This window comes from Morchella importuna, assembly GCF_003444635.1.
Source record: "Morchella importuna strain M04M26 chromosome Unknown Morimp01GS041, whole genome shotgun sequence".
NCBI lineage: Eukaryota > Fungi > Ascomycota > Pezizomycetes > Pezizales > Morchellaceae > Morchella > Morchella importuna.
The window spans coordinates 201,859-479,071 of record NW_025763438.1 but is presented as its reverse complement, the minus strand read 5'-3'; the positions used below and the strand labels follow the sequence as shown (position 1 = coordinate 479,071).

Sequence of the window (277,213 nt, the reverse complement as noted above, 5' to 3'; positions counted from 1 at the left end):
TAGAGGGAAAAAGCAATGTCCCTGCCCGGATTCAATAAAAGGAGACAGTAAACTCCCCGATTCGGCACTAACAGCAATAGAGGGACAAAGCAATGTCCCTATCCGAATTCAATAGAAGGAGACAGTAAACTCCCCGATTCGCCACTAACAGCAATAGAGGGAAAAGGCAATGTTCCTGCCCCCGAATCGCCACTAACAGCAATAGAGGGAAAAAGCAATGTCCCTATCTGAATTCAATAGAAGGAAAAAGTAAGGTCCCCGATTTGTTGCTTATATCAAGAAAAAATAATATTTTCAAAATATTACTAATCAAACTACCAAGAAAAAGCAATCTAATACCTGGCCAATCAAACCTTTAAATAACACATTGCATATCGGTATATCTATATACTTATTAGATATGCCTTCCCCGTCGAGTGGACCCTGAACAACATGAAAGCTGGGGAGAACCTCGACGAGCTGTTCAGCTACGATAAATAGATCATACAGAAGTCCTACCCAACCAAGGCCCGCAGTAGAGGTATCTTCGTCTTCCCAGAAGGCTCTGACAAGACGTCGCCCCCCCCCCCCCCCCACAAGCCCCAACCCCCGCACAATGTATCGCCCTCTCCACCCAATAACCAAAAGGAAGTGGTCTTCGACAATATCTAACTGGAACCGCCGTGGGACTCAGGTCACTTGACGCAACGTCCGATGCAGCGCCGCCCGGACAAGAGTCACCGTTAAGAGCTTCGCTATACACGTGGACACCTAGAATAACACAACGCTCTACTCCGGCGGTGCGACCTGGCTTGCAGTACAGAAGAAACACCCCGACTTCCAGTGCGGTAGGCTCAAGAAGGAATTTAATTGTTCGTCCCTTCCCCCCAGCTGGACCCGATAACCTTGAAGCCCATTGACTTCTCGCCGCCGTTGGAGCACGTCCCCAATGCCATCGTATGGCTTACCGCGCTCAACATTGACCGCGGGCAGCACATCCAGATCAGGGGCTCCGCCAATGAAGATAGGAACGGCTTCACTATCAGTATTGACACATGGGGCGACTCGAAGCTGTATAAGGGTGGCGCATCGTGAATCGCCTGCCGCTCCGATAGGGCCCAACACCTTCATGGGGACCGCCGGCACGCGTATTTCCAAATCCGATCCGGACAAGTCGAGGAATGCGGGCCAGGTCATCTTCCCGCCGGTCAGGTTTTCGGCTGCCCCGACAGTGCTAATAACGGTAAACAAATTACACGTTAAATGTTGGGGCTACGTCTCTTTCATCTTTGGCCCAATTCTCGAATGATGTTCGAATAACGGTGCCACTCGTTTGTGAATAAATTCAAGCCAGACCAGCAGCGATGGACATCAGGCGGAAAAGACACAAGACCAAGTTCTTTCTCGTCTTCTCTTGGATATTTAGAGCGTATTGCATTGATATATATATTTATAGTGGGTCTAGGAATTGAAATCGATTACCTGAAACATGCATTTCCATATAACCTAACCACCCATTCAGACCTTGCTAAATAACCGGAAAATGATTCTTTGCAATGATACAAAAACATGACACAAAAGTCCTCACAATAATAGCTCTACCCGGGTATCTTACTCCCAGGCCGAAAGCCCAAATCAACAAAAAACGATGCCAAATCATGGATACTCAGTCGGTTCCCATCCGTCTGAAAAACGGTGCCGCTAGCTGGTGTCCTTGGTGAGCTTGGTGGGGGATGCTGCAGCGGAGGTGAGCGGAGCTGCAGCAGTAACGGCTAGAGCGGGTGGAGAGTTTTCCGGGCTAAAGGGTATCATATTAATACCATATTTCTATAGACGGATCCGATGATACCACTTACAAGTGACAGTCCACAGCTATTAAGTATCGAATAATGGCGCGCTCTACCTTATCAGCATCAAGATCTGAAGCCGCCAGCATCTCCCACGAACTAATAGACAAGAACACTCGTGTTTCCCAGACGGCCTTCACCTCTAGAGGTATCTGCCTGCAAGGTATGCCATGGTCCTTGATGTTATAGGCTAGGCGGTGTTCTGGACTTTCCCCCTTGGTGTACGAAAGGTACGGTCGCAGACCAAGCACCCATAGGTATAGAGCGACATGTTGACTGTAAATGGCGGTACGGTATCATCCTATCGTAAATTATAATGGGAAGGAGTCGCTGCAATTATATGTGGGAGAAGACTGGGGGCCGGAGGGGGTCGCTCTTGTTAATCCTATCTCCAATGTTTGCTTCCCGGAGTCAAAAAAAAAGACCACTTGCCAAGCCCGGGTATCCACAGATGATGTACTTACTCTTGGTTTAGTTTGCGCATATCCATGCCCGATGCTGCTGCCTGGACCGGGTCGGTGCATTTCTCTCTCTCCTTCAATTAAAACTGTGTTCAGCCGACCTGACTCGCTCAGGGATTACTTTAGAAGTTAGAACACGGTGTTGTTTGTGTTGTAAATAAATAGCAATAGAGAATAATAAATAATAATAAATAATAATAAATGCGGAAGACTTCCCACCTTCTCAATTGACTTGCTTGACTATAATACGGGGGGCATATAAAACCCTATTTATACAAAGATATAGTGCCTAGACCAGTCTATATATGACTGCATAGTGACATTCATATGAGTATTAGGACATTGCTCCTAGGCTCGCAGCATAATTCCGACAGTTTACGTATAGCTTGACCCGAGTCAATTTTGATGATCGAGTGATATTTCATGATCTTCATTTTCATTGGGGACAATAGGGACTAAGCTTTGTATGTATATCTATACACATTCATCAACAAGAAATCCGGCTGTAAATCGAAGCATGTAGCAAGTGATCTATCTCAATGTTACTGGTGGGTTTGGGGGTTCAACTCTGTCGGCGTGGGCTACAGTAATGTGCTTTTTGTGCCTACATAAAGCATATTATCCATGGCCCCATATAATTACCATTCGACAGTGGAGACCAATGAAATGGGAGATAAAGAGGGAAAGGTTCGTATCGAAATCAAGCAGTCAGTAAGCTACAATTCTCATTCATCACGGCAAAGCCAAAGCATATTCCTGCGAATCACCAAACCTCCAAAACCCACCCCCAACACCGAAACGAAAGGGCCCGTCCCCAAAGCCACCAACTAGACCTAAAAGAAGCCACCACAGAAAGCACAAACACACAAAGCCCTCTCCTATATCTCATCTCAACTAAGGACCCTCTCCAAAACGCTACCTATGTACCAAACAAACAGATGCATCCCCATCACACTATCACCCCACCGCAGCCACGTACCTTCTTCTTGTGACTTTTACTCTTCATGTGCGACTCTATCCCCACAAGCTGCCTATCCCGCTTACAGACCTTACAATGGAACTTATCCCCCATGATCGTCACGTATAGCGAGTCTGCGAATGCCGGAGCGGCAGCCTGGACTTGCGGCGCCGGCTGAGGCACCGGCTGAGGCACCGGCTGAGGCACCGGCTGAGGCACCGGCTGAGGCACCGGCTGAGGCACCGGCTGAGGCACCGGCTGGGGAGTGACCAACGGCACCTGCGGAGGAAATGCCCACGACGCCAGCTGAGCTGGCCGCACCAGCTGACGCAAAACCGGCCGGCCCGGCTGAGGCTGGACCTGCGGCAGCGGTTGACGAAAGCCCAACGGCGCCGGTTGAGGCGGGACCCACGGTACTGGCAGAGGCGGGAATAGCTGAGGGACCTGGGGTGGTAGCTGAGGGACCTGGGGTGGTAGCTGAGGCGGGAATAGCTGAGGCGGGATCCGGACTTGTGGTTGCAGCTGAGATGGGGCCTGCTGAGGCGAGACCACCGGTGCCTGTTGGGACGGGACCTGCTGAGGGGAGACCGGCGGTGTCGGTTGAGTCTGCGCCATCTGCGTAGTCGGCGGGCCAGTGCCCTGATCCTTCGCGGCCCACAACTTCGCCGCCGCGTTCCTCTTATGCTTCTTACTCTTGACATGTGCCGGCATTCCCGCCGCGTGCGTATACTTATTACACACCTCACAGTACTCCCTATCTGCCGGCACCTCTGTCTTTCTCTTCCCTTTCGAGCTATGGGTCTTTGGTGGCTTTCCAGCAACTTCCGACCTGTCTTTCGCCTTGCGTTTGCCCTTTTTGGCGGTCTTCCTTAGGTGTTTCTTGCCCTGGATGTGCGCCGCCTTGTTGGGCAGCTGCATGCCCTTGTTGCAGACGTCGCAGTAGAAGAAGGTACCGGTGCTCTCTGGCACTGCCTTGGAAGGGGGGCCCTCCGGTGCGTTGGAAGGAGGGTCGCGGGAGGGTCCGGTGAGCGGACAGTGCCATGCGCGGTGGGCGACGAGCTGCACGCACAGAAGGGACTCGCCACATAAATCGCACACCGTCGGATCGGCCTGAACCCCTTTCCCCTTGTCGGTCGTGTGTTGAAATGTAGGCGGGAGTGAGCCTGGGTGTTTCGGCGCAGTCTTGACCTCCTGCAGGCGCTTCATGTACCGCTGCTCCAGCTCGATGCGGGCGACCATCTGCTGGTGCTCCATCCCCGCGAGATGGCCCTCCCTCTCGACCGGCGCATAGCTCTTCTGGCAAACTTCGCAGTTGAAGTCTTCTGGCTGGGACTCGTAGATGCTCGCCATGGCCGTGTGTCGTTCGCTCTGTAGATGCATCTCCTTTGCCGCGGAGTGCATGGTCTTTGCGCACAGCGCGCAGTCCCAGGTTTCGAGGTCAGCGAGATGATCTTCTTCCAGAGAGAGATCGAACTCCCCGGCACAGGTGATGCAGTAGAACGTCTCGCGCAGTTTGTATTCGTAGGAGGTAAAGGCTGGCGGGGGTATGTCCGGAATATCGTCGTCGAAGGTTATACCCGCTATACCCACCTCTACAGCTCCATCGTATACATATACCCCCCCACCGTCCTCCTGCTGCCCAGACATGGGAGGCGTGTCCGGGGCTCTTGAATGAGCTCCACCATCACTCTCCTGCTGCTTCCGGAGCAAGTGGAGATGCTGCCTCCCAAACACATGCTCCTCGCGGAGGAAGACCGACATCTCCTCGTCGCACAGCGCGCACCGCCACACGGGCACAACATACGTCTCCTGTGGTAACATCGGTGTCGCCTCCTGTCCGGCCTGCTTCTTGGCCGCTCGGGTGTGAGAGCGGGAGGCGATATGGTCGTCGCGGGCAAAGATGTTGACGGTGGTGTTGCAGACATCGCAGGACCAGATCATCCAGTCGGTGTTGGTGGGCTGCCTCCCTTCCCCGTATAACCCGTATCCCCCGGGCCCATTGTGCTCCTCCTCCCACACGCTGCCGTTGTATTGAGCGCCCCCGGAGCCGTCGTTGACGGATATACCGATGCGACACCCTTGGCCGCTGGTGTGGTCTTCGGATTCGGATTCGGATTCCTCTGATTCGCTCTCCTCCTCTTCCTCCTCGGATTCACTGTCGTCCTCCGATTCACCTTCCCCCTCCTCCTCCCCGGCATATCGCTCCCTCCTATCCCCCACCGCTCTATTCCCCTGTACTGCCGCCGATGCATACACCCCACCGCCAAACTCATCCAAGGGATCACTCATTCTTGATCCGGCGACACTCTCCATGACTGACGACTGTTGCATACGCAGTAAATCTACCAACTATATATAAACGTGCTCTCGATCTGGGAGGGTGGGGATTCTTAAGTTAAGGACCGCACGGTGTATATATGCTGTCTCCCTGTACCGAAGGTTCGTGTCTCTTGAGGGTCCCACGACTGAAATGGGTATGTACCGCTTGGTGGAAGGGCGATCTTAACAGAGGAGGAGATGTGTGTCGTGGCGGGGCTATAATCAGTTTTGATATCTGAAGGGTGCACGGATGCCTATATATATCTACCGCAGCCCACAAACAGTGGATTCTGGTACCCCTCGCAGGCCACAGAAAGCCAAAGCACAATCCAGCGAGAATATGAGCGCCTCGAGGAGTGTATGATGGGGAGGGTGTAGCCTGGAAGGTGGGTTGGTTGCCTGAATAGTGCCAACCCTAACCCTGTGGTGGGGAGACACTCTGCAGAGTACGATCTGCATGCAGTCGCCCATCGAAACATCTGATTGTTTCTATCGGCTTGTATCACAAGTGGGGCGTGAGATCGGGTACCGCAGAAACTCGCCAACTTGATTATCTCCGTGCAAGGATTTCTTCATTGATGATTGGCTGAAAGGCAGAGATCAGCTTCAGATATTTCCTCTACAAGTTAGTTTTTGGTCAGATCCGCTAGCAAAGTTCGTGAGTTTTTGCGGTACTTGATACGAGTGACAGAGAGATGGATCTCTTACAACGTTGGCACCGGCATCTGATGCGCCTAACCCTAGCCCTGTACCAAGAAGTCGTTGCCAACCGAGTGATCGTTGGTGATACATCGTTTAAGTGTGCAAGATGCCTCCCCTAATTCGTAGAGTACATTTAATAACACAAAGCATAGTCGGGGGCACCACCTACATCTGCACCCCGTCAGACCATCTTCTACCGCCAACCCGCAGTAGATGGCTTGATGTTAGGGACTTTCGCCAGCTTAACAAGCACAGAAATTAAACTCGGGGATTTAAATTTCGTAGACACGAACCTAGCAAGCACCCCCCCCCCAAAAAAAAAAAAAGAAAGGAAGGAAAGGAGACTCCCGTACGCTACGTACCCAGCTTCTCACATCCGCAAAAAGAATAATTGGTTCAGCTGATTGGTAGTATATCGACTGAAGTTATATTGACCCCAGTTATCTCTTAGCTAAGCTTTATGCAAGGATCAGCGCTGCAGCTGCAGAAAAGGACGCAACGCCAATTGGTAACTGCATGTGTGTGATCTCCACGTGGTGAGACCGGGGGTCCGGCCAGAGTTGGCTTGATGAGTATATATTGGTTAACTTTATATATTGACACCTATATCACGGGAAACTACGCAATTTATCTCCCCCTCACTCCCTCCACATAAAACTCTCTCAACTCTCCCCAACAACGGAAAACCCACTATAGCGCTCCTCACTAGAACTTCGAAAATCCTCGCGCAATACCAGCACCAAAAATACCACGCCGCCCACGTACTCGGGTGTAGCAATAAGAACCAGAACATGCAAGTGAAGTGACTGGGATTATTTGTATGGAGTGGCGCCGCTCTGCCATACAAATAACCTCATGGCATGTTCTGGTTCTAACCCTTGTACCGGAGTACACTGCACCCTCCGACTCCATCCCACCTCAATACCCCCACCACAAGTGCCGCTTTCTACGATCGAGCTTCCACTTGATACGTGTTCACAGCATCAATATACGAGCGAGGTCGATCGGATACGCTTCTTTTACTGCACCTCAAAGATGCAATTCGGAGGAGACTGTCTTGAACGCAGGGTTGAGGGAAGATATATATGCGAGCCGGGGCTAGTAAGTGGCCTGCTGTGAAGATAAAAGCGGAGTGATTATGTACCTACCAGGGCATTCTGCAGCGGAGCCTGTTGACAAATTTACAGGGTCACCAGTGGGGAGGCATCTGAGGAAAGCTGGGACTGCCAGGACTTTGTTTAAACGCACACCTTAGTTTCCCGTCAGGTGCACATTCTCGGCGAAGACACGCGAGCACCACTTGAAACTACGGGAATCCTTAAGCACCGTCTATTCTCTGCGACAATAACGAATATCGACTTTGGCAAGATAGCCGAAGTCGCCCGCTCAACCCCCGCAACCCAAGCATTCAGTTACAGTTGACTCTCTTTATAGTGATACTTCATACAGTGATACTCTCGTTATAATGATAGCAATCGGTGGTCCCGAAATACCCTTTTACCAGTATCTCCTTACTTCTTATAGTGATACTCGCCTTATAAGAATATATTCAACAAAGATTTTCGATCCCGACCATATCCTTATATCGAGAGGCGACTGTAATGAACCGGGGTTGGGGCGCTTGCGCGACGGGGAAACAGGCGCCCCCCTGGCTCTCCTCAACCCTGGCATAACCCTAACCCTGAATCTGTTCCACTACGCTCCTGAGTGGAAATGAGCAAACATAATCATGGAGCTTTGGAACCTATACCAGTCCATGATTGGTGTGCGCACGGTAATAACTATGACCATTGCCGATAAGGCACGCAGTTATAATGAGGGTAATTACCGCTTCCGGAGGGCGGAAGATATAAGCTAACATTGGCCCCCCCAAGGGGCGGAAGAGATCCTATATACAGCGAATTATGATTTGGCGGCTAGTCCTCTATACGGCACCCGGTTATCAGCGTGCGCACGAGAATTGTGAACGATCTAGTCATATTATGGGTTTTCACTGAAGGCAGGTTCAGAATATCATATCCCAAACGGGAACCACGGAGAGGCACATGAAACTCCTGCCGCCAGCCAGCACAACTAACCACATGAACGGTATGTCTAAGCTACAACAATGGGAGGCCTGAACTATGGGATGCCTGAACCGTGCCGCCAATCAAGTAAATTATAAAACCATCGACACCCACTCCTCCACCGCCGAATATATCCTCACCATAACGAAGAGAAACTTAACACCTAATTCACAATGGGTGAACCACCCCAACTTCTCTCTCCCGCTTCTAGAACCAAATTACTAATCCCCTATTTCCCTAGCCGAAATCATGGAACAAGTCTGGTGGCTCTTGAAGAAGCTCGGCCGAGCCGGCAAACGAAACGCCCAATATTACATTGCCCACCCTAAAGAAGCGTGGGAAGAGCTCATCGCCTACGCAAGAGAGAACCCGTGGAAGTTTTCTTTGTGCTGCCTCGGGATTGGCCTCGGGATTGCGACCATTGTTGTTCCGCTGGCTATTGGGTTTGGCCCAGCGGGGCCTATATTGGGTAATTCTGCGCCACCAATATATACACTCCGCTTAGCTTATACTTCATATTAATATACTTACTTCTGATGGTGTTACATAAGGCTCTATCGCGGCGGGTTGGCAATCCGGTATCGGTAGTGTGGTAGCGGGCTCGGCGTTTGCCGTGATACAGTCGATGGCGATGACTGGAGTCTTCACCGCTATCGGTGGCACACTGATCGGGATAGGGACGGCTATTCCGCTCATTGGCCCGCTTTTCGGACGCTTTGGTTCATGGATAGGGAGCTGGTTTGGCTCTGACAGCCCTGGTCCTGGCAGTCCGTTTGGGCGTCTCATGTCTTCACTTGACGCAGAGACGATCCTTCTCCTAACTGCCGGCTCGGATGCTGTCTCTACAATAAATGGCATGAAGCCGAAGCCCAGGTGGTTCCTGGAGTCAAAACATAGCAAGGTCGATGTTGCGGGGTCGAGCAAGGAGGGCGCCAGAAGGCGGACCTTGACCACGAACTCGAAGGAGACGTGGGAGATGGTGTGGGCCGATATGGATGCATGGAGGGACGGGACGGTGAGGGAACATGCGTTGGAGAGGTTTGATGTCGGGATTGTGTTGCTTACGCCGAAGAGGGGTAGAGGAGAGGAGGGCTTTTGTGAGGTGTTTACGGATCATGAGACGGATTGTCATCCGGAGTGTTGGTGCGTGGGGGATCCGGATGATGTTTAGTTCGAGTGTTCGTGGTGGTATTTTCGGCAGTTGGATAAGGCCACAGATGGGATAGATGAAAATGGACTGGTGTGATTTGATATGTTCAATTGAGCAGGTTAGTAAGCGTTTCGGGGTGAATCCTCTGCCGCTCAAATCATGTAGTTAGAAACAGTTGAACACTGCCCCAGGATAAACAAAAGAAATATGATAAACAAAGTCTTCTAAAGTCATTATCGAGAATCACGAGACAGCAATATCCTAGCTCGTCAGGCTGTAAGGCCATCACGCCTCGTGTAATTTGTTCCCCAAACTCATACAATACCGCAACCCCCCGGCCGACGAGCCAGGCGCCCCCATGTATATCCCACCTTGAGCTTTTCTCTCAAGCTCTACGAGCTCACCCATCTCATGTGACGAGTTGCTAGTATTTCATACAAGGCTCGAGATAGCTTAGGATATTAGCATCTATTCTTTTTCTTTTTTTCTTTTTTTCGACAAGAATATCTATGTTCCTTTGGCTTCAAAAACGACCTACGAGTGAGATATCCTATTGCAGGCAGCTTACGAACACGGACAAATTGTGTACCCTAAATTCAAAACATTCCTAGGCATTTCTCGAATTTCTCGGTACTGTTGCCACCGCCACCATGTACCACTGATTAACCCACCCGACCCGCCGGTCTTACCGATAATAGCGATCTTGTGATCTCGGCCGCCTGTGTCCGGAATCTCTGTTCTGAGTTTATAAATTTAGTCGCCAGCGAACGACACTCGTAGTTCGACCGCCACTACTATCCGGTAGAATTATTGCAAAAACAGGGGTTAGCGGGTGCAGTGGCGGGTGCTATAATTCGGCGAAGTGGGATCTCGCCGTAAAAAGCTTTTTTTATTCACGGCTTCAAGTTGACGGTCAGGCTGACGGTCGGTGGTTGACGGCCGTAGTTAGTGGTTGACGGCCTCAGACAGTATCCCTTAGGCGGTTAGTCCAAATCGAAATCGTGACCGAACCAGATATGGCCGGGCGTGCTCAGTTGAACGTAATTACTGACCATTCTCTCCGTATCTAGTGGGAAAGGTGGAGCATTCTAGCGTGTGAGAAGAAACTCGAGGACAGAACAGACAGGACTCCGTTTATCAGAGCATAACTACCATATCTTGTGCGGCCACGATTTCGATTTGGACTGAACACCTAAGGGATATAACGACCTCGATCAGTGATTCACGGGTTCTGTTGTAAAAATGAAAAAATGAAAAAAATGTAGTTTAAAAGCCAATGAACCCGTACTTGATTACCCATTATCGATCATCACCTTTGCAGTCATGGTATCGGTAAGGACAGAGGATGTCAGTTACAAAAAGTGGTACGGTGCTACATTGTCCAAGCCTTCAGATCCCTTCGTCTGTTCCCGCGAATCACGGCCTATTGGCGTGGTGATCAACGAGTGGAGACCGCCGACCGCCGCTTTCAGCTACTATACTGTTTGGCATATCTGTCACTCTCCCGTCACCCGACAGAGAGAGGGTAGATGCGGACGCCCCATTTCTATTAATACACCTACCCGCCGCGCGTAGGTTTGTATTTGAGGTAAGAATCTCAAAGGAAGCCACTCTCAAGTATAGCACAAGAGATAGGTATCGAGGTTCCCGACAAGATCCTACAGGCCTCACTCACCAAAGAGGGTTGCCATCGCCGCGCGCATCATACAAAAGAAGGCGTTCTTGAACGAAAACCAGAGAATAGACTACTGCAATTTGCCCTTCAGAATCGAAACTGGAATGAGAAGGCTGGCAAAGAGTTATCTGTATGCATGAGCGTTACATATGTGCATGCAATTAATGAATTAAACCAAAAAAAAAAGAGCGTTACATATGGCTGGGAGACACCGCAGAAGAGTGTTTGTCACTAGAAAAGTTGAAATATGGATCGATGATTGTATTGCCCCTAGGTTTGCAAAGCAGGACTCAATCATGATATGGGGTGGTATTCTGGGAGCAGGAGAGAAGAAGATTACTATCATCTAGAAGAGAGATGACTCGGGCACCATTTCAGCGAACACCTACTGCAAAAATATCCTAATCCCTCATATCCAAGCTTTCTAGTTACGGGAGAGCGAGGGGGTTGGACAATAGTTGCGGCCGATGGAGGATAATTCACCTGCCCATCCTGCAAGGTCAACACGGGTACTCTATCCGAACTCCTAGTAGTACTACCTCTGCCTGCCTTTAATCTCTTTTTTCTCCCGTCCACTAACTCTTTGACAGGAGGTGCGAGACCAGCTCAGAATTCCTTCTCTGGAGTGACCTATATCATCATCTAACCTAAATTTAACCCAATTGAAAACATCTGGAGTATTTTAAAGGACCAACTCAACGACAGGTCTAGAGGACCAAGCCATAGGGGTATAGCAGAGGGTAGGGCAGCGATCTTGCAGGAATGGGATCTTATCTCAGAGGAGGAGATTACCAGGTGCATCCACATGCCAGAACGCATGCAGGCAGTGATTGCTGCCAACGGCGGGCACACCAGATGGTATTCAGCGGAACTCGTTGAAGTCTTGTTTTGATAGTAGAACAGAAAACCCATTCACTCGTTCACTCACTCGTGCTCGTTCACTCTACTCACTCGCACTCGTATCATTCGCCACCCAAAATTTGATATTCGCTAGGCTTTTTTAGTGCGCTCGCCTACCCCGCTTTTGCAATAATTCTCCCGGATACTGTACAGTCGCATGCAACAAGTTCCCGCCGTTTTTTGATGGTGAGTCAAACCATAACAACTCCACCACGAACTCTGCAAAGATTTCAAAATATGACAAGTGGCAAGCTGTTATTCTCCATAAAATGGGCCGAAATACTATACAGATAAAAAAAGATACAAACTGTCCAGTTAGGAGGAGGATTGGCCTACTGGATCACCAGATTTCAATGCCATAGAGAATTCATGGAAAATCCTCAAGAGTGAACTAAAAAGGCGATGAAGCTATAGATAGAGAAGACCTCATCGTGATGATGAACCTTTTATCGCTGCACAAGAGGAGTGGGGAGCATTGTCTCAATCAAAGCTAGATAAATTGCCATTAAAGGTTGAGGCATGTCTCAAAGTCAATGGAGGGCACATGGAATGGTAGTCTCAAAATCATTTTCTTTATATTCTATTTAACTCTACAGCGAAAGCTTGCTATAACGGTACTTTCTATAAGGGTAATCTCTCTATAACGGTAGCACTTCTCGGTCCTTTTTGCGCGGCTTTCAGCACCAGCACCTCCTATATCAGGGTAATCTCTCTATAACGGTACCAAATTCCGGTCCCAAGCGTACCGTTATAGCAAGCTTTCGCTGTACTGTGTATTCTCTATTAAATATCTTCACTTGTGGTTGAGTAACGAGTATTGAGGTTGGGTGTTGCATCGTGAACGGCGGGAACTTGATGCATGCGACTGTACATCCCGCCCAGGAAGGCGCGAGGTCCATCAACCTCGACTGCTATCCAATCACATTTACATCTGATAAAAGTATTTTTCTTGTTCAATTCCTTGAGTGTATCGTGTGCTCATATGATATGTATCCACAAATCAAGAGTATTTACAGACTGGGCTGGCGGGATCGAAGAACACCAAGACCGTCGTGTGTGTAAAAGAATAGATAGATTGGTGCCAAGAGGATAATGGCCAATCCCATAGCTGAGGTGCACTGCACACACCGCCGACAGTCAAGTTTACACCCGGGGGTGAGCCAGGAGTACCTTGGTCAGCTCCGCTTTGCTAGAGTAGTTATTCGTGCCTTACAACAACGTAAAAACAGGTCAGTTCGCGTCCTGCCTAGGAGAATCATTTTAGAAAGAACCTAGAATAGGTTTTTCCTAGTCCGATGTATTTCTTAGTAGCTACCCCCATTCAATCCTCTCCGAGCCTTGCGGACCTTGATAAGGGAAAGCGTTGTCTGCTCTCATTCTTCCCGGGACCAGTCTACCCCTACTGTTACCAATAGTAATCCATCTTACAATACCCTCCTATAATATAGTAAAGCAGGGCCCACGATTTATGCATTCGAGTGATATCCCATGACGCGCCCTTGCACCTATATCAGCTCCATACACGAACCACATAGTTCTATTGACTCCGTTTAAGTATATGACCCCACCTGTCCTCACCGCAAGACCCGATGTCCTCCCCGGTCCTGCCCAGGGTAAGAGTTGTCGACACAGTGAGGGCGCTGCCTGGCGACCTGGCGGGCAATAATTCTTCGGAGACCTAGATAATAATCTTTATATGTCCACCGAAGGTAGCCGTCGATTTCTACCCCGCAAGTATTATGAGCCTTGTTGAACGTAGTTGCTGGTCAAGGCTGAGGAGGGCTCCACTCCATATAAAGGGGGCTCTGCAGCCCTAGGCCCTATGCTGTCATGAAAGACAACTACGTCGGCAGAGTATATAACTTCGGCCATCTACTGTTCCATGGGCTAGGCAGAGGCGTCGATCAAATCGAGGACCTCTTGAATTCAGGTTTCATCTTTAGTGGCTGCGGGTGAGGTAGAGCGACATTGTGGGAAGATGCGCCGTTGTAGCTAGAGGCGGGCGATGTGGCTATGGGTGTAGAGTGGAAGCGGGCCATGCTGGCTGACTCGAGCGAGTGTGATGGGACATGGTGAGGGGCCTGCATGCACATACATGTTTGCTCGCTCATCGTTAATGTCGGTAGTAATCTAATGATGGGCGTTGCTAGGTGAGATAGTAGTAGTATAGTATGAATACACATATATGTGCCGACGTCGACAGATAATAACGGGCGGATAGGAATAGTGCAGATGGCATGCACAGCTAGAGACAAGTAGAACGATGAGAGGAAAGGAAGAGGAGAGCTAGGTGAAAAGGTGGGGATTGTTTTGGGGAGAGAGAGAAGAAGAAGGGGAAGAGAACCAGGTGATGTAACGTCGGTTATATAAAGTATATCTGTTTGCAGATGTGGCTTTTGTGGGTCAGGGCGAGGGGGGGGGGGGGAGGTTAGAGGGGGGAATTAGCGGTGATGCGACCGCAGTTAACAAAATTAACAAATTAACTTGCAGTGTTAGCAGTCAAGATCAGACAGGTGAGAGAGGGTCCGCTGCGGTTCAGAGATTACCTTCAGGCGCATATGTGTATGTAAAACTTATGCAGGGAATGCCCCCCCAAAGCAAGGTGAAGGCTCTACCACCCCTTATACCGAGCATATATCCAAAGCTGTCACCACGTCTTCTCCATGGATTATATTAGTTTAGAGTACATAATACCGGTTCGTTCATCAGAGAGATCTCACAAATCGAATAGCAAATAATTGCCAATATCTCTCTAGCTATAGTTTAAACCAGAGCGAGAGTTAGTTATTTTCCAAGGGATTTCAGTCCACTTATACAATGCAAATCACTATCCAAAGCACCCAACTGTTAGATCGTAACAGAAGCCATCGCATACTTGTACTTCCATAGGACGATATCTCATGATCATAAGCTCCCTTAGAGGGGTGTTGACTTCACCGTCGTTTATTGGCTCAACTCAGGGCCCAGCAACTAACGACCGGAAGACTTTTTTGCATCTCTGATACGTCACGCAAATTAAGCATACAACATCATTACGGATTCCACGCATGTTAGCTTCCATCTACTTGGGCGATTACTCCTCTCTGTAAAAGAATTTTCCCTCTGTGCCATATATAGCTACGTCCTCGCGTCCAGAAAAAAAAACAAAGAATGCAAGTAACGAATACAGTGGTTATTTCTATATATGTAGTGGTACCGCTCTCCTAGACAAACCGTCCCCCGCCCTGAGAATCCCTATTTCCCTTATTCTATGTCCTATATATGAGGGTGCTCTACATGTAGATGCTGCAACTCGAAGCGCAACGACTTTGTAGACGCATAGCATAGCTGTACTTCAAATGTGTAGTACATCAAATAATACCCTTCGCCGAAGCCGGAATAGCGCTTGGTAAGGCGCCCTACATACCTACCAAGTTTCTTTTGCACATGTACCTCTAGCCTGGCAGACCAGTGTATACCCCTGCACGTGATCTATTGTCACCTTTGCTGCCTAGTTGGAACGACCGATACAATAATTGACCGGCCAACAATCAAAAGCAATTACAACAACGACCAGTCCGGAAATGAAGTAAGAACAACAACAACGACGACAACGACGGCCAATCCAGATCTAGAGCAAGTAATGGATTAAACCCCCCCCCCCAAAAAAAAAAAAAAAAAAAAAAAAAGATCCGGATCCAGAGGTTGCGCAGGCTCATCGAGTGCGACATGGTGAATCACTCGGCAGTCTTCTTCGTTTCAGTCCTTCCTGGTGCGACACCAACTTTCCCGGGATATATACTGCGGGTTCCGATGTGGACAAAGCGTGCCCCTCCAGATTACATATATGGCTGCGCGCAGGCGGTTCATCTTGCTTGTACCAACAGCTCATTAATTAAACCGTCATGCAAACTCCCAACTCAGGGTTAGGGTTACTTCATTACTCGATTTCTCTTTTTCTGGTGCCGGGGTCGCGGGGCCACGACCTCTCGAGACTTCATCAAGACTGGGCCCTTCTCTTGAGACTTGAATAAACAAATGTATTCACTATTCAATCATCAATCACATAGGATTGAATACGGCGAGTGATATGCTAGGAACTGCCAAGTGATTATGTATGATTCTACGAAACATCCCTCACCATCGGCTAAGATATATGCGCCCGGGTTAATTAGAGTGCGTAGACTCACCGCAGGCTATGGATAGTCCATCATTTGGCATGTGGTACCTGGTCCCGAGCAGCTGGAGCAGGTGAATTAAGCAGACTGAGCCGATCATCAAGGAAGACGATGGCAGGTGCATGGATAGAAATATACGCCCGACGTCACTCCCGATACCCCAGCCAATCGACAGTATAAAGAGTATTTCTGTCGAGATATATCGAGAACAAGTTAATCTCCTTCTAGAGCTGTGTGTGTTTTCCTTTCTGGGAGGCTCTCCTGTTTCGCTTGGCAATCACTTTGGTTTTATGCTGCCCCGGCTTCCGGGGGCGGAATTGGTTTGTATGGTTGTACGTCCACATACCTCCGAGGAGGTGTGAGTGTAAGTCTCCGGTATCTATATCGCTGCATTCAATGTATTGAATGTTTGATTCTATATCAATAGTATTTTCTTCCATCGAGGTAGTTTGAAATCTGAATGACAACATGCCTTAATCCGTGGGGAACCACATCGGTGTTAGGTTGAGCATTCGGACGGGTACCCGCACAGTAGGATGCTATTGCGTAGGTTGAGTATTCTCTCTGATTGGCTATCACTTTCCGAATGTATTTACACAGAAATTGCACCACCAATATCTTTTTTGAGCCTTTTCAGCACCAGAGTTTGTATGGTTCGGTCATACATCCGGTGGGGAGAGTTAGGATAGAACGTGATCTTCAACTCTCGACAACTCCAAATCTCATACCAAACACAATCGCCAACTACCAAAGAGACTTGGTACGCCACCGCCAAAATCCGAGGTAATCATTGGGACCGTCTCAAGTCCACGGTCACAATGATATCAAGCGATATGCTCTTGCACCAAAACTGGAAATTCCATCTTCACTTCAAGTAGCATTTAAATATTTTCGGGACCACTGGCAACACGGAAAATTCGCGTGCGCTGCAATGTGTCCTCCCACGTGACAGCATCTCTCCCGCACGACGCAGACCCTCACCGGTCTGATATTGGCCCGATTGGGCCAGAACCACCTCCAGAACCTAAACCAAATCCGTTAACAATACCGAGCTGCCCACCCAAGAAAAAGCAAAACTGGTGTGGCTTTACTAACAGATCTCGTTATCTCTCTTATCAAATAACAGATCTCCCATACAAATTTAATTTCTCTATTATAGGGTGGGCAGCATCGACAGACGAAGGGATAGCTTATAATGTGTTTCAACGGGAAAGCGATCGTCACCGGGAAAGCAATCAAGGGTGACAACGGGTTGATCCAAAGTTGCTGAAGAAAGTTGAATATATATACAATTACAGAACCAAGTAGCCAGAAGTGTTATTTAGATGTCTCCCAACTATTTTTGACATGATTTACCTCTATCTGGCGAGAGTATTGTTTCAGAGAGATCGTTGACTGGGTTAGGGAGTGTAAGCTTTATCGACTTTACCAAATTTTAGTTTATATTCATTATATAACTCCAGGGTTTGGGAAAAACACACTGAACCCTCTTATATGTGCCTGCCTTCATATATTGTGTCTTGATGCCCACAACCTCTTTTTGTGAGGTTCGGTTGCTTTCCCGGTGATGATCGCTTTCCCGGTGAAATACGTTACCTTCTGTCTACGTTTATACTGCTGTTTTCTGCCTTAGTTGCTCGGTTGTGTACTTGGTCTCTATTATAATCCCTCTACTCGTCGTTGTCCTCGTCCACAGTCCTCACGTTCCCTATAACAGAACTACATTAAATAGCTTTTGGTGAATAAGAAACAATAAGGGACTATAACGAAGCAACGAAAGAGCTGTAGATGGCGGTGGAGGGGGCCGTGGAGAAGCAGTCGATGGTCACGGGGGGTGCTGATGGAGGGCATGATTCAGGAGCGGCGGAAGGGTCGGTGGAGGGTACTGTGATGGAGCGGTGGAGGAGTGGTGGAGGAGTGGTGGAGAGTGAGGGGCTGGAGGATAAACCGGTGGATCCAGGTATAGCGGGTCATTGATTAATTCATGAACTACAGCAATCACTACTAAATAAATTCAATTGAATGAAACAACTATGAACACTGGGAGGTTGAAGAGGGGGAAGAGATGGAGCACGGTAGAATCCATTTTCAATAATATCAGAGTACTCTACAACGTCTCGCGGTCGCGAGGTGGCCCTAGTACCCCATGCATATACATACTCTGCCTAGGGAGGTACTAGACACGTGATCTTGCATCGAAATGCTCTATGCTTGAAATTTCGGTATTTGAGTACATGTAGGTACCCGCCCGGAGGTGTCAGGAGCTAGGAGCTGGCGCGCGCCGCCCCTGGTCGAAAGCCATGCACTAGGGAATCAACTCTGCGAGAACAATGAAGGGATGGATGTCTGTTCCATTGGAACACAGCCCATGCCAGGCAGGGAATTATGTAATGTAATGCAAGGGGGATCAATCACTCTTAAGCGAGGCAGACATTGTGTAGAGTACCTACTATACCTACCTAATCAGTAGAACTCTAGACAGAGTGAACGAGCCAAACCAGATTCAGGTCCGATGATCATGAACTAAATTGAACGACTGCCCCCTGTACCCCTGGCTCTGTCTCACTCTTTGGCGTCGCACAAGCTCTGCCAAAACATGCAATACATGTAGATACTCTGATTCATGGCACTGACACACGACGTAGAGTAATTTGAAGCTACATATGGGCTTGGAGAGAGCCTCAGCTGGACAATGGAAATAAACTTATCAATAATTAGCACCTGGGCCAATTGCAATTTATATATATGCGCCTATTCAAACCGGGGAGGTTTTTCAAAGGTCTCTGGGACTGCGACAGAGCGTTACAATTAAACATAAAAACCTACATAGAGCACCCTACATGTCACGTACTCTAGAGTAGTCGATCTTGCATTGGTGGTAGCCATGCAGATCTATACCTTGCTTGGCGTCGGTACTGTAGTGCTTGGGGGGGTTTGTCGCGCTGCAGCAGGGATACTCTCCACCAAAACTCGCATATTGACGTACAAATACTCCCTCCCGTTGTCTTACCCCAGCTGCTGAAGTGCAACAAATACCATGGCGCTGTCGTTCACGGGGTATTGGCGTCTTGACGGACACGAGGTAGTGTCTGCCAATACTCCGTGAGCGATAGTACCTGAGGCTCTCTCAGGCCGTGGTATCGACGCTGCATGATGATGATGCTCACGATGCCACAAGGCATTGAGGGACACCCTACCCCTCAGGTGCAGACACGGTTCGCGACACACAAGGACCTGATCTTGTTCACATTGTATAATACCGCCGTATGTATATATACTACTCTTAGACAGTCAAGGGTAGAAGAGTATCTAGATATCGACTTGGTTACAAGACTAGCTCAGGCCATGTAGACAATCAGTCATCGTGAACCAGACGACCCGAAACTAGAGTACCACTACAGTTATTCGGGGGGGGGGGGGGTGCCGGGGCCTCCTGCTAAACTATATTTGGTTTAGATCCTGCAGAAGAGGACTGTTTCCGTGGAGATCTTGGCTTTTTGTAGATTTGCAACTCGAGAATTAGCGCTACACATAGAGTTCGTTCCCCGAATATAGGAGTACCTAGCGCCTTAGTTGGCGTGGCTAAGTGCCTACATGTAGCTAAATAACAGCTGTGATATCCTTTCTGCCTTTAGCTCGGAGGTAACATCAACTATATCCAAAACCGGATAGACTCGTGTATGTAGGGCACAAGTTAAACGACTAAGCTCTTCTACTCTTCTCTACTCTACTCTACTCGTAAATACATGACGTTTCCGAACACGACTACTACTACATACCATACAAAAAAGCGCCGAATCCATTTTTTTGTATGTCATGCAATATTGGTAGTGTTCGGAAACGCTATGAAGCTACGAGTACCTACAGCCAGCAACTACGCACACGTACATATGTCTCAAGCGGTCTTGATCTCGCTCCTACGTAGGGACACTAAGGTAGATACATGTTGTACTCATACTCGGACCTCTATGGTCTCCACCTTCCTTCCACCTAGCGCTAGCCATCCTAACGTGTATATAATCTGCACCACCACCACCACCACCTTACCACCACCACAAGAACTAGTCATCCGCAACTTGAGCTTTAGCTTCATAGAACTCCCCTTTTTCTGATATTTTACCCCCCCTTTTCAATCTAAGCATAATGTCTGGAATTCTAAGAATTATCAATGCCCAGCGTGGCGGCAGCCTCATGAATTTTGCCAACGAGCGGCCCCTTCTTTCTCCTCCCAACATGAACTTCAACAATAATTGGCACCTCATGCCCAATCCTGAGGGCTCTTACTTCATTTCCTTTGTCGATACCAACGGCCCTACCCCTGACGGTCTCGTGATGACCGTCGAGCCCAACAGAGGGCAAGATAGCATGATGAACATCGTTCTTCGGCAAATTATGGGTTCGGACACTCAGAGCTGGACGGTGCGAGCCGGCCCAGAAGGGTAAGTCTTCACTAGCTCCCATATCCCTTGTGGGCTCGTGCTAACCGCAGTGGTCACGGTTTGGGGATAATAGCTCGTACCAGATCTGCTGCGTGGCCGTTCCGTATATGTGCATGGGGGTTGGCGGCGTCCCGGTGCCAGCGGGTGCCTCGGGGATGGCGGTGTCCGCAAAGCATGCTCAGGGCGGAGGGCCAGATATGTGGTGGAGGTTCGAAAATCTCGCGAGGGGTTAAGTAGGTGGATGGATATCCTGGTGGTGATTTTCATGAGCGGCTTAAATACTCACTTGGGATGAGGGAAGGATCTCGAGATGTGTCTGGTGCCTAGCAGCTCGCAGAATCTCTACACCAGACAGTCGGGTAACGAACTCGTTATGTTTCAACTATATCATGTATCTCTAGGCCCGTGGTGCACAATTAATAGTTAATATCGATTTTTAAGCTCTTTTATTTTTCTTCTATCGGCATTAATTATAAATCCCTCCATGTAGAGTACAGAGATGTTGGCAAACATTGTGATAACGTTAATATAATCGCGTAGTCTCTTGTTAGAATATCAGCCAATCCTTCCTTCTCTCGAATAACCTCTGGCTTTAACTTGCATGATGGAGTAGGCGCGCATAGTACACGGCAGTAACTGATCAAGAGACCGAACGCGCGCCCAATGTTCCCTTGGCCTGGTGTGGTTTGCCTGTAATAGAACGACGACGTGCCGCCAAACTATTAAACGTTCAGAGCCTGGATCAGCGTGTTTTCGCAGACAACTCGGGAAGACCTTCTGTTATACTTCCGTACTTGATATGTCTTTGTAGGTTATGAGACACCCGGAACCAACTACTCGAGTAGGTCGGCACTCGGTGTCAACTATGTAGCTATTGGTCCTCGCACGCATATGCCCGAGTTAGCAGTAGCCTATCACCACTCTCTCGCGATCGTTGCAATCCACTCGTCGGTCGGGTAGGGCTTTGGAATCCGAGAGGCTCGCTTCTGCATGCATCGACGTCCATCGCCCATCCATCATGTACCGGGTGTTGAGGGTAAGTGATCAGAATCTGATAAGTGAATGTTACGGTGAATAGGTGTATTTGTCTTATCAGATTCTGATCACTTTTCGCTACACCCTAGTACTTGTATCCTTCTAGCTTTCTCTATAGGTACGTTTACCAAAGATAAAGTTACGGAGACTGCGCGACTCGGCTTTATAAATGCATGATCGATCAGGTTGGGCTTCAAATTAAATACCCTGGCCTCACGGCATCAAAAGGTCGTTCAGGGATGATGCAGGAGTGTTGATGTAGTGGTGTCTCCAGTACTCAACCTCCATACCCACACGTACTCTTTCCCTCTTCTCTCCGCCTCTTCTTTTGCCCACGTCTCCAGTACTCCGATCACCCCCGGGCTTCCCGACACCGATCTTCATCCATCCCCGCAATCGCCGCCTTGTCGCCGCAAATGCCTTCCATAGCCCGCACGACTCCCCCCCCCCCCACATACCCAAATCCCTACTCCTTCATTCTCCGCCCCCGCCGCTGCCTCCCATCAATCATCAACCAAGCAATCCGCAGCCACCGGCCAACCAACTAAACCCCACTCCACCGCCGCCACCGCTGCTTCCACCCAACATGCCTCCCCCCCCAACAAACCCAACCACCAGCCACACCACCCACGTCCGCCTTCTCCATCACCAGCGACGGCCACGTTTTCGCCTTCCCGTCCGACCCACCTGCCAGCTTCTACGCAATACGCAACCACGCAATCGCCTCCTACCGCGCCATCACTGCCGATAACTCTGGCCGGCCCGAGAGACCTGGCGTTCATCTTTGGCGCCGTGGCGGCCTCGGGAGCGGACCACAAGGAAGGCCGTACAGGCAGTCTCAGCACGAATGTCGGCAACAGTAAGCCCACGGAGATTGTGACACCCTTGGACGGAGAAGACGGTGATCCGGTTCGAGGGGGTATATCAGAGCGTGTGCGAGTAGACGGGATAGACCAGCCCAGCGGCGGCGGTCGCTGTGGTCTTCCACGCAGATCCAAGCACCAGTCTCACTGAGATGCCGATACCTCTCGCGGGGGCGCTACCAGCGCGACGGCGACCACGCCCATCGGCGGCAAGGGCTGTGGTGGTTATAGGGCATCGCAGCGAAAGTATGACTTTGTGGGCAACTTTACGGACCTGGATGGGGCGGCGAGGCACACGGGGATGTCGCTGACCTGGGTGATGACAAAATATTTTGACGGCCTGTTGACTCTTGCGGGGGAGTATGCAAAGACCGAGCCTCTCAAGCCGCAGTGCGCTCATTGTGCTCGCAGTCGGGGGAGGAGGGTGTGTAGGGTTCTTGTTGGCGGCGGGGATGAGAACTTGAGCAGTGCAAAGTGTGGCTGCTGTGTCCAGCATCTATATTTGGTGTGGTGAGAAAGTCAGAGGGAAATAGACGTAGGGGCTGGAGGAGTTTTTATGGATAGATCAAAATGTGAGGAGTTCAAGGTGGGCATAACGCTGTTAATCATAACGTGGCGCGGCGGTAAGTATTGCTGGACGACTTCAAGGTACAGTACTAAAAAAGGGGGTGTGATTCGTGCCGTAGAAATACCGTAGGAATGCCGCATTTTGCCAAGTTATGCCGCATTCTGAGAGATGCCGACTTAAAGCCGCACTTTTGAGAATCAATAATTGTTAATAATGCTGTAGGAATACCGCATCACTGCTCCTGTCACATATGAGCGTGACAGCCAATGCCTGTAACCCTTCATGGTGGGGGGAATAAGATTGTTCGGTCAACACCACTCATCGTGATCATCAACACGAATCACTCGAATTATCAGCATCATCCTGTGCACATAATAGAATAGCTGCTCCATCATGTAGTGAATATCGGATGGACAAAAATTATTTTTTAAAAGTATTCCCCAACTCTCCTTAGCCCTTTGATGAGTGACCAAAAATGACGGAGATATTGATGAATTACATGTAACTGTTTGATGTGTTGATAATTATCGTGAACAAAATAACAGATGTACCTTTTTGTTGCAGGTACAGGCCGGAAATGGCCCGGAAACCCCGGAAATGCGTAGCATTACTAGAAATGCTGCTCAAATGCGGCATTCAGCACAAATACCGTATTATAGTAAATATTTGATTTCTCTCAATACCATTGTACTTAGAATACCGTAGAACTCTGTTTCTGCGGCACGGATTACACCCCCTTTTTTGGTACTGTAGTTACTATGTACTAGTTTGCATACGTTTGGGTAAAGCTTGGTATGGTATAGGAAACAGTCGGTCCTCTGGTAACTTTAACCTCCGCATGTCCAACTATGAGCGTACAGAGCACTACAGCGCCCTGGGTATCATGTAATATCACTCGATTCTACAACTCCCTATCGATAATACATATACTAATACCAATGCGGGTACTAATACTAATATGGGATTACTAATAATAGCAAGACAAATAATGCTAATAATAGTAACAATAGTAACAATAGTAATAATAGTAATAATAGTAGAACTAATCCCTAATCCTAGACGCTTTTGTACCGGTATATTCATTGTCCATAGCTCCTCGAAAGGATATGTTTACCAAGAACCAACCGCAGCGCAGCCAGGTATCCGCTCCTTTTACCATAACATTCTCCAACTCTTGTGTTTTGAGTACTTTGTACTGAATATCCGTAGGACATGTCATTTCGCAGCACTCGGCGCATATTTTGGATGGTAGTTAACGGAAGTCCAAAATGTATAGCTTTGATAAACGTGGTGTACAGCAGGATGACAGGAGCCAAACTATGACAGGTAGACACGTTGGCTCAGGTCAGGACAACAAGGCAGATAACGGTGTCCTCATTCGCTAGACTTACCTTCATACTGTCACGTCTTTTCTCTTCATCACCATATCATAATCAATCGAGCGTTCTCGCCCCCCGAGACCCGCGCAGGACCACAAAACCTATACCGAACTCTAAAACGGAGGTTTGATAGTGTCGTGTCAGACTCACGCCAAGCCGAAGCAGATAGAGAACCTTTCTGATTGGTAGATCCAGCAAGGTGTCAACTTCCATCTCCATAGGTATGGCTCGAGAAGCTATGGGGGGTAGGTGTGTAAACTTCGGCGTTTTTTTAAAGAATCAGCCAATCAAACTTATAGAAATTGGCCATAATGGTACTAGCGCCTAGACTAACCCTGGAATTTTCTCAGATTCCCATACAAACGAAATTCCTCTGAAGTTGACACACCCGCCCTCTACTCATAGCGTTTGTGAACACCACCGCTATTGCATGCCATACAAAAAGGTTGTCTTGGCTATTTTTTGTGTGTATGTAATGCCGGTTGTGTTCACAAACGCTGTGAAAACACGAGTAGGCCTTCTCGCGCCATATATACAGCGACAGGTAATAAGTGATGGAACGCGGCTGAGTCAGCTCTCAGCCCGGAAAACCACCCCGTCGATGTCAAGTATCGTTGTACCTTTTTTCACCGAAGTTCAACGGAATAAGTTGGAAATACTATTAGAATGATGGTGCAGCCTACTGCTATCTGTCCAGAGTCAGCAAGAGTGATAAATAAATATTTTAAATCACTAAGGGAGTTTTAAGGTTGGGAGTGGTTGACTTTTGAGAGTTTTGGTATAAGCTATGTAGGTTTACTAAATAATTTCTAGATTTATGAATATTTGCCCAAACAAGACAAAAATCGGATAGTAATGACGAGAATAAGTAGCTCTTTAACTCCGCGCAGTGCAGATATATTTACAAAGATAAGTACAGGTACAAACGTGACCCAAACACGATCTCTTGGCGTTTACTCGAAAATTGCCCAGTACCTAGATAATCAAAAATTCCAAAAAAATATGAACATTTTAAAGATAATGATAGAAATACATCTATATAGAACTAAATGTTGGTAGACAAAATTTGAAGATACAGTAGTGTAGTGTTGGTAGAAACAGTATTTTGGTTGGGGATGCGCAGGAGGAGATTCTGATGATTTTCCTAACAGCGGATCAATCCAAAGCAACCCGCTACACAATGAATAGTTAACGGAAATAGATGAGAATATAACTAAAATGATCAGACTAAATCGCACTACAAATATAGAATAAAAACTATATAATTTAAAAATGTTAGATGGTGGAGAAAGTTATAAGGCTTGGCGATTCTCGGCAACACAGCTTCAACGGGCGATACAAAACAGAATAATACGAGTGAAAGAGAAAAACAGTTCGTATCAGGGGATAAATAGACGGGTAGGTGAGATTAGTAGTGTGTAGACCCGCCTCTGTTTCTGAGGCATTCTTTGACCCTTTTTGGCATGCTTTCTATCAGTCTTCTAAAGTCCTCGGGTATGAACCTATCCCACTCCTCCTGCAACGCCTGCCTCAATGCGGGTCCAGTAGTAATAGTAGGAATTCTCCTGTTGATTCGGGCTTTCATTATTCGCCATAGGTTCTCGATAAGGTTGAGGTGAGGTGATTGTGCTGGCCAAGGTAGCTTTTGGATATGTAGTCGGTTTCTAGCAGCTTGTGCTAGTTTAGAACGATGGGGAGGTGCGCCATTTTCCATTACTACTGCCTCATGTGTAGCTCTGTATCGTTCCTTGTAGAAGGGGTGTAGCGCCGGTTCGACGATTAACTCAACATACTGTTTGCCGCCTAGTCCACCGGTAGGGAGAATCACCATTGGACCCTTGTTTCCTAGCTGTATCGACGCCCAAATCATAACAGATGTCCGTCCACTTTTGAAAGTAGGTAATAGGCATTCAGACATATCCTCCTCTCCTGGTGCTCGGCACACCCAGCATGTGCCACCGTGAAATCCTACTTCAAATCGCGATTCGTCGGTCCAAATCACCTCCCCCCAATCCTCCATGGTCCAGTGTTTGTGTGCCTTACACCAGAGCATACGTCTTAGTTTGTGAGTTTTTGACAGGAACGGCTTCCGTTTCGCTCTTCGCTTGTGTAGGCCGCCTTGTTTGAGGTATTTGCGGGTTGTTTTCATTGAAATCTTCGTAGTAAGACTTTTCGTGAGTATACTACTCAAATGCATGCGACGGCTGCGTTTGGCTAGTGAGATTAAATATCTCTTTTCCCTTCTGTTTAGCTTCTCGGGTCGACCACTCCTAGGTGCACTAGCTGTATAAGGTGTCAAACACCCAGGCACACGTCTCTCTTTATCCCTTTTCACAATATTCCAGCACGTAGTTTTTTTCAATCCTGTCCGCTCAACAATCTCACTATAGGTGAGTCCGAGTTCAAACAAAGTAATAACCTTTGACCTTTGAGCATCATTGGTCTCAACCCGGAGTCGCTGCTTGATTTTGGGAGGTGATTGCGGGACAATCATTTTGACAGTGCTGCGGCCTGATTTGGTTCAGTATTGGCCAGTTGACTAGGATTACTACAGACTCTACAGTATTCGGAAGCTTCAGGAAATTTGATGAGGCGAGCGTGTTCCATCACTTACCGCAAAATCTCAGGAATAACGAATCGAACTGGACTGGAATATTGTGCTTCGGATTGGTCAAATGCTTGTTGAGCCTCAATCCAACAGACCTAAAGCGTAACTTTTGGTCGTCTTGACCAATGGGTAAGTGGTATTCCAGCCCAGTTCGATTCGTTATTCCTGAGATTCTGCGGTATTACCCGTCGCTGTACATACATACTTTTTGATTGGCGCCATTCCCACATCTGCACCACTATCCCGGTTTGGGCGTGCACTTCTAACAACTCATTCGACATAGCCGCGATACTGTTTCATATGCATGCATATGCCAAGCGAGTTGTCACGCCAAGTCCCTCGTTCGCACTTTGTTGCCAGGTAGGCCGAGACCTGCTCATTACCCTACCCTATATTGTAATGTAAGCAAAACATACATGATCATATCAGTCTTGACGACCCAGTGATACCTATGAGCATATATAATAAACCGATCACCGAAACCCAGATAACCAGGCAGAACCGAATGGCCGGTGTGCCCTTTCCAATTTAAAGCTTGTGGCCAGATATATGCTCAGCCCAAGGAGAAGGGACAAATTGCGGTATCCTGTAAGTGCGGAAGTCACAGGGGATCTCCTCAGGAAGAGGAGTTAAGCGCTGGTGATCTCTTCGCGTTTAGAAAAACTTCTCCAGTTAGAGTAGACTATCTACTCTACTCTACTGGAGTTGCGCTCAAAGCCCGCAATTGAAAGACCTGCATGCATATATGCCAAGAAATCACCTACTCTACAGGGTTTCTGTGGCTGGGCAAGCCAATAGGACTCCTCCCATATTTCTACAATAATCTTACCGCAAGCTGTACTCGTAAACGAGTAGAGTAGAGAACGTGAGGATCCAAGTGATTGGCTGTGAGAGATTTTAATTTGAGCTGTGGCTATCTTTAAGGTGCATGGACCAGGATAGGCCACATGGGGATAAGAACGGGGGGCGGGGTTGTGCGCACTGAGTGCGAACAGCAAATGTCGAATCTTGCCTATATATCCTCCCTGGATGCACATCCTCGCCGCTTGCCTAGGTTTGCGTCGGTTGTCGAAATCTCACAAACTCGAAGTGGTCATTCTTTCAAGGTCTGTGTCATTTCCCTGACATGTCGTAAATGTTTTTCAGACTGTGGAGCAAATGCAAGAACACCGGGTAGCTGAAGATTAATGGAGAAGGGGACCATGGCATCCTGCCGTTGCAAGTTTCGTACCTACTTCAAGACAGATACTGACTTACATAAAGTCACATAGTAATCCAATCGAACGGGATACAATTATCAGCATTTAGGATCACGCCAGCGTTAATTAGGCATCTACACACCCTACTATACTGGTCAGTTGTAATCGAGCCTGTCACCGCGCAGTGGTTATCACGGGTCAAGCTATTCAATGGGCAACGCTGCCATTCTAGCTTCATTCGCCTGGCAGGCTGCCTATTCCCTGGCGGCCCCTACTCCAAACACCACCGCCATCGTCACCCCCGTCGCAGACCCGGGATGGAAGAAGGAGCCAAAAGGGCGGGGAACCTTTAGCATCATCCTTACCTCGGTCTTGACTCTTGGTCTATGCGTCTGGACAGCCATCCATCCCAACGTCAAACCGAACGCCTCGGCCTGGGAGAAGGTGAAACATAGGCTTTCGTACGTCCTCATCGGGATGTTGGCGCCAGAGCTCGTGCTCGCAGTAGCCTTCGACGAGTGGTGGACGGCGCGATGTTTTCACCGGGAGTGGTGCGACCTTTATGAGATAGAGCCCGGCAGCAAGGAAGACATTCTCCGTATGAAGGGTGCTTTCTTCGTGACTATGGGCGGGGTCTCATTTGTACCGACGTATAAAGTACCAGCCAGCTTTGAAAATATTCTCAGCGCGGATGCTTACCTCCAGCTGGCACGGACAAACACCAAAGGGGAATTACTTGGGGTGGAAGAGTTTAAGAAATTACTAAGGCCGGGGACTGCGCATGCAGTGGTCGAAGCAGCCAAGACGGGAGAAGCAGTAGAGTTGCTTGGATTGGATCCTGATATATGCGCATCGGGGGGGAAGAGCCAGGGAGTCTTGATGCAGCCCCGGTCGGGAGGGAACCCGAGGAGGTGGTGGCGGAGATGGTTTTAAGGCAAGACTTTGTGCATTATCGTGAGGTCCAGGACAAAGGCAAAGCGGAGGTTCTGGGAAAGACGCTGGTGTGTTTGCAGGCACTGTGGATGCTCGTGCAGTGCATTGTCCGCAAGGCTAGCGGTCTGCCCGTCACCCTGCTGGAGATTCACGTCGCGATGCATGTCATCTGCGCCATGGGGATGTACATTTTCTGGTTCAATAAGCCACAGGACGTGGGCGAGCCGCTCCCAATACCCGCCAATATTGTTTTCCCTGTTAGCGACCCGATGCAGTTATACGTTGAGAGCATGAAACGAATTAGTCACCGCTACCAAGGCCATTCCTTGAAGATCAGGCTGAAGGGGAACATTGAAAACTTACGAGGCATGTATATATATGTGTATGAGTGCAATATCTCGTACATACTTTCTACCCAAGTTACCATCGCGAGCTAGCCGTCGAGGTTTGCGATTTTCCCTTTTCTGCCGGCGCTATATATATACGTTTATACATGTAGCTGACATATCCATGACGAGATGTAGGCTCAGTGTCGAGTTACCAATCTCATCGTCCTTTACCCACAACAAAGAGTGTCCACTTTCCTGGTTTGGGGATATTACCACGGCTTACTCGGTCTATTATACATGGAAAAAATCATCGCCCAACCGCACCCGCAGTCGCCGATCCTGAACGCTTGGTAATCCCCTACGGCCACATGCTCGACCTCGGATCTGTCCGTGTCTACAACGATGCGGATCTCTGGAGGACTTGTGTGATGCCCTTCGATGACCTCGACTTTTTAACACGGGTTGCCAAAGCTTACGAAGTCGGCAAGCGACCTAAATGGCGTCCTGACATCCAATTATTAAACCACATCTCCTTTCAAAGCGATCGTAAGGGCGATATCCTGGACGACATACATGTCTCAAACATTTTCCCTGCCATCCTCATTCTGCTTGCATACGGCGCCTGCCATGCAGCTGCTTGGAATACGCATTTCCCATCGCCCGTGGAACGCCTGCTTTGGCGAATCTCCTCAGTAGTGATTGCTGTCGTCCCCGCGTATGCTTTGTTTCTCGTTACACTGGATAACGGCGATCATGACACTCTTTGGAATGTATTAACACTATTCATGTTCAAAATGCTCAATCTCTTCGATGGAGTCGGCCGCGTACATATAATGGGTATAAACCTTAACATAAGGGAAATATATAAAAGAACATTTTCTGTACTTGTATTTACCCCTCTATTTATCATTTGTCTGGCTGTTCCGGTTGGGCGATTATATCTATTTATAGAGTCATTCCTGAGTCTTAGAAGCCTTCCATATGGCTCTTTTGACAGCACCCCATGGGAGGACTACTTCCCACACTTCTAGGGTCTTCCGAGCCGAGCGAGTTTTGGATCAGTGGTGTTGGAGCTATTGAAGGAGTTTGTTTGTCTTTGGCTGCTTTCTCTCTATTATAATATCTCTGTCAGATCAGTTTCTTTTGTTTTGATACCTCCATATTTGTTTTGTCTCGATCGCCTTAGTCTTTCATCTCAACATAAGTATAAAGCAAAGATTTCGTATGTTTGCGAAGCGGTATGTAACCAACGTGTCCGCAGCGCGACCACCGGTCCTAAATTTTGCTATCCTTTATCAATCCAGATATTTGAGTGTTCCTCACAATCACCACTGCCATGTCTTTTTACCGGCTCTCTAGGTAGTAAGAGTGATATTAGTACTGCGGTAATTATAAGCACATTACGTAGATGTTACATTTGCCGATGATTATCGTCTGTGATGATATGGCGAGTTGATAAATTCCATCGTAATAGATTGGGTGATATAGAAGGCCATCCGACACCCCTGAAAGCATCGTCGCTTCATAACACCCCTTCAGTGTCGTAGTCTCTTTCCAATGATTCATCAAAATCTGGAACACACCGGAGCCCCATTGAAGACTACACTAAATAATTTGCGGCGGGTCAGTACTAGAGGACAATGCTCCTGATCTCCGACACACGCATTTGGCGGTCCGATCCGGGGTAACACGGTTAGCTTGGCGCCAGTTGTTGCTGCCAATGATATTATAATCAGTGCACGGCGGTATATATATTGAGTTTTCGTGATGCAATCTATCGATATACACGCAAATGAGTCTAAAGCGAGCAGAATTGACCTAGAAACCATATCATATATCCACATGATATAAACAAGCACACGAAAAGAGGAACCAGCGCAAGGTGTGGTTCCGGTTTAGCAACCTATGCGAGGGTCTCTCCTGATTTACCGAGCCTTCGAGGTAACCTACGCCGTCGCCCGTAAGTCAAAGTCTCATAACCGTAGTAGAGAGAGGTTCATCGTGCACCAGTAGCCAATAACGCAAAATACTATCACACAGGGGTGCCGAGAACTCTAGCATGAGCGCACCCAATCCGGCAGGTAATTCAAGGAGGGCGTTTCTTCCTCTATTCCCTCACACCCAGCACTTCCGGGAATTTCCGCTCGAAATACCTAATTTTTACCTGCTTGTCCATAGTATCTGAAATTTGATAGTTGAGAGGTCGAGCTACTGACGGATATTGATCACCTACTAGTACTGAGTTAGAGGTTGGCTAGCGGAAATCAGAGCAGAAACTCCCGTACATGTCTCCTCCCACTTCATATACTCATTTTTTTATTCCGTCAAACCACGCACAGGTCAACCTATCCCAAAGCCCATGTTCAACATCTGCTAATGTCTCTCCGGAATCTTTGGAAAACTAAACCGTTTCATCTCAAATTGTGGGATGTTCCACTCCCGAAACGTTGAGTTCCAAAGCTTCGGAGACTTCTTCAATGAGATTCACCGCTGCCACAAACCATAAAGTCCCGAGACTTTGACGAGACTAGGCCATTATCTCGAGATCTTGAAGACTCAGTTTAAAGAATACAACGTATCTTCTCATCTTAAGCCTACCACTGATAGGGTTATCCGGACGTTCCCACTCCAAACACACCGTTATATTACACTACAGGTCAATTGTAACTTAAACTACTGAGCTGCATATATTGTTGAAATGCTGCTTCCAAGCCTAGCCTTAAATATGTGGTTGTCACTATGAATTATCATATGTCACTATGGTGTCAATTGTAGATGACGTCAATAGCTACATCATCCAGTATATTAAGAGTTATATGGGCGTATAGAGACACCGATCAACACCAGTCTACATTCTTAACACATGCTTGGTGATTCCGAGTGATCACTCATGATCCATAAACTCTTGTATAGATTGTGAGGTTGTATCGTTATATAGATAGGATGCCAAGAAGGACATCTATTGTTATAAGACATGATGGAGGTCATATATGACGGTAAATGAAGTCACTGCATGTAGTAGAGTGTATTCGTAATTTTCACTATGTTTCTTCGTTGAGGGTTGTCATTTTTGTTTCTAACCGTGAGCTTTTGCATGTTGTTGAGAAGGGTGCCTCGTTACCAAGTTACCACGGGTTTATTGAGATGCTGCCCGGCCTGAAAAGAGGTTTTTCTTTAATCTAAGGGAGTTCAAGTAGGTTCTTTAAATACAGGTACAGACTGTAAGAATTCGGGAATCACGAGTACAGGCAAACCACACTCTTGGCAATAGAAAACAAATACCCTGGCAACCACCCAATCTAGCCACCCACGCTTCCTTCCTAAACCAAAACCCACATTGAAATCGTCGATACGGATGACACTAATTCGTATGCGGTGGAAATGCTAAACGCTATCAGTGAGTAAATTTGTTCATTTATCATCATATCAATGCATGATAGAACTTGAAGCTGAGGATGTACCAGTCGGATGTCTTCTTTTCCTCCCGAGCTCTTCTCCCGGGCCCTGATCAGCAGCTTCGTCGCCACAAGACCCGTCATTAATTTGCGACACTGTTTCGCCCGGATCTTCCGTCATCACTTGACTGGCGGAGAAGTGTTCAAACCAACGATCAACCATCGATTCAAGAATGTCGGGCTCCCATCCTCCCTTGGGGGCGGTGCCTGGCGGTGCTTCTTGGTCGCCGTCGTAGCCGTGTATGTTCGCACCAGCGTCTGGGAGAAGGGCCATAGTTCTACCGCAGCCGTTCTGCATAGCCAGGTCCAATAAGCTCACTTGATTATTGTCAACAGCGTTTACGTCAGCACCCGCGGAAATCAATATGCGCGCCCCATTTTCCCAGAGCAAATGGATGGAGTGGTTGAGTGGGGTATTTCCATCAATGTCTCTGGCATTTACGTCGGCGCCTTTGTCTATAAGGAGTCTTATCTTCTCTTCCACCTCTTCGGTCTCAATATCCTCAACTGCGTGGTGGAGCGGTGTTCTTTGTTTCCCGTCGCAGGCGTGTACGTCGGCACCGCCATCCAAGAGCAAACCCATGATCCCCACGCTCTCCGGTCTACTTCTAGCAGCTAGATGTAATAAACTCAATTTATCCATGTGAACAGCGTTCACATCGGCGCCCGCCTCAATCACCATCTTTGCCCCACGTATGCAGCCGTGGTTAACTAGGTACCCTAGTGGTGTATATCCATATCCATCCTTATCCTTGGGGCTTACCGATATACCCTTCTCCATGAGAACCAGTATGGTATCTGGACTATCAATCGCAGCACCATGATGCATTGCTGACATTTGGTTGATGACTCGAGCTTGAATGTCCGCCCCAGCTTGCAGCAGTAGGTTTACCAGGCTCGCGCGTCCCATCCTTGCCGCACAGTGGAGTGGTGTCATATCGCTCCTGTTTCGTGCGTTTACGTCCGCACCGGCTCTTAGCAAGACCCGCACATCCTCATCGATTAGCTCTTTGTCCCACCAGGTTAGGTATCTATGTTAAATCCCCAATCGACAATGGAGCGGCGAATTTCTGTCCATGTCTGTGGCATTTACATCGGCGCCCCATTCAAGCAATAGGGCAACCGGGTCGCCCCTTGCATAATGTAGCGGTGTTTGGTGATTTTTATCCCGTGGCTCGAAGGTTAAACCTTTTTCTATGAGCAGTGATATAGCGTTCGCATTCGCGTTATTGTGGGCGCCGTGGTGTAATGCGGATCTTCCGCGATCGTCTAGAATATAGATGCCCGCACCAGCATCAAGCACCATCCTCACGAGGTTGGGATCCCAGAATATATAGGATAGGATGGTGCGGCCATCATAGTCTCGCGCATTTATAGGATCAGCCTGCTCACGCGCGTGCGGTGCCCGAACATCACTACAAGGCACATTTCCCGTCGACGCCCTGCCTGTCCCGTAGCTCAGCAGCAACCGAAGTATATCCACGTAGCCCTTCCTCGCAGCTATATGCAGCGCAGTGCCTTCGGGACCATGAGCGTCGATTCTCGCGCCGTTCTGGAGCAGGAATTGAACAAGAGTAAAGTTATCACGACCGCATACGGCATTTTGTAACATTGTCCGACCCTCAGTCTTTTGCTCTACGCTTAGCCCAAACTCAAACAGAAGCTTTAGCCTATCTTTGTTATTGGTCATCTTATATATATCCAGACTAAGCATTTCTTTCACTAAATTTGCGTCCCCGCTAGGTAGTACTCGAGCCGCACTTATCGAATTTTGTTTGATTGCGAGCAGGAGAGGTGTTTCCCCGAAAATGTGCCTCGCACCCACTTCAGCGCCCTTTTCGAGCCAAAACTGGACTAGATCTACCAAATTTCCCCTAACAGCAATATGGAGTGGCGTACAATCGCTCGAATTGTGGGTGCTGATGTCGGTCCAGTCATCCAGTAGTTGACGGACGAGGATAATACTTCCCCATGCTGTTGCTTCATGCAGTGGCCTAGGCATGCCATCAATGTGCACGTAGTAGTTTCCCTCAATACTTCGTTGAATTTTACCAAGAAAATTTAGTAGGTGCGTGTTCTGCAGGAATTCGAGCAGGGCATCTGTGTGGTCATGGGCGATGTGATGGCAGGCCTGCATGTGCCTGTGCAGGTTACTCCTGATGTATCCCATAAATTCACAATACTGCCAAGTCTCCAGGAAGCCCCACAATTTTATATCTTCATCACTAAAGTCAGAACGCTGCCGCCCGGACAGGCTGCGGTACAATGTTCCTTCCGGATCCATGAGGCTAATCAACTCAACAAACCCCAGGCAGCCGAGAGCAACCGTAAGATGGCGTTTCGCTAAACCTCCAATTGCACCAGTCCTTTCGAGATACCCGTGAACAGAGTAATGGGCAAACTTGATGGTATGAGCATAATGGCCATGTTCGATGATCACTAGCCCACGACACACGTCCAAAATTGATGCTTCGTCCGGAATATCTCCCTCGTCGAACGGACCGGTATCGGCATCTCCATGCAGCAGGCGGCTCCTGTAGCCCACCGAAACAGCCATACGGAACCCGCCAAGGCTAAGTGTACGATGTGCGGTCAGAAGCCAAGTCAGGTCTCTTAGGGCGAGTGTGACACGACTCCCGTGCTGTGCCCGGATGCTATCCATTGCTCTGCTGTAGGTTCCATTCAGTGCACGTTCCGTCCCGAGTGTTGAGCTTATGCCGTCAAGCGCGCGTCGAATCTCTTTTGTCGTCGGTATTGACATAAGTCTTCAAGATAGAAATGCACAAGTAGGAACCTGACACGGCAATTTAGTTCCAGTTCAAACCAGAGAGTATCATTCCCCCCGCAGGTACGGTGATCTTTGGTCAAGGTCGATGATGGCCTGGCAACTTATATTCCTTTGCATGCGCCCACGAGCCTGGAAATGACCTTTGCTCTGAAATCGCCCGTGATCAGATCTCGAGCTTTAATGTGCTCCTGAATTGTTTTGTCAACGTAAATAATGACGTCCTCCTCCTTGGCCTCAATATCCAATCTCTGAATGTAACGGTTGGAATCGGTTGAGGTTAGGGAAGTCAGGATATCTTGAGGATAAAGACGGCTTCTAGTCCCACTATCCGCAATCCAATGGATCAATGGCAACAGGTCTTTGCGAACGTGTTTCTGACATTCATCCAATGCATCAAACACAAAGAAAGTCTGCGTAAATAACTTGAGGCTCTCAACAAGAGCATCTCGCAAATCTCCCAGTTTTGGCGTGCTTTCCGCTGCACAATTGTTATTATAGAGCGATTGAACCTTTTGAGGGATAGGAGAGTCTAGTGCGCATGCGTGAGGCCTGGTTATGAGCTGTTTGATGAGGCTGCGGAGAATCGTAACTGGCATTTGTTGGTTCTGATCCTTATAGTTAAAGTAAACATAGGCTACGCCAATGCTTGTACATCTGATTGATCTGATTTCAAGCTCATCGATCACAAGGGAGCTGGTCAAAAGCTGTCAGTGGGATGGAAAAAATTGCAAGCAGGGGTAAATACCTAAGGAATGTCTTTCCGGCACCAGCTATTAGTACCTCACCGTTAGCCGACTCAAATAAAAAGAAATACTGAAAATGTAGGTTTAAAGGGGTCACGTCAGACATGAATAATTAGGAGAAACAATCCACTTACGAATTCCACAGCCCCATAGCAGCTGAGGCCCTGAGTTATCTATCCATGATATAAATTGATGATGAGCGAGAAGCCACCCGCCAGTATTTTCCTGTCTTTTACCGCTAACCTCAACATGCTTCTCGTCGAATGGACCCAAAGAAAGCCAGTGGCAAATCTTTATTCTTTCCTCACATGAAACTGCGAACTCATTAGCATTAATAAAGCTGGGGATGATACCTTGAAATATTGTTCTATAGAATAATGAAAGGTACCTTTTGGTGGGGTTATTGATATCTCAAGGGCGATCTCTAACAACTTGCGACGAACAATTTGATAATGCTGATCGGAGCGGTTTGTAAACTTCACAATCGAAGAATGATCGGCCTCCATCGGAAGGTATTGGCCATCCTGTGCAGCATGCTTAACTGATTCTTCTGTCACCATTCTAACGTGGTGCCCACATCTGGCCCAAACACCGGGGCTTACTTCCTAGATCAGAGAAATATTATGATCAGATCTTCCCCTCATTTCAACCAACAGCGGGGCGAAGGTTACCCGGACCGTTCTGGTGTCCTTTGTTTCATAAAAAGATATGATTTTAGAGCCCATTCCCCTAAGATCTTAAGATTGATTTGGTAGCCAAAGGACTTGTCGAGTCTACGCAAGAAATCACTATTTCCGAGCAAGTTCAAAACCAGGTTCTCGTTAGGCTGGCCACGTACCATGGAGATCAAACCAGCCTTCGGTGCTAGCCCTCCATGCGGGACGCTGAATAATATCATACCAGCACAAGAGCGTAGGTTACTTTCGTGCCCTCCTTCAAAAGACTGAACGATGGCCTGTACCCGTTTAGCTATAGTCATTTATATACTTATATATGATCTGACTGGTGGACTCGCCTCTTTGATTATCAAACCACCGAGGCTGTGACCGATCAGGATTAACGGTCGAGTAGGGTCCTTTTTCATATAAGTATGTGGACCTGCTGCAATTGCGGATGTCTTCCTTACCCTACACCTGGCTCCCTTGACCGCCTCGACAAATTGTTTGGTGTGGTCACCCACCCCGGCATAAGAGCGACTTCCGTTGAGGGTTGTATCATAGCCATAGGTAAGAACCCTTGCGCTCTAGCCGTTGTCCTCTATATCCTTCGGAAGCAGATCTCGCAGCCACATTCTTGGGCTCCCCCGAGACCTCCATGAGCCAAAGGCATGTCCAGCTAGCCCAGTCACAGCAATGATACTAAAAGAAGAATTAGCTCCAGTCATAGAATACCATAGCACAAAGGCGTGAGTAGTATGCACTCAATCACTGGGTCTTTGGGGTCGTTGAGCGGTGTTAGTCCTCGAAAATGGGTGTCCACTTCCCCTCTAAATTTGTCTCCAGGTGGTCCTAGGCGCAGACCAGAGGGAACGTGAACCAACTTGGATAATGTCACAGTTGCCACCTGGAGCCGCTGGCAGTCTTCGTCCGAAGCGTCAGGTTCCAGCGATATATAGAGACCACTGCTGTCTTCTGCGATGATGCCGAATGAGTTATCTAGCTCTCTAAGGTATTCCTGAAGCGCAGTACGGGAAATCGATATTGGGATGTTTGAAATTCGGACAGTTTTATTGTCCCCTATCGCGGAATGAGTCTCCATACTGGAATATTTCGTTCAGGGTATGTTAGGGAAGACGACGTTTCGTGTTCCGGATCTTTCCTTCGGGCCTACATATATCTCCCATAAGGTGCGGGGCTGACAAGGCGTGTGTTGGCCTTACAAGCAATGCGGCTCAGAACAGGCCGAATCATCAAGCTCCAGACCTTAAAGATGGGGATAGTTCTCCGTTCAGCTAGGCGGGCGAGGCAAGGAGGCCTTCAATGATCTGTTCTCTCTCGGGGTAGGACAATCTTACAGCATGTGCAAACAAGAAAAAGAACCACCGAACAGAGATCCGCAGAGGCCTATGAAGAGGTGAGGTTTTGATTTTCTGAACCTCATACAAACCTATGCGCGCGTATAACCCTTGCCTGTCTCAGAATCTCTCAGAACTACTTAACTCTCCGAGAATCCCAACTCTTTAAATTTCTATTAGACCACAGTAGTATGTGCAGACTGATAACACCTTTCCTTTACTCGCCCCGTGAATCGGGGGAACAGACAGAGTGGTTTATCGAAATCACACTAGTACGTACGTGTAGATCGATTAAGTTGGGCGCCAGGAATTGTTATCATAGCCGAGATACAAGTAATCACTCGACAACCTTGTGCGGCCTGCTCGAAACATTTCTGCTGCAACATCTTGCTGAACACCCTTAGGGCCCTTCCAATGAGTGGTATTCATTGTTGATGCCCGTTCAAGGCACGTTTGGAAAGAATTCGCCGAATCCACGATCACCCGGAGGTCTGAGCGATCCAATCCTGTATGGCTATCTGGATCTGGTCGCTACGAAAAGTGTTTCAGCGCCCTCATTTAGAAGCTAAAGATCTGGCCCAAGACTTCATAATTTTTTTTGTACCTATGCACCTCCTTCAAAGTAGTCTTGATCAAATAAATGGCTTTAGCAAGTTAACACAAGGGCTAGTTGCCGAGTGATGCACCATGAAGCACTCGCAGGATAATCGTCGCAGCGCGCCAACTTCTGCCAGCGCGACCTTCCTGCCGTGCCCGTGGTGACCCGGTTTTAATTTTGGGTCGTCAGTGAACGTGCACGGAATAACAGATTTTCCGAAACAATTATCGGTCTGATTTAACATTATGTCTAAACCCAATCTACCTATAATGCACGTAAGTCTATGATGGTTTTACCTAGTGCTAACGGTCTTCGTGTTATGGCTATTTCTCATGGAGATCACGAGGCTGGGAAAGGGGTAAAGTCATACATACATAAAATACAGTCCCGGGTAGACAAAAGAAACCCAATAGGTGGCTAGACTTTAATCCATGGTGCTGATAACTTTCGATACACACTGTCAACCTCCCAGCTGATCCGCCATTATAGTTTATATCCTTGGTCAGCGCAAGCGGCCACCTCGTAGCACAATTAACAGCCAAGACAAACTAGGTGCAAACTTCCTAATGGTCCGGTCGCTCACGAATCGGCCATTAACCACGGAGTTCAGTTCTCGACAAGCGTTAAAAAATAATGGAAGAGGTGCAGCGAGAAGATGCGTTCGACAAGGCAAGAAGCTCCGATTAATTGATAACCTGTGAATCAGTTCGGTGGATTGATTGATTGCTTGATCGATTATTCCAATAGGTGCAGGATATCTTGTGTGCGTGTGGGTTCTCTTATATATCAAGGATCTCCGTGTGTATAACGTATCATCTCGCATCTCCATCTTCCGCCATCCCGGCACCCCCGGACGTCCTCTTCTCAACCCGCTGACAGCACAGCCATCTCCAGAGCCTGTCCCATACCAAAACCAACACCCAGTACTGTCTCCATATTCTCCCTAAAGCTCCTCACTTTAATATTCCTCTCGGAATCGGTGTAAATCATACCCAACATGATTCTACTGGGCTCGAGCTAGCGGATTCCGGTGCGCAGGTTGTTTATCACCGCTCTCTGGTAGCTTCATTGATGCGCGAGCACTCTAGGGGAGGTGTCAATCGTACCCGCCCGTAGTACCAGTACATGCTCCGAGAACCCCAGCTGCAGCACCACAGCGATCGCGGTCATCCAACACGAGGGTCCATTTCGTTCGCAGCGCGAGAGCTGTGGGAGCCGAGGTCTTTTGTTTTTTTTGTTTAATTCATACTCGCATGCAACCTTTCAGTTATGGCGGAGCACTCAATCTACAGTACAAGTACAGGGTTTCACCCTTTATGCCCCCTGGTTGCTTCTTTCAGCAGGATGTGGAATACCCCAACCGGCTCAAACCCAGCACTCATACCTAGCCACACTCCATCACCAGTCCGCATGCCCCATCTGGGCCCCGGGTACATGGAAAACTCTCCCCAGGAGCAGAAACCATCCCACATGCCAAGCCAGGAAAAGAACCCACGATTAATATCCCCTGGGTCACCACCCCCTACAGGATTCGAACCTGCGACCTCGCCCGCCTTCGGGAATTTCCTCATTGGGAGAACTCGGCCACCTGGAAGCCTACCCACTCGGCCATCCAGGGGCTGGGAGCCGAGGTCGGTTCTGCTGGGTGGGCGGCAAATGGTTCCTCCATTTCCAGTGAAGTTTTTCTTGATACTAGCTCTAGGGTCGCGCTTGTCCACAGTGTGGGAGTTCTTGGTGGCAGAGATGGCTAAGGCGTCGGTGAGGACGAGGGAGAGGATGAAGGGGAGCAAGAGGGAGAGAGTCTATATCTTTATGGGCTGTACACATTCTACCTTGATATCCGGGAAAGCTAGAAGCGGCGTCTGTAATTGATGTGTACATGTGGGTATGTTTGATTAAGAATGGCCTTTAGATGCGGAACAAATATCGTAGATTAGTGGCAGGCATAGTTGATCATGACCTGATACGCTATAAAAGTGAGGGGAGAGACGACGCACAAAGAGTGGATTGCAAACTAGCAGTAGAGAGGAAAAAACTACATGTACTGCCTTAATGCAGTCCGCATTAGGTCAATTCTCACACCACCGTGCATATAATGTCGATAACTTATGCATGTGAACCCTAGGCTTCGTCGACCCAACATGGTGGTCACCTCCAAGACGTGGCGCATGCGTGCCGGTGGTCGATCGAGTACGTACGTCCATGAAGGACATATAGTATACGTATAGAACCGCCCAGAACCCGCCATCCATATTTCCAGCAGCAATTGCAAGTACTCGTGATAGACGTTTTTGGGAAGAGCAAGCCATGGTCTTGGCATGCATAATACTTTAATGCCAAGAACCGTCTACCAGTGTCCGGAGGCTAACCTCCTTGGTAAAGACAAAACCCCGGACCAAAGTCAATTGAGGTATAGAGCCTATAGATATATGATCTATCCCACGCATGGGGGTTATCCGCCAAAAGTCGCATCTTACAAGTAGGTATCGAAGCCAAAAACCAACCCGCTGCAAGGATGACAAGGCCGAGTGATCTTCCATGAGCCAAGCCTCAGAGGAGAGTGATAATCTATGATGAAAGACCTCCGGCATGTTTAATTTATAAAACTGTCATTTTTTTACATCGCCAATGTGGTGCAAATACAAACCTGAGTACATAAGTATTGAAAAATTATATATCAGTAACGTCCACGCGTACTGCCATTGATCTTGCGCGCACGCGTACGGCAACATGAATTAACTCAACACCACTGATCTGATTAGCGGGGTGGCCGCGTGCGTATACTACGTGTATTTATACTAAAGTAGCCATGGAGAAAGGAAAAGATAGAAAATCACAGAAACCCGGTGTTTTGTGCGTGTGTGGACGTTACACAACGTCTGATCGTTACCCGGCCGGTGACCTACCTGCTATCTGGGTTGCACTGGAGGCATGGTTGCCTGAAATCAATCTCCGCAACATCGATCTCGCCTGGCGCATCTAAAATAACAAGTTGACAGCCATGATAGATGAACATCTCATTACCACCGATCATGTCGGCAGTACACACAGTGGAACCCATTTCAGCGACAAGTCCACGATATCAAACCTCGGCCTCCGTAACCCGCAAATCTCAAAAATCACCATCTGGCAATATAGAAATAATCATGATTTCATTGGTTGTTTGAAGGTTAGTTGGTTTCTGGCTGCTCGTGCGCAGATAACGTATATCAAGCTCCGGTCTAATATATATGATGGACAATTAGGTCGACTACAATAATCAGGATAATGGTATCGAACATGGAGCCGGGAAAGGCGGCACGAAGACGGAGATCACCTTGGCACCCGGTGAGTATATCGTCACATTAGAAGGTGATTTTAGTGGCGGTGCACTATCCAAATTTAAACTGTCTACCAACAAAGGTATTGCCTCCTTTCGGTACCGTTTGATGCTTGTTGTTAATAGCTAGCCGGTACGTGTAGGACATGTATATGGCCCGATTGGTGGGTACAGCAATGGTGGAAGTGCGTTCAATTGGAGCTCATCGTCCTTCACAGTGGGCCCAGAAATCAAGAAGACTCTGGGCCTGCATTATTTCACCGGAACCTGGTATATCTTCATTCGAGCACCGAGGATCAGGCGAATAAATGATTAATCTTTATTTAGTGATACAGAATATATAAGGTCCCTGCAAGCCGTGTTCTCGCAATCTTTAAGAAAGGAAAGATCCCCTGCGGTCAAATATGAAAGACAGGCGCCCAGCGATCCCGGAGCATCAGAGAATACGGCGCTTCTATCAGAGTTTACACGGTAATCCTACACATACACCCCATGCTTTTTCTACTAACGCATCTATAGTAATATTATGTCACCAATTGCGACGCTCTTGGTTGGGCCAAAGCCAGATGTATTTCATGTTTACGAAAGAATTGTGTGTCGCCTTCCGTTCTTCACTGCCGCTTTAAACGGTCAGTTTCGCGAGGCCTCTCACAAACGGATTTTAATGCCCGAAGACGATCCATCTTCCATCGCTGCGCTTGTCGAGTTCCTATATACTGGGCACTATACGTACCCGTATATCTCCGAGGACCAATCTTCCAGTCCAGACGTCTCCGAGGATGAATCTTTTAGTTTAGACGTCCCTCTTGTCGACAGTGCTGAGGGAATATTTCATATTGGTGTTTATGTTGTGGCATCAAAATACGACTGCCAGGAGCTATCAAAGGCAGCCATTGTTTCAGTGGCAAATGTTCTGGATGGGCTGAAAGGTATCGAGAGTGTGAGGCTTTGGAAAGAAGCTTACCAGAGCGGACTTAATCTTGGGCATGTGAAGGACTTTCCGGAACTTAACTCCAAAATGGTAGGTATGCTGAAAGAGGTGTATGCGGAGCACCAAGAAGAGATGGCCATGACTGTTAAAGATATTCCGGAACTGGGAAATGACCTGTTGAAACTTATGGTGGAGCATGCTACGTTTTAGTTAGGATTGAGATCATTATACGTTTGTTTTAGGTTTAATGTTCACATAATATACAAATTGACAGATGTACCGATCCTCCCATTCATAATAGCTATTATCATGCTTCACCGGTGAGGTCGTATACAGTCTCCGCGACAGGCTTGATCACTGCATACGCACATGTGTAAAGAACTAGAGCATACGCGAAAGGCGCGCAGAAAGCTTGATTCGATTTAACTCGTGGTCACAGCAGTGCTTAGAGCACTACCTATATGTGATTGATTCATGCATGGTTAAAATTAACTCCTGCTTATATACGAGTGCAACGACGGCTACGAAGAAAAAAAGGGAAAAAGACCACGGATTTCGTTCATTTAAAAACTAAGCTTAACATAGGAGTTGACATCAATCCCAGCCATAGCCATCAATGCAGAGCCCCTAACAGAAGAATAATGAATCGAGCAATGGATTAGAAAACCGCTGATTGAGGCCTTCCAGCGTCCAGCCATGTTCGTCCCCAATATCTGCAAGTACACTCAGGGAACTTGAGATCTCCACGTTATAGCAGTTATCCTTCAAATGCTGCTTTATCTCCACCCCTCGAATGGTAAGATCCTCCCTAAAATCTGTTAGCTATCCTACACCAGCATCAAAGAATAGGACATAATTACCACTCTTTTGCCCAATGCGGTCTCACATTCAAAAACCGACCCCCCACCTCATATACACTCCATGCATCCACAATCCTCTGCACAAATAGTCGCCCGACACTCTCTTCCCCTGCAGGCTGTGTACTCACAATCTCAGTACTAGCAATACCAAACACATTTCCCTGCTGTAGCGCCATGATTATGTCTCTATGACTCAGTAATTCGCATCGCAATTCCCACGCGTGGGTTTTCTAAGCAGGCCTAGGAAAATGAGATATGAATACAGACCACAGATATAGACATATATCACATGCGGCCTTACATCACTTAGTATAAGTGTCATGCACCAAAGGGAATCAGTATGGCAGTTCTATGACTCTCCACTTGCGACACCCCCGCCTGCTTCAGCCTGGATTGTTCTCGTCTCTTTTTCGTGGTAAGCCTATTGGTAAATACCTGCATCCTAGTAGAATCGTTTCGCATGAGTTCTCTTAACTGCTCGACAAGTAGTAATACGGCTTATACCGTAATATACTTCAATGATTAAACTAGCGGTAAATACTTTGAATAGGAATCGATCGGTTATGTGTATAATATTATATATTTATATGTGCTTCCTAAATTAATCATATTTATACGAACCAATACCAAAGCCTAAACCGCCATATCCATACTACATGAAACACGAAGCACCAAGCTACAAAGCCAGATTACAACGCCGTTAATTGGACATCGTCCGTAAAGATCCTATATGTTGTCCCTGAGTTAGCACAGGCGAATCCCAGGCGGACCACCGCGGTGCTAACTCCCGCCGGCGCATTCCACACTGCCTGGTTACCCGACCACGCCCCCGCCATCGGGGTCATCGTGATCAGTTGGATATCATTAATGTAAGCTGTGACGACGCAGTTTCCACTTGTCCCAGAGGGAGTGAAGGCCCACATGCTCAGTGCATACTTTGTTCCTGGGCAAACAGTCACTGTCTGGGCTATCCCGACGTTCCAGTTGGTGGAAGAACCCTGTGCGCGGCTATCGGACAGGCAGGTTAGCAAAAAGCAGATGATAATAGGCTAGGTGGAAGACGACTCACAATGCACGAGAGCCGGAGCGCTGGCCGCCGGAATAGAAGCCAGTATTGGCCGAGGAGAACCCAGAACCAGAGACGATGGCCCAATTCCCACTGGCGCCAAGGGAGCCATTCTCAAAGCCGGTATTTTGTAGGGGAGAGATCGTGGGGCAGGAACTGAAGAACAACAATATTAGCGAAAACACACAATGAGAGGGCAGCAATTTGAGTTTACTCACGCTGGGAGCGTAGTACTAGTGACCGTCTGTGTCTCTGTAGTAGTTGTAGGCCTATCGATCGTGGTAGTTGAAGTTGTAGTATCAGTGATAGTGGTAGACTCCCGGATTGTGGTAGTTGTGGAGGAGACCTCGGTAGTTGTTGTCGAGGAGACCTCGGTGATCGTTGTAGATGAGACCTCAGTTCTAGTTGTGAGTTTACCCTCCTCAGTGACCGTGACCGTGGTCGGTTGAGCTGTTGTGACCGTTTCAGCTGGGAGGGAGATTGTAGTCGGGACAGTAATTGTCGTCGGCACCGTCAATGTCGTGAGCAGCTCTTCCCCGGGCAAAGTGATCGTTGTAGGTACCGTGACGGTAGTAAGCTCCGCCGGTGCGGTGACGGTGGTGATCTCGCCAGCTCCAGGTATAGTGATGGTGGTGACAGTGCCAGGAAGCTCAACTGTAGTTGGGATAGTAGTTGGGATGGTGACGGTGGTAACCTCTCCAGCTCCCGGAATAGTAAGGGTCGTTGGGACAGTGATAGTCTCTGCTTCTCCAGGGAGAGTGACCGTTGTTGGGACGGTGACAGTTGTTAGCTCCCCTGCGCCGGGAATAGTAATGGTCGTGACCTCGCCAGCACCTGGAATTGTCAGTGTAGATGTAGTGACGCTTCCCGGGAGCTCAATAGTGGTAGGCACAGTGACGGTCGTGATCTCCCCTTCTACTGGAATGGTGAGAGTGGATGTGGTGGTAGTCCCAGGGAGCTCCACAGTCGTCGGGACAGTGACTGTCGTAACCTCCCCCGCCCCCGGGATAGTAAGTGTCGTTGGGACTGTCACTGTGGTAAGCTCTCCTACGCCTGGGACAGTAAGGGTAGAAGTAGTGACAGCTCCCGGAAGTTCAACGGTTGTAGGAACAGTGACGGTTATAACCTCTCCTGCACCTGGGACGGTGAGTGTCGTTGGGACCGTGATTGTCTCCGCCTCACCTGGGAGAGTCACAGTTGTTGGGATAGTAACAGTTGTCAGCTCCCCTGCGCCAGGAATTGTGACGGTTGTGACCTCGCCAGCCCCAGGGATTGTAAGGGTAGAGGTGGTGGTAGTGCCAGGGAGCTCAACGGTAGTAGGTATAGTAACAGTTATCACCTCGTCAGCTCCCGGAATAGTGAGGGTTGTAGGAACTGTTACGGTGGTGACCTCTCCAGTACCCGGGACGGTAAGAGTAGAAGTGGTAGTGGTACCAGGAAGCTCGACAGTGGTGGGGACTGTGACCGTCGTAACCTCACCTGCACCAGGGATAGTAAGTGTGGTCGGGACAGTCACAGTAGTAAGCTCTCCTGCCCCTGGGACAGTGATAGTCGTGACTTCGCCCGCGCCCGGAATTGTAAGTGTGGATGTCGTGACACTCCCGGGGAGCTCAACGGTAGTGGGTACAGTGACTGTCGTCACCTCACCAGCTCCCGGAATGGTGAGAGTTGTAGGAACCGTCACCGTGGTGAGTTCACCTGCTCCTGGAATGGTAAGAGTGGACGTTGTCACAGCCCCAGGAAGCTCGACAGTGGTCGGGATAGTTACAGTCGTAACCTCGCCAGCGCCGGGGATAGTGAGAGTTGTAGGGATTGTAACTGTCTGGGCCTCGCCCGGCAGAGTGACGGTTGTGGGCACAGTGACCGTTGTGAGCTCTCCGGCGCCGGGAATGGTAATAGTGGTGACCTCGCCCGCACCCGGGATGGTCAGGGTGGTGGGAACAGTAACAGTGGTAAGCCCTCCTTGACCGGGGATAGTGACGGTAGTGGGAACCGTAACAGTGGTAGGTTCTGCTGGAACAGTGATAGTCGTGACCTCCCCGGCCCCAGGAATGGTAAGTGTGGTAGGGACTGTTACGGTTTCTGCTTCGCCCGGAAGCGTAACCGTCGTCGGCACAGTTACGGTTGTAATCTCTCCAGCTCCTGGAATTGTCATTGTTGTAGTCGCCGGTACAGTGACTGTCGAATACTCCGAGCTGGTGATGGTCGTGATGTCACATACATCGTGGGTGGTTAATGTGGTGGTCGATACACCACCGGGCAGCGTGACAGTTGTGGGAATGGTGATAGTAGTGATAACACCGTTCGCTGTGACAGTCTTGATACTTCCCGGGATGGTGGAGGTGGAGACAACATGCGTTTTTGTGCTCGTATATAGGGTAACACTGGTCTCTATCAGCCTGACAGACTCTACCTATCGCGGTGGGGGGAGGAAGCTAATAAATAATGTATATATACTCACGTTTTTCCTACATCACGCCCAGGCACATACTTTGTGCTCGTTTTCGTGACCGTTGTAGTAGTTGGAGGTACCCATTTTGTCACTGTTGTCGCGGGGAGCTTCCTGCACGCCATCCAGTCAGACCTTCCTCAAAACATCCCGCCACTCGAGGTATTCAGTCGGATATATCTATGTTTATGTACCTCGTTCTTATGTTCCACATCGTCGTAGTGACCGTATTAGCACACTGCCCCGGACGCCTATCATCATGCGCATGTACTGCCACAAGACCCCCCGAGAACAGGAGCGCAGAAATGAGCGGAAATTTCATGATTCTGATTGTTGTAACGACAGTCGGTAGAGAACGAATATTTCTTTCTCTTCCTTCTCCTCCACCTCCGGGCTGGGAGGAGACGCTGTTTTTATCATCCCTTTCTGGCGCTGGCTAATTAATTCCAAAGCACAAAAGGAAAGAAAAAGAGGCGCGGTAGTTGTGGTACCCGTGCAGAATAGAAGGGTTTAGCGCGGTATGGCGCTTCCGAGTACGGTTTAGAGCCGCCCCCACCCCGATAGAGAAGAGAGGCCCGGGATATTGGATTTAGCGACTTTAGCAGGGGTAGAAAATATCCTGATTGACGAGTCGCAGGGGGATCGGGGACGCCGTGTGTGTCTAGAGTATGTAGGCACTACACATCTACTCTATTAGCCTATCTACGAGAGATTTCTCTCTCGTAGTGAGTCGTATAGGTTATACGTTAGGTTGACTTTGCAATTTTGGGAAACGAGGGGAGCAGATATATCAACCAATCACATGTTACGATTTAGCCCGAGTACATACCAGCTCTGAATCGACCAAGAAATAACTATAATTATTATATACTGTTCATCAACGTGAGGTTTTGTCGCTACCCCAAGCTGCCAATTCAATCGCAAAACAATTAACTGTGCCCTTGGTCAGGCTTTGTCGACGACGGGCGACCGATAAGACTTCAGGGGTTGTCAAAACTAGAGTAGCTGGCTCAGGTACCGATTGCTTATTTCTGCACTTTGATCTCGCTGGAACACACATGTTGTGCAGCCATCGAATTTCACCTTAGCAAATTAGGTGGCGTATCATGGGAGGGGGGGGAGGGATGCTGTATGGTTGCTTGCCTGCAGCGCGACTAGGACATGCAGAGGTCTCTCCCCTTTCCAGACGTGCTCGTACAACAACAGAGAGGAACGAATATCATATGGGAGACCTAACCATTTCCCTTTCAGAGTCTGCCCGTTTCTCTATCGCCTCTGTGCTATCTAGTAATGCGCATACATCATGTAGGTACATGTATATGGTGTATGTAGATGTTTGACGTCGTCGTCGATATAAGCAAAGCGACCCACGTGCGCGGTCGGCCCGCGTGGATGTCAGCTCAAGCCCTTATCCGATGCTTGCGCTTTGCGATCGGCATTGCATTGTTCAATTGCAACCTCTCAAATCTTATCAAACATCACGCCATTCGATACTACATACTTGCAGCACCGTTATCTATATCTTCAACGTTTCTCGGCCTATGTTGCTGGTTACATCCCTGTTAGCACGATCCTAATGCCACAAGCCGCGAAGGTATTGGGGTAATATTTGCGGTTGAGTTCAGTACATCTGGGATCTGTACTGCATGTATTCAGTTAGATCCACCTCGACCCTGTACAAGCCACACTCGATCAAGGGTAGAGGCAGTAGCTATCATCTTCATATAATTCGTGCTCGCTGTAGACTTCTGCGATGATTGACACTGACTTGATATGCATAGCTACACATATCCCCAGGTACTTCGACTCACCTTCCTGGGTTGACTAAAGAAACCCTAGCCATTGGGTTCTGTTCCCCAATGGGCTACAGGATGTTCCTTCTCACATGAATTTCACATAGTAAGGTGCATCTGCTCGGTAAGTAGTTTTGAAGGTGGATTAACATTTCCCTAATTGCAAACCCACTTTCAATCTTCGATACATGACAACTCTTGCCGGGATTCGCGCATGCTTAGCAGGAAAACGACGCGAACCCTGCTTTTGCGAGAAAGTGCGAAACCTAAAACAAAAAAGTCATACCGCGAAAGATCCAAATCTACTACATATCTCAACTTCCCGTGCCCGAAAAGCAATATATGAAAAAGAGAAAAAAGAGAAAAAAGAAAGGGGAGAACATTCTGTCTTCATCCCGAGATAGAACGACCATGATTATACGGGTGTGAGTGTTATATCATCGAGATAGATATACGCCCCCGATGGACACCCGGAGAACGTCACATACAACGTCGCATCACCCGTCGAAGCCCACATGCCGGTCAACAGCCTCCAATCACCCGCGGGATCCGTTCTGGTTTCAGGCACTACTTCAACACTCCCGATGTGAACCTGGATCTTGCAATAAGTTGATGTTCCTAGGACGAACAAATTCAAAGTATATTGCTTTCCAGGGCACAAGGAGACTTTCTGCCCAAGTTTATAATACCAGTTGTTGTTGTTCGATGTTCTGCTAGCCTTACTATATATGGTAGAGTGGTTAGTACAGAGCGGTCAGGGCAGAGGAGACTTCCGCATATTGAGAGAGACTTACAATGATTTGAGGCCGTCGTGTTTTTTGTTGTCAGTAATTTGGCCCGCGCCGCTGTTAGACGCGGCCTGAAACCACCCTAGAGGGGTGCTTCCTCCTGCAACGGCGGCTGGATGTTCAAAACCTGAATCTAGGACAGGGGCAGTAGGGCATGGACACTGCGAGACTGTCGTGGTTGAGGTTTCCGTCGTGGTCGAGGTATCCGTAGTGGTAGAGGTTTCCGTAGTGGTTGATGTTTCCGTAGTGGTAGATGTTTCCGTAGTGGTCGAGGTATCAGTAGTGGTAGAGGTTTCCGTAGTGGTAGATGTTTCCGTAGTGGTCGAGGTATCAGTAGTGGTAGATGTTTCCGTAGTGGTAGATGTTTCCGTAGTGGTAGAGGTTTCCGTTGTGGTCGAGGTATCGGTAGTGGTAGAGGTTTCCGTAGTGGTAGAGGTTTCCGTAGTGGTAGATGTATCAGTAGTGGTCGAGGTATCCGTAGTGGTAGAGGTTTCCGTAGTGGTTGATGTTTCCGTAGTGGTAGATGTTTCCGTAGTGGTCGAGGTTTCTGTGGTAGTCGATGTCTCCGTAGTAGTGGCTAACGGAAGCGTCGTAGTCTCTGTAATGGTTTTAGTTCCGTGGGTCTTTGTAGTTATCGTTGTACATTTTGTGTATATAGAAGGCACAATTCTACATAAATTAGTATTACAGTGGCTAGTGGCATTGTAATAGATCATACTTTGTTTTATAAACTGTAACTGTAAGTGGCTTCGGACACCCGCCCCCTCCGCCCCCTCCGCCCCCTCCGCTACCCCCACGACGTTGATTATCGTGTGCACGAGCTGAGACGGCACCGGTGGCAAGAAATAGAGCAAAGAGGAGCTGAAGCTTCATGGTTGCAGTGTTGAACTATGATGATGGGTGCGGCGGTGCACTGTTGAGTTATGAGGATTGATGGTATGTGTTAGAATTCCCTTTGGTGTGGAGAGTAGAGCTTCTTATATGATCCCATCTCTCCCCTCTAAGGTTTTAATGTGAGCCTTCAGAATTCGCAATTTTGATCATTTCCGCAGACAAAAACATTCTGCCAAGACCAGTCAACGCACGATATATTAGCTTGTAAGCATCCAGAAAGTAAAACCCTCTGGTGTCAAGCTATAAGAAAAAGTATAACCAGGTACCATGTCTAGCACCACCACAAAGACACCAAGCCGGCATGTGGCTTGAACCGCTCCTCTAGGACGTAAACAAGGAAATTTGTGGTAGCCGTTGTTCCCCGCGCTGAAACATTCTCAAATTTGTCAAGAGGCACCAATGTCTTCATTCTGTGGCTGTGAAACATGCGGGTCTCAGATCCACAAACTTAATTTACGCCAAGAAGCCCTCACACCTGCCTGCAAGAAATAAGGGTTAGACACGTCGAGAGTTCTGAATGCCATAGCTTTTGTTCGCTGCGGAATTACCCGACCATTTCTTTATGCGTGTGGTTCAGCGCCTAACCGCAAGGCACCTGCAAAATATTTTAGTTACTTACGGGCGAAGGTTAAAAAAACTTTACAAACTCTAAATCGATAGCGATGGGTCCCACGTCCAGGGGAAAATAAAGAGTTTTGTCTCAGACCGGCTTTCTCCGCTGGATGCCTCTGAGAAAAGGGTTGTTTTTTTTCGCCTGCGAGAGTCGCCTTGAGCTCTAGACTGATTCACCCCGACCTGAGCTGTCTGGGGCGACATTGCCGGAAGCCGGGCGTCTTGTCCCCGATGTACAGCTCTAAAGCCTTTGAAACCTTATAGTGGAATGGGATTCTATTGAATCCTCGTTTCCTGGCGCACGCCCCCAGTCAATGAGGGATGCATGTACTTTAGCTGAGATTTTGAACATTAAAGGATTTCACTTGCTCCGAGTCTACTTCAACCGGATTGGTATCGTGATATCCATTTTTGTATCCAATCCATTGCAAGGAAAGCTTAAAGACAGCATGGAGCACATTTTCTCCCTAAATCCCTCACCCATGCCAAGTAAAAGCAACTTATAATGTCTTTGATTGTGTGATTTCGGTTGATCCAAAGCTTTTGCACGCTAGAAAAAACCTTTGATCACTAGTGCGATGTGCGTGTATGTGATGTCTCAGATCATTAGTTACAAAAGAATAGGAAGCACGAGGTGATATGATGCCAAGCTAGGTAGAGACATGCGTTATTATGCTTATAAGAGATACCTGGAACGCTTCGAAGGAACTTACCGCATGGCACATGTTTATCCAACGACTTCGCTATTGAGGCGTTTGCAATCGCTCATGCTTGTAAACAAATATTGACACTTGTGCATAGAGTACGAATACTAGTTAGCAAAGGCGCATGTGCGCTAACCAGCAGAGGAAAGGATGGAAGTGGAACGCTGAAACCCAGAGCTTTTCCACAAAGGGGAGTTATAGTTTACTGTACCTATAGAACGAAGATACCGAACCCCATCAAAATCAGACCCTAGATCGCACGGAAAATAGGTCCAGAAGAACTAAAGAGAAGATTATCTCAGCTGCCTATAGATGCAGTATTTGCTCCGTATTCTCAGCAAGAAGACTTCTTCTGTCCGCAGTGATTTTCGTTCCCGTTGTCAGTTGCGACATATTTCTCGAGAATACCTGCTTCACACGCCGTGTAACGTTAGATTCAATGATTCTCAGCCCGCAATACTCACAAGTTGGTATTATCAAAACCAAAATTGATTGTCTAGCCTATAGCTATATCCTTCCCTTTCTTTGGGTCATGTCTCAGTTCTATCCAAGACACGTCCAGCAGCTTCTATCAGTTGAGAGCTGCAGGTACATACAAAAGTTCGATCCACATCCCTCTTAAGACGCTTGTCTTCCCCCACGGCTTTAACTAAGTTCCCCGGTACCAATTTCCTCCCCGCTTCTCCGCGCGGGTGCACACCCGGTGCACACCCGGTGCCGATATCAACCATCAGAAACACAAGGAAGGTTTCTGCTCGACTTATAACCAGTTACATGCGCTAAATTAATGTATATGGCTAACGGGGCTCGAATATTAGGCATGCATTATTCAGGAAATCTTGGCTGACCCCAATACACCTCGTGAAATACGAAGAATAATTGAGAGAGCCTTAAGAAACCATGAGACTCTAGCAAGTACAGCCGGATGGCCGCCTCAGAAGCTCTCGCTGGAGCACGCAATTTCATGAAATTGGATATGTAGTTAGGCAGCATCTTCAGTTAGCCTTGTTTCTAACCTTCATGTCTAGATGTAGTTACCGCAGGTATACATTTGGTAATAAAGTTTGATCCGCCCCTTCTCATCGCGCCAGGCTAATAAAAAGGACGTTGGCCCAAGCACTGAGACTAGCTCTCTTAGACATGTTCCAACTTGAATTTTAGCGGTTTATTTGACCCTGTCGCTCAAGGCGCAATGCCGCATTAAATCCAAAAGAGAAAATCAGAGGAACCAGGCTCTTTCCCACCGGCCAAAGCACAGTGGTTAATCTGGTATTAAGCTTCAATTACTACTAGCGTTGTGCTGTCGAAAGGCCTTTCAAGCCAGAACTCTATGAAAGGTTATTCCACCCTCGTAAATTGATAGCCTAGTACATGTCCTTTATTCATTATCCGAACGGGAGTACCCGCAAAGTTGTCGGTGGTATAGAGAACATGTTCATGCCCGCTTCCCCGCGACATCTTGACTAGGCCCTTGTACAAACAGTGCTGGCTCCAGGTTCTACTTCTATGATTGATTGATGGGAGAATTGGCACTAATCAGATTACCGGAATTTGGAGCTGGAGTCCTTCTCGCAAAGGGCCTATTATATCTCAGATTTTGTTTCTTTTAGTCCCATACCGAAGTCTTCTCGGGAAGGGGGCTAATTTCCATACCAAAACGAGATAGTCCCATCAAGGAGCTTCAAGGTAGGACTAACGATCAATCTGTGATTGCCAACAGATCTGGGATCATAGCCAAATATCGGAGATCCACCGAACAGGCAATGGGCTTTCCGTAGCTGCGTTTATGAATTTATGAGATCGTGGGTACATAGCTAAGATATGAGGTTGTTAGCGTAGATCTCACAGCTCTCACTCTACTTCCGATTTGATGTTTAATGAATACAAGGGGTGATTGTACTTGAAGTGGCGTTGAAACTACCGGCGTCCTTAAGCGGAACGGGACTTGACGTGATCAAACTAATTTGAGTCAGGTCGTCTCGTCTCTCCCCAATTTATTCCGAAATTTAAAACCTCAAGCCTTTTACCAACATATGGTGCGCACACTCTTAAAGGTGATATGGTGGCATACGGAAGTGGAACAATTGTGGCTGCAATAGGGCCTCATGGGCCAATAAGAGGGCCCATTTCTAGCCATTCTGCTGCATTACTGCCACGGATCAGTCAGGTTTGCTTTCCTGTGGGTATAAATGGGTATAATACTGTTCCACTTTGTTCAGTCTTGGCGCATTTTACATACAAAAATCCACAATTTCAACTTGCTAAGGCTTTTCAACCCAGACAGATATCAAAAATCTGCGAAGATAGAACTAAACTTCATCTCTTGAACTAGAGTTCTATCTTTCCGCTTTTTTTTACCATTTTTCGTGGCAAAGCCTTAGGCGATTGACATTTCGTCGCGATCCGCTACCTTTAAGCGTGGGCGCACCATATCTGTCTTTTTTTCTTTTTCTTTTTAGCGAAGTCCGCTGACAAAAGCGGGACTAGAGTGTTCCTGATGCTCTAAAATGCTGTTGGAATCGTTGGAAACCATGACCTATCATTCCGACCCCTCGATACTTACAGTCTAGAATTAGTGATCTCCCGGTATCCTACCCAGAAAAAGGCCGGTCTCCTCAATCTCCGAGGCCCTCGTCCTCATGCCCAAATGAGTCAATTTTCTTCAGTGGCTACAGGGCTCACCCCACGACACAAAGACTGCAAGAAGGTTATTTGCGCCCCGTGCAGAGTTGAGGCTCTGCCCAGGTGCGGGTGCGGGTGCGGGGTTCGTTTATCTCTCAGATCAGATAAGCGAGAGGACTGATCTGTCGGGAGTGACATCATCCCGCATCACACGCAGCGACAGCGAACATGAGTGCGTGCGGCTCAACAAGGCACAGCACAGCCAGAATCTGCACTTGACAACCGCACTCTATTTGACCTCAACCTTTGGGGGGTGATGACTTTCCAACCACCATAACTAAAATTATTTTCTCTCTGTCAAACGATGCTTTAGCCACCACTCTACATCATGACAGAGTGCAATTAATTTTCTCACTTATGGTTGTGGAGTTATTGAATTTCTAAAAGTTGGCTTTTTGGTAAGAGACCAAATGAATGTCGCCCAAAGTTGCCTATTTAGGCAATAGCTCTAGAGCGTTGGGTATTTGGTTACCGGATTAGGCAACTCTTGGCTGCCTCTTAATATCATTGATAGGTCTTGGCATAAAAGAGCAATAAAAGTGCCAAGTTATTACTTGATTAGGAAAGTGATAGCCAAAAAACACCAATGTCGCACCTACTCCAGCTACAGGCGTTGTTGGGCACATTTGCTGTAAAGTGATTTGTCATGTATTAGTCAGCACAGCACGTGATAACGTGGACAATCCCTTTGTAAAGGTGTTCTCAGTGGAACGACCTCATAGCTAGCTCGCTGTTTTCCTTTCTGTTTCATTATCATCCGTCGTTAGTATCGTCAGAGAAGTTTTCAGTTTGATTCCTCCCTGGCAATAAATAAGATTTTATTCATTTTTGTCATTCGAATCGTCGTGAAGCCGAAGACGAAATTAGAAGAAAAGAAACAGAGACAGAATACGATAAAAGAACCCGGCCAACAGCGTCCGCAACCGTACAACACGGAATCAAACCACCACAATCGATTCTGGGGCTCGCCGATGACTAATCCAACGGGTGATGTCCTATGATGCGAGTGAGCGCCTGTGAAGCGAGTGATTCACCATGATGCGATCGGATGTTTCCGCGGTGTTTCGTCCGCGCAAAGAAAACACCTGCGCTGGAACAAGACCAACGCATCCTCGCCTCCCCACCCCCACGAAACTACTTTAAGCTCTAAGTCAGCCCAGCTCCAGTTTCCATATGGTGACCGGCCGGAGCCCCCCAAAATTGCTATCCCGGTGTTCCACATCAATAGCGACAGACCTCACCCGACGATCTACCCATATAATAAGAATGATCTAAGATGTCAAATAGAATATATTCCATCGCAATCGTCGGTAGACCAGCTAGCTATAGGCCGCAGAATCTGAACACTCGGTCCGGACCTAAGAGTTAATGTGAATCTACAGTTAGCTTCAACGAAACAGGTAGAAGGCCGGGCGCGCTCGTGCTCGGGGACAAGAAATCTCAAGCTCTCAAGCTTAACTCAAGGCAAAATGAAGCGGAGCTGATTTCTGAGAGGATAACTCCTACTATATCTGCTTGATTGCGGGTAGTACTCTTGTACATGTACGATCAAAGTCAAAAATCGTAAGAAACGGCTGATCAGAGCTATATCGATTGCCCGGAATCACTCCCCTAGGCCCGAACATTTAATAATAGTAATATATACATGGCTCAAGCTATCTCAAGTCGAGCTAGCCATCGATATAACTCGACCGGTGGCCCACCTGAGCTGGTAATGTAGGGTGTGAGAGAAAAGCTCAAGTCGAGGACTTGGGACGACTCGACTCGCGTCGAAAATACTACAATCATGCGGTATATGTTTTGGTGGTTTAGGGACATCTCTCGCTTTTTACAGTCAGATCATGGACAAACCAAGTCGGCGCGGCATATGTCGGCATATGTATAGCTACATGTATATGTGTCGTGTAGTGTTAAAGCCGGTGTCGCGGTGTGGTTGTGTTAGGGGGAGGTTAGTAAGCAAAAGTAAGCTAGCTACAAGAACGGTTGCAGTGTCCTATGCAGTGCCATTATCTACGTAGATTTTGACACTTCCCTTCTTCTTCTTCATCTTTCACTCAGATATACATGTATCGATCATCAGCCTTCGTATAGATTGGTTCATCAAGAAAAGACATTGAAACATCAATAGGTATGTAGATACCCCCCTCACCTTTGTCCGCTAAAAAAACAACACGACACCCCTCACAATAACGAGGGAACAGTCACCGAAAGTCAACAATCTCAATCCCCTCTTCCTTTGCCTCCGAACAGCCTGCATTCTATCCGAGAACACAATCATAGCGCAGCTCATGTCCAGCTTCGCCGGAAAGGAAATATGGCCTTTGTAAGTTCCCCCCCCCCCCCCCCAAGTTCTCCTCCTCTAGAGTCTCACACGCACAATATCAGTTACAGCAATGACATGCGGACGAGATACTCCAAGGTCCTCTCTTTTATCATGATCTATTGCGCTGAGCTCGCCAGACACACCCAGACGCTCGCGGAGGCCTGCTTCCTGATTGTCCATTGGGGTGGTCTCCACTCTTGGCTGACGCTCACGGGCCGCCGCTCGCGCCACCCATACGACGAGGTTAAAAATATAGCCCATTATCTGGAGTTCAGTCCGCCACCGACAACACGATACCGCGCGCAGGACCAGGAGGAGGAAGTCAAGGCGCTGCTGTGCTGGCTGGAGGAGCTGATGGTGGTGGGTAATGATGCGTTTCTGGGGCTTTTTAAGGAGGTGGATACCCTGAAGATGCTGGAGAGCGGAGGGGACCTACTGCCGATGTTGGAATACTGGGAACAGCGGCAGGAGCGGATACAGGCGATGAAGCCATGGGCGGAGGAGGTGGAGAGGGCGATGTGGAAGACAAGAAGGCTCTTAGGATCGAGGGTTTCCGGCGATGAGAGGCCGTGGAGCCTCTTCGACGAAGAAAGCATTGCCTGATACTATTATCGAGATGAGAAGGCCCCGACTCATACGTACATCCCCATATAAAAACTGTGATCAGCTTCATCGGCATGGCTTTTAAGGTTTGACTGTGTCAGGAGAATAGCGAGTTGGAGCCCGTTGAGGTTGCGATCATTTACTACATCTTCGTCTAGCTAGCATGTGCACCGTCACTTTATGCTCATAGGTTTCACTCAAAGAAAGCGATAACAGGCTCGCGGGGACCCCCTTTCTTAATAGATCGTGTTCATCCGCCATCGAGGGAACACATACATGGCCGGCTTATCAATAAATTATCACCCACCCACAAACCAAACAACAATTTCTCCATGTGTAGGTGGATATATAGTAACGGAATGCTTAGTATGAGTGGTACGCGACAATATAGTAAATGTATAAAACCTAAAACGCGTTCAATTCTGTCTATTACTGCTGATGCACTATAAAAGGACCATCAATATGGACTATATTGTTAATGGTGATACAACGCATCATTTAATGATAAAGCCTGGGCTCTTTTTGCGATAGCGCTCTTCAACATTGTTGCGAGCACATTCCAAGGAACTAATACGAACGTTTGGGGCCGAGCTTAATATTTCTTGAGGTAGTGCTGATTTTACTCTCATTCGACATCATACTACAGAAGAGTAGCTCTTTGGAGCGAATTGTGAACGAAGCTATTGCAGAGTAGTTATTCATCTAACAATACTTTGAATCCTTATTTTCAAGGGTCTGCTACCACCCCTTCTCCCACTCCAGCCTAAGCATAGAGACCTTCTAGTCTGAGGAGCGGAAAGATATCAGTAAATGTGCCAGTTTTGTGCGAGGGAAAGTCAACAGCAAATGCCATTTTTCTATGGGGAAATACATTATCTCATGTATCCGGTTAATTAATATTATTGAAATACATCTAGTTTTTTAATCTTTTCTGCAGCTATGAACAGCCAATTTATTGATTTTCAATCGGCGAATACACTTTCACCCAATTGTACCTAAGAAAGAGACATGTGCCTCGTTAGTAACGAGGTTATGAGGGTCTCTAAACGGTAGACAAGGGTTATGGTTAAGTTACCAATCATTACGGACATTAACAGCTCTTGCAGCACTGGGTCAGTCAATTGTTCCTTGAAGGGAGTCAAGTCCCCAAATACTGCACCATCACTGAAAACACCCGGTGTCATCACAGGCTTGGCTCTTACGCAATGGACATGGCGGACACCTGCCAAAATGGCTGGACATAAGGCATTGAAGTATCCCACTGTACCTTCTACCGAATCCGCTGGTTGGACAAGCCGGGCAATGAGAAAGTCCGGCCCGCTTTGAAGCTTAGGGTGGATGTGAATGCAACAAGGTCCACCAGTAGAGCCGATTTTGTTACTGTATCATGTAATAGGAGAATGAGGAACTCGGATATATTACTGAAGACGTCCGATGCGCGTATTTCAGCAGCCTTTTGTATCCTGCCGGGATAGGTTTCGGTGCACGAAAACGCGATCATCAAGATAGTGCAAGAAATGCTAAGTGAGAGGAAAAGCACTTGTCTCAAGGCGAAGTTATATCCAAGTTTACACACCTTCGACTTATGACGCTCTTGCTGTTCTTTTTGCTGACACGCTTCCTCGAGAAATTTCTTCAGCTGCAGGTCATCAGTCATATCCTGATCGGCCGATTACTATCTTTTTTTGCCTTCCACTTTGTGAAGCTCTCTGCCGCATCCTTATGAAGACTATTCATGGTCTCATTTGAAAAGGACCTTTCCTGCCTCAATGCTTGCTCAAAAGGCAGTGGCAAGTAGCCTTTTCTCCGATTTATTCTCATTCCTACTGCTAAGCTGTGCTAAGAAGATCTGACCTGTCTCGTTTATGGATCCGTGATCTTTGCTGAAGTTGAATCAGTACTGGATGGTAGGTATGAGCTTGTTGCAGGGCCGGAGTGGGAATGTGATCTTTAACGATGAAGCGATTGCTATCTCAATAAAACTTATACTTTTAGCTGATTTCACAATCACGCACTTAAGGGTAGGCGGGGTATACTCACAGCAGATTTGAGGTGTGATGGTTGCGTGAGTTAAATCAATACGGAATGGAACGGAGACTGGCACATGGTGTAATCGCAATTCACGGCTGAATGATGATGAAAGATCAAAAATCCCGTGGTTAACGTACGCTGGTGACCAATATGCAACGGATATGTGTTATCTGCAGCAGAGGAGAACGTTCTTTGTGATCTGAAAGAAAGATCACCGATATATTTAGATTGAGGGGGGATAGGTTAAGTACATGTAGTTGGAAACATGTATCGTGTTAGGATGGAGAGAGATGTAGTTGGTCTATGGTAACGGGTGAAAAATTAAATACTTTATTTAAGGCCGGGTGCGTCGCGTTCAACTGTACGTGTACGTAAATTGCGTAATTTGCACCCGCCCCCGGCTGTAACTTACATGTGATCCTGCTTTGGTACTAGAGCGAACGTTATCTCCTTAAGCTAAGTATCTGCAGGATGTCTATGTAGATATCAATTAAACACACATACACTACATATACACATTAAGTAGTAAATAAGCGGAGGTTTTAATCAATTGAGATAATATAGGCCTGTAGCTAGATCCATGGAGTTATACGCTCAATTGACCAAGCTCTGTACTTATTCTGCTGCGGCATGTAACTAGGGCTTGTTTCTGATATAAATAAGCCCCGGGCTTCATACGGCGCAGTTTATAGGAGCAAAATATCTGACATTGATTTCTGCACTTCTATGTCCTATTGGACTATATATATGAAAAGACTTTGGAATATTCCTACATTTGAGCATCGATGCATAACGAGGAATATTTTTCAAAACGGTGTAAATTTAAGTAAAGGTTTGGCCTTCATTACATATACATAATACAATAGCCAGGCCACCGTCTGGTTCCGTTCGGCGGGACGAGTCCAGATTGCTTTTCGGCCGGCCGGGTCGGCCTATGAAAAACTCGGTAGGTACATGTACATGGTCACTTATATTCATACATTTATACATGTATGATGGCCCCCGTCTACTTGTAGTTAAAGGTAACTAAAAGTGACGAAAAGTCAATCTCTAATAATCCTTCCACCAGAAAACACAAAATTTCTGCCGTAAATTAATAAAGGTGTAGTAGTAATAGTGATGAAGTTTAATTTCCTTTTAATTGCGGGTTTTTGGTATCTACATGTATCCTACATGTAGTATACCTGCTTGTGAAGTTATTAGAGATTGGGATCGACCATTTTTGTATGTGAGAGGTGCAAAGTGGAATAGTATTATCCCCATGTATACCCTCTCAAATGCGAGTGGCTAGAAATAGGCCCTCTGATTGGCTAGGAGTCATTGCAGCCACGATTGTTCAACTTTTAGATACCACCGTATCACCTTTTAAAAGCCAAGGGCAAAGCCTATAATAGTGAAAATCTGGGTGAAATCACTGCTGTAAGCTACCCTGAGATTACTTTCTGTGCTTCGGGCCCACCTGAGATCCACTCTGCCTCTCCTGATTCCTCGTGGAAGGAAAATACTACGTTAAAGTTGAGCCACCCGCAGATACAGTCGTTCACCTAGTGATGGCGGATCCTGCCTGGTGATTGCGCCCACCAATTTCCTTGATGGTTGCTACGTGGATAATACGTAGTAATTGTATATGAAATTCAAGATGCTTTCATTGGGTTCTATTCCACAGCGTATTTATTCGCAAGTTTAGACATAGGTGGCTCGCTTCGCGCTTACTTGGATGTAAGCGCGCCAAGCGATGTTTGTACCGGGTGTTGAGGTAAGTGATCCAAATCTGATAAGTGAATGTTGCGGTGAATACCGATATTTCTGGGATATACGCCCATGGGCTTAATTCTGATCACTTTTCGCTGAGTAGGTACGAGTACATCTATACCATTTGTAATCACTCTATCGTACTTGTTCAGGATACTTGTGCGCGTAGCAACGGTCCAGAGTTAACACTGCCATTGGCCTCAAATACCGGCTGCCATCAGACACTAGGATCCCACCCACGAGGGAGTGTAATCAGAACTCGCGTAAAGAGCCTATCTACAATAATCTTGTAGTTGCATGGATTGATCCCTGCCAGTTGTGGCAGTTTTAAGGTTTTGCCAAGAGGCAAGGGTGCGTCGATCCTCTGCCGCATCTACACCAGAATCTTATCAGATGAATGTCATCGTATCCCTTCCATGGATGAAACTTGTCAAATTCGCGCCCACCACTTAGTAGGGGAATTGTGTTGCTTTTTACGGTTCATAACAATAGAACCAATCAAGAATTAGCAGAAGTTACCACACAAGGCAAATGATAGCTGAAAGAGGGAAGCCGCGAATTTGAGTACAACTTTCATCCATGGAAGGGATACAAGTACATGCATACATGTACATGTACATGTAGCTAGGGCAAGTTATAATGTCATATAATGCCTTAAACCGCATATACCCAGTACGTCTCACATGACATTGCAACTACATGTACGTGTGCTAACTTTGAAGTTATGTAAGATGTATTGCCATAACTGTAAAGTTGCATGCAATTAATGAATTAAACAAAAAAAAAAAAAAAAAAAGTTATGTAAGATCTTCATACAGTGGCAGAAATATAGACTAACATACATGTAAATATATCTTATGCTCGGTATAACAGATAAAATATGACACTATAAAATGATCTTGAAAAGAGTGCTAAGAAAAATACATGCCTATATCAAACAAAATAAAATAACACGATAGTTAAGTAAACTCGATCCTAACCCCATCTTCTAGCTTCTCCAACAAATGTGCCCCTGAAATGAAACTGTGGGCAAATCAAGTGTTAATTCGATCGAAATGTCTGATCACGACAATGTTTAAGACAGCATACCCTTTACCGATGGGGTGTGAAAATGTCAACACGCGAAGAAGAAAAATCAACAGAGAGTGTAGAAGAACTAAAAGGAAGAGGAGAAGGAACAGGCGTAACAATCTCTTTTAGTTCACCCCTGGAAGCTCCATACTTGTAAGTATTAACCATTTTCTCCTCGCCCTGGCCATGGTTCATTGGTAGAATAGTCAATTCTAGGTGTTTGGAACCCCCCGATGCACTTGTCTCTCTAACCCCAACCAGAGTTTGCAGAGTTGCCTTTGATTTGATTCCTGCACATGTGTTCTCGAGCAGTGCTTTGTCAGGGTTTGTACCAAGGCATAGAGTCCCGTACTCCGCAACCGTCCCCACGCTTTGATGACGCCGCCTTGACGCCACTGCCAAAATGATCCGAGAATGGCAATAAGAATATGTAAAAGTAATACCACCATACTGAGTATTTTAGCGGTTTTTCCATCGGTAACCGTAAACACGATGAGAGACCGTGATGACTGTGTTGTTATATACACAGGGATTTGTTTTCAATCATAAGATCTGTCGGATATTGAACCTTTCTAAAAGAATAGTCAATATAGTCCGCGTTAGGTGCGGTCCTATTAATGCTCAGCTGTACGTCCAAAAGCGATGTGTATTGCGTATCCGATGGCATTATCCTCGAGATAACCGATAAGAAAGAACTGCCTATAGCTAGTTCGAATTGAGTAGCGTCTGGAGCGGACTTGTGGCCCCAAGCAAACTGGCCGAACCCCTCTGTCCATAAGTCCAGGTCGCGGTTTCTGGGGAGCTTTAACATGTCCCGGGGCACAGGAGCTGCTTGTTTTGAGTCATTGGCATATTTGTAATTCCCGTTATCAGACACATACGTGAAGTTATGAATATAATCAAGCCACTCCTTATGATAAAGTAATTTTCGCAGGGGAGAACTACTGTTTTGACTGGGAAGGTAGTCATGGTTACTGCTGTTCCGGAACTCGCTGGGATGGAACTTGCTGGAATCAGATGCGTCGACTGAGGTTGAGATTGCCTCCGCATTTCGCATAGTAGCCTCGTTCGAGCAGACTATCAACGAATTATCCGAGGCATCGTTTGCGAGAACAATCAAAATTGTGTCAGTGAAATTGCTATTGGTCTCCACGAAGCATTCCGTGATCCAAATCTTCGTTATATTGACAGCGTCAGAGCCTGACCCCAGGACCTTTTGCCATTCAATTCATGCAATAGAAGCAAACGACTACTATGGATTTCTGGACCATAGTTTGGATCTTGTCCAACGGGTTTGGGGAAGAAATCGGTAAGATTGGTGTCTGGGCGCCGAACGCGGCGCTCCCTCCTTCTACATACAGTTTTTAACGAAATTTCTGTTATGTCGGTGACAATTTGGGTTGGTGATCCTTCGTACTTTGTGCGCATTTTATCCTCGCGCGCGAGAATTCCATCTATCGTTATTGAATCCTGTAGTAAGCTAGTTGTAAAATTTATCCCTCCAAGGGTCTGAGACTTCGCGAGGCTCCACCGGCCAGGAAGTATTGGCTGTCACCTGAATACCCCAGTTCTTGTGGTGATGCATCATATTGTGGTATGTTTTATTATTGAGCCGACCCACTCCATTGATCACCGAAGCCGAACTATCAGCATTCTCAAGACTTTGCCAGAAATTGTAAGTGGGAAACGGTGACGCGAAGATAGCATTGTTGAAATGGTCCCAGTTCGTTCCTTCCAAAGTACCCAATGCAGGGTTAATCATGATGTAGGGATAGCAACGAGAACCATAGGTATAGGCGGCCCCACTCAACTTCAGTGGTTTATCCTCAAACCAACCGAATTTAGGAACCACCATCACATAACTCGACGGGCCCACCACTGTGCAAAGACTGCACACAACAAAAATCACCCCAACCATATGACGAATCCTTTTTTGCGGCCCGCCCGAGCTGGAAAAGCCATATTTCAAGGCGGCTCGGAACTCCGGTGAAAAGAGAAAGACAACAGTCGAGAGGGATTTTTCAACGCCCAACAACCCAAGTAGTATACCGCCTTGTGTCAATTCGCGCTGGATGGCTTGACGAGCTATGTTAAACAGTCCAAGAACCATCAAAATTTCGTGGATTTTCGCGCATCCTACGGCGACTCCAAGGACGATTTCCGTGGCTTTTGGACCGTACCTAATCTCCTCAACGATAGCATGATTGGAGATATTGAGCCAGAGGATAGCTCCAGTAATGAGACGTGAGGGTCCAGGAATACCAGAACATCATAACCAACCAATCGTTTGATAACGCCTTTTTGGTGGGTTCTGTGCAAGGTTTATCTAAGTTATTAGCCGTTAGATCAATTGAAAATTTGGGATACTAATAGCATGATAAATAAGATCAAAACTTACTTATTCTATAGCGGAGCCATTGACATATCCTTCCTTGATTAGGAGTCTCGTTTCCTTGCGACTGTGATTACCCTTTTTCGTGATCGGTACTGCTCATATTGTTATCATGGAGTCAGGGGGGATAAGGATATAACGGGATTTGGGGGAGTGTCAGGATCGTTTTGATTGCTGTTTTTTTGGTGCGGGACAGTCGGGTATATGTTTTTACGCTTGAACTGTGATCTCTTTTTTCTCCCGGGCTTGTTCCCTATATATGGTGAATGAGTGTGTTAACACCAGGGGGCGGGGGTGTATATCATTGATATGAGGTCAGCTATACTCGAGCTCGCCATGCTGACTCTTTTACATTAATTTTAAGTAGATCGGAATCCTCTTTCGTTTAGGTTTGCCAACAATCTCCCACGCTCGATCCATACAAACCCGCAGAAGATGCAAACCGACTATACATCTGCACCTAATTTTCATCTAGTGCTGATGGCTGCCTTAAAACGGGTACAGAGATACAGCTTCTATTGTGTATGAGTGCTTTTCGCCCACCCCAATATCAACTATAACCCGGCCCGTATCTGAGCTATGACTCGGCGGATATGCCATATATGATTGGCCCTGCCCACTGCTAATTGGCAATCGGTCGTTTCAATTCTGGAAGCTATCGAAGATCCTAACGTCACTGGACGAAAGTGCAGAATTGAATAAATGCATTTTTACTTGTATTCGATCACAGGGTATGAGAATGTATATGTATACAATTTTGTTTAGATTAACAAATATCGTGTATTGCGTAGGTTTATCTCAGTTGTTTATGTGTAAAAAAACAGAGGGGGGGGGGGGACCTATTGAACTAAGGGATTCATTTATATTTATTGATTCCTTTACAAATAGTAAAATTGCGTCGCCACGACCCACCCCGGGCATGATTCCTTTACTTAAGCTTACGCCACGGGTAGAGAGGCCGGGTTGTAGTCGAATCAATCACCACAGTAGATACAAGTTCAGCTTTATGGCAGGCAAAGTTAAACATAATATCGGATAAAGTTAGTCGATCGCTCCGCTTGGGATCAACAAGCCCAATCTAGTGGAACTTAAGGTTTGCCTGCAGCAACACGTCCCAATCTTGACTTGACACTAACCCCCTGAGGCGCGGGATGCTCCTGGCCACCCCTACGGCGCAAGCAAATGAATCAGAAAATGAATCATGGAAATGAATGATGACGACGCAAGTAAATATCACACGAATCAGTAAATGAATCCCTTAGTTCAATTTGTGCCTTTTTTTACAAATTAACAACTGATCTTGCCCAATTAACGTAGAAACCAGAACTGCCTAATTCTGTCAGCGGCTGAGTTTATCGAGAGTATGGAATTTAGAGCAAATTTGTAAAGAAAATGCTACTTGAATCATGTAGAGTTCGGGCGAAATTGGTACAGAAAATGCTACTTGAATGCATTACAAAAAGTCACTCTGTAAATACAACTCCATGCAATGAGATTCCGTTGAAAGGAGCGCTGAAAAAAAATTGAGTAACATGACCGTTCCTGAGAAAATCCTGCGATCTCATCCTATCTCATTTGTGTACGTACTTTGACTAGTCGACTGAAGCACCTATCGGTATAATGGAAGAAAAGAAAAATGAAACAGAAAAATTGGAATATCTCATGACCATCCCCCAAAGACAAATATACACCCTTTACTCTTCAAGTGTAGTAGCACCCCCAGGAGGAGCAGAAACAGACCTAACACCAACAGTTCCTGAGATCTTACCCCCAATAATACTCCCCTCATTCCCAACGCGAGGGGGAGCTCCATACACACTTCCAGGCCGCGGAAGCTTTTCTTGCTCTTCCACGGCCTCGGGCTCCGGAGGTAGAACAGTTAATTCCAGGTTGACCCCCGAACCCGCTCCTGCTCCATCTATCTCTCTAATCCCAACAAGAGTTTGTAGAGTTGTTCCTGACTTGATTCCGGCGCATGCATTCTCAAGAGGTGCTCTTTCAGGGCTTGTACCTAGGCACAGCGTCCCGTACTCCGCGACTGTGCCCCAAGCTTTGATTATTGTACCGCCTCTGCGCAACTGCCACAAAGACCCGAGAACTGCAACAAAAGAATGTAATAGTAATACTACCATGCTGAGAATCTTGGAAATCGTTTTCCATTGGTACCCATAAACATAGTGAGAGGCTTTCAAGGTTGGATTAGTACCCCACACTCTATCATTGGTTCCGCCATAAGAGCGTCCGGAGGTCCACCTGACTTAAAGGAATTGCTAAATTCGCCATCATCTCCGTAGTGGTCCTGTATTACTGGGCTGTATTGCGTGTTCGATGGGTATAGTCTCGAAATGACTGATATGAAAGCACCCCCGACTCCTAGCTCAAGCAAAGTCGGATCCGGGTCCGAATAGTTAGACCACTTCAGTTGAGCAATCCACTCTGCCCATAATTGAAGAGCGCTGTTTTGGGTGGGTTCTAGCGGCTCTCTTGCGGGAGGGACTGTCCAGTTCGGATACTGACGTATGTCATCATCTCCTTGCCCATTCCCCGGCCTCACACTATTGATCGAGTCAAGCCACTCCTTATGATAAAGTAGCTTTCGTTCAGTAGTAGTGGAGCTCGGGTTTCCAACAGGAAAGTAGTTCAGACTGCCACTGCTTCCGTCCAGCTCGTTTGCATCAAATGGTGTTGTGGCTGAGGTCGCCTTGACGGATCTTAAAGTGACAACGTTCGAACAAACTATCACAGTACCGGTGGAGTTGTCGTCTTGAAGCACAACCATAAGTTTGTTGGTGAAGTCGCTACGGTCCCCCTCCACCCAACCCTCAGTGATCCAAATCTTTGATATATTGACATCCGCTTCATGCGAACCCATATATGTTATATTCTTTTTATCGTATAATAGAATCAAACGACTACTAGGTACTTCCGAACCGCCAATCGAGCCGGAAGTGACAGATTCGAAGGAGAAGCTTGAATTTGAGCCCGGCACGGTCTTGCTAATTCTCCGCCTGCATGTAGTTTCGGACCAAATACCAGTCATGTCCGCGATAAGCCGGAGTGGCGCTAGGGCATATTTTGGAGCCGGTTGATATAAAGACTTTAGGGCGTAAGTCGCAAGGTCTATATCAAATATCCAGGCAGTTGAGAAGATAGTTCCGTTCTTAGCCTTTCTCTCCCGCGCGTCGAGCGAACGTCCTGGTGACCATGTGGTATTAACCGTCACCGGTAAACCTAAGTTCATATAATGATGCACATGTGACATCGTTCTGTTCTCCGGGTTAGTGTTGTTGTTTGTATATGGGGTACCATCACGCAGGTCGAAAGTCGGAACTGCTTGCCAGTAGTTGTAATTGGGGAACTCAGGAGTCCCGAAGGTATATAAATCCCCCCTGGTATCTTCAGTTGTATCCGTGAGGTTCGAATAAACAAGTGAAGGATTGATGAGGATATAGGGGCAGCAGCGAGGATAAATTCCATATGTATAGTTAGGGTGGTTCCACGCCAACGGTTTATCGTCGAACCAATTGAGTCTAGGAACCATCAAGACATAGGTCGCCGGACCCACCACCGTACATAGACAGCAAACTACGACGATAACTACCACAATTTTGCGAATCTTTATTTTTAATTTCCGCGGTCCCTCAGAAAAGCCATATTTCCATGCGGCGCGGAACTCCAGTGAGGAGATGAAGAGGACAGTCGAGAGGGATTTCTCAGCACCTAGAAGCCCAAGTAATGTACCGCCTTGGGTCAACCCGCGTTGGATAGCCTGCCTCGCTATATTAAGCAGCCCGACCACCATTATGATTTCGTGAGCCTTTGCGCACCCTGCGACAACTCCAAGGACGAAGCTTGTGACTTCCGGATTGCGCCGCCCAATCGCAATCTCCCGACCGGTAGAGAAGTTGGAGAGGTTGAGCCAGAGGAGAACTCCAGTGATGAGACATGGTGTAAGAGTCCAGAAATGCCAGCGTATCCTGACCCACCATCCTCTTGATAGCGCTTTTTTGGTTGGTTCTGTTCGAGGTGAATCTGAGGGAAGTTAATAATAACTGTTAGAATGAATATTCTAGGATACAATTATCATATATGCATAATAAGACAAAAACGTACGCATTTTATCCCAGAGCCGTTGAAGTATCCTTCCAGATCCTCGATTAGGAACATCCGGCTCCCGTTGGTGTAACTGAGCACCCTCGTGGTTGATATTGCTCATATTGTCGGGGTGTCCGGGCAGAGAGGGGGGGGGGGGGGGGGGAATAGGTCGAGCTAGGAAACGCTAGAATCGTTTTGACTAATAGTAACAATGATTTAGTATATGTACGAGATTGAAACTATTCTCTTCATACTGTGAATTGGTCTGTGGAGTATCAGGGCTAGGACTGGATATATATATATATCATTGATCTGGCATGGGGTCACCTACCCATGCCACATCGACTATTTCTCTTAGGTTGTCGGTCACAATACGTGCCTTTCGTTTGCGCCAATACCTGCCCATACTCGGCCTGTCGGGGGGTCCACAATATCAATAATTAATGGACGATCGGTTGCACGTTGTTCCTAAAGTTGTATCTACGAAGGGCTGAATTATGTTTGGTACATACATACAGCCTCTGGTAGAATTATTGCGGAAATGTGGCGTTGGAGAATCGCTCTATTCTCGGCGTGATGGTTGGTCCCTGTTTTCCACAATAATTCTACCGGAGGCTGTACATGAATCCACAGTGATGTCATGTCGCTGGGGTCTACTTTGCAATTGCTAGAGCCTAGCGATAGAAGCACAATCATATGTGTTACGTGTGGGCCTTCAAAGGTCCAGCGTGTCGTAGAACACCTGTGTACGTGTATGTACTACATGGATCAATGGATCCTGTGTGGGTTGTTGATTCCCAGCCGGTGATCAGTTATTATACATATAACCAATCATATTTCTCCCCCTACTCAATACTATACCGTAGATACGTGTTGTATTTGGGAAGTTTCGTTGCGCTGCAGTAGGGGGATTCTACATACACCAAAACTTGCATATTTGTCCACAGGGTTCCTCTGGATGTTGGCATACCCCTGAGCTGAGGTGCAACGAACTTCCCCAAGTACTGCGGAATCCTACAAATACTCTACTACTTGATACTATGGTCATCTCTTGCAAAGTATATTTTCTTGGACTGATCCGAAAGCCTGAAAATCCGAAGAGTTATATTATGGAACCCCCCGCACCAACTCAGATTGCGGCGTATCGGACCTGAACTGCGGTGGATATACCATACGATATCAAGGTACGTATAAGTGACTACCTCCACCTGTAAGCCACCTAAAATCGCAAAAGCACTAAATGCTATAAGTGCAGAACTGTATCAATTTTACATATTGGATCACGCCCACAGAGCACGACTGTTTATGTAATGTTGTTTGGGGATACATATCTACCGGGTTCTAGCTGGAGTTAACATTGTAGATTAGCTAGTTTAGCTTTATGACAGACTTGAATTGTCCATCGAAAATATCCCACAAGTCCTGTAAGCTGGAAAGAAGGAATACATGTAGTACCAAGAAAGCTAATGAATTGCGTTACTTAGTAATTAGTAGGAAGATCCGTAATAAATCTCAATGTTAATTAGGTTGGGACTAATAATTTAAGAGGTTTCCGACGACGGGGTTTTCGCAGGGTGAAAGTGCATTAAGTCATATGCGCAGGTAGGTCATATTTCTAGATGTCAGATACCAAGCATCCCGATAAGTTAAGCGGATGTATCAGCTTAAGCATCCCACCAGCCAACGCCAGTTGGTATATGAATCTACCTACAAGAGGACTGGAAAACTTGCTCTTGCAGTTCTTAGCGCATAGTGGGACGTGAAGGAGCAAAACCTTGTAGAAATAGGGCATTGCGACATCGGTTATGTATGGAATTACTCATGTATAAGGGATGACTCATAGAAGGAACAAAGGATTCAGACAAGGTTTAGTGTGGGGGATTATGTAATTGAAAGATCATGTGGTATTAAAATATCTGTATATATAGAGCGCTCAAACACCTACATTGGCGCTGGAACTTCAGCGGGGCAATAGTATCTTCTTCGCACTACAAAAACACATCCTCCCTCAAGGTCACGTCTTCAAATCACACTCAAGTCATTTTCTCCCACACTCCAGACTCTAGGTTATGAGCCTGGATTTTGCCAAATAAAATCCGCACAATACTCGTCACCTCTGTTAATTCAATTACTCTTCATTCAACATAATGTCTAACGTTGGTGAGTCATCTAAAGCCGTGGAGATTAAATCTTCAGACAACATGAGCACCAGTAACATTCGTATCAAGTTTGATGGACTCCCAAAATTAAAGAGACAATCCAACTATCAAATTTGGTCATTTGACTAGAGGATTACATTTAATGCAGCAGACTGGTGGAAAGCACTGAGCATCGAAAACTCCTCAGAAGATGACACAGACCTCACCAAGGCCGAAATTCAAAAGGCCCGAAACAAATGCACAGCTTTCTCATCGGAGCTGTAGCCGAAGACATACAACCAACAGTCGTCTCTACTAAAAATGCTTATCATGCATGGAAGGCGTTCAAAGATATCTAAGATCGCGTATTACCAAACGCGGCGATCAGACCGTGACTCCTCAGCCGTGTTCTAGACACAAAGATGCAAGACAATGGTAACCTAACTGAGCATCTTGAAACCTTCAACACGAACTGGAACACACTCAAAACCAAGTATCAGAGCGGCGACCACAAACTTGCTCACACCCTACTACCCCCCACCAAATCTAACGAAGCGATGGCAACATTCCTACTAGCCTCACTACCACAGTAAATGAGCAACGTCATCGATAACATTAAGACCAAACAGGATATTACATATGAAGATGTACGCCAATGGCTACAAAACCTACAAGAGGAAACCCCTCTCACCGGCAACAACAGGGTACTTCACACCAGAAATACCCCCAACCCAAATGGCAAGCAATGCATCTAGTGCAAGAAACGGAATCAACCGTACCAGTATGTAACAGGGATGCTATGATTGGGTACAGCTGTGACTTCGATCAGGTAGAAATGATAAAAGGAACGAATGAGTTATGATGGGGCTCGTTCGATGAGAAAGAGAGGGTTTGTTTATTTGATCGTTATTTGTAGTCGAGAAACTTAATAACTTTAAGGGGTCTTCTCGCTAGTAAAGATCCGATAATTATGAGAGGACAACCTGGGGCATTACCGAGTTCTTTATAGAAATTCAGCAACCTTGTTCAGGTTCTTTGTTCTGGTGGCCATCCGGCTGTCAATAGTGGGGGGCATAGCGATTATTTTCCATGAGGGGCGAGAGGAGTTGCTCCCACACTTCGGATGAACTTCCGCCGAGTCAAATCATGCAATTTCTACCAAGAGCTGGTCAGGATCCTAAAAACCAGCAGAAACAACCAATCAGACAACAATTATTTACTCAGATTATTTAGAATGGATTTGGGTGTTTGTAAAGTGAGGGTTTGCTTTAGTAGCTTGGGTAGTACTCCTATTCCCCAAAGATCCACCGAGCTGAAATAGAACAGTTCCGGTGGTTCGACACTCCGAGGGTTATTTTTGGGGTTCTAAAACGTGTTTGTTTTGCAGTGTTTCCTCAATTACACAACACATTCATTCAACTACCCCAAATGGACTGGACCATTGCCAGGATCCTTTCTGACACCTAAAGCATATTTACCGGACATCGGTTGCAAAGTTATTTCACCTCAAAGGTCGACTATCAAGGTAGGGTAACTTATGTTTGGGGTTACTTTTTCTATTTGGCATGCTTGTCCTTCTGCTCTAGTTTTAGCCCAGCCATCTGGCTCGACTTGTAAGTCTCCTTGCTCTTCAGGATCCCTACCCTCCATACCAATAGAAGTAAGAGCTCAACAGCTCTTGTCTTCACCCGTCGATGAAGAACAATCTGTGGTTACCCTAGGGTCGATGGCTTAACTGACAGAACTGTTACTTCTATAACAGCCCTACAGTGGCCCTATTAAACACGGCCATAAGTACAAGGAGTGCAGAAAGCTCAAAGAACAGAACAAAACAAGTGATACAAGCAGGAGGAGAACAGGCAGATATAACTCAGTATCGGTGGTTATCAACGAATCATCCACAACAGTATGCATGGTATGCACTGACACCTCACCTTCCCTGTCCCTTCCCTGAATCCTTGATTCTGGAGCTACTTCTCAAGTAACACCCTTCAAAGACCAACTCTTCAACATCTGCCCTCACACTGGCACCAGCACAGTCCGAACAGCTGACGGCACCACCCATGCTATCACTAGCACCATATTGGGAAATGCTAGTTTTGAATGCTACCTTCCCAATGTTGATAGATCTACCACTGTCCTCATCGATATGCTGCTGGTCACAACCATGGGAAATGTGTGATTGGTTTCAGAAACCGTACTCGACGAAAGGGGGTTTAGAACAGAGTCAGGAGGAGGAAACAAATTGGTTACGAAAGAAAAGAAAAGAATAATTTGGGCAAAATTGGATAAGGGACTTTGAAATGTACAAGTAGTTAGCAATACAGTTCGCTTGACCATTTACACTAAATGGCATCAAGCAGTAGGCCATTTTGCGACATGAGATAACTTGTATGAAGACATTTATAAGCAACCTCCAAAACCAGAAATATTCTATTGCAGTCAATGTGCACTGGCACTATCAAAAAGTGTACAAAAGAAACATACAACAATTAGTACAAAATCCCAGCGAGTATTCGAACTAATCCACTCAGACTTATTTAGAAAATTCGGCATACAAATGCAAGGAAAAGCCTTATACTACATGTCTTTCATTGACGACTACACCTGCTTCGCCTGGATATATCTGCTAAAACAGAAAGCCGATATGATAACAGTCATCAAAGACTACGTTACGAAAATCGAGAAATAGTACAATACAGCAAAACTGAGATTCAGAACTGATGGTGGTGGTGAATACGTCAACAAAGACACAATGGACTACTTCAATCTATAAGAAATAGTTCACGAACATACTCCCCCATATACTCCTGACTCGGAATCAAATAGAGTTGCAGAACGATTCAATAGAACAATAACCACAATGGTCAGGTGTATGATCATGGACTATCATGATCCTAAATCGTAATGGGATGAAGCATACTCAACAGCTGTCTACCTTAAAAACAGTCTACCTCATAGTATGCTAAAGGGAAAGACTCAGACCCCCTTCGAAGCCTTAAAAGGTTCAAAGCTAAGTATCCAACACCTTCAACCATTCGGAAGGAAATGCTATATCCACATCCCAGAAAACTCTAGGCCAACAGCCTGAGGAAACAAACTAGCACCCGGGCATACGAAGGAATCATTGTCGGATACTCTGACAGTACCAAACACTAGCACATCTGGATAGGATCACAAAATAGATTGGTTGGAAGTCGAGATGTCACATTCCCCCCTCCTGAGTCAGGGGAAGTCTCCGGCGTGGAACTCGACTACACCCCTATCCTGAAACCAGAAGTGGCGCCTGCACCAACAGACGACAGATATGAATCAGAGAACAGGCTTGATCAAAAACCTGAATCATCAGCACTCGAAGAAAACCTTGAAACAGATACAAGTAGACTGAGGGCTAGGCTTATGAGGCCAACTCCTGTATTTGAACTCAAAGAAAGTAATAAACAGGAAGCTAATCAGGAAAACGCAGAAAAACCTCTTCCAGAACCGCCAAGGAAAGCAAAACCTTGGATGCCAACAACTGAAAAAGAGAAAGAATCTGCAATCCCAAATCTTGTAACAACAAGAAGACTGAATCGCATGCGTGAAAGAACGGAGAAATAAGTAACACTTAACATTGAAGAGAGAAGGAAAGAAATCGGACAGAAAATATCGGACCACCTATGACAAGGAGGTATCCGAAATACTATCCGATGAAGATATGAATTAACAAACCAAGCAACTAGCAATGGAAGCAGACAGTCTAGACCACAAAAAGGACAAAGGAAAGCTCCAAAGCCAGTATGACAACTTGGATCCTACCATACATCGGGTACATCTAGTAACTGAACCTACCACTTTCAATCAAGTAATGAAAAGTGATAATCAAAACCTATGGAAGAAGGCAACACAGACGGGAAAAGACACCCTCGACAGAGCTCACACCTGGGATATTGTTGACAGACTAACTAACCGAGCAGTAGTCAGAAGAAAATAAGTATTCAAGATAAAACACAACACAGGCGGGACAATCGAAAGATATAAAGCTAGGTACATCGCCAAATGCTTCACCCAAGTACAGTATCAAGACTATGATGAAATCTTCACCCCCGTTGCCCGATACCATTTCCTACGACTCCTACTAGCTATAGCTGCAAACAACGGTTGGACACAGCAACAAATTGATGTCAAATCAGCCTTCTTATACGGTATACTTAAGGAGGAAATCTACATGGAACTACCTGAAGGCTACAGGTAGGGCTACAAAGTTTGTAAACTTCGCAAATGCATATATTTACTAAAACAATCACCTTGTAAATGATACACGTGCCTAGCAGACTCCCTTCAATGGAACGGATTTGTCCCAACCAAATTCGACCCATATCTCTTCATACATAAGAAACACCAACTATACATATCGGTGTATGTTCAAGTTGATAACATTATTGTGATAATATTCGGGCCCGACTAGTACCCATTCAGAAACAAAATCAGACAACTACTCAAGGCAGATTTCGAATCATATATCAACAAAATCCTAGACAAATTTGGAATGAATAATTGCAAACCAGTTGGCATACTGGCACCACTCGAACCAGACATAAGCTTCCATACTATTAAAGGAGAACCGGAAGACCATGTCGAGAAACCAATTGAGTGTCAGTCCATAATTGGATCGCTCATGTATGCCAGCATAGCAACTAGACCTGATATCACCCACACTGTTACTGCCCTCTCTCAGTACTCCTCATGTACAACTGAGGACCACCTACGAGCTGTCAAACGAACTCTTAAGGGGGTGAGTAACGAGTATTCCACAGGGTAAAAATAGTAGCAGTAGAAGCTGAGGAGTTAGTCTTCGATAGGGGTCCGGAGGAATCCTAATATTGTTGGGGGTCAATGGGGTAAGAAAGCGGCAGCGCAGAGGTCCCCTTTGATAGAGGAGAAGGAATAGTATTGTATATCAATAGATACTGGCAGCGTGGATACAAAAGACGTTGCGTACCAAAAAGAAAGAGAAAGAAAGAGAGAAGAAGCGAGGGTGAGCCCTCTTAATATACTCAAGAAAACCCTAGAGATGACAAATGCAACGTGACTCATACCCTTACGATGAGCAGAATCTCGTAGAAACCAATAGAATCTTTCTAACTAATCCCACTCTTTATACCCCAGCCTTCCAACCAGTCGATCCATGAAACGAACTCTCCAATACCTTAACGGAATCAAAGACTGGAACTTGAACCTTTTCTACTCAAAAGGAAACACTAGAACACTCGATGGTTTCTCAGACAATTCCTACCATGATGCTTCAGACCTAGATGACAGAAAATCATTCTCAGGATAGATGTTCAGATTAGAAAAATCAGCAATCAGCTGGAGAAGCCGGAGGCAGAAATCAGTAGCAGTTTCAACAACAAAAGCCAAATATATGGCTCTGTCACTCACAGCTCAACTACTAGTAGAGATTCGTAATGCCTTATGCAAACTCCAACAATAATACCAATACAATATCCATGCCGACAAAACAGGATCTATCAAACTCTGTCGGAACCCACGTATTCAGAACCGGTACAAACACATCGACATTCACAACCGGTCCAAACACATCGACGTTCACTATTACTACATACATGAACAACTCGAAGCTGGAACCTTCAAACTTCCCTATGTCCCAACCAAAGACAATGTTGCAGACACCATGACCAAACGACTACCGAAACCAGCTAACCAAAGATTTTCAGAATTGATACGATATGGCAAGTGAGGCGAAGTGTAGAAATAGGACATTGCGACTTTTACTCATGTATAAGGGATGACTCACTGGCATAGAAGGAACAAGGGATTCAGAAGGTTTAGTGTCAGGGATTATGTAATCAGGAGATCACATGGTATTAAAATCTGTGTATATATACAGCGCTCAAACACCTACAATGTCGTTGGAACTTCAGTGGCGCAATAGTATCTTCCTGGTACCCAAAACACATCCTCCCTCAAGGTCATGTGTTCAAACCACATTCAAGTCATTTTCTCCCACACTCCAAACTTCAAATCTCACGGTTATTCTCTATTTATTTGTGTATAGGCCCCGCAGCCTCTAGGCGTACCTCATATCTGGTCGGAGAGTGCGAACCTCTGATTACGGACAAACAATTCTTAATTCCCAAACCCATTCTGCATACGTTAGCTCCTTGGACCGCATTTCAATGTCTCACAACTACTCTGATTGAACGTATATCCTTCTCGCGACGAACAAACCAGCCACATTGAAAATTTAAAGAGGACTCATATGATTGGGTTGTCCACTTCAGGCGAGGCAATTTAGTCTCTCGTGACCAACAATTTACTCAAGACGAAGATTTCTCTTACCCCGCCATGGGCAAGTGTTACAGGAACTACGGAACACTGTTCTAAAAGGTTTAGGACAGGGAGGAATACGAGTGACGGGTTGTGATGCGAGAACGGACGGGTAACGAAAGGACAAGCATAGAAAGGTATCGGGTAGTGTGGGGGCATGCGGTGTTACCACACTAGTACTATACTATTATGACGGCACGCTTACTATTGGGTGTCTCACCCGAAATAGAATAGGAAGCGGGGCTTATGGCTGTAGGCTGTTCTACTTCGGGAAGTAGGTCTAGGATAATAGTATGGTACAGCCCGATGACTGGCAATTGCAAGGTTCATGGTTAGGTGTCGGAATTAGAATGGAGGACGGAACTATGCGGGGGCGCTTTTCTATCTGGGTTATCTTCGGGAGCATTATCTTATTCTATTATCGTTGTATCAGTTAGCATTAGAAAGCGGGCCTTGGCATAGGTTCCAACATGTATAAATAGGGCAGGATTCTGCGAAGACTTGAGGGTATCATCAACCATCAGTCGGGTGCAATCCGGTCGACAATATCACGTGAAAGGAACAAGCCTGAATGGCCAACCGAGTAAGGGTATTGTAACGAGGTAGCCGAAGATGATGAAAAGTCAGCACGGGGGTATTCATAGTGCGATGCAGATTTGCTGCTATCATCATACACTATTGGAATCACCGAGGACCTAAGAGAACTTTAAGAACAAAGATCAGGAGTTATTTTGTTAAACGCTTTTGCACTTTTTTGATGTGGGTAGAGGCATCAAATAGTCTCACTGTAAAAAGTATAAATAATCAAACACTATATTGTACCTTATCCCTAACTTTACTCTTTACCTATCGCATACACTACCAAAGTCTCGATAAGACAACTACTCGCTTAAACCAATACTCTGAATATTTTGCTTAGTGACGGATAGTCACCGTGCTCTCAGTAGAAGAATAAGCGCTTAGTCTATTAGAAGACCAAGGTACTATATGCACCCCCGAGAGGCAACAGCAGCCATCAAGAACTACCTTTGCGCTACATCCTTCATCGTTCGAAGAGGAAGCGCCGAACATCTATACTGCGGATACCTTCACTACTCAGGTTTCTTCGCAGAAGCAGGAACCACCGCTACCTTCGAGGAACACGATCCCGAAATCCTCAACTACCCAGAACTCTTCCCAATCAAGATCACTCTCTCCCAACGGTCTTTCGGACTTGCTCATCCAGCCCCCTGGTTCATTGCTCAACCCTGGTGCAGAAGGCATCCACAGCTCAAACTCGAGCAACTTAGCCATGTCAAGAGCTCATCAGCAACGGTCGGAGAAAGACTACAACATGGAGAGTTCAATCGCCTTGAGAGATCGAGGTATATTGGAAACCCAGGCGAAGAGGCGCCACAGGAAAGAGAGAGATGTGCCGATAGGCTCCCTCTTCACATCGACGAGGCAGGAAGAATCCTATGGGCAGGCGAGGAGGCGGCAGGTAGACCACCGGGAGTACTCCCCATACGTCACCCCCATCAGAGAGAGATCCTCTACTCAGAGGCCCTCGGCGCCTCGGGTAATGGACGACGACGAGGATACCAACATGGACATAGAGGAGCAACGAGTGGGGAACCCCTTCGGCGACCTCATTGGACAAGAAGTCCAGCGACAAGGGGCTCCAGTAGTGCAACAGCTCAGCCGAGGAATCGAGGAACTCAGCATGCACGTGCGAGATATCCCCATACTTCGGGAACTCACCCGCCAGCAGCAGAAGTACACCAACAAGATCGTCGAGGACCTCCATGCCAAGTTCGCTGGGGACAGCGCCGAGCGCGACAATCAGCTCAACCAGGTCATGGCCCAACTACGAGCGGAGTTGTTACGAACCACCACCGCAACGCGGAGGAAGCATGAGTCATCGGAAAGTGCCGGAAGTTTCTGCGAAGGATTAGTAATCGGGTTGTTTCTTCTTTCTTATATATAGGGGTGCTTGCCCCCTCACTGTCTACTTCTTTCCTTACGCAACATCTTGTATTTTACTTTGAGTTATTACTTTGGGGGATTTACTTCGCTTCAATACACTTCTATACTTTCAGTCCCCGTTACGTCTGCTGCCCGTCACGCTCTTCGCATCCGCCGTTGTGTTCCTCTTCGTCACCCTCGTGGCCCTCTGCTCGCTTACCCCGCTGTTCCCCTCGGCCCCCTCGCCGACCGCTGTCTCCTCCGTCCTAGTACGGACCATTGTCCCTGCCCTCGGGCACACCGCTGACTCCACCCTCGTCATCGTGCGAGCCTACTTCCTCCTTCCCAGGAGCCCCCTAGTGTCCTTCGACCCCATTACCAAGCCTCCGTGCACGGTCCCTTACAGGAGTCCACCGCCGCTACCAGCAACCTCGGTCAAGTCCTCGGGCAGATCGTCGAAGCAACTAGGGCGCATCAGGAAAGACAGGAACGACAGGATCAGCACATAAACGCGCTGACCAACTTCGTCCAGCAACTCCCAAAAGATGGCCCAGTGCAGATACCCGCGGAAGTTGCGGCTGCCCTCGAGAAGATGGAACGGGACCGACAAGCTGTGATGGAATACCAGTTCGCAGGTACGAAGAAAAACCTGGAGGAGGTAATCGAGCAGATGCGGGTAGCAGCCAATAGAACGGCAGCAGCCCCCGAAGGCTCAGGAGGCGGAGGCATAGTACCCCCACCACCTCCACCGAACCCCCCTAGCAATTCCGGAGAGAGACCGGAAGGATTAGGGAGCCAGCCCCCCATACCCCCTCGCTCTGAGGCAAGAGAAAGCCAACGGAGCGAACAGGGAGGCAGGGGAGGGAATGGCAATAATGGCAATGGCGGGAACCGCGCGAAACCTCGGGACCCATCCCCCTCCGATTCATCTAGCTCTTCCGATTCAGAGGACGACCGTCGAGCACGCGAACGAAGGCAAAGAAGACGGGAGGAACGAAGGCGCCGTAATAGGCAGCAGGAGGTAGATCTCATGCACCCCCCTCGCGCCACCCTGGGAGATACGCCAAAACAGGCAAAAATCTCCTTCTCCGGTAAAGCCGACGAAGACGTGCGACACTGGATCGACCAAATGGAAGTCTTAATTGAACTTCAGAGGAAAGTCCGGTGGGACGACCAAACTAAAATCCTGTGGGCATCCCTGGAACTTACCGGGAGTGCCGCAAAATTCTGGCGAAACTTCGTGGAGCGACTATCGGTAGACCCCAGCATCGGAACATGGGAGAATTTCAAAAACGAATTACGGATTCAGTACGGCAATCGAACAAGTCAAGAACAAGCCAAGCAGAAGATGGATAGGCTCCGTCAAACTGGCATGATCGATGACTACATCAACGAGATGCAGAATCTGGAATGGGACGCGAAGGTCGGACCGATCATAATGAAATCCATGATCCTAACAGGAATAAACTCCTCGCTGGAACAACGCCTCTCGAACGCGATCGAGGAACCAGAAGATTTCGCGGAATGGCTAGCCTGGGTTAGGAAGGTTGGACGTAAGGATCACGAGGTGAAGGCCCGACAAGAAATCTTACGTGGCAAGGATGTCGTGAAACCTCGTGAGTAGAAGTCGGAACGGTGAAAATCGCGCAACCCCGCACCTCGGAAAACTTTCCCCGCACCAGCACACAACTCCAAGCCCTCGGATGACTTAGGTGTCACCAAGGACGAAACGGAGAAGTGGCAAAAGGAAGGGAAATGTTTCCGCTGTGGTAGAGATAACCACTTCGCTAAAGATTGCGTGGCGATGAGTAAGGTCAGGTTAACCGACCTGAAGAGGAAACGGTATCCTTCCGGAGGAAAAGACCACGGAAGGGAGGGTGAAAAGAAGCGGAAATTGGGCCCCCAGAATGAGGCATTTAGGGCAAGGATTACAACTTTGGAGGATCAAAATTGATTGGGTATTTCTATTTTTTTTCGGTATCTCATGTTGCGTTACGGGTTCTTTCTATTTTTGGGTTACGAAAACCAGGTTTTTATGTATTATGGTTATTCTTATAGGTTGGCTACGGGATTTTCTATATTTGTTTTGTTACACGCGCGGAAATTCAATTCTCTTTACACACACTCTGAGGATGGGGTTACACCCCGAAAACGCCTGGTGCGTAAGTGTTGTACCATGATCTTCATCAAACACTCGAACTCTCTATATAAACCCCCTCACCCCGCGCTCAACGAAGAAAAAACCATCGAAACCCACACCCAGAACCAATACAAACCCTTTATCAGACCAACAATACAAACATGTCTTTCAACACACAAGAAACCCGCCTCGAGATCGAGATCTCTTGGGATCACCCCGCAACTAGTACCAGACATGTCGCAACAGTCAACGACTCTTGGACAGTGGCACAGAAGACTGGATCATGTCCTGGGACTTCATCCACCGTGCGAAAATACATACTCGACCTCGACCAAAGCCTCTCATCATCAGACAGGCCGATGGTACCCCTATGCCCAACTCCGGCACTCACACCACCCAACCTCTTTCCCTCCGCATCGGCAACCATCTAGATAGGGCTATTACCTGTGAGGTTGGCTCGTTTGCAGGAGAGGACCTCGTCATACCACATCGATGGCTCAAGGAGCATCAACCAACCATCCATTGGGGACGCAACAGTATTAGCTTCCATAGTAACAACTGTATAGTCAATGGATGTTTCGTATCAGTCGAGGACATATACGATCAAGACCCAGAAGAGCTGGTCATCAGGCTGTTGAGGGCGTCACCCAAGAAGCAGACGACGATCGAGCAACACCCCTTTTGGGCAAGAGCATCGGTAAACGAGGCTCTCGTTAGTGCTATACCGGTGGAGTTTCAGGAACACGCCGACGTGTTCTCCAAGGAAGGAGCCGCTCGACTACCTGATCACTCTGAATGGGATCATATCATTCCTCTTATTGAAGGAAAGCAGCCTCCGTGGGGACCGATCTATTCGCTCTCCCCACCTGAAGATAAGGCACTCCGGGAGTATTTGGACCAGAACTTGCCCTCCGGCAAAGTAGTCCCCTCCACTAGCCCAGCAGCGGCACCCGTCCTATTCGTTCCGAAAGCTAATGGTAAGCTTCGGTTATATGTCGACTTTCGCGGCTTGAATGGAATTACGATCAAGAACCGCTATCCGCTGACACTTATGAATGAGCTGGCCGACGCAACGAAAGGAGCACTCTACTTCACGAAGATAGACCTGAAAAATGGCAATAATCTGATTAGGATTGCTAAGGGCGAAGAATGGAAAACCGCTTTCCGAACGAAATACGGCCTTTTCGAATATAGGGTAAGCCTTTTGGCTTGACCAACGCTCCTGCGTCGTTTCAAGTCATGGTCAATACTATATTGAAGGATCTTCTAGATCAAGGCGTAGTAGTCTACTTGGATGACATCTTAATGTATTCGAAGACTAGAGAAGAGCATACGACTCTTTTACGGGAAGTTTCGGAACGACTGTGACGACACCATCTATACGGAAACCTCGAGAAAACAGAGTGGTATCAACAGGAGGTAGAATTCCTGGGATTTATACTATCAGGAAAAGGGAACCGAGTATCACCTAAGAAGGTTCAGGCGATCGAAGGTTGGTTAGCCCCAATCAAAGTCAAGGAACTTCAGTGCTTCCTCGGGTTCGCCAATTTCCTGAGACGGTTTATCCACCGATACTCTGAGGTTTGCAGACCTATGACAGATCTCCTGAAGAAAGGTTCCGTGTGGAAATGGGGCAGGGAACAGCAAGACGCGTTCGACGAGCTCAAGAGGAGATTTACGTCTGCTCCAATACTCCGACACTATGACGAACACCGCGAAGCAATCGTGGAGACTGATGCGAGTGACTGGGCCGAGGCCGCAGTACTCTCTCAAGTGTTCGAGGACGGTATTCTACATCCGGTAGCTTACCACTCTCGCAAGTTCAACTAGGCAGAGGTCAACTATGAGATCTATGACAAGGAGATGCTCGCAATAGTTTCTGCTCTCTTGACTTGGAGACATTGGCTGCAAGGGACGGACATCCCTATCCAGATACATTCGGATCACCAAAACCTGCAGTATTTCACAACGACCAAGAAGTTGTCGAGAAGACAAGCCAGATGGGCCGAGAAGATAGCACCTTTTCGCTTCAATATCCATTACCGACCAGGCGAAAAGAACGGCAAGCCAGATGCATTTACAAGGCGTCCGGAGTTCGCAATGGAAGGGGGAGTAATGCGTGAGCAGCCCGTAAAACAGCTACTCAGCGCAGAACAGTTTGTCAGAAAATCACGGACCAGCGTAGAAACTGGGTCCGAAGTGATTGGCAACCCCGAAGAGGAATGGAATCAGTTGGATCAGTGGTACGACATACCGAGCGTAGAGCTGCCTCAGCCACTACAGGGTTGGTATGAACAGGAAAGACGATGGGTTCGGAGGATGGTCCCGGATGAACACCTCCCTGACTCAAACCTTGAGATCTTTGGACCACCGGAGGCTGCTGTCGTAAAGGTAGAGCCTGCCGCTGAATGGAGTCCCGATTCAAATGACCCCACCCACGATGGTCAATGGGTAGTACCGGGCTATGCGGTCAAGCAGGTCATTGAGGAACATCATGATCGACCCGTAGCGGGGCATCTAGGAAGGGATAAAACCCTTGAGTTGATTGATAGGAACTACTGGTGGCCAGGAATGTCCACGGATGTAGCCAACTTTGTCAAGACTTGCGATGTATGCCAGAGAGCCAAGCAACGTCGGAGACACTTGTCACTCCCTCAACGCCTAGAGTTAGCCACCACACCTTGGACTGATATCTCGATGGATTTCGTAGTAGAATTACCTAAGGAGAAATAAGGATTCCGTAACGTATTGGTAGTCGTGGACCGTTTTACAAAGATGGCTCACTTCATCCCAATGACGGGAATCAATGCGGAACAGACCGCTAACGCATTTGTCAAAGACATCTGGCGTTTCCACGGACTTCCTAGGAGCATCGTCTCGGACAGAGGAACACAGTTCGTATCAGCATTCTGGACGGCAATCACGGAAAGATTGGGGATTCGTAGGAGACTCTCCACCTCATTCCACCCGCAGACCGATGGCCAGACAGAACCAACCAACCAGCATTTGGAAGGTTATCTCCGGGCATATACGGCAGGGACAGGCAAGAAATGGAAGGACATGTTGCCTATCTGCGAATACGCCTACAACAACGCAAAGCATACGTCGACCGGGCAATCACCGTTCTACTGCAATTATGGCTTCCACCCTCGAACGGATTGGCCTACGGATGCAGAGATCGAACGGTTAGATGCCAATGGGAACAACTACCTGGATGAGATCATCACGGCTCATGAGTTAGCGAGAGACACGGTACAGAAGACTTTCGACAGGATGGCGTCAAAGCCAGGACCAGCAGTACAGCGGTTCACTATCGGTCAGAAAGTCTTGCTGGATACTCGGAATCTAGGAGGGTACTCCAAGTGGTCAGATAAGTTCACGGGACCATTTACAATATCAGCAGTAGTGGGCAATCGAGCCTACCGCCTCGAACTTCCGGCAGAATGGAAGGTTCATGACGTCTTTCACGGGATGCTGTTGCGACCCTATCGTGAGGACCCGGATCCTACCAGGAAACAGAATACACGAAAGCGACTGGCAACACCCGAGCCACAGGAGGCATTGGCAGACGAGAACTTCCAACCAACCTCGAACATACGACCCCATACGCGAAGTCAAGGCCCAGCGATCGATAATGACCGGGCTCGTAAGCAACAACGGAACAGGCGGGACTAAGCTCGATACCTTTCCCTACTCTATGACTTTTCCCACAGGGTTTTTATCATAGAAGGGTTTTAACGGTCGAGGGCGACGTCCAGGAAGGGGGAGTAGTGTTATAGGAAACACGGAACATTGCGCTAAAAGGGCTTAGAATAGTAAGGAATACGAGTGACGGGTTGTGATGCGAGGATGGTCGGGTAACGGAAGGACAAGCATAGAAAGGTATTGGGTAGTGTGGGGGCACACGGTGCTACCACACTAGTCCCATACTATTATGACGGCACGCTTACTATGGGGTGCCTCACCCGAAATAGAATAGGAAGCGGGGCTTACGGCTGTAGGCTGTTCTACTTAGGGAAGTAGGTCTAGGATAATAGTATGGCACCGCCCGATGACCGGCAATTGCAAGGTTCATGGTTAGGTGTCGGAATTAGAATGGAGGACGGAACTATGCGGGGGCGCTTTTCTATCTGGGTTATCTTCGGGAGCGTTTTCTTATTCTATTATCGTTGTGTCAGTTAGTATTAGAAAGCGGGCCTTGGCATAGGTTCCAACATGTATAAATAGAGCTTGATTCTGCGAAGACTTGAGGGTATCATCAATCACCAAGTCAAGGGAATCCGGTTTACAATATCATCAGTTTAAACGCTACAGAATTACCGCTTAGCACTGGCTATTTCCCCAAACAACCTCTTCTGGGGTGACTCTTCCCAGCTCATTCTCGCGATTCAAATACATATCGCAAATTTCTAGTCAGACTAGCTGTCCGAGTGGGTCCTTTTGCCCAACACTTTTCCGGATGGTTGGTTCAAATAACAGTGATCGGTGAAGGGACCATGTTTCCAACATCGGCAAACAAAGTGTTTCCGTTGTCCCAAAAAGCCATCGGAATGAAGCGGTAGGTGAGAACTGACCTCATAAATATTTATCTTTTCATACCTCTACTATCAACTCTAGATGCTGATAATTGTCACTTGATATCTCCCTTATTATTGGGTCCATCCCACATAAGCCTTCTACTCCAGGGGGGGTTTCTTGGTTACAGGGCCCATTCTTAAAGTGCACTTGGTGTTAGGAGACAGGGTTTCTTTGATCCATTAGTGAAGTTGGGTTCGATCTTCACATGATTATGCCTGTGATGATAATTTTTGGCCAGCAATACATGTATTTAGGGTACCTAGATGAAAGGTAAGAGAAGACACCTGTGGAGACTGCGCGAGGGGTATCTCGCTTATCCCAACCCCGAAGTGCAGTTCATGAACTTTTGCACTTGTGTCTTTATGGAGAAAAAGAAAATGATTTGTCATAGAACCTTTCTCCTCCGGACTGAGACAGAGAGAGGGGTCGAACCTAGTACAGAAGGGTTGAGTATTAATGTGGCGGCGTGTTGTGCGGGCCGCGTGCGGAAATTTCTAGCGAGGGCCTCAGGGAATACAAGAGCAGCTATGGCGCGAGAAGGCCTAGAGGGCGGGTGTGTCAACTTCAGAGGAATTTCGTTTGTATGGGAATCTGAGGAAATGTCAGGGTTAGCCTAGGCGCTAGTACCATTATGGCCAATTTCTATAAGTTTGATTGGCCGATTCTTTAAAAAAACGCCGAAGTTTACACACCTACCCCCATAGCTTCTCGAGCTATATATAGGGGGAAGAACTGGTTGGGTGAAAATGAGCCATTGGTCGAATGTAGAGCAATGGGCAAATTCTTATCCTTGCTGTGTTATACATGTATTCTTCGTGCGTTGTTGTAATTACTCAATCACGTGATAGCCTACTACAAGTGGTCGTCCAATAGTATTACATACCGCAGAATCTCAGGAATAACCAAGCGGACTGGCTGCAGCTGGAATACCACTTACCCACTAGTCAAGTAGACCAAAAGTTACGCTTTGGGGCTTAAAAAACATTTGACTATGTAATCCGAAGCCCAATATTCCTGAGGTCAGTCTGAGTTGCCTTTTATTGTAATCGTGATAAAAGTAGCGCGTGCAACTAGAACTTCGTTGCAACCTATCACGCATGCTAGAAACGTCAACTCTTACTCTCTCGGCCTTATATTCATCACATTGCCATAAAGGGTTTAAGTTCCTTGGATTACAATTTGGCCTGACCGTCTAAGGGATCGAGTAGTCTGTAGATAATCTTAACCTCTTGCTCTACATCACGTACTCTACATCCACAGAACATCAATAGTCTCCCACGCCTCTCAAAGATCAAGGCCCAGTACGTATTACTACCCCGCGCTCGTAGCTCACCATACCGCTCGACCCCTCCCGCCTAATCGGCCAGTATTAAAGGACCGCCACCACAAATCGACGATTGTAACCTGATACTCAGCTGTACTATCCCATAGTCCGTTAACGCTGCCTATTGATTTGGGCGGCGTATTTTCAGCTGTGGCTTGTGTCTGGATCACACACATATTCGGCTGCCACCCTTCCTCTTTTAGTAATTATAATATTCTGTCAAATAGACAGCATCTAAGCACCGGATTATGGGATAGTACAGAGTATAAGCAAAAAAACGTCTCAACCTCTACCATACTTTGGTCAGATCTTATGACGCAGCTAATTGGGCGCAGAATTCCTAATTAGGCGGCGGGCTTAAACTCGGGGTCTTGGCGTAATGACATGTCTCACTGTGTTCCATTGACCCCCCACTCCCCCCGACTCCACTCCCCTACAGCAGTAACTCAGGCTTTTTAATGGGGCGGACCTGTCTACTCGTAGTTTTTTGGCGTTTCCGGACGCAACTACTATTGCATACACAGAAAAAACTCACTAAGGCTACCTTTTGTATGACATGCAATAGCAGTTGCGTCCGGAAACGCCAAAAAACTACGAGTACATTTGGCCTTGGCCCGGCCCGGCCCAGCCTACCAAGGAGTGGGCCTGGACCGTCTGGCCCATATAGCCAGGACCGGTCACACAAAAATAAATACATGATCCCTCTAAAGATATTTATTGAAAGAGATTTTTTCTTACAATCGGTGGAGAAATATAGCCATAAACCGACCATATATTACTCCGCTTGACTGGTCAAAAAAACCACCCGGACCAGCCCATATATCTGGTGGCCCATTAAAAAGCCTGGGCGTATATATATACATAAACTAGTCCAGTTAATTTCTCCCTGAACCGACGTGTTAGATACGGATATAGTATTATATTAAGAACCTATCTTTCTCCCCGGGTCGTTGAGAGCTTGTATGTATGTGTAGTCGCCATTTTTTGATACGCTGTTCCGGGGTACCCTGCGCCCCCATCACCATTATCAAACACGCGAGCTGCGTGCTCCACGGTGATAGGCATACAGTAACAGTAACAGTAAGCAAATGGGTACATACAAAGACGAGGATCGAGGAGGATCCTTTCATTTAACCGGCCAATGTTAATGGAGCCCAAGTGGTGAGGTCAGAATAAGAGTAAGAACGGAGTGAGGGGGGGGAGTGTTTTGTATGGATAATAATAGTAGTACACGGGCCCATGATATGGGGTCATTGGTGAAATGGAGATGCATTGAAACTATATCTACTCGTATTTCACTGACGTTTGTGGACGCGACTGATATTGCATGCCATACAAAAATACACCAAGCTCATGATTTTGGGTGTATGTAATAATGGCCCAGTTCAAAAACGTCAGTGAAATACGAGTATGTACAACCCTGCAGTTACTCTGCCCCTCCAAACATTCGCTGCGCATTCTGGCGCCCATAGTCACCGTAAGATCAGCAACAATACCGATAGTCTTCAACTAGAGTTTCTGGACACACTCCGTGGGACTATGGCACATCCAATTCAATATGATCACCCGTGATGCTACAAGAAACCTATGGAGATTGAAAAAGTGCTGTCCTCCAATATCTGCTCTGGTCCAAGAAAATGATATAGCAGTAGGAAATGTGGAAAACTATCATTACTATTTACCTCACGTTCTAAGAGTCCCGATGATAATAAGACCCGCAATCTAAGATCTATCGCTAAAGCCCCTATGACTATTGAACACCAGTTCATGAAGGTCTCTCATCAATATCAGGATAACACAATCTAGCAGCTGCAGGAGGTTGCATGCGAGTATGAATTAAACAAAAAAAAAAAAAAAATATCAGCTGCAGGACATGATCTTTATTCGGTTATTCTCATTTCATTCTCATGTAAGGTGGTATGTCATATATTGATATAGCGTCCGGGCTGCATACAACCAATGCTACGTGAATAGTACGTGATGCTTTGATTAGGTTCTATTTAAGATAGCTGCGTCGGTCATAGGTGACCTAGTCGCGCTTAGGCGGGATACACTTATTCCCGCCGTGCTTGGCAGATTACCTTTAGTAATCACGTTATCACAATGGACTTGCAGGAAATGGATTCAGCAATTAATGAATTATTAATCAATCTAGTAGAATTAGACATTTTAAGCCACCGCCAATTGTAAGAAAAAAAATATCGGCAAAAAAAAAAGATAATCCTTTACTAGCCATACCAGGTTGGTATGATCAGGTAAACGCTGTCAATAACCCTGATACCATACCTGTGGCCTCTGTGAGCGGCGTTCATAATATCATAATTAACGGTGGCTTAAAATGTCTATTAAACAAAAAAAAATTTTTTTTTAGTAGGACATGACCAAAACCCTAACCCTATGCCTATATCGAGTGATCGGGCATGATTGAATTGTTGTTTGAGTTGACCCTATTGAAACGCCACTTAGCATATTATAGAAGAGATTAATCGCAAAGTACCGTAATAGTGGGATAGAACAGAAACGAGCTTCTAGTGGGGCTATTGTATCGTTATTGGTATCTCCTATATTCTCTACAGTTGGATGATGATAGGAGTGAAGAAACCCGGGAACTGTTAGTGTTTAGTGGGTTGAACACCGACTGGTGGCCCATAGTCTTTCTGTTGTAAGTATAGTTAGCTCCGATGGAAAAGGACCGGTCGAATGTAGTACGAAGTGCTGCCCGCCTCTCGCTTGTACACGAGACTTCACCCCGCCCCATGCTGCGGACGCACACCTTCCAGGATACCAGCTGGCGAAGGAATTATGTGTATGAATGGGCCAGCCTTGAGTCCGTCCCTTACCTGCACGGCCGCGGCGTTACAAAATACCGAGGGAATCTGCTGGGGAGTAACGCCAGCCCGCAGCCGCAGAATAGCGTCCGATCGCTTCACAGAGGTTGTTCAGAGGTTCCGGAGAGCTCGAGAGCCGTAGAGGGGCAGGCGGATATGAGAAAGGTATATGCTGATAGTAGGTAGTTTCTAGGGTGGAAGATCTTCGCTCGGTGTCGTAAAGCGCGAGGTTGTGACTGATCAGGGCCTGTGTCAGTGGCGGGTGTTCTACGGATGTGTATATCGCTACGATAGAACTCTAGTGACTGTTGGGCAGAATGGCGTGGGGAGTAGCTAGCTGCTCTCACTTGCGGTCAGGCGGGAAGGGGGTACCATGCGCTGAGGGGTGCGAGGGTGTGGGCAATGTAGCGGGTAGGGGAGGTGAGAACGGAGGTTTCTGTGTAGTAGCTGCTGGCTTAAGTGCCAGTAGAAGTTAGAACAAGAGGAATGGCACGGTACGCCGGCGCTGACCTTGGTAGAAAGAACGCTCTGTACACCGATGAGTGTGAGGGCTCTTGACGAGGAAGGACTGAATGTTGACGGCACCTGTTGACACGGGTAAACAGGTGCTAATCTCGTAGGAGCTTGACAAAACACACTGGGGGAGGGAAGGGGGGGGGGGGGGTGTAGATGGTTCAGGCCAAAGAATAATCGAACTGACTGAAACTCTAAGGTAGAATGCAAGATACAGCGGTAGCGCATGTAGTTGTAGCTCATGATCAGGATCAAAGTGCTCGGCGGGCCGGGATGGCGGGAAACGGGGAACAAGGACGAGGTGTCTCTATCTCGGTTGGATATCTAAAACAGCTACACTATACATCAGCTTAATTAATGTCATATCTGTGTTTGTGAACCGTACTCATATGTCAAGTAGCTACCTAGCCGGCCCCGTACAGCTGAAACGAAGGTTTATATAGGTATATACATAGCTAGAATCGCGAGGCTTGATGGATATATGTTCATGCGATACGACTTCCAAATCGCCAGCGTGTCGTAGTGCTAAGTAACGAAATCGAGATCAGGTGTGATGTGCAAACAAATAGCGGGTGCCTTAAATTACATGAGGGGAAGAGCTTGACCATGAGTGATCGATCGCACATGAGTTGCCACGACCTGAAGGTATTGGCATTGACCATGCAGCAGAGCCGCAACATCATGCGTTGCGTCGCAGAGCCTCAGTAGACACGCGTAACCCCTGAATTCAAACAGCCGCACCAAAAAATACGCAGACAGATCGATCTTTGATCGAGGTAAGGCCGTGAAGGTACCTTTGTAAGATCTTTTGCACATAGGGATGATACTTATGCACGGTATATCACTCGATTAGCGAGTGATGCTCTATGACTCCGGCGATCCTTTGGATGGCCCTTGGCAAAGACCCGGTACGCGACATAACTGGATATTACCTGCAAAGGAAATTTAAACACCCGCATTGTCGAAACGGCTGGCACCCTCGCGGCTTACCCCACGATACTTACTCGTGCTAAATAAACAGTTGGGCTAGTAGGTAAATGTTAAGGGTCCTTTACACTTCTCATGATTGCGGAGCTAGCTACATACACGTATGAGCGTTTCGTAACCTATCATCGCACAAAATCGCGACAAGTTATGTCTTCGGATGGGGGGTTCTAAAGCCATTTGAGGAGGGCTGATTTTGGTGTTTTCTGCTGTAACGGCGATTTATGTTACCGCGTACTTCGGGATCGGCACAGGTGAGAAGATACCCTTCGCGCAGCCTCTACAGATTGTACTTTTATACCTATGGTACCCCTAATCTTAAAGGTAACAAAATTTCAATCGCTTATATCTACCAAAAAGTATTCAAAAAAAGGATATTGAGCGGCCCGTCATTTTTTCTTTTGTGCACCTGGACCTGCTGGTACGTGGATCTTCCTCCACTTCTGTTTCCCACCCCTTTAAATAGTCGGATAGGCTAGAAACAGGAAGAGGGCGTCCATCTGGTCTTTTAAAGCACTCATATAAAAGAGCAAATTGCCATAACTTCATAGTAGAGAATTTCTCTCGTAGTTTGAATAGTTGATACCTTTGAAGGGGTTTAAACCCGGCAATGTTGCCAGCGTTTTGTCTGTGGGTTGGAGGCATTTGAGCAGATGGATCATGATAGCAGACTAAAATCTCAATCCGGAACGGGTTTATAGCTACAATACTCTCAATAATTTATGCGTTTGCTACCCCTTTTAAGTTCAACTCCCTGTTTGCTACTCTCCCTCCAACTCCTAATACCCAATGCTCTACCCTCACCTCCGGATATACTCTCTACCTTCACCTCCAGCTATAGGCGACACTTTGCTTTTTCTGGATCACTTTGCTATCCCGGACGAAGCGGAGAAAATCTTGACCGCCCGGCATAGCGAGGTGCGACTGTATTCCAGTCCGTATTTTATCTAATGTACATGTCTATCCCCTGGGCAGACGAAACATTTACGAAATCTCTCTCATGCCTTAGAGTGTCCTATATGGGAAGCTCATGGCACATCGACGTACTTCACAGACTGGTAAACACGGCGAGCAGCTTACCCTGAAATTTTCCCAAATTTCGAGACCACATGACGATTATGCATGAGAGAGATTTCGCAAAGGCCTCGTCCACCCAGGGGATAGTACAGGTGTTGGAGTGAAGGTTATTTTCTAGGCTCTATCAGCTTGAAATATTTAAATGAATGGATATTTTAGATCTGGAGTTATTGCGAGGTGAATTGAATTGTGACCAATCAGCGGCATCGTGTCTTTTGGCTGTTTGGATCCCAATTAGCCGATAAAATGTTCCCTGCGCAGTGAGGCTGAGGCTAGGCGGAGCTAGCTCCTGACAACCCATTCAACTCTACTTGAACTTCGATCATCCACCAACAAATCCGTTAGAAGAAGCTTTGTGAGAAACCTCAAACCCCTCTTGACGCACAGTATCTTAGCAGCATGGCAAAACATCCTTCGAGTGGAGAGGCGACAACTCTGTTGCTGAGCGAGCGAGGTGTACAGTACGACACGCACGATAGTACTGGGAGTTTACCCCCGAACGATGAAAAGCTAGCCTTGAGAATTTCAAACATTCCTGCATCTGTCACCCCGGAGCAATTAGCCAAATGGCTAAATAATTTGAAAGTAAAAGATCATGGCGACTCGCGTGGACCAAAGCGTCAGCGGATGGACAACATCCATACACTTTCTCTAGCACCGTCGCCATCATCGGACTACGATCGCTACCAAGTGGCCACGGTCAACTTTAGGAAACTCCCTTCCGGACTAGAAATGAGCAGACCTCCTACGACAACAGGGGTGCCAATCGAGCTAGGGGAAGAAGAACCTAGATTTTCAGCCCTTTTCGACTCCCACTTTGAGGGCCTTACACCGCTCAATAACCCCAAGAACCCTACTCTCGAGTATGTTATGAAATTCCATTTAAAAGAACATACCCTTCTAATATGACTCTCATTTTCATTAAGTATCATTGCAGTTACGGGACTTGCAGGTCATGCTTTCGGTTCATGGAGGTCTCCTGACGATCCAGAAATGTGGTTACGGGACTTTATCCCCAAAGATTTGGAATATAGCGCCAGGATTCTTACCTATGGATACAATAGTACGCTAGCCACTGAATCCGCCAAAGTTAGGATAGGGGACTTGGCTACGTCATTCTTGGAAGCTCTGAAGGATGCAAGAAGTCAAAAAGGCGTAAGGTCCCCCAGGTTCCCCTACTGTGAAAGATACTAATATTACCGAATAGAGTACTCAACGGCCTATTATCTTCATTGGTCATAGCCTAGGTGGTGTGGTTATCAAGAAGGTTAAACTATCCTTTCAACATTCCTGGGAACAGAAGTTCATTGGTTCTTCATAAGGTTAGGCCCTTCGTAAGGCGGACTGCAGTAGTGTAGATCCAAAGGACGTACATGCCGATATTCTTCATTATTGCCATGGAATCTTGTTCTTCGGTGTCCCTAACCTTACCCTTGAGGTTACTAATCTGAGAGAAATGGTGAAAGGAAAACCAAACAACCACCTCATCGAAGATCTAGGCGGAACCTGCCAATTTTTAGTAACACTCGGCGAGGAATTCTGTCGCTATTTTAAACAGAGACCTACCAAGATAATCTGTTTTCATGAGCTAAAAGATACATCGACGGTTCAGGTAACGTTGAACATCCACAAGTTATTATTGCATTCCAAGAGGTGCTTGCTAAAGTAGAGGACAAATATAGTTCAACTGGGCTAAAAACAAGTGGGAGAGATCGGGCGCCCCATTACGGATGGTGACCGCCGAATCTGCAATACATCCACCAAATATCGATACTCAAAACGATATAGGACACACGCCGTTACTCGTGGCGACCTTTCAAGGGAACGAGTCGGCTATGGATTTTCTGTTAGAGAACGGGGCGAATGTCAATGCGAAGCGAGGCTCCCCAGCTATAAATACACTCATGGCTGCAATAATCTCTCATAAACCAACGGCACTTCTCAAACTTATCGATGCAGGTGCCAGCATATGTGCAAATAGCTGCAACTACAGAACCGCACTAGAAGTGGCAGCGAAAGAGGGAGACGGAGTTACTGTAGAGCTATTACTATCTACTATCCACAACGCCGAGATAAGTGAAGATATCTTGAAGGCAGCGGCAGGGAATCCTGACAAAGGAGGCGAGATAATGAGCATACTTCTTGACAAGCACCCAAGAATTACTCAGGAGGTGTTGGAGATAGCGGCAAACAACCCCAATGGCAGAGATATTTTCATGATCCTAGGTGCCAACTACCCCCACCTTACTATAACCGAAGCAGTCCTGGTGAACACCATTATGAATTTCGCAGGCAATCACATATTGTCGACGCTGATTTCTGAATTTCGCAACATCGAGATAACAGAGGCTGTTTTTAGAGCAGCAGCAAGCACTTACAAAAGTGACGAGGCTATAAGAATCTTACTAAACAAATACCCGAATAATGTCATCACCGATTCTACCCTCAGAGCTGCATCAAAACAACAGTTCCCCCGAAGCTGGGAGGTCATGCAAACGTTACTATCTAGAAGCACTAAAATTGCTCACGACCTGGAGACTATCTTTTACGGAATTATAAACAATTCCTATACAAGCGATAATATCCACATGTTACTCGTATTATCTCCAAGTCTTAAACTTTCCTGGGATATTATCAAAATAATAGAGAATAGCAACTATTGGAACGAGATCAGGGAGATCTTACTGTTCCATGGTCTCATGAGGGCGAGAAGTGAGCTGTTATCAGCAGTGGCGGAGGAGGGGCGGATTTATAATACACGCGATTTAAGTTGGCCGCTGTTCCTTCAGCCATCGCAGTCCTCTGTATTATCACTTTCTGCGGCTTCTGTTGCGCACTTGGCAGTTGAATATCTGAGAGTAGTAGGGGAGACTCATAATGGTCGTGAAATGATGAACTCGCTGTTATCTACTTCCCACTGTCTATGTCTCTGTCACTGTATTCCGGAAATCACAACAAAGAGTAAGAGTAGAGAAATTATGAGGTCGTTACTAGAAAGGTATCCCGGAATGGAAATTACCGAAGCCATTATCAACACTGCAGCAGAGGGGATCTGCCCCAAAAATGAGACGAACTCACTCCGGTCAAACTACACGTTTTCCGAACGTTTTATCGCTGAGAGTGCTTTGGGTGCTGAGGTAAGGAGCTATTTTACTCAAGGGGGCTTGAAAGAACGAACATCAATGCACCTTGATATAGAATACTATACCCTTGACGGGGTCAGTATTCTCACGTACAGATTCGCGGACCTCGTGATCACCGAGGATATCATGCTGGAGACAGTGCAGTGCGGGGAGTATAGCACGCTCATACTCATAAAAGGCTTGTTAAAACAACACTCAAATACGTTCAAGATATTAGCGGATCTCTCGACAGAGGGGCTATGTCTAGAACCCGTCTTGTACTCGCTGCTGGGCCAATATCCCAGCACTTTGATTTCTAGTTCAATATTAATTGCGGTGGTTAAGAATTACCTAAGTAATCATACTGCGTTCGAATTCCTACTCTCCCAATGTCCAGATGCTGCGATCACTGATTCGGTCCTCATCACCGCGGTAGGTGTGTCTGAAATTCTTTTTAGACGCCTACTTGACCAACCTAATGCTGTGATCACTGAACTGGTCTTAATTGAAGCGGTAAGGGAACGCTGGGACGGCGAGATGTTTAGGCTACTCATAGATGGTCGTCCCGATATACTGAGCGAATCGGTCCTTGATGCGGCGATAAATAGTTATCCTCCCACCAATATTGTAGACGTCCTATTGACTTCGTGGCCCAAGACCCTGGCCACTGAGTGGGTGTTGGCTAAATTGGCTGGAATCCAGAATGGTTTTCAGAAAATAGAGCTCCTACTAGCGCAATTCCCCGATATTATCGTCACAGAGGCTTTCCTAATTGCAGCCCTCATTCCGGGAAGGGGTAATGATTCTCTGTGTCGTAGTTTAGTGTTCGTTCTGCATCGTTTCCCCGATATCATTATCACCACATCAGTCTTGAATCTGGTGGTAGATGAGTTGGTTCGAGGTAAGGTTTCTAGGCTATTACTACACCATATTTATGATATTAAGATGACTAAGTGGACCATCGCCCGGGCGGAGATAGGTGCATATGTGGGAAGTGCGGCGGTAATGAGGCTCCTCCTAGATAGAAACCTTGACTTCGTGATAGCAGAGTCAGCCTTGATTGCGGCGGCGTCGAGCCCGATCGCCACTGAGATATTCAAGCTGCTCATGAATCGACGCCCGGATATGGTGGTGACCGAAGCGGTTTTGATTGCTGCCGCGGGTAAAGGGTCCTCTGAGAGGCTGGAGCTCCTCCTAGACAGACACCCCGATCTGGTGGTGACCGAAACAGTTCTACGTAAGCTCGTAGAAAGCGGAGCTCACCTAGAAACCAAGACCCTGCAGCGGATCATGGACAAGTATCCCGAGCCCACAATCGGTGAAGATCCCTGGACTACTCCATCCTACCTAGTCACGCGAATGAAGCTCCTCCTGCTGGCACGGCGATACCTTATCATCGAAACTCCCTCTACCAAAACCTGTATCCCCCCACATTGAAACATTAGAGCTTCGTGATTGCAAGACCCAATCTTGAACTACTGTTATATAATACTTACTCTTGGATATACGATCCATCTTTTATAACCACTATGTTAGAGAGTAATGGAGTATTTTTGGTTCAGCCTCTAAGTGAGCGAGTGTCTATAACCACCTTTTAGTTTTGTATTTTCCTTAAATCTAATCGAAACTGATGTATGGACATTTAATTTGCTTATGTTGTGCTGGGCACATTTATATGTGTTCTATGGTCGGTAAAGGAGTTAGGGTATCCGTATGGGCTTGGTTGGTTTTTGTTTTTACTTTTTTTTTCCCCCTTGGGCTGCTGGGTAGTTTTATCAATAATGGGGCGTAACTTTTGTGGCGAAAATTTGAAGCCGGGTACCCTTCCAACCGTCACTCTCTATAAAACAAGTTTTTTAAGTGATGGTGTTAGATAGATCTCAGTATATAAACATGAATACAAGTAACAATCCGCCATAGAAAATTCATACATTAGCTTTCTTGTATAGCTGCTCTGCACTACCGTCGTTATCTAAATAGAAGTACCATCATCGCACCAGGAGACCAAGGCACCCCCCGCACCCCGGCCGCGCACCCAGAGCCACTAATATACCGAGATATGGGAGTAAAGGAATGTACAGGTAACCCTTTAGATTTAGTTGGTAACGTAGGCTCGTTGCGCGCGCTGTGACGTAGGCGACGCATCTAACGACTGGGATGGAAGGTAAGGAGATCTAGAGGTCATGAGATCTAGAGGTGACCGTGTCTAAATAATGTAGGTACATTGTTTCTTCTGTCACAACTCTCCTCTGTCTATCTCATTATCACATTGTCCTCACAGTCAAATCGAGTTTTGTTTCTATTGCCAGAGCTTGAGCCTTCCGTCAATTGAGGATCACGTAGGATCAAACAAAATCTATCAAACTCCTAAATACGTGTAGCAAAATAATCATTAGGCTAAAATTCAAGGCCTGTATATAATGGAGCCAACAGTCTAAAAAGCCATAAACACAGCTCATGACAGAGATGTACCATTGAACAACCTCTAAATATCGATGAATATGCAGGAGGCTTCCTTCGGCGCTTGAAAGATAACCGTAGCTATTGCGGGTTATCAAAAATAACCGGAAATTTGCGTTACAACAAAAGTTTATATTGGAATGCAACTTCAACGTCGATTTATATCGAACCATAAGAGGAATAGATTTAAGTTCTGTGATTCCTTATAGTTGGATTGTCTAGAATTTTGATATGGGACCAAGGGTGGTACTCTCAAAATTTGGTTGTTGTAGGCCATTTGCTTGGTTGCGAGGCTAGTTTCCGACAAGGTACCCACTATATCAAAAATCCAAACCAAAACCAAGTGATACACAGTGACTCACTCGCGCCATAAGCACAGTGTCGTGCTGATTCTGGGCTTCCGAGCTGTGGAGTTCTATATGATTGGCGCTATGTGGTCATGGTAGTAGGTTTTATTTTTGTCTATGACGAGAATAATAGGGGTATATAGAGCCCCTTTGATGTATAGTATACATAAGGGAGATTCCACAACCAAAAAGGGATTTCTACCCACTACAATGCTCACTTCATAATTGATCCTTTCTCGCGGTATTACTCTATAAAATCAAGCTTATATCTGCCATTTTACTACACTTGGTGTAAGGATAACCTGTTTTTTGTATCATTGACCACCACCGGCTCGAGCTAGTTTACGAGCCTGTCACCAAGGCTCGACCCTTGCGAGCCTTTACCTCCCGCGAGCCGAGCCAGCTCGAGCTTATATGCCGGCTCGACTCGAGCCGGCTCATGGACCGCACTAACGAAGTCACTAAGCTCCCACCCCGCGTAGGTTCCCCCCCCCCCCCACGTTCATGGGGCAGTCTTCGGTTGTGAGCTGCAGCCGTACCTCCTCAGCACCATCCTGCCTCACCGCAAAATCCAGCTTCGGAAACAATCTTAATGCCTCCGAATTCTTGACAACTCGTGCAATCGCCCCCTCCTGCTCGCCTCCTAACCTCTCCTCGTATTTTCGTCCACTTACTCCCAGCAATACATCACTCCTTGCCTCAGCAGCTAGACACCACCCAAACCTATAAAACCAACCACCCTACCAATCTCTTCAGCCATTAAAGCAATAGTGCCTTCTGGTCATGCCGTTTTCAATTAAGCGCATTCCATTCAGGATTCGCCCGACCGGAAAAATACCTAGGCGGGATATGCGCTGAGGGAACGGTGTTTAGAAGTGAAGATCGTGTGGGTTTACATCAATCAGTGCCGTCTTTTTCTGCGTTTTGGAATCCTGATTTCTGCCATGTGGATTGTTGACAGAGAGAGGGAAATGTATCACCGACGGAAGGCTAGGGTGTGCGGGTGAAATACTATATAAGTTGATGAGGTATTGTCATACACTATGGTGTAGCTAGCTAGGGCGGTAGTGTTGGGGTCGTTGGGCGTGGTAGCTGCGATATGGATCTGTTGCTTGTAAGGGGAGTGTATGGTGGGGTTATGTTTAACGTACATGTATGAGGGCTGGGGGGTTCTAGATAACCCTGGGGCTGGCGGTGGGTTGCTGGTGAGTTAGGACAGCGAGGCGGGGCGTGAGCCGGAGCAGAGGATGAAGCTATTATCTATGCGCGGTAGATGTGGGGGTGTTGGGTATGTAAGAAAACGGTTCGAGGGGTTATAAGCAGAGAGCGTATGTCTTTGGAATGTTTTGCGTAGATGAAAAGTAAAAGCCTGACTACATGAACAGGTGGCTTTTCTTCCTGTGTTTAGGGGCTCGTTTAGTTCTAAATATTTTACTCATCAAAATATCGATTTATACCCCGGATCGACCCTATAGTGAGTGTAAAAACTCTCCACCTGGCTATGACCTGTGGGAAATCCATTATACTACCTTGCAGTGAAACGATTTGGGGACACATTGTGCTTTGAAGGATGTTAACGTATGTTTCTAGGATGTAGCCTCATATGCATCAGCGTTTTATATTTAGCGAGTTTGACTATATATATATATATATTTTTTTAATTCATGTAGTTTTATTGATCCTAGGTACAAAACTCTGCCTGCAGTCGTAGACTATGACTATTTTTTTTTTTTTTTTAAATCATGTAGTTTTTAAATAATTCTAGGTACAAAACTCTGCATGCAGTCTTAGACTATGGCATAAAAATACCTCTCCCCGACTTAGAAAACCGAATTTCACAACCCCAGATGAACAAAGGGAATTAAAGGAAAGAAACAAAACGTTAACGAACTGACTGGTTGACTGCAAGGAAAAACGACGCTTTGGCGGCCCGTATCCGACATAGGAAAGCTTCCTGCTGGTTTCAAATAACCTGTTGCCCTTTGAGGGTCTTTGTGGGTGCGGAGTACCATGGTTTGGGTTGGGTTTGTGGTGGCTAGGTGGAGGAGGGAGGGGAGCTGAGGGTGCTTGACATCTCAGATCCGGACAAGAGGGGGAGATATGTTCCTTTCTAGGGAAGTTCGTTTTGGTGGTGGTGATGAAGGCTTTTAGAGCTAGTGTGTTGTGCGATCGTTCCAGATCTCTTCGAGGGTTTTTATTCCTGGGAGGAGTTGGGCGCGTTGGGTTGCTTTTGCTCGGCAGAAGAGGATGGCATGTTCGGTGGTTTCAGGGCTTTCGCCACATCTGTCGCACTTATCGGAGAGGTGGAGGTTGAGCCAGGATTTGTGGCCTCTGAGGTAGCTTTTTTGGGCTCTCATTTGGTGGATTCGAGTAGGCGTGAATTTGTGTAAGTCCATGAAGGGCTCAGGCTTGTGGTGAGAGGGAAGGAGTAGTAAGGGGGTGTTGGAAAGTCTTGTGCCCAGTTATCCATCATTTGTTCCTTCACTAGTTTTGGGGGAGTTTATGGTCTGTTCCTCTCGTGACTGGGTGACGGAGGAGGGAGCAGAGGTGTTCGATGGGGAGGTAGGCCACTCCTTTCGTTGCCGTTGAATTCCACTTTTTGGGTGGGTTGGGGCGGCGGCATAGGAGGCGTGTGTGGGAGGGAACCTTATTGGGGGTCAGGGTAGGGAAAGAGGGGTGGCAGCGCCCTGTCACTGGGTTGTTGAGAGGGTGGGCAAGTAGGACGCGGATGGCGAACTTTGTTTTAGGTAGTGGATGTAGTTGATGAGTGGGGGGCAGTGGGCTTCGGCCCAGAGGACGCGTTGGTTGGTCGCTCTGAAGCAGCCGGTGGCCCATCTGAGTACTGAATTCCAGAATTTATTCATGGCCTTGAGGGAGCTGGTGGGGGTTAGGACGGATGACCCGTATGTGAGCATTGGGCATATGGCGAGAAGGGCGATTTCCTACAGTTGGATGAGGAGAGGCCTTTGCCGGGGGAGGAGAATCTCTGAAGAATTCCGAAGCTGGCCTGGGCGGAGGCTAGGCGGCGGATGAAGTGGGTGTTTGGGTTGAAGTTTGGGGATAGCCAGAAGCCAACCCATCTGACTTGATGTCCTGGGTGGAAGACCTGATTATCGAGGCTGATAGGGAGTGTGCAGGTCAGCGCCTTGTCTTTGGGGGTACGCCAGTGCATGAGTTCGGTTTTGGGGATTGAGAAGGTGGTGTTCTGGGCGGTCATGATGGTTGTGATCGCCTTGAAGTGTTCTTCGAGGATACGGATGTTTTGTTGGTAACTGGAGGAGCCCACGGTTATTGCAAAATCATCCACGTAGGATAGGGTGACCCCTGAGGAGGGATCGTGTAGGTGGAGGATGTTCATGTATATGACAAAGAGTAGGGGCGATATGGGGGAGCCTTGGGGAACTCCAACTTGAACGGGGGTTGGGATTCTCGGAGAGCCTTTGTAGAGGAGAGTGATGTGCCTGTCTGAGAGGAACGAGAGGACCCAGTTAATGATATAGGGGGGGTGGCTTTGGCTGCGAGGGTCGATGCAAGGGTATGCTTGACGACATTATCGAAGCCTCCCTTGATGTCGAGGAAAAGGGTGGAGACTTTTAGCTTGGCGTGTTGCATGGCTTTGGTCTCATGGAGGAGGGTAGTGACTGCATCGGCTGTAGAGAGGCTGGCTACTGATCCGCATTGGTGGAGGTGGATAAGGCTTACCGCTTTGTCGATAGATGCGAGGCGAAGGGTGACGATCTTCTCAAGTATTTTGGAGAAGGTTTGGAGGAGGACGATTATTCTGTAGGAGGTGGGAGGGTGTAATCGGTTTTGTTCGGTTTTGCTAGAATAACTCTGTTTGCCCTTTTGAGGGAGAGGGGGTGGTAGCCGCTTTTTAAGAGTGGGTTGAGGAGCGCGGGGATGATTTTAGGGTTGGCCTTATGGACCCCTTTCCACACTGAGTAGGGGATGGTGTCTGGCCGGGGGCTGAAAGGTTGGAGGTGGGGAGGAGGGTGGTTCTTACTTCCTCGGGGTGATGTCTGGGATATGAGCGAAGTTGAGGGGGGGGGGAGAGCCGGTATCAGGTCTGGGCGGGAGGAATGCTTTAACCAAATTCTGGTTCAGTAGTGCGGGGGTGGGGGAGTTGGAGAGGGATGGGACTCTGTCTTCCGATCTTGTTGCCATCTTTTTAAGTTTCCAGACGTTGCTGGTGGCTGCGTTGGACACAAAGGAATTCCAGTGAGCGCGTTTCGCATTTTTGATTGCGTTGAAGTAGGCATTCTTCGCCGCTTTGACTTCGAAGGGGGGCGTAGACTATGACTAGACCATTGTTATCATATATGTATAGCATCATCTTGAAAACAAGTTTCCCTATACATTTAACTACCACTACGAGATATACAACCCTCTTCACCACCACAATCTACTGCGAGTCTCTCCCTTCCTTACCTCTGAAATGCTGGAACTCTCGCTACAGCCTTGAGCCGCGTGCCTATAAATTGCCCACAAAGTACTATTCCTGGAGAAGCCATCGTGGCTCTGGCGACCTAGCAGTCAACACGTATTGCTGCAATACCTAAGTGGCGTTCTGTAGTCTCCCTTTCCAGTGGAGTAATACTCTACTCAGCCCCTGAAGTGCCGTCTGTATGTCTTCAGCCCTCAAGTGCACTTTTGTGCACGGCGTTGCTCTCGTATGGCAACCGGCATACCACATACACTTTAAAGTACAGCTCGACTGCCGGAAGAGACTATTTACTTGTTTTGAATAGTAATTTATCGCGCTGTTTGGATTTTTAACTAGTCACTGTATCGATCTAGTAGAGGCACACAAGTATCGGCCCGATTGAGCCCTCAATAGGCTAGGGGAGCACTTTTCGTTGATTGCTTAATCTTATTTTTAGCGATGCCTAGAGCAGCAGGCGTATTGAAGGTTCGACCGCAAAACGTACAAAGGCTTTGTCTTTAGCGTATCGCGAAAGACGATTTCTTTTGTGCTTCTGCGGATGCTAGTTCAAGTTCCTCGGTTCGCTGTTGGGATATCGAGGTCCTAGTAAGACATAACGCTAATGCAAGAATGTCGACAGCCTTGTCTTGGCCAACGTGTGGGGGCGCCAAGACTGTGTGAAACATGCCGTGGCAATCATTGACGTAAAGCTTGACTGTTGAAGAGCGGCTGTTATAGGTTGAACGCATACTTTTTGAGGGAGTCGATGGAGCCGTGAACCTCTCTTACTGACAGATCCCAACAAGGCGAGACAGTTCAATGGCCCCGATAGCATTGCCTTGTTACACTGGCGAGCGTGTGGACCATTGGTGTTTTTTTTTTGGTACGGCAGTACTCTAGCTATGTCCTTCGTTGGAAGGCTGTGGTGTTTGATAAGTTCATCCAGTCTCGATGTTAATCCAATCAGTGTTTCAGGTTGGTCGGATTAAGAGAGAACTGCGGCCTATCTTCTTGTCACCCGCGAGTAGAAGTTTGCCCTCGTACCCCCCCCCCCCATACTGGATTATTTATTAGGATGACCAGATCCTATATTCACGACGCTATTTCCACTACCTCAAAGGCCTAGAATATGTCATCAGTGTGTGCCTATCCCGTGTCCGGTAACTATGGCATCGCCCCTCAAAACCTTTACCTTTCCCTCCTACTCCTCGGCACAGTATGGCATAGAAAGGCCTGGTTCGCCGAAGCTATGCTGGGTGGTGCTATGGTCTACAGCTCCGTAGCCGCCGTCCACGCCCTGTCCACAATCCATTTCGATCCACCGCCAATAGCCGAACTCGATGCCATTCCCATCTACGGTGTCATCTACTTTGCTCTCTGCGTGTCTCCATGGGTTCTTATCCGGTCACAAAACTTTAGGAGAGAGTTCCTCGGTACTCGCGCGGTCGTGTTCTCGTGGATGGTAGTTATCATGGTGGGTGGTTTCGCGGCGGCGTTGAATGTCCGGTTCTTGCCCCGGGCATTACCGGATTGCGACCCGGACTACACAGGACGATTGAGGATCGGGCAGCAGACGACGCAGACGACGTTTCCAGTCTCGATGTCGAGATTTATACGGCTGCAGCGGTATGCGGCCGTGGGTCCGTTGGTGCTGGTGCCGATTACGATCTTTCTCAGTGAGCTGCGGAGACACCAGAAGGCGAACCGGAATTTCTTGAGGAGGATATGCGAATCTTGTTGCGGGTGTCTGATGGTTAGTGAAGGGTGGGTGCTTATTTTGACAATCATCATTCAGTTTGTTTGTGCCTTGTGGGGAGCGTATGTGCTGTACGTGACGCAGGTCGCAATGTGGCGAGTTCCGAGGGGGGAGAGGATGGATGCAGTGGGGCAGTGGGGGCCGTTTGTGGGGACGGCGTTTGTGGTCATGGCTGCGGTTGTGGTGCGGTACGGAGATGAAATGTCGTGTCGCTGGAGGGAGGTGAAGTGAGACAAAAAGTGGTTGTTAATGTGTGAATTGACTATCTTCTAAATCTCTGGAGGTTTATACATACGCGAGAGACACAGTATGGAGTGGAGTTGTAGTTGGTAAAGTCTGGCTGCTCAAGTCTCTGTCCTCCTTCTCCTCCTTCTCCTCCTTCTCCTCCTTCTCCTCCTCCTCCTTCTCTACATTTATTTATTAACACACATTCTGCTATGTGTTTTTCGCCTGTACTCTATGTACTCTAAGCTTATAGTTGTCTTTATACGCTGTCTTCATCTATCCTGGTCTGATAACAGCTTTCTGCACACGCAGCACAGTTTTCTTTAGAAGAAAAAAGTCTAGTTTTAGCTACATATAGGAACAAAGTTCTAACTTTCTGCATGATACGTGCTTCCAAGGGTTGTGGCATTACGGGGCGGATATACGTGACACCTATATTCTTGGCCGCTGTTTTCTTTTGGAAAACGGTTTGGCGTGCTTTTTAGTGTAGATGTGAGTCGTTGTCTGTGTCACTTGTCTTTTTATTCAGCATATAATTGGGAGAGCTAGAGGCACCTGTTGCCCTACATGGCACGTGTTACTTGTGTTTCGTGCGCGAGGGAGGGCTTTCTCCCTTCTTCTCTTATACAGTCGGATTATTCAATGTAATAACCCCCCCCCCCATCTCTCAGAATACATAAATCGGGTTCTGATTGTCCAATGAAGCTCGGAGGCTTTCGTGCGCCCCGCAAAGGCAGTGGCCCTATCACGACAAGATATCGGGATGATAGATGCAGCAATGTAGTTTGTTTGACCTACTACTCCGGAAACAAAATAGTTGTCCTGGTATTGAACTAGAGTTTGTATGTTTCTCTCCCATCATACTTTCAATTCCGGTCACTTACATAAAATAGACCTCGATGGACTGGGTTAAAAGCGTTTCATCCAAGCTTTCTAGTCTTCATGCCACGCCGAGCAGACCGCTAAGTTCAATAGTCAGACATCCTCTGGTTCAGAACAGTCTTCATCTATCCACGAATTTTCGTACTGACCAGACGTATAGTTGAACGCTTACTCTCTCGACTGAGACTTTCCATCGTGATGAATATCCAATCAAGATGGTATTCGAGCATGGCCTAGAAGATAGGTATACCATCTACGCGGGTAGCTAAACCGGTGCAAATACCTAAAGGGATATCCTCCTCATCTCCTCATTCTCACTTCTACCCCACAAGCCAGTAGAGTACCACACCCCCAACGACAGGCATACAAAAGACAAGAAGATCTCCCACCCTCAACTTTCATTGTTGCAATACACCCCGCCACCGGTTCCAGAACTCGACGGTCGTCCCCCAAGACTTTCAGCTGAGACATTCCTTTAGTGCTCCAAAGTATGCTCAGGTTATGAAACTACTCTTCATCCATAGTTACTCAATAGGATGTCGCGTATGGCGGGGTTTTTGGTTTCAATATTCTCCAGCAAAATACACCCAGCCCGGAACTCCAGGTCCCGGAGACTCGGCGCATGAATCTGGTGGAGCCCTCTGGAAGGTTAGAGACCCGGCAACTAGCGGCGACGGGGCATGTTTACTTCCTATGGCGAAGGCTATCTCCTTTGCCCCCTTCCTTCATTCCCGAACACTCTTCCGCGGAGAATCTTAAAGACCGCCAAAATCTAGAGGGCCGTGGAAGACGATGGAAGACGGCGGAAGCTTCTAGACCAACTTTGCTTCTTATTTCTAGAAAGACAGAGAATAGCAAACATAGGGCTAGGGTTTGCGGGGTGTGGGGTGCGAGGTATATAAGAAGCCTTCCCCTCCTCTCCTCCTTCCCTTCCTTCCTTCCTTGACATCACCACCTAACTCAACAACCAAATCAACGCCCACATAAACAACCGCATCAACACCTCGGATGAGGGGTATATAAGAAGCACTCCCCTCCCCTCCTCCCTCCTTTCCTCCCTTCCTCAACATCAACACCGGCGCCGGGTTCGGCGTCGACATGAACCTCCATAACGAACCTCCCAAGACATGTAGGAGCTGGTCAGTCAACTTTCCCCATCATAATTCTCGCCAACAAACTTTGCAAATAATAAAGGTAAGTCCACCTCCTTCATGCTTATATTTTACGGCCGCCCCCCCCCCCCCCTTCTTCGCCCCCCTCGGAACACCGCACGGTTACTAGCCATGCAGTGCGCAAGTCATCAGCTTGTGTCTCCCAATGGTGCAAGTTATTAGCTTGTGATTGAAACAAACAACCGTAAAAAGTTGAAACCAACGGGACAAGTTATTAGCTTGAAAAAATTCCGGGGCGGGCGATGTTGGGCGGAGCGCGGTCTGCTAATGTGTGTGTGTGATAGGGTCAAATCGAGAGCGAGAACAACGGTTAGTTATTCAGGTCAGTGTCCCGCATTCTGAACGAGATGAAGATGACGAGTGCTAATATATTTATTATTCTTTGAAGCAGTTAGACAATATGAAGATGTGAGGAGTGGTGAGAAGGAGATTCGTTTTGGCGGGGTTTGCCGGAAATTCGATGTCAGAATTAAGATCGAATTGAAAGATAAACAGCATGTGTTTTTTATTTTGTCTTTTCTCCCTCTCAGTATTTGTATTTTTAGTTATGAAATGCGGTCGAAATAAAGTTGTAGTTAGACATCAACCTTGGTGGGTGCACACGCCAAGCCTCGGCACGTGAACCGAGCCCAAAGCAGCTAGCGTCCCCATCCACGCACACCTAAGCGAACGACCACTAAAAACACCAGCAACCTCCCAACCCAACCAAACCCCAACCAACCCACCAACCACCAAACTCAACACCATCGCCATGTCAGCAGCGTCCATCCCGACCTACTTCACCACCAACGCCGACTACAAAACATGGACACTCCTGGCTTTCCTCACCGCCGAATCCGCCGCGCTCGAAACGCCCATCGACACGGAGATCAAGCGCCGCCTCGGCGACGCGTGGAACAGCACGCTGCTGCACTATGCGAACGACGCTGAGAACCCGCGGCGCGCGGGCTGGGCCGAGCGCCTCCGCAGGGAGTGGAAAGATGTGAGTTCTTGAATGACTGACTTTACAGCTTTATCTATCCTACTCTGCGGGCGGACTTTGATGTGTGATCTTTAGGTTCGTGATCGTTACTCCCCCTCCCCCCGTTTCGGTTGTGACGATGAGATTTCGCTTACATAACCCAGGTCTTGGCGGCCACACAACTCCCCCCACCATCAAACAACACCACCACAACAACCACAACAACCACAACAACCACCAGATAATCATGAATCCACGATACGATGCCCACCATTCCTCTCCCTATCAGCTCCTTCCGCCACCTCCAACGAACCGATCGACCACACTGCCCACAATGCCTTTTAGCTATGCTGGGATTTACGGTCGCGATGCCTTCTAGCCATTGCTTCTGTCCCCAGTATGACGCTTTAGCCATCTATGGCGCTCCATTGTCACGATGCCTTCTTGCCATCACCACAAACCACTCCTCGCCCACGGTGCCGTCCTGCCGTCCGTGTGCCAGCCCATATCTCTTTTGGGCCTATGATGCCGTCTCGCCATCTATCAGCCCCCCATATTTTCCCCGTCCACAGGTGCCGTCCCGCCACCTGTGTACAGCGACTGGAGCTTCATGTCAATCGTTGCACGGTGCCTTCTAGCCACTCGTGCTTCGGACTGAACGCTACCTTGTCTACAACGTCCTCTTTGGAGGACGGATCGGAGAGCCGCCCCATGAATGCCGTCTCGCCATGATTGGGCCGGTAATCCGCTTTGCTCTTTGCCCTTTTTTGCCCCGTGTAGGGTACTTCACAGATGTTGGCCGGTAGAATTGACGATGAAAGTGCCCTCTGGCCACCTGATTCACTCTCTTCGCTGCCTGGCAAATGTTGGGTATCTTGCATGATTCCACTCCTCGCTCGTCTCCCGGTGTATGATAACTAACTATAAGTATGCTAACCATCTCTGTAGAAATCACCTAACACACAGGCCGCCTTCAACAACTGGATCCTCCAGCAACAATCCCCCGCCGCTCCCGACAAATCCCCCACGGTTTCTGACAATTCACCACAGCCAAACCCCCGCGCGCCCCGCAAATCCTACAAACGCCCGCGGCCCTCCCCCCTCTCCCGCGTCTCCTCCAGATCCACGACCTCCTCGTCTTCAGTGGCACCTTATGACAGCGTCTCAACTGCCGGCACAGAATCCACCGCGACCTCCACGAGCAGTGTGTTCCCGTGGTGCAACCCCACGCTCGAAGATCTCACCGCACAGCTCGCTGCCATGAAGAACCTCCTCAACATCTCTGAGAATGAGACGCTCGAGAGCATCGTTTTTGCGATAGCCAAGACCGCATACGAGAAGGAGGAGTTCGACCGTTGCCAGCTATGGATCCTGGATTCGGTGACTCGAAAAACGCTGCCCGACAAATCTCAAGAAATGGTGAAAATGCCGCAGATTCCGGAGGTGCCGGCGAAGCTATTGACCTATCTCGAGAGGTACCGCGAGGTGGGTTTATTCCCCGGTTTTTGTTTAGCATAGTCAAGAGGGGTCGGAGGGGTGTGGCCGGAAAGCACAAATGCTCAAAAAAAAATTCAAAATCAATAAAACATATTACATTACTGGTTCCCTACATTTTTGTACCTTGACCGCCCTCATGATACGCACTCTCCTATGAATATATACCGCATCATCTATTTATCAAATGCTAAAGTGATATAAAGGTCAAAACTCTCGAAGACTGCTTCGCTGTCGCCGCCAAACCGCACGCCGACCTTTTTGACACAATCACAGACACAACCAAAACATGGATTGACGATGTCATGAAGTTCTCGTCCGTCCCACCTCTTTATCCTCTTTATCCTCTTATCACTAACAGCATCTAGTTACAAGCTCATCACCACTTCATTCCTCACCCTGCCCCTCCATGAAGGTTGCTACGATTCATCGGTTCATCCTCTCTTCTGGCAAAACTATTTCTTGGATTCCCCGCTATTCTGCCAACAGTTCTTCCCCCTCCCTCCAGTTCACTCTGACCTAAACTAATTTCTGAACAGAAAAGAAACGAAGCTTCCAACCCCGAACCCGACTTCTCCTCTTGCAGCCCTTCGCTGGGATGGGATCTTTCTCCCCAAGCGCGCCCTCATTAACGGTACTCGCCCCGCTTTCGGCCTTGTCGAGGTGTGCCGTGACATTGGCACCGATGCCGTCAAGTCCCGGCGTGACTGGCAGAAGCTGCTTGTTGGATGTCGAGAAATTCTTGCGGTGTTGAGATGCGCTGTGGAGGGTGATGCCAAGACGATCAGCGAGCTTGCGGTCGTGGGAGTGCTTATGACGGGTATGTACTGCTCTTTTCTAAGTTTATGGAGAGGGGGAGGGGACTAACGTGTGCGTGGTATAGGTGCTCAGACAACAGTCATGGTCATGGGCTGTATCGGCGAGAACTTGTATGCGGTTGTTGAGGGGGGAACGCATGTCTTTCCTCCAGATCTGAGTGGCATGGCTAAGGGCGTGTCCAAGTACGTGCAGCCGATTTGGAGAGCTAAGGTATGTTGGCCTTGTTTTATAAATATGGTTATGACTGTGCTGACTGACGAGGGTGAAGGAAATAATGTTGAGGTCTCATGCGCTTATAGAAACCTACTTTGAGGATAAGAATTATGAGATTTAAGTCGCCATCTTGACGTATACTGTACTGTGCTGTGTTCTCGATCATGTGATGCGTTGATGTTCTAGTATTGCCGTTGCGATTGTAGTCTCTTGGCGGGGAGGGAGATTGTGTCCACTTATCTATCGTCCATGTTATCACCCACGTACAGCCACTCTGCAAAAGTGTTCATGATTCTGATTTCGGAGTGAGACATTTCTTCATATGTAACCGTGGTGGACCATCAAAACCCCCAAATTGAAGACTTTCCCAGTGACCAATGGCGCCCGAAATCAATGAAGGAGACTCATGATCTACTTTCTTTTATATATATGGCGCGAGAAGGCATAGGGGTGGGTGTGTCAACTTCAGAGGAACTTTTTTTGTATGGGAGTTAGACAAAATTCCACCATTAGGCTAGGCGCTAGTACCGTTACGGGAGTAGATCTCCCAATTTTTATAGATTGATTGGCTGCAAACGCCGAAGTTTACACACCTACCCACCATAACTTCTCGAGCCATAGTCACGAACTATATTATATGTTGTTCGTTGTTTTGAATCTCAACATTAATAACATCAACTTCACACCGCGCACTGACATTAAAACTAAAACGAACACTTTTGCAGAGTGGCTGTAGTGTAACGGATTTTTCTATTATCATGAGCCTGGCCAGGAATTTGTCTATCTATATGCCCTGCATGCATGTTAGTGTACATATGGTTCGTGTACTCTATTCCATGAATAACGAATCGAACTAGACTAGAATATTGGGCTTTGGATTGATCAAATGCTTGAGCCTCAATCCGACAGACCCAAAGCGTAACTTTCGGTTGTCTTGACCAATGGGTAAGTGGTATTCCAGCCCAATCCGATTCGTTATTCCTGAGATCCCGCGGTATATCAAATTAAAACTACATATATTTCACGTAAAGAAAAGGAATAGGATCTGGCGTACTTCGTGTGAATGATTAGATTGTGCCTTGGGTATTCGACAGTACTATCACGAATGAGAAGCCTCTATAACATACCCCGCTTTTTGGGTCGCTTTTCTCCAAGATATACCTATGCTGGGAGGGGTGTGTTGTAAAAAAGGGATAGATGCAGTTATCTCTCTCTTGGCTATCAATCTCGAGTACTGTAGTATTTGAGAAGGTTCGTTGCGCTCTAGTAGGGGTATGAGCCAACCAGAGGCAGTGTTCGGGCGTCAATATGCAAGATTTAGTAGGCAGCGGGTGTTGAGGGTAAGTGATCAGAATCTGATAAGTGAATGCTGCGGTGAATACGTGTATTTGTCTTATCAGACCCTGATCACTTTTCGCTATACCCTAGTACATACTCTAGCGAAGACCCCTGCTGTAGCTAGTGTGGTCCATGAGCCGAGCCGGCTCGAGCCCAGTGAGCCTCACCATCCAGCGAGCCTGAGCAGGCTTGAGCCGTTTTCTCTAAGGCTCGAGCTTAGGCTCGAGCTTGATCTCAGGCTCATTTTTCTCACTCTGGACTACGCTCTAGAAGCCACAAAGGAAGCAAAAGAGGGATTTATACCCACTAGAATGTTCACTGAAATAATCGATTCTTTCTCACGATATTCTTCCATGAAATGAAGCTTATATCTGCCATTTCACTACACTTGGTGTAAGGATAACCTGTTTTTTGTATCATTGGCCACCGGCTCAAGCCAGTTTACGAGCCTGTCCCCAAGGCTTCCCACGAGCCGAGCCAGCTAGAGCTTATATGCCGGCTCGACTCGAGCTGGGTATAATGAGGTTATTTGTATGGTAGAGCGGCGCTACTCCATACAAATAATCCCTGTCTCTTGCATGTTCTGGTTCTTATTGCTACACACGACTACTCGTAGTTTTTTTTACATTTTCGAACTGGACTAGGCATGCGTATGGGCTTAAATCGTGCTTGGCAACTAGATTTTGGTGGTATGTATACTCAATCTAGTTCGGAACGTTAGAAAAGTACGAGTACCGCCGGGACTCACATTAGCTAGCCGCCGTGCAGAAATCAATGCAGGCTTCTCCAGTTGTCTGTTCGGCCTAACGTCCCCCCCTTTTATTTAGCTTAATCTCGGATGCTGCGCTCTGCCTACTTGCTGTGGGGCACACGGCGTGTAGAGTACTCTAGGTACAGACAACTGTAAATTCCATGGATTGGTTGGTGTTCTGAATTCGGCTTATTTATAACCTGCAAAGATTATTGGTGCCCACAATCTAATTTTCCCCTTGGACTTCCTGATTAGGGTGTGGCAGAGTGACTTCGCCATTGAGGAAATGATCATTTTTACAGAGGCAAAGTCACTTAGCCATCGCATATAGTTCCCCAGTGAGGAGTCAGGGAATCTGCATGTCTCACCAGTCCAAGGGATAACATATTTATAATATATTTATCGTGCCCGTGCTGTGGGGTCGTCCTCTCAAGAAGATCGATGATCTGGGGGGGATCTATCGTCGGCTGGTTTGGAATCATGAAGTGTATTTGTAGGTACCGCGAGAGGTAGAATTAAACAGGGGTCTAAAAACAGGGTTTCTATGGCTGGGCAAGTCAATAGGGCTCTTCCCATGCTTCTATCTCACGTTGTAGATACATACTAGTTGTTGCGCATCAGTCTCCACCCCCCCTTCCTTCCCCCACAAATGGAGCTCGGGCCAGCTAGGCCTCTATATTTTGGAGGCAAGAAACCGATGTTTCTCCCAGCTCTAGCATGAGAAATATAACACCCACTATCTGCCTCACCCCGGAACCCAAAAAAACAGTCACCTTCTACGTTGGAGCCATGCCCTTATGGGGATCTTTCCCCAAACGGGGCCGTGGATCTAACTCGGGGCCCCTCCCAAAGGTAGAAAAGACAGTCCAAAGTACAAAAACGACAGCTCCAAGCACTGCGAAGACAGTTCAAAAACAAGGAGCAGTCCTCAGAGTCGCAGGCACCCCCCCCCCCCCCCCAGCCGAAACAACCGAAGATTGGGATAATATCCTTCGCATTTTGAAGAGTTCGTTCTCAGAGGCGCTTTCAGGGGAAACGTTCGACATCAAGGCAACACTTAGTCAATCCTGTTATGATAATACTCGCACTGCTCTGGTCAGTTCTACGCCACCAGCGCCCCCTGAGCTGAACGGACTGGCCAACGGTGGCACTCTTGAAATCCCTTACAACGGTACCCGCAAGGCTTTAATCATAGATAAGGATTTTTACGGTCTTACTCAGCTCTATCAGACCAATGGCAAAGTACAAGCAGAGTAGGCTTCCATCAATGGCAAGTAGTGACATGTGCTAACCTTTTATAGCGTTGTAGCTGTACCCGGGCTTAATGGCCATGCTTATGGATCGTGGAGGGGAAGAGATAGGCTATAAATGATGTGGCTTCGTGACTTCCTTGAGGAGGATTTACCACAGTGTAGAGTTATGATATATGGGTATAACTCAAAACTTGCAAGCAATTCTACTCACACGATTCGAGACTATACGGATTCGTTTTTAGAGGAGTTGAAGAAAGCGAGGCAGTCAAAACAGGTAAACTTGTGTGCTATAAATTAAGGATACTGGAAATCTAATGTTCTCTCACAGGAAAGAAATAGACCAATAATATTTATTGGTCATAGCTTCGGTGGTGTTATCACCGCCCAGGTGCTCGATACTCCAACGAACCCCCAGACTGAGATGCTAATCATGTAAAATATTCGTGTATTATATTAAGAAAGAAACATAATCTTTCTTAATGCATGTTATATATATCCTTCCGGTTACATATTCGCAACGTACCATAACTCGGTCAAGGAGCGAGTGATGGTCTATGATCGAGTGATTGATATGAATAAGTGTAATCCTGCGACCAGCGGATCAATTCCATTTCCATTCAGAAGAGGAAAAGGCATACCTCAAATACTTTTCAACTTTAGGAAGCCTAATTTATCCAACCTAACAATTAGCACCGTGCCCTAGTTCAAAGTAATCTGGTGCCTAAACCTCCTAATGATATGCGTTTGCGCAAGAATTATGGACATGATTGAGAGATCAGCCGTGATATATTGAGTACTGATTAACTCAAATATCTCTTGTTGTATAACGCAAGAAGTGTATTTGTCATCTTCTAAAAAGTGTTAAGATCACCAGCGTAAGTTAATAGTCATAATCTCGTTGGTGATTAGTAGTGACGAACACGAGACAAGAAGCCTCGAAACTAATGGAGGCAGTCTCTAGACGTCTCGAAACATCGTAAAATGTGGAAAAATGGAGTATTTCCAGGCGGAGGGTCTGATGCTTAGATTAATATGTGTATAAATGAAGGATTTCATTCAAACCCCCAACAATGATTCTAGTTTTAATCCGATATACTACAAGGCCTATAGTATTCTAGCTACAGTCTCGAGGCTTTGGGCGATATTTCCCCTAGGTCCCTTTAATCACAAGACCCACTGTCCGCAGATGCAGGGCGGGGCGAGATCAATGGAAGTCTCGCCTTGCTTTGTGCTGTTTGAATTACTAGTGATTAGACCGTTGATCTCTAGCATTCAATAAAGTTGTTGTGTTATTTTTGGATGCCTAAGTGTTATTGCTTGTTCTGCGATACCTATTAGTACTGGTTTCTACGTAGGCATTACTGGTTTAACCTCAGATATTTATAGTTGGTATACCGCCACCATCATGATCATATATTCGCAACCGCATGCTACCAAGCGCTTTACGTATACCTTTTGCCGACCGCAGCCTTTACCACTATAAACTGAGGGAGATTCCGTTCTGGCGGTTGTCAGGAGGGCATATATGGGGTTCCCTAACCTAATTATGCTATCTCTCGGGCCCGGTATGATCTTGAGACAGCAGGTCGGTGTACAGTGGGGAACGCCAACCCCAGCACCGGTCCAACTAATCGTCGCCTGTCTATCTGGGACGACCGGCGCGTGAACGGGATATCCGAACTTACCAACTAAGGGAAGTTTATGAGGCTAGAATTTCAAAATGAGCTTTAGAACAATGGGGTGTTTCGTCGGGGTTGGGCTGTGCATGTGGTTAGCATACATGTTGTAATGTACTTCATATATACATTATATCGTGGGCTGTAGCTGGTGGGGGTAGACATCTTAATGTGCACACCTAGGTATCAAAAGAGCCTGTACCCAACCCCACCCGGCCTCAGAATATATGTACCCAACCCGTCCCAACCCCGGGAACACCCGCCTCTTATATGGGTATAAATCCGGGAGTATACTATTTCTTTCACGTAATTTCGGAGCCGGGAGATATTTGCGAATTACTATAGCGGGGATCTGAGATATATCAATTTTTTTGATTATGTAGTGCCTTTTTTCTCACCCATGAAATAGCTGGGTATACCCGGGTCAAATTATAGGCCACACCCGGCCCGACCCGTTGAAAAAATGGCGTACCCAACCCATACCCACCGGGTGCTACCCGGGTGACGCTCGGGTTGGGTGACCCCCATTGCGACGGCTGGGTGGGGGTGACAACTTAAAGTCATAAGCAGGATGAGTCGTTTGGTAAATGCATGTAGGTTGGTCCGAACGCCATGTGTATGTAAGTACATGCAGTGAGTTCTCTCAAAAGCTATAGGTCTTTGCTCTAACATGTCATAGTATACAGGTATATGTGGGTACTAATTACAGTCCGAAATAGTCGAAGTCTGCCTTAGACTCCTCAGCTTGACTAAAGCTGCGTTCGTCCTCCGATTCTAGATCTATCACCTGCCTCTTCACAGCTCTCTTTACCTTTCGAGGCTGTTCATCATCTGACGATAAAACTATGACCTCCTGTCCTCTTTCAATGCTTTCGACTTCGTTAGTCTCTCCGCCCTGCAAGATTGCCTCTGCGGTCTCCGATGACTGTATAACGCTATCTATCTCCGCTGTCTCTTTCTTGATTCCCGGTTCCTTCAACACATGAGCCTCTCCTTGCTCATGGGTTACATCCTCAGCGTCATCGATCTCTTGGTCAGTCTGCACCCCCCCTTTTTCTTCTGTATCAGGGCCTATCAGTGGAGGGGGTCCTATCTTCTCATCCTTTTCTAAGTGCTTCCATAGACATCCTCTTGGTCGTCCCCTGGCGCTCTTTCTCTTAGGTATCCCCCCCTTCTCCCCGCTATTGGCGCCGTTTTGAGGGCCTTCTTCGACCTCTCTTTTCCTTTTCTTTCCTCCTTCCTCCCTAAGCACCAAGACCCTACCACTGCAACCATCATCCTGGTTGACCTTTTCGGTCTCATTTTTCCTTCTTATCTCATTTTTCCTTCTTTTCATCAGGGTCCAACTCTTCTTCCCTGCCTCATTTATGAGGCCTTTTACCCTCCTTCTACATTCAATCTTCTCACTCGGTTTCTCTGGCAACACCATATTCCACAGAATATCCTCTTCGACCTGCTCACGTACCTCCCTTGGTACATCTAGCCACGCATCATAAGTATAGTGATCACCCCATTGTTTACTAAAGATACGCTTCGAATTCCTAGTTAGCGGTGATCATGGGTTGATTCTCTATGAACATACCTGTAGATCTGGGACCTTCATCGTCAGACCGATCTCCCTAGCCAATGCTACAAAGGGATTCTTTGAGACGTGTTCCATGATTTTATTCGCAGCGGATTGCAATAATTTGTGAATGCGGGCATGCCAGTTAGGGTCACGAGATGCGGTCGGGATGCTCGACAGGCCCTTCAGTTTTTCTTCGATGCTAGGGAGTTTGGTGGTCCAGTCTAGATCTATAGTGGAAAGGAGCTCTGCCCGTAGCGTTCGCTGCGGTTCTCTTACATATATCAGTGATCGGGACTTCAATGAGTAGAATTGATAAAACGGCAATTGAGTGGGTTTTCGTCAGGCAAAAAGGGCACGGGGCAAAAACCAAGGCAAAGGCAATGGATCCGGCCCTACCTTTAGTTTATCGGTAGTCATAGGGTCTCCAAGCGCTGACAAGAGCGATTTAAAGGGGTCCGTTTCCATATCTTAGCGCTGAAGGGAAAATGACTGCCTTATTTCCGAAATAAAGGTAGGTTTGGTGTATCTGGTTTTTCCGTGGGCTTTTGAAGCTTTTAAAGTTAGATGCAAAACAAGCGCATTAGGGTTCAACCGGCAACGAAAATAACGGCCAATGATCTTGAAAAAGTACACGCGCAATGTCCATCCTAGCTTCAGGCAGACCATACGCAATAAATTAAACGCCAATGAGTCATGCACAGTGAATGTTGTTTTGTCAGGGAAGAGATATGCACATGAACCTTTTGGGCGGCGCCTAAGCGCTCAAGGGCGCGACATAATGCAGCGCAGGGATAAGTGCCGCCTCAAATGGGATTTGCAGCAGACACGGACACGAGTTCACGCGTTCTGCACAGTTCATTTAGTGCATGATGCTTCCATTCGACGTGTCCTTCCCCCGCTCTTACCCATTAGCCGGCGGTTACATTACCAATAGGAAACCCATACGAGATAGATTGAGACATTCTTTACTCACATACCGCTTTAGACGCATAGAACGTTTATGGATACGTAGTTTCACCCCGTAGATAGATGATACCAGGTCCATATGACGACAAATGTTGTTCATGCACAAAAATTGTCTACTCGCCATTTCTCGGCTATTCTTTGTCCCCGGGTTATAATTAATATGGTAATAGGACAGAGATTGAAAGGTGTTGATTAGTGGGTATACCATCCCGGCCTTATCAGTTCCAGCACGCTGTCCCACCATTTGAAATAGTTTGATACATTAGGCTTTGTGGAAGAGGCTGGCTCTGCTGCACTAAAAATTATTTCCAAAGATATGTTAAACCTGTCTCTGGCATGTGTTGCCTCATCTCTTTGCGGGCTTCGCTATCCTTGGTGTAACAAGTTTTGTATCAGGAGAAAAAATTCTTTAAGTGGTGGCTTTGACATCTACATCAAGGTCTAACTTAATCTAGTAGGGGGGTCCATATAGTATACGGCGCAGCCGAATATCAACATTACCCGACGATTCGGTGGATCAGATGACCATGATTTGGACCCATGGCCCTGGGCCTGAAACGCTTTGGATTCATGTGGACTGTCAGACTCTCCACGTTCAATCATAACAAAGTGTGCGTTACAATAGAGCTTTGAAGATCCTACCTTTGAGTAGATCTTAATTCTTTATTAAGTACATTTACGACGGAGGACTCTCGTCAACCATCACTGATTGCTTTTTCTGGGCTTCCTATTCGATGTATCAAGCGAAAACCACAGAAGAACCCCCATATTTTCTAATTAGTGTCAAAAGGCTAGGCACCAGATCGGGTGAGAATGACCCGTGAGGATGTCCTAAACTAGGAGGCATCCCAAATTAACTGCCCTGCAGAGTAGTAATCTACTGATTGGGTATTGATTGTAGAGGCACATTTTTGTATTACCGGACTCTTTGCCTACTTATCGAAAGAATTGGATAGATGCAGAAGGAAGGACCCAGAAATATGCATGACATATTTGTTTAAAGTATACCATGGTCCGTCACAGCTAATCAGCTTTATTTATTGGTTCCCAAAGAATAACAATAACGGGAAAGATAGCAATCAGGATTGATTTGGATTGAATATTTAGCACGAGAATTTGAAATTATTCGTGAGATTACACTATTTGGCCTGCCAAAAAGAAAATTGGATGGCTCTAATCCGCCTAATCATTTAGACTTAAACCTACAACCATGATCGCCCTCTATTAGTTTCGCTCTAAGCTTGTGATTTTATGGTTTGGGAGGTGCTTTGAAAAATCTACCGGCCTGATCTCGTCAGGAAGATTACAGCCAGATACAGTACTCTATACAACGGCATGCAGGAAATATGCCAGGCTGATTATATGTAGTTACACAAGAAACGTCCTTATTTCTTTTAGCTGTCAACATTAATTAACCACCCACCCATCAGGTACGGCACTTTATATATGTGGTCCGCGGTAGGTCGCGTAATTGTCTGCCCAACCGGCTGGGACTCAATCCCAATCCACCGTGCAGAAGCCCAGGTATCAGATGCGCAAGGGCCTTCCAACCACAATTCACAAATAGGAAGCCTGCCAGTGGCATGGTGTCATTGTGTGGTACCTTTTTAATTTTGTCTGTGAGAGGAAGGTGGGACTTCAACCAACCTCTCAATTGAGTTGCGTAATTGCCTTGAGGATTTGAGGGTCTGTGGAATGTTATCTGCAGATCCAACGTTATTCGGATCAGATACGTAAAGCTGAACTGATTATATATTAGTCCGGAGCTCAATATGTAATATTGCCTCAAGGACCAATGATCTTCGCGTCGCCGGGAGCTAGTGCGGAGATTTTACCTATAGATACGGTGTGTTACTATCGGCCGTGTATCCGGCACCCGCAATTGGTGGATGGATGGCTTTTACGTACCCACACAATGGGGTCCACTATTGAGGATATTTTAGCCGTCTTACTATATGTGGTTGATCGGCGGAGGGTGTGTGTACAGAGACAGGTTTCTGGGCGGGACAGGAACCATACGGTGCCTGTGTAAAGAGTTCCTCGTTTAGTACTTGGATGTTTACCTTGTCCGGGTATCGTTTGTTTTGTTTACCGTTTACCTGGTTTTCGCTTTGTAATTTGCTTGGTTGTTTCCTTGCCTCGTTGTCTGTTTAACCACCTACCTGTTTACCTGGTCTCATACCCAGATCTGTTGTGTTTGTGTGTCCACAAAGTGCAATAACAAGGACGGCCTGGTAACGGGATTACTATTCACCTGTTTATCTGCCTCCCTCCCTGTTCCTCTGCCTACCCTGGTTGATGTCTCGTGGAACCATTACGCCAAGCCATAGCTTCCCTAAGCGGAAACAAAGAACGTACCGAAAAGGGATGTTGTTGTTCATTAATCGAGAAGCTCATCCTTCCGCCCCTCTTTACTTCTTCCCTACTGTCTTTATTCATTATTGACCACGATACTACTCCCCCTCATGAGAATGTTGATACACGACTACCGCGTTCTGCGGAGAACTTTCCTCCTGTGTCCTCTGTCTTTGGTGAATTAAGAGTATTTTCCCTCCCTCGGTGTGCGGGACCTGGAAGGTGGGGATGCTTTCTCTCTTCGTTTTCACCTCTCCTTTGCTCAACAAGACATGCAAGCAGCAAGCTAGGGCCTATGTACTTCTCACTATCCTCATGGGAGGGGCCGGGGATATACAAACAGGAAGCTGAGGCCATCGTTTGGCAGATTACTCCACTCATTCTGACCTCGACCTACCTTTACTCTCCCTCAATATATCGAAAATTCTTGCCATTTCGCATACCGTCCTTTGGCCGTTCACGCCAATGCTCCTGACAAAGTCCCATTCTCACAACACCACTGCAGCATATCACCGCGATCGACAGAAGCACCTAGATATTTACCTTTATATCACTGAAAGACCCCTTTCCCCTATGGCCGACCGGCAACTGTGAGTCAATATATGGATTCCAAGCATTGAGTTATTTCGATAAGTGTGAAGCCTGTAGATATTACCTATCCCGCAAGCTGGCATGCTGGCCCGCCTATAACAGAGGAATTAAATTTTTACAGGAGAACTATTATTTGATGAGAGTGATAATAGGATCTGTTAGCAAAGCCACACAAAGGTTTTCTTTTGAAGCTGTTACCATTCGTTATCAGCTAAAGGGATAGCATCTTTACGCTCCATACGGAGCTTTCGACCTTTGATCTTGAGGAACAGAAGGTACTGCTAGTAGTGATCTAACCCCACATTTCAAATGCGGCGATATAGTTGAACCTTAGGGTATGGATTATGGTTGAACTTTTCACTGGTATTGTTAGTCCTGGGAGTTGGGGGTCAGTTACAGTCTTGTTCGTGCTGGGAAGGCCGCCATGCACCCAGTCGATACGTGCCACTTATTGACTTAAGGTCTCCATCCCGTGACTTCACGATGCTGTAGAAAGTAGTACTGCGGGATCTCATTTCTGTACTTAATCCTGGGAGGCGAGGTGTGGTTGGCTTGGCACGTTGCGGTTGACGTTGCGGCCCACTTCATGGAGAGGTATGGTCGTTCGTAGATTAAATGACACGAAGAATTAAGCTTTGCTACTGTTCCCCCTATTGTTGTCCCACCACACTACTACATGTACTCAACGTTCTCTTTCGACCACTTGCGTTCTCTCCTGCCCGGTCGCCCACCGGCCCATAATTACACACCAGGAGCTTGGGGCCTCGACGCCCTAATACTAGCACAAAGCCCCAGGGTAGACTGAATGTGCCCCGGCTCATTGGAAACGGAAGACTTTCGGCTGTTATGTGGGTAGGCTATTCGTTCTGCTCACGCTGAGACCTGCGGGCGGTCGGCTGAGAGGTCGAGATCTTCTGTTTTTTATGAGTGGTTTCCCGATGCTTTCCCGGCGGCGTTCCCGCTCCCGCTCCCGCATACCCGCATGCAACCCCACCACCGCCCCTACAATGCTGTTGACCGAGCCCATTACTGCCCCACAGATATGTACTGCTTAGCATATCAAAGAGCGGCGGAGAAGGTTAGATCTACCTATCGGACGTGGATATATACAGTACCAGACGCAGGCGCAAGATCTCTAACTCTATGACATACAAGCAGGTACCAACTCAACACACGACGGGGTATTATCGCAATGGATGACCAGCCCCAGCGTATAGAATGGTTGGTTGGTTGGAGTTTGGGCGAAACTTGTATCTCCGGTTGGCACCCGCCCCGCACCAGGTAAGCGCACACGGATCCGGGGTGATTATCGACGGCGTGATATATCTGTCGATTTTATTAGCGGCAGTATGTCGGGTGCTTATCACTCATTCTCACCAAATGCAATGAAATACCCATAAGACTTGCGCTGCGCAAGGGAGATGAATTAAGAGCATGTTCTAGCCCATACGCCCATTTGTGTCGAGTGAGACACTGTGACTCACTAGTACCAATGACTGTCTGTGCAGGAAGTTGTGGTATTGGGGAGTATCGATGGTTGTGTTCGCATGAAAGACTAGAGATATCTCTGTTTTCGCCGTGTGGTCGATGCCGTAGAAGACCGCCTTCATCACAGTCCATGCTGGGCCGTACCGCAGTTCAAAGTCGGCCCTACTCGCTTGCATTGATACGCGCGGCTGGCTGAAGCCGCGGCGGGCTTGGGTGCGCTTACCCGGACATCTCACTAGCCGCTTCCGAACCCCGCCGTGCCAAGGTTGGACCCTGCAAAGAACAGCTGTCACATGAGTTATCCCACTCGATTTGCTCCTCATTTATAACGTGTCTCCTCGTCTCAAGCAGTGTCTGATCTGTCTATAACAGCAACAGCAGCGCGCTCTTGACGACGGAGGCAGACATGCTTGACCCGTGTGGTCGCCGATATCTAAGATGTTGTGGTATCGGATGGGGTAGCTTTTACTCGTCCCTCTTGTCGATTTGCTTCCGTCCTCCCCATCGCTGGGGGTAGGTGTTTGAATACAACAGTCACAGTAGGACAGACCGGTGGCTGCATGCTGTGCTCCTGCTGACGCTTGTCTGGCAAGTTGAGAGCCCAGGTCTAGCTACGACGGAGCAGCATCCTCATCTCATCTTGAGACAGCCCTCCTTTCAACGAGCCAGACAAAGATCAACCCTCATCGAAAATTGCAACAGAGATATCTTCTCGGTGAGGCCGTTTGCTCTTCTTCTCGGAAGAGATGGGCTGCCAAACTACAGGGCTTTCCTGCTGTAAACCTGCGGCATGAGATGAATCTCACGCCGCTACGCGCCTCTATACCTAATAACATCTCATCGGCGTCAATGCTTACGGCGAAGCATTAATCTCGTCGCAACATGCGAACACGATCAGTACATGAAAAAAAATGAAAGAACGAAAAGAACGACCACCAAGGCAGTAACACGGGAAGAGAAAATGCTCCCTGCCCCAATAAAGAGAACAGGTTAGATCTCAAGATAGGTTTTTCTTGGAACTCCATTATGGCGGGTGGCGGTTAAATGAAAAGTAATAGAATATACAGTTTACCTATCTATGTGGGAAAAGGGGAGATTAAAGTAACCTACTATGAACTGCGCGTGAGGAACGTACTATCACCCCGCAACAAAAGAACGAGAGAACTTGGAAGAATTCACACTACAGGGAGGCAAAAGGAGAATTAAAAGACCCACCGAAGAGATAGAGTCTACATGACGGCATAATCAAGAGAATGAAACAAAGGGAATTCTTCGCCGCGAGAGAATAGGCTCGAAGAGAGGGAAGAAGGGCTGCCCCTATACCGATCTGGCTAAGAAAGGGAAAAGATTCGAAGGAACGCCTTACGTGACAGGTAAGCCTAGAAAGGTAAAGCAGATGATCTCTCCCTGTATTTGTCTCCCTTGATGGGAAGGGACCGAGAAGAGGCCTATCAGAAATATACAGAATAAAAAAGCCTGAGACAAATGGAATGCCACCCTAATCTTAAGGTAGGCGGATAACAGATAAAGAGACGGAAATAAAAAAGATTATTCCGACGAAGGCCAGACCAAAAAGAGGGAAGGAATGAAATTCTACCCAACAGAATAGAGTACATAAGCAAGGAAAGCCACCGCCCTTCTCGGCACCGAGCACCCTTGATGGGGAGAGTTGATTGCCGGTGATGCTGAAGAGGAAGAGGGGAGCAAGGGCTGTATATATACTCTACCCTACCCCTGAAAATTGATTACTTTGCAATTAGGGCTTGCCCTTGTCGGTGAAAACGTTGGAATTTTTGTTTGGTCTAGGGCCCTCTAACGTTTTGATTAGACGGGAAAAAGAAAACAGGCAAGAAATATGCTCTGTTGGAGTCTACCCTCTTCCCCCGAATCAGGCAAACAGGCAAACAGTTAAACACGCAAACACTGCGAAATACTTTGATTACCAGGTTCTCGACATAGAATTGTGCGATTTACCATTAATCCCGCGTAGTATAATACGCGCAAGAATTATTGTTACTGGCGGGCTAGTTAGGATTACGTGGAGCTAGCGTACGAGTTGATATAAAAGGAGTTTCATCCTATAGAGGCGGTCAGAGGGAGATCGGAGTATAGATGCATCTCGGCAGGACCAGGAAAAGAGAGGTAAACGCGTCCCAAAGCATAGTAATTGATAGGATAGAGGAAGGCGAGACTTATGAAGAGTTAACGAAAAGATCTTTTGATGCTCGAAAACACCGGTCGCCAGTCTCGTTTCTCCGATAAATGACATTTACAATCCTTATTCCTTCAAATAGACAGAGGGCGGAGTATCAAGCGCCCGGTGACGAGATAAATAACAGATACTCATGTAAGATGAACGAAAGTACATCTCAGACTAAGAAATACCATTGCCTGAAGATGAATCCCCGAGGCGGCAATGGAGCAAGGACCGGTAGTTCCTAAGAAAGTCACTCGATTACAGGTCAACAACCAAAGATATTAGTTGTCCTATACATTTACTCCCACTCATATCCTATAGGTAGAACCACCATGACCTGAAGGCTGTATGTTCGTAAGGGTCATTCATTGTGTATCCGAGTGATCTCATATGATGCGAGTGATAACCCATGACCGGGTGATTTTATATGACGCGAGTGATGAGTTATGATCGGGTGTCAACAGTTTATCATCAAAGCGGGGAGAAATCATTTCAAGCTTTTTATACAAAACCTACAGATTGTACTTTGCGCGTTTTATGGAAGAAGCGGTCCTGGTGTTGATCTTCACTTGAGATACGAAAAGGTTGATAATTAAAGACTTCCGGTTCTTGGCGTTCTCGCGCTGCTGGCCATGGTGCTCGAGGTCTAGCCAGTATCGAGTGTCCGTAGACTCTAGTGCTCAACGTGCTCGGGTGAAGGGATGTGGGATTGACGATGATGAGTAGATTAAGTGGGTGCCGTAGCGTAGTTGTTATAGGCTCTCAGAAACTAACACATCCAACACGCCGTAATCGTTATGCCATGTTAGACATTTCTTCAAATAATCTGCATCACGATGTACTAAGATAGGTGTGCGAAGCTAGGTGGGCAGCTAAGCTTTTCTCGCACCCCGGTTAGGCCACATAGCTATTGATTAGGTGGTCAGCCCAAGTCGCAAAGAGTGACAGAAGATGATATGGTTAACGTGCACTGATGAACTCTCTTGCTGTACTCTACTCTCTTATTTGGCTTCCTGCCGTATTCTAAGGACTCACTAGCCAACGAAGCTTAACGGCGTTTGAACGAGCGTGTTAACAATATCTCGTTACGTTACTTCCTACGATATTTCAAGACTAGCAACCTGCAGCATGGCCGCTGAGCGGTTTGTATCTTTCCGTTAATGATGACACGTGGATTTTCGTGTATGGGCCAAAAGCTGAGTTAAGCGGTCAAAGCCTTTTAAAAGCTTAGGTCAGCCCCCCGCTCGTTCAAGCCCAGATCCTGCACCTCCAGAGCCTCTTGGCGGATCGCTCATGGCATATAGATGCCATTAAACCAATATCAAGACCTACCTCCACCCTCTTCAAGCAAGCGCACATATTCTAACCAGCGTTGTTTTCATAGGCAGCTCATGAACACAAGCAATCCGCAAACTGCAATAAAAGATTCGTCGCTTCTTAGGTACCCAACGAACATTTTAATCTTGTTTATGGATTGCCGAGCTTCATCAACCGCCTACAGCATCGTAGTGTCTTGATCCAACTATCTGTTACATTCTGCAATCCACTCAGGATTGAGCTGGGTTGGGTCGCTCTAGGTCGTGACCTGCTAGTTTTTACCTGGTCGGCTCTTACACACTTTCCGCTGATCTGTGACAGTTTGCTGTTCGCTCTCCCCAGGTGGGAGGTGTAAACGGTTGACTGAGACCTACCTACAGAAATCTATATCCTCTGTTTATATCCAGTGCTTGATATAACAACAACTGTCGGGATATCATATAACCCGACAAACCGGATTGAAGACAGAGTATGCCATGCAAGGCGTGAACATGACCATACCTCACGACTTTCACGTTGCGTTAGCATACTGTAATCACCATTCGGCCCGGTGGTTGATAAAGAGGCAAGTGGATAGTTCGTATGGCCTAGATAAATACCGCTCTGCCTAGAGGAAGCTGTCCGACATAGTGGAGGTCTTCTATGGGTGTTACTCGTTGAACTAGACCAAGACCGAACGCTTGATATCGATAGATTCATATGCTTGATTCATCTTCAGATAGCGAGTGATAACTCATGATGCGAGTGATAACTTGTGAGCCACTCATGGGCTATCACTCGCTCTGTCACCTGCTTTGGGGCCGGGTATTTGGGTTCCTCACTTACCTGGTGTACTGGTTCTTTACAAAGTCTAGAAAACGGTTGGGATGAGGTCGTCATCTTGTTTTTGACCAACGTCGTACTGCTTGATACCGCCGACCGCACCCCAATGGCGGGCACGTATATTTCGTTGTCCAATCGGGAACTAACCTACCTCTTAGAACTGGGGCCTTGACCACAGAGGGCCTTGTCAGCTTTAAGCCGGCGGCTACTGGATTACGCATCCCAACCCGCGCCCCCGGGCGCCTTTGGTTCATTCCATCTCTGCAGCTAGCCCCGGAAGTCAGGCGGGGGGTTCGCCGCGTTTCTTTCGGCGTGAAGGAAGCTTGTCTTTTCCTTGTTCACCTGTCCTGGAAAGATGCTGGGGTCCTTGCTATCATGGACATGAGATGGTAGTACCTACATTTCAGCAATCTTGTTGCTGTTTCCACTCACCTTGACAAACACCGGATGTTTGGTGAAGCCGCTCTTCGCTCCCCTGATCCTGAATTTGGCAGATGCGGATTTCGACCTACCTTTTCTTCCGTGCTGCAAGGGCAATGCCCCCCCCCCCCCCCTCCCCCCCTTCCTAGCATACCCTACCAAAGAATATGTCTTCCCTTACCTTTGGCTATCTTGCCATGGATAGTGGTTCTCTACCAAAGACCTACCTGTACCGGAAAAGCATTCAAACTTCTACTACTTCTTCTTCGATCTTTGCCTTATCTTTTTTTTTTCTTGGTTTTTTTCTTGGTATTTCTTTTTTTTTTCGGCTTCGGCTTTTGGTTTTGATTTATGGTTTTTTTCCTTCTTTTTTTTTTTTTTGCGCTTATCTACTAGCGGTCTTTTCCGCTCCTTAAGTTCCTGACGGTACTTCCTTCCACCCGCACCGCAGCGGGAACTCTACGCTCGTCTTTGCAGTAGCTTAGGTATCTCCGCGGCTTTCCGCCCGGCAGACCATGAGCGGGTGATCATCCCCAATGCCTTTCTTATAGGGAGAGCATACCCTTTCTTCTGTAGACTTATTCTGTGTAGTTCTTACCGTACGTTCCGGGCGCGCCATATCGAGCACCCCCGGCCCACCCCGCGCAAGGTCCACGATGACCTTCGGCATCCCTTCGGTTTTCTACTTGGTAGACTATGACCAGGGTAATTACCTCAATGTCTTTCTTGTAGGGGGAGCATACCATTGCTTTATCCCTTTTTTCTGCGCTACTCGCACCCCTGTACTTCTAGGGTCTGAGATCGAATCCCCCTTAACGTCCTCCAGCTCTGGGTAAACAGACAGAGGAATATGAAAGACCTGCTGAACCTGCCCTACTGCCTAATTCGTCAGGAGTGTCCCCTTGATGCACTTCCTGATAGACCTCGTGTGGTCCTGTGCGCCCAGTCTCACCGCGGGTGCTCGTAGCAGGTTGTCTACTTCTCTGTAGCTGTTGGTGGTGTACTCCGCCGGGCTTGTATTGGTTCAATACCAGCCAACATATGATTTCCTTCCGGGCTAGCACCTATTTTAAAGGCTATGCATCAAGCTACCGTTTGTCTGTAGGCCAGCGCTGTGCTTCAACCTCAGGCTCCGGTGGATATCCCCCCCCGAAAACACGTTCTGGAGGAGCAAGAGACACTGGTGAACCGGCGATATAGTGCCCGAAGAGTCATTACGGCCTATCGTTTGTCTGATCCTAATTTCATGTTCGCATCATCACTGTTTGACCTTGAGTCCCGTCATGACGTTGAGTCGTCCATGCTCGGAGAGTCAGTGGTGTATTTGGATAGCCCTGTTGCCGTTTCAGGATCATAGGGTGTGGCGGTCGTCCCGGGCATCCGAAGGGATATCGTACTTCGTTATGTGTCATCTCCGGGAGCGACGGGCGGCGGAAGGGTAAGATAATGGTTTCAAAGCTGTGCTGCCTGCCCGGCGGGTTGATTGTGACTGTGACCTAAGCACCGCATCGCCGGCGACAGGCGGTTACGGCCGCGATTCAGAGTTACTCTCGCGCGATGGTGGTGGTGATATGGTTGTGTGGTTTTTGGGTGGGTATAAGCGCGGGAGGAAACGCTGTTGCAGTCGGTAGTGTTGTTTGGTTCAGCGGGCGAGGCGCCGGGTAGTCTTCGAGACCGGTGGACCAACATGCATTCGGGGGACCACTGCCGAAGAGCGAGATGACCGGCGAAGCATAACTAGAGCTGTTGTGAAAAAGTAGTGTGCGTGTGAAGAGCAAGTTCAAAAACGCGACAGAGGAAAGAACATCTTTATGTTGTCCTGTCTGCGGCAGAAGGTTTGACACCGCCAAAAAGGACGCTCCTCCCACTTTCTATGTACATGTATGCAAGAGCGAACAAGCGGACAGAGACCCGCACTAGCCCCGTGCCCTAAGGGCAACTTTGTGTGAGTTAGCCGGGCAGTCACATACGTAAGACGCACACCTCTGTGCGCGCTCCTAACTTTCTTTCTTTCACTTCTTCACCTATCAGAGCAACGACTGACACCGTTGCGCCGTTGGGCTTCCTCACGCTTCTCACCCCGCTGCTTCTTCCTCTCCGTCTATGGTTCGAATATCGGGCCGCTGGTACTCGCGTCTTGTGTTTGCAATTTCGTGCTTTTTCTTTTCTTTTCTTTTCTATCTCTTCCTATTTTTTCCTTTCTTTTTTCTGCCCACATCAACCACCATCTTCAGCGGATAATCTCCTCACCAGATTCAAGACCCGCTCAGCAACAGGAACAACGGCGCATCATCTGCATACACCCTACACTGCAGTCAATAACACGACACTAGCCACAACGCGAAATATCTGTGAGGCTTCGCCATATAACCGCACCAGAGACTCTCGACAGACGAATTCAGCATCTTATACCCAACAGCAAGCCTGAGCATAAACATAGACACACCGCGAAAGCTGCAGGATCAAACCAGGGAGCGATATCTCACCACGATACCTAGATGATGGGATCGTAAATAATCGAGCAATGCAGGCTTCCCTATGCGGCGGGATACTAACAAAATCCTCCAGATAGAAGGGGAGGGAAAGAAAGATGGTACAGGTATATCTTGTATAAGGGAGAAAGACGTGAGGTGGGAGCTGTCCGCGTTAATATACCACGAGCGGGTGGTTAGAGGAAGAAAGCACCTCGCCCGGTAGGTGATGGGTTGCGGGCCTGACTTTTGATGAACACGGACAAAAGGATACCTAATCTATACCATGGGGAAGAGATCCTCCGTATGGAGTGAGAAAAGAAAGGGCGACAAATGGAGAACTCACAAACGGCTGCGTAAAAGGAGCACGAAAAGGAACCATTTTGATTTCAGTGTGAAGAGGGAAATAATTGACCAGTAAACCCGTGTACAATGTTGTGGCACTCTAATAAGCCTGAGAAAAGAAGGGAGAAGATAGTCATACTCACAAAGGGATATGTAGGGACCTGAAAAGACGAACGTTATAAAGATATCCCTCCTTACAAGTTACAATAGTATAGGCAAGAGGAACCTCCCTCACGACGAGCTAACTAAGAGGAGGGCAGCAGAGAGAAGCAAGTGAGAAGAGAACCTTCGCCTTTAGCTAGCAAGGATAGGAATAAACCAAAAAAAAGTCCCCTTTCGATCTCCAGATATACGTCTATCCACTATCATACAAGGGGGACGATAGAAAGAACGCTGCTCGAACAATAAAGCAGGGGCGGTAGAAAGAGAATACCATCCGTCCAATGCTGTGAAAAGAAAATATATTTACGCGGAGTGGGCGGGAGGGTATTAATGAGAAGCCTTCCTTAGGACAAAAAGCACGAGATGAGGAGCGGAAAACATATTAACCATGCCGTAGAGAAACAACGGCCCTCTCACGCCAGGGTGTGCAATAGAAACTCGACAAAAGAAAGCACCTCCTCATGATCGAGTACGTGAGCAGAAAAGAGATCACTACCTGTCCCAATACAGGGAAGCCTCCCTTGCTTCCTACCTCAGATCACTTTATGTGGTTTTTGATACTGTTCGAGGTGGTGATGGGAAGAAGTCTTTCCATCCAACTAAGCCCCTTGAGCGGATAATTCAACTATTGACGGCAATAACCGAGAAAGGAAAACGTCACATCTCAACATCAGTTCTCTTGATGAGAAATATAAAGCCGGTGGCGATGAGAAGAGAACTTATCTATTCCAACAACGAGTCCTTTTAATGGAACATCTGATCGTCGATCCACGACAACAAGAAAACCCAGCATGTCCGACAGCACCAACCTTTTTAATGGGAACATCTGCCAGTAGCCAATGATGAGAAAGTGGTCATCCCGAACCCCTTGACGGGACACCTAATATCGGTGGCGAGGGGGGGGGGTCGGGAATTGCCCCATCCAACATCGATCCTTTGATGGGAATATCTGATGTCGGTGGTGACCATGAAGGAAAATCAGCCCGTCTCACCCCTCTTGATGGGTGTTCTAATACTCAGCAGTGGTGCTGAAAGATCCCATTCCATCGGCTTTAGACTTCTTTATGAAGTATCTGGTTGCCCATGGTAATTACGAGAGTAACAATCCTTCACAGTATGGGATCCCTTGATTGAGTATCTGAGACCAGTCGTAAGGAGAGATAAGAAAATATTCCAGCAAACCTCAGGTCATTGAATAGGAATTCTGATGCGGGTTGGTGATGAGAAACGCTATATCTTGAGGGGTATAGTAACGAACGGCTGAGAACCAGGGATCATAAGAAAAGAGGTTACTCTATTCATAATCAAAGCTCTTGAAGTGATTACCGGATGCGGTAGTGGGGCGGAAAAGAGATTAGCGCTCCCGGTCCGTAATCCTTGATAGGAACTACTACGAACAATACTGATTTTGCAAACATCTCATGCACCCTACTATTCGGCCCTTGAGGGACTCCCATTCTAGTGTTGACAAGGAAAATTGTTGGTCTCATCCGCTCTCAGATCTCTTGATGGGAACTTCACGACTCGTGGTGGCAAGGCGACCATCTCGTCCTATTCCGGTTTCCTTAATCATACGTCTGGGACTGGTGATGATGTGGAAAATGCCTCATCTCTCCCGCTTTCGAACACCTCTATGGGTATTCTGATGCTTGGAATGAGAAGGAGAAATAATCACTCGATATATCGGATCCCTTTATTTGAATTCAGGCGATTGGCGGTGATGAGGAAACGAAATAACCCTATCTGATTTCAGATCCCTTCATGGAATATATGATGCCCGTACTAGTAATAATAAGATCGTATCCTTTGTAATACCGAACGCTCTGATGGAGGATCTGGCTACCGAGGTTTACGGCGAAGTAATTGTGCTGTCCAGTCTCAACTCACTTGATGAGTATTTTTGTCGCCGGGGGTCGTAAATGGAAGACGAAAATCAGTCTCGGGCTCTTGATGAGAACTTCAAAGCAAATAATTTTCGGGCATGAGAAGTGGTCCCATTCAGCTTCAGTCCCCTTTATGGCAATCCCAATGTCGTTTGGGGTAAGAAAAGAAATTATTGCAATTAATGATAGGGGCTTCGATAGGACTTCAACTACTGGTGGTGATGAAAAAGAGAGCTATCCCCGCCTGAACTCTTTTATTCCAATGATCGACGGATAAAGAACTCCCTGCTCTAGGGCCCTTGGTAGATAACCAGTGGCCGCGAAAAGAAATTAGTCATTCCCAATTTCCTTGATGAGAAGTGTTTAATGACTAGCGGTTATGGGAATGAGGGGGGTAAATCATCCGGTCGAGTGTCAGGCCTTTTCATGAGAACTCCGTACTTATGGTGTTCGAAAAGTAAGTCGAATACGAAACAGAAATCATTTTATCCAATATTAGCCCCTTTATGGATATCCTGGCGATCGGTGGTGATGACCATACCTACAGGAAATCGAATTGTCGATTTTAGGGCTCTTGAGTTGACCCCGGGTACCGATGGAATATTGAAAAGAGTTCATCCCTCGCAGTCCCAGCTCCCTTGATGGTTATTCCGAGGACCGGTGGCGAAGATTATGAGGAAACGATAATTTGATGATCAGGAAGAAAAAGAAAGCATTCCAACCAGTAGCGGGTCCCTTGATGAGAACGGCGAATACTGATTTCGATGAGAAAGAAAGAGATTGCATCTAGTCTCAGTCCCTTTGATGGTTATTCTGATGACCGTTAGTTATGGTTATAAAGAAGAATATCTCATCCAGTATCAGGTCCCTTGATGAAAACTCTGACTACCGTTGATGATGGGAATGAAACTGCGGACGCAATCACATCGGGTCTCAGTCCCCTCGATGGACACTCTAACGACCGGCGGGACAAAACGATATACCCATAGCTTCAGGCTTCTTGATGAGCGCGCACCGATAGCTGGTGGTAGTAAAGATGGAGAGGAGAAAGATGGAGAATGAAGGGAAGAGGGAGGGGAGGACTCCTTATATACTCTATCTTAATGCCCATAAGTTTTTTTTCTTTCGAATTAGGGCTTGCCTTTATAGGGGCAAACCTTTGGATCTTTGCCGCCCTAGGCTTTCGATTGGAGGGGGTAAACAGGCAAACAGGCAAAGTAAAAATGATTGCTAGTCTAGGGTTCCCGAGAGGATAAGGCAAACAGTGAATTAATCACGTAAACCAGCAAACTTGGTAAGTAAGCTAATAAGTAAACTAGGAAACTAATAAACCAGCAAACAGTTGTAGGCCTAGGGTTAAATGTAAGGCGTATGGGCAAACAGGCAGTCACCGGGCTAAAAACTGTTCATCTAGAAACCTTCTTCGAACTTGAAGAAGGCTATAAATCAGATACAGAACTCAAATAATGGGATTCGGGGTAGAGAATCACAGTCTCGATCCACCGTTGTAGATGAGCCCCGATCCCTTTGAATGGAAATTGATGTCAGTACTCCAGATAGGACATGTCACCTACTTCGACTCTTCGCCACCTCTGGTGTTTCAAACCTAATCTAACAATATCAGTGACTAGATTCTAAAGGTACTAACTGAGCAGTAACAACGCTCTTGATATGTTCGATCATTATTAAACACTTAAACATCAAGGTTTACTGTGGTGTTTAGCGAGTGATCATCTATGATGCTCTAATCACCTGATAAGACGGAAAACAGGACAATACGAGTCTACTATGGCGCTATATCCTCGCCGCTGATCAAGCAGGACAGCATACAGCCGCGAAAAACGGTGAAATTCTTGACGAAATAACCCGAACTGTCCCGCAGGGAGGTTGATTGAGCAATCAGATTCTCTGTCTTGGCTGGTAACAAGCGGTAAGCACGAGTATGAAATACCGTCTCAGAACATGGCAGGGTAGATAGTTACATCACAACTTATCACTCGGCTTCTAAACCCCTCCAGACGCGGCCTCATGCCATCCAACGTTCCCCGCTTAGAAACCTTTCTATGGCTGCTTTAAGATTTCCTATTTCTGAAGAACATGAGAGCGCCTTAGTAGTTACTTTTGTAGCTAATATAGAGAAGTACTGGCACTTTAACCCTTTATAATAATTGTGTGTGCGTAGTACCGTCTCCGGTTGTTATATTGGCAACTACTAGTGAAGTCTACCAAGTTGAGAGAGAGCAATATGATATGGTCTATAAAAGCACTTGGAGCGAGGTTTGAGATAGATTTTGAGGTGCCTCACCCCCATTAATGCACCTCCTTGCCTGACACCATTGTTCTCAGGGTGCCTCAAGGAATCTCGAGGCAGTTTTTAAAGAGCAAAAAGCGGCACCCGCACCACAAGAACTCTCTATACTTGATCTATTAATCTTATCTTTATCAGGCCGATTATACAAGTGTATACTATGCCAAGAATTGTCCTTGGGGCCCTTGAGGTAAGGACAGATAGGGCCCTCGAGTTCTCTTATCCTTTTAGAGAATTCTCCTTATATGTTATCGGGGACATATGCTCAATCGCAAGACAAGGACACTAGAACGCTCGTATTTGTGGACGATACTAGAGCCATAGTCACCAGAACAACCAAAATGCATCTACCATTACCCAGTATACACTACACGCTAAAAGAGCACCTACTGGACGCAATGACAAAGACAAGGAACGCAGACGCATCACCTACAATTCTACTTTACAACCAAGGATGTAACTACTCAAAACGAGCTCCGCTGGTCGATTAGAGGACTAAACCTGTTCACCTACTTGGCTGGTGAGATATAATGGCGGGCGCAGATGTGGGATATCTAGCCACTATGGGGGTACACATCGATACCGGAGCCAGAGGCACCATGAGCGAGGAAGAACTCGGGTGCGGCGTACTAAATATCTAGGCAGAATCTCCACTCACCCCACAACTGCCGGTCGAGAGAGTGGCAGGGTAGCCAACACAGCTGAATGGGTAAACTAGCTACAGAGAACTTACACCGCCGATCTCTAGCAGTGGATATCGACAGCCTTTACACGTCATCAGTCTCTTTCACAGAATTTACGGAAAAGATCTAAAATGACACAGTTTTCGGTAGAAGTGCTCTATAATAGCACATGACACAAACACTTGTAGTCCGCTATGATCTAGAATGAGTACTAAAGCATTATGGATGGCTGAGGACTGTTATTGAAGGGTTAGGGGTTCTGCTTCCTTTTGGCACACTGCCAAGCTCAAATATCACTTCCAGAACAGCACCAACATGGGCGAGTGGTCTAGTGGTTAGACTGCTCGTCGGGTTAGACACCGAGTGTTTGTGCTCAGGACGACGGAAGGTCCTGGGTTCGAGCCAGGGGTGGGAGTAGTAACTGGATTTGGTCGCCGGTTGCAGTACTTTTTGTTCTTTTTTGTTTATTTTTTTCTAATTAAATAAATTAGGAAGCTATTTCCATTTTTGATTTCTCTAATGAGAAAGGGATGAGTGGTAGGGCTGGAAATCTATCCTTCGTACTGGCTCTGCCAGATGTTTTTGTCAGTGCTCTCGGCGTGAGGTCGAGTAGGCATTCTATTCGGACCGGCCATAACAAACCGTGTCATTTTACACCATGTGTTATTGCAGAGCACGTGAACCGAAAACTCAACTAGCAGCCGAGTGATTTGTTATGATTAACTATGGATATCGAAGCTTCGCTGTGTGTCTCCGTGCTGGAGCTACAGAAATACAGATCATTATCGTGGTTTACTAGTTTGGGGCGCATAGCTATAACTTCAGTGCCGAGTCTGTACTTACAGTGCTGCACGTGCCGTATATGCATCAACGAGCCGGGACTAATGACGTGGGGATGGAAACACGGTGCCGGAAAAAAAATGTGCCTAGGGCTGTAAGATTTCAACTGGACTCTAGGACCCTATGGCAGCGTTTTTAATGCTAGATATAAACCGCGCTTAAACCTAGGTGGACCTCTATTATGGACGGATGACATGTTGATGTGATAAAGTCATTATTGAGGGCGGTTAAAAGTGTTAGTAGTTGATAATCTCTCGTTATTTGAAAACTAATTAAGTACTAAAACTACACATGAAGCATCATGCGGGCACTAACTTCATACCATCTCTTGAACCATTATGGCACAGACTGGATATATAGCGCGCCGCCGATATCTCCGTCCTGAGATGCCATTCGTTTGTTAAGACGTTGGAGAAACCCGGTAACTGCAACTTCTAATATCTACTTCATCACCACCACCTCCACCACCACCACCACCACCACCACCTCCTCCTCCTCCCAGAGCTGGAACCTCAGGAAATTCTCATAGTCAGCGCTCACGACCATAATATTCCACCGGCCGATGGGCTCAACTAGAAGAACCTATCATCGATCAACCCGTGACCGATATCATTGTCCCCTCCCAAGCACTCGTTCCGGTAGATACCGGGGCCCGCCCTTTAATGAACCCCCCCCCCCCCCCCCAAACCACCATCACAATCCTTACTCCACGCGCCCATAATCCCTCCAGATGCTCTTGCCCTCCGATTAGTCCGACGCCAGCCCAAACTCCCTATGTTGCTGTTGTTAGTGACGGCTGTCTTAGGGTTGCAAGCTGTGAGTTATAGTGCGTTGTAGAACCCTTATACGTGCGCCATTAGCGGCTGGCAGGTGTTTGTGGATGTGCTGGAATGAGCGGTAGTTTGGAGGCCGGTCTTCCCCATTACCAAGAGGCAAACTGCGTCTCGCGCGCGCTCTTATGTTGTGGGTCGTTGGTATAATCCAGTCCATCCAGGAAATGCTGAACAAGACGGCCTGGCAAGTAAGTTGAAGTGATCGGCATTTTAGAGCAAAAGCCACGCATTTTGCCCCTCTCACCCACCAGCACGAGGATTATGAACTGAAACAAATTCTTGAGAACAAGTGATTTAGAGAACAGATCGATCGTCTCAAATAAAACGTCAATCGCCCCGAATAGAACATTGATATTGGTATAACAATGTAACTAGCAAGTTAGCTAGTATATAGGTAGATCAGACAACCCTTCGGCCGACGATCGCCAGCCAAGATCAACCTGAGCTGGCATCAAATATGTTCCCCATCGCTTTTACTATCCAATGCTCTGGTTCAAAACCAAGATCCACTCAGGAGTACATCCCTCTCGGGGCACCCAAATTCCCCTCCTTTCCAACCACCTATCACTTACTAACATTGAGCAAGTATAGCAGAGATCAATCAAACCTCAGAAACAAAGAGATATCAAACAACAACACTGGACCAGCCCAAAAGCTCAGTCACACGCACACAAAAAATACGGTGCACCTCATCCCCTCATACAAAAAGAAAAGAAACAAAAGGAAAAAAAGCACTAGGAAACATTAAAGCAATCAATAAACTGGAAAAAATAGACTAAACATGTGGTTAGTGAACCTTTACGATTCCAGTCATTATCCAGTAACTTTCTGCTTGAAGCGTCGAGAAAAAAAATGACAAGCAAAACACATAGTGGGACAAAAAAAAAAGTCCCTAGAAATTTGAAGACCGCACACAAATAAGGTCCAAGCGCAAACGCATTGAAAAACAATGAGAATAAAACAAGAAAGAAAGAAAAAATAGAGGGGAAAAGGCGGAAAGATATAGTTGTTTTGGTAAAATTAGGTAACCTCACTCGTCCAGTAACATCTCTGCAAACTGGTCGAGTTGGATGTACCGAAATTTACCCTTCCACTTTGTCTTAAACTCAGCAGCCTTATAGCTGAATCCTAAGCTCTTTTTGAAAGCCACCAGCTCGACGTTCCAACCCTTCGTCAATGCCCTCTCCACCACTTTAAAAAATCCCGGACTGTATTCCCCAGCCGCCGCATCACCTGATGCCAGAACTAGTGTGCTCGGCTCATAATCGACGATCGACTCCATCATTTTCAGATGAAGAATCTCATCAACCGCCTGTTCCACCTTCGCCATACGCGTCTTCAGCGGGCTGTTTGTATCAGAGCCCGAAGAAGAACTGTACTTAACAGTTCGCTCTTTAACGACTCTCTCGAGAATGCTATTTTCATATCCGAGAGCCTCGGCCTCAAGCATAACAGGTGTGATGGGAGAGCTACCGACAAGGGCCTTTTTGACGGTTGGTCGTCCGCGCTCAAGGATGAGCGAAAAATTGTGAAACGAGAACTTAGGAGCGCGAACCCGCGCGGTTTTGGGTTGACCACGAATCTGCTTAATCAGTTCATAGAAGCTGATCAAAATCTAGTCAGAGTTAGCAAGGACAACACTATGTAGATAGAATTGGTGCGCTCACGTTTGAATTGTCGATAAAGACATGTATGTCAGTGGGTTGGGGCGCAAGGGGACGGGGAATATCAAGCGTAAGGAGGGTAACACGGTCTGAGGGGAAGAGGCGTATTATCATCTGGATTAGCTGGGCTTTACGCTCGCTAACAGGCAGCCCCGAGGTCCGAATTACCGGACGCTGTAGGGAATTGCTCTGGACGACGGGTGCTAAACCGTCGTCGCGGGGCAAAATGCTGGCAGGGGTAAGGCGGATGCGGGGCGTGGATCGGGATGTCTTTTCCGCGGGATTCGCGGAATTCGCGGAATTCGCGAAAGTCGAAGTAACACGAATTCGGGTTCGAGGAGGTTTGCGAGGTATCTCTTCAGTAGTATCAGTATGGTTTTCGGTGCTATCGGTAGCCGGGGACTGTTCGGGGGCGATAGATGTTCCATTAAGTGTGACCGTGACGTTGGGACTCCTTCTCCTCTTTCTCCTTCGTGATGTCCCCTTTTCAGGGGAATCAACCGGCGGCGGCGGAGGAGGGGAGGGAGGTGGAGTAAGGATGCTGTCTAGAGACGGAAGCGGTGTAGAGTCATTGTGACAATCATTCAGAAAACTCCAAAGAGCTGAAAAGTCGCCCAGTGACCTCACGTCACCAGACGCATCAGATGCCACAGCCCCGGGATCAAGTTCAAATGGGTTTTTGGGTCCCGCGGAGAGTGTATCTAGAAGATCAATCACCGGGGAGAGATCAAATCCTATACTGCTCATATACAGAGGCTTTAGCGAAGTAAACTCGCCGAATCTAGTTGGTGTTGTTTGATAGTTGAGTTCCAATAGCGGCAAGGGTGGCAACGAAGCTACAAACGATGAAAATTGATTATCAGGTGTCAGTTGTGGGGTACGAGAGGCTGAGAAGGGAAATAGACATGTAGTAAATGGGCAAAAAAATAAAAAAAGAGTACGGGAAGATCAAAGATTAAAGGAAAAGTAAAGCGTTCAGGCAAACAAAAGAAGATGAGAAAGAGAGGAGGAAGGGAGGGAGGTGATGTGTTTCATGGGATAAGTATGGATCATGGTGTGAAGTGGAGTACAGTGTAGCACAGTATGATTGGGTACTCTACGGCATGTACCACAGATTATGATTATGTAACAAAAGCTGGAGCCTCGAATGCAGGCGGCAGCTCTGGCGGCGGAGTAAGCATTTTTGCCTGGCTTGTTGGGCCGCCCATGACCTTACAAGTTACAACTTACGCTAGATAACGGCCTCACCTCCCGTCCCCACGATCTGTGCTGTGATTCATCGTTGGCTTCACGTGCTAGCACGATAAGGTCTGTGTGGTCATGGGTTAGGGTTATCTCGGCTCTCCTATCCCCCGTTAACCGCATCTGTCTGATAGCCGGATGTCCCTGGGTCTCATCTCTGCTTATCTATTCAGCCATCCACGATATCGGCCCCCCCGTTCTGACCCCCATCCATTTTATTCGTCCATCTATCTTTACCACCCACCCCCCCAATTAACTTCCCTTCCATCCCCCTTCTCTCTCCTTTCTAGCCTATAGGTGATCCTATTCTGTCATTTCAATTGTCGACATTCCCCCTCTATATCAGGTATTCAACCTCCATTTCCCAACCATATTGAAGAACATCACCACCCATCATGGCTATCCATCCCTTGTCCCCCGCTCCCGTCGACCCTACTCCTCCTAATACTCAAAGTTTTGCCACATCTGGCATTACCCTAACTATCCCTCTCGACGTCAACCCCGAACCACAGCCTTCCACCGCAAAGGCTCGTCGTGCCGCAGCAGCCTCCACCGAACGCCGAGATAGTTTGAAACGTCGCGAAGCATTGCTGCGCGGAAAGGAGGGTAGTCGGCGTCGCCAACGCTGGGAGAATGGTACTTGGCATATCTTTACACTGGCGCTCTTGGTAGTTCATGTTCTAATGCTGTGTAGATCGCTTGCTTTCAAACCCCCATGCTGTGCCTCCTTCAGCCGCAGATTGGGAGCCTAGGCCTCTGCATTCCCAGAAGCATGTTCCATACGAATTCGCCTCCCTGTGGGATACTCCTGCCTTTCAAAAGCGACATCAACGCAATGCAAAGTCCAAGCAGGAGGTTGTTGATAAGGTTCCAAGGGAGCTGAAGGCTCGCTTGAAGCGTTCCCATGCTGCTGTAGATCTACTTCATGTTTTGGAGGAGGAAGTAAGGAAGTTCATCCTCGGTGAACAAAAAGAAACCGCTCGCGAGATGGAGCATGAACGTCCAGAGAGTCCGGTTCATGTCAATATCGAGGACGTGGAGGATGAGTCGGACGAGGAGATTGTCTTCATTAGCAAGAAGATGAGATACCAGCAAAGACAACAGGATATGAGTTCGTCCGTATTGTCTATTGCAGATGTGAGGGTGACGGAGAAGGTTCTCTTTGAGAGCTTGCTGTCAGACCCTAGTGCCTCCTTTGGGTAAGCTCCCCCCCAATATCACATACTGGCTAGTGGATACTGAATTTTTTAGACGCTGGTTGGTCCATGCCATCGCCTCATATTATGACCTCAAGAGCTGGAGTGTCACGACCGGAAACCAACGTCTGGCCTACATTGGCTTCAAGGAGAGCGCTACCTCGAAGCTATCCCAGGGCGTCCCAAGGCCGCTCTATCTAATGCTATAAACATTATGATTCGAATATAGTTATGCTAGAGGGTGACTCTTCAATAGTCCCAACTCTTTCTCTTTATAATCTTTGTTTCTGCTCAACCATACTCCGATTAGTTATGACCCTTTAGTAACGTGAAGAAAACTTTTAATGTTGTATATCGCCTTCTTTTAATTAAATGCTTTAGAAATATAGTTCATTCCCCTAAACAGTACATACATTTATCTGCGTGTGACTGAAGTATTCTTGGCATCGTTGCCTAAATGAACGAGACCAGGGTCTATCTAGAGTATGTACCATATACATGATCTTCCGGTAGTATCATTGAGCCCTTAACATGGATTATTTACACCGACCAAACGGGCAACCCCCAACCCCACTCAAACCAACTTAAGGAATCTGATATCGCATTATCCTCATATAACAATCACCATATCCATATAGCACAGCCCTCCCATAGCTACAGATTGCGGGACTTCCTATCGATCTCAGTAGGCCGGGACCCGGGGTGGTATTGGGCTAGCAAAAACAAATATGAAATATCTTTTTTTTTGCTGTTCATAAAAGTCGTCCCAGTACTTAGCGTGCACTATATACCCTCCTGGTGTCATGATTTGGAAATCTTCGGGGTCCAAGAAGCCTATCGTGCCCTTCGGCCAGAAAAAAAAGAACCGCAGCCTTCAAACCCTATTTTTCTCAGAAAGCCATAAATTATAATAGAGTATCGGTATCGACGGTTGACTCACTTTGTATGTTGCTATTTCCTCGATAGGACATACAAATTGGTTGAAAACTGTATTTTTGTAATCAACTCGGGAGAGTACTGCATAACCTGGAGGTATATCGGCCATCGTGTTCTAGGTAATAAATATGTATTAGCAAACAATTATACAGATCTCGGGCGTAAATTAAAGCATATATAAGACCTTTGCAACAGTGTCGATGACGACGATAGCAGTTTCTCTGATGTAGAAATGTATCGCCGAGTAGTCAAATGAAAATACTGTAACAGGAGTACCACCGTGTTAAAGAGGGGAGAGTGAGTTTAAGGCAGACGCCAAGGATTCAAGAAATATTACACTGCACACACCACATCATTCCTCGGGCTAAGAACCAGAAAACGCAAGTAATGATACAGGGATTATTTATATGGGGTGACCATAAATATAATCCACATATGTACCCATGCGTTCATTAGATGGTCGGAATTCTTAGTTGCAATGATATCCGACCATTTAATGAACGCCCGAGTACAATACGATCAAAAAACGGGGTGAAATCAGTACTGTATGACTGCGGGATTTAGTGAATAGTATGGCATTTCAAAAAGAATACCGTAGTAATGCCGTATTCTTACTGCATTAGACATGATTTTATTTCAATGGCTTACCTAAAGTAGGTCTTCTTTCTCTCGTGTGATTTGGAGGATCTTAGATATCGGGCGTTTTGACAAACCCTGACACTCAAGCACCGAAGGAGGACTAGCGCCCGGACGAACTTGAGCCTCAATCCACAATTGACGACGGTGTCCACAAGCCAAACCTCTCTCAACAACTCCACCACCCCGTGTCCCACCAACCACTAACCCACATACCATCACCCCGTACGAACAAAATATGCATTCCTCACTCGTGCGCGTTCAGAATGTCTTTGGGTTCTTCACAACGGTTGCTTTCTGTGTCGCATCGCTGGTAGCTCTGTCAAGCGTGTTGTTTCCAACAGAACCAACAGCTGGCACAGCTGTAGATATTACCAACTTCAAAGTGTACGTGAAGCGCGACCTGACTAAAGCTGGCGGATATTGATGGTGTGCTATAGAACGAAAGGCAGAGTCCGACAATACCATTCCTCGAAACCTCATGAGCTCGCAGCGATTAACTTCGACCTTGAAGCCGGTAAGATACTTCCCCTTCACTCGAGTTCCCTGCGCTTTGATTTGGGGACTAACAATTTTAGATCTGGAACCCCTCTTCAACTGGAACACCAAGCAGGTCTTTGCCTATGTCTCCGTCTCTTACCCAGGCCAGAAATTTGTATATCCCGCCACCGCTTCACTCCCCGCGCGCTCTTAATCGCATAGCTTCAGATCGCTAATTTTTACAGACTGAGAACGAAGTCGTGATCTGGGACCGAATCATCAGCACCCCCGCAAAGGCAAAAATCAACCTCAAGAACCAGAAGCCGAAATACAAGCTTAACGATATCACTGGGAAGATGGCGGAGAGGACTAATGTAACGCTGACATTCCACTGGAATGTGCAGCCGCATGTCGGCGCTTTGACCTGGGGAGAGAGTGGAAAGTCAGAGCCTATCACGCTACCGGGATTTGAGAAGAAGGCGGGGAGCGTTTAGGTTACTGGCCTAGAATGTGTATTTTAGGAGTGTGATTATTGCAATACTAGCTGCAATCACCGTTTGATGTTAATCATGATATCGCACTCGATACACCTACCAATTAAGGTTAAGCGCGCGGGATTTAGTAGGAAATTTCAATGTTAGCAAATTATTACAAGATTATACATAGAAACCAACCCTGCACCTGGAGGTGTCTCTTCTATTGTAGTCCTACACGCATAGTTATTAAGAAAGATTTATTAAAGGCCTATATGATCGAGACTATTTGTAAAATGGTGAATCTCTATAACTAGAGGTGTGGAATCACTGAAAGGATATTCGGTGTCCAACTCACATAGCACAAACCCTAATATAATTTTATATCCATCTTTGACCTGTACACGATATATCTTATCATAAATCGATTGCTAACGCGCGTTTAACGGAGTTCCAGGTGCTTTTCTGCTGTAACCTAATCGGGGACTCGATCATCATATATCACTCGGTTACGAAATCTTTCTGTTATTAACCCAACGATTTTTCTTCTTCTCTGGGGTGGTGTCTCGAGCGAATAAATCCTTGTTTAAAGCTCGACAGGTTTTATAATAGTAGCTCCAGACCGTTTGAACTTGGGCAAATATATGATGTCCTACCCACGGGCCCAAACTGAACCCAACGATTTGCACCGAATTTAGATGCCACGTCGTACGTTATAGTTTAGAAAGGGTTTTTCGATCACTCTCTCTATCTGAAAGCTATTAAGAAATGTTTGGAGCAGTTAAAGAAAAACGGTGAAACTAGTAACGAATAAACCAAAAAAAAAAAAAAAAAAAAAAGTCTTCCCTGTTCACCATATTCCAATCTCCAGAAATAAGCTCAATATTCCAGCCGACGGCTCATGCATATGCGACAGCCCAGCTAGAGTGCAGTTCCTTAGCGTTGACACCCTATACCCGATATTACACCCGGTAGTATTCTCTACCTTAAGTCGGTTTCTTCTTGCTCGGCCTCCTGTAGCTGTCTCTGTCTCTCGATAGTGTGCGGGAACGCACTAGCTATCATAAGATTTATCGTAAGATATATCTTGCGGAACGCTTCGTCCTCTTCCGATCGGTACTTTACCATCTCGCGGTGATTTCTATTAATCCCAATTTCCTCGGCGTTGATTGCGCCTGGTATCACCGCGGAGAACTTCGGTACAATCTACATGCAGTCCATGAGAAAACACTGAGCAAGGTTATGGCGGCGGGGGTGGGGACTAAAGAAGAAAGAACCTACCAACTTTTTCCCCGCAGGGGTCGGCGTCATATAAGTTTCGTACAGAAACTTTGTTTCAAACTGGCCGCTGATTGAGTTGAACTGCTCTGATGTTCCAGCATCTCCGAGTGCATCTCTAGGTGCTTTAGCAGTTTTGTGTTGGTATCGATGAATACCGATGCGATGTTAATCAGGGATTTGGCCAGCGGGACGTCGTTTCCACCCTGGTGGGGGTCCCAAAAAAACATGATGCCGTACGTGGAGAGATGAATGTCTTTATGAGCGACGAGGTGGTCCTTATTTGCCAGGCTAGCGTGTATTAAGGCCTTGAGGACTTAGCTTAACTCATCATGCCACCAGCCACATCCATCGAAGCAGAGGAAAGGGTAAACCTACACTTTTACAGATGATGCCGCCTAAACTATGTGCAATAAAGATTATTGGTCGTCCTTCCGTCTACACATGTACCACGCCATGTCAGATTTTTTTTATCTTGGGGCCCAACCACTAGCCCACCAACCGATAGGCCAAGCTAGTTCAAACTATCCAAACACCAAGCTTACCTGCGTCGACCTCCTAACCAAGCTCAGATCCGACACCAACGCCACACCGTGATCATGCAGATGCTGCTCCGACACCGGACCATGCGTCCTCGAATCGTACCCGTAGCTAAAGATACGCGCATTCGGGCTCTTCTCCGGCAGCAAATCCTTGAGCCAATTCACGCCGTTATCGGCGGTCCAGGACCTCTCGCGGTGGCCGTTGAGGCCATGAATTGCAACAATGCTGAAGCGATTTATATACGGATTAACACGACTACATGCTAGTTATGTTTTTGTTGGGAGGGAAACGTACTCTATAATCGGGTTTATCCCAGCAGAAAACTCCTTTAGGCCGAATGCCTCGCGCTCGACAGCTTCGTTTGATCGTGACTTCTGAATATGATCAAGCACGAGTTATTATCTGAGTTGGCAAGCAGAGCTGAGAAGACAAACCAACTTGGCAAGAAATACCTTCTTTTGCGAAAAGATCTTGAACATTTCAAGCTCGTGATAGCGGTTGAATTGAAGAACAGAATGTTGGGGATGGGCACAGAGAGTTGGCGCCTGGCCGACGTCGTGGGGTGAAATAAAAGTGAGGCTCTAGCTCTGGCCTACGAAGAACTGACACCCCGCAGTGTGCTTGTTTGTGCGGGACAACAAATAGCGCGTGCGCGCCAAAGGCTGAATTACCGAATAGAGCGCCTCCTATGGGCACCTATGAGATGCGGCTCGACCGAATCAAAGCCTTCTGGCGCGAACGCAGTTTAATCCTTAACTTGGCGGCTACAGATAAGTCCTTAAGTTCTATTGATTCGCAACTTACCTGGATTCAAGATTAGCCTACATGTTGACGCGCCTTTAAAACTGGGCGAATCACGCCTCTAAATCTGGATCCATAGAGCTTAAGTCTGTGAAAATAAATATCAGAGATGGACGCGAAGTGTTCATCTCCTTAAAAGATGATCTCTCAATCATTCTGGCATCTATCTAGGAGGATATCCGGAGCTTCTTCAAAAACTGGTACGGGTTTTTTTGGGATTTTGGAGGCTCCCCTGGTCCATTTATACAAAGGTAACGTACAGCCGCATTTGAAAAGTATTGGCACCTCCGAGCCAAACTCACGAGGCAGTCCTTTCTGCTTTTCAATTCTCATATTCGAGACAATTGCCAGAGAGAGCTGCAATGTCTCTATTGCGGTCATACCTATCAATAAGTTGAGTATGCGCGAGTGCCATGGTTTTTGGTGGGCCATAATTCATGAACGACTCAATATAGTAGGGTGCCAGTACTTTTCGAATGCGGCTGTACGTGCGAGGATATATTCCGTAGGGCTACTCTCTTTACGATAATGCCAGGTGTCGGATGACATTTGAAATGGAAACAGGATTATCAGGCCGCATTTTCCGAGTTTGGGAATACACTAAGAATAATCGAGCACTCAAGAAGCTAGAGGAATGGCTTTTGCTATCGTTTGCTGCCACCCATCATTCGTTTAGCTTGGTCATGTACTATCACTCGACGTATCTGAGCAGGGATATGCTACCTAAAAGGGCATGGCGTAAAGGAGTTAGGTCTCGAGTTTATACGTTTTCTGCAGCACCAGCTGTTGCAATAGAATATGCAACTAGAAGCATCAAGGGCGGTTGTACCTGAAAATGCGCTGACCGGCTGTGGCCGGACGAGCGCCGGCGATATCCCAGCACTATGGAGGATAGACTCCTTCACTAGTGGGGTATGGTCATCACGGCAGTATGGTCAATCCCAAATATGATTCGGAGCGATATATAATACGCAGGATGCCTATTTAGGTTCTATTCAAAATGTTGGAGTTGGCTACACCTCCGTATTGACCATACGTGTTGGACGTTTCAGCTCCATTCCCGGTTCTGCTTCAATAGACGTCTGAGATTGCTTGTTCGGTGTTCTCCCGGATAGAACCTTAACTACAGGCCGTGAGGTATGGTGTCGCTATATCTACGCCGGTCGCTGCGGGTCCCGATGTTGGTTGTGCGGCGGCGCTATGTGGTGGGATGATGCGGTGGTGTGGTTGGTAGCTATCCCATGGACCGTAGCGGATTTTGCACCAAATTTAGTGCAAAAAATCGAATCCCCTATTACCCCTCCAGCCCTTGATAGATAATATTCGAGGAATAGAATAATTACATTTTATGAAATTCAGTGAAACAATTGCGGCTAGCTACCATACAGAGTGGTACTTCACATGTTGGGCAATGCCATTGAGTTTTATGTCCCCTCCCCCCTGGGCTAGTCCCAGTCTTCGCTGCCTCCTTCAATTTATATCTACACAACCAACACTCATCACGGCCTTGAAAGGGCTCGGGTAGATGCTCTCCATCGCCTCTAGAAGGTGGTAGCATAGTTAAATTTGTCACATACTTGTGTTTTTTGGAGCTTGTTTCAGCAAGAGTTGTGGTTGTTGACTTGCACTTCCCAATACTCCCTCCTTCAACCTCCCCCACTCTTGACCCCTCCAGAATGAGATCCCAAGCTACTTGTAGGCGGAACTGCTTGTGCTCAATAGGTACAATGGTTGACAGTATATGGAATCCGTTGATGAGCATTGTGTCTAGAATCCAAAAGAAAATTGGGAACCATGTCCGGAATGTCGTCAACTGGGTATCATAGTACGTTCTATATTGATCAGCAATATCCACCCCACCCATATGGTGGTTGTAGTCATTGAAAGATGCGGGAATCTCTAGCTCTTTCTCTTGGTTGTCTCCAAATTCGGCTAGTGCTTGTTTATTATTAGTACTTTTCCTTCCGGGTCGTTTCCTCATTTTCATCACAGCGGCTTGTTCCCCCTTCAGATGATGTATTGTAGTCATCATTGTTACCGGGGCATTATCAAACCATAGTAAAACCCCTACCCCTCTAATTACCATCCCTGCCCTGAAGTGGTAAGGAACCTTCCCTACATCTTTCTTCGGTATTGCAAGAATTTGAGGGAAATCCTTTGAACTAGGCCTAGCTGTCCCACATGCACCCACATCCAACCGCCCCCTCAATATCTCCAACAATGGGAGACTTGTATAATAATTGTCAAAGTATATGTGCCATGTTTTCCTTTTTGGTAGCTTGCTTGCAAGAAAATATACCACTTCTCCCGTTGGTGTCAATCCCTCAATTGTAGGTACGGGATCAGGCCCAACCTGATTAGAGGTGCGATGGAAATCCCATATATACCCATGATCTGCGAGACAATGAAACTTAAACCCATGTTCTATTGGCTTGCTGGGCATCTTATAGGTATCCAATGAGCGACCTGTACATCTGATTATAGCTTCATCAATGCTGATATTTGTACTAGGTACCCGGTAGGCCTGAGAAGATTTGCACAGTTGATCAAGCAAAATGTCAATTTTTCCATGCCAGAGGCGGCAGCCATCTGTTGTATGGGTTGGAATATTGACTGGGGATACATGCAGATAGCGCTTGACTTGCTCAAACCTAGTCAGGCTCATGTATTTGGTAATAGGGTGGAGTGGATGAAGCCCATCATGCTTCCAATAATCCTCCAAAGCAGGTGACTTAAATATTCCCATATATATACAAATACCAATCCATACTCGTAGCTCTTTGACAGATATGTCTACCCAGCTCCTTCCAGTAGCTAGTGGGTCCTCCCTCTTGGATCTCGCATATGAATTGGTATTCGTAGCCAGAGTATCAAATAGCGCATCTGGGAAGAACAATTTGAATATTAAAATGGGGGTAGCTGCCAACCCATTGAGAGCAGGGGGTAATTGATTGTAAGCAGCGTGGACAGGATAGTATTCTTTCATCGGGGTGAATTCTGGGACATCAGGTAGTCTGTCCTGCAATGGAGAAGGATTCTCCTCCAGTCTCGATGCCGAGTGATATTTCGTGATCGAGCGGATTGTTGGCTTTTGGGGTTTATTGACAGCCTTATGGACTTCTGATGGGCCTGAGGCTTCCTGATCTGAATCTACCATATATGATAGTGGTTTTGGCCTAGGCCGCAATACTCTATCACCCATTGATCTCAAGATATATGTAGGTTTGTCAGAGGTAGTAGGTATATATGAGGGGCTTGGAAGAATTGAGATTGTGAATTGTTAAGGCTTATAGGGCAAGTTTCGAGGGCGCAGATAGAAGGAGGTGGTAGTAGGGATCAAAATAAGCCCTTACTCGTGGGGATTGGGTAGGAATTGGTTGAGTATTACTAAAATCACTCTAGTAGTATCTGTTTATCGCTGTCTGATAAAAGTCCAGGAATCACACAACTATACTCAAGGTTTTTATAGTCAAAAAAATTCAAAAAAATTCGAATAAAAAAGTGATGTCATTGCTTGTAATCTAAATGTCATCATAATTATTACAGACTAGGGGTGAAGAGGGGTAGATAATGTTTGGTTGACCACAGCGTTGTCATGACATAATTTTTGCACGAAATTTGGTGCAAAATCGTCACATTACGGTCCATGGGATAAGTTTAGCTATACTCATATCAAACACCTGGCGTACCACGGTTACTATTGTTAGCTACGGTAGCACTAGTAGTACCGCCATAACTCGAAAAATTGGCTAGCTTCCAGAGATCGAAATTACTTGTATGGGAAACTTCTGATGCAGATCGATGCCATTCAACCAATCACTCGAGTGATAATCCCTGGCCGGAGATAGCCAATTTTTCGAGTTTTGGCGGTACTACTAGTGAGGGGCGGCCTCCAGCCGCATATCTAATCATCAGTTCGAGGAACCGCCGATAACTTAAGGATCCAGAAAACCTACAGCCCTGTTCAATGACTCGGATAAACATAAAGTTCGGTGTAATGATGTGAAATAAAACATCGATTCCTCGCCAGCGTGAGGTTGTAGTTTTGGAAGAGAAGAAATATTGATCTTGGGGCTATTATATATCACGACAGTAGCACTTGAAGTTTGCTAATACATGTCGTCTCCCTTAACGCACCCTACTATTTGTCTATTGGCAGCTGTAAGTGGCCAGACCGCAGAAATCCGAGGCAACTAACCGTCCAATCGAAACCTTTCGTGATGACACAGACACCTGACTTTAGATAAGCCTAATAGGTCGAGCCAATTAGCACAGCACTGGTCATGAAGAATTAGGACCACGGACTATATGTACAAGACAGTACTGCAATGACTGCCCCGTATTGCCATTAATGGTACACAAAAGCTATTCTTAACCCTAGAGCTGCTACTAAGTCTAAAGGATCAATACCAAGTATAAAGTCGAATAAATTAGAGACTTAATCCCTAGCACCTATTCCTACTATTACTATATTTAATTCCGGTCATACTTAAACGTTGCTTCAAGTAGATACTGTTGTGCCCTTCAGTTAGAACAAGGAACGGACTACATAGGAAAAGTTCACCCTATCTGCCTTAGTAAATGAATAGAAAGGTCCAGCGGATAGGAAATCTCACTTGCTTATGGGAACCCGGTCTATCTAAGAACCACCCGCTATTGCAATAGAACACGCTCTATTATTTATGGAAGTCGTACAATAATGACATCGTAGCTCTCTGCCTCAAAAATCAAGAGATCATAAAATCGCCATGGTCTTCGACCACGACATCCTGTACATGTAAATATACTAATTATATCCACATCTTATTACAATAAACATGTACGTTTACCACCACTATTAGTAGTACATGTTCTAAGTAGTTAGATGTACTAGTATCACCGCTATGTACCACAAAAATACTACGTAGCTGTTGCTTCTAAACATTAGCTCGATCTTTAGGCCCTAACAGGTCCAGTTCTGTTACCGTCGAGTCCCAACCAGTTCAATCCTACACTGGAGCTCGTGGAAGCATTATGAATGAATTGAGAAAGGTATCTGAGTCGTTGAGGTTAGAATCTACCCTCTATTGCTTATTTATCCATATAAGAAGTCGATATTAAGCGTAACTTGGAAGCCCACCTTAGGCATAGTTGTGAGAGCTTGGGTAAGTGCTCAAGCATTTATCTCTACGGAAAGGTTGCAGAATGCCCCTCAAGTGAATACGTTCAATCTCGAATGCCCTCATGTTACAAAGTGCCCCTCATACTAGCTGGACAATATCTGTTTGGTAAATCCACTTTTCGTTCGTCGGGGTGATGCCCTATGGCCTAAGGTTTAGTACTATAAAATCGTGCGGATTTACTACTGTATTGAATTTTTATTTGCTACTAATTCAGCAAGAATATGATTAAAAATACTCATATTAATAACTTATTGCATATGATAATCAATCACCAAAACCCTATGAGAGAGTCGACTCTCGTTATTGATACTGCATATAGTGATACTCTCGTTGTAAGGATAGCAATCAGTGGTCGCGAAATTCTCTCTTGGTAATCGTGCGCCACACTCTCGTGAGGGTCGTCTTTAGGCCTAGGTGCCGGTTCCAGTGATGTGAGGTGTATGCGTATCCGGAGGAGTAATCGGGTTCAGCATGCCCCTTATTATGGTATCGTGTCATTTGCTTTTGCGCTACTGTAATTGCGTCCTCTACCTCCTTCCTTACGACTTCTCTGCTATGCGCTATGTCAGTCTTGGGAGAGGTACTATGGTATCTGCTGTTGTTTGTTGAATATTGAATGCATCGAGGACAGGTATCAGGTGTTTGATTTCTAGATCTGAACGTATCTAGATCTGAACGTATGTTAGATGGATTTATGGACTGTTTAATGAATATATAGCACAAACTTTGATTGTCTAAGGGATTTCCCTGCACGACACGATGTGCGAAAATCCAGACCAGACGCACTGGTATTTGCTTCGAAGCGTTCAAACAAAAGAGAATCTAACACCATCAGCAATACATTCGAGATTTATCGGTGATTACTACTAACTACGAGGTTCAATACCAGCGTGTTTCACCCCGAACGCCAGATACCACAGTATTCTTCGCTTGGTGGGACATAGCTTGAAGCTTTTCCCCCAGATGAAGAACCACCACACTAAATTTGAAGTTTTATGAGCATCCAAGTCTCACACCGAGGACGGATTTATACATACCCTTTGGCTGAATCACAAACTCACTAGGAAAACAATAGTCCGTCCCAAGCCTCTACCCCTGCCACTGCGGCTTTCCTGAAGCCACTTTCCTGCGATAACACCGGATACAGGCGTAAAGTCCACAAATGAAACTCGAGAGAGAGCGAGGGTGGGGGGAAAGCATCCGCACCCAAACGATCACATATATTCGTAATTAGCATTCCTTTCCGGCCAGAAACGGCCCTCACCACACGCAAACATGTAATTAAACATGTCAGGAATGTCCTAGAGGAATATCAGCACCTTCATCTCTCCTATCTGTGCGGCGGAGAAAATACGTGCGGAACCACCGAGGCAAATGCGCTGTCAGGTTGCCCCTCAAGGCTATGGTCTGACCACAGAGGGAGTCTATGAATCCGATGATAAAAAGCAGAAGAGGAGGCGGAACAGCCGATATTTATACCAACACCCAGCCGCCCACGTGTCCACTATCCCACCGTCTCTGAAACCCGAAACATGGCCTTTTGCCATCGGCACACGTATCTGCGACTCCATAGAATGGAGTGTACTGGAGACGTACACCGCTACACAGAATATCACTCGTTGTCACAAAGCCCAGAGCTTAACGCCAAGCAAAGGTTCCAATCCATTCCTAGACGGCCCCCCCTCTCACGACGGCTCTACCGTGCCCTGCCCGTCCACAACACAGACCCTTGATCTTTCCAGCGCCACAATCGTAGACTGAAGACTCCTTTAATTTCTGGCCACCATATCAATGCATCTAGCTACTATCATATATACATGTAGCTATAAAAGAACCTGTACCGGGGAGGTTTCTGAGGGGGATAGTAAAAAAGGATAGATGAGGTACATGTAGTCTCGGAGGTCTGCTTGCGGACATTATGTAGTGTATTTAGGGCCGCGCGGGTACCTGTGCTCGACGGGCTGTACGTGGGGATGGAGCGGCCGCGGGCTAGTGGCCACGAAATTTAAAATGCAGCCCAACGGCGCCCCAATTTAAAGCAGACGCCGGCCGCAGGACAGAGTTACCCTGGCTCATAGATCTCCTTATATACATATCTCTCGCTATGTATACGCAGATGTTATCTGCAGCCGATCCGAGCTATTTACCACCCGCTCCACTATACTATACTAGCAGCCACTCACTGTACCCACAAGCAACAGGTCCGGCCGTGGTAGCATATATACATGTAGTTCAATAACGCGCCCGATCGCGCGCGGGTATATAGCAGTTAGTAGGACGTTGCCACTACTTCAGAGGAGATGGGGCCGGTTCGATCGAGGCCTAGCTGCTTAGAAACCTCCTAAGTTGCTGCGGGTTAATTGTAATAAAAAAAATCAAATATGGCAATTAAAGCACTTGTAGGTAGGGCCGATATACGCAGGTAATCCACAGCTACCGAGGGCAGGGGGGGTGGGGTTCGGGGGGAAGGAGGAATATATGTAGTTCTTCAATACAGGTACCAAGAGTGGTATGGGTGTAGGTACGGGCACCTGGCCGACGCACAATGGGAACGGGACCGTCCGGGGGCTTAATTGCGCCAGTGGAAATGATAGAAGTGCAGGCAATATCAGATTAATGTATGCACACACCCTAAACCTGAATCCTAGCTCATAATTATGACTACATATAATCATTGACCGCAACGATGCAAACCTTTCGTGTCCAGACCAGCCACTGGATAAAGGGATCGTCCCCCCTGCAGCTAGCTACCAATCTAAGCTCACAAGAAAAGAAAAGGGAAAAAAAAAATAGACACAAAAGGGAAAAGCCATAAAAATAAAAATAAAATCCATTACACTCCGAGCCCCCCCCCCCCCCCCCAAATATGCATGCTATATCGACTACCCCATCATCTGCAGCGGATCCTCGGGGATCCACCGCGTCTGGCAGAAGGACAGGCACCGCTTGATGCTCTGCAGGAACTTCCGCGTGACCTCGTCGCTCATGATATGCGCGGCCATGCCCTTCTCATGCAGCTTCTCGCGCGCCGAACGCTCGTGGATACCCACCATGGTGACACCGATCGGCCAGGCACTACACATCCACCCCGTCAGCACAAACACGCACGAAAGCCAAGATAGACAATAGAGAAACTCACGCATTTCCAATACTCAGCCTCAAGTACAGATCATTCGCCTTGACATACCTCCTCGCCTGCGCCTCCACCACAATCTCACAAATCTTCGTATACAACTCCTTCTTCAGATCCCGATTCCCAAAATGCACAAACAGCGGGCCCATATACAGCTTCGCCTGCTGCATACTCCTTGCCGCGGCCTTACCCTGGAAACTCTCCTTGACCGCCTCGGGCCGCGCTTCCAAAGCCAGCTCCCACTCCCGCAGCACAAGCGCAAACCACCCGCTCAGCTGCCGGTACACCTTTGCATCATCCACCCCCACATCCTTCATATCCAGCACCATCTCCTCCGCCGTGAGCGCAGGCGCAGAGGCAACCCTCCGCGCCTCCGCAGCCGCAAGACACCGCTTCAGCCGCCGCACCCGCCCGGCAGCACTCTCGCCAAACACCCTCGCCGGCTCCCCAAGCTCCCGAAGTGCGGCCACCGCGTCCTCGTCCGTCATTTCCTGTGCCTCCTCCGGCGGCTCCTCGACCGCGGGGGCGTTCTTGGCCTTCTCCTCGTCGGCTTTGGCGCGGCGGGCGTCGGCGAGCGCTTTGGCTTTTGCCTTTGTGGCTTCGCGGCGCTGGAACTCGGCTTCTTCGGCGGCGCGCTTTTGCGCGGCTTTGGCGGCGCGGTGGGTTTCGAGGGCGGATTGCTGCGCTTCGTAGGCGGCGCGGCGCTGCGATTCGACTTCGGAGCGTTTTAGGTATTTTTTTTGTGGGGGGGGGGGGGCGGGGGATGAGGGGGAGTCGGTGGTGGTGGTGGTGGGGGGGGTTTTGCGTTTTTTTGAGATTTCGCGGGCGAGGATGGAGGCGAAGTCCATTGTGTGTTGTTGTTGTTGTTGGGGTGGTTGTTTGCTGGGGGTTGTGTATGGGGGTTGTGTATGGGGGGCTGTTTGCGGGGGTTGTGTATGGGCAGTTGACGAGAATGCAGATCTGAGCTATGAAGCTATGGATGGGCCTGTTAGGGGCCGGGTAACTGCACGCACACACACACAGCTCTGTTCCTTTCATTCTCATGCAAGGGGAGAAACACACACATCTGATCTAATCTCATCTCATCTCACCCGCCCTCGAGCAACACACGTCCCTCCCTCGCACAGAACAGCACAACCACAGACCTCTGCCCGCCCGCTCCACAACACCTCCTGCACACACACACACACACGCACACTCACTCACACACTCACTCACTCACTCACTCACTCACTCACAGCCCCTCACTCGTCCCACAATGTCCAAAATGTGGGAAATCGACCCCGAGACCCGGCGCAAGGTGGCTAGCTCTGCTCTCCCCCCTCCTCTCAAGCTCAACTAACACCCCCCCCCCCCCCCACACACAGCTCCTCGAGCTGCAAAAGAAGCCTGGCAATAACGTCTGCTGCGACTGCAACGCCCCCGCCCCGCAATGGGCCAGCCCCAAGTTCGGCGTACGTCCCTCCCCCTCCACCACCTCCCCCAGCGCGCGCCCCTAACCAACCCCCTAGATCTTCATCTGCCTCAGCTGCGCCGGCGTGCACCGCGGCCTCGGCGTGCACATCTCCTTCGTGCGCAGCATCACCATGGACTCGTTCAAGCCCGACGAGATCCTGCGCATGCAGAGCGGCGGAAACGCAAAGTGCAAGGAGTTCTTTGAGGCCTCCGACGGCTTCCGCGGGGACATGAGTATTGCAGAGTTGTATGGTAGTGTCTTTGGGGAGGATTATAAAGAAAAGGCACCTTTCCCCTTCCCTCTCCCCACAACCAAAACTAACAACCCCCCACAGCTCAGCGCCGACGTCACAAACACCCCCTGGACACGCCCCGTCCGCCCCGCCGGCACAACCACCACCACCACCACCACCACCCCGCTCTCCACCGCCGCCGCCCTCTCCTCCCCCCCACCACCAACCAAAGACCGCAACGAATCCTTCTTCGCGCGCCTCGGCTCCGCCAACGCCACCCGCCCGTCCACCCTCCCCCCCTCCCAAGGCGGAAAATACTCCGGCTTCGGCTCCTCCCCCTCCCCCACCCCTACCGCCACCACGGCGGAGGCGCCAACGCTCGACGAGTTCAGCCGCGACCCCGTGGGCGCGCTGACAAAGGGGTTCGGGTTCTTCACGACGCAGGTGGCGCGCAGCGCAAAGACTGTGAATGAGGCTGTGATCCAGCCGACGGCGGCAAAGATTGCGGAGGCGGAGCTGGCGAGGAAGGTGCAGGATGGGGTGGGGAGCTTGGGGAGGCTTGTTGATGGCGGGGGGAGGGGTGGTGGTGGGGCGGGGATTCCGGAGGAGAGGAGGGCGTTTTGGGATTCGTTTGGGGAGGAGGGGGGGAGGGAGGGGGGGAGGGGGCATAGTCATAGTGCGTTGGGGACGGGGGCGGTGAAGAGGGGGATGGGCGGGGGGCTTGGGGGGAGCGGCGGACATGGCCACGGCGGTGGGACGGGTGGTGGTGGGGGGGTGGGCGCGAAGAAGAAGGATGAGTGGGATGACGATAATTGGGATAAGTTTTAGCTGGGTTTTTCCTTTTTTTTTTTTTTTTTCCTTCTTTCTTTGTTTTCCTTCGTGGTTCCTTTTTTTCTTTTCTTTTCTTTGCTTTGTGCTTTTTGGACAACGGTGGTGGTAAGGCGAGGTCGGGAGTGGTTGGGGAGCGGGTGGTGGTAGGCGGGTAGGTAGTACAAAAAAAACCGATAGACACGAGCGAGTAGCTGGCTGGCTAGCACGTACGAACGTAGACGCTGGGCGCATGCATGTAACCTTTTTCCATTTACTCTTCCGTTTCCTTTTCTTGTGCTTTTCCGTTCCTTATGCGTTCTACATGTCGTGTGCATGCAGCCTACATACATACATATACATACTGTATCTTTCAAACCTAGATGGTAACTTTCCGTACGTACGATCGAACCGAGGCATTCCTGCCGCCGCTGACTACCGCTGGCTACTAGCCCTACACCACCTGCTGTGTCTTTCCATGAACCTGTATCGTATCGTGCTGCAGGCTGGGGGTTGGAATTGAGACTGGAAGAATGCCCCCCGGGGGGAGAGGGGGGGGGGGGGAGGGGATTCGTGCCCACACAACCAGGTCAACTCAATTCACCCTACCACCCTACTACCTCACCACCTGCCCCCCCCCCACCGTGCCGAGAGATAAAGTAAAGCCCAACACATACCCGCCGCGTCGCAGTGCGTCCAGCTCTTTAAGAACGAGGGCGCGGAAGAAGAAAGGAGAGGGATGGGATACGGGTGGGAAACGCTGAAGGACGCTAGAGACGGGGAATAGGCCAAGACTTTCATACATGTTCACTTTCATATGTCCAGTTTTCGCGAGAGGCGGTGGATGAGAAGGGGCAGTTCAGGGGTCGTTGCCATCACTGTAAGCTGGTTGCATGCAACTAATGAACTAAACGAAGAAAAAAACACCGCCGCGTCATTATCTGTCACTCGCTTGGGGCGTCACAGGGTATCACTCGTGTGCATTGCCAGCTAGCTACAGTGGCGGACAGTCAAACCCGACCACGCCAACAACAATTTACAACTTCAGTTATCAGGAAACAAACCCGTCATGAGACGACGTCTTGTAGTGGAAAGTCATGACTTGCCTCTTGAACCGTCGCGTGGCGCCCAGGCGTCGGTCTACAGGTAAGCAAAAGTCTTGGGGCATCTGGGGCATCTTGGGCGCCCAGGTGCCCCAAGACGGTACGCCGTCTTTTTTCTTTTTTTTTTTGCTGATGCCAGTGTATTCAAAAAGTTAAATGCGATTGGCAGAATTATTTCGGCCTGCAACAACTGTTTATGTTATGGCTGAAGCCATTCCAAAAATCCAAGAAAGCGATTTTGAGTAATTAGCCCCCATCTCCGATTCTGAGGACGCAGACCTCCCCAAACTACAAGCAAATATCAAAAAAAATTCACCCCACTACAGAAATGTCTCACCCCCCCCCCCCCCCCCCCAAACAGAAAAGTCTGTCATCCCCCATGTCAAAAAAGACTGCAAAGAAAAAATCTCAAAAAGAGATTTCTTGAAGGAGATGCAAGGTCATATTGAGGAAAAAAAAAAGTGATATTATCCTTTAAAATGGAAGCTGCAAGATGGGAACAGTCCAATACAGAGGAGGAGTTCAAGGAGCCTGAGGGGACCACTGAATTTGGGAACGAAATCTCTAGGTTAGATGGATCTATCCTTGACATTACCAGCAAGTTACTTGAGCTGGATGCTGAGTGAGCTACATGTACTTGATTATTCTAATTTATTTCAATTAACCATTTCGTGAAACACTTCTGCTCGTGGCCCGACGCCGTCTGCTCCCGGCAACCGCACGCCTACCCTAGAACTTAGTATGTTCAATGCATGCCCTTCAAACACGAGGAACTAGCGCGCGGTGGAGGTCACTAACCCTCAGTTCAAAACTGTTATTCTTGGGCATGCCGGATCGCGGGCCTCTATTAATTGTTATATATATATGATCTTGCGGGCTGGACATATATGCGATTGCTAATACCACTACTGATAATAAGGTGTTGATATTAAGTCCCTCATCAGCAACAACGGGGGGCCAATTGTAGTTGGCTAACTTTACTACATACTCTACTGTGATCATAGTGTTGGCATGGCTAACCTTTCTTTGATCAGCGGGCCCACGTACAATAAGATGTTGATGTGAGTGTAATTATATATAAATTAATCAACCACAGCGTGTGCCGGTGTTGAGTTACGGACGTAGGTTCATGGGCCGTTATCGAGTGCTAACGCCGTTCTTATTTTCCAATTGCAATAGCTAGGCTCTGGGAGCCACTGAGTATGTAGCTACAATACGGGCTGGTAGGAGTGAATTTAGCTCACGATGGCCGGGGTTATCTTTGTGTGTTCTTTGGGTGTACGTGTTCCGTTTTACAATCGTTTTTGAAGGCGGGTTCGGCGGGTGTTGCTATATATTATTATTATTAAAACCCTACTACCAGTACCACATGTTGATTATAGCGATGGTAATAACGTGTTTGATGAGAATAGTTAATTACGGGGAGGCTAGTATAAACCTCAACATTGTCACAATTGCACAACCAGGAACTAAGGAAGAGACCCAGCTAGAAGCAACAATAAACTCAATTGCCATGATTACGACTATTTACCACCACCACGACCACAACCCTTCCCGGACCTCTACCTCTTCTTCTTCTTCTCCTTCTTCTCCTTCTTCACCACCTCACCCCCCTCGGCCCCCGGCCCCGCCACCCCCGGCAAGCCCATATCCCTCATCATCTCCCCAAACACATCATCGCTGACCCCACCCCCACTCAACGCCGCACTATGCAGCGGCAACACACTCCCCATCTTCCACCCCCTCGGCGCCTCCGGCGCACTCGGCACCTTCCCATCAAACGGCATCCCCGGAATACGCACCTTCAGCACGTCCTCGGGCGCCGTCGGATGCGCCACCAGCCACTCCCCCACCTTCTGGTACAGCACAAACTTACTGCTCACGTCGCCCGTCGCGCCGTTCCCCTCGCGCGGCAGCAGCACGCGCACACGCCCCGGGTTGGCCCAGTCCTTGGGGTGTGTCTTGCCGGGCTCGAACACGGTCTTGAGGCGCAGAGAGGCGCACGCGTCGACGAGGGCGCGGGCGAGCGGGTTGGGGATTGAGAGGGCGCGCGGGGCGCGGCGCCCGCTCGATCGGCTGCGGGTGCTGTCGAAGTAGACGGGGTAGAGGCAGTGGTAGGATTTGTAGAGCGTGGCGGAGCCGGCGGAGACGTAGTGCGTGGAGGGGTCGGAGGAGGTGGGGAGGAAGGCGGGGTTGAAGGAGGGGGGTTGGCCGGAGGTGGAGGGGGTGGGGGTGTAGGGCGGGGCGGTGGTGGGGAGGGTGGGCTTGTTGCGGGGGTCGAAGAGGGAGATGTCCATGTCTTCGGGGTCGGAGTCGGAGACTTCTTCGATCTGGGCGTGGCGCGACATTGTGGTGGTTCAATTGGGGTTTGTGATAGCTGTGGGTAGATGTCGATGGAGAGCGGTGGTGGTGTCGAGGTGATGGTGAGAGATGGTGATCGTGAGAGTTGTCGTGGTGGGGGAGAGGCTCAGCTGCGTGTGGTTAGAATTCTCTTGGCGGACACATTGCAGCTGCGACTGTGGGATCTGCAAACGAGAGGAAAGACACACAGCTTCACATCGACATCACCGCACCTCAAATACTCAACGAAAATCCCCCCAACACGCACTCACCGAGAACCTAAGACAATCGCTATACAATAATCCAAACCGCCGCCATGACCACCGCCGCCGAAGAACGCGAGCTCCTCCTCAACCCCGTCGTCCCCGAGAACGTCCTCCACAACACAAAGGTACCCATCCATCCAGTCCCCTAGCCGCACCCATTAATCCACCCACTAACATCCCCGCAGACAGTAACCGACATCCGCTCGCTCACAGGCTCGCTCTTTGGCGTCGCCGCCGGCATCCTCGGGCTCGAGTCCTACTGGGGCTTCATCTTCTACCTTGTCGGCTCGTGCGTGGTCAGTGCGTTCATGGTCGCGCTGAACACCGGCGGCAGGCCAGAGAGGTACTTTAGGGGAAAGAGCGAGATCTGGACGACGGAGGTGGTGAGTGGAAGTAGTATGGCGGGGTTTATTTTGACGTGGACGCTGTTTTTCGGGTTGTTGAGGGTGTAGGGGGTTGGTGGGTGGCTTGGGAGTTGTAGGAGCAGTCGGGGTTAATACTGTAATAAATATCGTCAATGGACTAGGGTGTCTGGATGAATCTACGGTTTCTCTATATTGTTTACTTGAAGTGCTGCTCTGGTACGGGCCCTGTTATGCCGCACCCCAATCCGTGATGGAAAAGCTGCACCAAGATGGTTTCCACTAGTTCGCACCTGTGGCTTGAGCTGTTGATAGCTGTCATGATCCAGACCCTTGAGCGCTCGATAGATCAGATTAGATAAGATTGTAGTCTGCAACCAACGCGACTTCCCAGCCTCAACATCATTCCCTCACTCACCTCCAAGACAGACAGACAGACCTCATCATCATCATCAACAACACCATCATTACAAAGTCACGAAGAACACCCCCAAAGACTATCTATCCATCTATACACACCACAAAAAGCAATGTCAATCACCGGCGACGTCGTCTCCGCCCCCATCAAGGTCGACCGCAAGACCACAACCCCCTTCCTCCTAAAGCTCTTCTACCGCCAGGGCGGCTTCCACCGGTTTGTCTCTCCCCTCCCTCCTCCTTCCCCACCTCTCTCCCCCAACACCAGCACTACTAACACCCCCCACCACACAAACAGCCTCGACGACTTCCGCGCCCGCTCGCAACCAAACTCCTACGTCACCATCTACACCTGGCGCGACTGCACGCTCAGCGAGCTCTCCATGCTGCTCAGCTCCACGCTGCCCGCGCTGTGTCCGCCGCGCTCGCGCGTCGGCTTCCGCCTCATCTACGCCGACACGCGGTACGGGTCTGCGCGCTACACCAGCAAGGACCTTGGCGCGGTTGTGCCGGGCGGCGACGCGGCGCTGGATAATGTTGGGCGGAAGACGCTGAGTGAGGTGGCGTTTGTGGTGGGCGATTGGATCGATGTCGCGGTGTATCCGGAGGGGCATGGGGGGTGGGTGTGAGGGGGTGGGTGGTGGGGGTTTGGTGGTGTGGGTAGGGGGCGCGGGAGGGGGTGCCGGTGGGGGAGTGGAGGAGGGGGAGAGGGTGGAGGGGGGAGGGGCAGGGCGAGGAGGGGGTTTAGAGAGTAGGGTGTTTGAGTCAGGGCAGGGGGCGAGGTTGGGGGGTTGGGCTTTTTTTTACACTTTTTTTTTTACCGCGGCCTCGTAATGATGGGCGAGGGGGGTGGTGGGCTGTATACTAGTTAACTGAAATGCGGTTTTTTTGTCTTTTGTCGTGGTGGGAAATAGTTGGCTCGTAGGATGAAGAATTAAATTACACTTTATTGATATCTCTAATACTCTCTTTCTCTCTCTCTCTCTCTTTCTCTCTCTCTCTCTCTGCTTGTCTTTAAAACAGTAGGTAGTGTATACAAGTAGATATTGCTAATTGATTGAAACTCTTTATCGGTCCGGTCGGATGGTACAGTACTTAGGCTCGAGTGAAGTCCTGGGAACTACATGTAACTTATAGTCTCGTACCCGTCAGCGGAATCTTATCATACCACCGCTTTGAGCTCTGTAAGCTGGCGGGCAACATCAGATACCGCTGTATGTTCGTGGACGTATCATAGGATATCACTACTGATATGTTACTATCAACCGCTCTCCATTACACATTACAAACCCCCACAACCACCAATCCCACCACTGCACGTACCAATCACCTTCCACGACCTATACATACACTCACCACACTCGCCACCCCTACCCGTCCTACACCGACGCACGCTTGTATCTAGGATATGGTGCGTGGATTGTAGGGTTCGGTGGGTGTTTGGGCTTGGGTTTGGGGGTTGGCAAGTACAGCTGCAATTTATTAAGCCGAGTATTGTGTAGTTGTAGAGTGGACCCCATATCCACCGTACTGGCCCTGTAATGCCGAAGGTAATGGCGGAAGTAATAGGTTTAGCTGATACCGGTTTCACGCGGGCTTCAAAAGGGAGGGGGAGGGGGTGTGGGAGAGGTGGAAGAGGTGGGTGAGATTGATCGGGCGTGTCGTTTCATTGCCTCCTGGCTGGGCGCACGGGTCAATCAATCATTGATCGTGTGGGTCACGTGAGATCTGCGGCGAGTGATTGGCTGTGACGCAGTCGAGAAGCATTGATGGGAGAGGGAATACCTCTTACAGCAGGACTACCCCTAGAAAAAACTACCGTTAACATATTGAAAGAACCTACGACCGCATTCTCTAGCGTGATTGCTACCCCCGGGAGTTGTGCATTTGCTCGTTCAGGCCTTTTATTATTATTATTAATGACGTTAGGTTTTAAAAGAACTCTTCTCCGTTTATTCACCGGGCCGGTCCTCTTGCTTAAATACAAATGGTGATTTCCACTTGTCCTTGATCCCCTTGTGCTTTTCTGGAGGTTGAGGATTTGGGTTAGTTTATTGCGCACAAGGAGGAGAGCTGCAACTCTGTACGTACCCAGCCGAAGCTCCCTGAGCTCCTTCTTTCTGAGTCTTGCCGCTTCTTTTTCTTCAGCCATTCTATCGGCCCAATCATCTCCCACGCCCATTACAGCTATACACAGAGCATTTAGAATATGATATACTCATTTCGGGGCGACAATGGAGGTCAACAAACCTGTTTTGAGCCGCTTAACCGGTCTCGGTGTCGGAAATGGGCCATAGTACTTGTTCTTCATCCCAGGTATTCCGCGAAAACGGACTTGATGGTGACAGAAATCAGCTCTGTGCGATCCTCTTCTCAATGATAAAGATTGACCTACCGAGTTTGTCAAGGGCGACCTCAACTAACATTTCATCCATCACGCCGCCCTGGGGACTTGGTATATTGTAATCAGCACCCATTTGTACTAACATTGCTGTTGTTGTTTGGCAATCATTCTTCAGAGCTAAATGTAGCGCTGTATTCCCTTCATCATCCTGGATGTCTATTATTCCGTCGCGTCTCGTCAAGAGCATGAAAACTCCCTTGTATTCATCCTTTTCGGCCGCGTGGTGAAGGGGTGTCCTCCCAAGCGCATCCCGGAGATACAAGTTAGGATTCGCCTTCATAAGCAGTGATAAGATGGCCTTCCGCTTGAGCCTTGCTGCGAGGTGGACTGGAGGGGTCTTTGTGCCCTCTGGGGGGTTTACCCTGGCACGCGCATCAAGTAGCAATCTCACAATGACATCGGAATTCTTTCTGATCGCAATGTTAAGTGGTGTTTCTCCATCATCGCTTTGGGTATTCGGGTCGGAACCTGCACCTAGAAGCGCTGGAATAGACAATTTTGCCTTGTGCGCTACAGCAAGATGAAGAGGCGTGTATCCCTTTTTATCCCTTATCGTTACGTCGGCTCCAAATTTTAGTAAAGTCTTTACTGCCTCCGACAAGTTTTGCTGAGCAGCCCGGTGCAGTGGCGTCATTCCAGAATAGTTTCGACAATTGATATCGGCATTGCCTTTCTCCAGTACTTTCTTGACCTCCTCCTCGTTCCACGGATCAACTGCCCGGTGGAGGAGCTTGTTTCCGTTTTCTTCGGGAACCACAGGCCTTGTGCTTTCCCTCAAATATATTGGTGTAGATTCGTCTCCCTCCTTACCCTCACTGGGGACCGGTTTTGCTAACTTAACTGGACGCCACACCGGTTGTGCCCAGAGGGAAGGATTAGGGCCGCCAGGTGCTTCAGTGCCTGTCTTGGGGTCGTCCCACACTTGTGACCTCAATCCTCTTTTCTTCAGGAGGTCTGTAGGGTCGAACGCAGATCCGTCATTCCATTCTGCGTCTACTTCTTCGGCCTCATGGAATCCTTGGGGCTGGTTCGATGAAGGACTAATCCTTCTGATTGTCGGCCAATGAGGTTCATTTTGTTCGGAATATGGCCGGGAAAGAGAGAGGCCTTTGGAAATAGAGTCACTTAGCAGTGAACAGAGCTACTTCAGCTTCTTGGACTAACCAGGAATAACGTACGATAAAACAGTGACCCTCTACTGCGATTTCTTGCCAAGTAGCTGATATTCATGTTGGTTCTGGGACCGAGCGTTTCGAGGTTGCCAATGCTTAAATTTCAAGGTCACGTATCTCAATTACCCTGCTTAACATTGGCAGTCAGAGACGCGTTGGCTGTATGGCTTGCCCCCCCCCCCCCCTGCCTGCCTGCCACAATTCTCGCGACAACAAACTCGCCTGCTGCACAAAGTACTTCATCAGCCATCCATTTCTCTTCACACCAATTTTACGTACCTCACGAATAGATAACGACGAAAAAGATGTCTGGCGATTACGAGACATTCGAAAACATCTACCTTAATCTTGGACAGCCGGGGAGATGTCGGTTCGCCCCGAGCGGGATGGGCTGGAAGCCTTCGAGCGGCGATACCTGGACCCTCCAGAACACAGAGATCAGCAGTGCACAGTGGTCCAGAGCCGCCCGAGGCTACGAAGTGAAGATTTTTACGAGAACGATGGGGATTGTGCAGCTTGATGGATTTGAGTCGGATGTAAGGCACCCCCGAGATCTAACCTTACCATTATGCTGCCAGCATCGCTTCCGCTCCTGCTAGGTGGGGGATTGTTGCTAACTTTGCCTGTCTTTCCCGCAGGATCTTGACAGAGTTAAAGATACGTTGAAGACCTACTACAAGGTAAATCTCGAGCACAGGGAACATGCTCTCAAGGGATGGAACTGGGGAAAGGCCGAATTCTCAAAGCAGGAGCTTTACTTCAATGTCGCCAACAAGCCAGCATTCGAGATTCCATTCTCGGAGGTGTCAAACTCGAATTTGGCCGGTAAAAACGAGGTTGCTGTGGAGTTCGCTACCGCCGATGGAGGCACCGCAGCGACAAACGGGGAAGGTAATAAGAAGAAGAAGAAGAGCTCACAGGGCCTAGATCAGCTAGTCGAGATGAGGTTCTATGTTCCAGGAACAGTCAAGAAGGGAGAAGGCGATGAGGGAAGCGATGTGGATGGAGAGGCCGGCGAGGAGATGAGCGCTGCAAACTTGTTCTACGATACCCTGAAGGAGAAGGCAGATATCGGAGAGGTTGCGGGAGATACTTACGCCACCTTCCTGGATATTTTGTTCCTTACACCCAGGTATAATCCGTCCCTGCCATTACTTCGTTTGTTGGTTATGCTAACTAGTTTATCAGAGGTCGTTACGATATCGACATGTACGAGAACTCTTTCCGTCTTCGTGGCCGAACATACGATTACAAGATTCAATACGACAATGTCAAGCAATTCTTCCAACTACCTAAACCTGATGATGTTCATCAGATGATTGTCATTGGGTTGGACCCCCCTCTACGACAAGGTCAAACAAAATACCCTTTCTTGGTGATGCAGTTCAAACGGGAGGAGGATATGGAGTTCGATTTGAACATAACAGAGGAGGTTTTAAAGGAAAAATACGACGGAAAGCTCCAGATGCACTACGAGAACTCTGCGCACAACGTCGTGTCGCAAATCTTCAGCGGTTTGACCGGAAAGAAGGTCATCAGCCCATCAAGGGATTTCGTCAGTCATCATCAACAGTCTGGCGCAAAATGTTCCCTCAAAGCCAACGAGGGGCATTTGTTCTGTCTGGACAAGGCATTCTTATTCGTGCCCAAGCCTGCAGTTTTCGTTTCATTTGACAGAGTTGCTTATGTCACTATGTCTCGGTATGTTTTGTCTAATAACAGTAATTGCTATGGATGATGTGCTAACTCAGCTAATAGTGTCGGGGGATCTGTGTCGGCATCTCGGACATTCGATGTTACGGTCACCCTCAAGCAAAGCGACGGTGGTGGAGAGTACCAGTTCAACAACATCAATCGTGAAGAGCAATCATCTCTTGAAGATTTCTTTAAAACCAAGAACCTCCGTATCAAAAACGATCTCGTTGATGATTCAAGCGCTCTCCTCGCTGCTGCTCTCCAAGACGATGACGACGACATGGACGAGGATGTTACCGTCGCCCGTGCTGACCGAGGCTCCGCTGATGAGGATGAAGAGTCTGTCGACGAAGATTTCCAAGCCGAGTCTGAGTCTGATGTTGCTGAAGAATATGATTCCGCCCACGAAAGTAGCGGGTCGGATGATGAGGAAGGCGGCCCAGAAGCCGCCGCTGTTGGGGACGACGATGACGAGGAGATGGAAGATGCACCGAGCGAGACAGAGGCGCCGGCCAAGAAGAAGGCAAAAACCACGAATAAAAATGTTCAAGTGCGGAACTAAAGGGATTGGACGCCTTTCCATTGGAAGTTCATTGCTGGGTTTAGTTTTTTTCTTATTTTTTTTTCTTTTTTGATACTTGGTGCATTGAATATCCAAATAAAATAGGAAGGTGTGTACCATAACAAAAAAATAGGCTTTTACGGTATTTTATGTCGAGGATGGTCGCAAGCACTATATATTATAGTATAGATGACCTAATTTATTTCTGTTTGGATTTGCACCAGTGACCTCATTTTTCTTCTTTTTTTGCGCAGCAAGTGATAATTCATGACCCAATGGAGAACGGTCCTAGTTACCAGCTTATTGCGCCTATCAAAAAAAAAAAAAAAAAAAGAATCAGCATCATGCGTGTATACTTGTTCATCCCCATGCTGAAGTACGTATTGAGAAAATATCAATTGTCTCAAACAAACCCTACCGATTGCAGGCGGGACACATTGTGCAACAGTTGGCCAGAAATTTTGTAACTGGCCACGGTCACGTTAACGCCTTCCGAGGGTTATCCCGTCGCGATTAACATTTGGTCTTTTTATATTCGAGTGACGTATGGGTATCTTCCAGCACAATCTCTGCATATGTAATCCTTAGAATCATCCATTACTTGTACATATGTGACATGAGAATATCTGTCAACTTAGAGAAGAAAGGACTTATTTAAGCACTCATCGTCGCCATCACCTCCCAGGCTTTTCAGAGTATCTACCGAAATCCAGAAATTAGCCATTATCGATCAAAGGCCAACGGATTTATCGACTTTATCAAACTCTACACACGGTTCTCAAAATGTATTTCACATTTCTGTTCTTCGTCTTCCTTTCCCTTTCGATATTCTCTCGCGTCAACTCGTCTGCTCTCCCTCAGGGCGTCTTTGAGACTATTGTTCCTCCAGGAGGCATTCCACCCGGGTGTCAGTCCACATATGGCGAAAAATTCAACTTTAGGAGTATATATGGCCCAGTTGGATATCCTGGATTCCATCGTATCTGTGCTACCCCTGGACAGCTACAAATCAGAGTTACCAACGGAATCATGACCGATCAGATAGGACGAATTGGTGCCGTCGTTGCCAATAGACAAATCCAGTTTGATGGGCCCCCAGCCCAGTCAGGCTCTGTTTACACCGGAGGATGGTCTGTTTGTGATGATGGAACTTTGGCACTAGGACCACAGAAGTTCTTTTTTGCTTGCGCAAGTGGTACCTGTGAGTAACATTCCATTCGCTTTTGTCCCTATGGTTTATTGCGAGAAATCTGACACCCTTGGGTAGTTTCCAATCTTTACGATCAGAAAATCGCGGGATATTGCAAGCAAGTAGTGTTCCAAATAATGCCTATTGCGGACTGTTAGGGGACGGAAAAATAACCTACTGGGATTTCGGGAGGACTTCATATGATTGTGACAGGAGGGAGGTTATGGTATCAATAAGTGATTCAGACCTACTCTAATAAGCTGCCATCCGATTGTAAATACTTTGAAGTGGCCAAGAAATAAGATTATTAGCTTTCTTATAGTTAGGCAGTGGATGTTGTATTTCAGGAATAATTGCAATGCCACTGTTCCTTACTTGTGGTGTGGTATTCTCGTGTCCATCCGGACCATCAACCAACTATATAATTATTGGTAATTCATAATCAAATCTGATTTTATCCTTATGTATCACTTCTAGCCTCTGCTGCTATTTGTCCCTCTCGCGAAATCCCCCACAGGGGCCCTGCATTAGTACTTCACATGGTGTATCTGTACGCGTACACGTATTTAGCTATTAAAGGGACTCGGTGGCTTAACAAACCATGGAACCCACCGGTTAGAAGAAGAGTGGAAGAGTCGCCGCTCATTTCTCTCGCACCTAGCCTTCTCGATCTATTTTTTCTAAACTCTCTGGCATCTGATTGGTCGAGAGCTGTGACCCCTAACCCTGACTGACTCCTGCATGGCAACCGGTTCACCCCACCAAAACCTATGACATTGCTGAGCAACGGAAGCTCTACGGTTCACGCCCTAATATTCATTTAAAAAGGTCTCTGTATAATTATATTTATTTAAAAAAGGTCTATGTATAATTGTAATATAATTAATGATATGATATGATATGACTGGGAGCACTAGGTGGAGGAGGTGGAAGGTGGAAGAGGTAGGGGGGAGGGGAGGTGGAATTAGAGGTAGGTGGAGGGGGTGGAGGAGGAGCTGGAGGAGCTGGACCGAGGGGGTGGAAAGAGTCCGCTCCAATATTTTCAATATGGTGGGCGCCACGATATCGGGGTCGGTCTTGGCACATGTAAAAATCTCCATCAGGTAAATCATCACCTATTTAAGTGTTTTTGAGCTCACAGATGGCAGATCAACGCCCTTTTGGTAATAAACCGAGTGCTTTATGGTGATGGACAGGGGTATTTTTAGTGGATTTTGATCTGGCCTTAACAATTTGCATGGGTAGGGGTTGACATGTCTCCCTACCAAACTCACCCAACTTCAAAGTCTATCTCCTCAACCACAACACAAGATAATTAAATTAAAGGCTGTAGAATGATTATCCTCTTGATTCTCTGTCATTCTACAGCCTCTAATCAAAAATATATTGTGTTGTGGTTGAAAAGATAGATTTGACGTTCATGTACTTTTACCGGCCCCGATATCGTGGCGCCCACCATACTCAGAATCCAACAGCTCGCGGTCGCGAGTGGCACACCCCTAGCATTTAGTATGTGTATGTGTGGGTGGGATGTACTCCACACTAGCTGTGTCTCCTAGGATTGGCGGTACAAGCAAATCTGATGTAGCACAATCATGTCATCGTTATGTTCAACCGATAACCGAACCTTAATTACGCAATGACCACACATCCACTCCATGAACTCCACACCTACAAAACTTGATAAGTAGATATTTGTTCTCTACTTCTTTTATAAAGGGTTTAACCCATGCTCTTAAATTGTGCGAGAATCGCAAAACTCGCTTCGAAATTCCATCGCCATTTCTCTACAACTATCATCATGGCATCCACCGACTCGATCACCACTCCAAACGTCCCGTCATCAGTGACAAGCAGTCCGCTGCAAGATAATATGATGTGTGGGAAAGTATTCACTGGAGTATCACTGGAAGATATTCCGAAATCAAATATATTCACCTCTAAGCTCCCACGTAATCCCAACAATATTCTCACTGAATAACTGTCCGTTTTTCTAACTTGTCACGTAGCGGACCCAAAATTCCCAACCCCCGAGAGCTCGGCCGAAGCTCCAAGGAGAGCTCTTGGTCCTCGTATGGTCAAAGGTGCATTTTACACCTATGTCCGTCCCGAACCATGTGAGCAGCCACCGGAACTACTCTCTATATCAAAAGCCGCATTCAAAACACTTGGTATCAATCCTGCCGAGGCTTCCAGGCCCGAATTTGTTCATTTGATGGCAGGCAATGGCGGCTTTGAGGATAAAATATATCCGTGGGCACAGTGCTACGGTGGTTGGCAATTTGGACAGTGGGCCGGTCAGCTTGGCGATGGCAGGGCAATTTCCTTATTCGAGGTCACAAATCCAGAAACAAAGGAGAGATACGAGTTGCAACTCAAAGGAGCGGGCAAAACTCCATACTCTAGATTTGCCGACGGGCGTGCGGTGCTACGGTCTAGTATCCGCGAGTTCATCGTGAGCGAGTATCTCCACAGCATTGGAATACCAACCACGCGTGCTCTCAGTCTTACTCTACTTCCTGGAGTCGAAGTCGCAAGGGAGAGGATGGAACCATGCGCAGTCGTATCGAGGTTTGCACAGAGCTGGATTCGAATTGGTACCTTTGATCTGCCCCGAGCGCGAGGCGAGCGAGAAATGTTGAGGCAATTATGTGATTATGTTAGAGATGAGGTTCTGAAGCTTCCACCACATGTATCAGAAGTGGGAAAGCCGAACAGATACGAAGTTATGTATCGAGAGGTTGTTAAGAGGAATGCGAAAACCGTTGCATACTGGCAGGTGTATGGCTTTATGAACGGTGTACTCAATACTGACAATACCTCTATTCTTGGACTATCTCTCGACTTTGGGCCATTTGGTTTCATGGATGTAAGCTTTCTCTTATTTTTGTCTATTTATAATACCTACTAAGAACGCCCCAGAACTTCGACCCGAGGTACACCCCCAACCATGACGACCATCTACTACGCTACTCTTATAAAAATCAACCTACAATAATTTGGTGGAATCTTGTTCGTTTTGCCGAATCCACTGCGGAGCTCTTCGGCGCGCTAGATGTCGATGACCCAGTCTTTATCAAATCTGGTGTTCAAAGTCAACCCGAAGGCGATCTTCTCGTTAAGCGGGCTGAAAAGATTATTGAAGACGTTTCAGAATCATATAAAAAGACCTTTTTAGATGAATACATTCGCCTTATGACAATAAGACTCGGCCTTAAAGAATCTCAAGAGAAAGACATGGATGAACTCTTTACGCCATTATTGGAGCTTATGGAGAAGCTCGAACTTGACTATCATCACTTCTACCGTCGCCTCTCAAAACTCCCTGTCCGAAAGATCGTATCAGAACTCTCCCCAGAGTATACTGGACTCGATGTATTCCTCCAAGAAGACGGCTCCCATGGCGGTTATACCCCCCCACAGGCTCGATCCCAGATTACTACTTGGCTACAAACCTATGCAAAAAGACTAGAAAATGAAGGAAGCGAGGACGATGCTCGAATAGAACGTATGAAGGCTGTTAATCCGGCCTTTGTGCCAAGGAATTGGGTTCTCGACGAAATCATACAGAGGGTGGAAAAGAAGGGTGAGCGTGATGTATTGAATAAGGTTATGGAAATGGTTGAGAGGCCCTACGACGACTGGGAAGATGATGAGGATGGTAAAAGATGGGTAGGAGATGTTCCTATGTCGGAGAGGCAAATCCAGTGTAGCTGTAGCAGTTAAAGGGAGAGGAAGGACGGTGGAAAGACATGGGTACTCAAAGTGGAAGGATCGCATGGATTATACGGCCCATTGATTTTATGGGTAGGTACATGTAAATAAAATACATGGCTGTGGTGTTCGTAAAGGGATTTCTCCTAAAGGTTGCATAGGAAGTAAATGAAATACTGTATTTTAGCTGCAGTTTAATACTATAACTTTAGAGCATTCGGCGCTGGTTCCGAAACACTTTTAAAAATCACCATTGTCATGCGATCAATGAATTAAACAAAAAAAAAAAAAAAAAAATCCGGTAGATTAATGAAGTCAAACTTAAATGTGACATCCATACATCCAGGCAGATAGCAGCTAACTACGGTTTAGCAAAACGAAAATAAATCAACCCCAGCTTTTTTTTGATTACATACATTGAACACCAAAAGATAATTTAAGAAACACTGGCTAATGATTATCAATCGCATCGCTACTATGCGGTAATGCTAATGAATATGATATACTGAACGTACTCAAAGGACAATCATACAAACCCCGTAATGGACAAAAGGGGAGACGGATGATAGAATGGTATAATGGTAAAGAACAAACAAAAACCTATAGCGCCCTTTTTCCCTTAGGTTACGCTAGACCGTCACAACGAATAACTCGCCAAGACAACCTTGAGCATGACCTCGCACTTTAGACCTTGAATCCAAACCCTCCAAAGCCACTCTTTCTCTTGGCGCTTGCACTTGCCATTCTCCCGTTCAGAGCATTGTTCTGCGGCTTTGCGACTTCCTCCTCCTCACTACTACCACTACTGTCAACAGACGAGTCCGAATCCTCGGAATCGTCATCTTGCGGCGCAGCTGGTTTCTTGGATCTCTGGGGTTTTGTGGGGCTGTTGGCCCTGGGAGTAGAAGTATTACGACCGGATTGGGAGGATTGATGTACTTCTCTAACGTCCGGAATTGGAGCCATCTCCATCGCAGTCAAGCTCTTATACCTCTGGCTTCCATTGATGCTCTGGCTCGCACTCAAAGACTGGCGTTTACCGTAAGTGCGGCCTTTGAACAGTGTCTTTGCCAATGTGGGCTTATTCTTTCCGGTAGCACCCGAATCACTTTCAGAGTCGGACCCAGAATCTGTGCCTGATGCTGACGCTTTGGAATCGGAGTCGGACTCAGATTCTGTTTCTTCTATAGCTTTCTGGCCAGATGGAGGCGCCTTTTCGGAGTCGGACCCAGCTTCTTCTACTTGCTTATCAGACGTGCTTCGTTTATTGTAGACTGCGACCGCAAACGGCTGTTTTGGAGTAGGTGATGATGGGGCATCAGGCATTTCCACATCTTCCGTTGGTGAAATAGTTTTAGCGCTCTTGAGAAGGGCGGTCGCAGTGGCCTTTGTCGCTTCGGCTTCCGAATCGTTGGATTCGGAATCAGTCTCGGACCCCGTCTCTGAACTTGTTTCGGAACCTGTTTCCGACTCCGGTTCGGGCTCAACTAGCTTTTTCATTGACTGTTTTATAGCTGACGCCCGTGTTTTCCCATTCAGCTTTGTGTTTGGGGAGGTTGCCCCTCCTGCTACCACCTTTGCTGCCTTTATCGACTCGGTCGATTTAGTCTTAGGCCTAGATGTCGTCCCATTCGTTACGGGCTTAGATGCCTCATTCGTAGTATCGCTCGTAACTTGAGATGTCTTTACCCCCGACGACGACGACGGCGTCTTCCTGGTATTTACCCAATTCGGTGCTTCTTGGTTATTGCGTTCATATCCTGGTGGTAGAATTGGCGTCTGTTTTATCGGTATTTGACTGGCCGGAGGTATACTTGTGTCAGCAGTTGTGGCAAATGAAACTCTAGTTGGATGCTTCTTCACCGCCGAGCCTTTAAGGTTACTCTTCATTCCTTGACTAGGAGTAGGAGGAATAGCTGGTTCGCTTTCGCCCAAGGAATTCTGGCTTGGGACCTCCCCTTCCTTCGTTTGCGCAAGTTCCTCGGATGTTTGCCGATTTCTCTTTTCCCGCTCAAGTTTGGCTTTCTCGGCCTTTTCTTTGGCTTTTCGAACCCTTTCCTCGGCAGCTTCCTTCTTTTTAGCCTCACGCTCGGCTTTTTGTTCCTCAAGACGTTTCTTCTTCTCCAGAGCTTCCCGTTCCTTCTTTTCTTTGGCTGCTTCTTTCTTAACTTCCGCTTCAGCCTTTTGTTCGTTGAGGCGTTTCTTCTTCTCCAGAGCTTCCCTTTCTTTCTTTTCTTTGGCTGGTTCTTTCTTGGCTTCCTCTTCAGCCTTTTCTTTATTCTTTTTCTCTAAAGCCTCCTGTTCCCTTTTATGTTTAGCGGTTTCCTTCTTTTTTCCTTCACGATCAGCCTTCTCTTCTTGAAGATTCATCTCCTCTGCTGTTTCCCGTTCCAGTGCTCCCTTGTTTACGGCGGCTCTCGTTGTCCTCTTGGGGTTGGGTTTTCGCCTACAGTCTTTTCCTGGGAAGCCCCAAGGGCCGGCCCACTACGGGATTTCCTCAGAACAGTAACAGAAAGTGCCGCTTCGGCAGCTCTCAGATCAGCGATCCCCTCATCAGCCTTGTCATTTTCAAGGGTAACCGCCTCCTCAGCAGCCCTGACCTGTGTGGCCTGTTCTTGAGCAGCTTTCTCCTGAGAAATCCTCTCTCGCTCAGCTTTCTGTGCCGCTAATTTTTCCTGTGCAACTCTCTTTTTCTCGAGTTTCTGCTTCTCGAGCTTCTCTTTCTCAAGCCTCTCCTTTTCAGCCTTCTCTTTCTTTAGCCTCTCTTTTTCGAGCCTCTCCTTCTCGAGCCTCTCCTTCTCGAGCCTCTCCTTCTCGAGCCTCTCCTTCTCGAGCCTTTCCTTCTCAATCCTCGATTTCTCTGCTCGCTCCTTTGCCGCCTTTGCCGCCTTTTGTCTTTGTTCTGCAGCCTTCGCCGCCGCCTCCCTAGCTTCTTTGTCCTTTTTCTCCTTAGCCTCACGCTCCCTGCTTTCTCTCTCTTCCCTTATTGCTTGTCTCTCGCTTTCACTTTCTTTCTCGGGCTCCTCCTTTTCTCCCTCCATTACACGCTCCAGTATTTGTTGACTAGATTCGTCATCTGCCTCCTCGGACGCGGTTTCGCTGACGATGCTAGCTTTGCGAGGCCTCTTAGAAGCAGAATTGGGGGTTTGGGTTTTGGGCATGGGCAGAACGTCATCTTCCTCATCCGAGGCAGGGACTGAATAGATGCTAGGCTTTACAGTAGATGATACAGGAGCGGCAAAATGGTTTGCTCCGGCATGACGATCTACCATTGCCGCGAGTTTTTCAGCAACAGTTTGGCGACCTGCTCTTGCCGCAAGTGCCCCCCTCCTCACGCCAAGTTTTTCGGTAGCGGTAGGGGTGTAATGGAGTGGTCCGCTGCTCCTCGACGGCTGTAAAGGCCGAGAAGTCTCTTGGTCTTTGATATTGCTGGATGATGCATGCCCTTCAGGGAAACCCTTGGTGTGCCCCACGGTATGTAGTTCCGGGCTCGCGGATACTTGCGAAATCCTCTGTTGGATAGGCTCGGGGGTCTCGGGATCAGATTGGGGACCATGATTCCCGATCGGGGTATTGGAGTTTGGGCCTATTTGGTTAGGCTCTGGGGTAGGGATAGACTTGTCATCATGCCCAGGACCTGGGGAAGAGGAATGATAGGACCTGAAAGAGTCATTATCCTCATCACCGGGTACTCCATCATAGTTGTGATCTTCAAACCCGGCCCCAGCTCCCAAGTCCACTAGGGGGTCAGATACTACTTCATTATTCCAGTTTCTGACAGCAAGATTTTCTTCCCTTTCGTCCATACTATCTCCCACCAGAAAATCATTCAGCCTCTGTCTCTTACCTGACCTCTGCCGTCCACTCTCTCGTGAAGGCTGGAGCGATACTGATTGAGAATGGGAAAGTGGCTGCGAATGCGATAGGCCTCTCTCGTTACTCGCTTCCCTCACATCTTCCATCATCCCCGTTGGTCTGAGCCTCTTCCTTCTGGCAAACTGACCTATCCTTAGCCCAGATTCCGGTGGAATCGAAGACTCGCGGACCGACGATGCCTGCACGACCCTCACAATTGAGCTCAAAGTATCAGAGGCTTTATCTGAAAACACATCCTCAACCGTATACGACAAGTCCAAGTCATTTTGGGCGGAATCCTGCAGTCTGTCGATTCTCAAGGGCCTGGGGAGAAAGAAGGAAGAATTTTTCTGTTAAAAAGAGCCCGACGATCCAAGTTTATAGATCATAAATAGGTGGAGAATAAAGGCGAGAAGAACCTACGGGCGGTGCGGATAGAGCCTTCTATAGCGATTCGTAATTGAGCTTGTCAAATCCTCAAGTGAGAGTGATGGCGGCGCGACTTCAAGGAATGTAGATACCGGCGTTGCGCTCGGAGCGGCGTTCGCTGGGATGATGTGCACTTGCAGACGCATCCTTGCGGATTCGAGAGGGAGCGGGGGGTGAAGCAAGTGAGAATAGATTGCGCGTCAACAGATTGCAAGATAAAGGGGAATTGACCTCAGAGATGGATGTGTCGTTGGGTGATCTTCCCGAATGTGTGGTGGGGTTAAGCAACGCGAGACAAAAGTCGTTGGCTAGGTTGTCGCGACTTTTTTTGTGTGTGTGTGTGGTTAGATTAGATCTGATTAGATCCGTGTGCTAATCTGGCGCGGGGCCTAGATACCTAAACCCAACCAGACATGTGTAGCGAATTGAGAACCATTAAGTTAATTGGCGCGCAAACTTGCGATGACTACTTTTATTCGGTAGAAATATGGTTTTCACCTTAACAGGAAGGAAACATGTATTATCACTCGATAAGCCATGGATAAATGGAGGTTAGTCGGGCGCGACACTCGACCCCGAAACGCTAATACGGTACCGTAGATGTAGCAAACCAGTAAGATGCAATCAGGTGGCAAATAGTCGTTTCCGATTTGAGTTCAAGGCACTAGGAGTCGCGCTGGAGATGCGGGAGGGCAAAGTCCTACCCAGGACTGAACTTTTGAGCACTCGATCCACTTGCAGTGAGGTATCCACACTTTAGAGTACTCAAAAGTTCAGTCCTAGGTAGGACCTGGCCCGCCCGCGACTCCACTCCCCGACGAAAGAGTATTTACTTAATCATACCATGCATGATGTCACCAATACTCATTCGCCCTAAGGAGAAGTTGATACAACATGCAACTCGTATCAGCTTGCAGCTTGTGTCTATATCAATTGATCAAAAATTTGTCTATCAGATGTAAAACGAACTAGTAGGAATCTTGTACAGTATTCATTGAATTTAGCAATTCTATGATGAGAGAAGAACGCTTGTCTAAACATTTAGATACATGTACTCACATCTAAGAACGGCTTGAACGCACGAACATCTGAAGATACCAGCCTTAACGGTTCATTCTAACAGACAGAAAAACTCCGATACCCACACGCTGCCCCTCTCTCAACCCCACATCAATTACATCAACACCATGAGGCCTCGATCAATCTACGCTCAATTCACGTCACTCAAAACATCCCGTGTTTCTAGCAAGAGTTTCCTACTCTGGAAGCAAACGATGGAGGTTGCCCCGTCGCCCTCAGCCGTCCCACGTAATCCATAGCACGCTATGACGTTATGTTTACCTCTAGAAAGCGGATATAAGATTCGCTGCCACATAGACATCTCTGAAGGATAAAGAGCTTCGACGCATCATCCCATCCAACATGTCTGCACTATTCAACCAACGCACTCTTCGATCATTCACCCGACTTTCAAAAGTTTCACCGCAAACAACAAGAACTTTCCGTCTCTCAGCTATCGCAATGGAACAGAAATACAAGGAAGGCCAGAAGGTTGAATACCATCCTATCGGTGGTGAGTAGTTCTCCTCAATTGAGTGTATTACTTGTGCTGGTGATAACAAATTTGCTTGTAGGGCCCCATGGAACTTCTACCAGTACCGGAAAGATCGTACGAGTCCTCACTCACCCCGATGCCGCTGGCTCTACTGGAAACACCGTGAAGGCATCCGAATCAGATCCCCGTTACGAGGTATTTATTACTCCGTCTTCTCAGCTTCCTTTCTCGGGATAATTAACTCATGGCAAATTAGATCCAAAACGACAATACGGGAAAAACCTCGGCGGTGAAGGAGAATAACATTGAGCGGGTGCTTTAAATATCTCTTCAAAAGTAATCAATCGCATTGGTAGTCTAGGAGGGAAACAATAAATTACCAGCGTTTAATCACCTATTCCCGCTTGATGCGAATCGAATTCTAAAGTGAAAACCGTTTTGCGTGATTGTGAAACCCATGTACCAGGCTTGTGAAATTGGTAATTTTGGTGGTGTGATTCACGGGTTAAGGATCTACGAGACTACTCTAATATCCCCCACAAATGATGTGCCTGCGCATGCCTTAGTTAGTGCGTGTGTAGCTTGGCACATAGCCGCTCACTCGATTTAGTGGATTGAAATACTTGAGAATAAGATCACCTACGAGTACTTTAACTTTGAATGTATCGATACATATTCTTATGCGTCTAGGGCTTCCTCCCTTTCTCAATAAACGATTTGTTGGCCAAGTCTTCCTAAAATCTCATGATTAAATGGAAATGACCAAACTTACTACTTATTTGGACTCAACCTTGTGGTTCGTTTTCCCCGTGTTCAAACAGCTGAAGCGAGAGATAACCCTACTTTAAATTAAGGTTGAGAATTGCGAGTAAAGCTTTGCAAGGGGGCACCCCGTTCTCTACCCCCGGCGTGCCCCGTGAAATATATCTCTATTAGATAACTATATAATATGCATCTAAATCCCACCATAACTCCCACCATCTTCCACTATCTCCACCACCTTACCATCCTCCACCCTTTCGAAAAACGGCGAACTCAGCGCCGTCTGCTGTATATCGCCGGGCTCTTTCCACCTCACGCCCTCCTTCGCCCACATCCACCTCACATAGACCCTCAACTCCTTATCCATCGGAACCACACTCCTCCACTCTTCCTGCCCAACCTCCACTCTCTCGCCCGCCGCCCTCCGAAACTCATCTCTGCAAAAGATACGCCAGCTATCCAGCGCATATGCGCCCACGCCTGGTAAATGAGCGATCTCCCAGCAACGACCCTGCTCCACACCGTTATTGGGGAGCAGTGAGGAGGGGAAGGGCTTGGTGTCGCGTGGGGGATAGTTATACTTTTTGGTGGCCTGGCCGAAGATGGGTGGGGCGGTAAGCCAGGTTGTGGCGAGGTTGTGAAGGCGTGTGGCGCGGACATTGTAGAGGCCGAGGGGCTGCAAGAACGTACTGGTTTTGGTGAGGGGGGCGAGGGAGAGGGCATGTGGAGTGGGGTAGTCGCGGAGGAATTGACGAAGGAGGGGAATAGCGACGGCTATAGGTTAGGAGGGTTAGTTCATGATTTATTAAATTCAAAGGTCTCAGAAAATGTGTATACTAACAACCCCGGGTTCGGTTTAGAAAGGTTGTTCCTACGATTAGATGGAACTACGGCGAGGTAAGAAGACTTTCTTTTGCAAAATGTCCGTTCTAGTTTGGATATACTTACAGCGTCTCCTTTGAGCTCTTCCTGGATCAGACCGAATCTGTCTGAGCTCAGCGGCGGCCAGATTGCCGTTGATATACCGGCTTGAACTCGTCGAACAGTCTTCTTCCTTTCTTTTCGCTCTTGTTTTTCTACTAACGCTATTTCCTCTCTAGTCTTCCACATTCTTCGCTTCTTTTTCTCCTTTCCTTCGGGCTCTTCTTCGCTCTGCTCTATATATGATACAACCTTTGCCCTTAAGTGGGTCCTCCTTGGCTTCGATATCGAAGCCTGCTCCTGCTCGGCACTATCTATAATCGCCTTAGACGGGTCATCAATCTGGCTCATCACTACCCCCCCCGGCGCATCCCCGGACTTGATATCAAAATGTGGACTGGCCGACTTCGACTTTTTAGACCTTGTTTTCCCCGTCGCAGACGGATGTTCGGTCTTGGCTTCGAAATGAGGGCTTGTCGATTTCGATTTCTTGACCTTCTTAGCCCGTGTTTCTTGGGGCATGTTTTCTGTTATTATTTCGAGCAGGGCTTTGGTCTGGGCGTCGAAACAGGGGCTTTTGGCTTTTGGCTTTTTGACCTTCTTGATTCCTGATGTTTCGCTTTTTTTAGGTCTGGGTTTTGCTCTCCGTGGCTTGGATATTAGTGTAGTTTGGTCGGTAGTGTTTGTCACTGTTTGTGCTGAGTTTGATTTTTGGACCCTCACTTTCCTCGTTCCTATTTTAGGTTGATGAAGAGCTTTAGGCTCGGCTTCGAAGTGCGGGCTCGTCGTTTTTGATTTCTTGGTCCTTTTGATACCTATAGGCTTTCCCTTCTTTTTGCGTGGCGGTGAAGTATACCCAGTTATTAATGGCTCCTCGGGCTTATCCTGAATCCGGACTGTCGGAATTTCCGCAGGTGTACTTTCATCACTGCCGCCCGCCTTTCCACCCTCTTTCAGCTGGGTATCTCCCTCTCCTTCAGCTAAACCCTTGCCTTTCTGGCTTAGCACCACAGCATCCTCGGGCCTGATATCGAAGTGTGGGCTTGAAGTTTTCGACCTCTTCTTCTTTTTTCCAGAGTATTCCCTCCTTTGGGCCCTTTCTTCCCGCCTCCTCTTCCGTGCGCTTCGCCGGAGCTCATCCTTAAGCTTTGCGGGTGTGCAAGGGCCCTCTTCGCCGGTATCAACAATGTTCTTCGCGGGAGTCGTGCGCTTCTTCTTCATTGCTAGCTGTTTGCCTGTTTCTCTTGCTCCGAGGCCGGCCTTGGGCTGCTATGTACATGTACTAAGCTGAGGTAAACTTGTACCTACTGATATACATTCATCTCAGGCCAAGACAGCAACAACGACGTCATATGCAAGGCTTTGGTACTTGCTCCATCTATATACCTCCAATATGGCGATCAGGTCCTCCATACTAAGATATTCACAAGGTGTTCCATACGATAAAGGCCGTTTTAAACGAACGGAGAAGTACGCAGCAGGTAAGCCTGGTGCTTGAGTGAGATCAACTGCTGTGGACGGTCATTTACGCGCGCACCCTTAGCACAGATTAGATTAGATAAGATCTAGATGTCAATAGGGTTAGGGTTATACTATTAAATCTCGTCCTAGGTAGATATACGCTCAGGGTGCTACGATGGAAGACACGAGCTCCTAATGTGTTCTGGCTATAGGTGGGTATTTTCCCCATTCATCAGAAGCTGCATGCCTACGCCATAAATTGCCTACCGCTGCATGTTGCTAGACTGAATAAATACATAATATAGGTTAGAAATTACATTGTACTCACGCCTGATTAATTGTGGGTTGATTACATGTAATTCAAACTCGTGATCGATACCTATCCAGACGTAATTCAAGCTAATCTTTGTTCGCTCCAAAGTGGTGCTTCGAATGGGACGGCTTGAGCTGCCTATTGTGTTGGAATCCTATACCTAATAACTAGAGCGTCTGGGTCGCGAAATTGATCATATACCGCTCCAAGATATGGCTAAAGTGTGGTAATGAATATAATAGCATCGCCCAGTTTTAGAGTACAAAGAGAACAAAGTAGCCGTCCACAACAAAGAGTCCTCTCTCTCGACCACCTAACAGGACTCTAAGACAAAGACATGCTTTGTTATCCTTGGCAGTTTTATACAAATGTTGGGTTCATAAGATACTAGATGGGAGGACAGGTCATTTTCTGGTGGACATCATGCCCAGGAGATCTGAACCGCGATAAACACCAAAAGACACGCAACAATTATCGATCTCGACAGGCCGGAGAAAATAAATCCGTCACACATAAACGTTCAAATCATTCAGTGGGGGAGAGAATATGGCAGCAGTAGATCCCTTTGGGCGTGCTTATGACCAAAGAAGAAGAGTGGATCGGACTGGTCTGCCTGATCCCAGACGATCGCGAACATATGCGAGTCACCGTGGACTACATCGCGATAAACCCATCTCTTATGGTCCCCACAGTCGTAATGATACCCTTGGTAATGATGGTGATAGTGATAGCGATATTCAGGTCGAAGGTTGGAACTCCCGTATTTTCCGTGTTCTTTTGCGGTTTGGCCTTCTAGATAGTATAGTAGTTAATATACCTTCCTCCACAGATAACTACCCCGAAGCTTTTGTCCGAAACCAATCACAGTTAAATAGGTGCTTCAAACAGTGGAATGTCAGCTTTGAAGATCCCGAGAACTTCTGTGCCACACTTGTGCCCCTCCTAGTCACATTCCAGACACTTTTAAACTTAGATGGCCAGGAACGTGCAAACGCCTATAATGAGACGACAAACTGCATAACGCTACACGACTTTTTGATCCAGATAAAAAATCATCCTGACCATAGTCGCCGACACGATGCCAGGAGTATTCTTGATGAAATTGATAACCGGATTAAAGGGTATCAATGGAGAAGGCTTACACCGACCCCAGCCGTACCACCGCAATACATAGTACCCGGTACTGAGAGACAGTTTAGATCCGATCCATCACCTGCAGAGATAGAAAATTTATGGAGCAGTGGTGCAGTTTTCCAGGCCATCCCATTTACTGCCGGAGGGTCAGGGCAGATAGCATCGAGTATTGAAGGTCTTCGATGTCCTCCGCCAGCATTAAAGCCTCGACACTTTATACCAGATGCCCCATTTATCCCACCTGGTAATGAAATATGGACTGCCAATCTAGAGTCTCGGGTAGATAATATGTTTATAACAGCAGAAGCTGGGCTGAATACCTTGATGAGCTTTGGAGAACTTTCAGAAGTTCTAGGTCGGCCAAATCCTGAAATGTATTTGTATGACTCACCACTGCATGATACATATCTTCCTATGCCTGAAGGCTGTCGATTCTTGACGGGGCCTGAGATAGACGAAACAAATCCTGAACTACAAAACATGGACATTTGGCCAGATTTAGAAATCATTGACGAAAGGGTCGCGCCTGACAATGACCCACTGTCACGGGTTGGAAGATATCACTATCTTTATATCTTATTTTCTCGGGTTCGTGAACTGGTGACACAACCAAGGGTTGCAAGGAGGTTCGCGATTGTGTTTCGGGCACCCCCCGATAGATACGGCCCTTATAGTAATGAGGAGTTGGTCAATGAGCTTCCGCCAACCAACGACGAAAGTCGGTTCCAAGTTCCTTTGTTTTCTATTTGCCATACACATAAGGGAGTAATTATTTCTTGTGCTAACTCATACATCATAAATAGTTGAACTGGTGATATTTTGGTTCTCGAGCTTATTTCCCCCAGTCCATATAACTCGAGATTTACCACCAAATGTTTACGGCAGTCAACCTCGAGGGCGCGGTCTTGAGCATATAAATATCAACGCTAAACTAATAGATGCCATCGAAATTCATCGACAGGATATGGAAGTAGGCCACCTACTTCTATTAACGTTCCAAACCCTTGTTCACGAACTTGCACATTGGTTATATGCAAAGGTAGGCTGTGTCCCGCATTATCTTTCTCAAAACATATGTGTTTAATTGAAACCATAAAAAATAGATGTGGTATCGGCCCGAACCCCCCGGCCCGGAAGTTGTGGCACGGTCACTCCGGAACGTTAGGCAGCGTAATATCACCATACGATATGGCCGGGCAGAAATTTGGCCTGGAAGTGTCTATCTCACACCACGGAAAATGCGCTTCTTTATACACCCGCACCAGGAGTTTTATGACCATCCAGACTATCGATGGCGGCAATTCCCTCGCTATCGTGGTGAGATGGGAACTATGATCGAGTGGATGGTATTTGGTTATGAGCTTGATCTGCCACCACCACTGGGCACAATGGAGGGCCCTGAGAGATATCTTTCGGTCCTCTTCTACGGTTCTTCGCCCGGGCAAAATGTCGAAAACCAAGTCCAATTCACGGCTTATGGGGCTGGTAGACTTCTTCAAGCCCAAAGTCATACTTGGACTCACAGAAACCCAGCTGAAGTACTCGAATTAGCAACTTTTTTGAGGAGGGAAGCTGCCTTACAAACAGCGCCACCGGAAGATGGTCAATTGCAAATAGCCCCAAGATTGGAACTTGAAGATTGCCTGAGTACTCGTGATCATATTGATAAATACGATGCAGATGAATTGCACATAGCTGGAAATATTGGGGAGAATGGGACATACCGCAGGGCTATTCAATACATTTGCAAAGAGAGGCGAGAGACTGAGCACAAAAGGAGAGGGCAGCCCAACGAATATGGATGTATCGCCCCTTCAGAGCGTATACCGCCACCGCCTCCCCCATCGATTGCGAACGGATATCCGACTCTTGCAAACAGATATCTATCCTTAAGCAATATCACATTCTTTATATTAGCGTGTTCTTCTTACTTTTACAACTACAAGTTCGGCATAGTCTCTATCTCTACCAATGTTCCTTCCTACATCCCCAACATCACCGTACAAGAGCTTTCAAGTGTTACGGTCGCTATCTCCGTATATCTGTGTTTCTTATTGGAGCGCCGGTTCCTAAAGCTCGCCGTGCCTACTATCATATCATTAAATGTGCGTCTTTTCAACATTCTGAGGCCCGTGCCTGTCATTCCCGGTGCACCACCTCCCGGCGCACCAGCTGCAGCTGGATGAATTCAACTGGAAGATTTGAGCTAGTTAGAGAAGGGGAGTACGGTGACTGGATTAATCAAATATCGTACGTAGTTATTTAGTTACATTGTAATAATTTATCGGGGTAATATAGCCCGATCGAAATACATGCCAAATTCTGTATTAGCAAAGAAACTAGGCAGATGTTATCACTTGACCGACTATGAATTGGATAATGCCTCTGGGTGGAGACATTTTCACATTGCGAACGACATGGTGTGGGGTGCATGAGGTGATGAGTAGGGCAGGGATCTTCTTCTAGAGGTGAGAGTGATATGTGATGATGGGGCTGACGCTTGTTTCTAAATAACGGTAGTTAAGCGAGCAAGCGATTAATTCCTCGATAATCCTTGCAGCCCAGTGGTTAGTACATAAGCGCGCGCAAGTAACCAAGTAACCAAGTCCATATTACCGCATCCGGGTAATACCCCAGCCCAGGCACGGCCTGATTAGTAGATACTAGATCACGGCTTGATTAGTAGATACTAGATCACGGCTTGATTAGTAGATATCGAATCCTCGATGATAAATTCCAAACTATCTCTCCCATAGGTACATACATGTATTAAATTACAAAAAGTGTAAAAAGAAGTCCCTAGAAAGAAAGGACAGAGTAGTATCGGACTAGTTCGAATATATTTGAAACCAGCAAAGTAATCGTGAATTGCTAGGGTTTGGTGTGTGTGTGTGCAGTCGATGTGGGGCTCGCTGTTGTATAAATACCTATTGCTTCTGCTTCAATTCTTCAGATATCAATCCGCATCAACCAACATTCAGAACTACATCTTCAACGCCCTCATAACCGCCTTCAAAAGTCAAAATGCCTTCTTACGTCGTTACCGGAGCAGCTCGCGGAATCGGGGTAAGCTATCTATAACCCCCCACTACCATTTCATACGCAAACTAACCGGCCATCTTCCCCACCCCACAGCATGAATTCGCCAAGCAGCTCGTGAGTCTCGCTACTCGTCTCCCCCCCCCCCCCCCACAAAAATATAATACTAATTATATATAATATTAGAGCGCAAACGCAAACAACACTGTTTTTGCCCTGGTCCGCAACAAGGCCACCTCGCAAAAAGTAGAGGCACTAGCAAGACCTAATATCTATCTTATCGAAGCGGACGTCACCAACTATGCCGCTGTCAAGGTACGCAGTACTTTAGCGCTGCGAACTATACCTCTACCCGGTCAAAAAGCTAAAACGGGAGCGGAACATCATAGGCTGCTGCAAAGGAGGTTTCGGACATTACAGGAGGGACACTAGACGTCTTGATCCACAACGCAGCCGATATCGATCCCGAAGGCGCACTATTCGTTCTTTCGGAATAGTAAGAAACTCTCTCCTCTTTTGTAAAAGTTTGTCTTACTGACGTACTATCAAGCACGGATGATTCCCAGGTTGAGCACTTTACCAAGACTGTCTGCCCCCAAGTGCACACCTCTCACAAAATCTCTTCTTCCCTGCTAACAATCCGTTCCAGTTCCAAACTAATGCCCTCGGTGCCCTTCATGCCGCCAATAGCTTCCTCTCTCTCCTCTCCGCCGGCGCCACTCGTAAAGCCATCCTGATATCATCCGGCATCGCCTCCCAGCAATTGAACGAAGCCGCTGGAATTGCCACACACGTTCCATACATAGTCTCCAAAACTGCCGCAAACACTTTGTGGTGGAAGTACGCCATCGAGTTCAAAGATCGAGGTTTCACGTTCCTAGCGATGAGCCCTGGGTATGTTGATTCTGGGTCTGGTCCTGGCGACGAGAAGGAGCAAGAGGGGGTGAGGAAGCTTGAGGCTGCAATTAAGTGCTTGGTGCCAAACTTTAAGGGGAAGATCACGATGGAGGAGTCTGTGAGGGATCAGCTTGAGACTATTGGGAGGGTGGGGCCGGAGTATAGTGGGAAGTTTGTGTCGCAGCGGGGGAACCAGGAGTGGCTTTAGAAGCGTATGTTAGTTACGGGTGCAGTCCGATTTAAGGGTGGATTTTCAATAGCAATTATTTTTATAAGCTGGTGATCTGGTCTTTATTTGGTCTTGTGCCACTCGCCAAGCCTTACGAGTGAGAACCTATGATTGTGCTGCCTAACCTCCCATTCAATGAAACGAATATAGTACTAGTAAACCCCTTATATTTCGACAAATACAGAATCAAATAGTTTCTTGACACTAAACTTCACACTATATAATCACTTAAAACACTCCTCAATGATCTATCACTATGTAATTACTAACAACTATATATAGCTTCCATGATCATTACTCTAGATCTTCTTCTTATTAATTAACTCGATTATGGTTGCTTCGATAACCTTAGGGGCCTGGGCCTGTAGCTAGTACAGAACATCACAGATGTAAAGCGCCCGAGAAGATGATTATTTTAACTTTTTATTTTTACTATCTAATTTTTTGCCTCCTATTTTTTCTGACAGTATAATGCCAACCTTGGCACGAGGAGTAGGAGGGTTGTGTCGAGTATTACCGTTAGTTTCGACGCAATTTTCTGTCGAAGTATGAACTCAGTAGTACTGACTCCTTTGTTGCTGGACCACAAAAGCAACCGGCACCGAACAGAGTGATGTCCCGCGTGGCCCTCCATGGTACGTGTGGGGAAATCTGGAGGACCTCTAGTACGTCTGAATAATTAAATTCTAGTAGTATAGAGTAAGAGGTTTAAGAATACGTCTTCTACTTTTATGTGATATTGACAGCTACATATATGCAACTATGTAGCCAGAAGCATCCAAAACAGATATCAGATGATATAATACAGCATGGGTGAAGAACATCAAGGACGTTCAGCGATTACTTTATAAACTCGACATGAACTTAGACGCAAATCACCTACGTATATACATCAAGGAACGATAATTAGCGGAACCACTAAAGACTCCACAAATATCGCAATAGGCAAATTGTAATAGGCGCAGTAGTAATCGATGATAGCGATAGTCATAGTAATTATAAAATGTATGGGGGAGCTGAAGAGATTGTTTAAAACCCCATGTTTGAGAACTTCTAATAACATTATTGGCAACAGGAACAAGCTCATAACTTATCACTCGCACCGGTTAACGTATGATTGGTGCCTTTCCAATCTGGGGTTGATGCGTGGGGCTTGTTTTATTGTAATAGTTGGTCAGCTTATTAAAATTTGCCCCAATCAACGTGATCGTTAACACGTTGATATGATAAGTGTACATAACTACGCTGGAACCAATTGCACTTACAGACATTGATTGGTATCAATAAATCGATCCAAAAAATTGAACCGAAGTGTAGAAAAACAAAGATCCTTGGATATGCTCCTAGTTTGAGGTTTGGGGGGCTATGAACCACGTATTAAGTATTTTTGTTTTGTCCTGTTCCGTAGACTCAAGGCGTCGCAAACCATCTTGCTATGCACACCACATTCACGACGTCGCAAAAACCTAATGGTGATCAAACATAGATCATTACTCGTTTGTATTGATCATAGCATGTATAACCGCTAGGTAATATCATATGTACCGTGCCCGGATCTCATCCAATCACTCCAAATATAATCACAGAACAAAGTAAAGAAGAAGAAAATCCACGCCAAATAACCAAGCAGCCAACCAACCACCAAAAACACCTGCAAGCAGTAACAGTATAACGCAGGAAAAACGAAGTAAAAGATAAACTTCTTGACAGGCTCAAGTAGGAATCCAAGGCAGGGAGCAGAAGTGTAAATAATCAGGATCGAAAAAAAGAGTACGGGTGTAACGTGAGAAAGCATCAAGCGTCAAAAAAAAGGGTGGGCCATCGAAGCGGCGGTAAAATATTTGCAGGTTCTGATTTGCCGATCAGGACGCCGAGTATTAGAATAGAGGGGGCATCGAAATAGGACATATATTAGAAAAATGATAAAAAGAAATCTAGGAAGGCAAGAAGGGTGGAGTGATCATCTAAAAAGGGAAGGCGTGTTACCCAGATTGTTACAGCCCAAGTTTGCGAATGATGAGGCCAATATTCATACGTGAAAGTGAAGAAAGCTATAGTTAAAGGGAAAAAACAAGGTCAGGATCAATTATGAGACGATGCAGCTTTTTGGTTTTCTCAATACTTTCTCCTTTTTTTCTCTGTTCTCTTTTCCGTCAACTTGAAGCTTATCCTTGTCCGGATTAAATGAAAATTCGTTCAACTCTTCATCTTGTTCTTCTTCGTTTTCCTACCACATCCCTAACTTAGTTTATGTGCCGCAGTCACGCCCAATTAGGACTAATGAAAAGGGGGGTGATCAAAATACCGTCACTTCTCCAGACCTCGCTGACAGCGGTTCTGGCCACATTTCTGGCACCGGTCGAGCTCGTATCCTACTCAGTCGCTTTTGATTTTGGAACTCAAGCTCCTTCTCAGGTGTATCCTTTGATCCACGAGTTCGTGGACGGCTAAGAAGTCGCTGAGAGATTGTACGGCTCACTTTCGCAGTTGGTGGAAACTCCTGGTTCTCTTCTGTTACGATAATTGTAGGGGTTGTGGGATTTATTTTGCGTTTATCAGTTCTTGAGTGATGGCGCTTCGGAATTGGTTTTTTTGATGTTTGAGAGGGACGTTTGGATCTACGTATATCAATTGCAGTGAGGGTAGAATCTGAGGGAGGCGCCGGTAGTGGTTTGTTGATGTTCGCGGATATTTTGGGGCACTATTTGTAGAAATTATTGGAGAGCTCGTACAAACAGAATTTGGGGTTAAAATCTCACCGATTTTTTGCTTGCCACCACTATCGAATCCTGTATTAAGAGACATGAACTTTAGCATCTAACCACATTCAGAAATACCTTCATGACTTCTCTTAAATACTATGGAGGATAAAATCTTACTTTGTTCCTCCTAGATGCTTCACCTGTCCTCTGCTCGATCTCCCGAACCACACGTCGCAGTTGGCCGATATCCTCCTTCAATCCTGCACCTTTCGTCTGCAACCCCACCAGGCCCGTAAACCATTGTTCAACGTTGACGGTCATCGCAGTGTAAACCCGTATTAGATCCGTATTTTTCCATCCCTTTTTGAGACTCAACAGGTATTTCGCCAGCTCATCCACCGCACTCAGCCCTTCTCGCACATCGACTAAAGCGCTCTTCATGGCCACTGTGGTTCGCGAAATCACATATTCAACATTTTCATTCCCTTTGACAATCTCTAGCCGGAATTCGCGATCGCCCAACATTTGATCAAAGACATCGGATGCGCGGCCAGTATCTATCGGGACCCGCAGGTGCTTTAGCCTTTGTCTGATGTCTGACTTTGCCATCTCAAAATCATTTGTGGTCGAGGAGACAAAAAAGTCCATATCATTTACATGCGACTGGAGTATTCGCACCACCTCCGGGTCAGATTTGGCGAGCCGTGCATGCAGCAGGTGAATTCCGAAGGCGATTTGCGACACGAGTTTAAGGAGCCTGTGGTGTTCCGAGTGGCGGTGACCTTGCCGAGAGCGAGAGCCTTGAGAGGAAGAAGACGAATAACCCGCTCCGGAGGAGCTGCTCGCACTTGCACTTGTGCCTGCATCTCCTTCGAGATCGAGAATGGATTCTTCAAAGGCGGCCTGCATGGATGGTACAGGATGCCGGGGTGCAGGTGAGATACCACCATAGTCACTGCCATTTTTGCTGCTATGGGACGTCATGGAATGAAGTGAAGGTGATGCTGGGGGGCTGTAGCTCCGATTTCGAGATTGAAGTCGGAGTTTCTGGGAAGCCATCATGTCTTCCTTTCTATTTCTTTCCCCCCTCGGCTGATTTCGTTAATGCTTGTTGTGGGTTGTCAATAAACAAAAGTCCAGGAGAGGAAAGTGGCACCTCCCTCACCCTGTCAATTAGGAATTGGCGGCAGATCTATCTATGATCCCTTAAGCCACTAGGCACCACAGCAGTATTCGCGGGGAAGGGGGTGGGCACGTTCGTTTTTTTGTAGTTAGTGTTTTCTTCACCTGTGTTGCTTTTTCGCTTTGTTTTCTCTTGTCTCGATCTTGGTGCTTGATTTCGTGAAAATCAACAAACTAAAGAAGGTAAACTACGGACAGAAGCCCGGCAGTTAAAAATACAGGCAATCTTGTGACAGTCTGTGCGAGTATCAGTAGCCTCTAGCTAGGTACATGTAAACGATGGCACAAAGGGCTCAATTGAAAAGACTCATCAAGTGGCACAGCACGAGGGGCAATATGAACTAAAATGCGCCTTGTGCCATTCTACATTTAGTAGCTAGCTTTGCCATTATTTTTATGGATTGAAACATAAAGAACGACTCTGCTTTACAGGCGTCTACTCTATTTGGGCCCTGCATCTATTTACCAATATTGAGAGCTCGAGAAGCCAATATCTCAGCGCTTGGGTTGATGATGTAACCGGTTAAGCTCCCCTTTATTCTGTATGCGGTGTAGCGCAGGCCGTGGAGCGCGGATGGCCCTTTGCAGGTAGTGGATTCATAGAGTGCCTAGACAACCATCTGCTCGCAATTTGGGGAGATATGGAAGCACATATACTGTAGGCAGTGCCGGAGGACTCCCAGGGACTCATGTATGCCACTTTAGCATGCACCAGAAACGGGCCCATCATGTAATAATGTAGTATTGTACATACATGTAGGTTACAGTTAGCAAGCGTTCGGCCCCGCTTCAATCAACCCCCACTGCCGAAACTCCCAACGCCTCAAACCCAGGTAATCTCTAGAGAGGAATAGAGTAGAGTACCTACTATTGTTCTCGATGTGACGACAGACACTAGGTATCAACTGATTAGAGAAAGATAGAGCAGCCAAGATTTCTTTTATTAGCCCAAATATTCACCCTGTCCGTCAACACGATCCAGCACCTGGTGAGCGACAGTCGTGAGCCCTCAATGTCTCACTATTTTTTCTCATCTATCGGGTACTGCTGATACTCTCGGAAATCTCATGGTGATCTGCAGATACCTGGTTCAACCCTGTTCCGCACCACCAAGTACTGTTGGTTTTCAATGAACTTCTAGTTACCATGGCCAATAAGACTTCGTCAAATCTCGGGTATCAACGCCACCAAGGTTGTGGTGTACATACATTATTAGCTTGTGGCTTTCCCCACAGTTTTGTGTGGCTCCCGACAACGCTCTTTGAAGCGTAAGAAATGATTGCGCCAACCAGGTACTTGATCTAGCTAGAGCCATCATTCTTAAAGCTCATGATCAGTCGTCTTTGATGCGGTCTTCTAACGCATGAAATCCTTACCAAACTGATCATGGTTTGATAATATGTTTTACGGGTTCCACTCCATGTCTACTGAGTGTCGTCTGTCCTTAGCGACAATGTCTATCAGCGCCTTATGGTTTGAGTTGTAACACTAATAACACTTTCTTGGGCTTGGTCGTTGAAAACACCAAATAGTTGGAAGCGCTTGATGGTAACAATAAACGTTTAAGGGGCAACACTAAAAGTTTAAAGTAACCTATCCCCAAGTGCCACATATGTGATTGGGCCGCTCTCTTGTGCGCTTTGAGAGGATGTAGAGAGACCATTTGAGGAAGCCGCATGAGGAGGGAAAACAGACAGAAACGAACAGTGATAATTGAGCGGAGTGAAACCCTCTCATCTACTCTAACCTCAATTGCAACCTGCAGTATGTCATTCAGAAATATAGGTTATTTTAGAACCTGACCCCCATTTAGGGGGGTATTTAGATCTTTACCGTAATCAATAACCCCGTTGTCACCCGCCAAAGCAGATAGTATTTCCCAGTCTCCAGTCAATAAGCATTCGGCATACGGTAGGGGACCTAATTTGATGCCATATCTTCAAGGGTCTGGACAGATCCTGTTATGCACATACGGGTGGGATATCACGACATAGCCTCTGCTTTAATTATAACCCGCGGAATTATGATACGCTAGCTATAGAGCCTTTGAATTTTGAACTGCTAGCCCCGATGTGAGATATTGGTTTCGAATTTTATTGGTTCCTTCATTGATTTTTTGGTAGATATCGAAGACAGAAACATACCGTGTCATTGCCGTGTCTTCCAGTCTTTTTCAGAAGGGTACATAAAAAGAAATTTTGTAGTTCTGTTTGGTGGTTCGTTACACTAGCAGATTACTAGGGCTAGGGTTATTCATCTACCGCTTGTCAGATTCAAGAATCCAGCATCAATTTCAACATACATGAATTCCACACCCTATGGGGATCTGGGAATTTCACCATTGCCGCTATCATCATGACCGTAAGATACTAGCCTTGCTGAGTGAGGATACAGATTGAACCGAAGCGAAGCAAACCGAAAAAAAATCAACTCACTTATCCTAGGGTCTTAGGAGAGAGAAAAAATGTGTTGAAAAGGCCTAGAGGTTGTACTAACAAACCCCCACAGAAGTATTCTTCGGTGGGCGAAGCTAAAGTAGGTGATAGCCGTGACAGCTACCGTATGTATGCTGGTGCTCCCGATACTAGAGTAGAGTATGTTATGTACGTGCTCGGGTGCGGACAAAAAGGTGACCTTCCATTGGTACAGAACGACGAGAATTGGCGTTCCTGCGCGTCAACGATAGGCTATCACGAGCTTAGGTCCGTAGGGCCCATGTCGTGAAGATCGCCGTCATGAGAGTGAGGGTACTTTACACACAAGGTTGACTTGTGGAAAGAGTGAGCTGGAAGAAGTAAATATCTATCTGGCTAGTTCATGAAGGCAAAAGTACATGTAAGCAGATGCAATCGAGTGGCTAGAGTAATAGCCCGACCGCATCTATTAGGCACATACGTAACAATTGAATTGAACTAGAAATTCAGGAGTTCTTTTCTTGTTACACTATCTAACGACCCCCATCCATCCGGACCCCCTTCCATCATCCCACATATCTCCCCCCACAAGGTCTCAGGCGTTCGGTGTATCGATATAAATACTTATACCTACTTGACACTGTGTTCCCACGTTCGGTACCTGTCCCGAGGAACTGGGGATGAAGAAAAGCTTGGTTTTCAGTGAAACCCATGTCCGTACTCGTTGAGAATTGGGGCGGTTCCTGGAGAGGTTTTAAACCTGGATGAATATGTGTCTGGCGGCCGGCCTCACATATGCAATGCACGAGACCAGCTTCATGTCTGGGTTCCAACCTCAGTTACACCTTGCTTGATTCTCTCTACCTATCAATACCCCGCTTCCTTATTCCCCATTTCTACATACACCGCTGGCCTTGTTCTATATAATTCCATCCTGGGCCCTTTTGCTCTTCAACGCTATGCGTCGTCTGATCTGATCTGATCCGATTTATTCCGCACCGCTCGACTGCCCATCTAATCCAAGTTTTGTCGATTCACAGTCCACACATCACGTCCTAAACGTGCTCCGTTTTTTTGCGTTTTATTTTTTATTTTTGAGAACTCTTTGGTCAAGGAGGCAAACCATGGGCAATACGGGTAATGAGAAGGAACCCGTCATTCCTGTAAGCAACATTGAGGTAGATTCTGGCATGGTGAGTCATCATATCATATTTGTGGTAGTCGTGGTGGTGATGGTTTTGGCGGTGGTGTTTCACGGTGAAGGTTTTACACTCCCTGTCCTTCTAAAATCTGACCATATTCTCCTACCAGTACTACCAGGTGGGGGACGATGATGAGGACCAAAGTTCCGGGAAGTGAGTGACCGAATTCTTCCCCCTGCAGTTGACATGTTGGGAACACAAATGTACCCAAAGCAACTGAGCCGCGGCGAACCAAAGTACTGGGTCCAGCCATGTGCTGTACATTGTAGCCCATAGAGAAGATAGAGACACTTATCAGATCAACGTGTAGTAGCCAAAGCGAATGTGTTTCTCTAACATCGAGTATCACTGACTACCCCTTTGAACATGGTACGTGAAATCTTTCCGTCGCTTTGTTTACTAACTAAATCTCCCAAGGTAGGAGGTATCATAAATATGCAGAAGGCCAATACTTTTTGCCAAACGATGAGGTATGCCCCCCAAAAGCACATTTATCAAAATAGACAAGAATGATACTCACTACACAATTTCTAGACGGAGCAAGATCGGTATTTTGACCCTTTCTGCCTAGTTAACGTTTTAGATATCTAATCCCACGATTGTAGCCTCGATATGCATCATCATATATTCCTCAAACTACTATACGGCAAGCTTACTCTCGCACCTCTGGATCAATACCCTCCAAGGCGAGTTTTGGATGTTGGCTGTGGAACTGGAATTTGGGCGCTTGATATGGCGGAGTAAGATTTTCTCTGAGCTAGAAAGCGGTCTGTAACCGTACATCCTTAGTTTAATACGCTTTTGTGTGGGAATTTCTTAGATTATATCCCGAGGCAGAAATCGTCGGAATTGATCTGAGCCCAATTCAACCAAACCTGTTAGTAGTTCGCTTCCCCCCGTTTCTTTGAAACTATATTCTAATTTCGGCGTTTTTATCAGGGTACTTCCGAATTGTCGATTCGAAATTGATGATGCAGAACTAGAATGGACATACCCGCCTGTACGTGTGAACCGTTAATACATATGTAATTCTCTGAAGGAACTAAATAAATTATAACTTTATAGAACCACTTCGACTTTATCCATTCCCGGATGCTCTCTTCCTCTATAAGGGACTGGGTTCATTATATGGGTCAAATATACAAGTATGTCAATTCAACATTCTAGACCAACTATTGCAGCCATAGAACTAATATAACTGCATTTATACAGACACCTTACCCCTGGTGGTCACGTCGAGATAATAGAGCATGCCTTGGAACTTGGTTGCGATGATAATAGCTACCCCGCCGATTGCCCATTGTCGATATACATGATTACCTGGAAAAAGGCCCTCGATATAATGGGCCTTGCAAACATGCCAGTGAAAGCGAAGGAGTATCTTGAGGGCGCTGGCTTCATAGACATTACAGAAGAAATCAGACACATGCCAGTGGGACCTTGGCCTAAAGATCCACACTTGAAAGAAATAGGACACTGGGCTTTAGTTAACACTGAAACGAGTTTCGAGGCTTATGGACTAGCCCTATTTACACGGGTGTTGGGTATGAGCGCAGAGTCGGCGCGGGAATTATGCTTGGGAGCTCAGCGGGATTGTGGTAATAGACACATTCATGTTTATCTTTCAAAGTGAGGCATCCTATCCTTTCAATTTAATCCCGCCCAATGACATATCTCTAGGTGCATCGAACTAACTTTAGCAAACAGTTTCTTCTACCTGGCTAGGAAGCCGTATGATATCAATGTAGATCACCCAGGGGGCATGTAGTCTTCTTTTCTTTATTTATTTATTTTCCTAATGATTGAATTCTGTCATAAAAAGGCTTTTTCTGCTTGTTCTTTCTTAATTCCAATATTACATACCTCCTTTTATTAGGTATGTATCACTATTCCGCGGGTCCTTATCTAATTAGTTGTTTTCTGGGGCCAAAAACTAGCGGCAGCTGCAGGTAGACGCGTTTATAACTGCGCGTAGGCGTGCCTAGAGTACTTACGCTACCTAGCCGTGAGTGCCAGTTCTGTTCAATCACATATTTGGAATGCTACCAGAACTGGGATTGAGAATCGCCGGGACTCGCTTGCACAAAAAGTGGGGACACTCCTCTTGCAAAACTATTGCCACCAGTAGAATAGAGTAAATACACGTATGTAGGTATGATGGCGTGGCTTTATGGGCGTATATGCCTCCAGTATCCTGTGCAGGAGGTCGGTTACATATCACCTCAGCTGGAACTCAATGGAAGATCAGGTAATAATACAGGGTAGAAGTGTAGGGTACGGCTCCGTGTGATCCGGTGAGGTTTGGAGAGAGCAAAGGATCTATCTACCTATGATGTACCCAGTCAATCTGAAGGGGTGGGAATAAAGCGGGTTTGGGGGGGGGGGGGTGCATAGAAGCCTGGAAGTGCCTTTGGGCTCGGAATATGTACACATTTCCCGCCGTATCCAGCAAGCCGTAGGAACGGACATGCGACTGTTTGACTAATTGAACAATGCCTCATCTTTTTATAGCTTCTTTTTCTGCCTCTGCCCGAGTATAACTAGACGTTGGTCCCCCACAAAGTCTAACAGCGGGAACTTGACAATTTCCAATTCCTCGGGATTCCGTTGAGAAGCACGTACGACCACGGCTATTCTATATCTATCATAAACGCGCGTTTACTTCTTTGACCACAGCAGCTTCAGTACACATCACCACGCACATCCCCACAACGGTACTCTCTACAGAGCCATAAGTCGACCCTAACCCAGACACACCTCCCCACAGACTTACCCCGCCTTCTCCGACCTCGTCCCAGCAATCTGGCAACGATACAACCCTCAATTATGCTTTCTGATACCATCTACCCTGCCCCTTCCTCTGCGGAATTGAGGAAGCATTTTCTGGGAAAGCACATCTCAGATCTTCCATCTCCATCTGTGATTCTCGATGAAGCTGTACTCAAGCGTAATTGCGAGCGTATGCTCCAGGCTCCAAAGACTTTTGGCATTGACTTTAGAGCCCATGTAAAAACTCATAAGGTGAGTTGTCAAGAAATTGCGCACCCTCCTCTTTTCTTATTCCCCACAAAACAGATAAAATGGTGTGGTTGTCTCGGGACTGGGAGGATCATCCGTGGAGCGTAACCTGGGATGGTGTGGCATGGGCCACGATCATACCCACCTTGGGAAGACCCACATTTAACTGGGATCAAGAGCTAGGATAATTTTGCACGGATGTTATTGCTAACGACGCAATCATTACATGCAGACTATTGAATTGACCCGCCTACAGCTTGGAAAAAGACGTGGTGGAAAGTTGGTTGTTTCTACAGTACGAGAGGCAGAGGCCTTGGCCCCATTGATCAAGGAAGGCGTTGTGGACGATGTAAGTACCAATTCGATTTCAGCACATCATTAAAGTGCATATCCGTCACGTGAATACTTCTAATGCCTCTTTTCAGATCTTATATGGAGTCCCCCTTGCGCCCTCAGCAATTCCTAGGCTCTCGGCTCTTTCTTCTGCTTATCCAGCCCTTACTATCAGTCTTCTTATCGACCACCCTGATCAGCTTACACCGCTTCTCAAGTCCATTGCCCCTGGGGCGAAACAATGGCCTCTTTTCATCAAGCTCGACGTAGGATCTCACCGTGCCGGGATTGAGGTAGCTACCGAAGGCTTCAAAACTCTTCTTGGTCGTATCCGCTTCCTTGAACTTGAAACCACTGGGAAAGTCTTCTTGAAGGGCTTTTACACCCATGCCGGCCACTCATACAGCGCCACAAATGCCACCGAAGTCTTCACACTCTTGTCAGAGGAAATCAAGGCAGGAGAGCTGGCAATGTTCTCGGCAAACAAAGAGTTTGGTTTGCCAAAGGAGAGTAGCCGCAAATGGACCATCTCCGTTGGCTCTACACCCACAGCCTTGTCGATAACAACCATGACGAAGGATCCGGAATCCACAAGGACCTTTGCGCAAGATCTTGGATCACTTGACAAGCGATGCAGCCTTGAGGTTCACGCAGGTGTCTACACAATGCTTGATCTACAACAGCTTTCAACTCATGCGATTCCTGAACCGCATAGCTTGGGGGTTAAGGACATTGCTATCTCGGTCCTTGCTGAGGTAGTCTCGATCTACCCCGGTCGTGGTGAGGGTGGATCGACTGAGGCACTCGTGGCAGTTGGCACCACTGGGTTAGGGCGTGAGCCAGGTAAGGAATGGCCTGGCTGGGGAGCAGTCTCAGACTGGGGAATGCCTGGTGCTGGAAGAACACCAAAGGAAAGTGGATGGGTTGTGGATAAGATCTCTCAGGAGCATGGTGTATTGGTGGAGAAGGTGAAGGGTGCAGGGGAGAAGCTCAAGGTTGGAGGAAAGGTGAGAATCTGGCCTCAGCACGCCTGCATTGCGAGCAATGGGCACGGATGGTATTTCGTTGTTGGTCCTGATAACACTGTAAAGGACGTATGGGTTAGGTGGAGAGGTTGGTGATTTCATTATAGTCTGACTCGTTTCATATTCTTATTACAAAATTGTAAGAAACGTGATGATTTCCCTTTGATTATGGAAATAATATATATGTATCGAACGATACTTAGTGATTACCCTAGAGTTGGTCAATCATAAATGAGATATTATGGATATGTATCCGTCTCCAGCCACGGTCATGGGAAAATAGAGAATGGGACTGTGATATGGTTTTATGCATGTACATGTATGCATGTGTTTGTAAAAGGACACCACCGGTCTACATACATGTGCTTCAGTACTGAACTGGCCCCGAGATTTCTAGGCATATGTACAATTCGCCATGTGGTCATAAAAAGAACATTCCCAAGATATAGTGCCATATATACATGTATCCCTATTCAATCTTAGTAACTCCAGAAACATACGTTCCCACACCCTCCTCCTTTATTCCAAGCCGTATATAGCCTAAATCTCACGTGGCTGCAGGCCTGTACTGGGAACTAACTGGATATGTGTACTAGAAAATTGGGTGTGGTTGTGTGCCAAGCCCCAGTGGTGGAAGCTGGAATGACAGCGGTTAGCCGTCAGCTTCTTCGCCCACCACTTCATGGACGTTTCCTCCAGTGTAAAGCTCTACCCTCTGGAACAACTAATGCGAATACAGAATAGGAAATTCTCGGTGGATCGGCTGGCTTTGGCTCCTACCAATAGTATATCGTCAGTTTGAACATGAAGGTCCAGTGAAGGGGTGGAAACACATTTTGAGCCGCGAACCTCCAAAAGCAATTACAATTTCTTACATACTCCGGCACCGCCTCTATGTCAACAGCAGCTTTGGGCGAGAGGTCAGATAACCCCATCCGTTCTGGCCATGAAACATGCAGATCAGCATATCATCCTACCAGATCAAGGGCTATATCACCAGAGAAGGCGAATTGTTCAGCACCATACAGTGGTAACCATTCAGTAGTACAAGTCTCGAGTTCTTTGTCAGTAATGTCTTTCTTCACCGTCGCACTCGATTAATATGAAATCATGAAATATCACTCGCAGATCACGGGTCATGTATACGATTGATTACTTGATTGATCTGTCACAAGGCATGGCCACCTTTTCTATAGGCTTTTATCCTATTCATAAATACACTGTATACTCAGTCCCATAAAGATACTAAAGCGCATAAGCCCCCGGGAAGCTAGACCACTGGATGGATCAGTCACAGACTGCCTGAGGACATTTTTCCTCACTATTGAAAATGCTGGAGATTATATATTGTTGTGACTTGTCAGTTGTCCAAATCTTTTGCTCTAGGTCGACAGGGGGAAAGAAACTGAAGCACCAATCTAGGTGCTTGAATGAGGATGTTACATTCGCTCCCATCACCAAAACATAGGCTCTCAACCAGCAGAAGGCACAGCTTTGATACTTGTCTAAGACCCCGCGGGAATTAGGAATTTCAATGTTTCTTTCTCTTTTGGTCAGGAGCAAAAGCTTTCAACAACTAACAATCTTCCTGAAAAATTGTGCTATCTAGGTAAGATGTTGGCACCTCCAGCGGTCCTGAAACCGCCAGGTAATTGCTCTTACTCTCTGTCCACTGTACGGGGTGCTTTATTAACTCACTGAGCATCTTGGCAGTAGTGTAGCATATTTCGAATATCATATGATTCCGGAACTTTCAAACCTATTCCGTTGGAAGCGGGAAATGGTCACGACTTGCATGACACTTGAAAACTTATGGGAAAAAAAAAACTTCTCAGTGAATTTCACATAACTCCAGCACCCGAGGGGTCCCCATTTCTATTTTTCGGTGAACAGGTTTAAATTCCAGAAGCTTACGTACTTTCTTCTCATAAGATAGAATGATTATCAGAATATTCACTAAGCACTACATATTCGAATGGCTTGTGCCGATTTTATGAGCCGGAATATATCTATGTGCTAGCTGGGATGTGGTGAGAATAATCCTCCACAGGCCCCCGCTTAATTAATCAAGTGTTCGTTTACCCTCCAATCCATTTAACAATTACCTTCAGGGGCATCATGCGAGCGCGTTGATACTTTCTATTCACTATTCACATAGTTCTATAAGATTTCTTACTTATTCTTCAACGTATATCGTCGGGAAAACGTTTTCAAGTGTTATTTAAAATACGAGTGATAGTTCATGATCCCGTTGAACTCCCAAGAGACTCGAAATGTCATTGACCAGCTCTAAATTATATATACCCAAGAATAAGCCGTTGCCAAAGATTCTTATCAGATACTTTGAATATCGCGGATGGCTGTACCAAAAATACCTTCACATAATAAGCGTCTTCCGTTCTGTTGCTTCAAGGAATAACTGCTCAGCCATATTAACCTCAAGAAGCCCTGATTCCTCAGTTTATAGGCTGATTTAGTGGATGGCTCCGGAAGACTAATATGCTCGGCTATTTTTTGCATACAAACTGGGCAGAGTGTACAAGATGATTTAAGGTCTAACTTAAGACCTCACAACATTCAGACTCTAGAATATCCGCCATTTGTCTCGGTATCTATCGATGGGCCAATAAGCAAATTAAAGATTCAAGTCTCTAGTAACCAAATCCATATATAGTACATCGCATTGGCCAAAAATTAAAGGCAATGAAAGCTTAAGGTCACATGTACAGCATGATATTAAAAACCAAACTAGATCTATATTACTCTGTGCTGGTAATGAAACAGCTGAATTGTCCGAAGATAAGTCCCATGGGTCACCTTATAACTAATTTTCACTAGCTCCCCTCATAAGCTCTGGAGTGTGCCGTGGGGGTTTCCGATATAATATAAATATACTATCTCATGAAAATATTTCTCGTGAAAATACCCTATCTCTAAGCTTCTTATATATATCCGTTCGGTAAAATATATCTTGATTAAAGCCCCTACCCATGGTGTAAGAAAATCCGAGTGCAAATTCATGATTAAGGTAGCATTTACCAACTGCTGATTCAGCCTACACACTACATGCATTTTGGGTAATCACGCGTCCTGCGATGCCGATCTCTGTAGAATATACAGTAAACGAGAATAAATCGGAATGGCTTGCGGTGTATACATAAGCTAGACAAAACGTATCTGCATGAACTATCTATCTCAGTGACCCAAAAGGCATATTCGAGGCGTAATTCGTCGACAATCTACCTCGTTAATCCAAAGATTCGATACAAAGCGGTCTTTAGGCCTAGCTAACTATATTGATAGACTCGACTATCATAGAAGGAATTTCTTTTATCTAAGCTGTTGACGAGATAGTTTCAATTAATTGGAGACCAAGCTTTCCAAACCGAAAATCACCCGAAATATTATGTTATGCCTTCTTCCGAAAAAAGGGATGTTAAGCCCCTCTGTAAACCCACAAACAAGAAAAGAAGGGGATATGAAATCTCGGCGCGATGCTGACCCCGGATCCAATAATTATAAGGAGTCGACTGGTAAAAGCTTAGGCTCCGTTCGGACCGCCTGAATTGTTGCGGGTTTATATGGTAGAATTAAGTGGGTCCATAACAATGAGGTTTTGGCAACCTTCAAATAATTACCTTGAGGGCTAATTATTGCTACGTTTCTGACCTCTCTGATATGTCTCATACCTAGATCCTCAATATTACGCCGTCTTATAATTTTGTCTTCCGAACTCCATTACACCAGAAAATCATTATCTCATGTTAGTTAAAAACTTTTTTCAATTTTGCGCATTATCATTTCTTCCCTCGTCCGAACGGAGCCTTAATATTAAGTAACCACTCATACACAGTAAAAAGAAACCATGGCGGGGTTCAGGGCTATAATTATTGATACCTAGCAGAGAATACTTTAATAGCAACATCATCTCCTTTGTGATATATATAGTGGTTAATGATAGCATGAAAAATACTGCTGACGTTAGATCTTACCAATGGTTGTTCCATGTTTCCCTGTCAAACTATCATTTCCACATCCCTCGCTATTTAATTCACTCAAACCTCTTCGAAACTACAAGGAATACCATGTCCGTCAAATAAACCCCCTAAATACGGTATCTTGCCCTATCTGCCCGCAGAGCTACATCTGATTTGGGTTACAGTACAAACACGGCAATCATGTGCCTCTCTGCCGTTAACATACAGTTGAACATAACGGTCGGTCGGTCCATGCAAGGACCCGCCTCCGCCTCCGGCTACTTAGGAAAAGAAAAGAAGGATCTATGTCTCCCCGCCGTTGTAACCGCATCTTCTTTTCTTCTTCCTTCTTCTCTATATTGCATTGCTAATAATATATGTATAAAACATCGGATATTTTTGTGAACAATTTCTTTTCTTTCTGTAATGGGTAGAAGGGTTTACATCTACTTTTACAATACTGTATATCACACTCCCGGTTAGAAGTTGCGCGTCATAGTGTGGCTACCTTTCCCGGATCAGGGAGGGATATTAAGGCCGGCCGGAGAATTAACGGAGAAAAAGAAAGTGTAAGCATTCGGAAAAAAGCCGCCAGCCCAGCGGGTGACAGGATGTGCTTGTTTATTCGACTCTGGTCAGTTTCGTTTCGTTTCGTTTCAATTATTGGGATATTTTCCGGGGAAGTGACAGCTGCGGGCTGGGAGGGGGCACATTTCCGAGCTGTCGATGCCCTCCATGTTTCGGAGTCTAGACGGCTTCGAAACCGGCCCACAGTATTTTCTCCTCTGTCTCCTCGTTGTCGTCTTTCTCCACTCTGGGGTAAAGATCCGATCCGATACTCTACTCGTATTTCTCTGACGTTTGTGGACGCGACTGATATTGCATGCCATACAAAAATACGCCAAGCTCATGATTTTGGGTGTATGCAATAATGGCCCAGTTCAAAAACGTCAGCAAAATACTAGTACCTTGAGTGCTTTCACACGCTGCGTCACTTCTGGCAGGCCAGATTTACAATCGAGTGTGAGATGGAGTGAAGTGAAGTGAAGGTCTCTCCACCTTTGTTTCAGATGTTGACAGCAAACTGATAGACAGATGGTTGAGGAAATACCCGATACGTACGATACTCACTCTACTCGGAGTCTAGAGTTCTCTACATACCTGTTGTAAAAGTAGAGCAGGTACACCTGTTGGTTGATTGGAATCGGATCGGGTTATGTAGCCCCGTTTTTTTTTTATGGTATCCAATACTGCTCCTAGATTCTATTGCCCGCTGACCGCTGCTCACCTTCCAATAGTATTCAGTATTACAAATATCTTTCTCCTGTTGAGTTCTTGATATCGCCTTCTCGGACCGGAGGAGCACCAATACCACTATTATCACCATCCTCATCACAGCATCAGCAGCATCATGGCCATCAGAAACTGCTTATGAACGTATGTACCTCCTCACTCGGGATATATGTAGTAACTATTTTTATCACAATTTTTATCTCGGGTTTTTTTTCTCGGGAGACCTTCCGAAGCAGGGATGACCAAGCCAAGTAAATGGGGTACTGGTACCGAGTGCAAGGTCACGGTACCCTCCTTTCTTTCTGAGCTAGAGAAGCGGATGATACATAAAACACTTCACGCAGGGAGGACCCCTCAAGTTCCTGCGGGATCGATAAACCGACGCACTAGTTGGACTCGTTTACGATGGTGGAGATAAGTTAAGTTGGGATCGCACATACATTGGTGGTTCGCACTTTGTGCGTGGGGTAGGTAGAGTACATGAAGTGATGAAGTGAGGTCAAGAATCGTTATCGGTAGGTGGGTCTTTGTGGATTATGGTTGGTTCCCGTAGGGCACATGGCAGAAGAATAGGTCGGAGGATACTCTAGAGTAGGTACATATAGCGTGAAGAATCGAAAAGCACGAGTCACTCCCAAGAGTGGAATGTTTTACTCTAGTAGAATTATGATAGGTACAACCCTTAGATCCAACTAACGTTACTCAGGCAAGTTTGTTTCGGCGGGTTCTTGATTAAGCTCAACTCACCGATACCTCAGCGATATCATTGAGTGCATGGCCATGAAGAGAAGAAGTGGTACTATGCCTACTTCCACATGCATATGCAAAGAGCAGTGTTGGGGCCGAAGAGCACATATTCATGCAGAAGCAGCAAATAGATGCTCTATATTTAAGATGGGAAACAATAACGGACCAGCACTCAATCACGCAAGTAGATAGACATGGTGAGTGAGTGGATGAGTTGTCAAGTAGGAGCATATTGGATGAAGTAGGGACCAATGAGAGATGAGAGGCTGTGGTCACGAGAAAAGCTTGGATGTCCTGCAACCAGTAGTCTCAACCGGGTGAGGAGGTGATGTTCAATCTGGTTTTCATGGGGGGGGACTCACGGGATTGACTGACATGCGGTGTGGTGAACGGACTCTCTCGCTTTCTCGCCTCCAAGGCAAGCGCAGCGGCGCAAGTACATACCTATGACAATCTAGGGAATGGGAGCAGATAAAGTACATGCCCTATCTATGTGAAGTTTACTTTTTCAATTTTACTTTCCGACACGCGCGATAGAAAGAAAAGGAAAAAGAAAAGAAGGTACATACATACCCATATAGAAAAAGTTACAGTATGTACCTACTAGGAAGTTTGTAAACTCTCTTATTTGCCCATGTTCTCTCCACTCCTCCAGTTCACTCCTCCACCTCCATCTCCGACTTCCCCCTCCTCCCCCACTTACTATTCTACACCTACGACGACGATTCGCGACGATCTTTATTTTTCTCTCGCACGATCCTGGAATGACGGATTGACCGTGGAGGTTTTTCCGGACCCTCCCCCGCTAGAGAACAGAGGGCGTTTCCGGGGAGAACCCTGGGAGAAAAGGATAAGGAAAAGGGACCCTTTGGGGAAGTGTGTCAAATTGCGTGTATCGATAGGTCAGGTAGGTGTGAGTCCTTAAGCAGTATCAATAAGGATGTAGGTCCCTGGAGGTGGTGGTGGCAGCGGCGGCGGCGGTGCGCGTATCATGCCTATGGGATGGATGTTGATTGATTTGATTGCTATGCTACACTACGTGACTACACAGCTAGTCAAATATTACAGAGCTTCGTAACTCGTTCGCCATTGAATTGACCCGCGCCCTCCTATTCACCCTCCGAACAAACACCAATTTGTAAATCAGCTCCGTCTGCTTTTTCAGCTGTCACCGCTGGTCCGACTCTCACAGAGAGTTCCTTTCCTTTCTGCTGTGTTGCGTTGAGCGTCACAGTTCCCTGTCCCACCCGTACAGCAGTAGTTAGTTGTTAGTGCCTGTGTATGCTGTGGTGTTGCGTCATCTGCAGTCGCGGCGGCCATCAAACATAGAATTGCATAGGTAAGTAGGCAATTCAGAGTTAGTCACTCTGGTAGCAGAGGACAAGACGACATAGCTTAGAAATACCAACGTGAAGTAAATAGATATCACAAAACCTATCACCTTTGTGTGTGAAAAAGAGCCTAAGGAGCTGTTGGTGAGGAGATAGACGCCTGGAAGATCTGGAGATCAAGGTAGTTACAGGAACCTACTACTCAGAGGGAAGGTCCCAGTCAACAATCTCATAAAGAACTGGAAGATCAATAATTCTTCCTCCCAAAGACAGAAAAAGAAATCAGAGAAAAAGAAAGTCGAGAAAGTGAAAGAGAAGAATTTTTCGAAAGGAAAGAAAAAAGAAACAAAGAAGTTAGATTGTTACCTACTGCTTGCTGCAGTCGAAGAAAAACAGCCCTGTCTGCCAGCCAGTAACTCTGCCTGCCTGGTCGCCCGCCTCCTCAACCTGCCTACCTGCAAGTGGCTGGCTACTCTCGCAATCTTTCTCTCCTCCTTCACCCTCACTCATTCACTCTTCACCACCATCATCATCCTCCTTCTCTCCCCCCCTCCCCTCCTCTCCTCCATACAATCGATTCCTGCCTGCAGCAATCGTGATGGACAACCCCATTATCCCCATGTCGCCACTCCCTTCGGAGTCCCCGTTGGAGCCGGGCATTCCTGCGACATCACCGCTCGGTGAGGTCATACTGTATACTCGCTACGTCTACCCACTGGCTCTATTTGTCTTCTTTCTGTTCACGCTCGCTTGGTGGGGAATTTCAACGTCCCAGTCGTCGAGGCCCTCACCGCCATCTGTCAACGGAATCTACGAGAATGGTAGGAGGACTCGCGATACTGGTAGCGGAAACGACGGGCCTGGCCTCTTTGCCAGAATCGCTGGTCGCTTCCCCGGGGGGACACCAGCAAAGAGCAAAAGAGGGTCGGATGACAAACTAACGCCGACGAGAAAGGCCGTGTTCAATTGGTTGCTTGTGGGGATTATTATGACCTTCGTGCTTAACTCGGCGAGCGTGATCTTCCACGCGTTAACAACCCGTGGCTGGTGGGTTGGACAAGCCTATGTTGTGAGTTCATCGAATAGCAATACATCATCACAATTTGGATCTTGGGGGGCGTTAATAGCTAATAAGCGCCACAGATTTGCACCGTTTCGCTACTGTTCATCTATGCGCTTATGCTCATCTCGCAAATCGACAACACCCTGTACCCTACGCTTCCTCACTTTGCGAGTTGGGTTTTAGGTATCTGCGGGGAGTCTTTACTCCTCGGTGCCAAGCTCTACATATACGAAGAAGACCTCGATAGACATAAACCGAAAGACGGAGAGCTCGTAAATACGCTGAAAAAGAAGCACGGCATTTTCCTTGTTAATAACTGGGAGATTATCGATCTATCCATCGATATTTCCCGCCTGTTTCTGCTGTTACTTCTTGTGTTCTTGTATTTTATCCTTGTGATCGCACCAAAGCCTAGAGCAGAGCCCACTGATTCTGAAGAATCTACACCTCTTTTGAGTGGTGCTGCTTCGCCATCTGGTTCCGCTGATTATGGCGCTAGCAAGACTAATGGTGTACCATCTCCGGATGAGCCTGCGGGATGGGCTAGGAAGATGACCCTTACTAAGCAGAGCTGGTGGGAGTATCTTCGTGGATACGCGATCTTTTTCCCGTATCTATGGCCAAGTAAAAGCCGTAGACTGCAATTTTTGATGATCATTTGTTTTATCCTTGTGATTTTGCAGCGCGGGGTGAATGTTTTGGTACCACATCAGCTTGGGAAGATTACAGATATTTTGGCTGGAGACGGTCAGAAACAGCGTGAGCCCCCCTTTGCACGACATTTAAAATTGTGATCTGGAATTAATTGGTTTTTTCTTTTTTTAGGCCTCCCATGGGAACAAATTGTGCTATACATTACCTACCGCTTCCTTCAAGGAAACATGGGTGTTCTTGGCGCCCTTAGAAGTACATTGTGGGTTCCTATTGGGCAATATTCATATCAAGCACTATCAACATCTGCATTCGAACATGTTCACTCGCTATCACTCGATTTCCATCTTGGCAAAAAGACTGGCGAAGTTTTGAGCGCGCTCAGCAAGGGAAATGCAATCAATAATTTCCTTGAGCAGGTTTCGTTCCAGGTTGTACCCATGCTTGTAGATTTGGGTGTGGCTATTGCGTATTTCTTTTTTGAATTTGATGCGTAAGTTTCCCATATAGCCTGAAATTATGGTCATGGCTAATATATTCCAGATATTATGCGCTTATCGTTGCCATCGTAACTTTCTGCTACCTCTACATCACCGTCAGAATGGCCCAGTGGCGTGCGGATATCCGTCGTGAAATGGTCAACAAGTCGCGCGAGGAAGATGCCGTTAAGAACGACTCTATGATTGCCTACGAAACCGTCAAATATTTCAATGCTGAGGCCTATGAATTTGGACGCTATAGATCTGCAGTTAGGGCTTACCAGAGTGCAGAGAGAAAGGTTCTACTTAGTCTTAACGTTATGAACGTTACGCAGAATCTGGTCTTTACAATTGGACTTGTCATTGCTTGCTTTTTGGCTGCATGGCAGGTTACTATTGGGGAAATTAGAGTTGGAAGATTTGTATCTCTTTTGGCATATCTTGCTCAATTGCAAGGCCCGCTGAATTTCTTTGGGACATTTTACAGGAGCATTCAAAGCTCTATGATCAATTCTGAGAGAATGCTTGAATTGGTAAGTTAAAATCTGAATTTTATAAGTTGCATAATTGCTAATAAAAATTACAGTTCAAGGAAGAGCCGACGGTTGTAGACGCCCCAGAAGCCAAGAAGATTAGTTCTTGCACTGGTGAAATCACCTTCAAAGACGTCCATTTCTCCTACGATCATCGCAAGCCCGCACTCCGTGGTCTTGACTTTGTGTGCAAACCAGGAACCACAACTGCATTTGTTGGAGAGAGTGGTGGTGGTAAAACTACCGTCTTGAGACTGTTGTTTAGATTCTATAACATTCAACAAGGATCTATTATGGTTGACGGACAAGACGTGCGTGATATTACCATTGATTCTCTCCGTTCAAAGATCGGTGTTGTCCCTCAAGATACTGTGTTGTTCAACGAATCCGTTATGTACAATCTTAAATACGCCAACCCCGACGCAACTGACGAAATGGTCCATGAAGCCTGCCGCGCTGCTAGTATCCACGATAAGATCATGAGTTTCCCTGATGGCTACGAGACCAAAGTAGGAGAACGTGGACTACGTCTTTCCGGTGGCGAAAAGCAGCGTGTCGCAATCGCAAGAACAATTCTCAAGGACCCTAAAATTATTCTCCTCGATGAGGCAACAGCTGCATTGGATTCTGAAACTGAGCAGCACATTCAAGCAGCTCTCAAAGAACTTGCAAAGGGCCGAACAACTCTCGTTATAGCGCACCGTCTTTCAACCATCACGCAGGCGAACCAGATTCTCTGTCTTCACGAAGGTAAAGTCATCGAGGCAGGAACCCACGAGGAGCTTCTTGCAAAGGGAGGAAGGTACGCTATGATGTGGCGTAAGCAAATCCGCGCAGAGTTGAAGAAGGCAAAGCTTGAGGAGACAGAATCCGAATCAGACGATGTGCAGCCTTTGATCGATTTGGAGCCTTCGCACCCTTCTAAAGAGCCGTCAATCTTTGAAGGATCCGGCTTTATTCCTGTACCGATGCACGACCCGAGGGATCGATGTGGTGCTGTTGACGGAGTCATACCACCAAGTATGTTGGATATTGAACCAAGTCCTAAGAGGGCTGCTGTACTCGAGTCGGGTATCCCTGCTTCACCGCCAAGAGCGCCAAGAGCACCCACACGAGCACTCACAGACTCTGGGAACAATTCTCCTGTTTCCGGGGGGAAGGGCAAGGAACGAGAAGGTTTGAGGAGGAGTGGGAGTGCGATGTCCACTGCAAGCGGTGGGAAGTGGAGTGCAAAGGGACTCAGAAAGGCTTTGAGTATGAAGGGAAAGAACGTAACTCTGCACAAGCGGTCTGCAAGCAGTAGTGGGCTGCTTGAGAGAGCTGCTAGCAGCGGAGGTGGAGGCAGAAGATCTGGCGGCGGCGGTAGTGGTAGTGGTAATACTGCTGGTACTGATGGTGCAGGTTCTTCTGGAGGCTCGAAGGCTGAAGCTGATAAGACAGAATGATTGAACTTTACTGATAGATCTTAAAAACCAAAAGTTGAATAGGGAAAGGATGCATGGCATCTGAAGTCATTTGTGGGGAGGTGGTTTTAGGAGCTATGAGAATGATAACGAGTAGAGCATTGTTTTCTGCATGTCCTTGGTCTTGCCGTTACAGCCAGCCAGCCCATTGCTTTTCTTTTTCTCCTATGCATTACTGTTCTCTTTCATGTTTCATGTCTGTTGATGAATTTGCATCTAACCTACGGGTACGATTTTCATATTTAGTTTTCGGAATGGCCGGGGTTGTGTTGGGAAAGGTGTTTTTGTTGGTACTGCGGCATGTTATACATGATGCTATACTTTGTTTTCGCTTTGTCTTTTCCCCACCTTCAGTCCATCTATCATTGTTCCTTTAGCCCCTGTTTTTCTATGATAAAGCGTTTTGTCTTTGTGTCTTTGTGTCTTTACGAATCATCTATGCGAGTCCTTTTTTTTGCAAGCTTTTCAGAATTTACATAACCACGGTTTTGATGCATGGTATCTTTTTTTTTTTTTTTTTTTCCCCTCTCTTTTTCTTTTTCTTTTTCCACTGGCGAATCGATTCCCCTTTATTGCTTCTTTGCTTTTTTCCTGTTTTTCTGCTTTCGATTTTTCTTCCACGTTTTTCCTTGCTGCTTGATTGATTCGAGGATTGATTGAGCAAGAAACCACTGATTTCTCCGAACTTTTCTTTTGGCTGCGGTGTGAATAAGATGACGGGGATCAATGAGCAATGTTTGTTTTTTGTGATTAAAATTCCCGAGGATTGGAGGAGTAGAGTAGAGTCAAATTTGATACTGGTATGCATGCTGTTGGGACAGAGTAGACATAGGTACCATGGTTCTACCTACGCTATCCCGCCACTACTTTATTCGAGAACGGGAACCGACCACGACACACGATCTGCAAATGCATCCTGGCGGGTAGTGGGGTTTGTCCATTCAATTCAATCTGATTATTAACCATACCCGGGCTAGTTATTTGTAACTGGTCGTTGGCACTTGCTCACCGTCGACTTCTCTTGATCGTCCCGGCGTCACAATGGTCAGGAGGCATAATCTATTTGTAACCAGACAGCTATACTATTATTCCGAAAGGGGACACCCGGGGTTAGTATCAGAACCATCCGACTACTAAACTAAATATTTGCACTCACTACGGCTTCAGCCCATAATCCTCAGCCAACTACCCGTCCTCGACTCCAGACTATCCTTCTCCCGGGGACGACGGTTCTTTGTAATTCTAGCTACATATCGACTTGCTCGTGTTCCCGATCTTTGTCGATCTGGTCAGAAATAACATGCGTTGCTGACTTTGGCTAAAAAATGAAAAATGAAAAAAGAATGGTGAGCCGATGACCACTTCGAAAAAGTGTATCCCTTACCATCCTATGTGGTCGTTCTCTTCGCCGGTCTTTTTCACATTTCCCGCTATCACATTCATTTCGAGTGCAAAGTAAAAAATGTTTCTCCAGTTCGTATTTCAATCCTAAACTGCCGCGGAGCCGTTTAATTGAGCCGATTGGAACCGTCTAGATTATGTGAATATACAGAGGCGTATCGTGATTGAGACAAAACAATTTGCTGTCGTTGTTGTTTTGGCTGAGGAAAAAAACCCGTTTCAAGTATCATTGGACGAATGCTTGTGCGTGCCTTCTTCGCCAGCCGCCGTTAAACACGACGAGTAGAAATATCGGACTATGCTCCGCCGTGCGGTAAATACGGGTAAATAGCTTTATTTTTTTTTCCTGTCACTTTTTTTTCTTCTGGCAGCTGGCAACGCGAGTTGAGATCTCGGCGTGAGTTGAGATCTAGACGTGTACGGCGGTGCGACTTATCCGCGATGTACGCAAGGCCAGTCGGTTCGGGCCGTGGCGTCTATGGCGAGAGTACGCACACTAGCTTACGCGCAATAAAGCACGCCTGAAGAATATTTTATCGATATGTAGTCGACACATACTTAGCGTGATGAGAGGGGCTGAAACGTACTAGTTAAAGGTGTACTCGTGATAGGTTGTACTCGTGATATGTACATAAGCCAATCTACTCGTCTATGCTTCAGTACTAAGAATGACCCAATAATTTTGCCTGAACTTGCATCCTCTTCCCAAGAGAAATATACGTAGTCAGTGATTGTACAGTTGTCACTAGACGCCCAGAAATACCAATTTTGACTCTAACTGTTCATACCTCAGTACATTGATCATGTACGGAGGGGAAATATCAATTCTCAAGTAGAATATACGAACAACCTATCATTGACATGATTCAGTGTTGTCGTGTGGCAATAGTAAGCTATGGCCTTTTGCGGTCAGCCAACTCATAGTGAATTTAAGGTAGTGCGGGGGGTGTGGACTGACACTGGTTTGGGAAGGAATTTTTTATGCAATATGCAACGTTCATGTGACAGAAACCATCACTTAGAATTCGAACGGGTGTCCTGTTATTCGTGGGAGCAGCCAAAGACGAGTCCAATTACTTATTAGCATGACTATGCCCACGACTAATAGCAACACCACCCTCATCCAATGCAACAGCCCCACCCCCTCATTTTGTGCCTTTGTCTTCCCTTCCAGCGGAATGTCTCGCCATCTCTTGCTCTTGCATCTCATCTTTTATGTATCATCAGTGCCTTCGGTACATCCGCTGTATCATATCTGCATATCTGCCACCGATTCATCGACAGGAAAGGAAAAGGAAAATCCAATGCTTATCAGGTAATAACTTTGATTCGTACTTATACCACCAGTAAGCCGGTTGGCCATAACCAAAGGTTCTACGCCTCTTTAGCTTTTTCTATCTCCGTACCTGCTATCATATCAGTTGTTCAGACTTCTCACACTTACCATACCGCCTTGAGTGTGTATGTATATGTACGTACACGTGTCCCAAATCTTCGACTATCAACTAAGCAAACTTCCCCCTCTCCCCAATTATCGATTAGTTCTTTGATTTCACTGGGGTCGTTCAACGATAGTCTGTAAATCTCAATCTCACAACTCAGATTATTCCTTGTCAAAAAATTATCAGCTACTTTTTATACCGATCCAAGATCCAAATAGAAACCTACCATTGGGACACGATAGATTGAAGCAAGGACTAAGAGTTTATAGAATATTATGTTGTTGTCCGAGTAAGGAGTTACGAGTAGTTTAAGATCGACAACAGCACGTAACTCAAAATCCCACTGAATGTTGTACGGAGATGAGTGACGCATAAGAGCAGACCGTCCATGTACCTCAACGCTAAAAAGTAGTTATGCTATTACCAAAACCAGTCTTGTCAATGCCATAAATTTGTCCGTGACTTTTAAAAGGAATGATGATACTCTCCTAATTGTTCCACTAGAGTTATCTGTCATATTTCAAAGCAGAAAATTCCGCAGTTCTAAAGATGTTATTAGACGAGTGATACTTTGTGATTATGTCGATCCGCCTAAGCAGGCCGTTTCAATTTTGCCAAGACCCACACCAAGGGCTAATTGCAAACATGAGAAAGAAGTAATTATATAGGAAGGTGTCGTAAGATTAAGAGCGCAATCAATTTCACGAGGTTGCATCGCTGGCTGGTTCTAGATCACAGAGCATCACCCGGCAAGTAGTACTGGTGCGAGTATCAGCCTAGGCCCCAAGCGGAATTCGGTGTGAAGCGGCAGGGGCAAGAGGCGTGAAACTCTAGCTAGAACGGAAGGGCGGGGTGTGGCGGGGGGTTCGAACCTATAATCCCAAGTGACGCATGATGCGATGAGGCGTTTTGGAGGGGCTCTGCACCCATGTTTGCGGAACAGAAAGATGGCGTACCCTGCAAAGCTTGGTGATTATGGCGATGGTCAGCTACTCCGCTTTAGGAAGGAAGGCATCTCGCCAAACATCTCTTCCTCCTTTTTTTTTTTTTTTTTTTTAGCGACGACAAGCATCTTGAAGCGAAAAGGGGTAGCTAGGACGGGCTGCTTACATGCGTCCAGGGCAGACCTACGGTTATCTCAACCGAGCGATTGAGACAAAGTCTCTCTTAGCTAGGTTGCAGGGAAACTGTGTGGCCATGAATAGGTACATACATGTATGTACTATATTCAACCTACCTGCTCCTGGTACCGCTGATCTGGAGAGAGTCAATTCTAAATCCTGGGGTTGCTGAAGCCATGAAACAACGAACTCACTGTGGTTAAGTTCTTAATAAGAAGTCCTTATTTGAGAGATTTCCAGTTTCCATAACACAATGAATGAATCTCATTGGATGATTCCGCCAATAATCCTTGATGAAACGGCGTTCTTTGCAATTGTAGCATTTTCCATCGCTGCCCAGAGTGTCCTCTGCGTTGTTCTCATAATGTCTTTTGACGTGGAGTATAAGTGAGGTCTTGTGCAGAGCCTTATTCTGAACCCCTATGTAGATCATGTTTGTGCTATTGTTGACTGTTGACTTTATCAACCAATGATAATCGTCGTACCACAACATCTAGTCCGATGACATTTCTCTTGCCGTGTTACATGCTGGTTAAATGCAGTAACGGCAACTCAGTCAACATTTCTTGATTGAGTCAATAGTAGTTGGATTATCACTACTATAGGATGAGAAATTGCTTTAATGTTTGGTTGCTGCCCATAGGCGTAAAGCATACAGCACGGTATAGATTGCAAAGCCACAGCCTCTCATTACTTGTGCTTCGAATTTTAAAGTCGTAACGTTAATACCGAGTAATTCTTGTACCTACTTCAGCTAAAGTTCTCCAGCCGCAAAGCCGTTTAGATGGTGTTTCTCCGGCGAAAAACTATGTACCTAGAATATGCCATGCGACCACGGGGCTACATGCACTTTCTCGGGAAGAAAGGGAAAAGAAAAAAAAATGATCTCCAACTTTTGACGAAGTATGTAGCCAGATGTCCTCATCGGAATCATCGGAGGCAACTAAACTCGTTGGACAGAATTCATAAGATGATTTTTATAGCCTTGACACCCCACCAATTGAAAAGTATATCGTTTCCCAATTTGGCGTATTAACTAAAAACAATCCGGCGATAGGTGTGTAGAACAACATTTGGCTGTTTATTAACCTCGTGTCGTTCCCAATTGGAGTGAAGTGTGCCAATTGATGTTCAACCGAACCAATCAAGTCAAGGCAGCTAAACTTAGGCGCCCTGTCAACGGTTGTTTAAACTTATTGGGCTTAGTTTTGTGCGTGATCACCAACGAGCGAACAGGGTTGGGCGCTTCCATTCAAATTTAGAAACCACACCGGAAAGCCCATCTCTGCGTTTTTTCGGGCTGATTTCAGTGTCTGTAGAGTACCTACAATGGGAATTAAGCTGTGCCATGTGTGTGCTCACATCATAAAGAGGCCTTCCCCACCATGGGGCACCTATGATGGTAGATTTTTCGAGATACTATTTCCTTCGAATATTCAGAGTTGATCTCGAACGAACGAGCCTCCTTTCGGCTGCTCTGGGATTAATTGTTTGGGCCGGAGATCTAAACAATATTGCGATATCAACTCCCAGTTACGACTACTTCGTTCAATTGCAACTACGACGCATTTAACCGTGTCTTTGAAGAAGCGTAGGAAAGGTACACTGGGCATCAGCGAGAAGAGTATTCAAGGAAAAGGCCAGTTTTTATTACCTGTGCCTAGTGCAGCTGGAGATTCTTAGGGTTGGTGGATTGAAAGGTCGACGGCATATACAACACACCGTAGGAATCGACGACACTCAGTTGTTTAGGCCGTTTTAGTGAAAATAATCAAGGTATATTTAACACCCATTTATTCGTTGCCCTAGGCAGGGATGTGAGGCTGGGCCGAGGCTATCCAGTTTGGTTCGAATGGAAATGATTATTTCAATCAGAAAAAGCGGCTCGAACCTCAGTTGTGTTTACTTAAAAATGTCTTCTAACTGGACACTTTTGACCTGCCTAGGTTATGTCGCCCTCATTACCAAAATCATCATTTGTATTCGTCATTCTTTTCACGATATCCTGCATCGTCCCATTCACAACAGCCCTGCCTGGAGGATTGCGACCGCGGGAGATATTACCAGATTTTCTCTCCTTTATTCCAAGCTGTGCGGTAAAATGCACATCAAGGAAAATTGCCGATGTGGATTGCCAGGATAATAGTCAAGCATGTCTCTGCAACTCACCGGGGTTTCAAGACTCTCTCTGGGAATGCATCGACGGGGACTGTGGTGGTCCAAGATCACAAGCGCACGATGAATCTGAGAGTACGGTTAAGAGTCTGTGCAAGTCAAGAGACTCGATGACCGAGACTTCTACTAGCTCAACGTCGTCGCAGATACCGACCTCCGCCACGGGTTCCTCCGAACCAGCGGCTGAGACTTCGACAGCTTCGAGATCTTCTCAAGAGCCTTCCCCTACAGCCCAGATCTCAACAACTCCTACAGCTGCAGCTGATGGCCCCCTTACTACCACCGCTGTCTCCGATGGTGCCACTGCAAGTTCGGCGAGTACGGCTGTAACTAAGAAAGAAAAACCCAAGTTGTCGACCCCAGCAATTGTTGGGATTTCCATCGGTGCCTTCTGCTTAACAGCAGCAGTGATTGGGGCATGTGTCTTTTGTATATGCAGAAAGAACCATAGAAAACAGGCCCAGTCGCTCGAGCCCCATGCTCCTCGCGGCGGAGCTGCCATTAGTGGCGACAAGGAGAATATCGGATATGGCGGATGGATTTCCATAGACCACAGCAACAACACCGGTGGCTATTACTCAAATCATGGGGTGACACCGATCAACACAGACGTGGCAAACGAGAAGCCTAATGCTCATAATGGCCTGAATATCTCTCCCGTCTCCCCAGTCAGCCCCACAATCTTTCGAGGATTCGAATTCGGGGAGTCTATACAGCAACGAGGCCAGCCTGTTGGATCGCAGAAAATTATGGAAAACCCACATCAGTTTATGCCACCAGCAATGATATACACACCTCCGAGCCCCATCGGATCTGTGGACCGAACATCGGATTCGGTCATCTTGCCCTCGCCTGCCCAGAATAGAATACACTCCTCAAACTTCTCTGTCCATTCTTACGACGGTTATCCAGGCATAGCAATTTCCACAGATTCCCCGGAGGATTTCCAGATGTCTTCACAACACCACACGTGCTCCTCAGCTACTGAGAAGCGTTCTGATCATCCTAGTGATCCGCTCATTTCAGCAGCCACTCCACCAAGATGTACTCCATCGCCTCCAGTATCGGAAAGCTCCGCCAGTATCAGATCAACTCAGGGGCCGCCGACTACGGGTATCTCTCGATCGGATACACTGGCATGGAGGCGAGAGCTGGACGAGGCAGCAGGACGCGCATTAAAGCGTGTGCTGCATTCTGAACAGAGCATCAACGAGGAGATGGATGAGGCGAAGCGACGAAAAAGCAGTATCCCAGGCCTGAATAGGTTCTCCAGGAGGCTGAGCCGAGACCACAGGGCGGACGAGGAGAATAGCTTGGTCGGAGGCGAAAAAAGCACAGGTTTTTGGGGCGGTTTTGGTTCCAAGGGCAGCCGTACAAGTCGTACAAGTCCTGCGAAAAATTCGGGGTTCATGAACCGACGTTCGAACAGTAATGCTAGTGGGGGTAGCAAACGTTCAATAATTCCAGAAAGAGGGGGGCGCATTAATTAATAATGCGAATAGGTGGAAGAAATAATGCAACTGTAAATGATAATGTTCCTGTATTCATTAGTATTTCTGTACATTGAGCGTGAACACTTGTAAGATAGAACGATAGAGGGGTATGAAGAATTATTACATATGAGCTATTATCTTACCACATGAGATTATCTCACAACCGTTGTTTTCATTGTTTTGAGCCTCAGCTACACTTTTTTTTTGCTTTTGTTAGGTTGTGAAACGTTAATTGGTTGTGCAATAACGTATTCTTGCATGTTTATCAACGCATATGACTGCGCCTTCCAAACATCTGCCTGATGATGGAATACCACAGCTACTTTGTTTCGCAGGCTGAGTCGAAACATTGGCGGTTATATTGGTGATGAAATCAAGATGGCGATGAGATGGTGGGTGGAGGGAGGTGCAGAATTTCAGTCACTGCCGCCTGTGGTAATGCCTCCCGCGTCAGAATCTAAAGTGAATTGTGCCCATCGAATCTTTTTCATTTTCATCCAATCAAAAGTTGTTGGCCGTTGTGTTCTCAGAAACGGTAAGTACATGTAATGACGCACATTCTGTACCGCCCTGCGCGGCAACACTGCTGTTGAATACATACTGTACCAGTATACTCAACCCATCTATTAGAATATGAGTACCTACATACATGTAGCGTAGATATAAACATTATGCAGCCTGCATCTCAGAACCCGATGGAGTTCGCATCGGCTGAACCATTGTCAGTTTCCAGCGAAACTCTAACCCTTTTCAATCCGTAGAATGTATCAGGAGAAAATTCGATAACTATTCTAGAAACTCAACCAGCATAACCGGAATCAGGGCCGTATCGTGTGAAGCGAGTGGTGTCAGGCGTTTTTTAATACAGCAAGACAAATTGTCGAATCTACCGTGTCAAGTCAATCTGTCGGTACGTCCGCAGCCTGATGATATGCACGCTGTTTTCTACATACATAGCTGCACACCATTGAAGTTTACACTCCTATTTTAGACGGAATACATAGCTACATGATGGTTCGTTCCATTAATTTACTTGTGAAGAAAACTTCATTATTTTTTCAGAAGAAAAAAGTTTTGATGCAGGTTGACTATGGTGGTTTCTCACCGCTCTATGCCACGTCTCTCTTATACCGCGTATACTCCTGATGCTCACCCCCGCTTGGTTTCTATGGGGTAGCACATTCCGAGTATGTACGAGCTTAGGGGCGCTGTTTATATTATCCAGTCCCTGGAGTAAAAAAAAAAAAAAAAAAAAAAAAAAAAAGCGTGAGGCTGCTGCGCAGTGTAATGCCTAGATCCTAGATCAGTTACGCTCAGTTACCCGCGATATTCGGATTCCGTCTCGTGAGTTATGTATGCATCCACAAAGTCCTCCTAAGTATGCATCGACTCTCTTGAATCGAAGGAATGATATGAGAGTACGTATGTACGTGTTCGGTCGAGAAAGGGAAAAAAGTAATTTACGAATGGGTTTGCAGTAGGTATGTACCCCTTTAACTTTCTATAGGTGAAAGAGAGTTCAGAATCACCCTGACCTACGCTAGTGCAGCTGAGCTACAACCGCAGTAAAAGCTAAGTGAAACAGGGAAACATCTTCTCTCCTTTAAAGTCTTTTGGGTGACCCCTTGAATCAATTGCTTTCATCAGACTTCTTTTCATTCTCACCATCACACAAGGATCAGAGCGTACGTATTCTTCCTTTACAACGTCTCTCTTCTTCACCTTACCTATTCCCGTTTAGCCTTTCCTGGCTGAAATCTCCCCTAGGGATCATCCTGATAGTGGTTCACAAACAAGCCCTATCATAGAATTCACGGCCATAATCGCCAGTTAGCCAGTAATGGGAAAGGCCCTAAAAGCTCCGCTTACAGAAACAATGGCCAGCGCCACTGCTATGACTCCCGAAGCTACTCAACTTTTTGCGCTCTATCAAGAGAAGCAGGATAATCTTGCTATGGAGTTCAAACGAGCTTTGGCAAAGTTGACCGGAACGTCCCTGCCATCAGAGCCACGGAAGGAAATTGTGAGAGATGTACAAGACTCAAGCTCAAATCTATCGGATTCCGAGGATTGCAGTAACAACGATGAAACGGATGGCCACGGAGACTCATCTTCATCGGATGAAGATCCACCACTGCCACCAGCAGCGGATCCAAGTAATCCTCTGTCTCCTTCTGAGCTTGCTAGGCTAGCGAAGGGAGGTAGGCGATCACGGAAAAACGAATCTTCTAATCTAAAGGCTAAAAAGAGGTCCAAGTCAACAAACCGGGTAGCAAAGAAAAATCTAGAGATAAACGGCATTGCCACTAACGGGGTGAAAAATGGAGCGAACGGAGTCACAAATCTATTGCCGAACAGAGGAAGCCTTAACTCGTATTCTGGACCACTTCTATCGCCCGGTTCTGTGATGGGAATGAAGTCCGATGGATCGATGGTAAATGGAGATGTCGCAGATAATGAGAAGAAAGCGCGGGTAAGGGCCAGCAAGATGGAGTTCAAGAGGCTTGATGAAGTGTATGTGTTTAATTCCAGATCACAACCACCACTCCAATATATACCCAATTTAGGTTTTTTTAAAAAAACGAATGATTGAGCTAATCTCTATTTAAATACTCTCTTAGATACAATAAGGCGATACATGACTTTTATCTTGCTGAATCTTCATCATCACCTTCGGCAAAGGATGATAAATGGGAAGAATATATCTTTGTTGTACGACGAAGATTTGGTATCTACCTCTTTATATTGAGTTATATCACGTCCCAATTAATGCTAACTGTGAAACATCGAGAGTAGACTATCAAAACAAATTCCTAAAATCTTATGTTGATATAAAAAGTGTTGATCTCCGTGATGTTCTGAGAGAAGTTCTGAAAGATGTCTCCGGTATTGGTTTGAGGGAAGATAAACCTACGGTAGGTCCCCATAAGATGAATTCAAGAGAATCGACGCATTTTCCATAACCTTCTTCCTAGATCATTTCTTCTGTTTCAGATTTCTAACTGAGATAATTGCTGTTTTAGATTGAACCTAGTCTTCTATTCAATTACCTCCCCCAATTGGAATCCGAGCTTATTAAGGAAAGAAATCGTACGGAGAAAGAACAGAACAAAACTCTTATTCAGCACCTTACAATACTCACCAAATACATCGAATCAGACTATGCCCCAATTGTCAAAAGGCTTTATCCGCTTCTCCAGCACCAGGAGATAACATTTGATCTGCTATGGGCACTCTTCTTGCCTAATACACTGGTGCATACTACATGTGCTGGCTCTAACGAGTCTCGGTGTCTCAAATTGGACTGGGGTGAGCAGAAGGAAAGTCTTGAAAGAGGCAAATTCTTTCAACTTGATTGCCATTACATTGACTATGATGGCAAAACCTTTGGAAAAGCAAACGCTGTGCTTGAAATTGAGGAGTTCAGGGGTGCACGGAGAATCGATAGCCTCGGGGTTTTCCCCTTGGCATATCATGATGAAGAGGAAAAGATTCGAGAGAAGCTTATTGAGCGAGGAAGGAAGTTTTTGTCTCTTAAGGGGATGCACTATAAGTTCTATAAGGGACTAGCATTCTTTAAGAGGAAGAAGGGGGTAGTCAGACTCAATGTGCACGGGCGTGTCATGATCGACCCAATCACTTTTAGAAGGATCAATCCTAACTATCGGATGAGTCCCGTCAAGGAGACACTTCACTCTTCCACAAACTCTCTGGGAAACGATGATGATTCCGAAAATGAGAACGACGATGACGAGGATTATTGTGGTGGAGGTCGGGATGACGACGAAGAGGCAGAGATCAACACCTCCAACAATAATGCCAAACCGAAACCAAACCCGGAAGCAGTTCTCAAGCGTGCTCTTTTAGGAAAGCCACAAAGATCATATATTACTGGCCCTGATGGGAAGTTAAATCTAAAATTACTTGGTGGGGTTGCCGATTTGGCTGCAGCAAAGAAAAAGCTGCAGGAAAACGGCAAAGTGAATGAAAAGCAAGGACTCAAGGAAGATTTAATCCCGGAAGAAATGACAGAGGAGGAGCTGCTACTTTGCTCACCTATAGTTTTGGGATTTAGCTTTGGAGATAAATTATGGGGTCAGTTTAGTTTTCCTCGTTACGTCAAAATTTATCATACTAACTCTATATAGCGGAATTTGCGGTTGACCGTATCATGGAAATTGAGTTCAATAATGATGCATTCGAAAGCCTTGTACTTCCAGAGGCACAAAAGACAATTGTAAGGGCGCTTGTGGAAAGTCACGCTGGAAATAAAGACTCCAAGGTTACTTTTGACGATGTTATCAAAGGAAAGGGCAAGGGCTTGGTGGCAGTATTACAGTAAGTTACATTTTCTATGAAAGATTACTTCTAATTCTAACTCGATCTTAGTGGACGGCCTGGTGTTGGGAAAACATTGACCGCCGAAGGCATTTCGGAGTTCCTGAAAAGACCCCTGTATATGGTAAGTTATTCTTTGGTAATTCGCGACCAGAGACATACTAACGTTTTTAGGTTGGTGCTGGTGAGCTGGGTACCGATCCTCGAACCCTTGAAACTCAGCTTTCCCGGATCCTAGACATAGCACACGTTTGGGGCGCTGTCCTCTTGTTGGACGAGGCAGATGTTTTTCTTGAACGCAGATCAGTCCACGATTTACACCGGAATGCATTGGTCTCTGTTTTTCTTAGGCTGTTGGAGTATTTCCAGGGAATCTTATTCCTAACAACAAATCGTGTCGAGACTTTCGATGAAGCTTTCCAGAGCAGAATTCATATTGCGTTAAGATATAATGACCTTGACAAGAAAGCAAAGAGAGTCATCTGGAAAACATTCCTAGAAATGGTGGCGAAAGGGGAATGTTTACCAGGCGATACCCCCAGACAGATCGTCTCAAAGGAAGAGTTGGAAGGACTAGCAAGAAGACAACTGAACGGCAGACAGGTAACGATTTTTGACAAACCAATCCCCTCTACCGAGTTTCCCTAATACTGACATTATACACGTTCACTTTGCAGATCAAGAACACTGTACGAACAGCACAAGCTCTTGCAGTTAATAAGAACGAAAACTTGTCCATGGAGCATCTGAACTTGGTTCTTGCTGTGACTGAAGGGTTTGAACATGACCTAAAGGGTACTGGACAAATCGAGAGTAAGAATCACCTGATAAAAACGCGGCAGTGAAAAACTCACTAACAGTTACTGAATGGCAGGCATGATGTCTTATGCATGAAACTGTTTAGAGGTTGATCATAAGTGGTGAATCAGGCTCGCAAATTAGGCGAAATGCAAAAAAAAGCCGTGTCTCAGTCAGGACGCCAGGCTCGTTTGTATTACTTTTTTACTCTTTCTTTTCTTTTCTTCATGCTTGTTTCATGGTTGTGGAACAATGGTGATCACTGTAGGGGTCTTTGTGTTTGTAGGTTTAACAGGAGTACGGAAATTGGGAGTTTTGAAAGACAGATAGAAAGAAAAGTTGAATTGATAACTCGAGTGTTTACTCTATTATCATTGGGTTTAGTTAGATTGTCTAATTATCATCAGGTATCGATATACACTAAATAGTTAAGCGTGTGTACCTACCTGATGTTCCAAGACAACTTTCGTAGCGATTACTATTCCATCTGCAGCTATTCCCTGTTTTCGGAGTATTCAAAGACATCTACCGTACCTGTACCGTCATGAGTAGATACTTTTGGTACTTGGTCCGTAACTTCGTGCCTGAGACACGCGAAGTGGCCGATTCGATAATGTTAGTAACCCGGTGATGAAATCAAATGATCAGCAAATTTCCCGCTCAGGGACTTGTCCAGATTCATTAGCGTATTAATACGTGTCTGGCACGTGGTATTCAGCTCACTCGACCGCACAGTACTTGTAGCTACCATATTCTCCTAATCATAAAAGTAAGATTCCCTACCCATTTACATCCTCATCATAGGCCATACTGTCAACATCTGTCATTTTTCTTTGACCTTCCAGCACATTTCTCATTATGTTCGTAAACAATCTCGTCATTTTTCTCGCAGCGCTTCCAGCCATTGTGGTCTCGTCGCCAGCAGGCCTCCACGATAACGACTACGGAAATGGCGGGAGGTATGGCTTCAAGAGCTGTAAAGATAGGGGGGTTAGGCCCGGCAAAGTTAGCTGTATCAATGTACGGTTTTCTGTTTACTGATACCTTAATTCCCTATCACTAACTCCATCTCTAGTTTGATTCAATCGAAACCAATGCCACCACGGGGTTGGCAACTGTTCCAAAAGACTACACAGGGTTAACGTTTAGCCCGCAATGGTCTGTCATCAACGTTACAGCTTCCAAAAACAAACTACCCGCCGGAAACTACCACTCTGCAGTATCGAAGCCAAATGCTCTCATTGGGTCGAAGTACAATCCTAATAACAAGAACGACCGATGCCCCGCAAGCTTCAGTGTAAAGGATGGAACATTTGATTTATTTGGATTCTACGTTCAACCTATGGGAAGTCCGCCTCCGGGTGTGTGGGTGAATGTCATTGGGCACCCAGCCGATGAGAAGGAGAAACCTTTTGAGTACAGAACTAGTCCATATCTTACTGGAACATACATATACTAATTTCTTGAAAGGCATTCTTTTGAATTTTCTCATGATGTAGTTAGGCCAAGTTACTTCGATACAGATAAGGATGTACCAGATCCAAGACTCTGGAATAATCTGAAGAAGGTCGAAGTGTGGAGTACATATGGTGAAATGGATTGGGAGTTCTTTGTGGATGATATCTGGGTTCGGTGAGATCACTCTAAGTACCCCATCCAGACATACATAAATCTGATCATACCATAATCACAGATGGGGAAATGAGACGGAGTCTACATTTACAGCCCAGAATAACGAGTTGAGATAAGGCCTCTATATCTGATGGACCACATTGCTTTCTTCTAAATCTTCCCAGTTCTTGTTTCGTTGTAAGGGTATATGTACACGTCAGCTTTTTCCAACTAGCTGTCATAACTTCCTAGGTGAATATAAACGATTTTGATGGCTTAACAATGAAATTTGGCCAGGAGCCTAGCCAGTCGTGACTTGGTGGTTAAAACTGCCGTTCACAAGTCATCACTCGATGGAATTGGTGACATTTAAAACATCAGTGACGCCATACGTGCATCATTGCCTGCACAGTACCTTCAAAGAGCAGTGTTTGACAAATTCAGTCCGATACCAACTGTAGGTTAATATCAAGTCTATTACCTTGAGCTGAAGATATTGGCAACAACAATAAAATCCCTTCAATCGCAGCTAGAGGACTGTGAATGGAATACATAGATCCAATAAGTTCATTTCTTAGGCGAAATGAACACGATGCATGAGTTGTGAATCTCGAGTGGCGTTACGTGAGCCCAATACTCAATCGTCGAATAAGTGTGGCGAGTAAGTCTTTCTTTTATGCTTCCAACCGCCACAAGAACTAAAGTAAGGTGCGACAGTATTCACTCTCGTTCTGCCTTAGCAGGTTTCCTATCGCCTTTTGGCTCACATAAGCATTATAATAATCACTAAGACGTTGTCTCATCCAGTAGAAACAGATCTCTGTCCGGATTGGGTAATATTCTCCCCTGACATTGCGTTTGATCTTTGGTTACACTAACAGCCTTCTAGATACCACTTGTATATTATCTCCGCCAGTAAGAATACGTTATAGAACTCGGAAGTGCTCTATGTAGAGGACAACGTGGATACAATGATGTCAAAACTACATTCCTTGCTCACAGTAAGCTACAAGTATCCTCAACTGAATAATACATATACATGTAACCTAGCTAGCACCCATGTATGTACATGACTTCTACTCTAGGTACAGTTGATGATGACTTGTATACCATGTATGTACATACTACCCCTGATACGTATACACTCAGTGAGTGTATATACGTGTGAGCAATGAATATCGACCCAATACTAAGAGAAATAAAATAGTCCGCAGCACAGAAAAAAACTAATACTCAGGCTTCTCCTTCCCGTCTTCAACAATGTTAAAGAAATAACGTCCAGGGTATCAGGCAGCTCATCGATGCATTTTGGAATTGGTCGACCGGCAAGTACTCATTAAACCCATGGTAAATGTACGGCACTGTGGTACTCGCTTCCAGTTATCCCTTAGAACACGAGTGCGCGTCGGTGATGTATCGAGATCGATTGCCGCAGGGAATCTAATTGACGGGTCTCAATCCATAAGCAATCCTGGTAACATGGACCGTGTATTGAGGGAAAAGATGGTAACTATAAACTAGTAGGTTCATTTGCCAAAGGAATTTTCAAATCGTTGGAGCAGAATTTTTTATCTGCATGGCCTGGGCTAGCCATCCTTTTCCCCGCCTTCACCAATCATTTGGTGTCTATCACACCACATCCAGCATCCATAAACATTTATAATTTATCCGCTGCACATCACTTTTAAGATCATTAAGCCCCCGTTCCGTTGTTTGCCTACGTTGGTACAACGCGTGATGTATGTACCTACATGTAGGTATCCTTTGGGTTTGTATGAACTATTAGTATTCCTGGCACGCTACGTATCATACGCAAATAGCATAGATCCTCGCCAATCGAAAATAATCAGGATGAGTGATATATATTCTCTGCCTGTGCCCATGGTATCGGTAAGGCTGGATGGACGCGGTATGTATGTCTAGGTAAGTTGTTCCGAACATAACTGTACCGCCGTGGCTTTAAACTATCGGTAAACCTGAACTTGCGACCGAAACGAGAAAAAACAAAGATAATCCGATGACTGGAAAGCCGATGTCGGTGCACAGATCACCATGCGAACTCTAATGCAACGTGATGCATGAGACGTTACTCCCTTGAAGAAGGGGGATCAGAATTAACAGTTCATGAATTCGCTTCGAATCAATAATGACCAGCCAGCTGCAGTCTATCATCGCATTCTAAACAAAACACAAGTCTCCATTGACAAAACGTCTATTCCTGTTACACAGAAGCTGTGTATACCACTACTGAGTTTCCGTGGGCAACGTATGCATTCCAAACAAGAGTCCCACCCCCACTGACAATCGCTTCTCGGGAAATACAAGACAAAACTCAGGCATGCTCCCGATGTTTAATAGCGCCAGCAAATTGTTTATTATATGTAGTGGGTAAATCTTTTAAGACTTCGTTTAGGTTTATGCTTATATTTCCATAAACTAATTAATCTTGTACACAACCGATCATAATCGACAGAATCCCCAAAAAAATAAGAGAGGAAGCTATTCACTGCGGTATTATTCTATTAAATTGACTCGCCTCTGATTACCATGTCTCATTTTCCGGATGTTCTGGCTTCCCTTCTCTTGTTTTAAGGAACGATTTAAGTAATGAACTCAGTGATTTTGATTATGTAGGTTAGAGTTGTACAAATCATAAAGTCTCTTGCATCGTTCCCTAGCTTGGCCCCCAAACCCAACTCGCACTGACCCCAATTGTTGTATCAAGTCTCCCTATGCAGTCAAAGTCCTTAGTGCATAAACTAAACTCGAGCGAAAGATACGTATCTATCATGATCCACTACACCATCCGCGGGTAATACATTAACGAAGACTGTACGTAGTACTAGTACTTTAGCCTCAGATCTTTTTACGGGGAAGCGATGAAGCCTGGAGAGAAGGGCAGTTCGATATTAACAGCAAATAATAGCAATGAAGAAAATTCCGGCTCGCCCTCCTTTGGCCAGAGCTAGAAATCCGGTCGGTGGGGGAGAGGTCACTGGTAGGGTGTGCATGTACTGTATGTACCCGCTCATCTGCGCTTCGCCCATCCATCTATAAAGCCAGTAAAACGAGTCCATCTGCTCCGCCTATAGCTATAGACCAGTTCTTAACTTCATCAACGGCCGGAAAGATTCTTTATACCACCTCCATTGTTAGAAATCAGCGAGGATGGACAACGTACATTCCCACGAGTTGGCTGCTATTGCAAGCGTGTCCGAACGGCATCCAGCGAGTGCTTCAGTCCAGAGGACTGAAGCCGTGAACTCAGGCGTTAACGGCTGAGAAAGAAGTATGTAGAATCTTCGATTTTTTTGCTTATTCTGCTTCTTCTTCTTCTTCTTCTTCCTTACCCTTTCTTCTTTCCCTTGACGTGGGTACGTGCTGAGTGATTGTCTGACCGATATGATCTATCGCATGATAGAGCGAGGGCTCTGAATACCCATCAGACTAAGAAATTGTAAGTCTCATTGTAATTTGCGGAATGGAAATAAGAAGCTGTCGAACAACTGTGCAAGTGGGAGCGACACGACCTCCCTCAACTCCAGTGTGTTGCAATATGCGCATATGAATATGAAAACGGTTCGTTTAGATTCTAAATTTGCCCCCCTCCCCCAATATCAAGTTTCCTTTACTTTATTCAATTTCTAACATCATTTGTAAGGCCGGAGATATCACCGGCCTAGAGGAGGAGGCAAATACCGCCAATTGATGGGGTTTGTCTTGGGAATGTTTCTAAAGTCATGGCACTAGTTAATTGATGGTCTGGGCTCAATATGTGATATAGAAAGATCAAGATCGGTAGGTTGTGTGCACGAAGTTTCTTTTTTCTTTTTTTTCAATTTGTTTTGTACTAATTCTCCGAAATGCAAATAAACGGCTAATTAATACCGCCCTTCCATAGTTTAGACTTAGCACACCATATGCATATGTGTTTACTAATGCTACGGGACCCCATACATCTAGATAGCCCACAGCATATTTTAGACATTGGTACTGGGATAGGGGCAATTAACGCTGCAAAGTATAACTTCTATCTTTAATTGTATTAGATTTAAACTGCTATGAAACGATTACTAGGGGCGGGTTCTAACAGGAGCCCTCCCCATAGTAAATACCCATCTGCAGAAGTCATTGGGACGGACCTTAGTCCCATTCAACGATCGTGGTACGTGCTATTCCAATTGCTTGCTGTTTAAAACCGGCTCAAGCGCGAGCAGTCCTTGAAACTCACATCTTTATAGGGTGCCGCCAAACTGCAGGTTTGAAGTTGAGGACGCAGAGAGTCCGTGGACGTCTTCAAGGGTATATCATTCCATACACCACCACCTCCGGGCCTATCAGGAGAAATCTCCAGGCTTATCATCATGTTTATTGATACGATTTCCTTGCTGTCTTTACAGGAATCATTCGATCTTATTCACTCTAGGCATCTGATGGGAGCTATATCGGACTAGAAGACCTATATCCAGCAATTTATGATTCGTTGAAACCAGGTGGTTGGGCTCAATCCGCTGAATATACTATGGACCTCAAATCAGATGATAACAGGTATGTGCCCTGTATTGCGTGGCGAACTCACACTCAATCATCATTACATGTTCGTGCTTCACAAGCCATGGCCTAACATGTGTTCTGTATGCAGCTATCCACCTGATTGTGCCCTTCGGCAATACCTAAACCTTTTCCAAGAGGCGGTAGCTCGGACTAGAAAGCCCCTTGATGTAGCGGAGAAGCTCAAAGACAATCTGATTAGTGCTGGCTTTATTGGGGTTTCGAAGGAGGTGAAGAAACTGATTTGGTCTCCTTGGTCTACAGACGAAACGATGAAGGAACTGGGTCGGTATGCTTTGCTAAACCATGAGACGAGCCTTGAAGCATCCGGATTGGCACTCTTCACTCGTGGGGCTAGGATTGAGGAAAGGTGAGACAACTGGTATATACGCGGTAGAGGAACTGAAAAATGGGGAAATACACGTCTATAACATGCAGTATGTCCAACCCATGAGCCCTCTCATGCACGTGAGCATTTAAGTGGCAACTCGTTCTAACGGTTCTTAAGTCATTTTGTTATCGCTCGCAGGCCGTTGTAGCGAAAGGAAAAGGGGCTTTTGGTTGACAGGGCCTAGATCCTTGGATACGTTAAACATGCAAGGCATTCTTTTTTTTTTTTTCTTGGTCAAAATGATCCAGACTCACCAATTGCTGTACAAGCTTTGATCCCGGGCGTGTTTCAGTGCGAGGAATGATGATGAGGCATATCATGTCAATAGTTTTCATACCTTTGTCTGCTTAACCATTTTTGGTTCCTTTCTTTTCTTTCCCTTTTCCCTTTTGAAACTCAACTAGGTGTGGGTGATCGAACAAGTACATTGGGTTTTGCATTCCTCCCTTTGTGGATCAAACCTAGTTTGTCAATTTTTCAGCCAAGAGCGGCTAGCCACAACACATATGTTTGTGATATTTGATCATACACTATCACTCGAAGCTTCAAGTTAGTTGATGTACCATCAAACCCCACCGTTATTGAGATACTTGTACCTGCGCATTCATCAAGCCTTTGGGTTTTCTTGTAGAGATCTAGCCGCAAAGACATCCACATAAGTAGTTTGTCACTGAAAATCAATAGGAAAAAATATCTACCGCATCGAACATGACTCAGAAAATAGAACCAAAAAGGACATACCCATCGTCAGCATATATATATATATAATTAATATCCTAGACCTGATCGAGTGACATTACCTGCTCACGTTATAAACGTACGATACCTTAATTCGCATTACTAAACCTACCCGGCGTGAAAAACAGTACCTGTAGCACTCCCAACTAACTCCAATATCACTATATCCAGCTCTCATTGCAACTTAACGTAAATTTGCATAGCCTCGGAGACCATCTTTTCCCCGCTCTAGTGTGGGTTAACCAAATATGTCTTAATCCGCATATTATATTAGATCGATAAAACATATAACACCGATTTACCCCCTATATATCTACATGTATCTATATATCCCCTAACTTCGACCTCTAGCCCGAAACAAAGACAACTAGCCCCATGAATTAAACCCGTTTTATCAATAACCTACCTACATATAGCTAGTCAGCCCGGTTTAGCAACGAGTGATATCTTGTGATCTGAATATGAAATAGGCAACCACTGTGGAATATGAAAAGACTCCCCACGCACAAGCGCATATGATCTGCCTCGTGCTCAGCTACCTATTCGTGTGATTATTCGGCGCAGACGGGGGGAAGGGTCGAAAAAAACTGTGTGCCATATGTATGTATGAAGCTAACGTTGGCGATCGCCGTTTTGTGCTAATACTCAGGCAATATAAAAGTACTAGTACTAGTACTAGCTGCAATTACGCCTGAGTGATCTCTCCCCCCCCCCCCCCCGGCGCAAGTGGGTCGTGCGGGCAGGATCGAAATTTGTGATGAATTTTTTTGTTATTTTATTTTATTTATTGAATTTTTTGGTCGTGTGGGGAGGTGACTGCATATTTGTATGCAGCATGGCCGGTAGTGTATAATCCGGCGGAGAAAGTGTTGAGCCATTGAATCGAATTGAAACTGAATTGAATTGAGTTGTATCCCGGTGATGCGTCTTTTCAGATCTATACACATACGTACGGCGTTAGTGCTTATTCCATTACTGTGCTATGTGATAGAGGTAGGTAGAAAAAGATGTACTGACTGGGTGCATTGCTAGTTTAATTAATTTAATTGAATCATGATCACAGTATCAAACTCGGCCATGACATGTGGTACTGCGGGGCCGGAGTCTATCACATGTCTGTCCGCCTGCCTGTATGTCCGTCTTTGCATAAATGTCTTTTTCCTAAAATACATACGTAGCCCGTAGCCCCGCGCAGCTAGCTAGCTAGCTTTCCTGGTATATATATCATCACCGCACAACAAAGTATCGTCTATAAGAGTGTAAGAAAAGCCCTATCTAATACCCACCCACCCACCCCCCTCTAAAAAGGGTTCATAAAGAAACCACCAGCAGCAGCAGCCTCAACCAACTACGGTAGATTCCTCATCGCGCCCTCAAACGCCACCAACGCCACCGCATTCGCCGGAAACGCCCTGAGGAAGCACGGTACGAACCCCCTATCCACCGCACCCCACCCGCATCGTCAGCCCGCGTACCTCACAAGCACATCACAGGGGAATATAGTGCAATCAACAAACCTCCAGTACCCCCTCCACCCCGCCTCCCTATATACCCCCTTCGCCGCCTCCCTCCAATTCCGAAACCTTCGGCAGTCCAGGTCATCCGTCATGATCCGCTGCTTGACCGCATCAGACGGATAGCTGGTAATCCAGAACATCTGCGCGCTCAGCCCGCCGGCCCAAAAGTTAATCGCGGGCGTCGAGAGGCTCGTATGGGTTGCCAGATAGCGCGAGAAGAGATCATACGACCCCCACCAGAAGAAGAAGAACGTGCGGAAGAGCAGCGTTGCGCAGAGGCCGTGGTAGATGCCGCGGAGACCGTGGGCGCCGTACTAGCATACATTGTCAGCGGAGAGAGAAGGTAGGCCCCGGGGGGGGGGGGGGGCAGACAAGCTTCTTGATGCAGTCGATAGGTCCCCGGTATTTCACACCCTCGCGATTCCCGCGCGCGTTGTACTGCACTTGGAGGCGCGCCTTGACGTGCTCCACGGGTGCTGCAATCAGGCTGACGGTCCAGCCAGCTAGCATGCCGGAGGCGCCCTGTGCTGGCAGCGGTAGGCGCTCGTGGTTCGGGTAGAAGTGGGTCTTGATCAGCGAGCGGTAGTTTGACAGTGATCCCAGCATCCTAACTCGGTCGGTCAGCGGGGAGGAGGAGGGGTGGGGGGAATGGGAAAGGAAGGGAGAGGAAGGAAACTGACAAAGAATCCATAAACATCCAGCCAACGAGCGGGGGGCTGGCGCCTTTGTAGAGGCCGCGGAGACCTTCGCGCTGCAGCGTCTGGCGGAGGCAGTCGAGCGGCCCGGTGAAGTGTGTGGTGGAGGAGGTTTGGAGGCGCACCTTGATGGTGTCGAATCTGTGGCATGTGTGCGCTCCCGACATCGGTTGCTAGTTGTTAGTTGCTGGGAAGCATACGAGTCACGGTACGGTAGGTAGGTAGATGTAGGTAGGTTCTGCTGTGTATGTACTTACGGATGCCCGACTGGTGTTCCGGTCAGCTAGGTAAGAATTGCGAAAATTGAGAATTGCGAATTGCAAAGATTGAGATGGAACGCAAATTAAAGAAATCCTCCCCCAAAAAAGTGAGGAAAAAAAGACAATACACTCACCAGTCAACTTCCCCACCCCCGAAAACACACCCGCCACAAAGCCTCGATACGCCGAGTGCTGTCGCTCCGCAGCCTTTGGCGGCGATGGTTGGGCGCTCATCGTAGATACTGTACCTACTCTAGGTGGGATGAAGGTAGGTGGGTTCTATAGGGAGAACAATTCCTTCACACACACAGCGGGGATCGAGGGGTCGCGGAGAAAGTCCGGAGGAGTCGGGATAACTATTTGGCGGGGCTTGGCTCACGAATGGCGGAACCCTGACTTAACTTCGGCATGTTCCGCGGAGGGCTAGCTAGCTACATGGCGCTAGGTAAGCCAGTAGATAATGTCCAATCATATCATAGCAGGGCGGGCAGCTCGAAAGCTCGAAAGCTCGAAAGAAAGCTTGTCCGCCCCCCCGCAAGGTTCTAGCTGTGGTTGGGACTTGTCATTCCCCGCATGTGTGAGGGTATCTTCAGTATCTTCGACCCTGTGGGGGTGTAGCTTTTGAACCTGACCTCAACCATCAACTGTCTTGGCGTTTCTATATCCAAAATACCTACCGAAATAACACCCACCATGAGCTCGAGCTCAATTCCTATCCAAAAAGCAAGAGGTTCAATTCAAGCTAAAGCGGGAATCAAACACTTTGTCCAAACACCCTTTCAGGTGTATCGATCCTGCGAACCGAAAATCGGACGCACGCCTTTCCCGGCGTGGCCAGGGCCCAGGGCACAACTATTCGGAACCCCCAGAAACCCGTAACCCACTGTACACAAACCCGTTCTCGAACGCGCTCCAAGCGCCGATTAGTTTCCTTTAGAGGTTTCAATCCATGCCGTATTGTAACGTCATAAGCTGTCAACGATATCGACAGTCGATGGTGGTGGTGGTGGTGGTGCTTCATTGTTACGTCATGTCACTCATATAAGGGTAAACGGCTTGGATTCGCAGTACTTATATATCTCGAAAAGACGTTTCTGATTCGAAACCTAACACACAACCTATCTTTTTTTTCTTGAATTCTTCTATTAGCTTGAACCCCTCTAAAAAAAAAAAAAAAAGCGCAACTTCTCAAAATGACAGACCAAACCTTCCACCTCACCCGCGAAGACATCCGCAAGCTCGAATCCCGCGAGTCCCGCCGCTACCACGGCCAAGTCCCCGCCGACGCCGACTCCTCAATCCTCAAAGTAACCCTCCCCCTCCTCCCTCCCACCAACACACCAACTAACCCCTGCACACCAGTCCATCGTCGACCAAAACAAAAACCGTAGCAAAGATCCCCAAGCCAACCTCGAGCTGCCCGAAGACCCCCCGGTGCCCGGCGACATGAAGTCGGCCGACGCGCGCTACAGCGGCGGTGGCATCGGCTCGGGCCGCTACTCGGGCGACCTGGCGACAGAGAACGATGCGCTGCGGGAGCCAGCGGCGCAGCAGAGCGGCGTCAGGGTCGATGGCGAGAAGTTGCATAAGGGCACTATGTATGGACACCTGTATAAATCCTCGAGGGGATGAAGAAAAATAAATTTTATAGGCGGCGGTGTATTAACTAATTTGTTTTGTTGCAGTTTGGAGCCTAAGTACTCATAGGCTGTTTTTTTGTGAGAGGGGAAGGAGTGGGGAGGGGGGGGAGGGGTTCTGGGGAAGTGGTGGGGTGCCAGTATTGCCGGTGCTTCCAGTGTTGCCAGTGTATGTTGTGCCAATGTTGTGCCAGTGCGTGTTAGGAAGCGGGAAGTGGGAATAGTCGGAAGGTTGAAATTGTCAAGACCTTAATTGGATAGAGATTTCGCCAGGAAGCTGTTTTCAAAACCGCCCAATATCTTGTGCCTATATATTCTTAGCTTACAGACTCAAAATCAGTTTGTCACGAAATTGCAATATATTCCAAATACCTCATGTCCTAGATACAATGTGCCCTTTGTGTTTTTTTTTTTTTTTTTTCAGGCTCTTGGTGTTTTGGTTCGAATACACCCATCGTGGGTCTAGTCTACCGCTTTGTTGTTCGGTTTCCGTAGCTTAACTTCTAATCACAGAATTATGACCACCTGTCCCAAAGTGTTTGCAGCCTCTGCAATGTTTCACCATCAACCGATAATCGTCTTCTCTAACATGTACTCTACACCCAAGATGACGTGAGACAGAGTAGGCAACTGCTGCCAAAATACGTTAAAACAGCTCTGTACATAGCTATAATCAGTTAAGCATTAGAGCTAGAGACTATAAGTTAACCCACCTAACCCAACCATCATTACTCACACACCCCATTATCTGAGCCTGAACCATCTCTATGAGACCAATACAGACTGCAAATAAAGAGCCGCAGCCTGAAACCGAGAAAAAACCGTCCCGGCAGCCTGAAAACTGTGGCGAGTGATAATTCATGATTATATACCACCGTCATGAGGGTAGCGGAGGGTTTATGTAGCCTGTTGATTAGTAGCGTGTGGGGTTTTGATGTTGCTTTCAAGATTCCGTGTAATCTTGTTGTGCTGTTAATTGGCAATGACCACAAAAGTACCGATAACTGCATCAGAAGGTTTGGAACCTCCCCTTAAGTACTTACTAGCGTGTCATAATGATTATGTACACGTCTCCTCCGCCACGACGTCCGTAACTACATGTACTATTGTACATATCACTATAGCCACTTAATGGCACCTTACAATGTGCCGAGTATATGTATGCGGTTGTTATTGTCGGTTAACTTGTACCTACCGTTTGATGTTACGGCTATATTACTCACCTCCCTCCATGGCACTCCCTGTCTGCTCTTTTATATCTCTCCACTGCTCGGATGCGCAATGTCTTAGAGACCAATCACTTAGTCTAGCTCAATTGACATCAATTGATCTATGATGGCCGCCATTGCGGGCGAGTGATAGTTCATGCAAACACCCGCACTCATCCCCGCAAACAGTATCAAGGCCTAGGAGGCCGCCTCCAAGTATCGGTCAGCACGCCTTGCCAATCACTACATTTACTCATGAGGAAGGTTTACCGAACAAAAACAAGCAAACAGATCGAACACCGCCCCAAAAACACAGACACTAGTAGATCTCCCCACACTCCCTCGAAACACAAACCCTCATTTCATTAATTCCAACAGTGTTCCTTCTCAGATTACGCCACGGCGACACTGGGGTCCTCCCCACAACCAAGCAACCAAGCAAACAAAAAAGAAAGAAACCCAGGCACGTAAGCGCCTAGGGAGATTCGCTAATCTAACCTCACACCCCCCCCCCCCCAACCCCACCACCACCCCACCACTAAGAAAACATAATGAGGCTGTGTTTGATAGAAACACTGTCTCGTCGGTCCGGCCTTCATCACTTTGTTGACAAGGATTTCATCGATCTCACCTTTCGAGTCTACCTCCTCGCCTAGCAAATTAAAGAAGAAACAAACACTAGGACACAACACAAGCCTTACCGGACCATAGAAACAGCCAAACAAACATACAAGCGTGACCGCAGCTGCAGTATGAAACAGAAGGACCAATTGCAAGACCACCCAAACGTCCACCATATAAGGCATTCCGCCACTAACTACATACTCCTCCAAAGCGCCCCAACATACACCCCACCACCTCCAGAGCGGTCTAGCCCCCCGGATACGTCAATTAATCAATCAGTCACCTCCGGTCGGAACGGTCGGTTCCACCACAAGTTCATGAAGCGCAGGTGAGTGATAATCCATGACACAAAAGCAGCCCACTTACCTAGGGCAAGCGAACCTTTTGCTCCCGCTTAGATCTTGAGTTATGTAATGACTCTTTTCTTTAGCTCTTTTTCTACACTATTCGAGACATCAATTTAGAGGCTAGGATCTCTATGACCTCCTTCCTTCCTTCCTCAGGCCACCTGGCTAGAATAGAAGATAGCCTACCAGCGCTTCAGCCCTAAATCCATCATTACTAAGACACCTTACCAATACCATGGTCTTATCAATGTCAGAGCACACGATTGTTAACGTAACCGGCAGCGAGTGATATTCCATGATTTACCGCCCCCTCTCTTCACCTCGCGCTCGCTTACAACCTAAGCGGTTCAAGGAAACTGCAGAAACTGCAGAAACTGCATAAGGTAATGCAAAGCCCGCCCGCCCAAATAGCAATTGCTAGCTAGTACTTTATCCGTTGGGAATCAGACTTGAACTTATGCACTGGCAAGGAGCGTACATAATGCTAACCAACACTCTGCATCCACCTACCCCAAGACGAGAATAATCGCCGCCGCCACGCTGACGATCCGTACATAGACTGCAGCTGGTATGGCAGCGTAGCGTAGAATAGAGCACCTACTCTGTGGCTTTCATTCGTGGATATCAAAACCCTCAAAAAAAAAAAAAAAAAAAAAGACCCACAGGACCGTTTTCCAGCTATTTGTACCTCTACATACTCTAGCCGCGGGTAGTAGAACGGTAGCTGGTAGAGTACTCTACTCGGACCCACGCGTCAGTCATTATTACTCTGCTGCATCCCTGCCAAGCTTCGGGATCTCCCTCCCTCATCGCACATCACATCACTCGCTTGAATTCCTTCAGAGCGTACTCCATGTCGGCAAGTACAACCCAGCCAGCATTGAGTAAGGGTCATTCATCTATCGATCGGTACATCGCGAGGGTGGTTATGGCAATGATGGCATAAACCGACACTCCACTCTTGGTAGTTAGAGGGGAAGAATAGAGTACCACCGTCCGATAGACACACATGTCCGTGCTTCCTTCGGGGAAACACGCACGGTACCCTACCAATTGTCCTACCTACCCAGACTGAAGTCTGACCGACCGAAGCAACTATCTAACGGTTCACGGCTCACACCCATCCCCCTTCTTCCCCTCGCTTGAGCGCGCATCCAATCACGCAACCTGATACATCCACGATCCACCCCCTCCCTTGAACGAGGTAGTCGCACGCGGCGGCGGATAGAGGAGATCCCAATGAACGAGAGCGGTGAGGAGGAGGGGAGGGGGGAAGTCCTGTTGCGGTGTGGTGTGGTGTGGGGTAGGTGCTCTGCTGGATGTGGTTTTTTTCTGTGTTGGGGCATGATAGCACAAGAGGGCAGAAACGGTTTGGTTAGGGCTCTTGTGGTGGCCCAAGACGACACTGGCTCCCCATCCGAACGAACGGTACCTACCTTACCAATTGAAGCTCCCAAGGCGGAACCGTCCACCGCACGTGTTCGAACTAGAGCCGTACTCATTCCCGTGACTCTAAAAGAACCCTCCTCCTCCGCCATCCATTGGTTTCAGCACGCCCCAGCCGTGGTAAACATTCCAATATGCAAATTTACCAGAGAGAAGGGAATGCCCTCATACGGTCCTATGGGCCATCTGAGGAGTACATGATACATGATACATGTGAGATGGAGTACATAATGTACCCTGAGCACATGCATAGACCGTACGTCTCGCACGCGTACGTAGAGTACCTACTCTACGCGTAGGGCACCTATATTGCATGTAAGAAAACTCATAGAAGTGCCCCTTAGAGTAGGTAGAAACCGTAGGGGACTCTACATGTGGTCATTATAAGGAGAAACGGTTCAAACCCAGGGGAACGAACACCATCGCCCCGATCGATATTACATATGTATTAATATTATCGATGCTCTAAAGTACTATTTCTCGCGCGCTGTTTGGACCAGTCCCTCCTCACCAGATCCTTCATCTCATTCAACATACCGGGCTACCGCACTTAGGTGCTGTTTCTGTTTCGCGTTAGCAAAAATGACGCAGGGACCAGCCAACGAAACGGGAATGCTTCGAGAAACACTGGTTTCGTTTTTAGCGCTAGGGTCGGATGTGGAAGGCGTCGATAAGGTTTGTGGGTTTTGTTGACTGGTGCGCAAAAAAGGAAGAAAGATGAGCTGAGATTTCAACGGCAGATTTTTTTTTTTGCTTGCATTCGAGGCAGACAGATATCTCGCATTGCCACGATTAATTATAGTACGATGGGATGAGATAGATGGGATCGGTTCATGAGGCATGTATCAGGCGGCTGCGCAGAGAGCTGGGTAGAGTATCTATTCGCTCGTATTTGCACTCTGATGCATTCATACTCTAGCTCCAGTATTGTACCTACTCTAGCTTACCGTATGTAGCAGTGAGATCTACAGTAGGTATTTAGGTACTCACTCTACCCACGCCACCGTACAACCTCTACCCACCTACCGGCAACCGACCGATCCCTCCGTCTGTTTTCAGGACTTGTGGCAATTCGTGGCTCACCACTAGTAACGTTTTAGACCGGGTACTGTGTCAGACATAGAAGAGTGTCAATCCCATACAAATTTGTATGGGGATTTCTGTTGCCAAAGCTATCTCCACCATCTCTTGAGATATTTACTGCCAGATTTTTAACAAATGAATTCCATTTAAAAGCACACGGATTAGGATGGTTTCCAGATGGATTATCCTCTATTATGGTGTTATGGGGTCTTCTTTCTTTTTGGGGGCTTTGTGTCTGGTTTTGGTGCCGTTGCCATGCGACACACTTCTAGGTCTGACACAGTACTGGGTCGAAAACGTTACTCGTCACGCAGAAATCCAATCCTCGTTAGATTTTGGTGGATCACGGCGCCGTTTCAAAGCGGGAACAGACGAAGGGATGCTGATCTATCGCCTCTACGGCTAGTGCTTAATTCAGGGTAAGGTATCCACCACCCACCCAATCTTCCCCACGTCTCGGCGATCTGACTAAACTTCCCCTTCTCCGCCTGGCTACAGTGCAGTAGTAGACCGGGGACCCTTTTGCCCAATCCCTCTAGAGCTAGTAGGTACAACTCCTCCTCCCCCGCTTTCGGGCGCGGCTGGCCGCGTGGGAAATCTCAATCTTAATCTTGTGCCTCTAGCTACCTACCGTCCTCTGTAGGCGGTGAGGCGCGCGCGCGCGCGGAAAAAAAAATAAAAAAAAAATAAAAAAAATAGAAAGCGTAGATTCAGATATAGATACACGAGATGTGTACTTATGTATGCTTATGTGGCTTATGTAACGTGCGCGCGCGTCCTCAACCACTGATGTGCGTGTGTGGATACCATACATACAGTACCGTACCTACTCTACCTGCCTGAGTACCAAGAGGCGGGGGGGAAATGTTCGGGGTGCAAAAGCCCGCTGCTACAGCTAATTTGAGCATGGAGCGAATGGTGGTTGTTGCAGCAGGGTTATGTAGGGTAGGGCCGACAGGGTACTCTGGGGCCCGGGGGTGAGGTGAGTGAAGGTGAGGGGGGGGGGTCCGGGGGTGCCCGCGGGTAAGTGCAGACATCAAGGACTGTATGTAGGAGATACATACATGTATGTACCGGGTGCAGGAGTACTACCTTCATGTATGTATGGAGGAGGAGGAGGAAGAGGAGGAGGGCACTCTCTTGCGCGCTCTCTTGAGGGAGTCTTGATACTCGCGCATCCTGGGAACCCAGGTGCCCTTTCATCTGGTCGCTCTTGGGGGGTTCCTTGTTGTCCTGTGACTTTTTTTTCACTGGAAGGGTTGAGTCTTTGTTTCTTATCATTTCCACCCCCTCCCCATCCCTCCCCTCCCCATGGGGCCAACCAACAGGATAGAGCATCCATGCGATCCGTCCAGTGATTGATTGACAGATTGTATGAGTGAGTGAATGAGTGAATGAGTGAATGAGTGAGTGTGCGCGACTGATTGAGTGAATGACTGTAGAGATAGAGAATGTTCCAAAAACAAAAGTCATCCCCCCCCCCCCCATCGGTTGCGGTTCCGGTCAAGTCCAGCCAGTAGATCCGGTTTGGGTAGAGTAGGTAGGGCGTTGTATTACGGGGGTCGCGGGGGTGGTTGCGAATTTTTATTTTTTATTTTTTATTTTTTATTTTTTTACTTTCCTCCCTGTTCCTGCGTGCGGCCATGTCTCAGTGGAAATAGAGTAGAGCAGGTAGGTAGATGGATGTATGGGTGTGATGTGATGAGGAGGGGGGGGGGGGGGGCGTTCCGTTATCATATCAGGGATGTATGATTTCTGAAGGTGAGAGCGCCGCAGATAGATGGGGTTGTTTTTATTCTAGATTGTTCTGTTCAGTTCTGTTCTCGTGTTTTGTGTTTGTTGATAGGGGGGCTATGTAGGCCGGTAGGGTGGCTGGAGCTACAAGTGGGTGTTTATTTTGTTTCTGATTCGGCGACGGCGGAATTAAGTTGAGGGTCAGGTTGCTTGTATTTGTATTTGTGGTTGCGGAAGGAAGGAAGGGAAGGAGAGGTCGAAAGAGCTTGGATGGATGGATGTGGATGAATGGGTGGATGGATGAATGAATGGATGGATGCGTGTGTGCTGAATGAATTAAAGTGAATTGCCGGGGCTGTACGGTTGTTTATACTCTACGCTCTACGTAGGTGCTTGTAACGACTTGTACCTGCTCTACATGTACTTGCTCCTACTACAGATATTACATCGGTTCTAACGTTCGTTTTCTTTTTCTCTTTGGACACTTTTACTTCTTTGGTTGAGGTTCTTTGGACCGTCTCAACAGAACGAACGAACGAACGAACGAACGAACGGAACGGGTGGTGTTTTTATTCCAATTGTGCATTGGACCGTACCCATAGCTGTTCTACGACAGGCAGAGAGACTTCCTGCCTCTTTTTCGCCTGCTGTACCTACCTAACCTACATACATATCATAACCTGCTCTCTCTAACACAATTACAATACTCTATCCTATCTATCTACTTACGTACCGAGCAACCAGGCAAGCAACCAAGCAAGCAAGCAAAGCAAGTAGGCGGCCATCCCACTCGCTCTCTGCTGCTGCTTCTCACCTGCCAGATACAATACCCAGATTCTACGTACGGCGGCCCCGTCGCTATCCAAATCAGAATCATACCCTATCGGCCATACAAAGGTCCACTATTCACTCTGCTGTCCTGCTGATTGAACTGTCCAATCCAATCCTCACTTCCTCACACACACTACTGCACTGCTGCTTTCTGCCATCATCACACATAACGTCAAGTCTACTCTACACTCCCCCCCTCCCTCTCCCCCCTTCAACAGGACTGGAAAGGAGAGAGGTTTCTAGACAAGTAGTTTTATTCCCTGGACAGCTGCGAAACTACATCCCCACTACATACTACCTCTGTCACTCCGCCCCTCCCTCTCACGAGTCAATCACACACATACACACACACATCCATACACCCTCCCACACACACACACACACACACACACACGCCCCACAGCCAGGCCAGGGCTACATTTTTTTCTTTTCCCTCCCACACTCTCACTCTTCCTGGAAAAGGGAAAAAAAGGGTCGGAAAGGCAAAAAAGAAAGGAAAGAAAAAAAAATCATACTCTAATCTATTCTACCTTACTTGCCTGGTGTATCTACCTACCTACCTATCTTCGTTTGCGAGTTCAGCTGCTGTGAGATCATCGCATTTCACATTCCCGCCCCCCGTCTAGGTGCGTAGTTTAGTTTGGCTGTCGAGTTTCTGTAACTCTCCGCGTTCGCATCAATGCCGCACTCTACATTCCCTGGTGGCTGCTCGGCCGAAGAGAAGCAGCAGCACCAGGAGCAGCAGGAGCAGCAGCAGCTGGACACACAACAACAGCCACACCTGGAACCGCAACCAGAGGAGGTGCAACAGCAACAGCAACAGCAACCGCAACCTTTATCACACCTGGGATCCCCCACACCCTCTTCCTACTCCTCTTCCTCTTCCACCTCCTCACCATCAACCTCTTCGACATCCTCACCTGTGCTGCGTCCGTCCTCACCAGCAACAACAATAATATCTACAATACCTACTACACCTACTACAATACCTACAACACCTTCTACCTCAACTCCACCCCCAACAGCAGTCCCAATGACAGCATTCGCGCCGCTCTCGTCGTCGCACGCCCACCAATCCCCCTTCTTCAAGCTCTCTACCTTCCCATCACCCACCAGCACTACCAAGCGCTCCCTCCCTTCAAAACACATGCGCTCAAAGTCCACAAACACACCCACCGCGAACCCATTCAGCACCCTGCCCCCTCCTTCTCCACCTCGCGCCATCACGCCGCACCCCCGCTCCTCCGCTCCAGCTCTCTCCCACCCGTTGGCTCCTTCGCAGAGCTCTCCGCCACATCCCGCTTCACACTCACAAACTGCCCGCCCTCACCCATCTCCCCGCGCACGCGTGTGCCGCGCTCAAACTCACCCACCCGCCAATGGGCATACTCGCAGTCGCCGCGCAGCAGCACCTACCACTCTGGATCAGGCTTTTCACACTCGCCGCCCCCGCCGCCGCCACCATCGTACCTGGTCAATGAGCCGTACGTAGCGAGCTCGTCGTCTGGATCGTCGACGCCGACGTCGGTGCGCTCGCGGTCACCCTCTATCTCATCGCTCGAGACGATACCGGACTCACCGGACGCTGAGGCGGAGGCACTGGAGGCTGAGGCGGAGATGAAGAAGGCTGCGGCGGCGGCGGTGGTGGTGGTGGAGGAGGAGAGCGCTGGGAGGAGAGGCGGGAGGAGGGCGGCGGCGACGGATAAGAGGAAGAGGTGGAGTGTGTGTGGTGGGGAGAAGAGGGGCGATTTGGAGCTCGAGACGATATGGGAGGATGGCGCGGATGCGCTGGGTATCAGTGTGTGTGATGGTATGGGAAGGGGGGAGATGATTTAGTGGAGTTTTCGTTTTTAAGCCCTTTTTTTCCTTTCTTATTATATAGTCTTTCTTTCTTGCTTCTTTTTTGCTCATGCTCTGCTGGTTTTGCTTGCGTTGGGATATTAACGGGCGCTGGTGATTCTTCTCTGTTATTTTTTTTTTTGAACTCTTTTGTGTGTTCTTCTTCTTGCTGTCGCTTATGATACCCAAACCCCGACCCCCCCCAATATTCGCTCTATAGGTCTACCTTTTTTTTTTTATATTTTTTTATCACCATTATAGTGTTTGTTCTAGTAGTAACTAAGTAGGCTAAGCTAGGCTGGTAGAAAAAATGGGCTGCGGATGGCTGGATTGATGGAAATAGTAGTGGTCTTCTATTTCCCTATTTTTTTTCTTTTTCTCCTTTTCTTTTTTGCCTTGCTTTTCCTACCACCGTGCCATTTGACTTGCTGTGCTGCTTGGTCTCCGGCCATTACGCGTTTTGGAGGTTGGCACTGCTTGCTCTCGTCCGATGTTCTGGATGGTGGCTTGGTGGTGGCATGGTGGTGGAATTGGATGGAATGGGACGAGAGGGATGAGATGAGATGTGATGTGATACCCAGGTGGTTGGCTTGGTTTGGTGTGGATTGGATTGGATTAGATTGGATTTCTGGAGGTGTGGGTTGGATGTGATCTGATATCATGGGGGGGGGGGTGCTGCCTACTACTACACTACTACTACACTACTACTACTACACCACTACTACGACCACCACTACTACAACTACTAGTAACACTACTACCAACACTAACAACTACTAACTGGCACTAACACACCACCACCACACACTAGCACCACCAACACGGGGCGATTGATGTGATTGTATTTGTTCTTCTTTTTCTTCATTTCTATATCTATATTTTCTTCCTCTTCTATCCATTCATTTTCATGTGATGTGTTTTTTTGTTATATGTGGTTTTATTATCATCGGAGCATTGGGGGTATGGCCTTTTTTCTTGCAATTGCAATATTGCAATTGTTTATGAATAATTTGGAAAGCTTGTTTTTGTTTTGTTAGCATGGCATTCGTTTTTTTGTTTTTGTTTTTTATTTTTGTTTTTTGTTTACTGTGCATGATGGATGGATGGCTTTTATTTAGATGATGTGATATGGCGTGGGCGGCGGCGGCGGCGGCGGCGATGGAGATAGGTGATGATTTAAGCTTAAGGCGCGCGGGGGAGGCCCGTAGTGAAGTTAAGTCTATAGTTTAGTTTTAGTTTAGTTTAGTGAACGGGTGAAATTTGGGGGGGGTGGTCAAAAAAAATTGTATTTTTATTTCTGAGTTTCGAGTACGTACACTATGTATCTAAATATCTATCTACTCCAGCCATCTACTCTAGGTAGTTTAGTTTTTTTTGTTTGCAAAAAAAAAAAAAACAGAAATGGGAGGATATAGTTAAGCCGTCACTTGCTCAATCACATTCTGGTTGACGTGAATGAATGTGGACGTGAATGTGAAGCCGCTCCTCAAAAACCTGGAAATTGGAACCTCGATCTGTCGCCCTCGTGGAGAAGGAAGGATCTGCATACATGCTCTACCTATTCCCGTACCTACCTACCTACCTACCTACCGCCGCGCGCGCGCCGCGCCGTCCCCGTCCCAAAAAGAAACCTGAAAAGAAAAAATTAAGCGTCCGCGGGCAAATCAGACGTCTTACCTGTCAGTTTTTTCCAGGTTTTAACTTTTTGGTCTTACGTATGTATTGTAGCGTATATGCATATTAAAGCTTTGGGAAAGGGGGAGAGAGAGAGAGAGAGAGACTCTCTCGACTTTACGCAGGGACTGATCATCAATATGATCGCCGCTGTTGACGTCAGGTGCGGGTTTTATGGTTGGTTGCACTGGTTTGTACGTACCATGTGGGTTGTACATGTGTTGGATATCACAATATGTATGGGCGACTCGAGGGCGAGGGCGAGGGCGACGGTGATGGATGAGGCTTTTCGAACATGTCTAAATACTCTAAATATAAAAGTTTCTGGCGTGCGCACCGTATGTACCCGGAGTGAGGTCATGGGGTGTCACTCGCCAAGCTGATGAGGGTGGTGAGCTTGTTTACTTGTTTATATATGCTCAGAAGGGCCGCGCATTGGCTGGCTGGCCATGCATGACACTTCGTCCACGATCTAAGGAAACAATCTGATAAGATCGCCCACCCAAGCGACCTCAGGACCACCGACGTGAATCCGCTGACAGGCACATGTGGTAGAGTAGGCAGAGGAAAAGCAGCTGACAGCCGTGGCTAATACATAAGCGAAATGCCCGTCTGACATCCGGCCTAGCCAGCCCTAAGCGAGTGACCGAGAACCCGGGTCTGGAGCTGGAGGGAGGTGTGTAAATAAACAAGACGTGACGACGTGACACGACGGAGGCTGTGTAGATAGTTGGTCATGAGATATCACTCGCTCCGTAGTATGTGCTGAGTTGCGACAGATATCACCACAAGTAAGCGAACATTCACGTTGCAACCAAGATTTGCGTGTGGGCGTGCAACTTCAAACATTTATTTCCCCACAACGCCAAGTGGATAGAGAAAAAGAATTGATATCAGATATGGATTCCCCCGAAGTGATGGTGCCTATGCTATGGCCCAAATGTTATTTCGGGAGTACAAATTAATTAGGGTTTTCGCCTTCTTAGGTGGTTTGTATATGTTCACAACGTATACCTATACCTACATGTCCTCCTGACGCATTACATGTCTCATACCAACGCCCTCCCCCGTATTACTGCCAGTAGGTATAAGAACCCAATTCAACACCCTTCTGGGCGGAGGTCAGTACAGTCTGAAATCAGAATGCAGGGCTTTTCATATCCACTAGCTATATACACAGAACGACCGGGCGAACTATCCAGAGCCTACCAAGGTCGAAATACAACCATTGTCGAACCCACCATCTCCGCAAGAACAGAATCGTCCAATATCAACTATTCCACCACACCGTTTAAAGCCTAATTTAGTGGTACAAGCCAGCAATATCTTCACGCCATTTCAGAAGTTGATTATGCATGTGAGTTATGGCTAACGGTTTTTTTTTTTTTTTTTTTTTTTTGTTTAATTCATTAATTAATTATGGCTAACGTACTACTCTGCTTATAGTATAGTGCAATTTCGACCAGGTTTCGGTACTCACATTGGCCAGCGCAGCCCTCAGTAGTATACAAAAAAAAAAAAAAACTCGAACGTAGTACTGACTTTATCACCCCCCTTCAATTGAAGTCGGATGCAGTTACGGGAAATATATTTCCTATCCGGCACCCACGAACACCCGTCCGCACGCCCGCACGCCCGCACTCCCGCACTCCCGGCCCGGCCACCAATGATCAATTGATTGATTAATATATATATCCATAGATTATTTACGTCAATGACCAGTGATCAGGCTCTACAACACCACAACAACGGACGCCTTCCCGTAAGCTACTGGACGTATTCTATTGCAATAGATGATGGCTATCGAATAGACCAGGTTCCCGTAAGCATACGGTGATTAATATAGATTCCTAAAATCTAATCGGTGCCTAAATATACAAATTGGGTATCGCGAAATCATTTTTTAGGACTATTTCTCGCGCTAGCAAGGTGTCCTCCCTATTGCAACGGATAGAAAATGGATAGAGTTTATGAACCATATAGACCCCCCCCCCCCACCCCCCGCGGCGCGGGTTCTATTCGATAGAACACCAAAATTTGGTCTATCCATAGCTCACGGGAAGTGTTCTGCCCCCATTCGCAGATGCTACCCATTCACCGGACATCCATCGATTGGGTATCCGATCTGATGGACACTTTGGATATTCCGGATGTCCGCTCGATAGGCATCCCATTCGTCGGACTTTTATGTAATTGCGGAACCGATACTACTAGACCCGATGAAGTGAACGCTCACACGGTGAAACAGCCTAAGGCACATGGCGTAATAAAGGATCTATGCCTGACAGGATCAGCTATCTGACTAGCATCAAAAAAATGGTGATTGGTATCAGAAGGAAGGATGGACATCAGAGGGGGGGGGGGGGGGGAGGGGGCGGCTTGTGTGGGTCTCCTTGATTATGAATAATGAATATAGAATCTGCAACTGCCATTGCCGTGACTCGCTATCCTTCTTCTGGCCTAAAAAGCCATGAGGCTTGCATGGGACTGTTTAAGGAAAAACGTAAGGATAAAGTACCACCGGAGCTTAAGTAGAAACGTTTTCGTTATACCCTCTACCGGCAAAGGACCCACCCCAAACATATCCTCACTTTTAATCTCACAGAAGGAGAAGACTACGTGAGCATATGCCGGTGCTGACACTTTGCCAAATAGACATTTTGTTAACCGCTGTCACTGTTCTTGTTTTCTTATGTGCACACGTTATAGTAAAATGTCCGGTGAATGGGTAGCGCCGGCGAATGGGACAGAGCAACATATCAACGCCCCGATATATATGCCCGTGGCTCTCGACTGGATTGGGCTCTTGTCTGGTAATTTCAAGTGGAGAATTCAGTAGCTGAATATCGTGGGTGATTTGCTATCTTGAGGATATAAATCTGTTCTATTACTTCTTAACGAAACCAGTAGACGGGGGTGGGGGTGTGGTGTTATGGTATCACACGGTATCACTCGGCGCTGTTCACAACCACCATACCATGGTTTCCACAACCACTACCGCCACACCACCACTCACAAAAAAATCACATCACATCACATCACAGTCTCCACAGCTCAAAACACACACACAAAAAAAGGAATCCATTTCCAAACCAGCTAAACAACCAAACAACGCAAAACCCAACGCCCCGCCCCGCCCCTTCCCCCCTTCCCCCCTTCCCCCCTTCCCCCCTTCCCTCCCACGCCACATCTACATCTAATACGGCTCCCACTCCACTTTCCCCATCAAAAAGTAACTCTCCGCCGGCACCCCCCTCCACTCACCCTTCTCATCATAAAAGCTCGGCTCAAAGCTCACGTCCCTCCAACCCCTCACCAGCCGCCTCCAATAACACACCTCCGCCGCCCCCGTCAAATACCGCTCCCTAAACACCCTCACCGCATTCCCCGCAATCCTCTCCGCGCGCGCATCGTCCGCCAACAACTCCTCCATCGCCGCCTCCAGCCCCACAAACTCGTCGTCCACCTCGACAAAGTTCTGCTCGGGCCCCTCCGAGACAAGCAGCGGGTGGTGGTGCTGGATCCACTGCAGCCGGTGCGCAACCACCACGCTCCGGCAGTTCTGCAGGTACTTGAGCCGCCCGGAATACGACGCACCCTCTGTATGCGCAACAAACTTGTATCCGCAGTGGTCAGGCATAGCAAGGAGGTCGCGCTGCAGCGCGGGCTTGTCGTTCCAGTCGAGGTACTTCACGTCCGCCCAGGACTTCCCCGCCGTGACGTCGACCAGGTGCTGTCGGATGTTGTGGGCCGTCATTGGTGCGCCGCGCCAGACGAGTTTCGCCCTTTTCGAGGACCAGGGGGAGGTGTGTTCTGCGGCGAGGATCTTTTGCTGGACTTCGGCGTAGGTGCCGACTTTGGTCTCGGGCCAGCTGTAGTAGCCAAAGTCGGGCATGAGCCAGATGTCGGTGTCGGCGGCGCGGCGGGTGAGCGCCCAGGTGGTGGTTGGGTCGATCTTGTCGTTGACGATGAAGGTGAATTCGATGTTTGGGAGGGGCTCGGGGGAGGTGAGGATTGCGCGGTGGATGGCGTGGAGGGTGGCCATGGTGCGGGAGTAGACGGTGCTGTCGATGGAGATTATGTAGAGCTGGGGGAAACGTTAGAGATGGATATGGATATGGCATTGAGGTGGGGGAGACTCACCTGCTGGTCATAGATCATTGCCCGTCCATAGCCATACTGGGGCTTGATAGCATCGAGCTCCTCGAACGTGATCTTGTTCTCCTTCCGTGTATCCATCGCCCGCTCAATCTCGACAAACAGGCCTGGGAATGCAGCACCGCACTGCTCATCCGTCATGAGGAGGTTCCCCGCATCCCGCCTCCAGTCCCAGTCCCATTCGCCCTTGTGTCCAGAGGAAGTGGCGGTTTTTGTCGTTGTGGTGGTGGTTGTGGTGGTCCGCCGTGAGGAGATAGGCGCCGAGTAGAAGGTCAGCAGCGTGATGATTGTGAGGGCCAGGGCAGCGAGGTAGATTGTTCGCCTGTATTTGTGTGAGAGGAGGCCCTCGATGGGGCTCCAGTTTTGTTTGGAGTCCGTCATTGTGAGGGTTGGTGACAGTTGTACAAAGTGCGGGAGTGGCTTCTTCTTCTTCTTGTGTAGAGCTCTCTCTCTGTCCCTGTCTCTTCTTTCGGAAGGACACACAAATTAGGGGGGATCTGCACTTGTAGCCAGATGTAGGTGTTATTATCATCACCGCTATTGTTATATTACCCCCGTCAGTCAGGACAATCGCATTCGTAAATCCATGACAGGCCCATCACACACAGGACAGACCGGGGCGGTACAGGGAACTCACTCGTTCTGAAACAGTCTGGATGCTTGCGTGCATGACAGACAGACAGACAGACAGCGATCATCCGCTAATAGAGCCTGTTGCGGGTGGCATTTATTTCCGCTTTGGGGAAATACTAATAATTTGCATTGGGTCTTATTATGCTATTAAACATTAACAGTCTTGGCGCGTACATTGGCCCTTGCCAAGAGAATTGCTTCCGGTTAACTCTCTCGCTGATCATGAACATTGCAAAAGAAAGAAACAAAAGAAAGACATTCCGGCTCTTGTATATATCCGCCGCCCATTGTGCCTCTACCATACGCAACCGATAAAGAGCAGTGAGAGTGAGAGGGCCGAGGCAATTGCTCTGTCTGTCTGTCTGTCTGTCTGTCCGTTCATACCTAGCGCAGAACTGTCAATTCAACTGCGCTTACATACCGTCAAATACGTCACTATCAACCACAATCCAAACTCACCATCTAAGCTCTCCACCTCCGACAATGCACCCTTATCCACCACCACGCCCTCCGATACGCCTCCAGCGCCAGCTCCATCGCCGGCAGCGCCCTCAGCACCGCCAACTCCAGCAGCAACAGTCTGGCAGCGGGCGGTAGAGCTTTGTATTCATCTTCGTCTTCATGATCGTCTCGTGGCACTAGGCACTCTAGTGCCTCATCCTCGGCCTCGTGGTCGGAGATGTATGGGTCGTCGCTGCCGAGGAAGAAGGTGTTTGTGTGAGCTACCATGAGAATAGATAGGTGGTAGTGGTAGCTGATATAGGGTGGTAGATGGAATTAATGATGAGTAGGAGGAGGAGGAAGAGGAGGTGAAGGAACCGTGGATGGGGGAGGGTAGTGAGCTTACTGGCTGGCTGAGAGTAGAGAGAGAGAGAGCTCTACGATGCCGCTGGCTGGCGAGCTGGCCTACTTACTAGCTAGTGCGCATGTAGACAAACAGTGCCATCAGGAAACCATAACTGCAAAACTGTGTGGGGAACCGCTGTGTGCATGTAGTTACTGAGCATGATGTAATAGCTGAGGCGGCCTTGTACCGCATGTTCTGACGCCGCTAAGTTCAATTCCACCTTATGAGGTAGCATCTCATTGTGATTCTAGCTAGAAACAACCGTAAGTACTAGGTAAGTAGCAAGTCCACTTCCCCGTAAATCGTCCAGTTCTTCTAGAACAGCACCCGGCAGATCCAACGGTAGCTTTACGGTATGGTTTGTTACATGTATGTAGCGGTGGATAAAGAGCTTCAATGCCACTTAAGATCTTGCTCGGTTCGATAGAGTTGTAGCTACATGTAGCTAGCTATAGGCACACCCTCGCAACCAGGGTCCTTGGCATAAATACAATACATACACATAAACACAATACACAGCTACATAGATGCACATATACAGAGCTAGCTATCGTGGATATCGTATCATACCCTCTGATCTGATCCCCCGACTCACAACCACCAGAAGGAGGCCGGCAGCCAGAAACGGAACTGAGTCGATGTGAAATAGATCACACAGCTAATTAACTACGAACGAGTGATAATCCATGCATGCCTAACTCTATCAACACGACCGCCCATATGGCCATCTCACCTACATTACTAGCGCAAACCAAAGCTCTCCTCGGCCTCATCAAGCAACACGGCATTTACAGAAACTTTGATGATAGCACGCACCGAACGGCCGATGGTCCATGCCTATCTCCTCCCCCACCACCACCACCACCATGGTCCATCTCGATCTCACCTACTAGTCCAAAACTAAATCACTCTTCATCAACCAACACGCCACCCACAGAATCTCAATAACGGCATGTAGCGACGGGACGAGCGAGTGATAGTTCAGTAACTACGTAACTGGTGCAGGGTATCCCGCCAGGAATCAGAAATATCCCCAGCGGTTACCTCCCCCCACCCCCCCAACCCGCCTGTCAGATACTTTGAAATGGGGGCTTTAATACTTACAACGAGAAGCACTCCACTGCTTCCCGCAGCTAAGTGAATTAATGCGTGGAGTAGCTAGCTAGGTGCCTATGCATGTTAATAACATTGCTGATACTATACCAGTCCCGCTAGCTCCCGGCCAGATCTATTTGGTATTTTTCTTTCTTTGATGGTGTTGACTACAAATATTGTAATATATACACGCAACCGCCACCCAACCCCCAAGACTTGGTGGAAACAGTGACTGAGTTGGGGCAGAGCGGGATGCCTCTCCTTTTGCTGCTCTGGCTGAGCTGACTCAGAGGGCTGCAATTGGTTGCGGCTAGGTGGAATTTATTACATTTATTTTGCTGTTAATTCTGCTGATCTGTTTTATACTCTAGCTCCACCCACGGCCTGATTCCAAGAAAATCAACTAGCCATAATACTTCATGACCACAAGGAGGAGGATTATACTATTTAGATATTTATGCCCCCCATCATGCTTTCTTGCCCGCAGTACTTTTTGTATGAATAGCGAAATGGTGCATGCACCGGCGCTGCGGTGTATTTTATATCTACAACTGTGTACATTACACAATAGAACTCATGTGTAAAGGACCCATTAGAAGTGTGTAGGATATCGTGTGATTAAGCTTAAGCTTGCTGATTATAAAGATACATGCAGCTGTGGTAAAAGTACACAATGTAAATATATAATGTGTAAGGCGGTGATGAGTTAGGAGAACAGGCGTATGTACTATCGGGGGGATAATAGTCCCCATAATTAAGCAATTTTCTACTCATCGAGCTGGGGTAGAGACAAAGCGCTACTATATATCTGCATGGCCATTCCTCGTGCAATGACTAATTTAGAGCCTATATACTACAAGCACGCTTTTTTCCTTCCTCGCCAGGCAAAATAGCGTCTTCAATTGAGAGAATTAATGACATGGAGGCCAAATGCAGCCCGAAACACACGCTCGTAAAAAAGACAAGTATAATTCTAACGGTGACAGGTAGACGATATGAGAATACATAGCAACCCCGGGCCAATATGGACCCAGTGTTCATAAATCAAACGATCACCAAGAGGACAAGGCAAAGCAGGGCAATTGAAGAAGATATGCCTCTAGGAGGGCTAAGGCTCTACATACACTTCTGCCTTGTGGTGGTAGATCAACCAACATTTCCTATTATGCCTAGTGATTACCACGTGAGGCGGAAATCTCAGGGTTTATCTGGTCGTAGTTATATGCCATAGGCTAGGCAGCTACGAGCCGGGGGTTAGATTAGGGATATCAATGATCACAATTTCACCATAAGAACTCTCAGGAACCCAGCTAACCCCTCCCCCTCCTATACCATACCCGTGGTTTTAAGATTATAGGGACTATTATATAGACCATATCTCATAGGTCTTGACACGACTGTTCGATGCCATTGCCGGATCTCCTTTAAATTTCATAACATTAATGCCATGCACTTTTGACAGAAATTTCGAAACAACAGACACAGTACTACACTACCACCGATCCGAGCCCAATATCAGTACAAAATTCGTATTCTCCACAAATATTTCCAAATGTAACAAGACGAGAGGGAAGTGCTTTCAATTTTCGAGGTAATTCGGTTAGTGCTAGGGTCGCCATGTATATATAGGCCGTTAAACACGCCCATATCGTGATAGCCTTCTCTCGCACTTATAATTACCCATGCACTAACTATAGTTGAGACATAGATATTCCTACACAACCCCCACATGTGCAGCCAGGCATGTAGCCGCTCGTCGAAACAGCAGGACAAAAGGATGTCAGTGATCCTAATCCCACCAATACGTACATGAGCCGGGAACCCTAGCCCACAACCCACACAACCCCACACCCCACATCGCTGAGAATGCCGTGGCTTAAGATTATACGGATTGCACATGTGATACATGCCCCGCAGCAGAGATAGTAACATATGTACATGTTTGAGGAGGTGTCAAGAATTGCCTGTATACCACATTGTCATAACGTAGAATTAGCTAAGTTTAAACCACGGTGCCATAATCTGACCAGGCGTACATGTTTAACTGTATATGCATAGCTACATAGCTAGGCTCCTAGGCTTTGAAAATAACACACGCTTATATTCATCTTGGACGTCTGTCTCCACCGGCACGAGAATTCCACAAGATCTGTTAATTCCATGCTAGCTACAAGTAGCTAGACAGACAGAGAGGATGAAAGCCAGATGTCAATGATACAAAAACCCACCACCAACCCGGCCCCAGGCCAAAGCCACAGCCCACACCAGCATCTACAACCCTCACATGCATATATATACCAGACCCGATATTTCAACACCCTATACATACTACAGCCCTCAACACCCCCCAAAGGATGCCTCGACCTCACGCCAGCCCCTGCTCACGATGTTCAAACGGTAAGACCAGCTATATACAGGGTTAGGGCACGTATAGCTAGCCACCAACAATTAACCACCGCCCGGCTAGACCATCAGCTTAACCTCTTACAATTAACAACAGCCACAGTCCCCGCAGAACTGCAGAACCCCAGTACCACAGAACCGCAGTATCCAACGACATCACAAACTACAAACCAGAAACCTAACCCCGCACACCACGCCCAGGCACCCGCCTCGGACCCATCACCGACCCGCTACTACAATGTCACGCACTCGAATCCCACATAACAAAGAGCTAGAGTCTTATGGGGAAATGAATGAGGGCATTACAGGCCCTTCCGTCATCCAGGGCTAGGATTTCTCGACAGCCAGACAGTTAGGTAGGCCTACCTACATGTAGCTAGGGGAATAGTGCTTGACATGGCTATGTAGCATAGAGCCAAGCCTCTGCTCGTCTACTGCGAAAAACGAATTATAAAATATTGGGTCGGTAGTTACTCGCGAATTTCCGTCATGGGGTATCACTCGGTTAGCTAATCCGTCTTGGTTGTGTTTGGATAACGGCTAGCTGCGCTGGAGGACGTCAGGTCAACTCCATCCACAACTCTACAGATTCTTCGAAGGAACTAAATACTAGTCGACCCAAGAGACTTCAGGAACTAGGAAGTACAATTATGTTTGTTTAAAGCAATGTACATTAGCGCACACGATGTATTATTTACAGCCAGTACTATGGAGCGCATCTACCTAGCTCTCCACGTCTAAAAAAAAAAAGAAAGCGGAGACCAGAACCATTTTTATTTACCCCCCCCCCCACCTGGGCTCATCTACTCCTCCTTAACCCCGACCTGCACCTCCGCAAAAGGCACATCCAGCATCTTCCCCCCCACCCATACCCCCTGCTCCGCCAACCCCCCAAACACCCCCTCCAGCACCCTCTCCTCCGCATACACCCTCCCCCGCCAACCTTCCCCTCCTCCCCGCCCACCATCACCTCCTCCACCTTCGGCACACTCCCCAGCCTCACCCCCCTCCCACCCTCCTCCCCGCCCTTCGGCACCTCCGCCGCGAAAAACTGAACCCACTCCCCAACCGTCACAATCCCCGTCGGCCTCTTCTTCCCCTCCCCCTCCGCCCCCGGCTGCCCCACAGCATTAAACACGCTATTCTCAAACCCCTCCGCAAACCCGCCCACGTCCGCCTCGCCCTGCGGGTCCAGCGACAGCAGCCCCGCCTTCGACCCCCACCCCCCGCCGCCCGACAATACCCTATGCACGCGCACGCCCGGCGCCAAAAACTCACACCCGCCCTCCCCCTCCTCGGCAGGGTCCCGCGGGGTCAGCCGCGCAAACACCGATACCCCGCCCGCGTTGGGTTCCTGCGCGCCGACATACCCCGTCACGGCCTTCTCGAGCTCGCGACTCGCGCCGACGGCCGCGCCGCCGTCGCCGCCGTCAAGCTGCTTCAGGATGTTTCCGAGCCCCGCGGCGATGCGGCGCGGCGGCGTGAGCGCCCTCAGCGGGAGGGAGGTCCTGAGCGGTGTGTCCGCCACGCAGCCCGCCGGCAGCGTGATCTCCACCGTTCCGATCTCGTGCTCCTTTACTGGCACGACACCGGCGCGCTGTCCAATGAGCTTCATGAGCTCGCCCATCTCGTCCCACGCCTCCTTGATGTCCTGCTGTGCGTCTGCAAACTCGAGCGCGTCGTTGGGGGAGAGGCCTGTTGCGGCCTCGATCTGGACGGGGATCTCCTTTACGGCGGGCGGGAGGTGGAGGAGCGTTGATGCGGCGCCGTTGTGGAAGAGCGTGTTTGCGAGCGGGAGGGTGAGCTTTGTCGAGTGCGAGGGGAGGATGAATGTTAGTGAGCGCGTGAGCTCCTTGACGGGCGGGAGCTTGATGGAGAGGTCGTGGTCGGTGATGAGCCAGCTGTGGCCGGTGTCGGCGCGGGTGCCGGCGGGGGCGCCGGGGAGGGACTCGACGGCGGCGGCGAGGAGGGAGACGGTGCCGTCGTTGGTCCAGGGTTGGAGGGCATCGGGAGTGATGTGGGTGGCAGATTTGGGCGTCGTGAGGAGGATTATTGTTTTTGGAGGGGAGGGGAGGTCGGTGGGGGGTTGGAGATCGGGCTGTTGAGGGGGCGGGAGGTGTCAGTGATTATGTTTCCCACTTTTTTTTTTTATATATAGAGAGGGCTTGCAATTGGTTTAACAGGAGCGCAGATACAACAATTTATGGTATAATTTATTAGTCACTCAAAACGAGGCTCATGTATACTTCATCCGTTCCATAAATATGGTTACGTCTGATCGAACAACTAAAATAATAACTCATCACAGTGACCAAACCATAAAAAGTACAATTCAACAAACAAAAGCTCTAAAAAATATAAACAATAGAAATAAAGAAAAAAGTACTAACCGACCTCGGGTTCAGCACGGTGCGCAGAACCATATAGCTCCGCCGCTGCCGGCCGCCGCACAGCGCAGCACGGGCACGGGCACGGGGGATCACAAAGCTAGAGCCATTGCCTGCTGCATTAATCGAGCGCAGCAGCGCTCGAGAGGATGATGATGATGACGACAAAGCACGAGAGGCGCAGCAGCGAAGAGGAAGAAGAAGAGTCGTCATCTTTTTTATCCCAGAATTAAGGCAGAACGATTGGGATTGGGATTGGGGGTTGCTGTGCTGAAAGGGAAATTGCGAGGGGTCGTGCGGCGGTAGTGGCGGTGGTGGTGGCACTCGGGGGGGGAGGGTTGTTACCCGGATTGAATTCAAGCTTAGAAGAGAGCTTTAACTCTTGGATGCCCATCGGTTGTCTCGGCAACTCTGTAACTGCCCCCAGGCCAGCAGGTCCCAGCACTCGTTTGTTTCGGCAGCTGATAATCAGACTCCAGTCAGTCAGTCAGTCACCGGTGGCCCTCTCTCGCTGACTAGGCTGAAGTCTTCGTTTGTCTCGTCCGTCTCGCACGCTCAGCTGAATCTACCTGCACCGGGGGGTCGAGGGGGGGAATTCAGGCTGTGAGGATTGAATTGATTGGTCCGAGTAATCCAAATAAAAATAAAAATAAAATCACCACACTGGCAATCACAATAAAAAAACATGACATCTGCATCTTCCATTCCGCGAGATCTTCAGCAGCACTAGCAGACTGTAGTGTAGTGGCAGTGGAATAAAACAAGATTATTGCTATAATTTATCCTGGCCTCATATTACGTGCGTTCGGAAAATAAAATAAAATAATACTTCACTTGTATATATGTGCATATTATGGTAGAGTAGTATTTAATAACACACCGCCACGGAGCCGAGCTCGCGAGAGAGCAGAAAGAGGGAAGTGAGGGAGGGATCCAGAATAACTGTAATCGTCCCGATCTGTGCGACATCCGATGGTCGTTTATGCGAGCTGCAGGAACCGGAAAAATTACAGTAACAAAACAGCCGCCGTCGCCGCAAACCCAGCCCAGACACATGTGCTGCTGCAGCAAATGCACGCTCGTCCGATATTTTATTTCCCATTTCCTTCACTTTCACTTTTCTGGTTTGTTCACTTTTGGAGGGCATCCCTGTCGTTGGTGCGGAATGGTGCCTGGATGGGATGGGATGGATGGATGGATGGATGGTTGAGAGCGCGCGAGGGAGAGGGAGAGAGAGCCAGCCAGCCAGCCAGCCAAACGGGATCAGGGACAGCCTGCCTGCGGCCTAGCCTAGCCTTCCCCAGGATATTTGTATGCAGGTACAGAAAAAAAACCGATCAGATGCCCTCCCTAGCTAGCTAGCCTAGCCTAGCCAGGCCCTGCGCTCTGCAATTCTGTATGGACCGATAGATTTCCCGTCCGTCGTATCGCAACGGCGCAGCAAGCATTTACAACTTGACAGCTAGATGATTGATTTCCGATATTCTTCCAAGATGAACCTTGACCCTGAAGCCTTGAAATTTGAAGATTGAAACGAATAATGAATGACGTGTTCACTAATCTCGAAACCACCGACCGAGTCCCGTCAAGAAGTCAAGCTAGCGGCACCTTGCTTGCTTGCAAGCAATCAAGCAAGCAAGCTTAAGAATAGAAAAGACGCGCGCGACAAGAAAAAAAAAGAAGAGCGGGAAAGCGAACGCGAGAGATGTTTGATTTGACTGCGCAATTTTTGTTCTGGTGGTCCACCTGGCGCGGCCGCACGTCCCCTTTGCTCTAGGTGGCTTCTAGCTTCCTCAGCCTTATGGTGGGCACTGGGTGGTGATCATCACCAGCGATCACTCACATATGCATAAGTATCGTATCCAGAAGTGTGCGCCAGATGTACGAGTAGAGTTATCCGGACATGTTCTCGAAAACTCGGTAGTGTCCTGTCAAACAAACAATCAAAGACACTTTTTCTCCAAGCCTCCCTCACCCTCCCCCCCACCCCTTCTCCGTCCCAAGGAATTCATCTCATTCAGCTGCATCACGCACGCGCAAGCAGGATCCGGGAAGATATTGCCCATCCCAACAGACTGATTGACTTGACTTGACTTGACTGCCAACCCAAACCCAACCCAACGAACGAGACTGAATACCATGACGCATATTTGGCATGCGTTCCCCGGGCCCGGGCCTTTCACCCAGAAGAAGAAGTAGGTGGTAGAGAATTAAAGCAAACACTCCGACTGTACCTACAGTAAAACATCGTGGTGTGTGAATTTTGTTGGTGGTTACTCCATGGCCAAGAGGAATTTTCACTATATTTAACTCTAGCTCTCGGGCTTCCCCCCAAAACGTTATTCGCTCATACCTAATAAAACCCCGACGGAGCCCGACCCGGACGCCGTAAGACCGGAGGGAGCGGCGGAGCCGCACTTGTGATCAAGATTCAAGATGAATCTCAAAAAAGCAGAAGAAGAAACACAATTCTTCATGCAAACGCAGACGGCGCCACGTCAATCATTGCTAGGCCGGACCCAACAAAAATTTCTGCCATTTAGCATGTTCAAAGCAAAAGTATGTTTAAAATGAGCTTCTCAGCCATCTCATAAACAAAAATGTAAAAGTTTGATTCCATTCACCCGTATAGGCAACAGGGCTACAGAGAGGCCAATCAGAAACCGCCCCCCCCCCCCCCCCGCGGTAAGGTACAGATACAGTAGTAAAAGCAAAAAGAACATCACAGGGTTCCCCGGCTAGTAGAGTAGCGTAGCGAATCGAATAATAAAAAGGCCAGGAGGCAAAGGGTGCGCAATCATAACGCCAGACAGCCCGGCGAGTCACATAATCTAGAGGATTGGTACTTGATATCCTTAGATATACCATATGTGCTGTGCCTTTATCAATTGGATACGAGTACCAGTACCTAGGAGGTTAGTAGAAAGTGGAGGAGCTTCTGTGGCTGCCTTGAAAAACTAATTTTCTAATTATGGATGTGATGTGATGTGAATTGAGAAATGCAGATGGGTCGAAATTCGATGTCATGAGTTGTCTCAGACTCAATTTCCTTTTTTCCCTTTCTTTCCACTCTGTGGTTTGCCGTCAGGTTACGGTAAGTATGGCCGGGCCATCTGGTTGAGATGCCCATCACACAGAAACCCGATGCGTCGTGCAGCAGCTTGAGTTAGTTGTTTACTTATCTAGTAAATCAACCAGGGAAAACAAAACTTCTTGAGAAACAAAGCACAAGCACAGGCACAAGACCCATTCCCAAGTAAAGGTCAACCAGAGTTCAGTTCAGTCAAACCGCGAGTGCGCGCGCGCGGGCGGGCGGGCGGGACCCAGTGCAGAGGGTAAGGTCCGTTCGAACGTCAACCGTTGGAGAAGATTCAGTAAAGAAGTGCTTTAGAAGCTCTCCTCTCTTCGACGTCGCTCATGCCAAACCCACCCTCACCCCCAAAGCAGTTCCCGCACCGACAACAACAACAGAGAAAAGGAAGACCAAGCCCGAAGCGGCCAGTTTCACCATGGTAAAAAAAGGGTGCTTGATCCAATCTCGGTCCCTTTGCGGAATAGATCATCGACGTGGGTTGATAGGGTAGGGGGAAGGCCGAAGGGGGAAATTGCAAAATTACAACACACCCGCTCGCTGCTGCTGCTCGCTGCTGCTCTTGGTCCGTGTTGTGTGCATTTCGTTCCCTGGCTGTTTTTGAACGGGGGTGGAGGGAGGACGGTTTGGTTTCGAACAGTTCCCCCATACTTTACTCTAGAGTACTTTCCCGCTTGTCATGATCGAATCTTGGATGCGAGTTGCCGAGAGAGGATAAAAACCAATTCTCTTCTCGGGAGTCGCGGATGGGGGAGCCCTCTCTAGTTACCTGCCTGCTTTTGGGTTATTATTATTATTTGAATTTGTATTATTTTTAGCAGATAGCCGCTGCGAGAAAAATAATTGCCCCTCTGCCACTGCCAGCTAGGTATGCACGATCAAGGATTATTTACTTTGGACCTGCAGTCAGTCGTATGTAAGTGCTGATAACTTGGCTTTATTCAGCATAATTCAGGAACCGAAAAAAATTGACCAATTAGCACTTCCACTTTTCTTGTCCCCTTTGAATTTATTATCATGTTAGGTATCGTGCGTGTGGTACAGAGAAGCGGCAAAGTGACTTTTGGTTAGTTTCTGACCAGTCAGAGTAGAGAGACGGGATAAAAGGGTGTACGGAGCTAGAGAGATGCTGCCATGCCACATTAGTGACGAGAGATATGGGATGAGAGAGACGATGTTGTTGCTGCTGGTGCTGCTGAGGGGGATTTTCATTTTGCCTGTGATGATATTCCGCTTCTCGTACCTGAAAGAGAAGGCGGAGTCGAGAAGAGGCGAGAAACAATTAATCGATCACAACTAACTGAACTGACGGGAGCACCGTATCCGCAGTTGGCGAGATGTGATTGATAAGGGAGGAGGATGATGTATATGGAAACCTACCTACTAAATAAAAATAAAGACAAAATAAATGAAGTGGGTGAATGAATGAAGTGAGTATGAGGAAGAGAGCCGAGTTTAAGCTCTGTATGCGAGGCACTCAGAGTATCCGACCAGGTACCAATTCAGTCAGATGTGACGAGTGGGATTTTATGATGATGTGCGTTAGTTAGGTACAGATGTGGTTGTGCCTGGATGGGGCTGACTGGGGGACCTCCGTCTGGGTTGTTGTTTCTCGCTTGGTGCAGTAGTTCGCGTTCTTTGGCTCCTTCCCTTCCTGTTTGCTGTGGGTGAATCCGCCGCCACTCTTTTCTCCGCTCACTCGCTCCTACACCCCCTTCCCCAACATCTTCAAACACTCTTCTTTTACTCTTTCCCTTCCTTTTTTTTTTGCCCTCCTTCTCTTTCCCCTCCCCTCTCCTCCTCCTTCCCTCTTTTTGACACCCCCTCGACGTTTGCTAGGCCTAACTTCTGTTGGCCGTCCTCTCATTTTTTGTGTTTCTTGTGCTTTCGTTGACCACTTTCCTTTATCCACACTCTCACCCCTCCCCCCCCCCTTCCCCCATTACTACTGCTGCCAACCAAACTTGCCTCCCTGCGCCCCGTTTACTCGAGGTCACCTGGGTTAGAACCGATCGTTGTTGATCACTTTTTTGGTCAACTCGTCGCATAAGTTTCTACGCCGCTTGCTTGGTGTTCTGTTGTGTGTTACGGCTCGAACCAGTAAATACCGTCACTGCTCCCCTTGTCCGCTATTGTTCGGTCGTCCCCTCGTTCGTTCGTTCGTGGACCTGTCAGACAGATCCAACAATCAACCACTCACACACCCACTCAAAGGGAAAGCAACACCACCAACCAGGGCTTAAGCCATCCACCTTGCAACAGCAGTAGCAGCAAGAAGAAGCACTACAGAGGAGTGTTGGATATTCGACGGTCATTTGAAGAGAAGAGAAGAAATACTTACTACTACTACTACTACTACCACAACCACTACTACGTCTTGGGCATTGACCAACACCTACCTGCAACTCAACCACAACGACGAACTACTTACCAGTTCGTTAAAAAATTATCCAAAGAAAAAAGATATCCAGCTCTAGCAGTTTGGATCTTTGTTTCTTGGTGTCCTGTCTTTTTTGAACCTTTCGCTTCTTTCTACGACCAGTCACATTTGATTCAATTCTTTTACCAACAACTACCCGTCATAACATTCTTCACTTGTGAAGAATACGAAAAAAAACGGTTTATTTAAAGCAATAGGAACTCAGATTCCTGTTTTTTTTCTCCAACGATTTTTGCTGTGTTATTTTTTCTTTCATTTAAATTTCCCCACACAAGAGGAACCAAAGTCGGTTAGTCCCCCACCCACCCTCCCATTCATCAATCATTCACTCCCCACTTCTCAATTCCGTTTCTGTTTTGTCTTTCGGAATATTTTATACCTCCATCTACTGCCTACCTCCCTTCCTTGCAGTCGGCTGCCCGCGTGGTGGATGGAGACAGCGGTTGTTCCGGGTGATACTCAGACAGCAGTAATGGCATTGGTCTCTGTCCGGTTATTGACACCAATTCAGTAGTTCCCTTTCTGCACGAGACTCCGACGCACGCGCTGTACGAATCCGCACCTTAATTTCATCACGAACACAATCAAATCTTGTTTCTCAACCAGAAACAAAAACAAAATAAAATAAAAAAACTCCTTCTTCAAGCCTAGTTGTACCTAATCTACGTACCGCGACAAGACATAATCCATCAATAATAATAAATCATTATGGCCACCACCACACAACCTTCGCACACTCGCGACTTGTCAATTACAAGATTGGAATGCGACATTAACCCCAATTTCTCTTTCCCAGTGCCTCACACAAGGTCTCAGTCGCTTCTTCCGACTCTCACGTTCCCTCAGATGGCATCAAATAACTCATTATATCCTCCCCGACGTGGCTCAGTACCGCCTAGCAGCACTGGACTTTTGGTTTCTTTGAACAACCGACCAAAGTCGAGTTCTTCCGGATACACTCTTTCCTCGGTTTCGTCAAAGCAGTCAAACGAGCGACCTACACTTACAGGAGGACTCAGGCCCGGTCACAGGACAATTGCCAGCGGAACAGTTCCAACAATCGTTAACGCGAGCATCAGCCCAGCAGGAGGTTCAAGGGAGGGAGGTCACCAGCGTGCAGGAAGTGAGATGATTGGAGGACCGCCTCTTATGGCTACAAAGAAGGAGGATCTCATTCAGGTCCCAGGCACATTAACTGAGAGGGCTAGGCCATTCGTACCGCTTCCCCCAAGTGGAATTCGCAGAGGTCACGCCCATCGCAGGTCCGGGGCAATCTCGAGCGGCGATGTGTGGAGTCTTTTGAGCCAGAGTGCACCGAGTCTGCCGTTGGCGTGCACTGGTGGAGCTGGAAACCAGAGTGGTGTTGTTGATGCTAGCGCTCAACCGAAAGGTAGCGCAGGCTCCAGCCCCCTTTTGAGTAAGAGTGCTCCTGTGAGCCCTGGCTTTACAGGTATGATTATAATCTTTGTTTGTTTACGTTGAAATGCGTGCGTACGGAAACTGATATACCCCTCTAGTTCCTTCTCCTCTCCCTTCACCAGCTATCCCTGTTGTTGAGTCTATGGGTGAGGCCGGCGACCGAAGAAGCCGCGTCCATTTCATTGATCATGTTGAAATAATCCCAGGGTCACCGACAGCCGAGTCTGTAATCCCCAGTGCTCCTGTCGCCGCTGGTCACTCAGCAAAGGATAGCATCAGCAGCATTGCAACTGTTATCAAAGCGCCAGTTGTAGCTCTCCCACCTATCAATACCACAATGGACGCCCCTGCAGCTGGTCGACGACCACACGGGCGAACAAGAAGCAACTCGCAAACCTTGAACTTGCCAACTGCCGCATTGAGGGCCACTAGCGACCGACCTTCAACTGCAGGGGCTATCTTATCGTCCCCTGTTCTCAAGACTGCCCCGGAAAACTTCCCTGAAACCACTCCTTCGCTTAAACGCCCCGCTGCCGCCTCTCCTTCTATTGACAGTGCTGAAAGCTCACCAACCAAGCCGGCTCAAAAGAAGACCCACAAAAAGGCTCTTAGTGATTACTCACCGCTTGTTGGAAAGGCACCGTTTAGTAAACATGAGAGTATGTCTGCAGATGAGAAAACCACCGACAAGAAAAAGAAGAAGAAGAAGGGCAAGAAGCAGATCAAGAACTGGGCAGGTACAATTCTCGGAAAGGGCAAAGGTCTCCGTCACACCACTAAGCGCCAGTCATTGAGAGCACCTACACCGCCAGTACCTGGGTCAGAAAACCAAGTGCCTGGTGAAAATGAATGGGTTACCGCAGCGTGGAACGAGAACTACGTTCTCATGGCCGTGGATGACTCTGTTCACCCTGCTTCTAGCACTGAGAGCATCGTCATTGCGGAGACTACAGAAGGCCCCGTTATCGATTTAGACGCGGCCCTGAAGCCATTCAAGACACCGGTTGGGCCTGCTGCTGGATTCGCTGCAGCAAGGACAAGAAGGATGCATTCTGCGGTTGGGTTGAAGACGAATGGATACTTCCACCGACGAAGCGAGAGTATGCCAGAGATGACTCTCTTTTCTTTGGAGGAGGGTGATGATGATGGCCACATGGATGACGTGTCTGAGGAGGACGAGAGTGAGGAAAGCGAGAGTGAGGACGAGGAAGGCAAGGGTGAGGGACTTGGCATTGGAATCAAGGTTGTTGACGAGGCCGATGGCGCGAACTGGCAAGAGGGGATTGAGATGGAGTGGGGTTCTGAGGATGCTGGTGACGAGAGGAGCATGAGGAGAAACAGTGAGCCGGAGAGTGAGGATTCATGGAACGCACACCGAGCGTCGTTGTCGGTATCCGTGGCCACTGTCAAGGCTGTCCGCAGCATCTCTTCCATGAACTCATCAACAACAGATTCCAACGTGGAGTCAGTATCAGTCTCACCACGCAAAGGTGCTCCAGCCGATATCATTACTTCGTCGTCTGTCTCCACCATCACTGGATCGAGCCCATTTCTTTGCCCTCATCCCTCAACGAACCCCCCTGACTCTCCCCTTACATTTGTCACTGCAACATCGAACCCCAACACACCAGTCTTGTCAGATTTCGCCACAGACTACGCCGACTCTGCAACAAGCTTTGACATCTACTCGGACTTCCTTGGTGAACCTGGCCCAGAGATGAGGATGAGCGTGGATGACGTTCCTAGCCTCACTAGCTCATCAAGCACAATGACCATGAGTGGCATCTACCACAACATGCCCGCAACACCGGTTCTAGGAAGTGTAGGAAGCCTACCCATACCACCAGTCAAGGAAGGAAAGGAAAAGAAGGAAGGGAAATCAAAAAGGTGGAGCAAAGTGTTCACCTTTTGGAAAAAATAATTTCCCATTTCTTCATTGCGTGTTGATTCATCCCCGACAATATTATTATTGGGGATTTGTACATTTATCGCCAGTTATTTTCTTTCTTGCAGATTTATCGTGTTTCTGTTTCATAAATCCTTTGGAAGCCAGATCTGTGGTTATATTTTAGCTGGTTCTTTTTCTCTTTTTTACTTATCTTTGGGATTGCTTTGGGCTTGCTTTTTTGTTGCTATATTATCTTTTTTTATTCCTACTTTTCTTGCTCCTATTCACTTGGAGTCGATGGATGACCAACTTTTCCCCCGCGCGAACCGTATTTGATACATACAAACATCATAACATAACGTACCTACCTCTCTCTACCTACCAACTTAGCGGGCCCTACCTTGTGCACTCGGAAATCAACCGTCCCTTGGAAGATTTACACAACCCACCCGGGTACCCAAACCACTCATCCATCCAGAAAAGAAAACAAAATAGTGGGGAGAGGCGTTAGCCAATGTCGAAAAAGTGGAGAAATGCACTAGTGGAGGTGGGGATAGATGTCAACTATTTTTGTGCTGTTTTTGCTTGCTTTGCTTGATTTGGTTCCATTTCTTTTATTTTCTTTTTGTCTTTTGCTTTTCGGGTGCGATATCCACCTTGTTGGGAATGGACACGGGATGGGATTGGGATTGGGATGGGTAGGCGGGGGGGTCTGTGGGTTGTTCTGGTCGGTCGGGACGGGTTAGGTTCTCTTTACTTTCGTTGTCGGGTTTTTTTCTCTGGGCTATTTTCTTGCTTTTTTCCTTTCTTTTTGGGCCACGGCTAGTACAGTACGGTTATGGCGGGCTTCCTTAGGAAACTCCTACTGAAATCGACTCCCGTTCATACATCATGCTCTGCATTACATACTGCTTACTCACACTCATTCACACTCACTCGCTATCACACTCATTTCTTTCTTTTTCAAGCTACATTCATACTTTACTGCATTAAACCACCACGCTCCTTTTCAGCATTATTTCATTTCACTTGCATACTGCGATATACATCATTACCCAAAAAAAGTCTTGTATTTGATCTTGTATCCGATCTTGTACCTCTATCATTTAACCATATATCATTATTCACTCATTACTGTATTCGATCTGCCGCATGTGCCAGCCTGGTAGGAAGTGTTCCTATATCGGCGCAATAGTTCATATATTACCTTGTATTATTATTTTTTCTTGTTTCCTTTGGGGTACGTACGGGGGAATCTCATAAAAAAAGGGTGTCTTTAGGACAGGCATAGGGTTCTAATTGTTTGGTTTTTTTTCCTTTTCTCTATATAGGTCTCTGGGAATCGGTGGGATTTGGGGGTGGGCTCGGGGGAATCATGCATCGGGAATTAACGGGGTATTTCTTTTCTTTTTCTCTTTTTCTTTTCCTTCTTCATATCTCACGGCTGGCTGTATATATATATATGGGATTGGGTTTTATACCTTTTCACTTCTTTTTCTCCGCTCTTAATACCTTTGATTGCTCGCTTTCTAGTCACTCTCTACTCTACAGTTTATTTTTTTTCACGAGTTTCTTTTGTCTTGTTTATATAACTGTTATTATTTCTACCCTCTAAGATTGTTAATTAACGGCTTTAAAATAATCATATTCACTTCCACACCCTACCGGCCATGTACCCTGCGCGACTATTATTGTTACAGTGACACGAGTGATTTCCAGTGACCTCTATGCGATGCGATATAAGTACAGCACAGCACAACACAGCACTACATCTGCAGGCACAAGCAGCAAGTAGCAAGTAGACCCGCCGCGGCACCGTCTCAGACAGGAAACGCTAATACATACTGCTGTGCCCAACGATCGACTATGATACTCTGCTCCAGTCCTGGAAGCAAGCAAGCACCCGACCTGACAGAACACGAATGCAGCAAAAAAAGTATATCGCGATATCGAGACGGGAGCAAGCATCGATTCCCGACGTTACGCTAAATGATAACTGGTATGATAGGTCCTGGAAATCAGCTATCACACACACTCTCTCCCACACACACACACACGGGGGCACATAAACTAGTAGTTCATCTTGGTGCGCCGTGGGACACAGATATGCGGCCTTCTCCACGATTTGGCAGCTTCGGGTTCCGTTATCGGTGCCGTGTTATCTCAGCGTATATATCCCACACATCCACCAATTCTGTGTCTGTGTGAAACCACCACAGCCCGTGGGGAAATTTTTCAACAATCCAAATTCTGGCTGTTCTTTCCCCGTCCGGGGTAGGAGGGAGGGGTCTACCTGGGCTGGATCTCGAGATTGGGTATTTGAGGGGGAGGCTGTGTCCTTTTTGTTTCTTGGGTTTTGTTTCATCTTGTATATCACGTGAAGGATTCTTTGGGGGGTAGGTACGCGGAAGTATACGTATGCGTTTTGTTTTGTGGGGATGTTGCAATTTGAGGTGGAGAGTGGAGAAGTGTGTGGGTACTGATTGGGTTTGGTGGCCTTGGTTGACCATGTCAATGATCTTGTAACGGTGTACCCTACTGGGTCATGGGGTGATGATTATTAAGGTGTAACTACGCATATCATCACTAAAACGCTGTATGTATTACTGTAGTATTAGAGTATAATTAATATCCAGAGGACTAGTAAATTAAAGCCAAAAGCCAAAAGTAAAGGCTATGGTGCTTGACTTTAACTGTGTATGTATAGGACAGAAAGAATCAAAACCCAAACACAATCTTTCGCCAAACCGATGGCCATACTCCAAATTAGGCTCGCAATCATAGGATCTCAACAGGCATGTAAATTGCACAAATTAGTGCTCCGAAAATACATTTTTTTTTGACAACGGCTTTTTGCTTGCCCTGACCCAGTCAGCACAGCCCAGTTTACACGTGTATTATATTCAGGTACGAACCAGTAACTATGTTTTGTTGGTACACTCTACAATTGGCTCTTTGCCAATTTTTCCATCCTGGCGTTGAAGTCCGTGCTCCTGCAATATATCCCGACACGTGGAACGGGCACTATTTACACAACCCTGATCCTAGGATGTCACGAACTATGGAGGTCAAAGATATATGGACATTTAAATGGACGAGCGTCGTGAGTTGGTTATGATTTGTAGGGTCACTCTTGACCTTACGCTGGTTGGTGTTGCGTAGAGCAGCGAGGATCGGAAATGACCAACCAGTCAGAAACGGCGACGAGTGATAATCCATGAATAAAATTCCCTCACAAGCAACAACCAAATATAATCTCTTGAGTAAACACGTGATACCCAATCATATAACAGATCTTTGTTTATTATCAGTTACGGATCTGGAGGCTGATCCCCACCCTCCCTATTTATCGGTTGGTGTTTGAGACAGGTACCTGAATTGTATGCTATTTATGGAGCTTTCTACATACTTAGCTAGCTACCCTTGTTGTTTTGAATTTCCCCATATCCGGCCGGTACATACTCCCGTACCTACCTCACTTCGAGACATGTTACGGTTCCCACCTCTTAAACTCGTAAAGTTAGTGGTACATACGCATCAGAGCGACTGGGCTGTGTTTCTCGGGATTGTGGATCCTTGTTTTGGGATCTAAACACTGTACCGTACATACAGCTTCCCCCCTGATCGACCTTGGCCCATCTCTACTCTACGTCGAAGTGTCTATAGCTATATCGATGCGTGATATATGTCTACCTACCTGCCGCCGGAAAGAAAACAAAGGTTACACCAATAGGCCAATGATGTTATTGTAAACATTGAATTCATCTCATCTGCCCCTCCCTCGCCCCTCGTCCCTCACCCGTGCCGATAAGCAAACAGTTCCAAGACCAATCTGCACCTTTCAGCGCTGGATGCACCTCGGCAGTTTTGTTCTTTGTTATTATTATGATTTATTTCACCAGTGGCAGTGGCTGGCGGCACAAAAACGGTTTTGCTTTCCAGTGGGCTTGTTTGATGTGGTGCAGCAGATTGCAATTGCAATTTCATCATGCAAACAAACAAGATATACTCCCGACCGGAAACGCCTTTTTTGTGGTACCGTGTGACGGATGATATCTTGCAGGTTGTGTTCGAATTCTGGATGGGTACTTAAGTCTACGTGAGGACCCGAAGCTGCAGGTAGCTATGGGGGGCGGGGGATATGTAGCTGTAGCCATTATGGCTCTGGACCTGAGGGATGGAGGAGATCTAGAGAGCTAGGCCATCTCTTTGTGATGACACTGTTTACTATTTACATTTCTCATCGGAGGCAGAAACGGGCAACACGAGATGGGACGGGAAGAGGAGCGATTGGGAGGTATCAAGTAGAGTAGGTAGAGCACTTAGAGGAAATGGTTAGTGGGGTACCGTTCCCTGGGTTACGATGTGCGGGTGATATGGAGAACAAGAGGTTGATAGGTGAAAATGATAGCGACATGAGCTCATTTACAAACGCAGGGTCTGCGGGCAGCTGTAGTACCATGACGAATGGGAACCAATACCAGCAATACCAGCTAGTCCACAGGGGGGAGAACAGCACACGATGAGAAGAGTCCCCTGAAGACAAAAAGCGGGTGTGGCTGGGCAATGTTTTTGTGTGTTGTTGTTTTGATATGGGATCTCCACTTCTGATTCATCAGTTAGGGTCTCAGCTTTGCTCAGGTGGGAGCTTTATCAGCCAGAAAAGGGGGCCGGCGTTGCTGCAGCAACACCTTGTTGTGACTGCCGAGCACTTGGCGCCAGCAGAGATTGCCAGAACGGGATGCCAAGCTTTCAGTTCAAAACAAACAGAACTGTGAGCCAGCGACGCTAAAATGAGAAATGCTGCCCTCCGTCTTCAAGGTCCACCTCTCTTTCCTCAACATCTACTTCGACAGCGTCCCATCGATACAATTAACTAACAGTTTGGCAGCAGCAGCAGCAGAGCGTTTCTCTTCCCCTCCCCTCCCCTCCCTCCTCTCTTCTATCCAAGCGTCCTTTTTTTTCTTTTCGCTTGTCTTTGCTCTGCCTGGCTGTTGTGTATCCTCTCTCGATCACTGTAAGGGCCCGGTTTAGAACAGCTGCTGCCTCGGAAGATTAAATTTCTTCTTATCATTAACCCCCCCGCCAAATTATCACCAATAACCCCCGGCATCGCTCATCGGAGCTACTTGTAATAGAGTCTACAATAAGTCTACAATAGCAAATTTACAAGACTGAACACTATCATGTCTCCTCCTGCCGTTTACGGGAATGTCATAGAGTACATCGCTGGTAAATTTGACCCCCTCTGTCGCACTGTCCGTGCGAGAACCCCTCTGAAAATCTTTTTTTTGTTTTACTAAAATGGTCTAAAAAGATCGTCTGTATCTTGCTTCTTATACTGCGCCGCCATCTTCGTCTACACCTTTCCCGCCTCCCGCCATCCCGGATCCTCACAAGACAACATCTCAGCACGTTCCCTCTCACATTTCCAGGACTGCACACAAGCGTAACAAGAGCGCCGTTGTGAACTCGAGCGGCCTTAAGCCCGTCTACTTTACTGTTGACGATGCTCTTCTGTACAACGCATTCCACCACGACTTTGGCCCACTCCACATCGGACACCTTTACAGATTTGCTGTGACTCTGCACGATATTCTGGGGGACCCAAAGAACGAGGACGGGTTGTTGTTTTCTGGAGCAGGCCGGATGGAAGAGCTAGAGGGAATGCAGGATGCTTGTTGGCGTGCTATATGGTGAGTTTTGTTTGTTGACATTCATCCGAATCTCAGGTCTTAGCCAGCGAGAAATGAGGCTGATCCGAATTTTCTCGTCAGGTTTTGGTGCAATCATGGCCTCCTCACTTGGCTTTGTCACCGTTGGCGCAGTGCGACCCACCGCTCATGCCATTCCGTGATGCTGGATACTCGCAGGCAGATTTTGTCTTGAATGTTCAGGATGTCGTCTATGGTGTGTGGAAGGCTAAGGAAAAGGGTATTGTGAACTTGAGGGAATTTGGATTGGATGAGTATGTTTGATCCTTGATGAATCGCACATGGGCGCACATTTTTGACTTACTGGGCTAGATACGAAAAATTTGAGCGGGTGGACATGGGAGATTTCAACTGGGTTTCGCCCAACTTTCTCGCTTTTGCGTCCCCACAGTATGCGCTGCCACCACCACACAAGGAGCAACCATTCATTCCAACAAACCATGATGAGATTTTGGCTTCCGGACTTCCGACCCCGTTTAGAAATGTCCTTGAGCACTTTCACACCCGCGATATTGGTCTTGTCGTGCGATTGAATTCGCATCTTTACCCCGCGGAATACTTTACTGCTCTCGGCATAACTCACATTGACATGATCTTTGACGATGGAACTTGCCCGCCTTTGAACTTGGTGCGAAAATTCATCAACATGGCTCACAATATGATCACTGTTCACGGCAAGCACATCGCCGTTCACTGTAAAGCCGGTCTTGGAAGAACTGGTTGTCTTATCGGCGCTTATCTCATCTACCGATATGGATTCACTGCAAATGAGGTCATTGCTTACATGCGTTTCATGCGGCCCGGAATGGTCGTTGGGCCCCAGCAGCATTGGCTTCATCTCAACCAGGGTGATTTCCGACAGTGGTGGTTTGAGGACACCATCATGCAGGCCGCCCTTGAGAAGCAGGCGATGCAGTTAGCGCCCTTGAGGACACCAACGAAGGGAAAGAGGGTTTTGTCTGGAACCACACCAACCAAGCGCAGCGTACTTGGTGAGATGGCTGCCAATGAGACCGCCTCTCAACAAATTCTCCCTGCACCAACACCAGGTCAGCCAAGAAAAGGAAGTTCTCGTTATGCCACAACTACAGGATCTCGAAGAGAACGACCGTCCAGCCATACTCCTCAGCAGCCAGACTCAATCGAGATTCACCAGGATGGTGATGAAAATGACTCTGTTAATGCTTCACCCATCCGCCGAAAGAAGTCATCTACGATAAAAATGGTTGAAGCAGAACCGGAGCCAACAGCTGCCGATGGGACCCATATGAGCGAGGAGGAGTACTTGCTCCGTCAATACCGGAGAACCACGTCCAAGAGCCCAGGTGGAAAGAGGAGTGTTTCATATACCACAACCACAACCACTACCGTTTCCCATACTGTCACTCCACCAAGCATCTCCGCGGCAGAGAAGGCAGCGCAGCGAAATGGCAATGGCATTGGCAATAAGGTTCGGAGCTCTCCAAGACGAGGAGCAGTCACAGCAGCAGGTGTAAGGAAGGCTAGTGGGCGCGTTGTCAGTGGTGGACCACCAAAAGGAACCTAGAGTCCCTTCGATAATTGTATGAGTGTGGCACCGGAAAAATTTGGGTTTTTGCTCAGTATTTTGTTTTGATTATGATGACCTTTGGTGTTCATGAGTTTTTTCTTTCTTTTTCTTTCTTGTGAGTTGAAAACGCTGGCCGCATACGCGGTTCTTCTATTCTTGTATTTGTTAATTTTCCCACCCCTTTTTTACTTTGCACCCTTTTTTTCTTCTCTCTTTTAGTTCTCTCTCTTGCTTTTATTATTATGATGACATCTATGATTGACCGCTTGTTTATGAGTCTCTGTCTTTGTTTATGTATTTGGTCTTTTTGTTCCTTCCCTTTCTTCCTTCTCTTTATTCTTCTTCTACAGAACAGGTATTTTACTATTGGCTTTTTTACGACATGAGGAGGAAGAAGTTAGTTGGGTGTAGGGGAGGGGGGAAGAAGGCGGAAGAGAAGGAGACCCCGCGTCTCGTTAACCTTGACTCGGAATCTTTGGGCAAGAGGATCGGATGTGGGGTTATTATTTGAATTTTTTTTTCCCCGTTGTGTCTGTGTGTCTTGTGTTGCGCTGTAATTTGGGATCATTATTATCTTAACGTGTGAATGTGAATGAATTTTTGGAGTCGGGGCGAGTGGGGGTAGTGGGGGAGTGTGGGGGGAGTTGAATTTCTCTCTCACTCTCTAGCTACCTTTTTTTTTTTTTTGCTTTCCGTGGTTTATATATACATACATTTTCTCTCTCTCTTTCTTACTTTCTCTCTCTGTTGTTTTCTACCTCTATATACCCCACTGAGCACAGCGATGGACGTTCTCCTTTGTTGGGTGGTTTAGTAGAAAGGAAAAAAAAGGACAAGAAAAGGGACTGAAATTTAAAAAGGAAAGTTTTTTTTTTTTTCAACCCCACTTTTTTTTCGGGCTTCGCGTTGGCGGTGGTGGCCGTGGGGACGATATACGGAGCCAGAATTAGGACAGCTCATCTAGTTTGGTTTTTGGTTCTGTTCTGAATTCTTGTCTTATCCAGCGCAGCCTTATCCTCTATCTTTATCTCTATTTTATTTTTGGTAGGTGTGCGATGAGATGAGATGCCAGGGGGGGATAAGGGCTCAGATCGGTGCCTGATCGAACGGTGCGGGGGGGCACGTGCTGGGGTTGGGTTGGGAGGCGCGAACGAACGAACGAACGAACGAACGGGTGGGGTTGGCTGGGTTGGGTCATGGCATGTCACTCGGTGGTAGGGCGTGGGGGCTGGATTGGGATGGGTGGGAGTGGGGGCTGGATGGGTATGGGTGAGTAATCGAGTTGGCCGTTTGGAGTGGTGGGCGGTTCTGGAGAGCAATGTGGCGAGAGATTGTTGGATCTACATTTGCATCTGCGAATGGAGGGCGTGGAGCTGCGATTGGTGGTTCTGGTGGGTGTTGGTATAATTGGGTGCTGTGTTGATGGGGTATGAGGTTTTGATGATCTCGTGTTTTATATGTATTTTTGGTGCTCCGTTTTAGTTGATTAGTATATGTACGTACAAGCAAACGCGAATATGTCCGTAGATTTAGATCTAGTGAGTGGCTGGTGCCGGACTGGAATGGGTGTTAGTTTCTCTGGTGTTTAATCTCTAATCTTGGGCGGCGTCATTTCCCTCCGTTTTCTCACCAGCTTCCTGCTGGGATATTGAGTGGACGGTGCTCATGTCATCCATTCTGTCTGTATCTGGTTATATTTCTTGCTTGAGTTTTTTTTGTGGTTTAGGAGCGGATGGAGGGGGTGGTCCGATGTACTTAGGACTCAATGATGTCCCCAGCCAGCGCTCCGTTTAGTTGACTGTGACTAGCTAGTATGAGCCGAATAGGCACCAATACCATAGTCAGTGCAGGCGTAACCTAACGGCAGCCCCTAGGTACTATAGCGCCCGACCCAATCTCTAATCCCGATTACACCATTCTCCAGCCCCAAGCTTGGTTGTCCAGAACTGATATAATATCAAGCCAGGGAGTATTAACGATATTAATGCTCAATATTGACCATATTTTTCCAGCGCCTTATCCTTTAGGATATGGCAAGAACCACAAACACTCCCTAAAACCGGCTCAACTTAAGGCCGACTAATGGAGCACGAAGACCCCCTAGGCCTAAGGTATGCCGTCTAAATAGGCAGCCCATCCACGAACATTCGGACCGTATATATTCTTACTCCGCGAATTTTGCGTGGACTGGGCCCGGCCTCACTGGCTCTGGTTGAGATGACATGAATGCGCTGCAACCCATCACTAAGGTAGCTAGTGGAGCTTTCTGAGGGCGGATGGATGGGGGGTAAATGTAGGTAGGTTAGTGTAGCATATAGAGATAGATGAAGTATAGAGGGGTGGTGTGGTAGATGGCTGGAGGAGGTGGTGGGTAAGTGGTTAGATAGATGAAAGATGAAAGAACACGATCAACTCCCAACACTGACATTCCCCTTGTGTCAAAGAACACAACACGAATCTACAGCTCTGCGCCAGGTCGATGGTTCAAGTCCTAATCTCGCCCTGGTTACAACTACTATTCGAAAATACGCTGTTGGATTCGGCGTTGTTGGGCACATTAGGTGTCACGGATTAGGCAGCGTTCACGTGACGACACAGACAATGCTTTTGTAAGGTGTCCACAGCAGGACTACCTCATAGTTAGATTTGTAACTTACTCTTCTTCTCTCATCCATCATCATTCATTTTGTCGTCGTCGATAGCGCAAATGAAATTCTCCCTCTGTCTATAGAACTAAGAAATTATTTATTTCATCGTTCGGATCGTCGTGAATCTAAACACAAAAGAGAGTGAACACAATAGCCGGCCAACAGCGTCTCTTATTTCCTGTTAGATGTGCATACAGCTACGTGCATGCATGTTTATGGAGGTTGAGTTTGTGGACTTTGCTGGTGGTAGACGTTTTATATCTATGGTAGACGTCTCTGATCAATTGAGATAAAGTGGCTATATTTGCCATATTGTGGGTATGTGGTCGGGCATTATGTACTTACATGTACGCACATACGCTCTATATAAAATATGGGTGATACTTCGTGATTGGCACCCTTCCCAGGATTAACCTAGTTTAGTTTATTTTATCCCATTTAGGGTTAGTCCGTCCTAGTCTGCACTCTCCCACGGTACCACTGGGGGAAATGGAAAAATACAAAATTACACGTAGGTTACAATACCCCATTTTTACATGCTAGGACACTGCACTCACAGTACCTAGCTCAGATCGGCTGCAGGTACCGCATCAACTGCTGGCACCGCGGAAATAAAACCTAACCCTCTGCAAAGATCTTTGGGAAATCGAATTTTTAAACGAGAGCCTGATGCCAAATTTCGGCAAAAGTAGAATACAATATGCAGTTACAATACGAAAAAAACGGGGTTAAATCAGTACTGTATGACTACGGGATCCAGTGAATAACACGGAATTAAACCAGCGTTGCAAAAAAAAAAAAAAAAAAATACCGTACCAATGTCGCATTCTTACTGCATTACTAGCGCATTAACGGGAATGGCGTAGCGGATCCATACCCTTTTTTGGTATTGTAGTTAGGGTCTTTCGACTCATTATTGAAATTCTTGGTTTTGGTCGCGAGCCTGGGAGCGATATCCTACGTACTTGTCAGAGAGCGGTCCGTATTACATATATGAGCCAAACCCTTATTAATTCCAAACCCTTACTTATCCCGAAGAACCGACAACCGAACCGACAAACCCCCAAACCTCTCCAAAACTCAGTCAGAGAGAGCCCAGAGAAAGCTCAGAATTAATTTCCGGCCAATTTTTCCCCATCAATTTGAGCCTACAGAGTGCGGTAGCGAACTGGCGAGTGTTAACTGGTTGG

At 47.2% G+C, this 277,213-nt stretch overlaps 67 protein-coding genes across 67 annotated transcripts; 37 read left to right on the top strand and 30 right to left on the bottom strand.

Moving 5' to 3' along the window:
* Positions 1–768: 768 nt before the first annotated feature.
* LAJ45_10110 (uncharacterized protein) lies at positions 769–1,176 on the bottom strand (the record flags this gene model as incomplete). The annotated part of the gene is made up of 1 exon (XM_046119641.1): positions 769–1,176. One exon carries the CDS (start codon positions 1,174–1,176, stop codon positions 769–771), a length of 408 nt encoding a protein of 135 aa, XP_045967272.1.
* Positions 1,177–3,236: 2,060 nt separating this feature from the next.
* LAJ45_10109 (uncharacterized protein) lies at positions 3,237–5,558 on the bottom strand (the record flags this gene model as incomplete). The annotated part of the gene is made up of 1 exon (XM_046119640.1): positions 3,237–5,558. The coding sequence occupies one exon, from the start codon at positions 5,556–5,558 to the stop codon at positions 3,237–3,239; it is 2,322 nt and encodes a 773-aa protein (XP_045967271.1).
* Positions 5,559–8,505: 2,947 nt separating this feature from the next.
* On the top strand, positions 8,506–9,503 carry LAJ45_10108 (uncharacterized protein; the record flags this gene model as incomplete). Its single annotated transcript, XM_046119639.1, has 3 exons — positions 8,506–8,509; positions 8,574–8,801; positions 8,884–9,503. The coding sequence occupies 3 exons, from the start codon at positions 8,506–8,508 to the stop codon at positions 9,501–9,503; spliced, it is 852 nt and encodes a 283-aa protein (XP_045967270.1).
* A 10,601-nt stretch (positions 9,504–20,104) lies between these two features.
* Positions 20,105–20,886, top strand: LAJ45_10107 (uncharacterized protein; the record flags this gene model as incomplete). The annotated part of the gene is made up of 3 exons (XM_046119638.1): positions 20,105–20,149; positions 20,391–20,653; positions 20,727–20,886. 3 exons carry the CDS (start codon positions 20,105–20,107, stop codon positions 20,884–20,886), a joined length of 468 nt encoding a protein of 155 aa, XP_045967269.1.
* Positions 20,887–22,612: 1,726 nt separating this feature from the next.
* Positions 22,613–23,279, bottom strand: LAJ45_10106 (uncharacterized protein; the record flags this gene model as incomplete). The annotated part of the gene is made up of 2 exons (XM_046119637.1): positions 22,613–23,047; positions 23,244–23,279. The coding sequence occupies 2 exons, from the start codon at positions 23,277–23,279 to the stop codon at positions 22,613–22,615; spliced, it is 471 nt and encodes a 156-aa protein (XP_045967268.1).
* Positions 23,280–25,906: 2,627 nt separating this feature from the next.
* On the bottom strand, positions 25,907–26,992 carry LAJ45_10105 (uncharacterized protein; the record flags this gene model as incomplete). The annotated part of the gene is made up of 1 exon (XM_046119636.1): positions 25,907–26,992. One exon carries the CDS (start codon positions 26,990–26,992, stop codon positions 25,907–25,909), a length of 1,086 nt encoding a protein of 361 aa, XP_045967267.1.
* Positions 26,993–28,515: 1,523 nt separating this feature from the next.
* On the top strand, positions 28,516–30,561 carry LAJ45_10104 (uncharacterized protein; the record flags this gene model as incomplete). The annotated part of the gene is made up of 4 exons (XM_046119635.1): positions 28,516–29,121; positions 29,172–29,604; positions 29,763–30,454; positions 30,541–30,561. The coding sequence occupies 4 exons, from the start codon at positions 28,516–28,518 to the stop codon at positions 30,559–30,561; spliced, it is 1,752 nt and encodes a 583-aa protein (XP_045967266.1).
* A 2,367-nt stretch (positions 30,562–32,928) lies between these two features.
* LAJ45_10103 (uncharacterized protein) lies at positions 32,929–35,783 on the bottom strand (the record flags this gene model as incomplete). The annotated part of the gene is made up of 3 exons (XM_046119634.1): positions 32,929–32,951; positions 33,029–34,028; positions 34,116–35,783. The coding sequence occupies 3 exons, from the start codon at positions 35,781–35,783 to the stop codon at positions 32,929–32,931; spliced, it is 2,691 nt and encodes an 896-aa protein (XP_045967265.1).
* Positions 35,784–35,911: 128 nt separating this feature from the next.
* Positions 35,912–37,113, bottom strand: LAJ45_10102 (uncharacterized protein; the record flags this gene model as incomplete). Its single annotated transcript, XM_046119633.1, has 4 exons — positions 35,912–36,503; positions 36,556–36,580; positions 36,688–36,867; positions 36,942–37,113. The coding sequence occupies 4 exons, from the start codon at positions 37,111–37,113 to the stop codon at positions 35,912–35,914; spliced, it is 969 nt and encodes a 322-aa protein (XP_045967264.1).
* An 820-nt stretch (positions 37,114–37,933) lies between these two features.
* LAJ45_10101 (uncharacterized protein) lies at positions 37,934–38,311 on the bottom strand (the record flags this gene model as incomplete). Its single annotated transcript, XM_046119632.1, has 1 exon — positions 37,934–38,311. The coding sequence occupies one exon, from the start codon at positions 38,309–38,311 to the stop codon at positions 37,934–37,936; it is 378 nt and encodes a 125-aa protein (XP_045967263.1).
* A 3,855-nt stretch (positions 38,312–42,166) lies between these two features.
* On the top strand, positions 42,167–43,625 carry LAJ45_10100 (uncharacterized protein; the record flags this gene model as incomplete). Its single annotated transcript, XM_046119631.1, has 5 exons — positions 42,167–42,334; positions 42,411–42,567; positions 42,628–42,754; positions 42,812–42,955; positions 43,004–43,625. 5 exons carry the CDS (start codon positions 42,167–42,169, stop codon positions 43,623–43,625), a joined length of 1,218 nt encoding a protein of 405 aa, XP_045967262.1.
* Positions 43,626–44,042: 417 nt separating this feature from the next.
* Positions 44,043–44,451, bottom strand: LAJ45_10099 (uncharacterized protein; the record flags this gene model as incomplete). Its single annotated transcript, XM_046119630.1, has 2 exons — positions 44,043–44,223; positions 44,276–44,451. The coding sequence occupies 2 exons, from the start codon at positions 44,449–44,451 to the stop codon at positions 44,043–44,045; spliced, it is 357 nt and encodes a 118-aa protein (XP_045967261.1).
* A 513-nt stretch (positions 44,452–44,964) lies between these two features.
* On the bottom strand, positions 44,965–48,112 carry LAJ45_10098 (uncharacterized protein; the record flags this gene model as incomplete). The annotated part of the gene is made up of 5 exons (XM_046119629.1): positions 44,965–45,283; positions 45,345–45,497; positions 45,560–47,725; positions 47,803–47,904; positions 47,985–48,112. The coding sequence occupies 5 exons, from the start codon at positions 48,110–48,112 to the stop codon at positions 44,965–44,967; spliced, it is 2,868 nt and encodes a 955-aa protein (XP_045967260.1).
* Positions 48,113–49,998: 1,886 nt separating this feature from the next.
* Positions 49,999–51,244, bottom strand: LAJ45_10097 (uncharacterized protein; the record flags this gene model as incomplete). Its single annotated transcript, XM_046119628.1, has 3 exons — positions 49,999–50,305; positions 50,378–51,040; positions 51,090–51,244. The coding sequence occupies 3 exons, from the start codon at positions 51,242–51,244 to the stop codon at positions 49,999–50,001; spliced, it is 1,125 nt and encodes a 374-aa protein (XP_045967259.1).
* A 6,453-nt stretch (positions 51,245–57,697) lies between these two features.
* LAJ45_10096 (uncharacterized protein) lies at positions 57,698–58,189 on the top strand (the record flags this gene model as incomplete). Its single annotated transcript, XM_046119627.1, has 1 exon — positions 57,698–58,189. The coding sequence occupies one exon, from the start codon at positions 57,698–57,700 to the stop codon at positions 58,187–58,189; it is 492 nt and encodes a 163-aa protein (XP_045967258.1).
* An 8,940-nt stretch (positions 58,190–67,129) lies between these two features.
* On the bottom strand, positions 67,130–69,651 carry LAJ45_10095 (uncharacterized protein; the record flags this gene model as incomplete). Its single annotated transcript, XM_046119626.1, has 3 exons — positions 67,130–67,533; positions 67,647–69,467; positions 69,549–69,651. The coding sequence occupies 3 exons, from the start codon at positions 69,649–69,651 to the stop codon at positions 67,130–67,132; spliced, it is 2,328 nt and encodes a 775-aa protein (XP_045967257.1).
* A 9,638-nt stretch (positions 69,652–79,289) lies between these two features.
* On the top strand, positions 79,290–79,964 carry LAJ45_10094 (uncharacterized protein; the record flags this gene model as incomplete). The annotated part of the gene is made up of 1 exon (XM_046119625.1): positions 79,290–79,964. One exon carries the CDS (start codon positions 79,290–79,292, stop codon positions 79,962–79,964), a length of 675 nt encoding a protein of 224 aa, XP_045967256.1.
* A 10,701-nt stretch (positions 79,965–90,665) lies between these two features.
* On the top strand, positions 90,666–90,998 carry LAJ45_10093 (uncharacterized protein; the record flags this gene model as incomplete). Its single annotated transcript, XM_046119624.1, has 1 exon — positions 90,666–90,998. One exon carries the CDS (start codon positions 90,666–90,668, stop codon positions 90,996–90,998), a length of 333 nt encoding a protein of 110 aa, XP_045967255.1.
* Positions 90,999–93,785: 2,787 nt separating this feature from the next.
* LAJ45_10092 (uncharacterized protein) lies at positions 93,786–97,945 on the top strand (the record flags this gene model as incomplete). The annotated part of the gene is made up of 6 exons (XM_046119623.1): positions 93,786–94,249; positions 94,313–94,541; positions 94,594–94,653; positions 94,714–94,998; positions 95,069–97,409; positions 97,488–97,945. 6 exons carry the CDS (start codon positions 93,786–93,788, stop codon positions 97,943–97,945), a joined length of 3,837 nt encoding a protein of 1,278 aa, XP_045967254.1.
* Positions 97,946–104,867: 6,922 nt separating this feature from the next.
* LAJ45_10091 (uncharacterized protein) lies at positions 104,868–105,725 on the top strand (the record flags this gene model as incomplete). Its single annotated transcript, XM_046119622.1, has 1 exon — positions 104,868–105,725. One exon carries the CDS (start codon positions 104,868–104,870, stop codon positions 105,723–105,725), a length of 858 nt encoding a protein of 285 aa, XP_045967253.1.
* Positions 105,726–106,659: 934 nt separating this feature from the next.
* On the bottom strand, positions 106,660–107,330 carry LAJ45_10090 (uncharacterized protein; the record flags this gene model as incomplete). Its single annotated transcript, XM_046119621.1, has 5 exons — positions 106,660–106,681; positions 106,751–106,834; positions 106,969–107,074; positions 107,130–107,242; positions 107,290–107,330. The coding sequence occupies 5 exons, from the start codon at positions 107,328–107,330 to the stop codon at positions 106,660–106,662; spliced, it is 366 nt and encodes a 121-aa protein (XP_045967252.1).
* Positions 107,331–108,524: 1,194 nt separating this feature from the next.
* Positions 108,525–108,979, top strand: LAJ45_10089 (uncharacterized protein; the record flags this gene model as incomplete). The annotated part of the gene is made up of 2 exons (XM_046119620.1): positions 108,525–108,755; positions 108,899–108,979. 2 exons carry the CDS (start codon positions 108,525–108,527, stop codon positions 108,977–108,979), a joined length of 312 nt encoding a protein of 103 aa, XP_045967251.1.
* A 483-nt stretch (positions 108,980–109,462) lies between these two features.
* Positions 109,463–111,381, top strand: LAJ45_10088 (uncharacterized protein; the record flags this gene model as incomplete). Its single annotated transcript, XM_046119619.1, has 7 exons — positions 109,527–109,604; positions 109,683–110,219; positions 110,435–110,544; positions 110,597–110,716; positions 110,768–111,048; positions 111,112–111,257; positions 111,316–111,381. The coding sequence occupies 7 exons, from the start codon at positions 109,527–109,529 to the stop codon at positions 111,379–111,381; spliced, it is 1,338 nt and encodes a 445-aa protein (XP_045967250.1).
* Positions 111,382–114,138: 2,757 nt separating this feature from the next.
* On the top strand, positions 114,139–114,606 carry LAJ45_10087 (uncharacterized protein; the record flags this gene model as incomplete). Its single annotated transcript, XM_046119618.1, has 1 exon — positions 114,139–114,606. One exon carries the CDS (start codon positions 114,139–114,141, stop codon positions 114,604–114,606), a length of 468 nt encoding a protein of 155 aa, XP_045967249.1.
* Positions 114,607–116,981: 2,375 nt separating this feature from the next.
* Positions 116,982–117,938, bottom strand: LAJ45_10086 (uncharacterized protein; the record flags this gene model as incomplete). The annotated part of the gene is made up of 2 exons (XM_046119617.1): positions 116,982–117,809; positions 117,861–117,938. 2 exons carry the CDS (start codon positions 117,936–117,938, stop codon positions 116,982–116,984), a joined length of 906 nt encoding a protein of 301 aa, XP_045967248.1.
* A 20,618-nt stretch (positions 117,939–138,556) lies between these two features.
* Positions 138,557–139,937, bottom strand: LAJ45_10085 (uncharacterized protein; the record flags this gene model as incomplete). Its single annotated transcript, XM_046119616.1, has 2 exons — positions 138,557–139,141; positions 139,194–139,937. The coding sequence occupies 2 exons, from the start codon at positions 139,935–139,937 to the stop codon at positions 138,557–138,559; spliced, it is 1,329 nt and encodes a 442-aa protein (XP_045967247.1).
* An 890-nt stretch (positions 139,938–140,827) lies between these two features.
* Positions 140,828–141,837, top strand: LAJ45_10084 (uncharacterized protein; the record flags this gene model as incomplete). Its single annotated transcript, XM_046119615.1, has 3 exons — positions 140,828–141,068; positions 141,127–141,631; positions 141,684–141,837. 3 exons carry the CDS (start codon positions 140,828–140,830, stop codon positions 141,835–141,837), a joined length of 900 nt encoding a protein of 299 aa, XP_045967246.1.
* Positions 141,838–142,401: 564 nt separating this feature from the next.
* Positions 142,402–142,920, bottom strand: LAJ45_10083 (uncharacterized protein; the record flags this gene model as incomplete). Its single annotated transcript, XM_046119614.1, has 4 exons — positions 142,402–142,509; positions 142,569–142,679; positions 142,749–142,825; positions 142,902–142,920. The coding sequence occupies 4 exons, from the start codon at positions 142,918–142,920 to the stop codon at positions 142,402–142,404; spliced, it is 315 nt and encodes a 104-aa protein (XP_045967245.1).
* Positions 142,921–143,438: 518 nt separating this feature from the next.
* Positions 143,439–144,174, top strand: LAJ45_10082 (uncharacterized protein; the record flags this gene model as incomplete). Its single annotated transcript, XM_046119613.1, has 4 exons — positions 143,439–143,587; positions 143,641–143,717; positions 143,779–143,855; positions 143,926–144,174. The coding sequence occupies 4 exons, from the start codon at positions 143,439–143,441 to the stop codon at positions 144,172–144,174; spliced, it is 552 nt and encodes a 183-aa protein (XP_045967244.1).
* A 960-nt stretch (positions 144,175–145,134) lies between these two features.
* On the bottom strand, positions 145,135–146,453 carry LAJ45_10081 (uncharacterized protein; the record flags this gene model as incomplete). The annotated part of the gene is made up of 7 exons (XM_046119612.1): positions 145,135–145,359; positions 145,435–145,515; positions 145,590–145,739; positions 145,810–145,869; positions 145,977–146,199; positions 146,269–146,348; positions 146,427–146,453. 7 exons carry the CDS (start codon positions 146,451–146,453, stop codon positions 145,135–145,137), a joined length of 846 nt encoding a protein of 281 aa, XP_045967243.1.
* Positions 146,454–154,819: 8,366 nt separating this feature from the next.
* Positions 154,820–155,918, bottom strand: LAJ45_10080 (uncharacterized protein; the record flags this gene model as incomplete). Its single annotated transcript, XM_046119611.1, has 2 exons — positions 154,820–155,012; positions 155,077–155,918. 2 exons carry the CDS (start codon positions 155,916–155,918, stop codon positions 154,820–154,822), a joined length of 1,035 nt encoding a protein of 344 aa, XP_045967242.1.
* Positions 155,919–156,328: 410 nt separating this feature from the next.
* On the top strand, positions 156,329–157,586 carry LAJ45_10079 (uncharacterized protein; the record flags this gene model as incomplete). The annotated part of the gene is made up of 4 exons (XM_046119610.1): positions 156,329–156,370; positions 156,438–156,524; positions 156,582–156,809; positions 156,861–157,586. The coding sequence occupies 4 exons, from the start codon at positions 156,329–156,331 to the stop codon at positions 157,584–157,586; spliced, it is 1,083 nt and encodes a 360-aa protein (XP_045967241.1).
* Positions 157,587–160,230: 2,644 nt separating this feature from the next.
* LAJ45_10078 (uncharacterized protein) lies at positions 160,231–161,016 on the bottom strand (the record flags this gene model as incomplete). Its single annotated transcript, XM_046119609.1, has 1 exon — positions 160,231–161,016. The coding sequence occupies one exon, from the start codon at positions 161,014–161,016 to the stop codon at positions 160,231–160,233; it is 786 nt and encodes a 261-aa protein (XP_045967240.1).
* Positions 161,017–161,324: 308 nt separating this feature from the next.
* Positions 161,325–161,726, top strand: LAJ45_10077 (uncharacterized protein; the record flags this gene model as incomplete). The annotated part of the gene is made up of 2 exons (XM_046119608.1): positions 161,325–161,399; positions 161,460–161,726. 2 exons carry the CDS (start codon positions 161,325–161,327, stop codon positions 161,724–161,726), a joined length of 342 nt encoding a protein of 113 aa, XP_045967239.1.
* Positions 161,727–162,166: 440 nt separating this feature from the next.
* On the top strand, positions 162,167–162,682 carry LAJ45_10076 (uncharacterized protein; the record flags this gene model as incomplete). Its single annotated transcript, XM_046119607.1, has 2 exons — positions 162,167–162,270; positions 162,352–162,682. The coding sequence occupies 2 exons, from the start codon at positions 162,167–162,169 to the stop codon at positions 162,680–162,682; spliced, it is 435 nt and encodes a 144-aa protein (XP_045967238.1).
* A 1,323-nt stretch (positions 162,683–164,005) lies between these two features.
* Positions 164,006–165,687, bottom strand: LAJ45_10075 (uncharacterized protein; the record flags this gene model as incomplete). Its single annotated transcript, XM_046119606.1, has 7 exons — positions 164,006–164,079; positions 164,145–164,240; positions 164,304–164,387; positions 164,449–164,867; positions 164,926–164,967; positions 165,057–165,564; positions 165,636–165,687. 7 exons carry the CDS (start codon positions 165,685–165,687, stop codon positions 164,006–164,008), a joined length of 1,275 nt encoding a protein of 424 aa, XP_045967237.1.
* Positions 165,688–165,934: 247 nt separating this feature from the next.
* LAJ45_10074 (uncharacterized protein) lies at positions 165,935–167,886 on the top strand (the record flags this gene model as incomplete). Its single annotated transcript, XM_046119605.1, has 4 exons — positions 165,935–166,165; positions 166,268–166,761; positions 166,818–167,330; positions 167,388–167,886. The coding sequence occupies 4 exons, from the start codon at positions 165,935–165,937 to the stop codon at positions 167,884–167,886; spliced, it is 1,737 nt and encodes a 578-aa protein (XP_045967236.1).
* Positions 167,887–168,669: 783 nt separating this feature from the next.
* On the top strand, positions 168,670–169,233 carry LAJ45_10073 (uncharacterized protein; the record flags this gene model as incomplete). Its single annotated transcript, XM_046119604.1, has 2 exons — positions 168,670–169,087; positions 169,154–169,233. 2 exons carry the CDS (start codon positions 168,670–168,672, stop codon positions 169,231–169,233), a joined length of 498 nt encoding a protein of 165 aa, XP_045967235.1.
* Positions 169,234–170,876: 1,643 nt separating this feature from the next.
* On the top strand, positions 170,877–172,801 carry LAJ45_10072 (uncharacterized protein; the record flags this gene model as incomplete). The annotated part of the gene is made up of 3 exons (XM_046119603.1): positions 170,877–171,027; positions 171,085–171,944; positions 171,998–172,801. The coding sequence occupies 3 exons, from the start codon at positions 170,877–170,879 to the stop codon at positions 172,799–172,801; spliced, it is 1,815 nt and encodes a 604-aa protein (XP_045967234.1).
* Positions 172,802–173,473: 672 nt separating this feature from the next.
* On the bottom strand, positions 173,474–177,219 carry LAJ45_10071 (uncharacterized protein; the record flags this gene model as incomplete). Its single annotated transcript, XM_046119602.1, has 3 exons — positions 173,474–175,189; positions 175,240–176,968; positions 177,068–177,219. 3 exons carry the CDS (start codon positions 177,217–177,219, stop codon positions 173,474–173,476), a joined length of 3,597 nt encoding a protein of 1,198 aa, XP_045967233.1.
* Positions 177,220–178,594: 1,375 nt separating this feature from the next.
* LAJ45_10070 (uncharacterized protein) lies at positions 178,595–178,950 on the top strand (the record flags this gene model as incomplete). Its single annotated transcript, XM_046119601.1, has 3 exons — positions 178,595–178,646; positions 178,708–178,823; positions 178,885–178,950. The coding sequence occupies 3 exons, from the start codon at positions 178,595–178,597 to the stop codon at positions 178,948–178,950; spliced, it is 234 nt and encodes a 77-aa protein (XP_045967232.1).
* Positions 178,951–179,583: 633 nt separating this feature from the next.
* LAJ45_10069 (uncharacterized protein) lies at positions 179,584–181,532 on the bottom strand (the record flags this gene model as incomplete). The annotated part of the gene is made up of 3 exons (XM_046119600.1): positions 179,584–180,164; positions 180,232–180,277; positions 180,339–181,532. 3 exons carry the CDS (start codon positions 181,530–181,532, stop codon positions 179,584–179,586), a joined length of 1,821 nt encoding a protein of 606 aa, XP_045967231.1.
* A 1,099-nt stretch (positions 181,533–182,631) lies between these two features.
* On the top strand, positions 182,632–185,405 carry LAJ45_10068 (uncharacterized protein; the record flags this gene model as incomplete). The annotated part of the gene is made up of 4 exons (XM_046119599.1): positions 182,632–182,833; positions 182,915–183,937; positions 184,023–184,258; positions 184,323–185,405. 4 exons carry the CDS (start codon positions 182,632–182,634, stop codon positions 185,403–185,405), a joined length of 2,544 nt encoding a protein of 847 aa, XP_045967230.1.
* An 838-nt stretch (positions 185,406–186,243) lies between these two features.
* On the top strand, positions 186,244–187,363 carry LAJ45_10067 (uncharacterized protein; the record flags this gene model as incomplete). The annotated part of the gene is made up of 6 exons (XM_046119598.1): positions 186,244–186,285; positions 186,355–186,375; positions 186,445–186,573; positions 186,648–186,754; positions 186,809–186,845; positions 186,908–187,363. 6 exons carry the CDS (start codon positions 186,244–186,246, stop codon positions 187,361–187,363), a joined length of 792 nt encoding a protein of 263 aa, XP_045967229.1.
* A 2,015-nt stretch (positions 187,364–189,378) lies between these two features.
* Positions 189,379–191,070, bottom strand: LAJ45_10066 (uncharacterized protein; the record flags this gene model as incomplete). The annotated part of the gene is made up of 5 exons (XM_046119597.1): positions 189,379–189,435; positions 189,507–189,611; positions 189,690–190,085; positions 190,144–190,173; positions 190,264–191,070. The coding sequence occupies 5 exons, from the start codon at positions 191,068–191,070 to the stop codon at positions 189,379–189,381; spliced, it is 1,395 nt and encodes a 464-aa protein (XP_045967228.1).
* A 3,736-nt stretch (positions 191,071–194,806) lies between these two features.
* Positions 194,807–196,652, top strand: LAJ45_10065 (uncharacterized protein; the record flags this gene model as incomplete). Its single annotated transcript, XM_046119596.1, has 11 exons — positions 194,807–194,875; positions 194,994–195,037; positions 195,195–195,253; positions 195,302–195,354; positions 195,419–195,432; positions 195,490–195,624; positions 195,705–195,761; positions 195,824–195,884; positions 195,950–196,029; positions 196,097–196,513; positions 196,592–196,652. The coding sequence occupies 11 exons, from the start codon at positions 194,807–194,809 to the stop codon at positions 196,650–196,652; spliced, it is 1,050 nt and encodes a 349-aa protein (XP_045967227.1).
* Positions 196,653–197,710: 1,058 nt separating this feature from the next.
* LAJ45_10064 (uncharacterized protein) lies at positions 197,711–199,356 on the top strand (the record flags this gene model as incomplete). Its single annotated transcript, XM_046119595.1, has 3 exons — positions 197,711–197,905; positions 198,135–198,251; positions 198,328–199,356. 3 exons carry the CDS (start codon positions 197,711–197,713, stop codon positions 199,354–199,356), a joined length of 1,341 nt encoding a protein of 446 aa, XP_045967226.1.
* Positions 199,357–205,180: 5,824 nt separating this feature from the next.
* LAJ45_10063 (uncharacterized protein) lies at positions 205,181–205,854 on the bottom strand (the record flags this gene model as incomplete). The annotated part of the gene is made up of 5 exons (XM_046119594.1): positions 205,181–205,222; positions 205,278–205,571; positions 205,640–205,647; positions 205,758–205,766; positions 205,851–205,854. The coding sequence occupies 5 exons, from the start codon at positions 205,852–205,854 to the stop codon at positions 205,181–205,183; spliced, it is 357 nt and encodes a 118-aa protein (XP_045967225.1).
* A 57-nt stretch (positions 205,855–205,911) lies between these two features.
* LAJ45_10062 (uncharacterized protein) lies at positions 205,912–206,730 on the top strand (the record flags this gene model as incomplete). The annotated part of the gene is made up of 4 exons (XM_046119593.1): positions 205,912–206,184; positions 206,329–206,331; positions 206,585–206,616; positions 206,700–206,730. The coding sequence occupies 4 exons, from the start codon at positions 205,912–205,914 to the stop codon at positions 206,728–206,730; spliced, it is 339 nt and encodes a 112-aa protein (XP_045967224.1).
* Positions 206,731–207,206: 476 nt separating this feature from the next.
* LAJ45_10061 (uncharacterized protein) lies at positions 207,207–210,779 on the top strand (the record flags this gene model as incomplete). The annotated part of the gene is made up of 5 exons (XM_046119592.1): positions 207,207–207,677; positions 207,752–208,430; positions 208,497–208,815; positions 208,866–209,334; positions 209,388–210,779. 5 exons carry the CDS (start codon positions 207,207–207,209, stop codon positions 210,777–210,779), a joined length of 3,330 nt encoding a protein of 1,109 aa, XP_045967223.1.
* Positions 210,780–211,743: 964 nt separating this feature from the next.
* LAJ45_10060 (uncharacterized protein) lies at positions 211,744–212,240 on the bottom strand (the record flags this gene model as incomplete). The annotated part of the gene is made up of 5 exons (XM_046119591.1): positions 211,744–211,748; positions 211,807–211,879; positions 211,954–211,958; positions 212,048–212,115; positions 212,182–212,240. 5 exons carry the CDS (start codon positions 212,238–212,240, stop codon positions 211,744–211,746), a joined length of 210 nt encoding a protein of 69 aa, XP_045967222.1.
* A 459-nt stretch (positions 212,241–212,699) lies between these two features.
* LAJ45_10059 (uncharacterized protein) lies at positions 212,700–214,013 on the bottom strand (the record flags this gene model as incomplete). The annotated part of the gene is made up of 5 exons (XM_046119590.1): positions 213,448–213,572; positions 213,643–213,696; positions 213,794–213,807; positions 213,867–213,895; positions 213,942–214,013. The coding sequence occupies 5 exons, from the start codon at positions 214,011–214,013 to the stop codon at positions 213,448–213,450; spliced, it is 294 nt and encodes a 97-aa protein (XP_045967221.1).
* A 133-nt stretch (positions 214,014–214,146) lies between these two features.
* Positions 214,147–215,194, bottom strand: LAJ45_10058 (uncharacterized protein; the record flags this gene model as incomplete). The annotated part of the gene is made up of 6 exons (XM_046119589.1): positions 214,147–214,183; positions 214,266–214,273; positions 214,401–214,605; positions 214,878–214,897; positions 214,956–214,981; positions 215,062–215,194. 6 exons carry the CDS (start codon positions 215,192–215,194, stop codon positions 214,147–214,149), a joined length of 429 nt encoding a protein of 142 aa, XP_045967220.1.
* An 896-nt stretch (positions 215,195–216,090) lies between these two features.
* On the top strand, positions 216,091–218,426 carry LAJ45_10057 (uncharacterized protein; the record flags this gene model as incomplete). Its single annotated transcript, XM_046119588.1, has 3 exons — positions 216,091–216,163; positions 216,524–216,537; positions 216,708–218,426. 3 exons carry the CDS (start codon positions 216,091–216,093, stop codon positions 218,424–218,426), a joined length of 1,806 nt encoding a protein of 601 aa, XP_045967219.1.
* Positions 218,427–220,269: 1,843 nt separating this feature from the next.
* LAJ45_10056 (uncharacterized protein) lies at positions 220,270–223,661 on the top strand (the record flags this gene model as incomplete). The annotated part of the gene is made up of 11 exons (XM_046119587.1): positions 220,270–220,630; positions 220,687–220,698; positions 220,757–220,943; positions 221,051–221,157; positions 221,226–221,344; positions 221,453–222,524; positions 222,578–222,767; positions 222,819–222,891; positions 222,942–223,370; positions 223,445–223,580; positions 223,642–223,661. 11 exons carry the CDS (start codon positions 220,270–220,272, stop codon positions 223,659–223,661), a joined length of 2,706 nt encoding a protein of 901 aa, XP_045967218.1.
* A 762-nt stretch (positions 223,662–224,423) lies between these two features.
* Positions 224,424–225,313, top strand: LAJ45_10055 (uncharacterized protein; the record flags this gene model as incomplete). Its single annotated transcript, XM_046119586.1, has 4 exons — positions 224,424–224,585; positions 224,641–224,981; positions 225,036–225,197; positions 225,259–225,313. The coding sequence occupies 4 exons, from the start codon at positions 224,424–224,426 to the stop codon at positions 225,311–225,313; spliced, it is 720 nt and encodes a 239-aa protein (XP_045967217.1).
* Positions 225,314–229,114: 3,801 nt separating this feature from the next.
* On the top strand, positions 229,115–229,630 carry LAJ45_10054 (uncharacterized protein; the record flags this gene model as incomplete). Its single annotated transcript, XM_046119585.1, has 4 exons — positions 229,115–229,197; positions 229,285–229,341; positions 229,418–229,478; positions 229,577–229,630. 4 exons carry the CDS (start codon positions 229,115–229,117, stop codon positions 229,628–229,630), a joined length of 255 nt encoding a protein of 84 aa, XP_045967216.1.
* Positions 229,631–229,698: 68 nt separating this feature from the next.
* On the top strand, positions 229,699–230,266 carry LAJ45_10053 (uncharacterized protein; the record flags this gene model as incomplete). The annotated part of the gene is made up of 5 exons (XM_046119584.1): positions 229,699–229,724; positions 229,819–229,928; positions 229,992–230,012; positions 230,086–230,164; positions 230,236–230,266. The coding sequence occupies 5 exons, from the start codon at positions 229,699–229,701 to the stop codon at positions 230,264–230,266; spliced, it is 267 nt and encodes an 88-aa protein (XP_045967215.1).
* A 1,938-nt stretch (positions 230,267–232,204) lies between these two features.
* LAJ45_10052 (uncharacterized protein) lies at positions 232,205–233,235 on the bottom strand (the record flags this gene model as incomplete). The annotated part of the gene is made up of 4 exons (XM_046119583.1): positions 232,205–232,292; positions 232,374–232,687; positions 232,746–232,980; positions 233,054–233,235. The coding sequence occupies 4 exons, from the start codon at positions 233,233–233,235 to the stop codon at positions 232,205–232,207; spliced, it is 819 nt and encodes a 272-aa protein (XP_045967214.1).
* Positions 233,236–234,521: 1,286 nt separating this feature from the next.
* LAJ45_10051 (uncharacterized protein) lies at positions 234,522–235,035 on the top strand (the record flags this gene model as incomplete). Its single annotated transcript, XM_046119582.1, has 3 exons — positions 234,522–234,635; positions 234,691–234,926; positions 235,014–235,035. The coding sequence occupies 3 exons, from the start codon at positions 234,522–234,524 to the stop codon at positions 235,033–235,035; spliced, it is 372 nt and encodes a 123-aa protein (XP_045967213.1).
* Positions 235,036–239,172: 4,137 nt separating this feature from the next.
* Positions 239,173–240,323, top strand: LAJ45_10050 (uncharacterized protein; the record flags this gene model as incomplete). Its single annotated transcript, XM_046119581.1, has 5 exons — positions 239,173–239,265; positions 239,331–239,391; positions 240,080–240,092; positions 240,172–240,217; positions 240,297–240,323. The coding sequence occupies 5 exons, from the start codon at positions 239,173–239,175 to the stop codon at positions 240,321–240,323; spliced, it is 240 nt and encodes a 79-aa protein (XP_045967212.1).
* A 2,594-nt stretch (positions 240,324–242,917) lies between these two features.
* Positions 242,918–244,369, top strand: LAJ45_10049 (uncharacterized protein; the record flags this gene model as incomplete). Its single annotated transcript, XM_046119580.1, has 3 exons — positions 242,918–242,939; positions 243,014–244,048; positions 244,365–244,369. The coding sequence occupies 3 exons, from the start codon at positions 242,918–242,920 to the stop codon at positions 244,367–244,369; spliced, it is 1,062 nt and encodes a 353-aa protein (XP_045967211.1).
* A 4,578-nt stretch (positions 244,370–248,947) lies between these two features.
* LAJ45_10048 (uncharacterized protein) lies at positions 248,948–250,290 on the bottom strand (the record flags this gene model as incomplete). The annotated part of the gene is made up of 2 exons (XM_046119579.1): positions 248,948–249,838; positions 249,895–250,290. The coding sequence occupies 2 exons, from the start codon at positions 250,288–250,290 to the stop codon at positions 248,948–248,950; spliced, it is 1,287 nt and encodes a 428-aa protein (XP_045967210.1).
* Positions 250,291–251,004: 714 nt separating this feature from the next.
* On the bottom strand, positions 251,005–251,271 carry LAJ45_10047 (uncharacterized protein; the record flags this gene model as incomplete). The annotated part of the gene is made up of 1 exon (XM_046119578.1): positions 251,005–251,271. One exon carries the CDS (start codon positions 251,269–251,271, stop codon positions 251,005–251,007), a length of 267 nt encoding a protein of 88 aa, XP_045967209.1.
* Positions 251,272–255,690: 4,419 nt separating this feature from the next.
* Positions 255,691–257,487, bottom strand: LAJ45_10046 (uncharacterized protein; the record flags this gene model as incomplete). Its single annotated transcript, XM_046119577.1, has 3 exons — positions 255,691–255,762; positions 255,831–256,985; positions 257,278–257,487. The coding sequence occupies 3 exons, from the start codon at positions 257,485–257,487 to the stop codon at positions 255,691–255,693; spliced, it is 1,437 nt and encodes a 478-aa protein (XP_045967208.1).
* Positions 257,488–263,513: 6,026 nt separating this feature from the next.
* Positions 263,514–266,145, top strand: LAJ45_10045 (uncharacterized protein; the record flags this gene model as incomplete). Its single annotated transcript, XM_046119576.1, has 2 exons — positions 263,514–264,255; positions 264,323–266,145. 2 exons carry the CDS (start codon positions 263,514–263,516, stop codon positions 266,143–266,145), a joined length of 2,565 nt encoding a protein of 854 aa, XP_045967207.1.
* Positions 266,146–271,298: 5,153 nt separating this feature from the next.
* Positions 271,299–273,372, top strand: LAJ45_10044 (uncharacterized protein; the record flags this gene model as incomplete). Its single annotated transcript, XM_046119575.1, has 5 exons — positions 271,299–271,344; positions 271,430–271,808; positions 271,890–271,939; positions 271,990–272,080; positions 272,139–273,372. The coding sequence occupies 5 exons, from the start codon at positions 271,299–271,301 to the stop codon at positions 273,370–273,372; spliced, it is 1,800 nt and encodes a 599-aa protein (XP_045967206.1).
* Between the last annotated feature and the right edge of the window lie 3,841 nt (positions 273,373–277,213).